The 243742-nt window shown below is 52.0% G+C and overlaps 63 protein-coding genes across 63 annotated transcripts; 33 read left to right on the top strand and 30 right to left on the bottom strand.

The window, feature by feature from the left end:
• Positions 1-1371: 1371 nt before the first annotated feature.
• On the top strand, positions 1372-2320 carry CkaCkLH20_11825 (putative ubiquitin-conjugating enzyme e2-16 kda protein; the record flags this gene model as incomplete). The annotated part of the gene is made up of 5 exons (XM_038894539.1): positions 1372-1415; positions 1651-1696; positions 1818-1847; positions 1945-2128; positions 2181-2320. The coding sequence occupies 5 exons, from the start codon at positions 1372-1374 to the stop codon at positions 2318-2320; spliced, it is 444 nt and encodes a 147-aa protein (XP_038740184.1).
• Positions 2321-8652: 6332 nt separating this feature from the next.
• Positions 8653-10465, top strand: CkaCkLH20_11824 (uncharacterized protein; the record flags this gene model as incomplete). Its single annotated transcript, XM_038894538.1, has 3 exons — positions 8653-8816; positions 8865-10382; positions 10432-10465. 3 exons carry the CDS (start codon positions 8653-8655, stop codon positions 10463-10465), a joined length of 1716 nt encoding a protein of 571 aa, XP_038740183.1.
• Positions 10466-17641: 7176 nt separating this feature from the next.
• CkaCkLH20_11823 (uncharacterized protein) lies at positions 17642-19042 on the top strand (the record flags this gene model as incomplete). The annotated part of the gene is made up of 1 exon (XM_038894537.1): positions 17642-19042. The coding sequence occupies one exon, from the start codon at positions 17642-17644 to the stop codon at positions 19040-19042; it is 1401 nt and encodes a 466-aa protein (XP_038740182.1).
• Positions 19043-21157: 2115 nt separating this feature from the next.
• CkaCkLH20_11822 (major facilitator superfamily transporter) lies at positions 21158-22913 on the top strand (the record flags this gene model as incomplete). The annotated part of the gene is made up of 5 exons (XM_038894536.1): positions 21158-21354; positions 21417-21666; positions 21746-22477; positions 22540-22637; positions 22697-22913. 5 exons carry the CDS (start codon positions 21158-21160, stop codon positions 22911-22913), a joined length of 1494 nt encoding a protein of 497 aa, XP_038740181.1.
• A 1076-nt stretch (positions 22914-23989) lies between these two features.
• On the bottom strand, positions 23990-25051 carry CkaCkLH20_11821 (uncharacterized protein; the record flags this gene model as incomplete). Its single annotated transcript, XM_038894535.1, has 2 exons — positions 23990-24696; positions 24751-25051. 2 exons carry the CDS (start codon positions 25049-25051, stop codon positions 23990-23992), a joined length of 1008 nt encoding a protein of 335 aa, XP_038740180.1.
• A 667-nt stretch (positions 25052-25718) lies between these two features.
• CkaCkLH20_11820 (uncharacterized protein) lies at positions 25719-26696 on the top strand (the record flags this gene model as incomplete). The annotated part of the gene is made up of 1 exon (XM_038894534.1): positions 25719-26696. One exon carries the CDS (start codon positions 25719-25721, stop codon positions 26694-26696), a length of 978 nt encoding a protein of 325 aa, XP_038740179.1.
• A 345-nt stretch (positions 26697-27041) lies between these two features.
• On the bottom strand, positions 27042-27883 carry CkaCkLH20_11819 (uncharacterized protein; the record flags this gene model as incomplete). Its single annotated transcript, XM_038894533.1, has 2 exons — positions 27042-27619; positions 27745-27883. 2 exons carry the CDS (start codon positions 27881-27883, stop codon positions 27042-27044), a joined length of 717 nt encoding a protein of 238 aa, XP_038740178.1.
• A 314-nt stretch (positions 27884-28197) lies between these two features.
• Positions 28198-29315, bottom strand: CkaCkLH20_11818 (uncharacterized protein; the record flags this gene model as incomplete). Its single annotated transcript, XM_038894532.1, has 4 exons — positions 28198-28500; positions 28618-28758; positions 28916-28924; positions 28992-29315. 4 exons carry the CDS (start codon positions 29313-29315, stop codon positions 28198-28200), a joined length of 777 nt encoding a protein of 258 aa, XP_038740177.1.
• A 4760-nt stretch (positions 29316-34075) lies between these two features.
• Positions 34076-35148, top strand: CkaCkLH20_11817 (histone h1; the record flags this gene model as incomplete). Its single annotated transcript, XM_038894531.1, has 5 exons — positions 34076-34141; positions 34201-34323; positions 34416-34569; positions 34625-34869; positions 34927-35148. 5 exons carry the CDS (start codon positions 34076-34078, stop codon positions 35146-35148), a joined length of 810 nt encoding a protein of 269 aa, XP_038740176.1.
• A 4247-nt stretch (positions 35149-39395) lies between these two features.
• Positions 39396-40949, top strand: CkaCkLH20_11816 (uncharacterized protein; the record flags this gene model as incomplete). The annotated part of the gene is made up of 1 exon (XM_038894530.1): positions 39396-40949. One exon carries the CDS (start codon positions 39396-39398, stop codon positions 40947-40949), a length of 1554 nt encoding a protein of 517 aa, XP_038740175.1.
• Positions 40950-42397: 1448 nt separating this feature from the next.
• Positions 42398-43526, top strand: CkaCkLH20_11815 (uncharacterized protein; the record flags this gene model as incomplete). Its single annotated transcript, XM_038894529.1, has 3 exons — positions 42398-42865; positions 42921-43008; positions 43060-43526. 3 exons carry the CDS (start codon positions 42398-42400, stop codon positions 43524-43526), a joined length of 1023 nt encoding a protein of 340 aa, XP_038740174.1.
• Positions 43527-43802: 276 nt separating this feature from the next.
• CkaCkLH20_11814 (endo-1, 4-beta-xylanase) lies at positions 43803-45063 on the bottom strand (the record flags this gene model as incomplete). Its single annotated transcript, XM_038894528.1, has 4 exons — positions 43803-43895; positions 43956-44158; positions 44244-44478; positions 44563-45063. 4 exons carry the CDS (start codon positions 45061-45063, stop codon positions 43803-43805), a joined length of 1032 nt encoding a protein of 343 aa, XP_038740173.1.
• Positions 45064-46112: 1049 nt separating this feature from the next.
• Positions 46113-46691, top strand: CkaCkLH20_11813 (uncharacterized protein; the record flags this gene model as incomplete). Its single annotated transcript, XM_038894527.1, has 1 exon — positions 46113-46691. One exon carries the CDS (start codon positions 46113-46115, stop codon positions 46689-46691), a length of 579 nt encoding a protein of 192 aa, XP_038740172.1.
• A 1234-nt stretch (positions 46692-47925) lies between these two features.
• On the top strand, positions 47926-48979 carry CkaCkLH20_11812 (uncharacterized protein; the record flags this gene model as incomplete). Its single annotated transcript, XM_038894526.1, has 2 exons — positions 47926-48102; positions 48182-48979. The coding sequence occupies 2 exons, from the start codon at positions 47926-47928 to the stop codon at positions 48977-48979; spliced, it is 975 nt and encodes a 324-aa protein (XP_038740171.1).
• A 61-nt stretch (positions 48980-49040) lies between these two features.
• Positions 49041-50310, bottom strand: CkaCkLH20_11811 (transaldolase; the record flags this gene model as incomplete). Its single annotated transcript, XM_038894525.1, has 4 exons — positions 49041-49597; positions 49654-49963; positions 50027-50211; positions 50262-50310. 4 exons carry the CDS (start codon positions 50308-50310, stop codon positions 49041-49043), a joined length of 1101 nt encoding a protein of 366 aa, XP_038740170.1.
• Positions 50311-51520: 1210 nt separating this feature from the next.
• CkaCkLH20_11810 (sugar transporter) lies at positions 51521-53721 on the top strand (the record flags this gene model as incomplete). Its single annotated transcript, XM_038894524.1, has 7 exons — positions 51521-51621; positions 51672-52438; positions 52496-52739; positions 52933-53228; positions 53285-53510; positions 53568-53638; positions 53687-53721. The coding sequence occupies 7 exons, from the start codon at positions 51521-51523 to the stop codon at positions 53719-53721; spliced, it is 1740 nt and encodes a 579-aa protein (XP_038740169.1).
• Positions 53722-54003: 282 nt separating this feature from the next.
• CkaCkLH20_11809 (uncharacterized protein) lies at positions 54004-55081 on the bottom strand (the record flags this gene model as incomplete). Its single annotated transcript, XM_038894523.1, has 2 exons — positions 54004-54082; positions 54258-55081. 2 exons carry the CDS (start codon positions 55079-55081, stop codon positions 54004-54006), a joined length of 903 nt encoding a protein of 300 aa, XP_038740168.1.
• A 1851-nt stretch (positions 55082-56932) lies between these two features.
• On the bottom strand, positions 56933-58688 carry CkaCkLH20_11808 (uncharacterized protein; the record flags this gene model as incomplete). Its single annotated transcript, XM_038894522.1, has 2 exons — positions 56933-58379; positions 58495-58688. The coding sequence occupies 2 exons, from the start codon at positions 58686-58688 to the stop codon at positions 56933-56935; spliced, it is 1641 nt and encodes a 546-aa protein (XP_038740167.1).
• A 4414-nt stretch (positions 58689-63102) lies between these two features.
• CkaCkLH20_11807 (DNA-binding protein) lies at positions 63103-67476 on the bottom strand (the record flags this gene model as incomplete). The annotated part of the gene is made up of 1 exon (XM_038894521.1): positions 63103-67476. One exon carries the CDS (start codon positions 67474-67476, stop codon positions 63103-63105), a length of 4374 nt encoding a protein of 1457 aa, XP_038740166.1.
• Positions 67477-69350: 1874 nt separating this feature from the next.
• Positions 69351-73801, bottom strand: CkaCkLH20_11806 (uncharacterized protein; the record flags this gene model as incomplete). The annotated part of the gene is made up of 2 exons (XM_038894520.1): positions 69351-69730; positions 69799-73801. The coding sequence occupies 2 exons, from the start codon at positions 73799-73801 to the stop codon at positions 69351-69353; spliced, it is 4383 nt and encodes a 1460-aa protein (XP_038740165.1).
• Positions 73802-75140: 1339 nt separating this feature from the next.
• CkaCkLH20_11805 (uncharacterized protein) lies at positions 75141-78241 on the top strand (the record flags this gene model as incomplete). The annotated part of the gene is made up of 4 exons (XM_038894519.1): positions 75141-75225; positions 75776-76057; positions 76652-77760; positions 77816-78241. 4 exons carry the CDS (start codon positions 75141-75143, stop codon positions 78239-78241), a joined length of 1902 nt encoding a protein of 633 aa, XP_038740164.1.
• Positions 78242-81211: 2970 nt separating this feature from the next.
• On the bottom strand, positions 81212-83451 carry CkaCkLH20_11804 (uncharacterized protein; the record flags this gene model as incomplete). Its single annotated transcript, XM_038894518.1, has 3 exons — positions 81212-82737; positions 82791-82877; positions 82926-83451. The coding sequence occupies 3 exons, from the start codon at positions 83449-83451 to the stop codon at positions 81212-81214; spliced, it is 2139 nt and encodes a 712-aa protein (XP_038740163.1).
• A 15763-nt stretch (positions 83452-99214) lies between these two features.
• CkaCkLH20_11803 (uncharacterized protein) lies at positions 99215-100210 on the top strand (the record flags this gene model as incomplete). Its single annotated transcript, XM_038894517.1, has 1 exon — positions 99215-100210. One exon carries the CDS (start codon positions 99215-99217, stop codon positions 100208-100210), a length of 996 nt encoding a protein of 331 aa, XP_038740162.1.
• Positions 100211-102950: 2740 nt separating this feature from the next.
• Positions 102951-104577, top strand: CkaCkLH20_11802 (uncharacterized protein; the record flags this gene model as incomplete). Its single annotated transcript, XM_038894516.1, has 8 exons — positions 102951-103073; positions 103133-103156; positions 103229-103322; positions 103396-103437; positions 103666-103820; positions 103872-103909; positions 103966-104103; positions 104154-104577. The coding sequence occupies 8 exons, from the start codon at positions 102951-102953 to the stop codon at positions 104575-104577; spliced, it is 1038 nt and encodes a 345-aa protein (XP_038740161.1).
• Positions 104578-108569: 3992 nt separating this feature from the next.
• Positions 108570-109702, bottom strand: CkaCkLH20_11801 (putative aldo/keto reductase; the record flags this gene model as incomplete). Its single annotated transcript, XM_038894515.1, has 3 exons — positions 108570-108881; positions 108970-109596; positions 109652-109702. The coding sequence occupies 3 exons, from the start codon at positions 109700-109702 to the stop codon at positions 108570-108572; spliced, it is 990 nt and encodes a 329-aa protein (XP_038740160.1).
• Positions 109703-110088: 386 nt separating this feature from the next.
• Positions 110089-111681, bottom strand: CkaCkLH20_11800 (mucin-desulfating sulfatase (n-acetylglucosamine-6-sulfatase); the record flags this gene model as incomplete). Its single annotated transcript, XM_038894514.1, has 1 exon — positions 110089-111681. The coding sequence occupies one exon, from the start codon at positions 111679-111681 to the stop codon at positions 110089-110091; it is 1593 nt and encodes a 530-aa protein (XP_038740159.1).
• An 888-nt stretch (positions 111682-112569) lies between these two features.
• On the top strand, positions 112570-114352 carry CkaCkLH20_11799 (MFS maltose permease; the record flags this gene model as incomplete). The annotated part of the gene is made up of 4 exons (XM_038894513.1): positions 112570-113045; positions 113128-113690; positions 113741-113950; positions 114024-114352. The coding sequence occupies 4 exons, from the start codon at positions 112570-112572 to the stop codon at positions 114350-114352; spliced, it is 1578 nt and encodes a 525-aa protein (XP_038740158.1).
• A 706-nt stretch (positions 114353-115058) lies between these two features.
• On the top strand, positions 115059-116180 carry CkaCkLH20_11798 (uncharacterized protein; the record flags this gene model as incomplete). The annotated part of the gene is made up of 1 exon (XM_038894512.1): positions 115059-116180. One exon carries the CDS (start codon positions 115059-115061, stop codon positions 116178-116180), a length of 1122 nt encoding a protein of 373 aa, XP_038740157.1.
• Positions 116181-116723: 543 nt separating this feature from the next.
• On the bottom strand, positions 116724-118700 carry CkaCkLH20_11797 (uncharacterized protein; the record flags this gene model as incomplete). Its single annotated transcript, XM_038894511.1, has 1 exon — positions 116724-118700. The coding sequence occupies one exon, from the start codon at positions 118698-118700 to the stop codon at positions 116724-116726; it is 1977 nt and encodes a 658-aa protein (XP_038740156.1).
• Positions 118701-119569: 869 nt separating this feature from the next.
• CkaCkLH20_11796 (uncharacterized protein) lies at positions 119570-120977 on the top strand (the record flags this gene model as incomplete). The annotated part of the gene is made up of 4 exons (XM_038894510.1): positions 119570-120232; positions 120304-120375; positions 120435-120601; positions 120665-120977. 4 exons carry the CDS (start codon positions 119570-119572, stop codon positions 120975-120977), a joined length of 1215 nt encoding a protein of 404 aa, XP_038740155.1.
• Positions 120978-121515: 538 nt separating this feature from the next.
• On the bottom strand, positions 121516-123243 carry CkaCkLH20_11795 (peptidase family M20/M25/M40; the record flags this gene model as incomplete). Its single annotated transcript, XM_038894509.1, has 1 exon — positions 121516-123243. The coding sequence occupies one exon, from the start codon at positions 123241-123243 to the stop codon at positions 121516-121518; it is 1728 nt and encodes a 575-aa protein (XP_038740154.1).
• A 456-nt stretch (positions 123244-123699) lies between these two features.
• CkaCkLH20_11794 (ABC efflux transporter) lies at positions 123700-127881 on the bottom strand (the record flags this gene model as incomplete). Its single annotated transcript, XM_038894508.1, has 2 exons — positions 123700-126000; positions 126046-127881. 2 exons carry the CDS (start codon positions 127879-127881, stop codon positions 123700-123702), a joined length of 4137 nt encoding a protein of 1378 aa, XP_038740153.1.
• Positions 127882-134249: 6368 nt separating this feature from the next.
• CkaCkLH20_11793 (allantoinase) lies at positions 134250-135945 on the bottom strand (the record flags this gene model as incomplete). The annotated part of the gene is made up of 2 exons (XM_038894507.1): positions 134250-135371; positions 135427-135945. 2 exons carry the CDS (start codon positions 135943-135945, stop codon positions 134250-134252), a joined length of 1641 nt encoding a protein of 546 aa, XP_038740152.1.
• A 2362-nt stretch (positions 135946-138307) lies between these two features.
• Positions 138308-139731, bottom strand: CkaCkLH20_11792 (hexaprenyl pyrophosphate synthetase; the record flags this gene model as incomplete). Its single annotated transcript, XM_038894506.1, has 2 exons — positions 138308-138469; positions 138532-139731. 2 exons carry the CDS (start codon positions 139729-139731, stop codon positions 138308-138310), a joined length of 1362 nt encoding a protein of 453 aa, XP_038740151.1.
• Positions 139732-140199: 468 nt separating this feature from the next.
• CkaCkLH20_11791 (vacuolar h+-atpase assembly protein) lies at positions 140200-141278 on the top strand (the record flags this gene model as incomplete). The annotated part of the gene is made up of 3 exons (XM_038894505.1): positions 140200-140514; positions 140573-141061; positions 141171-141278. The coding sequence occupies 3 exons, from the start codon at positions 140200-140202 to the stop codon at positions 141276-141278; spliced, it is 912 nt and encodes a 303-aa protein (XP_038740150.1).
• A 422-nt stretch (positions 141279-141700) lies between these two features.
• CkaCkLH20_11790 (uncharacterized protein) lies at positions 141701-142518 on the top strand (the record flags this gene model as incomplete). The annotated part of the gene is made up of 2 exons (XM_038894504.1): positions 141701-141771; positions 141825-142518. The coding sequence occupies 2 exons, from the start codon at positions 141701-141703 to the stop codon at positions 142516-142518; spliced, it is 765 nt and encodes a 254-aa protein (XP_038740149.1).
• A 385-nt stretch (positions 142519-142903) lies between these two features.
• Positions 142904-143654, bottom strand: CkaCkLH20_11789 (cutinase; the record flags this gene model as incomplete). The annotated part of the gene is made up of 2 exons (XM_038894503.1): positions 142904-143389; positions 143457-143654. 2 exons carry the CDS (start codon positions 143652-143654, stop codon positions 142904-142906), a joined length of 684 nt encoding a protein of 227 aa, XP_038740148.1.
• Positions 143655-145001: 1347 nt separating this feature from the next.
• On the bottom strand, positions 145002-146137 carry CkaCkLH20_11788 (ABC transporter; the record flags this gene model as incomplete). The annotated part of the gene is made up of 2 exons (XM_038894502.1): positions 145002-145488; positions 145539-146137. 2 exons carry the CDS (start codon positions 146135-146137, stop codon positions 145002-145004), a joined length of 1086 nt encoding a protein of 361 aa, XP_038740147.1.
• Positions 146138-149688: 3551 nt separating this feature from the next.
• On the bottom strand, positions 149689-153276 carry CkaCkLH20_11787 (uncharacterized protein; the record flags this gene model as incomplete). Its single annotated transcript, XM_038894501.1, has 5 exons — positions 149689-149876; positions 149934-150072; positions 150186-150566; positions 151064-153163; positions 153235-153276. The coding sequence occupies 5 exons, from the start codon at positions 153274-153276 to the stop codon at positions 149689-149691; spliced, it is 2850 nt and encodes a 949-aa protein (XP_038740146.1).
• A 672-nt stretch (positions 153277-153948) lies between these two features.
• CkaCkLH20_11786 (amino acid permease) lies at positions 153949-155661 on the top strand (the record flags this gene model as incomplete). Its single annotated transcript, XM_038894500.1, has 1 exon — positions 153949-155661. The coding sequence occupies one exon, from the start codon at positions 153949-153951 to the stop codon at positions 155659-155661; it is 1713 nt and encodes a 570-aa protein (XP_038740145.1).
• Positions 155662-156530: 869 nt separating this feature from the next.
• CkaCkLH20_11785 (phenylacetone monooxygenase) lies at positions 156531-158207 on the top strand (the record flags this gene model as incomplete). Its single annotated transcript, XM_038894499.1, has 1 exon — positions 156531-158207. One exon carries the CDS (start codon positions 156531-156533, stop codon positions 158205-158207), a length of 1677 nt encoding a protein of 558 aa, XP_038740144.1.
• Positions 158208-159204: 997 nt separating this feature from the next.
• On the top strand, positions 159205-160044 carry CkaCkLH20_11784 (short-chain dehydrogenase reductase family; the record flags this gene model as incomplete). Its single annotated transcript, XM_038894498.1, has 1 exon — positions 159205-160044. One exon carries the CDS (start codon positions 159205-159207, stop codon positions 160042-160044), a length of 840 nt encoding a protein of 279 aa, XP_038740143.1.
• Positions 160045-162617: 2573 nt separating this feature from the next.
• On the top strand, positions 162618-164609 carry CkaCkLH20_11783 (glycosyl hydrolase family 31; the record flags this gene model as incomplete). Its single annotated transcript, XM_038894497.1, has 1 exon — positions 162618-164609. The coding sequence occupies one exon, from the start codon at positions 162618-162620 to the stop codon at positions 164607-164609; it is 1992 nt and encodes a 663-aa protein (XP_038740142.1).
• Positions 164610-164848: 239 nt separating this feature from the next.
• CkaCkLH20_11782 (uncharacterized protein) lies at positions 164849-166845 on the bottom strand (the record flags this gene model as incomplete). Its single annotated transcript, XM_038894496.1, has 4 exons — positions 164849-164881; positions 164936-165112; positions 165245-166147; positions 166198-166845. The coding sequence occupies 4 exons, from the start codon at positions 166843-166845 to the stop codon at positions 164849-164851; spliced, it is 1761 nt and encodes a 586-aa protein (XP_038740141.1).
• Positions 166846-170348: 3503 nt separating this feature from the next.
• Positions 170349-172409, bottom strand: CkaCkLH20_11781 (GMC oxidoreductase; the record flags this gene model as incomplete). The annotated part of the gene is made up of 6 exons (XM_038894495.1): positions 170349-170560; positions 170621-171224; positions 171281-171814; positions 171887-172103; positions 172169-172288; positions 172363-172409. 6 exons carry the CDS (start codon positions 172407-172409, stop codon positions 170349-170351), a joined length of 1734 nt encoding a protein of 577 aa, XP_038740140.1.
• A 2545-nt stretch (positions 172410-174954) lies between these two features.
• Positions 174955-176428, top strand: CkaCkLH20_11780 (uncharacterized protein; the record flags this gene model as incomplete). The annotated part of the gene is made up of 6 exons (XM_038894494.1): positions 174955-175104; positions 175175-175202; positions 175287-175458; positions 175522-175713; positions 175771-175966; positions 176042-176428. The coding sequence occupies 6 exons, from the start codon at positions 174955-174957 to the stop codon at positions 176426-176428; spliced, it is 1125 nt and encodes a 374-aa protein (XP_038740139.1).
• A 657-nt stretch (positions 176429-177085) lies between these two features.
• CkaCkLH20_11779 (alpha-l-fucosidase) lies at positions 177086-179588 on the top strand (the record flags this gene model as incomplete). Its single annotated transcript, XM_038894493.1, has 3 exons — positions 177086-177567; positions 177625-177857; positions 177907-179588. 3 exons carry the CDS (start codon positions 177086-177088, stop codon positions 179586-179588), a joined length of 2397 nt encoding a protein of 798 aa, XP_038740138.1.
• Positions 179589-179957: 369 nt separating this feature from the next.
• Positions 179958-180924, top strand: CkaCkLH20_11778 (pap2 superfamily protein; the record flags this gene model as incomplete). Its single annotated transcript, XM_038894492.1, has 2 exons — positions 179958-180077; positions 180148-180924. 2 exons carry the CDS (start codon positions 179958-179960, stop codon positions 180922-180924), a joined length of 897 nt encoding a protein of 298 aa, XP_038740137.1.
• Positions 180925-181519: 595 nt separating this feature from the next.
• Positions 181520-183445, bottom strand: CkaCkLH20_11777 (MFS peptide transporter; the record flags this gene model as incomplete). The annotated part of the gene is made up of 4 exons (XM_038894491.1): positions 181520-182229; positions 182283-182948; positions 183019-183341; positions 183414-183445. The coding sequence occupies 4 exons, from the start codon at positions 183443-183445 to the stop codon at positions 181520-181522; spliced, it is 1731 nt and encodes a 576-aa protein (XP_038740136.1).
• Positions 183446-188576: 5131 nt separating this feature from the next.
• CkaCkLH20_11776 (uncharacterized protein) lies at positions 188577-189525 on the bottom strand (the record flags this gene model as incomplete). Its single annotated transcript, XM_038894490.1, has 2 exons — positions 188577-189373; positions 189465-189525. 2 exons carry the CDS (start codon positions 189523-189525, stop codon positions 188577-188579), a joined length of 858 nt encoding a protein of 285 aa, XP_038740135.1.
• Positions 189526-191142: 1617 nt separating this feature from the next.
• On the top strand, positions 191143-192481 carry CkaCkLH20_11775 (cation-transporting atpase 4; the record flags this gene model as incomplete). The annotated part of the gene is made up of 5 exons (XM_038894489.1): positions 191143-191286; positions 191345-191449; positions 191507-191697; positions 191750-191944; positions 191995-192481. The coding sequence occupies 5 exons, from the start codon at positions 191143-191145 to the stop codon at positions 192479-192481; spliced, it is 1122 nt and encodes a 373-aa protein (XP_038740134.1).
• Positions 192482-194555: 2074 nt separating this feature from the next.
• Positions 194556-200134, top strand: CkaCkLH20_11774 (uncharacterized protein; the record flags this gene model as incomplete). Its single annotated transcript, XM_038894488.1, has 6 exons — positions 194556-195005; positions 195907-196892; positions 198036-198449; positions 198525-199614; positions 199695-199893; positions 199977-200134. The coding sequence occupies 6 exons, from the start codon at positions 194556-194558 to the stop codon at positions 200132-200134; spliced, it is 3297 nt and encodes a 1098-aa protein (XP_038740133.1).
• A 148-nt stretch (positions 200135-200282) lies between these two features.
• On the bottom strand, positions 200283-203647 carry CkaCkLH20_11773 (Pisatin demethylase-like protein; the record flags this gene model as incomplete). Its single annotated transcript, XM_038894487.1, has 5 exons — positions 200283-200488; positions 200566-201076; positions 202175-202249; positions 202307-203391; positions 203449-203647. The coding sequence occupies 5 exons, from the start codon at positions 203645-203647 to the stop codon at positions 200283-200285; spliced, it is 2076 nt and encodes a 691-aa protein (XP_038740132.1).
• A 1083-nt stretch (positions 203648-204730) lies between these two features.
• On the top strand, positions 204731-206034 carry CkaCkLH20_11772 (uncharacterized protein; the record flags this gene model as incomplete). Its single annotated transcript, XM_038894486.1, has 4 exons — positions 204731-204943; positions 205017-205136; positions 205195-205568; positions 205650-206034. 4 exons carry the CDS (start codon positions 204731-204733, stop codon positions 206032-206034), a joined length of 1092 nt encoding a protein of 363 aa, XP_038740131.1.
• A 3178-nt stretch (positions 206035-209212) lies between these two features.
• CkaCkLH20_11771 (pectate lyase) lies at positions 209213-210002 on the top strand (the record flags this gene model as incomplete). Its single annotated transcript, XM_038894485.1, has 3 exons — positions 209213-209668; positions 209721-209774; positions 209829-210002. 3 exons carry the CDS (start codon positions 209213-209215, stop codon positions 210000-210002), a joined length of 684 nt encoding a protein of 227 aa, XP_038740130.1.
• Positions 210003-210599: 597 nt separating this feature from the next.
• On the bottom strand, positions 210600-212399 carry CkaCkLH20_11770 (glycoside hydrolase family 79 protein; the record flags this gene model as incomplete). The annotated part of the gene is made up of 1 exon (XM_038894484.1): positions 210600-212399. One exon carries the CDS (start codon positions 212397-212399, stop codon positions 210600-210602), a length of 1800 nt encoding a protein of 599 aa, XP_038740129.1.
• Positions 212400-214911: 2512 nt separating this feature from the next.
• Positions 214912-215969, bottom strand: CkaCkLH20_11769 (acetylxylan esterase precursor; the record flags this gene model as incomplete). Its single annotated transcript, XM_038894483.1, has 2 exons — positions 214912-215501; positions 215558-215969. 2 exons carry the CDS (start codon positions 215967-215969, stop codon positions 214912-214914), a joined length of 1002 nt encoding a protein of 333 aa, XP_038740128.1.
• A 2061-nt stretch (positions 215970-218030) lies between these two features.
• Positions 218031-218446, top strand: CkaCkLH20_11768 (uncharacterized protein; the record flags this gene model as incomplete). The annotated part of the gene is made up of 2 exons (XM_038894482.1): positions 218031-218088; positions 218142-218446. 2 exons carry the CDS (start codon positions 218031-218033, stop codon positions 218444-218446), a joined length of 363 nt encoding a protein of 120 aa, XP_038740127.1.
• Positions 218447-218705: 259 nt separating this feature from the next.
• On the bottom strand, positions 218706-222437 carry CkaCkLH20_11767 (uncharacterized protein; the record flags this gene model as incomplete). Its single annotated transcript, XM_038894481.1, has 5 exons — positions 218706-219515; positions 219568-220005; positions 220672-221223; positions 221337-221755; positions 221819-222437. 5 exons carry the CDS (start codon positions 222435-222437, stop codon positions 218706-218708), a joined length of 2838 nt encoding a protein of 945 aa, XP_038740126.1.
• A 2755-nt stretch (positions 222438-225192) lies between these two features.
• CkaCkLH20_11766 (beta-xylosidase) lies at positions 225193-229103 on the top strand (the record flags this gene model as incomplete). The annotated part of the gene is made up of 11 exons (XM_038894480.1): positions 225193-225358; positions 225422-226261; positions 226526-226777; positions 226837-226901; positions 227981-228072; positions 228120-228273; positions 228347-228467; positions 228517-228564; positions 228615-228706; positions 228763-228911; positions 228968-229103. 11 exons carry the CDS (start codon positions 225193-225195, stop codon positions 229101-229103), a joined length of 2115 nt encoding a protein of 704 aa, XP_038740125.1.
• A 639-nt stretch (positions 229104-229742) lies between these two features.
• CkaCkLH20_11765 (exopolygalacturonase) lies at positions 229743-231246 on the bottom strand (the record flags this gene model as incomplete). Its single annotated transcript, XM_038894479.1, has 4 exons — positions 229743-229970; positions 230047-230108; positions 230157-230441; positions 230502-231246. The coding sequence occupies 4 exons, from the start codon at positions 231244-231246 to the stop codon at positions 229743-229745; spliced, it is 1320 nt and encodes a 439-aa protein (XP_038740124.1).
• A 1201-nt stretch (positions 231247-232447) lies between these two features.
• Positions 232448-234264, top strand: CkaCkLH20_11764 (uncharacterized protein; the record flags this gene model as incomplete). The annotated part of the gene is made up of 6 exons (XM_038894478.1): positions 232448-232476; positions 232533-232722; positions 232784-232934; positions 232985-233080; positions 233130-233955; positions 234012-234264. 6 exons carry the CDS (start codon positions 232448-232450, stop codon positions 234262-234264), a joined length of 1545 nt encoding a protein of 514 aa, XP_038740123.1.
• Positions 234265-234535: 271 nt separating this feature from the next.
• CkaCkLH20_11763 (General substrate transporter) lies at positions 234536-236626 on the bottom strand (the record flags this gene model as incomplete). The annotated part of the gene is made up of 8 exons (XM_038894477.1): positions 234536-234771; positions 234822-234950; positions 235008-235208; positions 235265-235606; positions 235680-235989; positions 236055-236260; positions 236352-236418; positions 236480-236626. 8 exons carry the CDS (start codon positions 236624-236626, stop codon positions 234536-234538), a joined length of 1638 nt encoding a protein of 545 aa, XP_038740122.1.
• Positions 236627-243742: the final 7116 nt, after the last annotated feature.

Genomic DNA, 243742 nt, shown 5'->3' with positions numbered 1-243742 from the left:
TTACCAATCCTGACGCAGCGGCAAGTTGCCATCTGTTAGCGCTGGAGGTATCTCGCCGACGAACTGTGGCGGTGCGCAGGTTCCGTCCAGGTTCCCATTCTGGCGGGGCATCCACCAATCTGGCTTTCAGAACACGAAACAGCGCACACGACTGCCCACTGTTTGTTTGGTTTGCATGACGCTACTGGCGGGAGGGAAAGAAGGTGTCTCTACGAATAGAAATCGTAATCCACATACAAACAAGGTCTTTTTCTGAGCAAGAAAAGGTACGGATACATGCCATACACCTGGACCTGAGGACCCGGGGAGGACCTGAGGTAGGCCCGTAGGTAGCTGTGAGTGGCGCAGGTAGCTGCTGCTGCTGCCTCAGACCGCCTGCCTGAATCCAGCATTAGGCCTTAGGCGTTCTTCTCCCCCCCCTCCTTCCACCACTGAGGCAAGGAAGGAGGGGGGATTAGGTAGGGAAGGAGGGGGAAAACTGACTGGTGTGACTGGCAGAAGGAGCCACTGCCACCATTGCACCTGCCCACCCTGCCGCACACACACACACTGTCTGACTGAGTGACCCCTTCCCGTCATTTTTCGACCGTGACTTCCTCTTCTCCCTCCTTCCCTCCACCCAAATCCAATCTCGACATCAACCTGTAACGGGAACGTACGTAGCGAATCGATTTCTCCACGACCTTCCTTTCGGGCCACACGACGACACTCCAAACCGGCGACGATTCGAACGAGTCTTTTTTAAATACAACAGAAAAGTCGTATCTTTTCTTCCGTCGTCTAGTTTCAGCGAGAAGTAATCACTCTCGTTGATTAGGTACGCATGCAACACTGTCACCATCACCGCACGCATCAACACCCGATTTGCATTCGCTGTCAAATCACCAAAACATCCCCCATCGCTTCCTCCTGCTTCCGCTGCTGCTTCTGATACCGCAACGACTTGTGCATCTCCTTCTACACCGATACCGACGATCCATCTGGACGTGGACGACTTGAGACCGCACGGCGAACACAATCGACAAGGCTACTTCCCGTTCTTTGTCCTTGACTGCCTGCTTCCCCAGTCCGTCGATCGGTGTATCACTGCATCGACTGCCTCGTTTTCTTCTCGCAGTTTCCGCCCGCAGGAGGAGATTGCAATAAAGTCCAGGTCGTCGTGAAAAGCAGCAGCCGCGGTAGCAGAGAGAGCGACCCATCTGCTCCGTCCCAAGCAGCCCACCGAACGAACCCAACCAAAAAAAGCCCACCACCGCCGACCGCTTTCGCTGACTTTTGCCCCTCACAACAACAGACACCACAGAGCAATCGCGCTTCTGCGACCGATCATCTTCTTTAGATACCCCACAACCACACACAACCGCCGTCAACATGGCCCTCAAGAGAATTAACAAGGAGCTCACTGACCTCGGCCGGTACGTTTATTTCCTCTCATCCAAGCCTTGCCGCCCACCGTCGTCACCGCAAGCTTTTGTCGCAGCCCGAGACGTCAGGTGGGGCCATGTGAAGAGCGGGGTCTTCTTCAGCGAAACCCCCTCGACTTTTCCCATCAGCTCTCGCCTGATGATGTCGATGACGATGCTGGGGATGGCGGTTGCTGTTGTACGAACGTTGGACAAAGACACCATGCTAACGTCGATGCCTTCATAGTGACCCGCCCTCTTCCTGCTCCGCCGGCCCTGTCGGCGAGGACCTGGTACGCATCCCCGATAAACGCCCGGCGATGATGCCTTGAATCATGACTCAGCAGATCATGATGATGGCCTCATCACGGGTGTGAGATAGACAAGGAATATCGTACTGACAGACGACTGCAGTTCCACTGGCAAGCGACGATTATGGGACCTGTAAGCTTTCTCCTTTCTCGGCTTCGTTGGGTGCAGGCCATCCGCACTGTCCAACACAGCTTCAGAGCATCTCCAGAACACGTACTAACAGCATCAGGGTGACTCTCCTTACTCCGGCGGCGTCTTCTTCCTTGCGATTCACTTCCCCACCGACTACCCCTTCAAGCCTCCCAAGGTCAACTTCACCACTCGCATCTACCACCCCAACATCAACTCCAACGGCAGCATCTGCTTAGATATTCTCCGTGACCAATGGAGCCCGGCGTTGACCATCTCCAAGGGTATGTCTCCGTCCCGTCTGACACCATACGCCCCTCGCTGACCCAAGTCTAGTCCTGCTCTCCATCTGCTCGATGCTGACGGACCCCAACCCTGACGACCCGCTCGTCCCCGAGATTGCACACGTCTACAAAACCGACCGTGCTAGGTACGAGGCCACCGCCCGCGAGTGGACTCGCAAGTACGCTATCTAGACGGAGTGGTAGAGGATCTGGGGTTGGACGAGTATGACGGGCGACGGCTTTCCTCTCTCTTTTCGACAGCTGGCGTACGATTAGGTCAAGGTCATTGCTCTGCGTTGCGGTTTGGGATCTCTTTCGTCACCAGCACAAAGAAGGCGTTCTGCTGCTCTTCGTCAACTCGACGAGCACGGCAGTAGAGGCTCGTCCTTCGAGAGAGGTTACGAGGAGCGGTGTGGATAGAAGACAGACCGATCAGAGTTAGCAGCACCACGTACGGGTTTATCATACGGCAAAGGCTTCATGTTTTCTACTGCATTGATGCGTGCGTTTGGTTCGACACCGACAAGAGACGACGGGCAGGCATCGCTTTACATTTGCAGTATTTAGGTTGATGTGATGTGACGTGAAGTGCTCGTGAGATGTGATGTGTAATGTTGGATATGTCCCGTCCCTTGCGTAGAGCAAACGGTGGACCGGGTGGCTATCTATGCTTCTTGATCCGCTTTCTATTACGTACCAGCTGAACCCGTAGCCGCTTCGCTGGACCGGGACGGCCAACCACGGAGACGTCGACATCCGATGCCGTGGAGATGGTAGACGTAGCGTGAGACACAACCGGCCGCGCAGGATCATGACGGATGACGGCACTTCCAGCTGAAGGTGACATGTTCTAGTCCAACTACCTTACTTACTCGTCGACCCGTGTCCAGGGCTCAAGACGGGAAGACAACGACGGCCCGTGAGATGAAGCACAACTACGGCCGCGTCCTTGATCAAAGACCAGCCCGTCCGTGTCTATTTTCCCAGTCACGGCTCGTCCTTCCGGGAATCTGGATCGAGTCTAGGTATCCGAGGGTTCGGTTAGATATTAATCACATCACAAAAGGTATCGAGGTCACAACCATGCCATGCGTTCTACAGTCTCTGCGGCAAGAAGAAGAGGAGGAGGAAGTTCGTTCTAGACCTGGGAGCTGCCCGGATCTCGAGGCCCCGGTTCCATGCAGCCCTTCTTCCCCGGGGCTCCGGCTCCGAGAAGGGAAGGGACGCGGGTTAGACGATCCGGAGAGGTTTGCCGGCGGGTTTCTGGGAAGATCAAAGCGGGGAGAGATCTGGATCTGGATCTGATGGGGTTGGAGGAGAGAGAGTCATGGATGTGATATGCATATTCAGCGAATTCGAGATGTGGAAGGAACTCGCCGGGCTCGAGTCCTAGCGAGGGCGTTGCGGGAGACGGAGGCTTCAAGGATGATCGGAGACGCCGTCCTACTCGAGATCGCGATAAGGGGACCTCGCGTTTGCATGCACGGCTGGCCTGTTGGACAGGGTTCTTTCCTCAACCGGGCGTCTCCCAGATATGGGCCTCTCTGCGTTGCTCCAACGATGTCCAGAATGACGCAGCGCGGCGGGATGGCCGTGGTGCTTGGATCACCGCTGCGAGTGGGAGGTCGAGAGAGATCAGGTCAAACGAAACGTGTGAGGGGACACGAGGGACGGTTGGACGAGAAAGAGCGTTTAGTAGCCGGAAAGGGGAGCAACGAGGATCGGCCTTTGCGCATGCAAAAGATGGGATGAGGGACCGTACCTAGTAGACGGGACCTCACGACTCGAGATGTAGAAGCGTGGTGAACGTCGCCGCAGCGGGAATATGAGGCTCTGCGCGGCACGTGGTTTGTTTGGGGTGTGGGTTGGAGGGAGTTACTCGAATGGGCGGTGGATGCGAGCGGGTGCACGTTGGCGGCAATGAGACGGGAATCTGTGCTCTGTTGTCGATAACAGAAGAAGAAGGGAATTCGATGCGTTTGGAGGGTGGGTAGGGTAGAAAGGACAATGCCTCGTTTTGAAACTGTGCTGGTTGTTTGATTAGAGGTTCATGCTCGGCGGGATATCGGGAGCAGTCGTCCGTGGCAGGCGACGAAAGGCCGGTGAGGAAGCCGTGATCCGGATAGCTGTGCCGTTTAGATAGACGTTGTAGGAGCGTGGTGTTTTGATGGTGGACCATTTGATGGATAAGGAGAGGCAGGGGTTGGCGTCGTAGTGCCTCAGTTGCGTGGAGCGTTCGGGCGACGGCAGTCGAGAATGAGATGAAGACGACGAACGAGTTGTAGAGATAAGGTTGATAAGGTTGGCGCTTCAGGCTTGTCAAGTTGCGGCAAATGGAATGAAGCAAAGTGCTGGTATTCAAACGTAGCCAAGCCTGTATCAGATTGATTGTTGAGGCTGAAGGATGGCAAGTCTGTTTAGTGGGGGATCTTCTAGAAAGACCACACGCCGACGTTGAGTTCATGATGACTTGCAGTTGTGCTCAAAGGGCGGGCCAGCAGGCGGTTGAGCGGATACCGAGAATCTGGCCGATGTTTTGCTTTGATTGGCGGATAGGAACTGCGTCTTGTGTGTTTGTAATGCAGATGCCGGCTTCAGTTGCATGCCGCGGGATCATCCTGACCACGACCGACGTTTTAGGCGCCGAAGCAAGATGCCAGGAGGCGATGTCCCAACAGGACTGATTAAAGACTTGTTGGCGACCCCTTTAACAGGAGGTGTCTCGATGGGTTTGAGCTAAGGGCACGCGATAGTCGATTCTAGGCACGAGCAGTGGTGGCGAGCGAACCATGATGAAATTTCGGTCAACGTGGACGATCTGCGCTGGCAAGTGAAAAGAAGGGGCATGGCGGCTTCAGATATGAACTGATTCTTGCGTCCTCTGCCGGGTCGAGCTGCGTGCAAGTGAATGATCTCCGCCGGGGTGCTGTAGTGGTTGACGAGGGTTCAGGTCCGTGAGAATGGGACGGGAGGCAGAGCCAGAGGTTTGGCAATCAGCCGCGCGGCGATGGGCAAGTGTGATTGAGCATCTGGCTGCGCGGCGGTTCAAGTCGAGTCGAGGCGAGGGATCCCAGCCAATGAGGATGCTAAGAATATTCCGGCGGCAGTTGGAGGGCGGACGGGAGGGCGGCAAGGCGAGGAGTGGATGGCGGAAACGGGGTGGTGTGCGTTGTTGAAGAGGATGGTTTGTGAGACGGGAGTTGACAGGGGCAGACGAGGCCCAATGAAGGCATTCCCAGTCCAGACCGCTGAGTAACCAGCAGAGCAGCTCAGCAGAAGGAGCAGCAGTTGACAGGAAAAATGGTAGTGGCAGAGAGTGGCAGAGAGTGCCAGTGACAGCCACAGAAGAAGGCACCCTTTTGTGAAATGCGAATCTCGAGTTGTGTCAGAGCATCCCTGGCGAAACAAGCTGCGACGCGGGCTCAAGCGACGAATCCAAACGCACGCCCCTCTTTGTGCATATCGGAGGCCATCTGGCCAATCAGCCAAGGCAAAATGGACGGCTGCCAAGGGTACGTATCGCATTCTGAACCTCGACCCTGTCCTGTTTTGGGCTGGGTGGACGCGCACTTCTCGCAGGTCACTGGCCGTTTGCTGGTACCGCGTGGTGGTTGGCTCGGTCTTGGTGTGTCTCGAGGTTGCAACTGGGTGGTTTTGGGGTTGTAGGGCAAAGGGATTATGGCCTCATTACCCACATGTGCTGCGGGAGAAGCAGCCTTGTTCCAAACGTGGGCCAAACGGCGGCGAGGCGTAGGCGACTCTGGTGGTGAAGCCGGGGGCTGGTCGTTGATGCGTTGCGTTGGAATGTGGTCACTGGCCAGTGATATCACTGACAATGTCGAAATAGGAGGCGGTGGAAGTATTGCCCGGATTCGTGTTCTTGTCGTGGCACCTGGCCTGGGAATGGCATCTTCGGAATCGTAATGAGGTGGAGAGTAATTATTCGGTATGATCCGTGGTCGTGATAGAGTCGAGACTTGGCTTTCGTGACGATAAATTAGCTGCTGGCAACTGCGGCCGAGGGCGCGTGGGGTGGGTTTCGACGAGGCAAATGACGATCGTGATTGGACACGAAGAGACTGCGGCTGTCGGAATAGGCTTCTCTGGATATTAACCTGTGGGCGCGTTGTGGCTTCCAGGCCGGCCCAACGGCCTTGTGTCCCAGGAACGGCAACGAGAAGCAGGTCCACAAAAGGAGCGCAGCGCGTGGTGGGACGGGGATGATGGATCGTGACTTGACATGTGCAGTGATACTAGGATGCCTGTCGGCCGTCCAAAAGATGTCGGTCCAGGGATGAGTAAAAAGAGGCGAGAGAAAAGCCAAGACTTGGAAAACGACCAAGATATCCAGTGGGCTTCGTTCCTGCGGACCGGGTTCTGCGGTTGTGGTGTTTCTGTGCCGGGAGTTGGGCCCATTGACGCCGCGAATCTCCCCATGACCTGCCCACTTGCTGAATTGCGTCGTCTTTTTCAACTGAGATAGGTAAGGCACTATGGCGAGGTGATGTGTGATGTTTTGTGCTTTGTTGAAGATAGGTTTAACTCCCTCTTGGCATGCGCTCACTTGCTACCAAAAGTGACGCCGTCGAGAAGCCACTTCCTTCGCAACAAGGGAAAGAGCGAACGGCAATTGAGAGTTGCGACTTCCCTCCAACTGTGCTGAAGAATTGGAGGAAGGCGCCAGGCACATCTCTCTTCTCATTCGTCAGGTGAGCCTCGAGACCCACAATAGTAAGCGTAATCCGGCCCCTGAGCTGAGGCTCTTGGTGGTGCTTGGCATCCCTGCTCTGGGATCATGCTCAGATGTTTTTCTTTCTTACTTCTCTTTTTTGTGCTATATCGCTTCTCTTCTGGTGACATTCTTGCTGAATTCTCGCTGTCCGTCCGTCCCTTTTTTTCGCCGGCCGAGTGACGGCAGTCCCGTCAGCAGTCAGCCATCTCGAATGTGTCAGGCACCTAGCACATCGTATCCGCGTACCTTTCATACCCGACTGCAGATACTCCTGCTAAGAGGTCTGTTCTCTGCTAAGGCCTACCGCAACCAGGGCCGTTACGTAGTATTCGAGCCTCGTCTTCGTCAGTTTATCCTGTCGTCGTCGTCGCCCGTCTCCGTCTTCCCTTCTCCGTGCCCATTTAATCGTTCAACACACGCCTCTTCCCGAGCCCCCTTTTCCCACCCCCGTCCACTCTGAGCCCTGTCCTGTCCTGTCCTGTCCTGTCCCGGGTTCCTCACTTTGCTGCCACCTGAGAGCTGCTGCGGCGCTGCGGTAGGCCTGTCTAAGGAACCCCCGCCTACCAAACTACGGATACTGGTCGTCCTCGAGCCACCACAGGCATAACGTCGCGGGCCTCAGCTCTTCTCGGCTGTTCCTGACGGTGATTCTCTTACACAATCGTGCTGCTGCTGCTCTCGCCGTTCCTGTTAGCGTCGTCCTCGCTACACCCACCGAGTTTACCCACGAAAGAAGGACATCCTTAACAATTATTGCCTCTCAGAATCGAGTCCAACTGGTCTGGCAACGCCCTGAGTCCTGAGTCCTGACACCAGAAGGCCCTGACCATCTCCGGCCACCCCTCCCCTCCCCCTGCCGTCTTCAACCCACACCCCACACCCCTTCCTCCCCGCCCAGCCCATCCACCTCTCTCACATCTCTCACACCTCTCACCTCACACACGCTCCTCATCTTCCTGTGATCGCCCACCTCCCTCCCGGACATTCTTTTGACTCTCTCCTCCCCTCTTCCTTTTCCCACCTCGCACACCCCTTCCACTACTGCACGTAGGGAAAATAATTCCACGATTTCCTCAACGACCGCGAATTCCAAGAACCAGCCGCCGAGTGCAGGCATTGTGTGCAGGTAAGTCGACCTCTCTGAGAAACCTTTCCTCTTGGCGATGCCTTCGTCGCACTCTTCTATCGCCCGCTGCCCGAGTATCACCGCACGAAAAATCACAATATGATTGACGCACTCCCCTGCGCCATCACTCGGACTCTCGTCTCGCTTCCTTCAGAAACTCTCTTTTCCACGCCATATCCTCCCGTTCTGCTTCCCCTCAGCCACCTACCTACTGTCATACCTTCACATTCCAGCTCGTCCCCCTTCTCTTCCCGCTCTCCCGCCTGCCAACTTCCCTCCTACCGCCGCTGCTGCGTGAAGCCGCCTTTTTGCTGACCCAGTGATTCTCGGATTGCAGGCTCCAATTTCCGCTCTTTTCTGGGTTCGCGCGCTTCACTTCGTACACTTTCATTTAGATGCATTATTTTCTTTGCCCCTTCAGCAGGCTCTGAATCACCACCACCACCGACCGAATATACCCACGAACGCTCGCACTACTCCGGAAAACCATCTGCCGATTGACACCACCGATTAAGGAGGAAAAAGGACCAAGGAGTTGCTGCTGGGGATCCGAGAAAGAGTCGAGAAGAAGACCACCCACTGGGACTGTTCGGATCGGAGGAATCTCGACAAAAGGATTGACCCGCGAACTCGCCTGGCTTGCGACAGCCAGATCTTCCGCCCAAGATGGATTTCTACAACCAGGTCTCCGAGAAGCCTTCGGAGCGCTCAAGATGGACACCCCTCACCCGCATGTTGCTCTCCGGAGAGATGACACAGGAGAAGCAAAAGGACTTGACAATGAGGGAACGCTTCGACAGGTGGATGATTAACGAAGGATACCGCAGAGTGTAGGTCTCACGCCGACCGCCTACGGACAACGTACTGACAGTGAACAGCTTCGTCTTCGTCTTCTTGGTTCTCCACGCTCTCATCTTCGCCTTCGCCTCGGTCCACTACGGCCTCAAGGACAACCTGCAAATATCCCGCGACACTTTCGGCCCGACGTTCGTCATTGCTCGTTCCGCCGCTCTTGTTCTTCACGTCGACGTGGCTCTGATTCTGTTCCCCGTGTGCCGCACGCTCATCTCGCTGGCCCGTCAGACTCCCCTCAACGGAATCATCCAATTCGACAAGAACATCACGTTCCACATCACCACCGCCTGGTCCATCGTCTTCTTCTCGTGGGTTCACACCATTGCCCACTGGAACAACTTTGCCCAGATTGCCGCCAAGAACAACCTCGGAATTTATGGATGGCTTCTGGCCAACTTCGTCTCTGGCCCCGGCTGGACTGGCTATGTCATGCTCATCGCCCTCATGGGCATGGTCTTCACCTCCGTCGAGAAGCCGAGACGTGCCAACTACGAGCGCTTCTGGTACACCCACCACATGTTCATCATCTTCTTCTTTTTCTGGTCCTTCCACGGTGCCTTCTGCATGATTCAGCCCGACTTCGCGCCCTTCTGCGTTAGCATTGGTACCTCTGCCATCGGTGTCTTCTGGCAGTACTGGATGTACGGAGGTTTCGTTTACCTCGCCGAGCGTATTGCTCGTGAGGTTCGTGGCCGCCACAAGACGTACGTCTCCAAGGTTATCCAGCACCCCAGCAACGTCTGCGAGATCCAGATCAAGAAGGAGCACACCAAGACCAGAGCCGGACAGTACATTTTCTTCTGCTGCCCTGCCGTTTCCCTGTGGCAATACCACCCCTTCACCTTGACCAGCGCCCCCGAGGAGGATTACATTTCTATTCACATGCGTGTCGTCGGAGACTTCACCCGTGGCGTCTCCACCGCTCTCGGCTGCGAGTGGGATCGCAAGAAGGATGACTCTTCCAAGGTCGTCGGTGTCAACAGCGACTCCAGCGAGGTCGACCCCGCCCTCCGCCGTGTCCTTCCCCGCGTCTACGTCGACGGCCCCTTCGGCTCTGCCTCTGAGGACGTTTTCAAGTACGAGGTTTCCGTTCTCTGCGGTGCCGGCATTGGTGTCACCCCCTTCGCCTCTATCCTCAAGTCTATCTGGTACCGCATGAACTACCCCCAGAAGAAGACGCGCCTCAGCAAGGTCTACTTCTTCTGGATCTGCAGAGATTTCGGCTCTTTCGAGTGGTTCCGCTCCCTGCTGCTCGCTATCGAGGCCCAGGACGTCGACAACCGCATCGAGATCCACACATACCTGACGGCCAAGATCAAGGCAGATGACGCCACGAACATCATGATTAACGACGCAAACGCCGACAAGGACACCATCACCGGTCTGCGCTCTCCCACCAACTTCGGCAGACCCAACTGGGACATGATCTTCAGAGGTATCCGTAAACTGCACGCTCCCGCCGAGGCTGGCGTGTTCTTTTGCGGTCCCAAGGGATTGGGTAGCGCGTTGCACATCTACTGTAATAAGTACAGTGAACCTGGGTAAGTTCCTTCGCCTCTCCGGGCACGGGCTGTCACTAACACTTCACAGTTTCTCCTTCGTCTGGGGCAAGGAGAACTTCTAAATCAGGTCGCGGCACACGACAACAACTTCGTTTCGTTTCCCTCTTGCATCATATTATTTGTCAACAATATTAGCACCGTTGCCTACCTATCTGTCCCTCCCTATCTCTGATCATCTACACGGTGGCCGGATAGAATGTTGCGGACGCCACTTCTTTGGAATCTGATCCACTGGGATGCATATCGCGGGTGCGCCGGACGCCAGGACCAAGAAGACGGCGGGTTTGGTGGTGCTCATGAAGGCGGCACCTGACATGCCGAGGGGACGATGAGGCCGGATGAAGGTCGGTCAAGAGGAGGAGGAGTCTTATGAGAGCGTGAGGAGGAATTTTGCATCGGTGGATGATGATAATATTCGGCGTCATCCCCGCACACCCCTGTGGATATACTACTATTACTACCGACATTTACATGTACCTAGCGATGCCATCATCAGTATACTTAGACAGTCTTGATGTCGCAGGGCGAAATGGCTCTTGCGAATTACCTGGTGTTCTTCTGGTCGAAACCCGCCGCCGTGTGTCCGTCCATACGTGCATAGTACCACATCTGTGGGAGGATTCAGGTGAGACGTGCCAAGAACGCATCCTCGGTTCCTCTTGCCCGTTTTTTCTCTGACGTTCGCCACTATTTCGACCGCTGCCGTAAGGCGGGAAAAGAAAAAAACGCTCGGACGCGGGGATTGCAGGCAGAGGAAATGGAGAGGAGGAAGGGCGAAGGAAGGTTTTGCGACACGTTGGATGACGAACGGAGTGGGAAGGAGGATTGGCCTGGTTGTGTGTGACACTTTTGTAAAACGTGACGGGGATCTCATCGGACGAAGTCGTCGGCGGGAGGACGAGAGAGAGAGAGAGAGAGATCTGGAAGGGGGATGTGGACTTGGCGATCGCTTGGCGATCGGAGGGTTGCGGGTTTGAGGGGTCGGGATTGGAGGGGGAAGCTTGGAGACGGTTAAGAGCCTCTTGGGTTTTGATGCGGTTTGAGTACGTGAATGGGGGGTTGTTGTGATGGGGGATGTTGTGGGCGATGGTGGTGTTTCTGATTCTGATCCTGGATCTGGATTGTGGTGAGGCAGAGGCGGGCAGGTGGACGCGGGTGCGATGAAACGTGCGTTGCTCTCTCGCTCGCTATACCTATCAGTACCGTAGGGGATCTGTGGTATATAATTGACTGAGGAGGTATGAATATACTCCCCAGACCCCAGTGTTGCTGGCATGGTATACAAGATCAATTGGTCAATTTGAAAGATTTTGTATGGCAGACACGGAGGGATGGTAGCTGAGGTTGCTTGTTTAACTAAAGCCTTTGATTCCACTTGATGCCGTCGTCCGTAGCTGGTGTTTTTGGCGTATTATCCCCTTGGTACTACACCCATCTGGATCTATTGCCAACTTCAATCCACTCGCCTCCGACATGATGCTCGTCTACAGCCCGGGTGCCAACCGCGAGCACGGTTGCTCCCGTTGATCGCCTGGCAGTTGAGCTGGTCAGATATCCACCTGTACGAGTTTCATTGGATCAGCACAAGGTCGTCTCGCAGTTGTCCCCCCTTTTTTATACCCATCTGCCTAGATGATACGCATCGCAGTAAGGGTATCTCGCGAAGTGAGAGAGGTGAAGGTGCGATGACGCCTTGCGTGTTCGTGGTGGTGCTTCTGTACGCATTTCAATGGCAGTAGTACGTCGAACTCCTTGGACTCGTGTGCTCTTGCATGTCCTTGTCTTTTTCTTATAAACTCGGAAGGGGTGTATGCGTGGTGTTGTCGGGCTATATAAGACTAGACTAGACTAGTCTCGGAGAAATTTTACGACAGCCACATGTATCGAGGAAACCGACGGGGGCAGTTGCTCGTTGTCCTACTCTGGTTGGCGTGGAGGGTTCGTTGTCGTCGAGTACGGGGTAAATGTGGTGCCCGCAAGTAGATTTTGGGTGGTTTGCAGGGAGGTGATGTATAAGAGGTTGAATACCACGAGAACAAGAGGGAGGGATGGAGACGGTGGGCTCTCCCATCCGTCTATGTCGATGCTTCTTTGAATTCCCCTTCTCGGTTGAGTACTTCGGCGCGACGTTGTTGTCGCATGTCACGATAGCCCTCCTCGAATGCAGGCAAGTATGTTCGACAACATTATCGTGTCGCTTGCTATGAGAAGTTGACTTCACTCACTCTAAGGATTATTTATATACTGCACCACATAGTGATATGCGTGAGATTTATTCTCTGGCGGCGATACTACGGCTGCGGTTGATCACTGTTACTGAGCTAAACATTGGCTGGTAGGCTGAGAATGTATGGAAGGTGGTTGTTGCATTTTGTGCCTGCGGTAAGCCGTTATATATTTTCCAGATTCTTTCTCTTCAGGATTCCTTTCCGCACAGTGCGACTTGAGTCTCTGATCGAAACGGCGCCTTGCTCATAGCAGTCCAGTTCTTTGAGTAATACCAACGGGTTCTCCTCCGTAATTCTCATTCACCGGGCCAGTATGCTGGTGTTTCCAAATGATATGTCGAGGAATACGAACGGGATAGTGATGGATGATAGAAACGCATATCATATAGGTGTCTAGAGATGTCAATGATACCATCTGAGAGCCATCAGAAGAGATGGCCGGGTGCATCCGTCCCATTGAGATCCCCGGTATTCACGGGATTCAACCAGCATAACGATTCTGGGTGCCTTGTTGAAAGCGTGCTTATGGGAGAGGATTGCTGTTTTTATACCTTGTGCGGATGTGCTTCAACGGCCATACCGAAGAATACGATCACACATATTATCAATATTTGGGCTCCGAATTATCATCACCATGGTTAGTGTGTATCTGCTGTTATGCAGTTCCAGCTCCGTTGGTTATTGATTCGAGTTGAATGATCTCATTCGAGCAATAAAAGCGTGGTCGAAACGTGAAGGTCCCGAGAGCACTCAAAAGCCAGGCTTACGTCTGCTGGGGTTCGAGGACGTGAATGAAGCTTGTGGCATCCTGGTCCTCAGCTTCGTGATCATCCCGCAATATGCGGTTGCCCCGGTGATCTTTCTCATGAGATGAGTGTACGAAAATCGCATAAAGCAGTCATTTCGTCCTCCTTCATCTTCGGGGTCCGAGATGTATTCTTCGGTGAGTATTCCTTGTTAGCCACGTAAGAGATATCTCGAGAGGTGCCAACTTTGGTGTTCAGTTTTGAGGGGGCACCTTTCGAACGAACAAGGCCGAGTCTGGGTTTACATTGGCCTTCTCATCACTCGCTGCAAAGTCAAAAGATACGACGGAATCATGTGTGGTAGTCGAGAAACGACGACATCTCGATGTTCCTTTTAAGTCCTCTGCAGAATGTCAAGTTATCCTTGAAACACCAGTCGTTATCCGCGCTCTTCAACAAATCCATTGTCTTCGGCCGCCCGGGTGCTGCTGTCGTTCTCGCGACAGACTACCCGGCGTTCTATAAATTTCGAGCTCGCGTTGCATGCCGGTTAGATGATCTGCCAACTGCAAGTCTAGCAAGATTGCGGCTGAACGACTAGCGGGTTCTGCTGGTGTTGGTGTTGAAATTGTCATCACGTCGGATATCGTCGCTGAGAATTCACTGGAAATGGACGCCCGGACAGTCTCTTTCTATCCGGCAAGTATTCGGAACAGAATGAGAACGGGACTACAGCGAGGGGCGACGAGAGTTGAGCGGCGACTTCTGGGGTAAGGAGAGTGCAACCGCATAGTCTTCTTCGTCTGGGACGCCGACATGTGATGGGGAAAGGCATGGATTCTTACAAAGTGCACAAGAAACAATACCATCTGGTGCGTGTCGCAAGTCGAAATGAGGTTCGATGACGGCCTGGAGTACTTGTATAGCGGTCCGCCGTGATGAGATGCGGATTGATGGATCAGGGCCAAACGCAGAGCTCTGTCGTTCATCGTCTTGTCCGAAATCCCTTGAATAATCACTGGAAGATAATTTGGGTTTGTGCTCTCTGGATTGGACCTGGACCTCACTTGTGCTGTGTGCAGATCAGTGACCATTAGAACTGGACTGCAATGCGAAGGTTCCTCTGCATCTTGAAATCTGCAAGGCGATGGTAAACCTGCACGGGTAATGGCAAGGTTGAGCTTGCTAGTACCAGTTCGACTGTTGTTTATACCCATTTGCATCATTGAGAGATAGCACGGGCTAAAGTGCTGGTATTGTGACAAATATACTGTGAAATACGTATGGGTAAGCCGCTATAAAGCTCATTCAGAACCGAGCACGAATCGCAATTCACTCCGAACGAGACGCGAGTCCAGTGAATGGATATAATATATCAAACTCGAGCCGGCGCCGGAGCCGGTGTGGAACGTCTTACCGAAACCCCTCTGGTCACACTCACTGAAATTCGTGGCGGAATTCCACGTCTCAAGAGGGATCGCGTCGACGACACGCGAAGGACGCCACGTTCGACAACGGAAGACACTTTGTCTCATGTCGGCAGATACAAAACCAAAGGGATGCTGAAGTATTCTCAAGACCATAAAAGCTTGAATTGAATTCCGCATTCCTGACGAAGGCGACAGTGCGTTCGGTGTCCAACGGCCATCGCGTCTTGGCCTTCGGCGACGAAGCGTCACCGGTCGGTGGGACGCCAGTGTCTCTCTGTGCAATTTCCCGGCCCGCGGGGGACTTGTTGCGTCCGAGGTTCCACAGCATCAATCTGTGTGTAAGAAGTACGGAGAGGTACTGTTGTATTAGAGTGAGCTTCAGCAAACGAATTGAGTTGACGGTGACTGGCTGCGATTTCGCTCGATGAGGCGAAGCGTGTTTCTGAAGCCCTTCTTCCCGGCTTAAATTGAGTTTCCGGATGCACGACATGGGATGTAGGACGTGTACCTGGCGTGTTAACCGCAGTTACAGCGGCTGTGATGACTTCTCGGTGGACGACTTTCTTTTTTTTCGTCTTTCGTACCGAATAGCCTCGACGTGTCAGAGAGATTGTTGATCTATACTGAAACGTCGCCGTCTCCTCTCCCATCCATCTGTAAAGACGAAGCCCTCCCTCCCGGATGGGCTCTGCTGCAGCTCGTATCTCATGCCGCCGCCGCCGTCTGCCCATCACTGATAACGACGCCCAGGCGGCGCGTCGATCGCATTGGATGGCGGCGATACAAACGCGCATGCGCGTAGCCAGCCGCACGCATCAATCACACAACAACCAGACGGCCACTCCGGTCGGGAGCTTCAGAGAAACATTTGAAACGATATTTCTTGGCGTCAATCTCGCGAAGCGGTGGCCTGCCTAGCCGCAGAGGTGTGGACGGAGATGGCCGCGCCTCGGAGTCAGTCTTCTTGACAAACTGGACGAACTGCGCCGTGGCGCACGCGTGGAAGGACGAAGAAGTTCGGGTCTGGTGCAAGTCGAAGAAACGAAACAAGGGGGCTCTCGACTCAAGAGTTCGTGTACCCGTTTGACGCAAGCTTTTGTTTCTTTGGATGAAATGAAGAGACTCTATTGTTGATTCTTGGTGTTTCTCAGTCGCGGAGTTCCACCTCGAGGAGTCCAGCATCGAACGCGTTCCCCTATCATCCGCATTTCAACTTCTTTTCTTCTTCTTCGACGCGGCCATTCGGACTTTATCTTTGCTCAGCCATCGATCGTATGTTTGCGCGCCGCCCACCTTTCCCCCCCCCCAAACCCGCTATCCGCATGACGGGCCAAGAAGTTGGCTGGGGGATTCGTCCCGTCACAAGACGGCCGCCGCCCCCCTTTTCGACCGTTTCTCGTGTTTTTTCCCCCGCCCATTGCCCAATGGAATTCCGCATGATCGGCCTTTTTGGGTTCCCCGTTGTCATGTCCTCTGGAGAAGATCATAGGCTGGCGGGCGGATTGACGGTGGGCTCCCAGGCCGCCGAGGACTTTTGCTGTGTAGCCTGTACTCTGTATTCGTAGGACTTGTGGGAAAAAGTTGGAGTTCGTACTCTGTACGCGCACCTCGGCTCTCCATCCAGGGTCCAAGGGTCCAGGGTTGGTTTGGGGAAAGGGGTGGATGGGATGGGATGGATGACGGATTCCCACGTCTGCGAAAATCGACGGATCATGGAGCGCCAACGATGAATGAAGTCGCCCGTCAGCGCTGAATGAGGCGGAAGTCGACGGTCGGTCGTGACTTGTCAACCGTCGTTGTTTAGCACTGCCAGCGCAGCAGCCAACCTCCGAGGCAGGGCGGCGCTCATCATTGACAACAATATGAACATACTATCTTTATGGTAGTACGGATATCCTGTGCGGAAACAGAGATAACCCTGTTGGATGTCATTACCAGCCACTCTTCTCTTTGGTGCAGTTGTGTCATTGTGTTTCCCAGTCAGGCATGTCCCTACCGATAGATCACGCAGTACCCGAGATACCCCTGGTTCACAGCCATCTTCCGTTCCCTTTCGCATGTCAACCACCTGCCATTTGGGAGGTTAATTCCTCTGTGGCCCATCTAGTCCACTGTTTTTTTCATTTGACATGTCCTTTTTATACTAGCCCGTCGGCTTCCTCTCCAGACTCCGACGGTGGATATGGGACGTGAGGAACCTCCGGAGAGACGGAAGAGGGCGCGAGCAAAGGGCGAGCGAGGACGGGGCGGGCGCATTGGAAGAGGGGGCATCCGTTTCGTGAAAAACAGCGCAAAAATTGCAAAGGGAAAACATCCGCCGCGCCACCATTCTGGAGACGCTATTACGAGTGGCTTTCCTGTTAGCATCGGTTGGCGCAGACCGGCGAACTGGTGGCTCGTCGATTGTTCAAGTAGATTGGAGATTTATTACAAGATACGTACAGACAGAGAGAGTGATGTACAGCCACTAGTACACGCAAGGGTTCGACTAGACCGCATTTGCATCTGCTTCTCTTGCCGCACCCTCCGTCAGGGTCAGGTCAGGTCAGGTCTCTCTCTATCGCTCTCTCTCCTCGTACCTCCTCTCTCGTAATTGAACCGTTTATTGTGTGTCTGCTCCTGTGACTGACGGTTACGAGCTTTTCCATTCCATCGTGTTTCGACGTGGTGGCACACACATTCTCTTTTCGGCCTCCCTCCCTCCAAGGCCTCTCCACTGTCTTTCTCGCTCTTCTGTATTTTCTACACTCTCCCAATAACAATCCATACGACTGGATCTCTCCTTTGTTAGCTTCAAGGTGCTCTACTCGCCGTAGAGCGACTCCATCGCCACAATGCGTCTCGGATCAGCCGGCCTCCTGGCCCTGCTCTGGTCCCTCGGCAGCAGCAACATCGCGACGGCATCACCGCTCGCCGACGACGATGCCAGACCCATGCCCGGCCTCAAACCCAGACAGGGTTCAGGCACGGGCTCGACACCAACCTCGACGACACCACCGGTAGTCACGACCCCGACGACAACGAGCGCCGCCGAGGAAGCGACGACGACGATCACGGAGACGGTCACCGCGGGCGGCGGCGGCGGAGGAGGCACCGTGACCGTCACCTCCAACGTCCTCCGCACAGTCATCACCACCGTCGTCGTCACGACGACTACCTTCGAGACGACCACCGTCACGAGCAACGACGTCGCCACGGCCACGTTGACCAACTACGTCACATCCACCGTCCTCGCGAAGCGCTGGCTCAACTTCCTCCCGGCCGAGACCGCCCCCGTCGACGCCCTCGCACCCGAAATCACCCCCGCCGCCGGCGACCTGCGCAAGCACGCCTTCATCGAGAAGCGCGCCATCGTCACCGTCACCGTCACCGTCTCCGGCACCGCCGCCGCCGACGCGACCGTCACCAACCTGCGCACCAGCACCGTCGTCCGCACCACCACCTCCAACCTCGTCCGCACCTCCACCATCGTCAGCACCGTCTTCAACAACGCCCAGACGACCATCACCGTCACCTCCACCCTCATCGTCACCTCCACCTCCATCGACACCGCCGCGCCCACCACCGTCGACGTCGGCCCGACGGGCAACAACATCGCCACGGCCACCGACTCCGGCTCCTCCGCGACGGGCGGCGCCAGCAGCGACAACAACAACAGCGACAGCGGCCTCTCCACCGGCGCGAAGGCGGGAATCGGCGCCGGCGTCGGCGTCGTCGGTCTCGCGCTCCTCATCGGCGTCGGCTGGTGGCTCTACAAGCGCCACAAGGCCAACCGCCCCAGCGCCGCCGACCTGGCCGACATGCGCGCCTACGACCCCAATGGGCCCTCGTCCTTCGACCACGGCGGTCGCGGCCACGGCATGTCGGAGACGGGAGCCGGCCTCGGTGCCGCCGCCGTCGCGGCGACAACTCCCACACACAGACGCCAGCCGGTGCCCCGGAAGAGCAGCCAGCTCTCGCCGCCGACGCAGAGCGTCAGCCCCATGTCGAACAACCACGTCTCCCCCGCGAGCGACTACGGCTCGCCGTACGCGAGACCGCCCGCCAACGGCGCCAACGAGCTCGGCGACACGAGGATCCTCCCGCCCGAGATGGGCGGCGACGAGGTCGTCGAGATGGGCGACGGACAGCCCCGGCCGCCGCCGCCGCCGCCGCCCCAGCAGCCCGGTCGGCAGCCGTTCCAGTCCGGGCCGGTGTCCGACGTCTACGAGATGCCTACCGAGAGGTATCGGTAATGTGTATTGTGTTTTTCCATTTGTACGGGTTTAAAAGATGAAGGGTGTACGTATATAGGACACACGGGGTCTGGGTTTGACATTGAAAGCGTTGCATTGAACCTCGGCATTTTCTCTTTTCTAGAAAAGACGAGCTGGCGGGCGGTCGGATGGACAGGAAGAACGGGACAGCAAGACGAGGCTGTCGAGACATATTGAAGGATATAACGTGATTTTTTTTAACACTTTCTTCATCTAGGTAGATAATCTTCGTAATGTGTACGAGGGGAAGTCGAGACAGACAATACAGTGTCGTGAGATTTTCAAAATCTAAGAGAAACTAATCGCTTTATGTGAAGATGTCCGAGACCGAGAGGGTATTTAATGCTCAGTTGACCTGTGACGTCGACGATGATGTGCGTCTCTAGCTCCGCCGGTGGGAGAAGGCTCGGCGCAACGCACATCGCGCATGGCTTGCATATTTGCGCCTGTGAGAGTCGATTGAGCGTAAGCCTGTGTGAGGACGCGCATCCCGCGGTCTCACTCGCGCGCGTTATCACTTGGCACTACGTCCATCCATCAGTCCAGTCTCGGCATCATAGTTGGACTCGTTGGGGAAACGAGCTCTGAGGCGGGATGGAATAGAATTGAGTTGACAATGACTGAGGGTTCCCGCCAGTTGAGTAACAAGTAGGTCAATCCCGGTAGGAAAGCCGCCGCGGTTCATCCCAAGTTTTTCACGTTTCCCTGTTCGACGTGAAAGATATCAAACCAGCCCCGGATCGGCATGTTTCTCCCGATGGTTGGTTGACTGATAGGCCACTTAAGAAATCCTGCGCGGCGTTTCTGTGCCTCTCTTGTGTGTGTGATGTGATATCAACCCCCATCCTTGGCCATTTGACAGCAAGCGCCAAGCCTGTAATCGATGTATCGTCGGGCCTTGGTCGTGTACCTGTTGTATCGAGAGTACAAAACAAAGCCTTGGTGTCTCTAGACGATGACCGAGGAAGAAGAGGTTGAGACCGGGACTGACTCCTTCGTCGGTTCTGAATGAGTTCCGCGGCTTTGTCTCTTTCATAAGCACCCGCACCCTTCGTAATCCGCGGATCAAACCACGATGGAGGTGGTGATGCTCGGGTAAGGAAAGGTATTTGTAAGTTTCCAGAACCCCAAGTTCCGAAAGTTGGATCATCGGCGATAAAACTCCGCAAAGCCAAGACGTCACAATCGCCCACCCCCCCAGACGCAACATTCTCTTCAACGGCTGCGAGGAACTATCGATAAGCAAGCAACCTGACCCATCCCTCCCTCCCTCCGGGCGGTAACACCATGTCGGGTATCTCCTACGGACTGGGGCTTCCGGTGCAACGGCGGCGGATGCTAGAGAGCGAGAGGCAAGAAAAAAACCTACGTAAGCTCAACCAAACAACACCCCTGCCCCGGTTGTTTCTGTCCTTCTCCTAGCCCGCAGCTCCGAGCCGTTCCAGACCCTAGGCAATGCTGTTGCTGCTGCAGTCAGGATCTTATCTGCGATTTCTCTTGTCTCTGGAGTGGGGGCGAGAGCAAGTGAAGAGAGGGAGTGACCTGGATGATTGAAAGACATGTGCTTTTCTCGATTGTTGTTTCCATCGAGTTTCTGCTTCTTCAACTAACCGGTGTTTACTTTGGACGAAACTACTACATGCCATTCTGACTCGTGCAAGTGTCCTTTTCAACATCTCTAGTTCTAAAGCGGGTAGTAGTTCAACCATCGTGCCATTTTCTCTCTAAGCAACCCCGCCGACTTAGGAACTGGAGGGGGAAGAGGCTTTGATTCACGCCGAAAAAACTCTTATCGTCCGATGCGCCGCCGATAATACCGGCGCAACACCCCGCCTACCGGCTCCCTCGTCGTCATCGTCGCAATCCCTTTGCGCTTTCGTCGATTGATCCGTGCTGGAAGTCAAGGGAGCATCCTCAACTTCGGTTTCGAATCGTTCGCATATCTCACTCAAACTTTGATCGCAACTTGCAGATCGCATAATCTAGCTTCATCAACGCGGGGTATTCCCGGTCTGCAATCGAGCAGACGGCGGCCCTTCGGTCCCGCCTTCGACTTCCCCGTCCCCCGTCGCCGTATCAGCGCCCGCGACAGACATGGACACCTCCAACAAGGACCGCGCCGAGGAGATCGGCGCCGGCGCCGGCGCGAGCTCGCCCGACCTCGACACTCCGGACTTGAGTTCCATCGACGACGACATCCTCGCTCTGAAGGAGAAGCGGCTGGTGCGAAAGCTGGATATCCACATCATCCCCCTCGTGATGCTGCTGTACCTCTTGAGTTTCCTAGACCGGTGAGTTCTTGGATGTACCTCGGCGTGATCAAAGTGTGCGTGTGTTCCTGACATTCACTGAGCGTCAACATCGGCAACGCCCGCCTGTACAACCTCGAAGAAGACCTGGGCCTCGAGGGAAACCAGTTCCAGGTCGCCGTGTCGATCCTGTTCGTGACGTACATCATCTTCGAGGTCCCCTCCAACCTGGTCCTCAAGCTCTTCACCCCCAGCCGCTGGATCGCCTTCATCACCGTCGCGTGGGGCATCATCGCCACGCTGACCGGCCTCGTCGAATCTTACGGCTCGCTCATCGCGTGCCGTCTACTCTTGGTAAACACCCCTCGACTGTTACACAGTCCTCCTATACGAAGAAGTTCACGACAGTAATTAACCACATACCATCTCACAGGGCGCAGTCGAAGCAGGCCTCTTCCCCGGCCTGACAGTCTACCTCACCTTCTTCTACAGCAAGCACGAGCTCGCCCTCAGGGTGGGCTACCTCTTCGTCAGCGCCGCCATCGCCGGCGGCCTCGGCGGCCTCCTCGCCTACGGCATCGGCCACATGGAGGGCGTCGCCGGCATGAGCGGCTGGCGCTGGATCCTCATCATCGAGGGCCTGCCCACCGTCGTCCTCGGCGTCGCCACCTTCTTCCTCCTCCCCGACGACCCGGCCGGCGCCCGCTTCCTGGACGACGAGGACCGCGCGCTGATGGTCTCGCGCCGCCGCCGCGAGTACGGCAGCACCAGCAGCGCGCAGGAGTTCAGCAGGGGCGACATGTGGAAGGCCTTTTGCGACTGGAAGGTCTGGGTCTTTTGCGTCGCGCAGTTCGGGGTCGATACCATGCTGTACGGCTTCTCGACGTTCCTGCCGACCATCATCAACGGGCTCGGGACGTGGACCGTCGCGCAGGTGCAGTTGTTGACGGTGCCGTGTTATTTCGTGGGCGTGGTGGTGTATATGACGATGGCGTTCCTGTCGGACCGGAAGCAGATGCGCGGGCTGTTCTGCGTGGTCTTCGGGACGGTCAGTGTCGTCGGGTACGCGATCCTCGTCTCGGATACGTCGTCGGGGGTGCATTACTTTGGGTGCTTCCTCGTGGCGGCGGGGTTGTACGTGGTTGTCGGGCTGCCGTTGGCTTGGGTGAGTCGTTTTGTCTTTTGCTTGGGGTTTCTCGCGGGGCCGACTGACGTGATGCTCGATAGTTGCCGAATAACTCGCCGAGATATGGCAAGAGGACGACCGCCAGCGGGATGCAGCTGACGATTGGTAACTGTTCCGGCGTCATGTCGTCTTTCATCTAGTGAGTGTGCCCCGAGGCATAGAGCTGGGCGACGACCAGAAGCTGACTTGACGGAACAGCCAAGCGATTGATAGGCCGAGGTATATTCGAGGCCATGCGGTCACGTTGAGCATGGTGGCCATGGGCACCTGTCTGTACGGCTTCATGTGGTTCTGGTACTGGAGGGCCAACAAGCGGCGAGGAGCCGGTCTTGCGGAGGACAAGTACCGTGATATGTCTGATGATGAGCTTGCCGAGCTGGGCGACGAGAGTCCGAGGTTCCGGTACACCATCTGATGAAGGGAATAGAACGGTGAATGATGATAGTCTAAAAGTCCGAACCCGGAAGAAACTGTCCTGGAGTCACAGTTGAAGTTGCAGATACCCTCTCATATTTAATTACATCTCAACTATTTGAAAGCCAAAAAAAAAAAAAAAAAAAAACCCCGAGAAACCAGGCCCTCAGAATACTGTAGACAACCTGCCGAAGCTCGTTGACGCGTCGATTTAACAGTTAAATGTTCAAAAAAGAAAAATGAAAGGGACGAGACTCGAACTCGCGCGGGTTGCCCCACCAGGAAACAGATGTTAAGCTGACCTTAACCTGGCGCCATAACCAACTCGGCCACCCTTCCGTAGGTGATCCAGTGGATCTGATTGGTTGTTTGAAGTGTTGCCAAAACTGCACTATAATACTTGAGCGGCGGAGACATGTCAGCCTGGAAGTCTAAGTGGATCCTATTGAGAGTGATGGAGGCTGACGCATTCAACTGAAATTGAAGATGTATACATGGATCGATCCTGATATGGGTAGATGTTGCTTTCGAGGAGTAAGTCGAACGGAGACTACCATGCGGATGCGGGTGGGTGTTCATCACAACTTATTTGAGTGAGTTCATTGATTTGAGTTGCGTGGGGTTCCGACGAACCGGATGCCGGAAGTCAGTGTCATTCAATGTTAGGTCGAAAAGGTCTACGCGATGGTCCAGCGATCTTGTCTTAAATGCGTCACACCTAGGTTTTTCTGACCGTCGAAAGAATTGCGAAAGCATCTTGACTCTGCTCAAGTGCAATAATAAGAACGCCCCAACATTAAGAAAGCGTACTGTGCCACAACGGCGAATACGAGATGGGAGCATAGATGTAGGGTTTGTAAATTGAACTTACTAATAAGTTCCGCATTCTGTATTTTATACAGAACCCTTTTTGGTTACCAAACCAGCGTGTTGATCTCAATCCTTCTGATTTCTGTTCGTAGCTAGAGAAAACCGTACTTTGATTGAATTGCTAAGTCACCAAGTACATATGGTGTCTTGTGTATGAATACTTCCTAGCTAGTGCCCTCGCAGCCTATGTCTGACGGGACGAGGTGGTTAGTCAGAAGCCCCCATCTGTTCTTCACCCCCTTCCGTCTCATACACTCCTCTCATCCACGCTGTCTCGTCCTTCCAAACACCTACGATCTCTTCACGTTTCTCATTTTCTTCAACCTTTTCCTCCTCGATCTTATCGGCCAAGCCTTGAGCGAACTCCAAACAGGCCTGCTCATCGCGCTCGTCGCAACCCAACAATGACGCCATCACGCTAACCTTGTGCCAAAGACACAACAGGCGGGGATCCAAACGACACCCGGGATCGTTTACTCTGTACTCAAAGACATCTCCGTCTCGAATAGGCTGCTGCGTGCCCTCGTACACCAGATCATCTTCCGCGTGGCCTCCGCCAAAAATATCCTCGACGATCTCGGTGGGCTTCATTGCCAGGTCGTTCCTCCAAGGAAACCTCTCCCGACCATGGCGAGTCTTCTCCAGCTTGGACTTTTTCAGAAATCGAAGCTTGAGCCGGATGGAACGATCGTCCCAGTCGTAAGGCTCGATGGATAATTTCGCCTTCGCCCACAAATAACGCACATTAGGATCCATCGCGACTACATTGACGGGGCTGTTCAGTTTATCGACGCTGAGCGCAGATCTGAAGTCGTCGACGAGTTTGTCTCCCCAAAGCAGGCCCAGCATTGACCACATGCATTCAGACTCTTTGCAAGCGGCCGCCGACGCGTTTCCCGGGTTCCTTCCTAGGACTGATTCTCTTATTAGCTTGGAGAGGAGAGTACAGTCGCACGCACTTCACTTACCGATCCTTATCAACATTGGTACATACTCCTGCAACGAACTCAAGATTGTATGCAAAAGATCGTGGGACAGCATGCCCTCCTTCATGTCCTTCATGAGATTTTGTATCGTCTCGATGGGTGTGACCCAGAAAGCAGCCCAAACGGCCTTCGTGATGTATTCACGCCTCACACACGTCCACGGAGAGATATTGCCCATTACCCGGAGACGAATTGTCTGCAATTCTTCGAAGAGTGTGTGCCGCAGCTCCATATTGTCGATGTAGGAAAGATCCTCCGGCTGGGTCTCGTGAAATTTGTCCATCTCGAAAAAGTTCGTTCTGTTTTTGCCCTGGAACTATTATCGGGCTAAGAAGATGCTAAGCTTCGGGATTCGTAGTGTGCTATGGATAAAGCCGGTATGTTCTTCAACCTGAGGATCTGGAAGAAAAAGCCGTCCAGGTGGTGTATGTTTCTCTTCTCTGACGCTTGTCAGTATCGTTAACGTCGTTATCTTCCGCTGTTCTCCGGTGTCTTTGAGGTGTCGAGGTGGTGTTTTTCGCGTTTCTTCAGACTTGGTGGTACAGAAGAAAAGATTCACCTTACGGTTCATAACAACATTGCAGATGATCGAGTATTTGTACCCACTCTGGTACAGATAGAGTTCCCAACCGCCTTGGAGAGTTCATGGTTGGTATGGTCCACGAGTCTAAAACTCGAAAAGCCACCCTTGCGGCTGTTTCTAATGGAGTTTACACCTTGAAAGTTTTTATAAGAGGGGGCTCTTGTTTCTCCAATGAACGATTGGAAGAAGGAATTTGCAATCACCTACGTTTGACCACAGCTGTATAGCCATATTGGACAACAGGGATACTCGGTATCACCCCGAATATCACCTATTGTTCCCTCAGTTTCCTCCCAAGAGAAGCCTTCACATCTCGAAGTCAGCTCTTCGATCAAAGCCAGCCGCGTTATCAGCAACAACACTCAACATGACCCGCCAATTCCACCCGTTCCCCAGGCTCCCTACCGAGATAAGGCTCCAGATCTGGGAGCTGGTTCTCCGATCAGAGTCAGACGTGCCAGGTGCTCATTTCGTCTCCGTCCAGCATAATGTTTCTTGCAACGAGAAACGATTTCCCGACGGGACCGTCACAAGAGGACGCTTCCACCCGCTCGCCGTCGTACCCACCACGTCTTCCGAAGTCGCCCGCTCGCTCAACCTACAGCACGACCCCTCGAGCTGGCGGACGGACGCCGGCCTGTGGGCGGCGAATCGGGAATCGCGCGCCGTGATTCAGACGCAGTCTGCGCGGCGCCTCGCCGCTCAACGGACCAAGCCGCACGCCATGGCTCCGCTCATCAGGACCGACCGAGACGGCCGCAACATTGAAGTCTCTGTCCACTTTCCAGTACGCGACCTCTTCTGCTTCCAGGTACCCGCGCTTTCGAAAATCGATGCGGTCAGGACGATGACGTATCTCTGCCACCGGGGGTGGTACGACGCGGCGGACAGCCCCGGCTCCGAGGTGAGGCACCAGATGGCCTTCGAGATCGACGGCGACTGGCCGTGGACGCGCGGCTCGCGGGCGGACGAGCCCGGCGCCGCCACCTCTTTCGTTCGTGATCTCTGCCTTGCTCTTCGCGCTGCCTTGATCCACTTCTTACAAGGCGGGCCGAATATCGACGTGTACCTCATCGACTGCAAGGCGCGCCTCCGTCCCGGCGCGGAGGTGCAGGGCGTTTTCTGCGCCAGCGGTGTCAGGCTTCTCAAGGTCGATCGGGATCAGGTGGTGTATGAGGAGAATGATGCGAGGAACTGGTTGTTCTTGGAGAAAATTGAGGCCTCGATCGAGAGTTTGCGAAAGAGTGACGTTCCGACCCTGTATCCGGAGTTATTGACCAATGGTAACGACGCGGACGCGGCGCCTGTGTTGCCTATAAAGCTGCTCATACCCGAGAGGATGTAAAGCGAGGTTGTTGAACATAGCATAATACCGATCAAGTGGTGATATCCATCTTGGTGGGGTTTCTTTAAGGTGGAAAAGGGAGGGAAATTGGATATCTTTCGTGTGGACATTTGTTGGAAGGACAACCAGCGATGTATTTCCAAGAGCGATGAGCAAGAACAAGCTCAGCTTACATGTTATGAACCATAATCAGCTCGGCATCGTTAACATTGGCAACGTTGGGAAGTCAAGTGATATTCCGAGCCCCTAGCCCATGACTTTCCTCGGACATTTCAACATCCCATATGACAAGCGAAGAACGAGTATCTTATGACGGCTCGGAACAATCTAGGATACCCGTCTCCCTTACGCACTACTCTCAAGAACATCCCAAACAACCTCCCCATGCTTCACATGCGCCCCAACACCCAACCCACCCCCGGTCTTCAACAGCACCTCACACGGAAGCGCCCCCTCGGCCCCGATCCCGACCGTCCTCACCCACCCGGCGTCCTCCCCCTTCCACTCCCACCTCTCCGCGACAACATCCCCCCCGACCCGCGAGATCCCCTGACAGAACCGGCCCAACCACACAACCACGCCCCTCGCCGCGCGACTTTCGTCCTCGAACCTCAGCACGACGCACTCCGGCGCAGCAGCAGCAGCGGAAGCAGGCTGCGGATCGACGTCCCTCCAGAGCTCCTCGTAGTCGCACTCCCGCCCCGTGGCGGGGTTCACCATCCGCCCCTTCTCCAGCGTGAGGTCGCCCCCGGGCTGCGGGTACATGTCGCCCTCGTCGCCGGCCTTCTCGGGCTCCGTCGTGCGCGAGTCGATCCAGTGGTCCCAGCGCGAGTGCCGCACCTCGCCGCCCTTGCCGTCCGGGATGAGCGAGGAGGAGGAGGTGCCTGCGATGCCCCATTCCAGGCGCTCGATGCCGTGTGATCCTGCGGGCTGTGGTCAGTGTTTGTTGTTGTATCAATCACGCCTGGTGTTTATCTGAGATGATTTGTGCGGCATTCTGCGCAGAGGTCGGAGTTGATGGAAGAGGGGGAGGTGGACGACGACTCACCCTCCGCGTTCGGCCCCGACTTCAAGATGCGGAGATCCACGAACCGGCGCTGCGGGGACGTGAGCACGATCGTGGACGTTGGCTCGCTGGCCTCGTCGGGGATCCAGCGGATGTGTTCGCGGAATGAGATGCTGCCCATGGTGACTGAGTTTTACACTTGAATGAGGCCGTAGGAGGTAGTGAGTTGAAGCAAGTAGATGACGGTACGTAGTGTGGCCGCTAACGAGGTGGGGGGTCGCAACACGCCGGCGACGTCGTGCGACATGATCCACAGTAAACCCGGCCGGCACAACTCGACTCTCCGGCCGATCCCGCAGAACCAAAACCCGCGTCGCGTCTCATTACTCTACTTTCTCATCCTCTATGCGAGGTCTATATCTAAAGTCTATGCACACCTCTCTCACACCCCAAATAATTCCTCTCCACGACCACCAGCAAAGGCATCCGCCCCGATCAAGCAGCCCTCTCAATCCTCTCCACGACCCCAACAAGCCCCCTCACCCTCTCCTCGCAGTCCTCCCTCCCCCTCTCCTGCGCCTCGTACGTCTCGCGCAGCCGGTCGACCATGAACGGCTTCAGCGGCGCGCGCCGGGCCGTCTTGTAGTCGTAGACGACGATGTCCTCGAAGCAGCGCGCCGCGGGCCGGCGATGGCGGTCCGAGACGAGCAGGGCCTCGAGGAGGATGTGGTCGGATTCGTAGGTCGGTTTGGAGGCGAGTTTGTGGAGCACCGTGACGTTGTCCGGGTAGGCCATGGGCTTGTGGGAGGGTTGTTAGCAATCCGATCTCATCTCATTTCGTTTCGTCATTGGCGGTGAGAAGGCCTCGAATGGATAAGAAGCGAGATGAGGATTGTATGAATGGGCGTGACTCACGAACTTGTAATCCGTCCTGATGCTCCTCATGATCAACCCGATGCCCCGCGGGGTCATCAGCTCGTTCCACTCGTCCGCGTGCGCCGGGTCCACCGCCGTCGCGAAGTTGCGCAGCCAGTTCACCCGCGCCGACTCGGCGTACTTGTTGTACACGACATTATTCACGTGTCCTGCTCCCGTCGTTAGACCTCATCGTCTCATCACCCTGCGAGGTGAGATTGGTTTCGTGTATTTACCCTGGAGCCGTGTTAGTCACCCGCCTCCTCTTCTCACACACCCATTATCTTCCAGAACTCACCATCGCATCCTACACCTCATCGTCAGAAATCAACCTCTCAACAAATCTCAAAAAGCTCAGAGCGAACAAAACATACCTGATCCCCCCACGTCACCGTGTGCCGATCCAACCCCCTCCAACCGGGCCCCGTGAGGAACCCCTCCCGCCCGGCCACCAGCTCCAACCACGCCCCGTCGACCGTCTCCCGCACCGCCTCCAGCTCCCGCCTCTGCTCCGGCCCGAGATCGAGGGCGGCGCACCGCCCGATGCGCGCCTGCAGCTCGGAGAGCCATCGCGGGTTCACCGCCGCCGCGCCGTTGTTGTTACGGCGCGCCGCGGTGGTGCCGAAGGCGCGGCGGGAGAGGGGACCGAGACCGGGACCGGGCCGGCGGAGGGCTGAGAGGGCGGTTGGGGCGCGCATTTTTGTAGAATGTATTCCGTGTTTAGATGAGAAAAGTAAAAACAAGAAATGCAACGGGGAATACAAGTAAAGAGAAACTGAGACGAAGGGGAAAAAAAAAATTGACAATTTTCTTCCTCGGCGAGGGTATGATGGAGCAATGAAGAAACCCGGCTTCCGTCGGCAACGTTGCGCGAAGCGGAGCCCACTGCCGTTGGAGCACGCCCTTTCCATCTGCCGGTTCGCAGGGCGCGTGGGGGGTTCCCTGCGCACCCCTCTGAGCCCAAGCCTTTATAAAATCAAATTTGCGCAGAATCGGCATCCACCAAGCGGGGCTCTTGCCCTGTTCCTCCCCTTGGTGTAGTTGGTTCATCACGTTCGACTGTAATGGTTACATTGTCATCGAAAGGTCTCTAGTTCGATTCTGGAAGGGGAGAACCGCATTCTTTTCTTTTTTTGGCTTTTTTGGTGTTTTGTTATGTTTGGTTTTTTTATGCGTCGGGTTGGAGTGGTCGTGCCTTTGCTGGGGATGCTGCTGGGGTTGTGATTGACTATGAAGGTGTCGCGACTTTTTGCCTCTCCATCTTCCTCTCTATTAACCTCCTATTAAATGATTTAATTATTGCTCTCAGAATACAGACGCGTGTTTGTTTTGTTCCGTACTTGCTCGAGTGCTATCAGTCTCATCACAGCATCGGTCGGGTGTCATCCTCATCTAAAAACCAAACCCATGTCTACACCGCCCTCTCACCGAACTACACCCGCCAATTCCTCGGTGTGAGACCCCCAGAAACGGTCGGTCAGAGCCAATCAATGGATGCTTGTCTGAGTTGGTGCCCCCGCCGCGCGCGGAGTGGGGAATGTGAACACACCACGAGTTGAACCACGAACCAAACCAACGCCCGCGCGCCCGCCGCCCGCCGCCTGGTAGGCAAGTTGGCAAGGCAGGACCCCCCGGAGCTGCGAGCGAGAGCTCTCCTCAGGTGGTCATAGCTCCCAAGACCCACTTTCCGGATCTGGGAGGGGAGCGATGGAGAGAGGGGCCGCCTGCCGACCTGACGCACGTCTACCTACGTACGTCTGCTGGTCAGACTGCGGGCGGCGGTAAAAGGAGCGGCGCGCGTATGATCTGTGGTTCTTGACGTTGAGCAACGCTTGCTTGTTAACGGTTCACAAGAAAGAGATGGGTTCGTGATTGAAGTTCGAGATGCAAAATCTGCGTAACGTTCTTTTCTACTCTGCGGGATTTGTGAAGGTTCGTGTTGGGTACGGAGAGGGGTCGGCGTTGGCCGCTGGTTACAATTTGCCTATTCCCCAGGCTGACCGCTGCTCTTCATACGCATGGTTGTGCTGAAGTGAGGACTGCTTAGAAAGCTCGAGAAATACCATTTCATGTGACATCCTATAATTGTGAATTGCTGGGTATTTGAAGTTGTCTCGTCGTCGATATGAAGGGGACTACCAATAGAGCGGTGGAGAGTTTGGGGTGTCTGAGCCCGAGTTTCCCCGGCCTTGCTTTCGCGAAGCAGGTCAGCATGCTATTCTGGAGGTGAAAATGCCAGTCTCAAGAGTCTGCAGTTAAGATAAACGAAATATCATGATTGATCCGGTTTGCGTCTCAGAAAATGAGTTGCGAGGGTTCTCGGTCAAGTCGCGGGTGAAAGATGAGGTGAGCGCTGGATGACGTGCGGTCCGAAGCGCCCTTTTTCGCTTCGCTCGCTTGAGGCGCGGTTTCGCGGGGTCGCCGAGTGTGTTCCGCGCGAGATCTCATGTTGCCATTGAACTCGAAATGACACCTGAATTCATTATTGAGACGTTCTCAATTCGGAGTCAGGATCCTGTCTTGCAACGTGAGCTGTTCAAAGTGAGGGAGGATTGTCGGTCAGGGCAGAGAAGGGACGGTGACTGGACACACGTGTTCTCCTCCACATTGGGTATGCATGCGTCGGACTTGTGCTGGCGTTTGAGAGTCGCATCGCAGGTATGAAGCCTCAAAAATCGACATGGTGCGAGATATTGAGTTTATGAACATGAAAAGAAGGCTTTGAGTCGCTCAAGAGGGATATGCGGTGGTGGACGTGGCTGTTTGGACTGGAAGGTGGTGAAATGCGAATAGCTTCCATCGCACCGATTCGATCCTGCAACTTCCCAAGAGCATTGCGAGCTCGGGAAACGCAGTTGGAAGTTCAAAAATGATGTCAGGCGAAAGAGCTCGCAGTCTTTAATCGCCACCAGCCGCGACAGTCGGGGCTGATGGCAAATGTGTCGACAGGCACGTGTGCACTTCTCACGTAGAGATTTCATCGGTCGCGTGACGCGATCGTGGCCTCGGAGAGGGGCTGCACTCGCGAAACTCGGTGTAAGTCAAATCGGGCAGGAAAAATGCCACAAATTCACAAAAAATATGGGCGAGCAGATCGTCGACCAAGACGATGGGTCAGTGCATTTTTTAGATGGAAAGAAGTGTGCTGTTGGCGGTTGGGCGATGGTGGTGCAAGATGTGCGGATAGCTTCAATTCGGCATCGCGCGACCGAATCACGGACTGGACGGCCGCCCGGAGCGGAGGGCGCGATATCCGGGTCGGAACGCGCTGCAACGCGGAGGAAAAGCGCATCAGGCGATGGAGAAAAATTCGGGCAAGACGATGATGGGGTCGGATTGGGATGAAACCGGATGTGCGAGGTGGCAGGCCGAATGCGACTGATGGAGGTGGTTGACGGGATGGAACGACGAAGCGGCGAAAATGGGCAAGTCGGCGAGGGAAAGGCGTTGGATCGCGAGGAAAGTTGGGGCCGGGGCGGAAGGGTGTGGGAGGGAGGAAGCAGGGCTCAAAAACGCAATGGACGCAAGCAATGAGTCATTTTTGATGATGGAGGGTGAGGAGAAGCGAAAAAGAAGGAAAAGAAGAGCGAGAAGAGGAGGAACAAGAAGGGTGGTTGAGGTGGGCGATGAGAACGAGTTGGGTGGGAATGGCGAAGGTGCCGGATCAGAGCTCGGCGTAGAGCAGACTCGGCGTAGAGCAGAGAGGTGCTCTGTGAGTGACTGAGTGTGAGAGTGAGCTGTGACAGGCCTCAACTCTGGCGGAGAGACCAATTGCAAGGTCCAAGACTGAAGAAGACGATCTGGAGAAAAGCTGGCCAATCAGAAAAATGAACGACATGAGAAACAGCATTTTATTTTAATGCGACGAAAGGAAGGGAAAGGAAGGAAAATGGGAAATGGCAAAGGTACTTGTGAGTTGTACCTTTTGCGTGGCGTGGAAGGAGGCCCTGAAGTTGCACTGGAGAAGGGAAGGAACCATCTCGCGCTTACCTGGACGTTAGATCCGACGGGGACCCCAACACCTTAGACCACCCGGGCAGGTAGGGCCACTGACATGGACTGATCTTGGGTGTGATCTGGCTTCTCATTAGCGGAGAGGAGCAGTGGTGTTTGCGTTTGTTTGGCGGGAACGCAGCCGCGGCAGTGCCGTAGTGGTCCCCTGGGACTCGGGAGCGTGGAAAAGCACCAGAAGATGACGGGACCCTGGGCTTGCAGGTTGTCCTCGTCCTTGTCCTTACAGGGAGCCGAGCTGCTGAGGAGCCTGAGGGGGAGACAAGAGGGGCGAGGGGTTTCCGTCCAGGGTGTGACAGCAGAGACGACAGAAGCTTCAGGAGCTTCATGCGACGCGTCCAAACCCGGAGCTTGAGATGGTCTGTTGTGTTGTTTCTCCGGCTGCCATGTCATGTGCCACGCATGATGTCGTCTTCATCGCCACTTTGGAGTTGGGAAAGGGAAACGTTTGGTCATGTCACAAGGGCACGAAGATATTTCACAAGTACAGCAGTGATAGACGGCTTCAAGATGGCAGGAGCAGAAGGGACGAAGAGGAAAGCCTGCCCGTCCGGACCTGCCTCTACCTTACGGATACACGCGCCTGCTGAATCAAGAAACACGTGGACCACATCTTAATTCTTCCAAGCAGGAGCTCATTGACCAGCAGTCAAAAGAGAAAGAGCAAGTGACATGAGATATGAAGAAGGAGAGATGTGGAAGAAGATGGGAAGGAGGGACGAGGAGGTGCGTAGGGCAGGCAAGGAAAGCACGGAAGCTGGGGCTCTGCCGCACTTGCCTCTGCTGCTGCTGCTGCTGCCCTACCTGATCGACCCAGATGGAAAGCACGGAAAGAACCCTACTCGTCTTCGCCTGCCTTGACTGCCCGCACCTGCAGTCTAGAATCAATCTGGATGGCTCCCCGTTGAGTCTAGTAAGGCAGGTAAGGTAGGTGCGGCAGGTGCATCTTTATTTGGTGTGGGTGGTCTTCTTCGTCTTCATCTTCCCGTCTTCTTCTTCCATCCGTCTGTGGTCACTGGTCCATTCGCTAAAATAACCACGCGGGCTTTGGTGGATTTGGGGGATGTGGATGGGGGGGAAGAGCGGGAGCTGTGTGCCCAAAAACTGGCTGATGGTGGGTGGTGGGCGGTACCCCCCAGGTAGGCTCCAAGCCCAAGACCCCAAGCCAGAAAAAAAAAACCAAAAAAAAGTTACTGATTGCGCACCACGTCCAACTGCCCCCGCTCATTTATAAAAACAAGCCCCGTCCCCTCCACGCACGCGCTCTCTCCCCCCCTCTCGTTCCCGATCTCTCTTCCTCGACAAACCAAACCAAACGCGTCAATCCTCCTCGATACCTTCGATTCCTCGATTCACTTCATCGACTTCAATCGCCTTTTCGATTGCATCCGCACATTTGCACCCTCTACCCCACTCGTAAACAACAAACCCCCCCCTTCAAATCACAATGCCTCCCAAGAAGACCGAGGGCGCTGCCGCCGCTCCCAAGAAGGCCTCCCACGCCAGCTACCAGGTTCGTCACCCCGTTCACCCGGTCTTTTTCCAAGGCGCATCTTTGCTAACTACTCACAGGACATGATCACTGATGCTATTGTTGCTGTACGTTTTACCGCTCCCCTCGCTCCGGCGCAAAGGGTTACGCGACCGCGCTTGTCGTGGGCTGGGGACCTCAACGTCCCCGCCCGCCTCGACCCCGTGACTTTTGCTTCGCACCACCCACCGCCGCCTACCATATGGCGAACCATTTTAAGATCGACTCTCTTTACTGACACGTCTTTCCCTCACAGCTCAAGGAGCGCAATGGATCTTCCCGCCAGGCCCTGAAGAAGTACGTCAAGGCCAACAACCAGATCAACGTCGTCTCCGACACCATGTTCGACTCTCTCTTCAACAAGGCCCTCCGCGCCGGTGTTGAGAAGGGTGTCTTCGAGCAGCCCAAGGGTATGTCGGCGCCTCACTCAACTCATCTCACTGCCACTCATACTAACTTACTCAGGTCCCTCTGGTGGCACCAAGCTCGCCAAGAAGGCTCCCAAGAAGGAGGAGAAGAAGACCGAGAAGAAGGCCGCCCCTAAGAAGGCTGCTGCTGAGAAGGAGCCCAAGGAGAAGAAGGCTCCCGCACCCAAGAAGGCCGCCGCCAAGAAGGAGACCAAGGAGCCTAAGGAGAAGAAGGCCGCTGCCCCCAAGAAGGCTGCCGCCGAGAAGAAGGAGACCGCCAAGAAGCCCGCCGCCAAGAAGGCTGTACGTCCTCACCTCACCACTCTCACTCACAAGATGCAATGACTAACATGTCACCAGGAGAAGGCTGCCGACAAGGAGAAGCCCGCTGCTCTTTCCAAGACCAAGACTGGCCGCGTCACTAAGGCTGAACCCAAGAAGGCCGCCGCCAAGAAGGAGACCAAGGAGCCCAAGGAGAAGAAGGCCGCCGCTCCCAAGAAGGCTGCTGCCCCCAAGAAGGCCGCGGCGAAGAAGGACACCAAGAAGGAGACCAAGGCCGAGGCCGCCACCGCATCCGCATAGAAGCACTTCGGTCCTCTTCCACGATGATGAATCTTTCTTCTATCCAACAACGGCGTTAACGGGAGTATGTCGATTTCTTGGGAACAAATGGTCAACGGAGACCGGGACGGGTGGTGGGAAACCAACCGGCGGACGCGCCGGTTTTCTGCTTTTACACACGCACAGTTGATGGACCCAGGACGTGTGCGATTTGGGAAGAAAGGGACAATTGGGTCGGGATGTGTCTTGCGCGCGCTTGTTCATGTTTTTCTTTTTATCATGCCAGGTCTTTTTTTCGCGTTGCGCCAGCGCGTCGTCTGTTTTGGGAACGGTCTCAAAAGCCGTGTCTTAAGGCGCTGCCCTCAGCACTGTAACTATAGCTCACGCGATTATACCAACGATGAGGGCGTATTTAACTGTTCAAACACCGTTTTCATTTGCACTTGTGTTTGACGTGGCGAGGACTTGAGTTGCAATTCATACACTGTCATGATTTCTTGCACTGATGAGAGAGGGCCGAGCTCATGGGGCGGTCAGGGGATGAGAACCAGCGCGGACGGGGCGGCTACAAAGACAATTCGAAATGATCACTTCCATCAGCCGAAGGGGAAAAAAGGGACATTCGGTTTGATGTTCGACTGGGGTCAGAGCAACAGACGAAATGAAGATGAAAGAAAAGAGAGATGAGCAAAAAAAGAGAGAGACGGGAGGGAGGAGGTCCCACGGGCTGTGACGTGCCGGAGGCTGTCGACCTGAGGAGGGCTCGAGGTTTCGGGGTGGAGTCGACTCGACGCGGTCTGGCTCCCTTTACCCAGGGTTTTTTGTTTACATTTTGGCAACTCTCGTCCGTCCCCGGGCGTGTCACGGCGCAGGGATGTCACGTGCACCGGCGGCGCCGGTCGAATCCTTCGGGCTTGGATTTATTTCGAGACTTGTTGTCCTTCTGGAGTGTTTCATGGCTGCCTGTCATCACTGTCGTGGTTTATTGCCCGGGTTTCTCTGAGTTGTCGATTGTTGGCTTCCCCTCACGTTGCGCTGTGCTGGCTTGCGGCCTGACTTGGGACTTGGTCTGAGACTCCAACCGCCCGCTGACCCCATTGGACGGGGACCATTATGGCAACATCGACTCGCTAAGTTGGAGGCACAGACCGCTGGATGAACGCGGGCGAACGGCAAAGCCTGCACCAAGACATCCCAAGAGTCTGGAAACTCCACGGTTGAAGGCGCGGCGCGGGGGTATTTTGGGCATGGTTTTCGCGGGTTGATTGGGTTGCGTCGACTCTTCCCTGCCCCTACCCTTCTTCGTCGTCGTCGACCAGGCCATGGTGGACATCATCGTTGGGTATGCGGTGCAGCGTCGTGCCTGCGGCTACCGCGAGACTTAGGCAAGGCAGTTTGACACGTGCGGCAAGCTGACGGCGCCACACCAGTGGCCGGGTCCCGTCCCATCCACACCGGCCATACGGACGCTGGGCCGTAATGAGAGCAGAGCAGAGCAAATGTCTGTTGAGAGATGGACGAGCGTCACTCGATCATCTGACTTGTTGCCGATGAATGTGGTTCGTTCTCACGGGACGTGGTGCTGGACGATCAGAAGGTGCGGACGGAGTCTCTTGGACGCGGGATTCGAGTCATCGAGCCCGCTGCCTTGAGTTTGAGCTCCACAGCGATGACTTTTCCAACGTCGTTTCCGCTGTGTAAAGACGTTCTCAACCGACTTGTGAGGGAGATAACGGCAAACGGCAAGCCTCAAGGTGGCGATGCGGGGAAGGCTTGAAGAAGATGCGAGACGAGGCGAGGCGAGGCGGGTGGGCGGCTACGGCCATGGTGTAACGGTGTCAAATGTCGAGCTCGGAGCCTGGGTCGCAGAATTTCACCGCGGCCCAGGGCAGGTCAGTGTGCGCCGTCACACTTGACCTCAAGGCCGGTGCGTTGCAGCTCATCAGCATCAGTCGGGCGGGAGCAGTGCGCTGCAGTTTGCGAATGCCAGGTCGAGAAGGTGATTGTTCTGTGCTGTGCTGTGAAGTGCTGCTGTTCGGTAGGAGATGTGCGGTGGTGCAGTGCAGGACTGACGTGCAAGGAGTGACGTGGATAGCTAGCCCCGAGCTTGCCTCCCATTGGTGTTCCTGAAACAAACCTTCCTGTTTGGAGGGGAAGAGTAGAGAGAGAGAAGTCGGCTTGGAGGTCGAGAAAGGTATCGAGTACTTGGGGTACTTGGATGGTGTTTTGGTGGTAAGGTCATAGTAGACGGGATGGCTGACGTATAAGCGCCGACGGACTGGGGACTTGGTCGGAGCATCAGAAGCTTGACAGAACAATCCGATGAATGGACTGTCACTGGCCTGACGAGGCAAGCGAGTTGGCAAGGCAGTTGTTCCTTTTTAATGCTGGATCTCTTTCCCGTCCATGTCTCCCTACCGGCGTCGATTCCGCGTCGGGATCCCTGTTGTCAATCCGGAACACGACGAGCGACAGGTGCAGGGGGCAACCGTATAGTTGGTTGGGGGCTGCTGGATTGGATTAGCGAAGGGCCTCGGGGGTTTTGGGGGTCCTGAGCGGCGACGATGGAGGGGTCGCGATGGGAAGATGCTGGGATGGAGCATGACGGATCGACGATAGAGGAGGGAGTGAGCTTGTCTGCAAGTCACAGCGTGGCCGATGTGAGGCGATATCAGAAGACGAGCATTGGTGTGAGAGATAGGATGAATGGAGAGGTGAAAGTTTGCTGGTGATGGCCGTGGCAGTGAGGTGATGTGATGTGATGTGAGATAGTCAAGATGGAGGGGATAGAGAAACACAGACAAGCAAATCGACATTGATGAAGATAAGAAGCAGCAGCCAGGAGCTGGCGTGACGAAGTACAGGGCGCTAAGGTGCCTTATTCCTTAGTCAAGCACGAGCACGAGCAGTCGAGGCTGCCTTACCTGAGGTGGTATGTTCCTTCCCGTCCGTTTCGGGGTATGTGGGGGAGGAAGGGACGCTGTGTCATCGACATCGACCAAGGGAAGGAACGAGAGGGAGGTACCTTCCGAGTAGTGATACCAGGGGTGAAGTAAGGCAGGTACGAATACACTGCATCCCGTCGTTCTTTCCATTGAGGATTTAGTACTTTCCTCCTGACGGCAAGCACGAGGAAGGAGAGTACAACACCAGCAGGAGCAAGAACAGCAGCAGCAGGTACCTTCCTTCCCATCTTTCTGATGTGTTGACCATGCTGCATTAAATCTGGAACGGCAACTGCAATTCTGCAACTGAAGAAAGTGGGAACACTGAGCTGAGGTGCAGATTTCTCTCGGAAGAAAAAGAAGAAAGAGATCATTTGTTACCGGGTTGCTTGACCTCAGAAATGGATGCCATTTCATCATTCCCCCCCGCCAGGTCCCCATCTAAAGTGTCGTCAATCACCACGGCCAATACCACCCAGTTCCCAGTTCCCAGCTCCCAGCACCAGCAGCAAGACCCCTCGCACCCGCACCGGCCGATAAGCAGATACAGATAGCCGCTGCGACCCTACACCAGTCTTATCCGTACCTCTCAACCCTCCACTTCCATTCCATCTTACCTACGTACTTACGCAGTATTCACATCTAAAACCCCAAGTCCCAAGGCAGGCCCTGGCCTGTCCCGTCATCCAACCAACTTCCCATCATCCTGTCCAATCCGGTCTTCGGTCGCCCACATTCGGCCAACCTGATCGCAGGCCAACCCGAACCACGACGGCCACCACCAACGAGCACTGCCACTACACCACCACCAATTTCCACCGCCATACCTTAATACCTCACCTCACCTCAGCAGACAAACATTAGACACCGCCCGGCGATTCCCACTCACCAGCTCTTAGAAGTACTCCCCGCTGCGGCATCGTTCGTATTGCTCTTTGGTAAGCAGAAACCAAATCGGTCCCTTTCCCTCCTCCCTCATAGCACTACCCTACTTGTCATCGCTATCGACTTTCTTCGTCGTCGTCGTCTTCTTTCGCTGCTGTCGCTGCTGCTTCCCGAACAAGCCGCCCCTTGCAACTCTTCTACCTCCCAACCGATTGTTCCGGCCGACTCGACTGACACACACCATCCGCAGTGCCCGAACCCCTCCAATCCCGCCTCGTTTTGTTACGCTCGATTCTGCGCGCAGTCTACACTGAAAACCACGCTTCGTCGCTCGACAGCGCCTCTCCTTGGGAGACGACGATGGCGCCTGCCTAATACTTCTTTTCTCCAAAGTCTTGATCACACTCCGCACGAGCCGACTCCTTGCCCGCAGCAACCATGGCATCCGAACACAACCCCTTCCGCCGGAAGACCGCCTCGACGTCCTTCTCTTCTACTCCTCAGCCCGTTTCCACCTCGGCCTTCCTCGAGTCTATCACATCCGGCATCTCCAAAGATAACGTGCCTGAGGGACGACCCGCCAAAGCCAAGGTCGTGAAAAGGGTTAGGGTGCTCTCGCCGCCGCCGTCTTCACCCTCCTCCCCAGAGTCGGTGAATAGCAGAGGATTTGGACGCCAGGACGATAGCAGTGACGACGCCTCGGACGACGAGGACGACCAGTTCTCCAAGAGGTTTCCCGAGCTTCCCGACGGCTTGGACGAGGCTGCGCCGCTACGCCTGGCCAATGCAGACCCCACCATCACGCCCGACAACCCATTTGGCAAAAAGTTGCAGGATGTCGGAGGTCTGGATGCGGGGAATGCTTCATCTGGGGGCCAGGGCAAATCCCTAGATGTCAATGCCTTCAAGATGCTACTGCTCACTGGCAAATCCGGGGCTGCTTCACAAGGCGGCAACGCTGCGGGGGCGGCACATGCGGCGGGATCAGATGCGTTCAATCCCGCTGACCCGGACACCCCGTGTTCGTCATCGGACATCGCGGACCGCGGCATCACACTGGCTTCACCTCCGTCTAGGAGGAAGCCTCCACCGCCGAGCTCAAGACACGGGAGAAAGATCAGCATTCAGACGCCAGAGCGGCCTCACATCTCCTCTGAGAATGCATCGCCGATTTCTCCGTCCGATGTGAACAAGCCGCTCCCTCCGGCTCCCAGTTCTCACGGTGGAGATGGGACGGAAGATGTTTTCGCCCGAGAAGCCGCTGGCAAAGTCCCCGAGCAGGATCCCCCCACCCCAGGTTTGACCCCGGTTCAGCCGGCGTCGGGGAAGAAGCCGACGCCAGCCCCGCCACCAAGACGGGGCCATGCGAGGAGTCAATCCCTGACAGCCTCCGCCGGGGCTAATGCTCCGAGCATGACGGGCTCCGAAGCAGACACGCCGCCTCGGTCTTCTCTGGAATCGCAACGCTCGCGGTCCGAGAGCTTCAAAAGTATCAACGCTCCGGCGCCGCCGCCTCCTCGGCGCCCACATGCGTCACACCGGCAGTCGTTTCAGCTTGCCTCCCCATCGACTGCCTCGTTCAACGCTGCCAGCCCTGCCCCGTCAGACGTTGAGAATCCCGCCTCGGAGATCACTCCCCCAAAAATATCTCCTCCGCCGCCGCCACCTGCGCGGAACACATCAACACGGCGGCCACCAAGTGTGAGGAGTTTTGACGCAACAAGTAGGAAAGCTAGCGGTGGGAAAGAAAACGCCCCGCCACCGCCCCCTCCTCGACAGCGAGGCAGCAGCCGTGGCAGTATGGATGGCTTCGCTGGGGCTAGGAGACCAAGTATTGATAGCACGAGGGGCTTCAGCACTAATGTGCCAGAGGAGCCCGGTGAAGACGGTTCGCAGGGATACGCCGACCCAGGCAAAGGAGCAGATATCCTGGCCGATCTGGACGCGCTGCAACGGGAGGTGGACGCGCTGAGAGCACAACAACCGAAATAGGAAGCATGCTAATGGCGCGAGAAATAGATGGAACTGGGATAGACAAGCTGCCGCCGAGCGGACGCTACGCCTTCGAGGGGCAGCTGGTATCTTAAAGAGGGCTTGTACATTTACGGTCTATTGGGATGCGACATGAGTAATGGAATGGTTATGATTTCTCATTCTCCAAGTCATATAACGACCATGAGAGGCGGATGTCCCGGTCAGAGTCTCAACGGTCAGAGTCTCAACCCGTTTCACTGCACGGTAGGCGGTCGGTATCGGTTCCAAAAGCGTGGCATCGGAGGCGGATGTGGGTGTCCGCCTCGGCCGATGACCATCTCGGCGGACATGTTCAGTGTCACAACTAACCGCAATCACCGACCGACGCGATGAGCTATACGGAGCGAAGCTCACACCTCCGACGGTTACGCTGGAGCTCATAGCTAATTTTGGGGGAGTCCGATAACCAGTTCAAGGTTCAGAGTTATTGGCGTTCCCGTTTGCTAGGGTAAGGGGACGAGATGGGAAGGGACCTCAACTTTGCCTGATGAACAGCAGCGCATATGATGTATACGGACTGATTGCGGCTCGTGGGAAAGGGGGTTCAGAGAGTTCTCGGCTAGTCGTTGCACTGGTCTCGACATCTAGCCGAACCTTTTTTTCTGTTGTCTTGATTCGGCAAGGGGAAAGTCTGGGCAACTCAACGCCCATACCACCACCTCTCTCATCCTCGACTTACTGGGCTGACCAATTGAAATCAAGCTTTGTGTTGATTTAGAGTCTGAGTCTCTTGGGAGCTGTGACCAACAGCTGGTGGTGGGCTGCCATGGGACGGTCGAGAGAGAGGCAGCTTCTTTCTCGCTACCAGGTCTGTGAGGAGAGAGTCGGCCGGCGGATTCTCAAACCGAGGAGGCACAACTGTTGCCATGAGCCTATCGAATTTCGATAAAATTTGAGCGGCAAAAGTTCGAGCCAGACCACGCGGAAACATCTCATCGAGTTCCAGAGCGTGGTGCATCGCGCATAGCCTTTTCGCGTGGACTCGTCTCCGAAGATCGCCGCCAAGGCCGGAGACGGACATGATGCTGTAAATAATCGAAACCTTGGCTTGCCGACAAAGTTCGACTTCGGTGCGGCTCGCGTGCGTTTATGTCAGGAACCAACAGCGCTCCGTCGGCAGGCCACCGGTTCGCACCCCCAATGATGTCCTGTTACACCTTTCTCTTCCCTTCTTCGTGTTCGCGACGGGACGACGGGGAGCTCTACCTGGTTTGTAAAGCGAGGCAATCGGTTCCTTTGGAGCTTGCGTGAGATGAGGACATCTGTATAAGTAGGCTGGAGCATGCCGCGCCTTAGGGTGGAGGAGATGGTGGTAGGTTAACTTCGAGCCATCATCGTCTCGAGTCTATTATCGTCCGACGCTTATCTTACATTATCTAGTACACATCCCTCCCACGCTACCCACAATGTCTTCCCTCGTCACCAAACCAGCCCCCGCCCCCCTCACCTCCGACATCAACAGAAAGCCTCCGACCGCCGATAGCGTGGCGGCGGCCCCGCTCAACGCGGCGGGCGACAAGGCGAACCTCACCTCCTTCTGGCGCACCCCGGAAGCCGGAAACATATACCGGCACGCCGAGCACCTCACGGGCCCCGTGACGCCGTGCCTCGTCGACCACGCCGGCCTGCGCGAGAGGCTCGTCGCCGCGGCCGCGAGCTCGAACCCGAACCCCGTGCGCGTCATAGATATGTGCTGCGGCACCGGTGTTGTTTCGGGGTGCGTCCAGAGGATGGTGAGGGAGATGGGGGGCCGAGAGGGGGAGAAGCTGGAGCTCGTGTGTGCGGACTCGAGTGAGGCGCAGCTGGGCGTCGTGAGGGAGAAGATTGAGAGGGAGGGGTGGGTTGGGGTTGATGTTGCGCTGTGTGATATCATGGTATGTGTCTGGGGTGAGAATGGGGACGGCGAGGGGATGGCTGACTTCGTGGCAGGACCAGAAGTTTGAGGACGGGAGTTTCGACGTGGTCATCTGCGCCATGGCCATCATGCTCATCGCCGACCCGTACAAAGCCGTAGCCGGTAAGACCAGCCTCTTTTCTCAAACCAGACCAAAGCTGACGAAAACAACAGAATGTCACCGCGTCACCAAACCAGGCGGCACCTTCGCGACATCAACCTGGGTGATCGAGGGCTGGATCCCAGACACGCGGGACGCCGTATCCGCCCTCGCCCTTCCCGGCGGGCGACCGGTCTGCTGGCCGCGGAACTCGGCGGAGCTGACGAACCTCTGGGGCCCCGGGTGCTGGGAGTCGCCGAGTTTCGTCACGTCCATGTTCACCGCAGCCGGGTTCGTGGACGTGGAGGTCGAGGTGGTGACGAAGTGGGTGCGCTTCTCCGGGCCGGACGAGTTTTGTACCGTGTTTCAGGCGTTCATGTACGGGGTTGTCGAGCGGTTCTGGACGAGGGAGCAGAAGGTGGGACTGAAGGGGGAACTGTTGCCTGCGATTAGGCGGTTCTTGGAGAGGAAGTATCAGGGGGGCCCGTTTAGTGTTGAGAGGACTGTGTTGCTTGCGAGGGGGAGGAAGGATGATATGTGAAGGCGTCGTGGCGGTCTTTCAGCGTGAGGGCTCGTCTGTGAGAGATAATCAAGTTCGAAGACAGGGTAGACAGAACTGTGGTGGTATATCAGAATCGACATGACGGATTTCTAGAATTGAATTTATAAATAGCATGAGGTATGCCTTTTTGGCTGGTAATGTTCGTAAGTCTATCATATAGTGAACCGGTGTAGAAATATAAGATCGTGATCATGTCATAAGAATGCAGTCAACTCATAACCACACTCATCCAACCCTCTCAAAACACCGATTCCATCACTTCAGCTTATTCACAATAGCGTTATACGCCGGCTTGGGGTTATAATTCTCATCGAAAAGCAGGGGCTTCGCCGTGCTCTGCCACGATTGCTGTTCGCACGTCAGTCAGTTGACACCGAGACACGCGGGCGAAACTCTCAATTCTCTTACCTTGTCGCTCACCCCCCAGACGGTGATCCCGCGACACTTGGGCACGTTGAGACACGCCTGGACGACCTCGGCGTACTGCGCGGGCGGGGCGTTGTTGATGTCGAGTTCCGTGATGGCGACCTCGGAGACGCGGGCCGTCGCGAGGAGTTCCAGCGCGCCCTGGATCTTGTCGGACATGTTCTGTGCGAGGTGGCACTGGGAACCTATTTCACAGAATACGCTGTCTCAGCAAATTGCGTCGTTCAATTATCTTCAGAATTTCTTTTTTTCTAAAGGATGTCCCCTTACCTATCCCGTCGATGGGGATGCCCTGCGCGATCCACTGGTTGACCTTCTTCACCAGGGCGACGGGCTTGCCCCAGTCCTTGTTGTCGAGGTTGTAGTCGTTGATGTAGAGCTTGGCGGACGGGTCGGCGGCGCGGGCGGCGCGGAAGGCGATGCCGACGTAGGACTCGCCGAGGACGTTGAAGAAGGTGTTGTTGCGGAGGGTGCCGCTGTCGTTGAAGATTTCGTTGACCACGTCCTTTATTCACTTCGTGTCAGCCCGTTTTCCGCATGGCGAGAGAGCACTTCCGGCGCCCAAACCACAACTTCAACTCAAACTCACCCACGACCTGATCTTCCCCTTATACCGCCCGACAACCGCCTTGACGTGATCCTGCAGCACCCTCGCGAGGACGTTCTTGTCCCTGATGTCGGCCACCCACGCCGGCAGCGCCTGGTGCCAGAGCAACGTGTGCCCGCGGACGGATTTCCCGTTGGCCGCGGCCCATTTCACGAGGTAGTCCGCGTTCTCCCACGAGAACTGGCCCCGCGCCGGCTCCGTGGCGTCCCACTTCATCGAGTACTCGGGCGTGACCTGCCCGAAGTTGGCCTTGGCGATGGCCTCGGTCCTGCCCTGCTGCATGATGCCGTTGTCGCCCGAGACGCCGATGTAGAGCTTGCCGCTGCCCTTGCGCTTGAAGAGCTGGTCGATGCTGACGGGCGCCTGGCGCTCGGTAAGAGCAGCAGCGGCGGAGGCGGAGCGCGGTTCGTGGACCGTCGCGATGCGGAGGGGTCCGGCGGCGAGGGCGAGGGGCGCCAGGAGGATGGCGAGGGAGAGCTTCATGTTGTGCTTAAATGAGCGACTGTCGATAATGAACGGAGACGAAACAGAAAATGAGTGTATGAGACTGGATGATTATCCGGCCTTTAAGAATCTGCCATCCTTTTCCTTTGACATCGCGGGCGACGGGCGCGGTTTATTTGTGGTTTGTGGCCATGAATGGCGGCGGAAAGGTTACTCTCGGTGGAGCACATTCCGAGCGCAAGTCGGTCGCTTGGCAAACAGCGCCCAACTTAGATATAGTGGTTTTCTTTTTCTTTAATTGCCCGGCGGGATTTGGGGGGATGGGATCGGCAGGGAACGGGCATTGAGGCTCCGGAGTCGTGTGTTTGGGTGGTACGGAGGCGGCTCCGAGGGAGGAATGACAATGGGGTAAGTAAAGAACCACGTCTGCTGGAATGAGACGCGTGTTTGTGGCGGCTCGTTGGACGTTCGGTCGTACTTGGTAGGAGTTGTTTGGTTGCTGTGATACTTGACTTGAAATTCCTTTGCGGGTGAACGTTTCACAGGAGGGGAGTTGCGTACCCAACTGCCAAGGTTGTTGGGAAGGGTTTGCTCTTCTTTGATAGATGAAGTTTGACATGGTGAACCTGGCTTGGTGATCGGGCACTGGCTCCCGGCTGTGCCGAATCAGGGGTTAGAGTTTGGCCAGAATTAGTGTAATACGGCGCAAGCGTGGAGATGGATGCTACGTCAGGATATTCATCTTTACGACCTGCAAGTATCTTACTCAGTTCAAAAATCTCAACATGTAAAGGAACAAAACACATGCGACTTTGTAGATTCGAAGGATTCAAACGCACTGACCATATCGAACGGAGAGTTGAGAGTTGAGACTCCAATGTAGTCGGCGATGGCGGACTTTAGGAGTAGACGGACTTAGCTTAAGAATAATCTCCGGGATCGTGAAGTATAAAAGATCAAGTCTTGGCGACGAACAAGAGTCATCATGACTGAAGGCATCACAAAGTCGTCGATCAACGGTATCCCACCTCCCTGAAGAAAACCCAATCTCGTTATCAATATCGACATCGACATCAACATCAACAACCATGTCTGCTCCGACCCAAGGCACCGCCCTCCTCGTGATGGACCTCATCAACACCATCGTCTCCCGGCTCCCGGACACAAAGGACTACCTCGCCCGCGTGGCCCGGGGCATCGCGGCAGCCCGGGCCAAGAACGTCCCCGTCATCCACGTCACGATCCACTTCCGCCCCGGGTACCCCGAGGTGCCCCGCAGCCACCCGTTCTGGGCGCGGATCGCGTCGACGGACGACTTCGTGCACGTCGAGGGCCAGAGGAACGAGGGGCTCGAGTTCGTGGCCGAGGCGGCGCCGCGGGAGGGCGAGGTCGTCGTCAACCGCCCACGCATCTCGGCGTTTTACAACAGCGACTTGGAGGTCGTGCTGCGGAGCATGGGCGTGAGGAATCTTGTCATCGCGGGCGTGGCGACGAGCGGCGTCGTGCTGTCGACTGTGAGGGAGGCGATGGATAGGGATTACGGGCTTACGGTGTTGGAGGATTTGTGTATGGACCGGGACGAGGAGGTGCATCGGGTTTTGACGACGAAGGTGTTTCCTATTAGTGCGAGTGTGATCAGCGCTGAGGAATGGCTTGCGACGTTGTAAGTGGTGACACTTCGAATCGAGGTGGAATTTGGCTGTCAGCACTCGGGACTCGAAATGAAGTCGGCGTAGTTTGTGTTGAGGCTGCCGTTATTAGTCAGATTCATGGTTTTGAGACCGTGATTCAATAATCATGAATTGAGATTAGATACTACAAAATTACTTTCTCTTGTGATTATTTACCGAGTGGAGTCAACAGTACCTTAGCTGGCTATCACCAATATCTATGCACTTAGATCGGGTTACCATAAGCTCTCTCCCAGGCGAAGTCGGCCACGAGAGCACGTGGGACGGCTCGAGGACCAGCACAGACTCACGGGTTGTCGTCCGCTAAGCGACGTAAGTTGCCAATGACGTTCTCGGAATATTTAGACTTCACCTAAAATGCGCCGGGCGGCCGCAGTTTCTCACAATCACGTACTGTTAAAGCCGGTCGGCGATTAAAGTTGGATGGGAATCTGTTTCAGCTAATAGCCTCTCTCGGTCAGGAGAAGGCGTGAGAATGCGGTAGATAAACGCAATTAATACAAATCCCTTTCTTCGCAGCTGCCATCTGACTTTGAGATTACATGTATTGCGCGTTCAAGTTCAGCCGGACCGCCCAATCACCTTCCGCGCGGCGCCTGGGCCGAGCGGGGCCGTGCCGACCGCCGACCGATGCTCCGAAGCCCGGCGTTCTCTCGGCACTCGACCTATTCACCGTTTTACGTAAACTACGGCAAGATTTTGTTTGCGCAACATTGTCAATTCACTAAATCGAGCTTGTAAAGATCGGCGTGTGTATCATGGCCAAGAAAAAAAGGTTACGGAAGCTGGGTTGCCAAGCTCCAACAGCCGGAATACTCGATTAGGCATTTGGGGACGGTCAGCTTCGATGCGTGCGGGGTCTCAGCAGTTCACGTTGCAAGGGCAATCCCACCGCCATGATCCCTGAGGAAGAGAGCTCCTGGCAATGCGGCCCAGGGGCCGCCTTTCATTCACTCCCTCGGTCATCGATCGGACGACGGCCTTACTCCTCACCTGAACAAGACCAACAAAGCTAACAAAGCTCGAAACCCCCCTCCTTCGCTTCGTTTCGTCCCCGATTTCCAACAGAGAAAGATTCAAATCAATCCCGCAAGCTTCCCACAGCTACGCAGCGTCCTATCCGGCACGCAGCTACCGTACCCGCGAACAACACTGAACTGAATGGAAAGACCTTTTCATCGAGAACCGGCTTGGACGGTGATAAGCCCCCATGAACACGACCGCGCAAGGCACAGCTACGTCCGACCACCCGACCGCGACCGCGTCGGAGAGGGTTCCGGGCAGGAAGGGCCCCAAGAAGCGCGTCCGGAACTTTACCGCCGACGACCGAGCTGCTCACCGGATCTTCGAGAGAGGTCGTCGCGAGGCCTTCAAGGTGCAATTGATTGTGAGTTCCGTCATTCGCCCTCTCTGCCTCTCTGATGAGTTTTCTTTTTTTGCTGATTGGTGATTGTGAAATGCTTCAGGAGTTGGCGGCGAACCTCCCCGCCCTCGCGGATACTGATCCCCAACGCCTCTCGAAACACGTCGTCGTGACGGAGAGCCTGGCGCGCCTCAGGCTTCTCGAGAACCGATGCATCGACGCGCTGCGGGGCGTGGAGTCCCTGATGCAAGAGCGCGATGAGCTGCTGGCCGAGGTCAACAATTGGAGGAGGGCCAGGGGCGGCGGCAGCTTGCGGCAGCCGAGGCGCGTCGTCGCCAACGTCGACGGGCTCGTCGAGACGGAGAAGGACACGCAGCGGCGTGCGGCCGCGGCGCAGCTCGCGCAGACGACGAGGAAGAGCTCTGAACAGTCCGGAGGTCCCTCTGACGAGCAGGGTCACTCGGGGGTGGCGAGTAATGAGCTGTCGGAGGAAGCATCGCACGTTCCGCGAGTTCTCCCGTCGGAGCCGACGCAGGATGCACGTACCGTCTCGGAGATGGACAGTCTTCTGCTCGACACGTCCTGGCCGCAAGTTACGCAATCTCAGCCCGGTGACTATTCTGGAGAGACGGCGTCCATGGCGGGCTTGGCGGTCATGTCCGACCAGGCCGCGGCGATGCAAGCCAATGAGCTATCCGATAACTTGCCTGTCTCGACCTCAAACATGAACGACTATCAGCTCTCGTACCAAGACATGGATTCGATGGATTTCACAGGAACGGAGACGTCTTCATTCGGCACGTCCGACTTGCCCACTTCGGCCAGCTATCTCGGTTCATCGGGTATGAATCAGGGCATGCAGTTCCAGCAGCAACAGCAATGGGTTTCGTGGCCAGGATGATCTATTCACGGTCTACTCTCCCATTCTAACGCTTCTCTGGACGACGCGGCACGGCGACGGTCTAGATCTGCTTCAGGACCTCCTCCACCTTCGCCTTGCTCCTCTCCTCGCCGCCGATGAAGAGCTTCAGGGCATCCGCCAGACGCGTCGTCGAAATGGGATCAGCCTGAATGGCCTTCTGCAGCTCCACGCCCCCGTCGGCCAGATAGTCGATATCCGTGCTCGCCAGCTTGCCGTCCCACTCGGCGGCGGCCAAGGGGTCGACGTTGGCCAGCTTCTTCAGCCGCTCGGGGGTCGGTCCGGCGTTCTTGTACGCGTGGACGGGCTTCGGCGCGCCCTCCCCGGGCTGCTTCGTCCCGTCGTACTCGAGCTTCGCCAGCTGGTCCAGGACGGTGTGCGAGATGGTCGCCGAGTGACAGCCCATCTCCCCGGCCGCCATCGCCTCCTTGGCCGAGATGAAGCTGGCGTTCTTGACGAGGGGCTGTTCCTTGCCGGTCTCCTTGTAGAGGCGCTTGTAGGTGTCGATGATCTGGACGATGCGTGCCGACATGGGGTGTTGCGTGGCCGGGTCCTCCACATTCGGCCAGAGGGTGTCCGGTTCGTCGTGGGCGCGCACCTCTGGAGACTGCCGTCAGCTTTCCGCGCCGCGGATCATCACCTCCGACGAGACTCACCATTGTAGTACGGGCTGATGTACAGCATGCCGGCCTGGCTGCAGGCGATGGCCTGGGGCAGACTGAAGAGCGCCGTGCCGAGCGTCGGGATCCCCTCCGAGGACAGGATCTTGGCGGCGTTGAGGGCGGGCCCGGTCGAGGGGATCTTGATGCAGTACCTGTCGCGGCCGATGCCGGCGCGCGCGAACTCTCTGTCGTACAGGCGGGCGTGGTCGAGGGTCTCCTGGGTCTTGTACGCGTTGGAGGGGAGCGTCTGCAGCAGGACGCGGCCGCGGATGGAGTTGATGTTCTTCTTGCACATGAGGACGGCCTGTGAGAGGTGGCTGTCAGCGAGACGGGACTCAGAATTCGTGCGCCTTCGTGGTTTACGTACCATGCGGGTGTAGATGGCCAGCCAGCCCTCGTTCTTCAGCTCCTTCGCGGTTTCGAGGAACATGTCCCTGTTGGACGCGTCGCCGAGCTGGATGTCAACCCAAAGCTGGTTGCTCGTTTGGTCGTGGGGGACGATGGGCATGTTCTTGATGTACTCGGGGTCCATCCAGTCGACGTCGACGTTGACTGCCTCCAGTTAGTAACTCTGACGCTCATGGGCGCTTTCTTTCACGCACGCTGCTCCTCGAGCTTGTCGAGCCACGTTACAGTGCCCTTGCTTCCCATGATGTCGGATTCCGCAGTGAAGAGCTATGAGGCGTATAGACGTTTGATTTCGTTTATTGTCGATTAAACTGCTGAGGCTTGGCCATTAAGCTTACTTCAATGCGTACAGAATAGCAGCTTAAATACGAGTCCCTCATTCCATCAGATTTCGAGAATCCCATACAAAACGCCCTGCGTGTGACAATCCGGCTCACCCATCGTCATCGGCCGGCTCGACGGTTCCATTCAGAGATCTGTCCGACCAATGACGAGACATCCCCAGAAACCCCTCCGGATACCACACACAGGGCACCGGGGGAGCACACGCAGGGCATCACGAACCCCGCATCTCCATGGGTAGACCCCGGCGCATCGTCTGATCACACCTCGGGGTCGGTGGGGGGTCGAAAGAGGATACTCTGGGGTAAATGACCCGGGATACGACCATGTTATTTCCCGACATACGGCCCCCACCGCTGACGCGTGGTGTGACGGTCTACCTACGTTGTTGGACTCTTTGAACATGGGGCAGTTTGTCCAACAGAACCTATGGGTCTCACCGAATTCAATGCCAACATCGTAAAGGCAGGGAGGATGATTCTGCAAAGACATATTGAAGGTATTTGTACGGTATAAACCGTGGGTGCTGAGAGACAATGGCAACTAGGGATTGAATGTTCCCTGACTTACATCATCATGAGCTATTCCGTTGTACTTCACTCCGCCGGCCAAGCGGCAGGTCCAAGGAAGTCAGACGACAAGGATCACAACCGGCAAACACCCATGATGCCCTGTACAGGACAATCGTCCAACGCCTGTACAGGGCAATTAACTAGTGCGTCTTATGAGTCTCACCTAACCTGACCGGCTCCTTTGACACACACAGGGCAACCCCACACTGCCTAGACCTCAAGCGTGCAAACGACACCGGGGTTCCGTCCTGCGCAGGGCATCGCAACAGCGGAAGCCGGTCACGGGAGCAGCTTCGAAGGATTCGCAACAGCCGTTCAACAGTTGATTGATGCCGGCCAGTCTGACGTTGGTGACGAACACCCGGTAACCGCACGTACGACCCCATGGGGGAGGGGCTGGGTGGCAGGGATTCTCTCGGTCGAGATGGAGTGGATATAAGAGCCTCCGTCGGCTTTGACTTCACGTCGTCGGTTCATGAAATAACCAGTGATCTGCTCGATGTCTCATCCTCTTCTTATTCAACATCAAGAGTATCATCATGTCTCGTGTATCCGACCTCGAAGGGGACGTCAAGTCCAAGCTTGACGTGAGCCACGTCGAGCACAGTGACATCGATTACACCCGGAACATCAACGCCAAGTGAGAAGTCATCAACGCCTATCTATAACATGTTACTAACCAAACCACAGAATCCGCAACCCGCTCGTCGGAATCTCCAGATCAGATCTCCGAACCCAGGTCGCCGGTTTCTGCCGCGAATTCGGCTTCGAAGAAAAGCAAGACGTCTTCTACCGCGGTGCCCTCGCGGCCCAGAACCCGGACTCATACGACACCGTCGACGAGCTCACGCAGGACGACAAGCACTTCCTCCGCCGCGAGGTCACCCACAAGTGGCACCTCCCCAAGGACCTCTACTACAGCATCGCCCTCTGCTCCCTCGGCTCCGCCATCCAGGGCTGGGACAACACGGGCGCCAACGGCGCCAACCTCTCCTTCCCGCAGGAGTTCGGCATCGAGCACAACCAGCCCCTCGTCGGCGTCATCAACGCCGGCCCCACCCTCTTCGGCCTGCTGAGCGCCTGGGCCGCCGACCCCATCAACAACCGCCTCGGCCGCCGCGGCACCATCTTCCTGACCGGCCTGTTCTGCGTCTTCCCCGTGCTCGCGCAGGCCTTCACGCGGAACTGGTGGGGGCTGATGATCTGTCGGTTGTTCATGGGTCTGGGTATGGGCGTCAAGATCTCGACCATCCCGGTGTACTCGGCCGAGGTCGCGCCCGCGGCGGTCCGGGGCGGGATCGTGACGAGTTTTCAGCTGTGGGTTGCTTTTGGGATTTTCGTGGGCTTCTGCTCCAACCTGATCTGGTACCGCATCGGGGACCTGGCGTGGAGGTTCCAGCTCGCCGCCGCCTTTGCGCCGGCCATTCCCGTGTTGATCTTTGTGTGGATGTGTCCAGGTACGTTGCTCACTCATCGTCGGGGGAAGAGTGTCACATCAGTTAACGCAAGAGTAGAATCGCCGCGCTGGTTGATGAAGAAGGGCCGGTATCAAGAGTCGTTCAAGTCCTTCTGTCGCATCCGGAACACCGAGATGATGGCCGCGCGGGACCTGTACTATGCGCATCGGCAGGTCATTGAAGAGAAGAACGCTTTTGGCGGGCAGACTCTCTTGCGCCGCATGACCGATCTCCTCACCGTCCCTCGCCTCCGCCGCGCGACCATTGCCTCTTCCTGGATCGTCATCTCGCAGCAGTTTAGGTAGGTTGCTGAAACTCTCGTCATTGTCGTTGTTGTCGTTGTTGTCGTCATCGTCGTCATCGTCGTCATTGTCGTCGTTATCGTCGTTGTCGTCGTTGTTATTGTCGTCGTTGTTATTGTCGTCGTCGTTGTTGTTGTTGTTGTTGTCGTCGTCGTCGTATTCGTCGTCGAATAATTGCTGACACTGATACAGTGGCATCAATATCATGTCGTTCTACAGCTCCACAATCTTCCTAGAGGCCGGTTACTCGGCCAGGGACTGTCTCCTCGCTTCCATGGGTTTCGGTCTGGTCATGTTCCTCTTCGCGTTTCCCGCCGTGTATATGATGGACACCTTCGGTCGCAGGAACCTCCTGCTCATAACATTCCCCAACATGGCGTGGTGCCTGCTGGCGGCAGGTTTGAGCTTTCTGTTAGATAAGGGTTCGAGTGCCCGCGTCCCGCTCATCGCGTTCTTCATCTACCTCTTCACCGCCATGTACGGACCCGGTAAGCTGCCCTTCGTTCCCCGAGACGACAAGAAAACCTGCCTAACAAACCGAAAGGCATCGGCCCGCTGCCATCCATCTACTTCTCCGAAGCCTTCCCGCTGTCCCACCGCGAGATCGGCTCCGCCTTCACCATCTGCGTCAACAACGCCGTCGGGAGCGCCCTGACGCTCTCGTTCCCCGAGCTCCTGCACAGGATCGGACCGACCGGGGCCTTCTGCTTCTACTCCGGGCTGAACCTTCTCGCGTTCGCCGTCATCTTTTTCATCATTCCGGAGACAAAGTATGTTGTTCGAGATCCGTCTGCCCGTGTTTTTAATACTGACCCTTGACCTCGTAGACAGCGCACGTTGGAGGAGCTCGATTACATCTTTGGGGTTCCCACTCGTCGACACGCCGCGTACCAGTTCCGTACGTGGTTGCCTTGGTTGGTTAAGAGATATGTACTCTTTCAGCGAGACGCGAAGCTTGAGGCGTTGTATCATCTCGAATAGTCGAATAGGGGGTGTTCCGAGGAGGAATATATAGTAGATATATAGTGTAATAAATGTAGTTCAACTTGTATAGTGTGAGAAAGTGAATAAAGTAAGAATAAGGCATACGTAGAGAAGGGCAGAAGTGTTGGTGATTATGATATTTGATAACCCTAGTGAGCTGGATCCGCTCTAGGAGTTGGTGTTAGTTTCGTGGGCGCGCAGCATGGTGCCGAGTCCCAAGGGGGCACGTATAGAAAAGAAAATGGTCTGCAGTCAATATCGACTTGGCAGAGGGGAGATTCACCGGCCATACATCGTGATATCAATGTACCTCTGTCCCGCACCCCCCTCTTCCATGACGGCCTCGCTACGACCGGGACTCACAGCAAGTAAGAACCGTCACAAAATTATGCCAATCAACCAACTCAAATCCCCCACCAGGCAAAACAACCGCCCAATCCTCGTCAAACGTATTAATCGCATCAATGAACCCCAACGCGTCCATCCCCCTTCCCTCCCCACCCCCCACCGCCCTCGCCGCAACATCCACATACCTCTCCCCTCCCACGCCGTGGAACTCCCATTCACCCCCGTAGCTACCCATCCAATTAACCTGCTTCCGGCGTATATCCCGATCAACCAGGAAAACACGCGGCAAAAACGGCCTCCCCTCCCCGTCCTCCTCGTAGGGCATAACCCGCGCCAGCTCGTGCAGGAAATGCAGAAACGCGCCCCGCGCGCCGGGCTCGTTCATCATCACCTCCACGTCCGCGGTCCCGGCGTCGAACGACCACGACGCGGCGTCGTACTCGAACGCGAGGTTATGCGCGCCGCGGAGCCCGCACGGGAGGCTCTGGTCCGCGCCCTGGGCCTGCCACCATGCCAAATCAAAAAAGACGCCGACGTCCTGGTCGGGATCGATGCGGAAGCAGATGAGGTCCGTCTTGGGGATGGCGGTGAGGGTGCGATTCATATCTTCGTTTTCCTGACGGAAGGGGCCGAGGAGGAGGCGGTTGTAGCGTCGGGGCGTCCACACGCCGCCTTCCGGGTCTTGCTCGTGGAGGGCGTCGATTCTGATGTGTCGGTTCATCGTCGACTGGTAGTGTCGCGAGATCACCGTCCTCGAGTCCCGGCACGCGCCCCACATGCCTTCGTCGTGGTAGTACGCCGACGGCTCCGGCTCGCTGCGGCCTGTGTTGGAGTTTGCCGGCGCCGGGCTCGGACCGGGGGCCGCGAGGAGGAGCTCGTCTTTCTCCACGTCTTCGCGAACTCTGAAAATGTGGACGAGTGGACGTTCTGGGGAGACGGCGTGCTCGAATATGTGCAGTCGCAACTCGGGCGGGAGCTGCGCAAACAGTCTGGCCATATTACAAGGCATCTTCGCGTTGGGGCTGGGAAATATATGCGGTAAGACTATAACGATGTACACTTAGAAAGATTCAACGGAAAGAAAATCTTGTACGAAGTCGTGAAATTCTATGTACAGCGGTGATTCGCGCGTAGATCCCAGAAGAAAGAAGAACTTTCAGAGGAGCAGTGATGGCAGCGCTATGTGTAGGCAAAATTCTTCCTTGCGGAGATAGGTTTGCCTCTTAATCTATCGGGCTTGATCCAGACATTAACTTCCCACGGGCTTTCTCAATCATACCTTGACGGACTTAGAAGATGGTTAATTATCAAGGGGGCTTGGTTCTGACACATCAGGAACAACTATAGATGGATTATAGTCACCGCATCATGCCGCCAGGGACCATGGTCCATCTCAAGCCCCGGCATCTACAGGGCGGGAGCCGTCAAGCCTACCTTCCGTATGGTAGGGTAGGATTCCTTCAACTATCGAGCTTGCTCTGAGCATCATCGAATAAACCAAGTGGTAAGCACGACGGTTCACTTCTGGTATATCTTCGCACTTACACACTCATGACTCTACTTCCCACAAGTCTACTCCTCACAATTCAACTTCTTATGCCTCTACCCTAGACAGTCATATCTCTTACAAATCCACCATAGAAACAATCTCCCACCGACAAAATTCATTTATCCCGGTATAAAACACCACATGCGAACTATACAGACGCAATACACCAAGACGAATCACCAAAACTTCTAAGACCAGAATTACCGAATAAAGACATCGCCAATGAAGACGTTAAACTTAAATCCCATTTAAGAAAGCGGGCAAACCGCCACAGGCACGGGTCAGCCCCATATACTATAAGTACCGATGCACCATGCGATATGCAGAAAAGAAGAAAAGAAAACGCTGTGCTGATGAACTTCCAGGTATCCGTGGTAGCGCTTCGTAGATGACCCTCAACGCTTACAATCACAGAGGTTGGGCGAGACCTTGATGAAGCGAAGTGAGACTCTCATCCTCCCCCGCTTCAGTGGTTGAGTGTCTAGAGTTCCAAACGCCAAAGTGAGTTTGGTACCGACATGCAGACCGTCCCCGCGGACCGTTTCACAGATCTCCGTAACGGAGGCGCCGGGCCGAAGACCCCACATCTCCGTACCCGGTCCTGGTCCCGGTGTCCCGCGCCTCCCGCGTATCCCACGCGTCTTCTCATCCAACTCGTTCCCCTTGCGCGCAAAGTACTCAATCCACGAACCATCGTCCCGTAAACGATAACGAAAAAAAAAAAGAGAGAATCCCTGAAGTACGACTCCGAGCAAAGTTTCGACCCAGTGTCGGAGTCTCCGCAGACAGACTCTTCCACTCCTCTGGGCTCTAAGCAGAGCTACGGAGTCATGCACGGGAATGACTAGCCATCAGCAATGAGCAAGAGCCAGGGCTGGTAGGATATGACGCTGACGTGCTGGGATAGAAGTCAGCATTTTGAATGTCAGCCAGAAGCCCGATATCACCGGAGGGAAGTGGAGTCTGGGCGAACGGCGCGAGTCAAACATGGGATGGTAAATCACACTGGGCAGAAGCAGTACGCGGACCACGATACGGACAATGTTGTCAGGCAAGTGATTATATGTTGATCAATGTGTATTACTAATTTCATTCCTCATGAACGATTTTGTTTGTCTAATAGCAGCAAGCCACCCCTTTTTTTCCCAACGCCGTCGCAATGAATGTGATGATACAAGAAATGACTCCTCTAAAGTCTAAAAAAGTCTATGCAGAAGGCTCGCATAAGCAGGCTCGACAACCTTGACATGCCTTTCCAAGATTGGGGGTATCCATGCCCAAGAAGAATAGAAAGCACCGTGTTGTGCGCGATTAGGCGGTGGCGGGTTCGGTCTTCTCGGCGTCGCTGGCGGAGCCGGACTCGTGGCCGGAGCGCTTCTCGGAGTGGGTGTTGGGGTTCCACTTGGCCGAGGTGATGGGGTTGACGTGCTGGACGTACATGGTGTCGATCTCCTCGAGGGTGCGGTCCTTGGACTCGATGACGAAGAAGAAGACGATGACGGCGAGGGCGGCGCAGCAGCCGGCGAAGACGAGGCCGTAGAGGTAGTCGATGGCGTCGGTGATGTAGCGGGTGAAGAAGGACATGAGGAAGTTCCAGAGCCAGTTGGAGGCGGTGGCCAGGGCCATGGCGGGGGCGCGGTAGCGGGCGGGGTAGAGCTCGGCGACGACGGCCCAGACGAGGGGACCCCAGGTGGTGGCAAAGCCGGCGATGAAGAGGCAGGAAAAGGCGACGAGGACGGCGCCGGCGGTGGGGGTGTTGGCGGGGGTGACGTGGTCGAGGGCGAAGTGGCCGACGAAGGCGTAGACGAGGAAGCAGGCCATCATCCAGAGGGCACCGACGATAAGGGCCATGCGGCGACCGGCGTTCTTGACGATCCACAGACCGCCGAAGGTGCAGGCGACGTTGACGGAGCCGAGAATGAGCTGGGTGACGAAGCTGTCGCTCAGACCGGTGGCGGAGAAGACGGTGGTTCCGAAGTAGAAGAAGAAGTTGGCACCGGTGAGCTGCTGGCCGGCCTGGAGAACGACGCCGAGAACGGTGCGGTAGAGCATGCGGGGGCCGGTGAAGATCTCCCAGATGGACTCGACACCCTCGCTCTCCTCCTCGACCTTGGCCTGGATCTCCTCAATCTGAGCGTTGACGGAAGGGGAGTGGGGCTCGACACCGGCGAGCTTGGCGATGGTGCGGCGGGCCTCCTCCTCGCGACCCTTGCGGAAGGCGTAACGGGGGGACTCGGGGAGGAAGAGGATACCGGCACCGAGGATGAGGGCCCAGGCGAAGCCGAGACCGTTGGGGATGCGCCAGGAAGCGCTGCCGACCTTCTTGTTGGTGCCGTAGTTGACCATCTCGGCGGTCCAGATACCGAGGGTGATGAACAGCTGGTAGGTAGAGACGATGACACCGCGGATGATGGCGGGGGTGGACTCGGACTGGTACATGGGAACGACGACGGAGAGGGCGCCGATTCCGACACCGTTGACGAGGCGGCCGATGGCGAACTGGTACCAGGCGTTCTGAGAAGAGATCTCGATGACGATACCGACGCAGGACCAGAAGGCGAAGGCGGAGATGGTCAGACGGCGGCCGAGAGTGTCGGCGAGCTTGCCGGCAGTGAGGGCACCGACGAGGCAGCCGATGCAGAGGAGACCGACGATGGTGCCCTGGCGGGCGGCGGAGAAGGTGATGGTGCCGTCGGCGTGCTTCTCACCGAAGCGCTGCATGAAGTCTTCCATCAGGAAGAAGCCGGAGATCTGACCACTGGAAGGAGCGTGTTAGCGGGGGCGCAAACGAAATAAGGTGAGTCGGTCTCAGATCTCGGATTCGAGTCCCGAAGCCGAGACAGGGAGGTCTCAGATGCTAGAGCAAGACGTACCTGACATATCCGAACATGAAACCTCCGATGGAGGCGACCAGACCGAGGAAGGCGGCGGCGAAGGTGACCTTCTGCTCGGCCGTGATATCGGAGGCGGGCGCGGGGGCGGCGGCGGCGTCATTGGCGCGATCGTCGTGCTCGACGCTCTTGCCACCGAACTTGGGGAAATGCATCTTGGACGAGGTTGTAATCAATGCTTGATTGTGATTGTTGGTGATATTATTATTGTTGTTTGGTATTGGTGATGTTGTTGTGATTGTGAGGAGGAGGAGGGAGGTAGGGAGGATGGGAGGAGAGGCGGGAGTGAAGGTGAGATAAAACCCTTATTAGATGGGATGGGATGGGATGAGAGAGGAGAGGGAAACAGCAAACGGAAGGAGCGAAAATTTCATTTTAATAATTTCGAGAAGGCAGGAGCTACATCACCTTTTGGCCGGCCTTGGTTTTCCATTTCCAATTCACTGGGTCCGGTCTCGTGAGAAGTGAAGGACGTGTGTGGACGTGTGACCAGCTTCTCGAAAACCTCACCCCGTTCTCCCCCGTATACCCCCGTTCGCCTCCGCGCGGTGGTAAGTTCCCAGTTTCCACTTTCCCACACTGGCAGCCGATGGAGAGGTGCTTTTCATGCCTCATGATCATGCCCTTTCTCCGTTTTCTGACCAAGCAAATCTGGGCAGGCAAGCTGCCCATGCAGAGGCCCATGGGCCACGCCCGGAAACCCCACTGGAGCCAAACGGATCATGGACGACGAAGAAGTCGGGGGCCCGTGGGCGAGGCAAAGAAGAGTGCGGGCAGGCCGCAGGAAGCATAACGTACGTGTGTGGACTGTGGGAGTTGCGGGAGATGGGGAGAGGGAACGGGTTCTGGCCAGACCGTGGGAATACCGTGAGGAACTGTCGTCGCGATGGAGACCGTGTTGGATGGACGTATACCGAGTACGTACTGAGTATCTTACGAGGTAGAGAGTACTCGGGTGCCATCCGTGGACCATCGGACATCGGCCATCGGTCATTGACCACGATGGACTGACTGACAGACTCAGAGTTCGGTGGAATGCTCGGCCACTAAGAGGAGACGGGTCGAGTGAAAGAGAATTGAGGCTCCGGCCAGCTGTCAAGGACTCAAGGTTGTCGAGACCACAAAATTCTGATAGACCCATCATCCCGCCGAGAAGGGGACCGTCGTGGTTCGGGATGCCCTGCGACGTCGTCCAGGGTGGGTGGGAATTCGCCGAATAGAGACCACAATTCGGAGCCACTGCAATCGGACCCTTTTCGCTTCCTCCTTGGCGATTTGCTGCTCAAGTCGCAATCTGGCCTAGCGGGTTCGACGATTGTGAGATGATCCGCCGGTGCCATGTTCCCGCGGCGGGCTGCCAGGTGGAGATCCCGAAGCCTCCGATTGACGTCAGGGCCAGAGTGCAGAGGCAGAGATAGAGGCGACGCGACCGCGAGATGGAGGGACGGGAGACGGCAGCTTGACTTAGGTGAGGTACATATGCATGGTTATCTGGCGTTGTTCTGCTGATAAACAAAACCAGCTTGGAGGGCACTGAAAGAGTCAGCTTCCCTGCCGCGTTTCTTGTTCTTGTTCTTGGACGAAGGATCGTCCATCACGGCTCGTCTGATGTTGAACAAAGCCAAGCCAAACAAAAAGCTACCTGAATAAAAAGAACATGAGGAAGAGAAGATACAAGAGCGGAAAGGAACCGATGAAAACACAGGGACATGGTGGCTGCATATGCCGTGAAGATCCACAGCACGGGCGGCATCTGCCATCTGCCATCTGCCATCTGCCATCTGGCATGGCACGTCAACAGCCTTCAATCTGCAGATTCTCTCTCTTCTGTCGGCGTCTCTGGCTATCTTTCTGGAGGTGGCATGTTGCTGTCAGCTGCCAACACCCCGTCAGCCAACCGCAGCTGCAGAGCATGGCCAGCCCACGCAAGGTCCGAATATAGAGTCCCCCCTGTCCCTGTCCGTCCCCTGCATCGACCGTCTTGTTTTCCACAACACCTTTTTTTGCGCTGGCTTCTGCTTCTGTTTCTTCGTCTTCTATCTCTTTCGCCGTTTGAGCCCTTGCTATCTCATCCCCTGCAATCTGACCCCCTGACCCCTGACTCCCTGCGCGCGCTGGTCTGTCCGGCAATCAGATGCCTGCCGCCAGCTGCCGTCTGGCCGTCCGCCGTGGTCCGGATCTGAGTGGCGTTGTCACCGTGAGGCTCTGTACGAGCAACATCCTCAACGAGCAACATCGTCGAAAACACAGCAGTTTCGAACATCACAAGACTCAGGCTTCGCAACGAAGAAATTCCAAAAGAAATCCAGGTGAAGGCTCCTCCACTTCAAGCAGAGACCCGCGAGCGACCGCCTCACCTGTCGACCCCTCCTCCCCCTAGGAAAGCCCACGAAGAGAGAGTCCAGAAAAAGACCGAGACTCGGCCACGAGGACCCGTCAAAAATATCGTCTGTATCGGCGGTTCCTGGGAGCAGGAGCAGAAGCAGCGAGAGACAATGCGCCGCTGCGTGTCTGCGTGCCGTTGTGGACGGGAGTAGCACGGCCTGACTGAGCTTGATGAGATGTGGAAACCGCTGAGGAGAATCGACCGCGTAAAAGGGCCGAAGGGCAGCGGACTGAGACCTGTGGACGCGACGGCACACACACGAGACTCGTCCTCTGGTGGTTTGGCGGTGCATAGTTGGTACCTACTGTGGTCACTGAAGCTCTCGTGGAATGAGAAGTGGGAATCGAGGATGGGGAGGGAGGAGTCCGAGGTGACGATGCGGCGAGATGAGGCCGAAAGTGAGGCTCATGCCCGACGACATCGTGGATTCGTGTCTCAGAGTGACATTCACCTCGATGTTGAACTCCCACCGAGCAGACAACTCACATCTCTCACACTTCGCTACATCTTCACACCGAGATCACCAACCATCAACCACAGCAAACCATCACATGCCTCAAGCCTCACAAACATGGAAAAGCACCATCAAAATCCGAATTTCCCATCACAACAGCAAATGGACAACAGACCGAGGAGAGGCCCATCGCACAAATTCTCGCCCCTCCCTCGGCCGCGCTGGACGTGCGCCCTGAAAGCGGGACCTTCCCGGCGGATCCTCCCTGCGACTGCGTGGGAATGGTGGAAGTCAAGAAAAAGGGCCCGAAATGCGGCCACGCCGCCGGACCCGCCCGCCCTTGTCGATTATTCCCGCCCGCCGGTGGACTGATCGGATGTTTTCCGTTCGCCCTTTCCTTTCCGCTTCTGATTTTTTTGCTTTGGTCTTGATGTTCCTCCGTACCCTATCTAGTGACAGCCAGATATGCAACGTCTCATGATCTTCACAATAGCTTCACAAATACATGCGTCCGACTCGGCTGACATAATCACACCAAGAATCAAGCTTGCAGATGTTTGAATGACTAGATAACACCCCCATCCATCACCATAAATTCCGAGCCGCGGAATCGAATGACGCCACGCCTCTCGAGATCTCTCGGTCTGCTCCGAACAAACTCACAACATATCTATACGTACACAGATACATACACGTCAAGTCAACTCCCGGCCTACCTCCGAAGAAAAACCCTTTCGGCGCCGATACACCATCTGACGTCTCGACTGACGCCCGGCACGCCCGGCACGCCCGGGGCCCTTCGCCGAGTGACAATCGCGAAAAAGTAAGACCAGACGTCCGGATGACGTCCAGAGATTTTTTTACTCTTGTCTCACCATTCATTCCCCAGAGTCCAGGTCGTCAGTACCCATCGCGTGTCACGGAACAAATCTTGGTGCCTCTTAACTCGCGCTTCGCGGGTAAATAGACGCCGTCGCGCCCGCCGTGCTACCCTCACACCAGGAAACAAAACGCAATCCCACAATTTCAAAAAAAAACCCATCCGTACCTGAAGCCCCCGAAAACCGGCCGGCCTCACGATCATCGGGGACGCGCCCCCAAAACGATCGGTGTTACAGCCCTACGACGACGGAACGGGATTTGATTTTGTTAGTTTGCTATAGAGGGAGGGGGTCACGTCAGTCGGGGATAACGAATTTTCTTCGTGATGGCCCGTAAAGTGGTATGACGACATTCCCGCTCAAACGTTTTTTCTTCCCGTGAAAATTCCCTCTCGGTGGTCCAACTGCCCACGACGACCGAGTCATGAACAATGACGTAAACTCACAGCTGTCGCGCGAGAAACAAAATTTTGCAAGGGCAGGGGGGACCACAACTTCGCGGAATTGTACTGTTCTTCAGCAAGGAAATAATTTTCTGTGATTCCTAATGACTCCTGTCTTTCGAGGTATTGATACAGGTGTGAAAAATGAAGCGAAGAAAAAGAAAGAGGTACGGTGCACACACATCGTGTCACCGCCCCGCATGCCCCAGAAAACCGGTGCTCCCGTCTTCCGTCTCCCGTGCTCTCTCCTCTCCGCCGAACGCCGAGATAAAACACACCCCACCCACATCGGCCATGTCCACCGTAGGTAGCAGGCCGCTTGCAAATCGGACTGAACAATCGTGACCCTGTATGTACTACGCCTCACTTGCGTTTCTTAATAAGCTTCAGCGCGCTGCGTCCGCGATGCCGGCTGAGGACCGCTTTCTAAGGAGTCTCGCCCACCTCTGCGTCTTTGCGACGGCGTCTCGGCCTGCGCGCGCTGGGGATGGGAGAGTCCACAATCGAACCCGTAACGTCATCAGCGCGGTCCGCTGCCTCAAACTCTGCCATCATCTCATCCGTCAACTCGACTGGCTCGCCTGGGAGGAAGCTCGATCCCGTACGACGGGCAAAGTTACCCTGCGGAGGCCGGTTGATGGCTTGAAATCTCGAGGGCTGGGTCGAAGGAGGCACGCGAATCGGGGGCATGTCCTTGTCGATCTTATCGTTCGGGACGTACTCGGGCTGAGCAGATGCCGTGGATCTAGCCCGACTGCCTGAACTGACGCGCTGCCTGGCTGCCAGTCTCTTCTCCGCCTTACGATCAGGAATCTTGCGAACGTCGAGTTGCGACTGTGACTGTGTAGGAGAGACCTCTAGCGTCTCGCCGTCTTCCTCGAAATCACCTTCACTGACGCGGCTGTTGACAGTCTGACCCTTAGACAACCTGATTCGCTTCTTCGCGGGGCTGGGCTGCGTGCTGACTTGTTGACTTGCCCCAAGTGAGAGAGACGGTGCGAAGCTGAGCTGCAGGGCTGCTTGCTCTGAGATTCCCCTCGATTGCTTTTGCGCGGCGCCAGACTGCGTGTCCTCGTCATCATTTTGCTGTGACTCGTCTTCGTCTGCATCTTCGCTCTCCTCAACTTCCTGCTCGACTTCTTCATCGACTGGCTCTTCAATCTCCTCATCGGACGACTCTTTGCTTTCCTCCGCGTCGCTTTCTTCGGCATCGGTCTCGTTATTGTCGCCATTGGTCTCCTCGTCCTCCTGGCTATTGGCGTCTTCGTCTTCAGATGCATCGCTCTCTTCTACTATCTCAGCACTGCGAGGAGCTTTCTTCGGGGGTGGCGCCTTGCGGTTGAGGCGTTTGATCGGCTGCTTCTTGCGAATCTCGTCGTTGTCGGTCTCATCGTCCTGGCCCTCGACGTCCTCATCCTCAGAGGTGTCGCTTTCTTCCACTATCGCGGCACTCCGAGCAGTCTTCTTCGCAGGTGACTTCTTCGTAGGCGTGGCCTTGCGCCTTGGACGTTTTGGCTCTGGCTTTTTGCTGAGGCGGATAGCCTTTTCCTCGGCCCCGATGCCTCGCTCTTGGGTTCCTCCGGTGAGAATCTTGGATTTCGCGAGCGTGGTTTTCTTGGCATCCTCCAAAAGCCAGCGAGCACAGTCTCTAACTGATTTCTTAGCCCATCCGGGGACTTGCTGCTTGAGGCGGAACCACAGGAGCTTGAGTGTTGGCCGATGCCATTTCTGCCGAAAGTTGTTGTTGACGACCTTCTGCCATGGTATCGCCTCGTCTGTGCCAGGAGCAAGATCAAGAATCGACTTGACCAGCTCGTGCCTGTCTTCCAGCGACATCTCTCGAACTTGCAAACGGGCCTTTTTCAGGAACCAGCTCACGTTTGAATCCTCCGGGAAGTGATAGTCGTCCTCGCCGAGTTCGATGTTGAGCTGCTTCCATTTCTTGGCGCACTGAAGACGGCTGCGTTTGCGTTCCATCTCATCACTGACAACTGACCAGTTGACGTAGTCCATGGGCTTGGTGGGGCGTCTGCGAGGGTCTGCAGGCTCCATACGCCTGAGAACTGTCATAACGCACTCGACCAACTGTTCCTCTTCCTCCTCAGTCCACCTCTGATATGTACTGACGCCATCGGGGTTGCGACCGCAGACGATGTAATTGCGGTAACGGTCACGAACATGGTTGGGGTTGCGGTTCATTTCCTCGCCGATATAGACCCATTGGGATGAGGAGCCGCGATACTTGTCGAGCAACTCTACAATTCTCTCATCCTCTTCCCGGGTCCAGCTTCCTGCTCGCTTCTGGGAGTTGTCGTACCTTCCTCGAGCGACAGATCTGACTTTTGTTCCACTCCTGTCAGGGAAATGGGGCACAATGAAGTCCCACAAGTCTTTGAAGTCTTGCCCGTTGAAGTCTTCGCCGTGGTCGGGTTGGCGCTCGCGGTATCTCAACTGAATTACGTTGTTCATCTTCTGTTGAGTCCAACCTTTTTGCTTCCTGTACTTCTGAACCAAGTCGTCCAGCCTGCGGTGCTCTTCCGCGTCAAAACGACCCATCTTCTCTCCATGTGCACTCGGTGTGTGCAAGGGCGTCGGACGGGCTAGCCGCTGGAGAGGAGTCGTGCCCTTCGAAGCAGTAGCGGCTCTTGAGGGGGCAGATGATCTTGGAGTGCCTGCGGGCATTGGCTTGGACGCTCTTGACTTGGGGGTCGTAGACTTGGCAGCTACGGACTTGGAAGCTCTTGATGTAGCCGCTGCTTTCTGAGGAGATGTCGTCGTTGAACGCATCGATTGGCGTAGAGATGCTGGATTCCGGGCATAAGTCTTCTTCCCCGAGGAGGACGCTACTGTGGTGCCCTCATCAACCTCTTCTTCACTTCCTTCGTCATTCTCCTCTTCTTCATCACTCTCCTCGTCTTGGTTGGTCTCCTCATATTGGTCGCTCTCATCTTGTTGGTTGTTCTCGTCTTCACTCTTCTCCTCCTCGTCAAAGTGGTCATAAGCCTCCGCCGCCTCGAAGAAGTTGGGCTTGGAACGTTGTCGTCTGGACCCAGTGGAGCGAGCGGACTTTTGTGCCGAGCTGGGGACATGGCTGAGCTCAGACATGTTGATGAGGTGACTGTCCAGTCTAGAACGTCGAGAGGCGGCCCTAGGCGTGGTCGCCACAGGAGCCTGCGTAGCCTTTCCGTTTGTTGGGACAGTGCCGTTACGCGTCTTTCGAGTCGATCTGGTAGGAAGCTCAGGCTGCTCAACAACCAATTCATCCTCTTCTTCGTCGGAATCGTTGTCAGACTCCGCTTCTGCTTTCTGAGCCTCTTCAAGCTCGTTCGTAGCGGCATCGCTATCGAGCTCTTGTTCAGATTCTTCGGACCCAGAGCGCTCATCGGCGTCTTCATTCCTGTCGTCAACGTCCATCGCGTCTCCGTCGACGCTGGCACTGTCTTCCCTTGGTGGCTGAGATGACGGAGGCAATTGGTCTGCGAAGTCCTCTTGGTCCGCGTCGTCACGAAGAGCTCCGGAAGCGAGCGCCGACGTCTCTGCCATGCTGACATCTCCGCCAGCATCAACCACCGGATCAGCCTGGTCATCCTCGCCTTCACTCTCGTTTTCCTCTGCCGATTCTGCGGCCTCGGAGATTCTATCGGGCAGGCCGGTTGACTCCCTCGACAGGCCCTGCCTAAATGAAGAGATTTGGGATCCTCTAGACATGCTTCTTCGCCTCTGTGCAATGACGCTCGGGGAGGACAGCGAAACTTCGTGGTTCGCATCGCCCATATCGTCATCGCTGATGTCGTCGTTGATGACGTCGTCTTGCTCGGCATCCTCGCTCACCGACGTAGGACCAGTCGATGTACCCTTGGTTGGCTGGAACAGCTGCCTGGAGACGCTCACGAGCTGCGATTGTTGAGGCTCGGGCTTTGTGGGCAAGTCCAGAGTGAGATCGTGGTCAAAGTCATCATGATCAAGTCCGGGGCTCTGCGAGTTTTCCGCGGCGATTTGGTTGGAAGGCGAGTCAGGAACCGTCTCCTCGGGCTGGGTGTCCATGTCGTCGTCTTCAATGTCCTCCAGAGGCTTGCGCACCTTTCTCTTCTTGGCGCGGGTCGATTCCTCCGGCTCGACGGAGGCAGACTGTGATGATCTCGACTTACGCTTTCGCTTCTTCTTGTTGCTCACGGGAGGGGCTGGAGGCTCGGCTTTGAGTACAAGTCGATGGCTGGAGCTGGCATCGCTGTCTTCCTCGGCTGCCGAGCCGTTCGACCGCCCACTTGTAATCGGACTGGGCAGAGTCTGGGCTGAGGAGCCTTGCTCTTCAGACCTGGCGGTTTGGCGTATTCTCCGACCAGGTGCCTTCTCTTCGGCCTTCTTTGATGGCTCGGGCTCGGCCTTGGTGATGGCACTGGCGTCCTCGTCGGATCCGTTCGTAGAAGCGTCATCCTCATCGGGTTTGATTTGTGTCGAAAATGCGGCCATGCCGGCGAATGGATCGTCGTATTCATCGCTGTCATCATCGCCACCATCGGCGTCGCCGTCGCCGTCATCCTTGATGTCGTACTCGCTGGGGAGGCCGTCGGGGATGTTCCCGTCGTCGTCATCGTCGTCATCGGGATCGGCCTGGCCCCATGTCTCCGACACTTCTGAGAATTGACGATCGAGGTCACGGGCGGCTTCCTGCATTCCGGGAGGCGCTGTAGACGGGAACGGCTGGCGCATGGGCTCGTCGCGCGGTGGCCTCGTTGGGCCGGGAGAAGAGTTCTTATGGGGAGTCGTGCCGAAGATCCGCTGGGAGATGGAGGAGAACATGGTTTTCGAGGTAGAGCTGCGGGAAGCAGCGGCGTGAAATGACGTTGTCAGCAATTAACTGATCTCGTCGCAAGGCAGCTCGCTCGTGGAGCCCCCTCAATAGCGATATAACGCCGGTGTCGATGGCGATGTCGATGTTGGGAGGCGTCGGTCGGGTAGCGGGGAAACTTTTTTCTGAGAAGTGGATGGACCTGGAGGCACTGGAGTGTGCTCTCAGGCTGCTGCACACCAGAAACCACGTTACCGACGCGACCAGAACGCGGCTCCACGCTGCAATCCGGTGGGGCGAACACGATTTCGTATCCACTTATCTGACTTTTCAGACGCCCGATTGGCCAATCGGTCTTTCGGTAGATTAGCGGAAAGAGAAGCTTGGGCCACCCAGCCCCTAATCTGAAGTGCCGTGCGTGGGATTTTTGGGAAGGAACTGCCGCCAAAAGCGCACCTTCATTTTTGTCATTGAGATCGATGGGATTCGTGTTACATAATCCAACCGTTTATTTCTACAAGACGGCGTCCCAACGGTTTCTAACGTCTTTGGAAATAAGTTCTGGCACCGGAAATGCCTGGTCAGGTCACCAAGAGCGCCGGGTACATGATTCTAGGCGGTCATGACCGGCGTCCATCGAGCCGCAAGAACATCCTCAGAGAACGGAACCCGTTCTTGAGGCATTCAAATAGGTACGCCTTCTAGTAGAGAGAGGTGTTGTAAGATGGGATTGCTCATCTTGACAATCCTTGTGGTCTGAGGTATTCGTAGGTACTCGTGATGAGCTCCAACCTAGCCACTTGTGACATTAGCAGGTTAGATTCGTAAGGTAGGTACAGATACAACGTGTGTGTCTCCAGACTTCCATCTCCAGTCATGTTCCTCTTCTCCCCTTTCGTATCTCACGCGGAATAATCCAACGCTGTAGATGTTGATTGAAGCTCAGACCATGCAAGCAGCATAAGCGCACCCTACGGAGATGGGCTCAACATCGAAGCAGTCACGTCTCGGCGAATCCTTTCACGCTTTTCGACATCAGATCCCAAGGAGGTCGAACCCGTTGTTGTGGTGTGCGTCACTTGGACTAGAAAGACATCCTTGTCTCTATATATCCCAAACAACTGCACCCTCTTGCCGTTGGTTACTTCTAAGCGGGCGGAAAGCACTGAGAGGATATATAAGTCCCATGCGATGGGTTCAATGGAAAGGCTGCAAAGCAATGCCTCGTTCGTCACCACAGGGTGCGTGAAGACGGACATATGAGACATATGGCTACATGTATCGTTACCTACCGGTCACAAGTGAGGTAGATGTGTCACACTCCCAGGCCCAGAACTTCGACTTTCTCCGTCACCGGTGATGTTCTCTCTCCTCTACCCTCATATTCCACGCCGAATAATCCATGACGCGTTGAGTGTTGTCAGTGATGCTGTCAAGAAGCTGTGGTCAAGAAGGTCTGTGCAAGCAGGCCGCGCTTGAAACAATTCCAAACCATCAGAGTCAAAAACCTAGCCGAAAATAATGCCAAACCATCAGACATCTGGGTCCAGTTGACTGGCTTCCTAACATGATCTGCCCGAGTAGCGAGATGTCTTTTATCTGGAAGTAGACCCCTTTCCCCTCCGAAGTATCACAGACAGGTCACAACATTGAAACTTTGAACAGCATTTTTAACCACGGTATCTCACAGTGGAAAATTCATACATCCACAAGGCTTTCATTATCGTAACATCAATATTCATCATCACGGCATCTCACGATGGGAAGGCACCTCAATGTATCCACAAGTTTTACTATCGTAACATCATTATATCAAACAACAAAACCGTACTCCAAACACCAAGAACCATATCCTTCCTTCTGTACTTTCGTCCATCGTCCCCCCTCACTTCTCCCCGTCCTTCTTCCTCCGGAATAAACCACCAAAGAACTTCTTCTTGCTTCCCTCCTTCGAGGGAGGCGGCGCCAACCCACCGCTGCTACCAGACCGAGAAGACTCGCCAGAGACGTCCTCCCCGAGGAAAGTCCTCATGCCCACGGCGCCTTCCTCGCCGCTCCCGCCGCTGCCGCGGGACCCGGCCTCCTTCCTGTGCTTGAGCTCGGCCATGGAGGCCATCTTGCCCAGGAGGCGGGTCCGCGCCGAGGCAGGCGCTTGCTGCTGCTGCGGCAGCGGAGGCATCGGCGGGACGGGGGAGCGAGGCGACTGCAGGTTCGCCGCGGACTCCAGACGACGGACCTGGCGCGGAGGCTCAATCGTAGGCGCTGCTGGTTGTCGTTAGCACTTCTCTTCGTTTCCGGTGTAAACAGCTGGTGAATAATAAAAGAATACTTACTCGGACGGTACGACGGGAACGCCGCGACAGAGGCCGCAGGCCGCACAGTCCGGTCCTTCTTGACGCTGAAGTCGGCGCGCGTGACGAACTCCGAGCCCGTGGAAGGCGACGGCGGGACGGGAGGCGCGATGACCGGGATCGTCGTTGGAATAGGAGGCCGGGGAACCGATGAGACGCGCGCGGGCGGCTGAGAGTGAGCAATCGCCGGTCCGGGACCGAAGTCGACGTCGACAAACGTAGAAGACGCCACGGGACCGGGGGCCTCGGAGCGCCGGATCTTCTGCGGCGGCAGCGAGGGCAGCGGCTTGTTGGGCGCCGGCATGCTGGGGGCCTCGAAGCGCATGGATCTGCTCGAGCGGACCTTGCGGGGAGGCGGGCGGCGGGTGGGCGTCTCGACGTCGCGGGCGTTGTCGTCGGGGGAGTCGTCCTGCGGCGGCGGCGGCACGAGCGAGGCGGAGCGCGGGGAGAGGACGTCCTCCATCTCGCGGTTGAGCTCGTTGCCGATGTCCGTGATGAGCCTGGAGGTGGAGCGGACGATGGTGGTGGTGGTGCCGGTTGGCGGGGGGCTCTTCATCGCGTTGAAGCGGAGGGGTTGAGGGTACGCTTGCGAGGCGGGGATCTGGGCTAGGTCTGCGACTTCTCTGCGTCTGCGGACTTTGAGGGATGGGAGTTCTGCGTCGGCGGCGGTGGATTGCTGGGTGGAGGAATCTCGTCTGTTGGGGATTGTAGACTTGCGCGCGCGGGTGGAGGAGCTGACGACGGGGGAAGTTGCTGAGGATCTGAGGCCCGTTGAGGGGATGGGGGATTCCAGGACGGGATTGAGGGCTGTGAAGCGGGGGTCGCGAGGGAGGGAAGGAACGGGAACCGCATCTTGAGGGTTGTCAGCGCGAGAGCGGCGGGGTTTGCTGGTTGTTGAGCGATCTGACGAGGCTATCGAGGTGAAGGAGAGAGCCTGAGAGCGGCGTGACTCGATGGTGGAAGAAGATGTGATGGAGGGCGCGTCGGAGATTGTAGAGAAGCGGTCATGTTGGGAGGTAGACGATGAGGCTACCGAAGCAATTGAAGCCGTCTCGTGGGTGCTCCGAGGCTTGATCCGAGCCTGCATCTCCTCGAAACGGCGGGCATCAGAGTTGGTGACGGAAGCGCTGCCAACCTGCTGTCTCTCCACGTTGCGAGCACCACGGGTGTTGGCTTCCATGTAAGGGTCGTAGGTTCTGGAAGAGCGAGCATCCTGAGCGGGCATGCGACGACTGCGATTGCTGCTGCCAGAGGTAAGTATAGAAGCCTGAGAGCGACGAGTATTCTGTGAGATCTGTGATGCCTCGTTGGCGGTGTAAGTCTGGGCAACTTGGGTGTTGGGAATGTATGACACAGGCTGTAGAATTGATGAGTGATGTAGAGTTCTCGCCTGCGTTTGAGCCTCGGCAGAAGAAGGTTCACGCAGCTGTCGCGGGGTCAAGTCCTCTTCTCTCTCATCAACACTCCGCGTCAGTGGCATGAAGTCAAGAGGTGTGTTATGGCGACTGGCGGCAGGGCGATGAATGGCTGTAAGAACGCTGTCCTGTGAGTAAACAGATGAGGTGTCTGCAAAGTCCATACCACCTGCGTCGTCTGCGATACTTTGCACGACTGTCTCGTCACAAGGCTGCTGTTGCTGCCGGGTCTGAGCGTCATCCCATCTATCGTGAGTCCGAGTGTTCTGCAGTGTTGCAAAAGCATCCGTCTGCGGAGATGATGGAGAACTGCTGAGTGGGGAAACCGGCGCGGGAGGCAGGTTGGAGTCCTCATAGTCGATGCTGTTTGGCGAGACACCATTCTCATCCAGGTCAGTAGCAGCAGCGGGAGCAGGTGAGCAGGGTCTGATGACAGTACAAGAGGAGAGTGCAGATCCTGGGCGGTAGACTGCTGTGACTTCGCTGTGCGCGTCGTCGTCGAGAGAGACCTGGTCAGGAGAGGCAGGAGGCACAGCTTGAGTCTGCTGAGATGTGAAGAGGGCTGGTGTGACTGTTCTCTGTGACGAAGCGACCGATGGCGGCCGGGCAAATGGGAAGTCAGGGGGAACATTGCTCAAGTCAGCTGAGTTGAAGGTAAGCTGTTCAGGACCAGTCTGTGATTCAGCAAGAGTAGCTGTGAAGGCTCTAGTGAGAGGCGATGCACTTGAAGCTCGTTCAGATGCAACAAGAGGTGAGTACTGCTGTGTGGACTCTCTTCTGGTTCTGTTGCTGCCCAAAGAAGAAGAAGAAAGAAACTGAGGCGGAAATGAACTTGTGAACTCACTCTCGCTGCTTGTGTGAACGGCAACAAAGAAATCAGTGTTCTCGCGAGGGATAGAAGCAGTTGGGTCAGCGACAAGAGCCTTGGTGGACTGCAACAATGTTTGATCTGCTGGCACTGCTCTAGGCTGGTCGAGCTTGAAGTCATTGAGGGAGGAGTCGCGCTTGTGAGTCGAGCTGATGACAGAAGAATGTGAGCTGTTGCGAAGATGGGCTGGCAGAAGGGGTGATGAAGGGGCGAGGTTCAAAGGAAGCGGTATGAACGAACGTCTCTTTGCAGCCTCCTCATCCAAGTCTCTGGTAGCTGCAACCGGTTTCTTCTTTTTCTTCCATGCCGGATCGGTTTCTTCCACATCTGGAAGGAAGTTTCTGGTGACACCCTTGGGGAGGGAGGGGAGGAGGAAGAATTCTTTGTAGTTCTCCGACCAGTACCACGTCAGTTCCGGCTTCTGGACAGTGCACTCTTCTCCCTGCTTCTCGGCCTTGGCCTTGGCGAGGAGATACTGGCGGGCGTACTCCATGGGTGCGAGGCGCGGGCGCGCGAGGCGGAACTTGGGAGGAGGCTCGTTGGTGCCGAAGTAGACGGTCGGATGCTGGGGCTGGAGCAGGTACAGCGGCAGGTTTGAGGAGATGGACGGCGAGATGAGGTTGGACGGGCTGCGGAGCGAGGTGGCATAAGATGAGATGCGCTCGCTTTCAGACGCGGTCCTGGTTCGGCTGCGAGCGGTGCGGGACGCGGCCTCGCTGAAGTCCTGGCCGATGCGTCTCATCTCCTCGGGCGCAACGGGCTCGGAGATCTGCAACTTGGAGATGCCAGTGGCGCTCCTCTTGTTGCGCAGCTTGGTCGCGCTGGGAACGGACCTGATGGGAGTCTTGGGTCGGAGAGAGCCGCTGGATCTAGTCGGTCGAAGGAAGCTTCTGGGGACGGGCTCGGTCGGGGTTCCGGGAGGCATGCCGAACTGGTCGATAAGCTCTTTGAGGCTGGGGAGCTCGGGGGTGTCCTTCTCCATATCATTGTTGGCGACAAAGTTGGCAAAGGTCTTGACCTTTTTGAGAATGTTCGAAGGGGTGCGAGGGCGGTCGACGGGGGTATCGGGTGCCGGGGGAAGCTTCGGGTAATGAGGCATCTTGGCGGGCGTAGCCAGTATCACCGCCTTGGTGAGATCTTCCTCTTCCTCGTCGTCGGACTCCCATGTGTAAGTCGGGGTGCCGTTGTCAACCTTGGCGGGGAGGATGAGGCCATACATGGCGAGTTGATGCTTCTCCCAGCCCTTCTCCAGCTCGATGTGACGTGCCAAGGGGTGCTCGTGGAACTCTGTCTTGGAGAGGTCGTCGGGATAGAGCAAGACCGGAGGAGAGTCCCAGTCATAGGCCCACTCTCTGCCGTCAGACTTGGCGCCGGAGATCTCACGGCCTGGGCATCCTGCAAGCAGGGGAGTGGGAAGTCCAGGAGAGGGAGTCGGAGGGGGTGTCGGAGGCACGGCGGTCACCAGCGATTCTTCTTCGTCCTCGGTAACCTGAGGGGCCGGGATGGTAATGGGAGGGGGGCGGGGCCGGTCTCGTCGTAGAAATCTTGGTGGAGGTGGAGGTCGAAGTATCGTATTGGATTCCGGGGACCGGACACAGGGCCCGCTGGCCAGAGGGTAAAGAGCATCTTGTAGATTACGATCGAGGTGCGAACCATCGTGACGTCGATCGTCCAGAGGAGAAGCAGGAGTCTTTGGTGCCATTGTTGCAGGAATCGTCGAGTGAGTGTGAACAAGCGGAAGAAGAGCATCTGGTAGCGGGCCTCGGGAGGAAGCGAGGATCCGAGTGAGATGAAATCCGATCCGGGGAGACGGGATGGAAGTGTTGGCAAGTCTTCTCAGTGGTCTGGAGATGGTTAGTACGGGTATGAGATGAAATTAACGACTGAGAACTTACTGAATTCAGCAAAAATCGTCATACGACAAAAACCCTGCAGACTTGACGATGGGTTCAGGCGCAAGAAAACATCCGAGTGAGCGAGACAAAGCTGGATAAGAGCAACTTCAAGACCGACAGCTTGGAGAAGAAAATAATTGTTGTCGATAGCGAGTGGAAGAATATTGCGCGCACAAAATCAGAAAAAGAATTCGAAGTAAACAAAAAGTCTGCCTGACAGAAAGGTTGGGAAGGCACGTCGACCGGCTGGGCGCACGGGCCAGTGTACTGGTGATGCTCGGTGAGGATGGATCATGGTGTTGAAGCTGGCACAACATGCTGCCATGGACATCGACTTCGATTTACACCCTCAACAACGCGTTTAAGGACCGGAAAACTGGAATTGCGTTTCAATGCACTTTAATTACTGGTCAATACAAACATTTTGTGGGTTCGAGTGCGTGGGCACATGCGACGAGCCATCTTGATATCGTTTGGATGACAACACTGCTGCCATCTCATCGTAAAGACGAACTCGTCATCTGGGTATACTTCTAGGCTGGCGGAGACCCACTTGGGTTGAAAGCACCTCAAGAGCCCTCCCATCTTCTTGCAAAGGGCTGCCCTCAGCCCTAAAACGGAGGCTATTGATTGGTACTTTATCAACCAGCAAGTGAAGTTGACGACCAAGGCACGTGAGCCAGGGCTGAGGTTAGCCAGCCTTTCCAAGGCCATGCGGTTGGTATTTGAAGTATGTAGGCACCCGATAGGACTTCTATCGATCTGACGCGCCGAGGCTCGTCTCATAGATAGGTACTTCATGAAGCTGAGGTGGTCGTATGTACTAAGGCAAGAGCTTCGGAAGGCATAAACGAATCGCGACATGCTTCCATGGTATACGTAAGCTGCATCGACCTAGATATTAGCAAGTGAATGATATTTAGTATGCTGCAATATCGTCGATAGCTTGCCTAGTTCCCTTGATAGGTGTTCAAGACCATTCGACATGAAATATTCGGAGGAGGTAAGTACGCCGGTAATATGTCGGCAGAATATCTTGCTGTAGGCTTCTAGCAAAGAAGGGATCAATGAGATTTTAGGCAGCTGGAAATACGGACAGAAATTCAAGAAGAAAATTGTTCGAATTCCTCGAACACACTTGAATCAATGACAAAGGGCGGTCCCAAGACAAACAAAACAAACTCCACCACGTCGGCTTTGACGAAGAGAATCATTCGACGGTACTGGTTATGTCAACTTGCCATAAAATAGTACTCCTACCTTAGGAGTGCCACTCTTTACGGACCAGCCCAGAGCCCCAAATTGAAGCCATCGTGAGTTATGTCATCAGCGTCGTTGCTGCCTTTGGTGAGGTTGTCGCAGTGACGGCTCCACAGGACACCTGAATCCGGAACCAGGGGTGGAACCGTGGCACCAATCAGAAATTAGCCACCTCCCTTTCGCCTTCACCGCCCTTCAATTGGTTCTTGGCATTCTGCGTGCGCCACAACTCAATTGCTGGCAGAATTCAGCAGAGCAAGGGTGATGCCAAGGAAAAAGGACAATCCAACCGGCCAAATTGCGCAAATAGACGGCTCCCTCCCAGAGTGTCACGGTGTTCACTCAGGTCGGGTTGTGGCTTGACAAAGTGACGTCCGCCCGGTTTAGGTGGTCGCTTTGATCCATACCCAAACAATCAAAATCTCCCTCTTCCTCTGCTGTCCCATTTCGCGCACTTCCTTCCACCCCAAAACACTCACTCGACATCCATCAACAACCTACCCTTCTAATCCGAGCCGCAGCTGGCCCTGCATGCTCGTCAGATCTCTACCATGGCTTCGGTGAGCAAGGGTGCAGTTCGCGCCACGCTGCTGCGACCCTCTCGGGCCCGGTGCCAGTGGACCGGGACGCGTGGGCGCGCCTCTTGGGGGCTGCTGTCAGCAACGAGGATTCCGGCAAGCACGGCATCCGCATCAGCATCGGCGTCGGCAGCGTCGCGAATCTCATCTTCCGTCAGCACCACCTGCACCACCGCGAGGTGCTTCTCCACATATCCGCCACGAAGGACCGGTACGTTGGTGCGCGTATGTTCTTTTCTCTCGTCTGTTTGATTGGCGCGCAATGTTTCATGTTTCGCGCGACTATCATGTACTGGTGTGATGAACTGGTGGGATGAACCCGACTTGATGTCAATATCTGGCGGGCAACCTTGGACCTTTTGTTGTCTCTGGTTTCGAGGGAGCAGGGATGTTCTCTCGGTTGGCGTCTTGAGCTGCAGGCCAAGATGTGCATGTCAGATCACGCCGCCTGTGATGCGCGCATCAGATCAGGCTGTGATGCCGTGCTCACTTCTCACTTTGCTGCTTATGGCCTTGCTGCCAGGCTCGCGCATGAGAGGCTGGGCGCCGAGATATGTCGCGACTCCTGTTCTCATCTCATGCGCCTGTTCAACTTCAAGTGAGGCTATCGTGAGATGTGCCCCGCCGGTCGAACATATACACGACCTCAAGTGAGGCATTATCGCCGCCCAGTACATGTAACGGTTGTCCATTACCACCGATGGAACCATCATTCTCGATGGGCTTCATGATGATCGTAGCTGGCTGCCAAGCGACCGCGAGTCCTTGCAGTGGACGCTCATAAACGCATCGTATCACGATCACAACTGACCTCCTCAGATACACAAAACACATCCAAACAAGACACACGACAAACCACAAAAGACAACACATCAAAGTCCCAAGATGGCGGCGGTGACTCCCTCCCCAGAAAGATGCTCGAGTCCGCCGCGACGTCCTTCGCCTCGATACTCGTCCTCGCCGCCGGCTTCGCCGTAGCAGGATACGCCTACCACAAGACCTACAAGCGCATCGTTCTCAACAAGATGACCCGCGCCTTCACCCCCGGCGACCCCGTCCTCGAGCTCGCCGCCATCGGCAAGGAGGTCCCCCAGACCCCCGCCGAGGCCGACGACCGCTGGGTCCAGCGGCCCGAGCAGGCCCGCATCGACAAGATCGTCAACGGCTCCGAGGTCGGGCACTACTTCCTCATCCTCGGCGAGAAGGGCACCGGCAAGTCCTCCATGCTTATCGAGGCCATGCGCAAGATCGACGGCGACGGCGTCGCCATGTTCGAGGCCCACGCCGACCTCGAGATCGTCCGCATCCGCCTCGGCAAGGCCCTCGACTTCGAGTTCCACGAGGACTACATCGGCGGCTACTTCTCCGAGCGCGGGCCCCGCGACACCACCGCCCTCCTCGACATCGAGCGCGCCCTCAACAAGCTCGAAAAGGTCGCCCTCGTCAACCGCAAGGAGCGCAAGAAGCCCCTCGTCGTCATCATCAACCAGATGCACCTCATCCGCGACGACGAGGACGGCAAGGACCTCATCGAGCTCCTCCAGCAGCGCGCCGAGCAGTGGGCCGCCGCCAACCTCGTCACCATGGTCTTCAACACCGACGACTACTGGGTCTACGAGCGCCTGAAGCAGCTCGCCACCCGCATGGAGGTCATGTCGGTGCGCGACCTGACCAAGCGCCAGGCCATCGCCGCCCTGTGGAAGTACCGCATGAAGTACTTCAACGAGCGTCTGAGCCAGGACAAGCTGGAGGAGGTGTACGACCTCGTCGGCGGCCGGCTGTCGTTCCTCAACCGGGTTGCCAAGAGCAAAGACATGATCGCTACGTGCGACCAGATCTGCCTGGTCGAGAAGACGTGGTTCCTCAACCAGTGCTGGATCCTCGGCGCCGAGATGGACGACGACGTCATGGACCAGCAGAAGTGGGCTGTAAGTCATCCGTCTTCCACACATCTTCCTCTCGTCAGCTAACACTCACCACCAGGCCGGCGCAATGACCCTCGCCCAGGCCCTCGTCGACAAGGAGGAGGACATGGACAAGACGTACGACCGCGAGCGCGGCCACCTCCTCCCGTCCTTCCCGATGCACAAGGCCCAGCAGATCATGACGCGCTCCGACTTCGTCCGCGACATGGACCGCCTCAATCTCTTCTCCATCGCCGCCGACGCCCAGGTCCGCGCCTCCTCCGTCCCCATGCACCACGCCTTCCAGGAGATCTGCGCCGAGGAGGGCTTCCGCGACCACCTGCAAAAGACCGTCATCCGCATCGGCGACATCGAGTCCCTCGGCCGCACCCGCGAGCTCGTCGCCAAGGACCTCGTCCTCGGCGGCAAGTACGAGATCAAGCGCGACAAGGACGGCGTCGTGGTCAAGCTCGTCGAGGGCGAGGACCGCGGCATGTACGTCTGAGGCGGCGGGAGTTGTATGATGGGGACGATGACGGGATCACTGCAGAATGGAGGGGAGTGCCATTGAGGCCGGGTCTGCTGGGGATTTCTCACCAACCTGCCATCCACGCCCAGGGCATATTCCTGATATCGGACAAAACTCCGAGAAAGCTCGACATCGATGGCTTCTGAAGGATCGATAAGACGGGAACATCTGAACGGGTCCCATCCACCCTCCCCAACCAGCCTCCGCATCAACGCATGTAAAAGAAACCCCAAAACCTGCTCCTCCTCGATAGGAACCGCAAATTGTTGTAAAATAGATGCTTAGACGAGGGGGGCCGGGTTACATCCTCGGGCCCCCCATGTACGATCCGATCGTATCTGCAAAAAGAAATCCAGAATTTTTTTCATATGTAACCCCAACCGGCGGCGATTCATTCGGCTACCGTGACAAATCTCGGGTAGACAAATCAACAAACCCAAGGTGATAAACACAGTCCGATCGTGAGAAACATACACAAGAAAAGAAGGAATAACCGCTGCTACTACTGTCTCATACGGTACCGTCCCAAACCTTGGTTTCTTGGAATAACTCGCCCTCCGCCTCACACAGCCGCCCACCCCCCACCCATCCACCCATCTCGCATACTTGGACAGATCAAGATAGCGTAGATTCCCGATCCCTGCCCAGCTAAGCCGCTGCCCCCCTCCCCCGTCTCGAAATCCTCCTTCAGCACGTCCTCCTGTATATCGCGGGTACGAGGAGGGAGTGGGAGGACACACGTACCACATGTTGCTGAACAATAACCTTCCAAGAAAGCACCCGTAAGGAAGATCCCACCAACGCTCCCGAAACATCGGCATCAAAAAAAGGTCCAGAACGACCATCCCATCAAGACGCAAAACAAGCCTCACGCCATCGAAACTTCAGAAAAACTCCAATCTTCAACCCGAACTGAATTGAATTGAACCGTCACTACCCATCCCGCATCCCGCATCCCGCGCACCCGCCTCCGATTCTTCAGCGGGCTCTTCTCTCCCTCACCCCCCAAACTTGGTCAACGCGCACGGCGACAGCGGAGTCCACTCCGCCGAATCCGCTCTACCTACCTACGGATATCCGTACAGTGAGTGGCCCTTCAAACCCCCGGGGTTATTCTCGTCCTCCATCGGCCCCATAACCACCCTCGGTTGATAATCTTGCACTTGATTAAAGCTAACAAGGGCCCCGGGTCGGCCAGATTGGATAATGTAGATTGGGGGCCAGTCGCCAAGTCCCGACCCTGCGCGCGTAATAAAGATGGATAAAAAGGGTAGGAAGAGAGAGAAGCAAGCGAGCAATCGTTCCCAACTTACCCCGTAGTGTAGAAAAAGAAACGACGAAAGAAACCCCATCTGCGGAATACTTCGTCTGCAAGTGCAAGTGCAAGCAAAGTAAAGCAAGACATTGATTCGGGAGACGACCCCATCCACCCGCAGAATCTCATCCCCATCTCCTTCCGAGACCACCCCCATATCCGCTATGGAAATCCACCAAAAGGAAGCAAACAATTGCACAGCAGCGGTAGTCGATTACGGGTACACTCGGTACGGAGTATCTACATGGCTGCTACAGATAATAATGGAACATGGAACTCAAGGGCTTTCGACTGACTTGGTCCCCCATTCTCCACGTCCCCCTCGTCCTCCTACGGGCCCTAAAAAACAGAGAGAGAGAGAGATCGTAATCCAATCCCGCAGATGTAAGATGCAGAGTAAAGGAGAGAGTCACTGTGCTGTCGCTTTTAGGAGATGGGAAACTCCATGCCGGAAGGGGGGCGCAGCAATCACATAAACATATCATAATTAATTCACAACACAGGCGGCGCACTCGAGAAACCGGAAAAATGGTCGCGTATCGTGTCGTGTCGTGGCTATCAGTTTTCCCGCGGACAGCACATGGTGAAGCAACCAACGAACCGTCCAACAAAAAAAACAGGCTCACGAGTTCGGGCCCATGCAAAAGACGGCCTAACCGGCCCGATTGAGGCTCGTCGAACGGTCACAATGCGATGCGCCCGGGTTCGAATCACGGAAATCCAATTCCCTCCCGTCCCCCTTGTGCGGCACAAGACCGCGGCCACCTGAGACGGGACGCTGCGAGTTGAATGCATCATCAATGAGTCGGTCATCTGCATATGACCCATTGACAAGCAAACACGCGAACCACGTGCATGTAATCAGGGGACAATCATAGGGCGGGCAATTAGCGAACCGGGGGGGCCAGAAAAATTTGGGAGAATGGGCGCAAATGCGCCCCTGCTTGTGTATTGTTGCTCGCATCGCGGGCGGCGCATGGCCTGCCTCGACGCAATGCTCTCTCTGTCAAGTCCTCCTCCCAAGAATGCCTATATCGTATGCAAACAAAAATCAGATTCGGACACTGTCCGAGCCGCCCATCCAGAGATCGATTCCGTGATCCCCTGCCTGTGTCCCGATTACCCAAACAAAAAACTGAAATGACACGCCGACTGTGAGAACCCGACTGTGGTGGAAAAGAGACAACCTCCCAAGTAAAAGCAAGAAACGCCGACGAGTGAAGAGACATTCTGTCCGAGTAAAACAAGCCCGCCTGCGCAAGAGTGTACCGAACCCAATGCTGGCCACGAGTCCCGACCATGGAAACCAGATCTTCTTGGCGCCGGGTGCCTTCACCCTCGGCTGCCATCCGCTGTATGAAATTGCGATGCATGCGGCCTCCAATACATGATGTCGTGTCCGTTACATGCCTCATCCGACAACGCCAACTACACAAATGCCAGCCCAGATAAATGGTACGAAATGTTGGAAAATAGCGAGAGAATACAGCACGGATATACCGGCGGAAAACAATACGAGCAGGGTAAATACCCAAAGATGAGCGAGAGATGGTGGGCTGGGAGTCGAGGTGAGGGTGTTGGCTCATATGAGAGCAGTTGCGGTCCATCGCTCAAGGCACTAGAGAAGGTGCTCAGGTGCACAAGAAGTCCAGACCCTGGTTTCTTGCAACGCTTTGCCAGTCCCAGACGGAAAGCCAGTCGCCGTAGTCCATGAGGCGCCAGAGCTCCTCGAGGACTTCAAGAACCCGATCGCAGTTGCGAAGTCCAGTGTAGCCTCGAATGGATCGGACCACGGTGCGGACCCTCTCCTGCTGAGACGGATCAAAGCAGGTCGCTCCAATGACCAGACACGGCATCAGCAGTAGCGTCAACGCGGGGTCGGAGGGCTTGAAGCCCTCCATGATGGCCAACGACTCGTCAACCGCGGATGTGATGCGGTTGTCATGCTGAGGAGGGCGGCGGATCGGCGGGGGAGACGCAGGACGCTGCTCGTCGATGACGGCACAGGAACCAGCGTCCGATTCGTGCATCGAACTTGTCCTGGACGGGCCGCGAGAGTTGGGGTCCCGCTTAAGCTGCATGCTCATCGGGAATCCGGCAGCAGTGGATGGTCGGAGACCAGGCGAAGACGCACAGCTAGTAGCCGTAGACGGGCGAGAAATCTGGGAGTGGCGACGAGAAGAAGAGGATGAGATGGAAGTAGCGATTGAAGTCGCCACTGAATACACCGATGGGCGCCTCTCGGACACGGTCGGAGGATAGATGGTACGGAATAGGTGCAAAAACATCATGTGCTTGTAGACGTGTCCAACCCGGTGTCTGCTGTCGCCTGGCGGCCACATGGGCATCCACTTTTCGATTGCCTCCTGGATTTCCTGGGCCCGGTATAGGATGTGATAGTTCACAACCGTCTCAGATCCTCGGTAGACGTTCTCGCGGATGGTGTTCCTGATTGTGGTAATGTGGCAAAGGTACTGGAAGAGGCCATCGGCAACGCCCAAAAGGCGAGGTGACTCGATGGGAACTAGGGGGCTCCAGTCCTCGGAAGCAAGACGAGGGCCGTCCATGGAAGGATGCCACAGCAGCTCGTCGGCATAAATGTGATACTGGAAGAACTCCTGAATGAAGCTCAAGAAGACGGTGTCTTCAGGAGGAGTCTGTTGAATGAGCTCCTTGTAGCCTCGAAGGTGGACCCTGTGTTCTCCATGAGGGTTGCCTTCAATGAGCGTTGTGATGAGAAGACAGAGCATCTGAGCGAAACGAGCGGATGAGATCGTCTGCCCATCGGCGTCTTCTTCTGCAGAACGGCGAATGTCGGCGTAGAACGACTCCATTGCTGCCTTGTGATGATAATCAGATCTCTCCTGCAGCGCTTCCCGGCTAGTTGTTGGGTTCTGTTGAAGTAATTTGGCACCATACGGGGTGTCAAAGTCGATGTGCTTGCTGCTCATGGCCAGAATTGAGTGCATCACACCTTGGTGGAGATTCGCCAAAGGGAGAATAATGTCCTTGAAGGCGTTCTTGGCCTCTCCCTCAACGGTCAGGACGTTGCTGAGGTGGACGCCGTAGTGTCTCCAAAATAACTTGTCCTCAACGGTGTCAACACCGTTGAACAAGGGCTGCATAGTGAAGACGACCGAGTCTTCTCCAGTGCGATCTGCAACGCTGTTAGACATGATAAGCAGGAACGGTAGTCAAGAGCACACTCACCATCGCAGGCTTTCTCCTTGCCGCTTCTCCAAAGCTTCTTCTCGTGATATCCTTCGCAAACGACGGCATTCTTCTCACAGTTCATACCTGACAGAACGTTAGATTTTCCTACGACACATTGCTCGGGCTGCTTACATCTCGGCTTTGCTTCGTCGCACTTCTTCTTCCTTCTGCGGCAGGTAATGCACCCGGTCTTGGATCGTCCTTTGGTCACCTTGCTCGGGTTCACAACAGGCCCCAGCGGGTGCTTGCGAGGTCTGCCACGGGGTCGCTTCTGTTTCGGTTGGGTGCTGGAGGGTGAAATCAGACCTGCCTCGGCTGCGTCGAGAGGCGCCTCCTTCACATCGTCCAGCTTAAAGTCGTCGTCTAATGGTTCGAGTTTGGGTAGAGTGAGGATGTCGTCAGAGCCCTGTTCCCATACAATATCGTTGTCAGCATCGTCTCCGTCGAAGGCGTCGGCGTGGGCGGTGCTCCAGGAATCAGTGCAGGTCGAGGAGGCGGAGTGTACCATTGTTGGGGCGCAGGAGTGATCCATGGTCGCGATGTCCATGCCAGTACTGACGGGAGAGAGCTGGCCGGTATGGGAGTTGGTAGTGGTGGTGTTCATCCAAGCAGCCGCTTGGGAGGTAGGCGAGTGTGGGAGGAGCATGTTGTCGGTCATGTTGTCGTCTGAAGAGTTGCTGTGGTTGTCCGACCAAGAGATATCACCCTCATCCGAAACGGCAGACAGAATAGATTCCATGGCTCGTCAATAACGAGACCATGCCAACACGGAAAGTGCCAATACGCGTGCTGTTATGCCAGTTGCCAACGGGTCGAGGCAAGCAAGGCGGTGGCGGGTAGTCGAGACTGGGTGGTCGATCAGATATCAAGACCAAATGCCATAGGATGTCCTAGGAGGCGAGGTGGAGAGGCAGGCGACGGCAGGCGGTCTCACAGTCGACGACGGACGAGACTCGGATTCGACGAAGGTGAATTTGTCGAAGATCAAAACCGTGACGGACGGCTCATGAAGAAGGAAAAGGCTGATCGCTGAGGAGCCGGCGTGGAATGGAGGGGCTGAAGTGGGTGGAGAGATGATCGCTGGGTCTTATTTGGAAACCAGCTTGCCGTCGAGAGGAAGTGGGAAGGAAGATGAGGGTCGCACGTCGTTGGACGACAGGACATGGGCCAGCCGCTTTCGAGGGGCGGGATATGCACATATATCTGCAGATAGGTGCGCTGCTAGTGGGTGGGAAGTCGGGACAGCGACAGGGTCTGTCTGGAGGAGCGAGGACGACGTGCAGAGAATCGATGTTTCTCCCACACGCACTAAAGGTCCCCTAGCACCTTAGCTCCCCACATGCAAGGTGTGCACGACGGACGAGTTGGAGGGGAGTATTGTTTCCCATACGATGGATGGACATGGGCGGATAAGAACGGTGTGGGATGTGAGGTGAGGTCTCACGTCGTACCGGCAGTGCCAAGAGCAGAGCACCCCGTCTGCTCCTCCGCCCCCAGGCCGGCCAGGTGCTGCGGTGCCGTCGGTGCCGTGAGGCAGATGATGCTAATAAAAAGAGAACACCAGCCCGGTAAGTATCGTATAATGAAAAAGGGAGCGAAAGCACGGCGGAATTGCTGTCAGCTTGGCTGTCGTCGACGGTGGATGGCATGTGTGGAATTCTGGGGCCTGCTTGGCGACATCTCTCCACTTGTGGTGCAGTGTGGTGCGGTACATGATGCTTCTTCTGTCGACGAGTCGAGTCGAGCGAGTGTGAATGAGCGAGCGAGCGAAGGAGAGACGATGGATGCCTCTCGTCGTCGTCCTGTTTGCTCCTGCGCCGTACAGCCCGCAGTCCTGTCAACTCCTCTCTAGTGTCCCTCCGGTCTCCAGTCTGTACTTCCTCGCCGACCCTCGCCGTCCATCAGCCCTGGTCGTTGCTAGCGTCGTGTGGCCGGACCCCCCTGCCAGCGACAGAGAGGTACCGTCATGTACTCAAGGTCGCTACCCGCACATCACATCCCCACGATGCCTCGAGACGTTGTGATTCGTTGTCGTAGAATTTCTTCTGCTATTGACAAGGGTCGTCTTAGCCAGAAAATGGACTGTGCGCACCCCCCAATCAAGTCATGCTCGAAAGAGTGTTGCAGCGCGGAGACTCCACTGTCGTGGGAGAATCCAAGGTGAGGGTGGAGGTAGCGAACGGTGCAGTGAGTGCTTGGTTCGTGTTGGAGACTCTGATGAAGTATGGAGTACCTACAATGCGCTCGATGGGATGCGTGCACGTCGAAAGGAACCCTGTTCAGCAATGATGATGAGATGCAGAGATGGGCCATGGCCGACCCTGAATCACGACTCATGGGCCATATGTATAGGGAAGACCAGGGCCACGATGAGGCTGTCGCGCCATCGCCCAGGGATGCTTCGGGATTACGGCGTCTCTTGGACCATTGACTGACGGACGACGTGACCAAAGTTGGCGAAGCGGACAATGTCGACAGTAAGACAAGGAGGTTGCATCGTATCGTGTCGCGTCGTGTCAAGAAAGTGTGGGGGAAAGAGGGGAGGTAGAGACAGTGAGCGGAACTCGGAGAGAAAAAAAAATAGGTCGACGGACGAGGGTTGAGATTGAGGGTCGTGGATCGTCAAGGTGAAGTTGTCCGTGTCTTGATTTGTCTCATTTTCTTTTTTTGCTGGTGTCCGAGGTGTCGAATCCCCAGTCAAGAGCATTCGGTTCGCGGAATCGCGGTATGTAGAGTGGTCCATTTCGGGCACAAAACGAGTCAATGTTGGCCGGTACTTGTTCGTATGTGTCGGAACAGTGGTGCGTAGCAGAGGCTGGCTGTACCATGATATCATGGTGGGTTTTGGCAGCGAGGGTCACGCTTCTGAGGCCTGTCTGGTGCATATGCAGGCGGCCTGATTTGGAAAACCGATTGACTCTCTGAGCCCAGCGTCTCCAGAGTCTCTCGACTGCGGCGAGCAAAGGTCGTTCCAACAGCAGCGGGCTTAGAGCCAAGGTGCCTGATCTTGGGGGCGGAATCTTGTCGACGGAAGATGGCCTGGTGCGGTGTAGAGGGAGGGTGGTGATGGTTGCCATCCCATCGAGGAGGTGACGGTGTGTGATGGACGGCACTGACACTGTCGTCGACCAGTCACAGGCTCAGGCGCACGTTGGGCGGTGCCGGAAGATCTGTCGTCTCTTCGGCGCCTCGTCCCAAATGCCGTGCCGTGGGAGTGCGTGAGATGGGAATGGGCAAGGGGATCGGCCGGTGGATGCAATGCGTCTGTTCTCTCCTCGATCCATTCCATCCGACCAACCCCCAACCACGGAGACGCCTGCGGTGTGCAGGTGCTACTGCTGGGTCGGCCGGAGAAACTGTCGCAAGTGCCTGAGGTCTGCAGGAATGGTTCACTGGTTCGGTCCTTGGGCAGAGACACATGGCCGGCGTAGTGGAGCCGAGTCTGAATGCGAGATCTGACTCCTTGGACCATGGCAAGGTGAAGCAAGGCGAGGCAGAGGCAGGCGGGTGCTGGCGCTGCATCGATCTAGGTAGGTACTCTGGAGGTATGTCGAGACTCGACTGGAGAGGCATGTCGTCTCGTTGGTCGAGTCGAGGGCAGGATTTGCCTCATTGGAACCTGAAACTTCTTTGGGGTCGGCTTGACTCTGGGGCCGCAGGCGTAGCCGCAGCGTCTGAGTCTCCTTCTCTTTCTTTTTGCGTTGTCATCGCGTCGTGTCGAGTTGTCACTGCAATGCGCCGTGCTGGGCCGGCTTGGATTGGTTGTCTCTGGACTGGGCGGACGGGGTGGCCGGGGTTGGTGCCGGGATTCAGACAGGATCTGATGGGATTGATCGTCGGGGTCTCTGGAGGCGTCGTCGGGAATAGGGCTTGGGAATTGGCAGAATTGTTGTACGGATTAGACGGTATCTAGGATCCAGGTACGGTCCGGCGTCGTGGTATTGATGGTAGCCGAGGCTCCGTGAGACAACAAGCGCGAAGGCATGTATCGAACGACAAATGGCGAGCTTTGACCTCTTTGCTGGAGTATTGGAGTCGGTGTCGCCTGTCGGTCGGAAGAGACTTTAATTAGAGCGAGGATCTAGTGTATTGCTGGTGGTGCTGAAGTGCAGAGAAAGTTGAAATGTGCGGGCCTTTCGGACGTGACCCTGCGCCGACGGGCGACCCTGACCCATCAAATGATTGAGCTAGAGGACGAGGTGCAGGCAGCTAGCACGTTAGCTACGCCGTAGACATGCACCTGCCAGGAGGGATTGAGGAGACGGGAGGGACTTGTCAATGCCAAATGGTGAGGCGACGATGCATGTTGTGTTGTTGCTGTCAGGCAAGGCAAGGCAAGGCAAGGCGTGCAGCTGTTGGGAGAGTAACGATGAAGATGATGGAGAGAGGAAGGTGGTGACTTTGATGTGTCATTGGTGATTTAGCGACGAGGAATCAGATGGAAGAATTTTCTCTTTCCCTGACTCCCTACTGTTGAGGGGAACATGTTCGTTCTTTCCATCTCAGTCGCTCCAGTTGTTCCATGCAGCTTCTATTTTTCCATTCGTGAGGCAGGTAGTTACCTACGTGCCGGCTCAGGTTGCGCCTTCCTGAGATGGCTTAAGGCAGAGAGAGACTTAGGTTGGAACGGGATGTTAAAGTTCCGGTACGTACTTCTTCCTATCCTGGGCACCCGAAGCTTTTTGCAGCGTACCTCAGCACCTTGATAGCTCCACGATGGAATGGGAAAGCGTTACTCTTCTCTGACTTCTTTTTCGCTTTCTTATCACAGCCTAGGCCTTCGATTCCGAACCTTTCCCGCGCCCGCAACTTCCGTGCTCCGAACTTTACTACCTGGGGAGAGTAAGTAACGCCCGTCCACATCGCGTCCCCGTTCCCGGCCTTATAGCCTCAACGGTGCTGTCCATCCATGACCTTGACGACGGCTGCGGCTGCTCGATCGCACAGATTTACGTGCGTCCCTTCCCTTCCCTTCCCTTCCCGTCCTGCCAGCAACCTAGGTAGGTACCTTAACGTCTTACGATGCACTGTGCACCTGGCGCACTCGGCTGCAACGACAACCCATCGACTCCACTGTCAGCCGCTGTCGATGGGCCCCACAGACCATTTGGAGGTCCATGAGTGGGTGGAATCAAAAGTGGAGTGATTGTCTGTGGTTGAGATTTGAGAAGGAGGGCCCCTCTGCACTGTGGAGCATGCACTCAAGACCCTTCCTTCAGTGTTCCTTCCTCTTAACCAGAGATCGACCTGCGAATGCCTTCCTTCCTCAGAAGTACCTCAAGTACGTACCTCTGTACCCCTGCACCTGGCGGCTCTACTTTCACATACCCTGCCAGCTGCCAGCACCCATCCCTTGTTCTTTTCCTCTCCTCACCTGGCACCTGGTCACTTCTCTTGCTCCTTGTCCGGAGACAACTCCGTTCTGTACCTGACTCTCCGAAGAGAGAGCAAGCACAAACTCCAAGTCTCGCCCTCGACAAGGTGAAGCGAAGGAGACATCGTGACAACTTCGTTTCTTCCCGTCCCCCTGTCTCGAGCCCCTTCTACCTACATTGTGGTGGACTCGACTTCTCGCAGCTTACCAACCGGCGACTCCTCATTACGAGACAATACGCCTGGAGTTGAAATGGAAATTGGAGACACCGCCATTGATTGCTCAGGACTCAGGACTCAGGAGCCAGGACTGCACCTGCACCGGGCTTGCGGCTGGGATCCTTCTCAGGCCATTCATTCTTGGCTGTGGTGTCACTGTCACCCATCAGCACCCTAAACAGAGACAGCAGCACCCGTTATGCAGCCAGTTGCAGCAACCACAACCCGCAAACAGTAATCCAAACCGTCAATCTCGTCGGAGCCGGACGCCATCCCGACGACGGGTTTCCTCCTCTTCTCTTCCCCAATTTCCCTTCCCCCAGTCAGGCAGGCGTTTAACCATTTCATTCCAACAATCTCATCTGTCGCGCGCCGACCTCGTCCTCGAACTCACCTGGCGCATCCTATCCTGACCAACGGCCATTGACCGAGGTGCAGTCCCTCCAAGACATGCCCAGAAACATCCCAGCAATTATCGGACCGTGTGAGCCCTGCGTCTGGGGCGCGCCAAGCCGAGGAACTTCTGCTTTACGATGTTCATCTGCCACTGCCACGCCTGTCTGGGGCTGGATGCCACGGCGGAGGCTCACGCTCACCTCCATGGCAATTCTCAATTCGCGATACACCCTAGGGCGCTCCTCCAGGCTCCGAGGCTCCTCCTTTGCACTACGAGCACAGAGCACGGAGCACAGAGCACGAATACACGCCAGCGTTGGCGCAGATCTTGGACCATTCATACCAAAAGAGACTCGGTTTCCAACGACATTGCAGTCCAACGGAGCCGAGGCCACTTCTCTCCATTCCTGAGCGCTGTGGCATGGACAGCCTGACACGATTGTCTCACTCCCTCCGGTACGCGGCTGGTCATTTGTCGGCGCTTCTCCGACGACGACCTCTACACGCGCCGGCGGCCAGACATATCCGCACCGCCAACGCGGACCAGTCCAACTCCAACCTCTGTCGTCGGTGACAAAGCCGCTCAATATCCGATTCCTTGCAACGGCACGACGGGCACCAAATCACAGTGCCTGGTTTATTCAACTACCATCCTCCGCCGGTGCAACACGGCGCGGCGCTCGAGTCATCTAGCCGCGTCCGTCTCGTGCAGTCGGTCGTCGTTGGCCTCTCTCTCCCGTAAATCGCCGATCGAGCAGATCTTTGTCTCTTTCAACCTTGTCAGTGTCTCACGCCTCGGCCGGATTTGGGCCCGTCGCGGCTTCTCAGAGACTCAGACCCTCTGCTGCTCGGCTATTTATCGCAATCCCGGGTTGCATGACCAAAAAGCAAGCTGCCCGTCGAGAAACCGAGAGCCCACGAGACCTATCCAACAGACCATGTCTTATCACCGACTCGGTACCTAGTCTGGCGTACAGTGTGTACAGTCCCGATTACGGGTTTGCAGTATCTTCCTTGGTCTCCTCCCACTTCGGCACCAGCCGTGCCTCAGCTATTCACCCGCTTTCCGAGCCACCGAGCGGCGAGGGCTTGACTGCCATGGGAGGAACGTTACGGATAGAGTCCCACTCGTGCTGTTTCGATCCTTTCAATCACCGTCGCCCCCGTGGAGACCAGCTACGTCCCGTGGAAAAACAGCTTTCCCGCCAGCGAGGCATCAGACGACCAGTCGCACACTATCCCAGATGTGACGAGTCCGCATCGAGCCATGTTCTCGAATTGATTGAGTTGTAGTATCGCAGACGACCGTCTAGATACCGAGGGAGTAATCTTCTCCCAAAGCCTCCGCCCAAATCCAATCACCGAGCATCTCCGACATAACGCAGCGAATCCTGGGACCGAATCCTGGCCATGAGGAAAGCAACTTCGCGTCTGAGAAATGAGAGCAGCCAATGCACCATCACAGATCGCACGTCGCTGTCTTCTCCTGCGACATGTCTGATTGGATGCTGGGCGCTCCAATGATCACTACTCTCCCACTCTCGGCAAAATGCTCAGCTTGAACGGCATATGCGCCGAGCCGTTTGCTTCAACCGGGAGGGGTCGCGTCCTAATTCTACCTCCTCATCCAGGCCCCGGTCGTCCTCGGCGCAGGCGCTCTCGTGAATGGTAGTGCGCCCCCACGCTTACAACAAAAGCATCGTCTCCAAGCTTTCGTTTACGTTGCCAGTTAACCCGACGAAGGGGTCGACTCTCTGTAGAGTTAAGCGGCGCATGCGACTACCGAACTCTCCGTCTGTGCCATTTTCCCGAACTTCGGTGCATCGCAACAATGTACGTCGAGTTAGGCTAAACTCTTGATACCCACGCGCGCTCGGCCATCTTTCCACACTACACATGGCGCTGCCCGCTGATCGTCTTACGAATGCTGCAAGTCTCGTGGGTGTACTTGTCAAGGGTCTCAACCCATGGACAGCCACGATGGCTTCAATGGACAGGCCTTTCCCATGCTCAATTCGGGTCTCGACGCAGGGACAGCCACCGGGGCGTACGCGTTGTCTTGCGAGTACGGGTATTGCTTACGCCGCGATGTACTTGAATCCTAAGCACTTCCGACAATTCACTACTACTATGGTAGGTTGTTCAGCCATCAGATCAATACCACGATCTTGACATGCTGACCCAGTGTCTAGGCACAAATTTCGTCACAATCACTCTTTCAAATCGTCAGGGTAGTCGAGGTCCGAGAGCCCAAGTCGGAAGGATTTCCATCTAAACCAGAACAAGCTATCCGTAGCTCGCTGGATTCGCCGACGACTGAGCTGCACGAGACTTCTCATAAAAGTAGCGTACCGCGGATTCTACATTGCCCTGTTTCTCACCCAACGACGTCCAACACCGATCCATCCAGCGTCATCAATTGCAAATGAGGTCTCAAGTCTTCAATGATCGGCTTCCCGAATGTGTGAACACATTACTCAAGGCTCATCAAGACGGAATGGATGCGCGCCTCCATCCCCAGGATCATGACAGAAGCCCGCCTTGAGCTCGTAATAATCAGCGCCACAGGCAGTACCATAGCAAGGTACATACTTCATCGTCCAGGGTTGGGACGAGTGGCTGAGACATGCATGCAACTCCTGCTGGAGGATGGCGGACGAGGGGACCTAGACTTTTCCCCGCCTGTCGAAATCTGACAGCGACTTGTCGGTTTGCCTAACACGGGATTCCAGACGTTAGGGGGTCCTGGTCCAAACTGAGGCTCATTCGGACTTCACGGGGCGCTCAGTGGTCCAAATCCCACGATGGCGGCTTTAGAAGGTGCAGCAGTACGCCAGGTAGGCCGGACTCTCCAGCATCAATTCAGCAGCATATCCCAGCCTGCCGTCATATATCGGCCATATATCAATACAATGAAGCTACTGGACAATGAGGTCGAAAGAGGATTTGATTTTTCCACATGCCGAACCCGGCGGCATCGTCACTCTGAACAGGAAGATCACAGCACAATCATTGTCGACCACCGCCTGAACCACGACACAGCCTGTCCGGTCCAAAAACGTTCAAGGCCGGAAACGCTGCGGCGGACCGTCTGATAAACGTGCGACTCCCAAAGCAACAAAGGGCCCCGATGACTTGAATCTCAACGCCCGAGCGCGAGGCTTGGACCGTTGTTGGATCTAGCTACTTCCCGTCTCTTTTTTGACTTTCGCGAGACGGTGCGTGCCGTCGACGGCTGGTATCCACCAACATTGGACCATCATCAGTGCGCAATTGTATCCAATCTACGTATGACTTGCCGCCTGTCCGCACTTCACACAAGTTCCACGTACGGATATGGATCATGGCTGGCTTGTTGAGATCAATCTCGATGTTGGTCTTGACCTCCTCTCAGCGTGGTCCCTGAACGACTGAATCTCCAGGACTCGTCTGCAGGACCCACGATGGTGCAGGAGGTGCGGCGTCGGTGAGGGGCTAATAATGTGCTGTGCTGTGCTGTGCAGCGCAGCAGCCCGCTTTGCTTCCTGTCTGTCATTCGGGAGCCTTGAGGGGAGAGTTTCGGGCTGATGCAATCGCTGCTGGTCAATTCCACAGAGAGACGGGAAATCAGCTGGAGAAACCCCCATTGCAACCTCAGTCGGGCTCACAGCGGAACCACAGCTTTCTCACATCTCCAACCCTCACCTGGCCCAACCCTAGATCCATGGTCCAATAACGCAATCCCTAGCCATGCCCCTCATGGTTAAGAGAAGCTAAACCAAAGACTCGTTAGCGGGAGAAGAAGAGACACACCCAGCGAGTACTTGGAGGTACTTTGGACCGCACCCACCAGCATCTCGGCGCAACCCTCCAGTCATTGGTGCGCATTCGACTCGCCTGCGATTCACCTTCCTAGCCCTTGGCGGCTTTGGTTACTTGACTTAGAATGTGGGGTCTCTTCTTCCTTAACTCTTGTCCGGCAGGCATCTTGATTGTGGTTCGTCGCTCGTCAACTGAGCGTCTCCATCCTCAACCGAAAAGGGTCCTTTTGGAGGACCTGAGACCCTCCATACCGCTGCAGAGCCCGCTGCAGACTCGGGGATTTTCGCAGGGAACGAGATGGTGGATGATTCATCAGAGACACCAAATTCGCACTCATCGGCAGTTTCTGCCCTCTCCATCGCCTGCCTCTTTGTCGATTCTCAACTTTGGGGGCTGAAGAATTGAGCATGAACGAAGCTCTCGTCATTCCACCTCATGATCGCTCACGACACCGCGGATAATCCCCACACGAGTCGTGTAGATCTTCAACAACCTGCTTTTGACGCAGGCCTATGCCTGCCTGTGTCAAGGGTCCGGAGCTCTCTCTGGTGCACATCTCGGCCGACCACCGCGTCAGCTTCGTTGCCCTTCGTTATTCTCGTGGGTTCGGTATCTGCTACGTAATATAGCTTTCCCTCGGCGTTCAGGGAGTTGGGAACGACTGGTCCTCTATCTTAGACAACCCATGCCTCACACATCGGATGCGACATCACACCGCCAGATTGGGCGCGCACCATGTTCCTGGACCGACGGCTTCGTGAAGACAGGCAGATGCCAACATAGCGGCAGCGCCGTCCGATCTTCGTCGTCAGAACACGCGAGCTGCCGTTGAGACCGAGATCGAAACAAACCTTGAACCAGCTCCAAACGCACGGAGTAGCAAGCTTCTTTTGGTGGACACCAGCCATCTTCAGCCGGCGTCGACCCACGGTCTTCCTGGCATATTTCCTTCACCATACTTCCCGCAAGTGTCAAGACGGGTTGAGAGATCGGCTACTTTGACTGAGGGAGGCGATGCTAGTTCAGGCAAGGCGTTGAGCAGAGTCGCTTCCCACAGTCTATTTGCAGCACAGACCCGCGCAATCACGAGCTCCGCTGTGGGAGCGGCACGCAAGGCTCACGGGGGCAGGGATTTGGCTGTTAATCAGCTGGGTCACCAGAAGAAGTGATTCATGCCAATTCGACCAACCACCGCTCTCAAAGGTTCGTCTGGGCGAGTCTCTCGCGTTCAATGGCCTTGCTCGATCGACAATTAGCGTGTGAGGGACAGGGCGCAGGCATCGAGCGGTGTTCACCTCGTCTTACCATTTGAAATGTCGGGTCGTCGCGAAGCAGGAGTGTCCCAGCGGGAAAAGTCGGTGTCTGGCATGTCTAATCCAAAGCCTGGACACGTTGGTTTCGTAGCAGGGAATAAGCCAATTCCAGATTTCTGGGGAAAGGAATCCCTTGATGGCGCATCATCCACGCTGCGCCCCGCCATCTTCAACGACGACATCCACGTAATGGCGGCGATGACGGAGATGGCCAGCAGACACAGCCCACGATGCGGGTTCTAACATCGTCCCAGGGCTCCAGATCAAACTTTTCAGCTGGGTAGGTTTGTCGAAGGGCCTCAGTTTGCTTATTTCCAGGTTTTCGTCACGTCTGAGCCAGAGAATGCCAACGCGAGCGCCTCCTAACCGCCAGCCATGTCTAGGTCGCCTCTAGTTCGTTCATAATGGTGGTGTCCAAGAGAGACTAGTAGCTACACACGTTAGCTCCTCGAACGCCCAAACCTGCTTCGGAAGCTACCTCACCGTGTTGTTCCCGTCATCGGTCAATCCGAACAGGAGGACAGCAGCATGTGCCAGAAACTGAGCGAGAGACAGATATTCCCGCCGACCAGTCTCCTTTGTTCGTGATAGCGACGGTATTCATCCCATTCGACTCACGCAGCATGCAGCAGATCTCCCGCACTCTACAGGATCTAATCTCGATCACCAACATCGGGGTGCCCACAGCCATCTGCCCAACGCCTCCGCCTCTCGAACAAGTATTCACCTGGCGGCTCTCCAACGACATGCTGTGTCGGCATCGAGGCAGTGGAAGTTCACATGCATGGATACCTGACTTTACGTATTGCAGTGCGGCTTTTGCAAGCTTGCGTGTGTCATGTCGCTAGGCAGGCAGCTCGAGCATACCGAAGAGGATGATCGACGGGTTGCAGCGGTCGTCTAATCGCCGCTCCCTGGCACCTCACCACCAAGACGACCTCGTCTCCGTACAACCGGGAGACGTCTATCCAATTGCCGAACATGTGGGTATGGAGTTGGTCAAGCGTCAGCGATGTGTTCTCGGAACAGGCCAGAACGAGGTACGGTCGCAATGAATCCTCCGTCCGAAAGACGTGCATCATGATGGATCTGCCGGGCTCTAGAAACGAAGTTGGTGGGTGCATCGCTTGCGCCTCTCAAGCGCGAAAGTAAGCATGGTGTCACAAGCCCGCATGCACCCCTTTCCTAGGAATCCAGGTCAGGGCATCACCTTCTGATCCTGCAGTTTGCCAAACAAACGCAGTCTGGCTCTGCGACTGTATTACACCTTCTTTGGGCCTGTATCGGTCGATGCTGCCATAGCCCGAGTCTCGACCGTCAGCATTTCCTCCTACGGATGTGGCACGGTAGGTGGCCAATGAATCTGATTCGGCTAGCGGCCGCGGCGTGTGAAAGACAGCCTTGTCGGGTGACACAAGCTGTATTTCGGAGGTTATCAAGTACGACTTGTCAGATCTCAAACATGGTCTCTGCTTATGGAACTCCCTTATCATGGCCAGTCTTGAGTAATCAACCGTCCATGACACATCCGCACCGAAGCGGCCGACTGTTTCCGATCCTCCTCCGGCAGGGCAGCAGCAGATGACGAGTATGGTCGGTTTCCTCTGCGGCAACCCAATATGATGGTGGCGCATTCTTGCCCTGGATCAGTTCAGTCACCCGTCCACTTGACCCGGCAGGTGATCTATCACCACGACGCCTTGACGACACCTCTCCCCTGATTTGTGGGTTACACCATCTAATCGACCATGTATCTTTGCACTGGCGTCTTTCATGTGAAGCTAGTAGCTCACCATCAACATGGCTTCGCGGGGATCCAGCCTGCGACGTCGTCCGCCGCGCAGCTTGTTTCTGTTTATGAGACGCGGTCGACGCCTTCAGACCTGTCAGCCAACAACCGGCCGCCGGCGACGAGGCAGCCCCAAGGCGATGGGTCACTGCAGCTCTGAGACATCAGCACACACATGCGCCTAGCTCAAAGTCTGATGTTCCGTCGCCCTGGATGTGCGAAGCGGTTTTCGACACCCTTGGACGGGTGGCGTTCACGTCGGGATTGGAGAAGGTCTGGACGTGACGATTGGCGGCATTTCGCAGGCGGGCGAGAATCACCTCCGTCGGGTGCCGGTGCCGTGATACTCCGGAGGCCGTCATCGAAAGTCGATTACCTACATGCTCGTTTTCTTGCTTTTTCTTCTCCCCAGTATGCGCACATAGTGGCGTGCGACCCCAGAACCTTGCCGAGCAGCACAAACACATGCCCCCTGCGTCCTTGTTTCTCTGAAGCAGCTAATCATTTCTTATTCCAGTCTCTCCTTCGTCCTGTTTGAACAGTCTCAACATCGTGCCGCGGGAAACCGCAGCCATCTCGACGTTTTCGTCCGCCGACATGCTGTCTCATCAGCACGACCGGGGGTTCGACATTGAAAAGTAGGGACATGGAGATCCTGGGGAAAGTGGATGAGCGTTGATCACAACCTCATGTCGCCAGCCGTTGTCCTGCGGCGCGCGGGCTGGGCTTGGCTGTGCTTCACCGGTCTTCCAGGTCGGGAGAGGCTTGCATCTGAGCGGCGCCGGTGAGGCGTCGGGAGCTGGTATGCCAGCGTCTGGGATACATGACCGAATGCTGGGAGAGACTGGTCCAGGCTGGGCCAGAGGTGAATAGCGTCGTTTCTCGCCATGTCTGGTCTTGCGGGGTTGATGGTATCATGAGGCGGGGGGGACAAGTCAGGCCTGGCGTGATCTTCTCTGCCATGTGCGGTTGCGACGGGCCGCGGTCTGGCGTCGGGACGATGATGACATTTTTTCTTTTGGCCCTATCGGCCTTGGAATCCCTGGCTATCATCTATCTGGCGATAGCCGTTTCGCTCTCGACCTGGGTCTTGGCGGTTCGTCCGTCGTCCACTGCCCTGGAAGACGAATGGATGGATTACCAGTCTTCCACGAGCAGGGCAGATGGCGTTTAGCTTCGGGTTTAGGGTGAGGTCTGAGCTCCCCCAAGCAGAAACGGATTTGCGGCATCCACGCCGTCGGGACTGGGGGACGAACGAACGCTCCTGTAGGGAGGGCCAAGTGGCGCGGCGTGGCGTGGGATGAACCAAGCTCCGCTTCGTCGTGTTTTCTTGCTTCTTACGGCTACTGGGCTGGGTTTTCTTTCCCTGCGGTCTTGACGAGGGTTTACTTCTAACTCCGACGATCGTGGAAAGCTTCTGGATCTGCTCGGCTTCAGCCGCATACTGCATGCAATGCCGCAGTGCCGCACACACACCATCTTCACCCCACACAGCCCTCCTCACCAGTGTATTGGAACAGGGAGAGAGAGTTTGGTTCAGCTGATTTATCAGCCGGCATATGCAAGTCAGTAAGCATACTGATGGGGGGTTGCAAGACGTCATTTTTTCTCGACGCAACTTGGGACGCGAGCAGAAACTGAAAGGGGCTGGGGGAAGGAACGAAACGTTATCGGCATCTGCTGCTCTGGGACTCGTAAGGATTACGGGTGGAAGGGATGGGATGTTGCAAAAAGCCAAGCTACGAACGCGAACCGGCCATGGGGCTAAGAGAAGCGCCGTCTTGTTCCTTTTGGCGTTCTCTGGTGGCTGGGTGGAGGCTTTTTTTCCGCCCACGACGTCGGACGGAACGGTCGTTGAAGGGATGGGCTTGCGGGTTTGTGTGGCTTTGGGCGTTGGACACGTGGATGGGATGAAAATGTCTGTGCTCTGTGCTTCTCCCCGACCCTTCCTCTCGGCCTTTTTTCGAGAGAAAGAGGTCAGGATTTGAAATTCTGACGGGAGTTCTGGAACGTTTTGGAGGTTGGTGGTGGTGGTGGGGTCACTGGGGTGGGTGCTGGTGGCATGTGAGGATGACTTCATTCCCCCTTTTTTCCTCATGTTTATTGGGTTTTGGGTTTTGGGTTTTAGGGGGGTTGTTTGACGGGTTGAGTGAGGCTAGGAAGGGAAGGGGAGCGAGGGCCTCGGGTGTCGTGGTTGTGGTGATGGGTTCTGAGGTGGGAGGGTTGGGAGGTGTGGTGGTGGGTGATGGGAGATGGGAGGAGATGTAGGGACGTTGTGTATGAGATGTTTAGGAGTTTGTGTAGTTGATGATGTGAGACGTTGCTACCTGTGCCTGTTCGGCGTTGAGGTATGTTGATGGTTGCGAACGCTTTTACGAAGAACTTGAGGCTGCGGTGTGATATGGGTCTATGGTATGGTACGTGGACTTGACAGCCTCGAGAATATCGGGTTCGTGATACATGCCGTGAATTGATATCTCAAAGACCGTTTCTAACCGGAATTAAGAGATTTCGCAAAAGATGCCAAGCAGACTATGTTTTATTACCCAGTCGAGGCTGCGGTCGTGATCGAGAGACCACACCAGAAGACAGCAGTTGATTTAAACTAAAGAGTTCCATAGCCAGCTGTATGTCATGATGTTTGGTAAACTAAGCCCTGCCTTGTGAAGAATGAATACTGTCTCTGCACAAACGGTTTGGTGAACTCATTACGGTACGGGTGGGCTAGAATGGAAAGCCAAGCTTTGAAAATGCGATAATTCCTGCACACTGTTGGGTGGATTTTGCAAGAACTTCCAGTGGCGTAACCTGAATGATCCAGCTGGGCAGTAATGCATGATGCGATGCATATTCAACACGCAGCTGCATGTTTCCGAAGCTGTCTTCTGCTAGGTGCGGGGTCAGAGAAGATATTGATCCCAGTGCATATCCGTGTTCTCTCAAGAGCTATCCTCCATCCATGTGTTCTTTCGTTGAACAAACCATTTTCTTCCTTCCATTTGTCGTTACTCACCAGAGACCATCGCAGGTGCCAGACTTCAATATCCATTCTGCCCGTCGGAAACACCTCGCAGTATCGATAACGTCGACCTTCTTGTCTCCATCACCAACTTCCACCCAACTCGGCTTCGGTTTCGGCAATAACAGCATCACAAGATCCGCAAAAGGATTGCTCGGGGCTGTGTACCCGCCTCTAGCGGTACATGATGGACGTTCCAAACAGAGCTGGGGATGGCATCGCTAGACTACCTGAAAATCAGGATACTGACATACAAGCGCCATTATCGTCAACGTCTCAAGAAGATCAGTCCGGTAGAGAATCGACAGAAGAACACCCTGTCGGCTTACCACTAGTTCAAAAGCCTAAAGGCTCGAATACGAGCATCACCCAGCCCCAAGGATCCAACAAAGAAGACAAAACTCACCGTCCCACCGACCGCAGTTTCCCTGAAATAAAAGACAATCCTTCAGAATCGACACTACACAGAATTGCAAGGAACGGCACGAATAGAGAGCTTGATTTGGCCGTTATGGGCAGTTCCACTCGCGAGAGAAATGAGGTTGATTCAGCCAACAGGTCGCTACTCTTCGTTGCCGTCGAAGAAAACAAGCTCGAAGCAGCCAACCACCTCATTGCCTTTGGTGCAGAGTTGGATACTGTGAGCGGGAACAAAACGGCTCTCGGTATCGCCGCAATGAAATCCGGGTCAACCAGGGGAACGGCGCCTTTCGCTCATCAGATGTTGGAAAAGGGTGCGTCACCCAAGGCAGGTATGAACCAGGAGGTATTCAGTCTGTTATGCGCCTCCGCCGCTGGCGATTTCAGCAAAGTAGAAGCCCTCTTAAAGAACAACACCAAGGACAGCTCTTCATTCTCTCTGGTTAACGGCACGGATCAGCTGGGACACACGGCCCTTCACGTAGCTGCATGCTTTGGTCGATACGAAGTCGCAAGCCTGCTTATTGCTTCTGGTGCCAAGACTGACGCAGAGGTCGCCCTTGGAGGCCAAGGGGCTATTCATATGACAGTCTTGGAACGTCCACTTTGTCTCTACTTGGACGCAGATCATCAGAGTCACTTACCAAAGTACCAGCAGCTGACACAGGATCACGCGACTACCATGAACCTTCTGTTGGAGCACAACGCTTCGCTCAGACACAAGCGAGATGGCAATGCATACACCGTTGAAGCATTGATCTCTGAAAGAGTCCAAGATTCAAGGGGGTTGAACACATTTGAGATGTCGATTTTCCAGCAGATGCTTATGATCCTGGAGTACCACTCCCACAAGACCGAAGAAAATGATGACGCCGTTCTTCACGGCGGCGGCGATGTTCAACTGGACTTCAGTCGCATAAAGATCCAGCATTACACGCCAAATGGCGAACGTCCAATTCCGGGAGATAAGAGACTTAGAACTCTAATGGAGAGTCTTCAAGAGTCTAGCCAAAATTTTGAGAATGGGAGCTGGAGGTGGATTCACCTGTTCGAGAACGTAAGTCAAACAGCGCATCTGTGTCGCTGAATTCAGAAGCTGATCATTAATAGAGCACATGGTTTGAGGTAAACAGTTTGGACTTGACCGATCTTTCAGGGAGTAACAATACATGTTTCGTCCCCCTAGAACACTATCGAGGCCTTGGGATGCTTTCGGTTCAACGCACTTCAAGCAAACTCCACCTGCGGGAATGATTTCGGCGCCAGCGCTTGTTGGGCATACTGGAGGGGATGCGCTGTATTTTTGAACAGGGCAGTTGAAGACATACATGGACTCAATCCAAGAAACGGGACGGCGGAGCCTTCGGCACTTTTCCCCCATAAATCTCACGATAATATGTTTTCAATTGTGGTAAGTAATTCCAATCTGGTTATTTCTCATGAAAGGCAGTCCAAACCTAACGGGCTTCATACGTGTACAAATGTAGATTCCGTTCATCGACACATATGATCATGCACCTCCGCTCGTGAGGGACACCGAATACAGGCACCGCAATGCAACAGCAAAAACCGCGACCCAGGAAGGGCTACTAGAATTCTCGAAGAGACTCTGGATCTTTAAGCTTGACTGTGGTGCGTTACTCGCTCACTGAGCTAATACCGTGCACACGTAGTTTAGCGACTTGATTTCACTTACTTATGGTGTCCCAGAGACGATTATCACAGCATTTCTTGACCCTCATGAACATCACGAGAAAAGGACGACGGAACTAGTCTTGGACGATCTGTCCAAAGCCTTAGGAATAAATACGCCATCTCGTATCAACTCCATAATTGCATAAATGATACACCCCTCCGCAGTTATTATTCCTAATCGAATACTTCAGGGGTAACACCGGATATCAAGGAGAACGCTAGAGCTAATAGCAGCAAGGATAGGACCAGAGGTAGCGAGAAGTAGTTGCAAGGGAAAAATACATAACCGTGGAGGACTGTACAAGAAGCAAATGGTTTTGCTGCTTCAGGAAGAACAAATCGATCTGGACAAGACATCCTCACGACCTTCGAGGGTTTGATCTTCGGCCTGGTGAGTAACCCGCGCAGCATGAAAGAACATGAAAGTGGACAGGAACAGAACACAAATGAGATTGACTGAAAAGAAAGAAAGAAAGAAACGGAAACAAAGTCTTACGAAAGCCTGGAGACATTGAACCAGATGGGCGATAAATCGCAGGCCGAAGATGAATCATACATTACGAAACTGGAGACCGAAGGGCTGCGCCAGATTAGAAGTATCCAGCATGAGTTGAGGAAGATTACGAGATATTACACATCTCAGAAAAGAATATGTCAAGACGGTCAACGCCATGGTGAGGTAGGTGGAGAATGGGAGGATCTGTCGGAGAACATAGTTGCACAAATATCCAAAGTCACAAAGCTACTTCGAGCTGCACGCATGATAGAGGAATCGGTAGGTCTTGACTTGAATCTTAGCCCCCCTTAGTCTTGTTACAAATAACTTACTTGGTAACCATTTTTAATTTAGCTCAAGTTTCTTCTGGAAATCAAGCATACACGAAATAATTTGAAGATCGCGGAGCGGGCAGAGGCGCGAGCCCGGGCCGGTGAAAGTGAAAAACGGCTCCTGTTCATTCTCACTTTTATCACAGTCGTCTTTGTAAGTTTGACCAGAACTTGACTATGTACGATACCCATGTTGATCTTCTAAGACGCCGCTGTCATTCGTCTGTGGTTGACTTGCTGTACCCAGTCGTGATTTCCCCACTGATGAGGAGGGGAATGGCTCATGAAGCGTGACGCAAATAGTGGTTGCTAGTGGTAAGTTCGACGTCTCGCGACTCCTCATATCCGCTATATGCTTATTTGAATGATATGAAGTGGCCACGGAAGCTGCTACTATGCTAGTCATTGCAGTGTACTGGTTTACCATGAAAGATGTCGAGAAATTCAAGAAGTGGATAGCGAGAAAATTTCTAGGGAACAATGTGTTTGGAAATGGGAATAGCCAGGCATAACGGCGGAAACTGTCTTCGCCCGCAGCTGGCTAAAACACAACTTAAACCCACGAGATATTCAGGCAGATTGGTCTCCACGATCGGTGGAATCTCGCCACCGGGCGGTTAAGCTATGAGCTGTTGGTGAATTGGCAATATATCGTCCTTGCTGTTTAGTTGCTTTTGGATGGTCCTCACTGGGTGCGAGGAATGACGTTTCGGTTGTGCCCTAAGCATTCTATCTTATCTTTGAGGTCAGAAACGTTCAAAGTACTTGATTTTCCAGGGACGAAATCGTTGCAGAGTATCAATTTTCTCAGCTCACTGGGACCGAGATTGGCTGATGTACTTTCAGGTCTAGTTTGTGTGTGCCTAAGATCGAGATGAAAGAGAATCGCGTCGCCCACCTCGGCTTTCATTTTCATTTCAACAGAGGTACGGCCCTCGCTCAGAAGAGTTTAGGTTGTTGGTTATGCTGTGTTGGTCGAGACAACTTCTCAAGTATGTTGGTTGGTACTGACAATAAGCAAACAATGCCAATTGTAGCACAGCGCGAAGAACCCCCCTGCTGTTTCCCCAACTCTCATTCGCTCCAGATAGACGGTGATATTCCTTTTGCAGGAATAACATCCGTCGGTGAGCAGGCCTGCGTGATTGGCAGCACACTGCAGGATGGAGGGGCTCTCGACCCCACCACGCATTTAATAGACCCCGCGCTGAGCTGCTGATCGGTGTGCGTTTCCCAGGTGAGACAATCTCCCGCTGCTGCTGCTGCTTCGGCTCTCCCGCTGCGGCTCGCTTCCCTCCATCCAAATGACGGACGTGGACATGGACATGGACGACGACTCGTTTTTCGGTGGTACGCAGCCGGCCGCGCCGAATACATGGCCCAATAACGTCCCTGACCGCGAGGTCGTCATCGAGGCCGATGATCAGGTGACTAGAATATCCAATCGTCTGTGAAGGTCCACGGGGTTCTGATCGTGCTAAACTAGGACTATGATTCCGCACTTGATATGGTTCGTGTTGCTGAGTCCTTATGAGACTTTCAAGGGCTTTGCAGAGTTAACATAGATATGCGACATACTCAGCGGAGTGTTGCCTCGTCAATAAGAAGCGTGGATAGCTCCATCATGGACTATCGGATTGAGAACGGGAGAACCTATCACAGATACAATGATGGCAGTAAGTTCTACTCTATGCCGTCGGTGAAGCCTGGCAGCTGCGTTTTCATGTGAGCTTACAAGACATTCATTAGAATACAATATTCCCAATGACGAGATTGAAACGGAAAGACTTGGTAAGTGAATATGCCCAAACACGTTGTCATTCTCGCCTTTTTTGCTTGATTGTATTATACCAGATAAGTTCTTTGTTGTCCCCGTACATGTGTCATCAGCTCCATACCTCCCCTGTATCTGCTGTCACTACAAAGCCGTGATCTCGTTATTCTGTGCTGAAGTGACGTGTCATCTATCTCAAGCTTTCTTGGTATGGGATCAGCAGTTCTAATCAACCGTTGACCCAGATCTGCAACACGCTTTGTTTCTTCTTACATTCAATAACAAACTTGGAAACGCTCCCCCAGCTGCGAAGGAGGGGAAGGTTGGAAGAGTCCTTGACGTCGGTACCGGCACCGGCATCTGGGCGATTGATTTCGGAGACGAACATCCCGAAGCTGAAGTATGTTGTTGTCTGAGCTGAGTTGAGCGTGGCTCTTATTCTCCGAGATAGGTCCACGGGATCGATTTGTCTCCTGTGCAACCAAACTTGTACGAGCTCACCACTTCTATCTTCCCAACCAAACCTTTGTTTACTGACTTGCTAGTACACCGCCGAACGTTCGATTTGAAATCGCCGATTTCGAAGAACCCTGGATGTTCGCGCAGGGATTTGACTATATCCACAGTCGGATGATGAACTCGTCCGTGGGCGACTGGAATGAATATGTTCGAAAATGTTACGAGTACGTACGTCATTGACGTTATACTTTGCACTGCTGACTCCTCTGCGTAGAAACCTAAACCCAGGAGGGTACCTGGAACTAGTCGAGGTCGACATTGCACCTCTCTCGGATGACGGAACTTTGCTCCCTGAGCACTCGATATCGAAAACTGCTCAGTTGGTACAACGTGCGTCTGAATTATTTGGACGTGCTTACCAGGACGCCAAAGAGTTGAAGCCTGTTCTCATAGAGGCCGGGTTCTCGGATGTCACCCTGCTGCACTTCAAATGGCCCACAAACCCGTGGCCGAGAGAGATGCGACATAAAGAGTTGGGCGTCTGGCACAACGAGAACTTAGCAAGGGGATGGGAGGGCATATGCATGGCCTTGCTCACTAGAGTTCTCGGGTGGACGAGAGAGCAGGTGCTGGCGTTGATGGAGGAGAATACGAAAGATTTTGGAGACAGAAATATTCATGCGTATTTCTCAATGTAAGTCAGCCACAGCGCTCTTGCGCGGCACATACCCCCATGCACCGGCGACGGAAGGAACTGATTGTTTAATTCAGCTGGTCAATCTATGGCAGAAAGCCATTGGAAAATGGGACGGATTCAGCGGGGAATAACTGAAGTAGATGGATAAATATTTCCAGTGCTATTAATTCGATGACCAGAAACGTTCAAGTTGACAAGAGATTGCCACCGTCGCGTCAATAAGGGTCAAGATATCTGACGCTGAATCTGGGTCAAATGATAAGAGAAGCTTAGCTCAAATCAGACCTCAAGGTTTGGATGATTGTTCCAACCTGCGAGGGCGACGTTCGGCAATCTCTAGATCCCCGGGACGGGGACATCGGCAGGCCGACCGGCGATTGTCCTCTTACCGGCGGAACCCGGATCTCGGGTGGGTCAGTCCGCCCGCCTCAAAATCGAGTCAGTAGCCGCTACCCAAACACCCGATCTCTCTCGTTTCCCCCAGCCGAGGCCAGAAGAGAGGTCATTGAATGAAAGCGACATGCCAGCACCAAGGTCCAAGACTACTTGTTATCAATGTCGAGCTCGAAAGGTAAGTTCTTGACCCAGTCGCTTCTTGTAAGTCAGGACGGGACCTGATCGACAATCAAGGTGCGATGCAACGGAGGCCCGGATCGCTGCACGGCTTGCGAGCGTCTCAACTTCCGTTGCTCTTTCGAGGCAACATCATTAGCTCCGGTTACATCGCCCGCATCACAGCTGCAGCGACGCCGCGGCGCTCAAGCCTGTACCGAATGTCGTTCACAGAAGATCAAATGCTCCGGCGACCTTCCCGTGTGTACCGGCTGTCGGCGGCGAGGCCGGGAGTGCGTATATCCTGACTCCAGGAGGAAGAAGTCATGGAACGAACGTGAACGACTGGGTAGAATGACCGCTGGATCATCTAATGCTCTTGAGAACACTTCGGCGATCGAAGGTTCGCCATCGCAACAAAGCGCAATCGATATTGCCTCAGCGGGCCTCCACAGTAACCCCGGAACCTCTGCGCAAGCCATGCCACTGGCTTCCGATCAGCTGAAGCTTGTCGGTGATTTCTTCAACCACCTGTATCCGCTTGCACTGTGCTCTTTCTTGAACGAACAGTCCATCATCCAACGGTGTCAAGAAGGGACTCTTGATGAGACATTGACTCTCGCCATCTGCGCCGTCGCCGCAAGCCGGCTCGGAAATCGCGATTACTTCCCACATTTCACCTCATCTTGGATCCGAAATGCCGAGAGCCAAATATGGTCTCATCTGGAATACCCAACCATCTTCCGAACTCAGGCTTTGCTTCTCATCTGTCAGTATCACATCGAGACAGGGGAGTTCCAGAAGGCATTCATGCTTTCATCAATTGCATCAAGAGCAGCCAGCGCGCTTCGCTTGCATTACGAAAGAATCGACATTCACCCTTTGGCGCAGGAGGTTCGCCGCCGCTTGATGTGGTCTCTCATTTTGATGGACGGACACTTCTCCAGTGGCCTGCCGGAATGCGAGCTCTGCCCGTATGAAAACGTTTATCTCAAACTCCCCTGCCCCGAAGAAGACTTTGTGGCACTCAATGACGCCAACAAGACGATGGAGGCTGCATCCTCACCAGACAAATTGCCTGAGAACGGACTGTTGTCGCTCATCGTTCGGCAAGCTGCGTTGAGGCGAGATATTTCGAGGTTGAAGAGACAGATGGCTCTTTCGGGACAACCTGTCCCGGAAATAGAAGCTCTAGTGGGCTCTTTCATGAGGAGTTTGGGAGAAGTCCAAATACCAGTCTACCGCCCCGAAGATCTTCGGGCGTGCTCGAGTTCTCGCTGGCTCGGGAGACTCATTGTGGCAAATTTGTCATGGCATCAATGTCATTGCGATCTCTACCGTCTGTTTCTCTCTGGGTACGCAGAGGCAGCTCCAGATGTTGTGATCGGTGCCGTGCCAACCAGCTTCATCAGCAAAGCTGCAAGGGCATGTTTCGACCATGCCCAAGCTATACTTCAAGTCCTACAAGATCTGGCGGAAATTAGGCTAGATATGAAGGTGGTTGACATTGACATCGCTATTTGTAGTTACCATGCGTCACGAATAGTCGTTTTTCTGAGCGAGTCTTCTCTCAACCCACCGAACTCAGGTCTCACCAAGGAATCGGCATTGAACCAGGCCGAGTCTGCGCTCAAGTTTCTTAGATTTCTCTACAAGAACTCAACACTGGCGAAATTCATTCTTGCCGACCTCGAAAAGGTGATACGATCAAAGACCTCGGCCATACCGTCGTTGGATCAATTACAGGAAGCCCCTGAAGAACGTCACAATACCCAATTACCTCGACCACGATTCGCTCGAATAGCCAAGCGACATCAAAATCTCGCTGTTCATAGCATTCTAAGACAGGCCCGTTTCGTTGACGACAGCCAAATCGCAGCTGGACCTCTTGGATTGCAACCCAACAATTCCACTCACACCAGGACTGAAGGAGATAACCTGATCTCGGACATGGAAATTTCCAGCGGCACAGGGGATTCGGCTTTAACAGACACGCATGCGCCTGGACTTGGCGTGCCCGTGGAACAACACAAGTTTGCCCCAGAGTCTACTGAAAGCATCGACAATCCTTTTCTCGTCCATAACTCCAATGACTCTCCGACTTCTCACTTGTGGGGTAATTGGAATGAGACCTGGGGATTGAACGAATGGCCTATGGGGTCAGATGACAACTATTTTTGATCAATATCTAGAGGTCGATATCCAAAATTATCGTGTTCGTTTATTTGAGATCTGAGGCTTGGAGAAAAAGGAGCCAGTGACGTCTCAGTCGAGAGAAGTATTCCAGTCAAGGAGTCGTTTGCCATATACACAACTATACAGAACGCAGCGAACCAAATCACTCAGTCCTATAGCTTTAGTGCCACCAGCTGACTTCACAATATTGATGGCGCCAAGTAAGTGATTCGAAGCCATTGGCATGTCCCGAATCATAATCTAGCATGCCATGTTAGCGATCCGTTCTTTAACGGCTCAACAAGAGTTGAACTTACATCATCCATCGCCAGTATCAAAGCTCGTGTGACAGCTGTACAATTTGATGATTGCCCATTGTCCGAGATTGCCCCCCGAACACTTTGGATGTACCTCAGCTTGTATTGAGCCGCAATCGCTGTGTATTCCTCCTGGAGGCAAACCATGGATAAATGGCGACATGCCGCGAGTAGACTCCATTTGAGAAAGTCCAGATCAGTGGTTCCATACAGTATCCAGTTTCTTCTGACGTGTTCTTCATATTCGCCGATATAATTCACTACAGGGCAGTTGAGCTGCATATTGGGTACAAGGACTTGGGTATCTCGGTTCGGAGTTAGTTCCAGTCGATTTCGTGTAACCTCATCAATAATGAAGAATTTAAGCCCGACTCACAATGGTTGAATAAGAAGTGCTCTCTGGATGTCAACGATCCCAGAAAGCTTGCTAGTGGTTCATGCTCGAACGAGCCGGAAACCATTTTCGGCAGCACCAATGTGATCTCATCTCGGATGAATAGCGCCAGATCCTTTTGTCTAGTTGCTCGATGATTATCGTCGTCGAAAATTGTTTTACGAACAGTCCGAGGTTCATGGGCAGCGGCTTCTGGCTGTCGGTATCTGGCTGTTCGCTGCCTTCTGGCGCGAGCATGTGCTACGCGAGCCGCATGAGAATGAGCCTGCCGCTTCAGTTTCGCAGAGTCTTTCTGGTCGGGGTGAACCATTGTGATGAACTCCATCTTGAAGCAATATGGAGAGAGTTTTCGTCTAGTAAGGAAATTCACAGCAAGTGTCTTGGAAGTGAAGATGACAATCGCGTGGTGAATTATAAAGATCCTCTAATCAGCATCGCCGTCATCAAAGCACCGGTGCATGGCTCATTTGTCAGCGATATGCCGGTCAGCATTTAGTCCAAACCCCCGCCAAGGTCTGCTCCTACTACTTTAGGTTTGGTCTGCTCGCAGCTATTCTACAAATGATACGGAATCTCCACATCGCTGTCAATTTCCCCGTAAACGGCTTCGAAAGCAGCCGCCACATCTTCAGGCAACGGGCCCTGCTCAACCGTGTCGATGTTGGACTCAAGCTGCTCCGGACTGGAGGCACCAATGATGATGGAATCATCGTAAATCCGAGAAAGAATACCATGATACGCAGTCCACCGGAGTGCTGCAGCGTGGCCGCTGATTCCATGCTCAGATGCGATCTTGAGCGCCTTGTCGGCTGCAGCCATGATGGACGGCTTCATGTAGAAGTTGGTGTACAGTTCGCCCACCATGATCTTCGATGACACAAACCACCTGTCAGTACCGAGTGTAATATAGTGTTTAAAGCAATCAACATGAATAAAATGTAGGGGTTGAGCTCACAGATTTGTCGAATCTCCCACCTCGAGTGAAATTCTTATGATTCCCTGCGAAGAAGCCACCTGCGGCGGGGCTAAAGGCATAGAACGCCATGCCGTTCTTACGCAAGACGTTGAAGAGATCTTTTTCGCCGCCTCTGACGATTGGGTTGTACTGTCCCTGGTAGACGGTGGGCTTGACAAATCCCCTCTCTTCACAGATGTCGATGAATCGCTGGACCTCCTCGGCCGTGTAACTGCAGATACCCCAATGCTTGATCTTGCCCTCTCTGTGCGCCTGCGTCATGGCCTCGCACGCCTCCTCAAAAGGGGTGTCACGGTCGGGGACGTGGAGATACTCGACATTGATCTGGTCGATCTTCAGAGCCTCCAGGGAGATATCGATCTCCTCTAGGATCTTGTCCTTGGTATGTGCCCCCGGTTCTATCGATGTGACCTTGGTGTCGATGACGAACCTGTCGCCTGCGGCAACGGCTCCGATTCTTGGCTCCGAGGTCCCCGGCGCATGGGGCGAATACATGCGTGAGGTGTCAAGTTGATTGTACCCGCGGTTCGAGAACGCGTTCAAGAAGGCATTCACCTGGTCAGGTGTATCGAAACGGACCATTGGATCAATCTCGGCATCTCCGATCTGCGCATATTGTGTGAGTTAAGACCTCGGTGAATAGACTGTCGAGATTACTCACATTCGCAGCCCCGAGAACAAGTTTGATGGAAGATTTTTGCGTGGACTCCATCTTGAGTAGCGTGCCCGTGGAAAGATGAGTTGAAAAAAAATTCTATGAAGACTGGATATGAAAGCTGGAAGCTGCTGTGTTTGTTCTGTTTCTTCAATTCCAACCCCTTCTTTGCGCGCTTCCGTCTCCTTATATGCTTGATCTTTTTGTACTCAGACATCAATCAAAGTTTCATTTCAAATCACCAAGACCTTGCTCCTACTTGTTCTGGTAACTGCAAACTCAGAATTGTCTCATTTTTGTTGTATTATAAATGTTGGTTTCATAGACTAAGGTGAGCCTATTCCCGTGCAAAGCTAGCAGCCCCTTGCTCCTACTCTTTTAGGAAACTGCAAGCTGACGCCACAGCTGGGCTCCGAGCTAATGGTCTTCTCAACTCAAACTAACTATGCATGAATACCGGTCTGAAGACTGGCCCCGGCCAGCTTGATGTGAATCGGCTCGTCGCCGATTTCCGCCATCTTCTCCTCGAGTAGCCTTGTCATCTTCTTCACTATGCTTTGATACTGTGGCTCATGGTAACAGTTGAAGAGCTCAAGCGGATCCTCTTGGCAATCAAAGAGCTCCCACTCCTTCTCCTCGCCACCAGGGCGCGCGCCCTCCATGCCCAAGTCTTCGTTGTACCAATAGATCAGCTTGTAACGTTGATCTCGTACACCGTAGTGAGCGTAAGCCTCGTGGATGACATCGCGGTGCATCCAGTACCTATGGTACGCCACCTGTTGCCACGCCGGCTTGATCTCACTTTCCCCAAGAAGGAGAGGTCGAATAGATCGTCCCTGCATGTAAGTCGGGACCCGAACACCTGCAAAATCCAGGAACGTCGGGGCGAAGTCCACGTTGCAGATGATGTCGTTGCAGACGGACTGCGGCTTGATTGCGCGAGGGTAGCGTATCATGAAGGGCATCTGGAAGCTCTCCTCATACATGAACCTCTTATCAAACCACCCGTGCTCGCCCAGGAAGAAGCCTTGGTCGGAGGTGTACACGATGATGGTGTTTTCCGCGAGGCCTTCGGACTCAAGCCAGTCAAGCATTCTCCCGACGTTGTCGTCGATGCTCTGGATAGTCCTCAAGTAGCGTTGCATGTATCTTTGGAACTTGAACTCCGCGAGCTCTTGCTTGGACTTGAAAGTGAAGACGGTTCCATCGTCTTTACAGACCAGCTTGAGCTTCGTGACGTTTTCGGGCGCAGGTATCTTGCGATCGTTCCACCACCACATATCGATCATCTTCTCTCCGATCTCGCTGCACGGGCCTTCCGGCTGAACAATGCCGAGATCGTTGTACGTGAGGTCTTCGGCCACGCGCATCTTTGCGACCTTGGCCGCATTCGCTCGGTTCTTGTAATCGTCCGTGAAGGTATCCGGAAGTCGGACGGGGTTTTTGTACAAGTGCTTGTGCTTGTTGTCGCATTCCCAGCTGCGGTGGGGGGCCTTGTGGTGGCACATGAGGAAGAATGGGCGCTGCTTGTCGCGGTTCTGCATCCAGTCGATGCATTTGTCGGTGATGACATCTGTAGCGTATCCCGGGTAGCGCACCATCTTGGATTTGCCGGTGTTCGGGTCAGGCTCGATGAATTGGGGGTCCCAATACTCGCCCTGTCCGGGGACCACGCTCCAGTGATCGAAGCCGGTTGGTCCACAATCGGCGCCCTCCCCGAGATGCCATTTGCCGACCATGGCTGTTTGATAGCCTCCGACTTGTAGCTGCTTGGCCACATTAGGGAGCCGGCTGTTGAGTTTGGAGTCAAGTGTCGTGACGTTGTTGACGTGGTTGTAAGTGCCACATAGAATTGCTGCGCGAGATGGTGTGCAGATGCTGTTCGTGACATAGCAGTGGTTGAAAAGCATGCCTTCATTGGCGATTCTATCCAAGTTTGGGGTGCTGTTAATACCGGCGCCGTAACAAGATATGGACTTTGCGGCATGGTCGTCAGCCATGATAAAGACGATATTGGGGCGATTTTGAGACTCCATGTTGTAAGTGAAGGCGAATAACGTCGCGGAATTGGGTTAAGGAAAGGAGAAAAGATCAGGTTGAAGCTCCAGATGCGTCCAGGTGCGATGCAAAGTGTCTTCTCTTTTGGCTTTTTGAAGTAACTTTTGAACGAGATGACGGAGCTCGTCGGGTCAAGCTCGACCGGATCACCGTCGAACGAGACGTGTGTTGCGGGAGGTGGGATGTCCTGTTGCGATGACACTAATGCAAACTACGGTAGTCGGCGAACGATCGGTACTCGGAGGTGCTTGACGATGATTCGCCTGCGTTTTGCGGGGAGACATGGACAGCCCCCGGTGTGTTACCCGAGATGGCAAGGAACACTCAAGGAGCATCCAAGACGGCTAGCAGCTGAAGAACGAGCCCCCGCTCATCGAGTCAGAAACTCAAAGATCCGGGAACCCGTTCAAGTCGTGTGGTCGCACGAGAGAACCCAATGCTGGTACTTGGAGCGTCATTTTTCCTCAAAAGAGTTCCGAAGTCTCTCTCGTCCAATCACAGGGTTCAGTCGCCGAGTCCCGAGCTCATGAACCGGCTTCGAAATATGCCCTTGCAGTTGCGTGATTCCTGGGCAATGATCTGGAACTTGAGAACTCGCGGTTCTTCGTGACTGTCTCCGTGGGGTTTCCGCATTGCCAGTAGGGCGGTAGTTTGCAAGGATAGCCAGACTACCTGCGAAGATGACTGCCACGGCATACATGGCTTCGTCATGTGTTGAGGGTAATGTCAACCGGCAGCGAACCTCATTTGTCCTTTTTGTGTATAAAGTCATTGCCCTGACCACTTGAGTTGTCAACACTTATCTTGCAAGAGAGCAAGCATCTCCACATTTTGCCTTCTCTTAGGTTCTCTTGTTTGACATTGTCATGATGGACACTAAGAAAGACATGCTCTCCGCGACGCATGTGGAGGACTCCTTCGACAAAGATGGCCTCCAAGAGCCCGGTGCAGCTCCTCCAGCCGCTCCGGCCTTGTCACTGAAGCAGACATTCCGTTGCTACTGGAAAGCCGTCGCCTGGTCCGTCTGCCTCTCGAACGCTACCATCATGGAGTCGTACGACCTCCTTCTCATCAACTCATTCTACGCGTTCCCCCAGTTTCAGCAGAAGTACGGTGTTCAACTCCCGAACGGGAGCTACTCCGTCCCGGCGCGCTGGCAGATCGGCTTGTCGATGGCCAACCTGGTGGGCATGATCATCGGTGTGTTTGCCAACGGCTACTGTGCAGACCGATGGGGTCTTCGAAAAGTCATGATGGGCTCGCATGCCGCCTTGATTGGGTTTATCTTCATCACGTTCTTCGCACCCTCTGTAGAGGTTTTGACAGTTGGCATGCTTCTGCTGTAAAATGTTCCTTTATCTCTTCTTGTGTTATGACTTGTCGATGTGTCTAAACAATAGCTAACAATGCGTCTTAATCCGCAGGTCTCTCCCGTGTGGCTTTTTTGCTGCAGCAACCCCGTCCTACGCCGCCGAAGTCAGTCCCCCTCAACTGAGTGGCTATCTGACCGTCTATGTCAACCTATGTTGGGTCATGGGAAAGATCTTGGCCTTTGGTGTTCTGTCTGGCACACTCAGCATAGAAGGCGAATGGTCATACCGAATCCCCTTCGCGCTTCAATGGATATGGCCCCTGCCTCTCATGGTCGCAACATACTTCGCGCCGGAGTCTCCGTGGTGGCTCGCAAGAAAGGGACGTCTCGAGGACGCGGAGAAGAGTCTTCGGAGACTTGTATCTGCACCAGTAGACGTAATCGATCCCAAGGACACGCTGACTACGATCACCCGCACCATCGAAGCGGAGCGTCTGATGAAGATCCAGGGATCGTATCTTGACTGCTTCAAGGGCGACAGTCTGCGCCGAACTGAGATCGCGATGGTCAGCTGGGGATGTCAAATTCTGCCAGGCTTTGCCATTCAAAACTACATCACCTACTTCTTCACCCTTGCAGGGCTGGACTCGTCCGATTCTTTTAACTTGTCTATTGGTCAGTTACTCCCAGTTCCCACCAGAAACACACGACTGACCTAGCTGCAGGCAATGCTAGTTTGGCATTTGTTGGAACCGTATCATCTTGGGTTTTGATGACCAAATTCGGATGGCGCACCATGTACTTGTGCGGTCTCATCGCCATGTTTCCCGTCATGTCTCTCGTCGGGTTTCTCGACTTCGCGACAAGCACCTCTGCCGGCAACAACGTTAGATGGGCGCAGTGCGCCATGCTTCTGGTGTGGTTCTTCATCTATGGTGAGTTGCGATTCTCGTCTCCGCTACACATACTCTGGCGACCTCACCGACCCGGCTGACACATTATCTTTAGGTGCCAGCATCGGGCCAGTCCCCTACGGAATCGCCGCCAACGTGGGCGCGAGTAACGTGAGGGTGAAGACGATTTCTCTTGGCCGAAACACCTACTACTTTCTTTCCATCATCAACACCATAGTCTCGCCATATCTCTTGAACCCGCAAGAAGGGAACCTGAAGGGCAAAGCGGCTTTCCCGGCTGTGGCTTTCACGCTGTTGATGATCGTTTGGGCATTCTTCCGGTTACCAGAAATCAAGGGCATGTCACCAGACACTCTTAACAAGCTGTTTGAGAAGAAGGTACCCGCTAGAAAGTTCTTGGAAGCTTCGAAACAATATCAATAGTGGAGGACGGTCTCGATACTGGCATGTGATGATAGATTAGGGAATGGGTGAAGACTCCTTTGCTTCTAATTCCAGGTGTATAGCATGCCGTCATTTGTGAGGTGTAGTTGGAACGCAGCTTTCCATGTTATCCGATCATGAACGATGTCACCGCCAATCATGTACTCGCGCTTATGCCGAGACGGCAAATAAACTCAACGTTGTGATCAATCCGACTGCGCGTTGAGGAAGGTTTGACTTTGGCATGAGGTGTGTTCCCCGCTCCGTGGAAGCTTCGCGTATGAGAAGCGTGAATGGCAATAAATACCGCTTCAGTCATCCACGCCTTCTCCAACAATCAGCGGACAGCCAAGAATCATTGCTATCCTCACAAGGTTTCATCTCACCCTGACAAGACACCATGGCGATTGGACCCGAAGCACAACCCAATCCCTTCAAGCAAGCGCAATTTCCCGACAACGCTGGGACGAAGAACGCGTCTTTCTTACAGCGCATACCCCTGGAAATACGTGATGAGATTTTCTCGCACGTCTTTCGCAATACGAGACTGGGCTTAGGAATGAGATTTATCGACAACTTCAAGCGAATTCGCATCAAGTCCGATCCAAACGCTCTTTCCCTGCTCAGAACCTGTCGCCAAATATATACAGAAATCGGGAACAAATGGATCAGCTTAGCACTGTTTCATTTTGAAGACCCCGAAACAATGGTCGACAGACTGCTCAGCGCGCCTCCGGAAACGATACCAAAGATACGAAGACTGCGAGTCGTCGGCGACCCCCTCCAACTCGCGCGCTACAGCGAAGAGGATTACGCAGAGGGGGGCGTATTCGAATCCCACCCAAGCAGCGTGTTCTATCAGCTGCCCTCGGTGCTCAAAATCCTCCCGGGCCTGAAACTCGACACCCTCACCGTACTCGGGCCGCGCTCACCGGCGATCAGCTACTGCACCTTGACAGGTCTCATAACGGAGAGCGATGGGTGGAGAGAGCTTCGATTTATCACGCACAGCTCGTCGCTACTCGGTTTCAACAGGCCATTCGCCACGGACATGGTACATCCCCATTCCAGGCAGTTGCAAGGCCACACGTATATGGTCTTTCCGAACGATTGGGAATATGTAGCCGATTACTACACGCGCAGGCCTCAACCGATTACGTGGCGAGCCATGCTGAGGCTCCGGGACGGCGAGTCGACCAATCCGGAAGTCGATGTCTATCGTTCCGTCATTGCCGAAAGCCCTGGCTCCGTCACGGATCCCAGCAAGAGGGTTCGATTCGAGCAAGAAGACCAACCGGCCGTGATCTTCCCAGAAGGATTCATAGAAGCATATGGAGGAGACGTCAATGATGTCCCAGAACAGGTCCTTGATTCGCTTCCTGGGTTTGGAAGACGCTCTGACAAGGATTTGGTAGGAGAAGGAGAGAAGAGGAAGGAGATGATGGTGGTCGTCAGGAGAGGAACCGGCGTGGACTACGAAGAGAAGAAAGACTCCCCGTTCATCGACAGTGACATCCGTCGTGACTGTGGGGGGAAGAGCTGGGAGCAAATACGCCGAGAGCGCGTCGAAGAGCCAGCCGCCAATCTGCATCGTTACAGGCGGTCAATGTACCAGAATAACTATGGGTACAAAGATTCTGGGGCGAGGGATGTTGCCGAGCCCGTGGTGGGGAGCGAAGTCGACGCATATGATGACGCCGAAGGGATCGTCTGGCCTCCGAGACACTTCGACGCGCCACCGAGGATGCGTCCATGGCAAATTGATGAATTAGGACCAGACCCAGTTGGATTTAATCCTCCGTCGCTAGAGAAGGACGAAAAGTGGTAAGACCTATGGCACGCACTTGGCCACTTGCGCTCTGTGGCCTCACATGTAGCTTTCGTGGATTTGAGAATACACTCAATTCGACTTGATGTATCCAACTTAGTCCACTTACTGAAGCTGGCATTAATCCCCCAGACTTCGATCCCGACACTTTCCCCTCTATTCAAACTCCGCCTCATCAACATTCCTCAAGAAGATGGTATACAACTTCACGAGGTGAATCTCTTTCTGTTTCTTCCTGGGTTGAAACATTGCTCTTGTAACTTTGTTGGTTAACAGCGATAGTAAGCAAACCTCCGTCACGGCCTTGTAGGAAATCATCTGACCCGTTGGTGAAAAGCTTCCATTGATTCAGCTGAACGTGATGCACATTCTCAACATCGACGCATTATGTTTGAATGTAAAGTAACATTAAGTAATACCGAAGGTGATCCAGACGCTTCTATAAGAGGAGTTGGAGCTTCTCAAGATGGAGTTTCTTCACGAGCCAAGTGTGCCTACTGAGATCAGCTTCCAGTAAGAATCAAGTCCAATGTGCCCCCTTTCTTAGACAAGCCGCAGCACCCTCCGCTCTGTTGCACGGTACGCGTCCCCGACGTCATTCCCAAACAGCTTCCCCGAACCAACTCTCTCATACACATCACCACCACCACCGCCATCCACCCGAAGTCCTCCAACGGCCACATTCGCCTTCTTTACGAACAGAACGTTGTACACGTCGTGCCAAGGCAGCAGGCTGCCAATCAGAGCCCCGTACTTCACACGGCGGACCCTCGACAGGAGCAGTGCCGAGACCTCGACCCGGTTATCGCTCCCTAGGGGCCCGTTGTCGTCCACCTGCAGGTCCGGGTGCTCGACGGCCGCGTAGCCGACGACAACGTCGGGGGCGGCGGCGCACAGGCTCACGGTTCTCCAGCCGCGGTTGCAGTCCCGCGGGCAGACGTTGGTGATCGTCCCGACGACGTTCACGTCCACGTCCGAGGGGAAGTACCCGTGCACCGTGACCGGCTGCAGAAGGCCTTCCAGTTCCAGAAACGCGAACGTGTCGTGGTAGGTATGTTCTCTAGCTTGCGGAGCGGCCGCCGTCCTCCCGGTCCCACTGTCCAAGGCTGCGGAGGCATCGACGGTCCTGGCCCCGATCAGCCTGGTCAGGCTCTCAAGCCGTCCGTTGACCCTGTCGAATGTCCGGATCTGGCTGCGGACGTCGTACAACGTCGGTCTCAGGAAGCCGGGATCCTCCTGACGGGGCCAGTGGACCGCCCCCGCGGTTGACGCCCAGCTCCAGGTCGGGAAGCCGGCGACGCGAGGCGGGGTGGGAGTTCCGCTGAGCTGGACGCGTTCCCAGAGAAGTCCGCGGCAGATGTCGGAAAGCCAGAGCCCGCAGGCGTAGTTCGCAGCGGCGCCCGAGTGCGGTCCCAGACACGTCCGTGTCGTCGCGTCGAATGCGCCCCCGAACTCACTCGCGATGCCGGCCAGTGCGATGAGCTTGTCCGAGGGTTTCGTCAGGTTCGTCGCGGTGTAGCCCCGGACGATCTCCTCCCAGGCCAGCGCGAGCTGTTTGGGGTCGGAGAAGTCGACCGCCGCGAGCATCCGCGTCGGGAAGGGGTCCCCCTCCCTATCGTCGGAGGAGGCCTTCTCCGACGCGACGACGTCGGCCGGGACAGCGACGATGTGGCCGTCCGAGAACGTGGGTCCGACGGCCTGGCAGTGGAGCACCGGCCCGGACTCGGTGAAGCAGAGGACCCTCCGGCTCAGGATCCACTCCTGGAAGACCCAGCCCCTCGAGAGCAGTGGCCCGGTCGTCACCTGCCGGTGGTATTCCGCGTCCTGTGCGCGGCCGCTCATCGGCTGCAGGAAGATCTTACCGTCCGGGACACCGCTCCGGTCGAAGTAGGGCAGACAGACGACGGGTGGCACAGCGCCGATGCTGCGGGGATGGAAGTAGCCCCGGTCCCCGTGGTAGGATGTGGCGGCGATGGTGACGATTGAGTTCTGATAGTACGAGGCCAGCTTGAGCGCCTCCCGCTTCCAGTCTCCTTCCAGGTCGTCTTGGATGATGCAGATAGAGTCGATCCAGATATATTCGATATCTAGTTTATCGCATATGAGGATGGCGTCTTGGAATAGTCTAGAAAGGCCGCTCATGCCGTTCTTGACCCCCCCGCCAGCAGCAAGATTCGAGGTAAGGGTTCTATGTCGGTGCGTCTCTTGAGACCATCTATGGCTCAACGTCGCATACGAGCCGCGCTGCCCTGGCGTCGTGATCTCCAGGCGCGCGTCCGTACTCCCGCCTGCTGTCCGTATCACTCGCACCAGTCGGGTAGGCAACTCCGCGTCGTGCGGTTGCAGCTTTTGGTACCCTGATAGACTTGCTAAGCACCGCGAGTGTTTTTCGGGATCTTCGGTGCATTGCTGTATCTGCATTTTGATGCGTTGTATGCAGTTGTCGGCCATCGTGGCTTCGTCCACGAGATAGCCTACGACATCCCCATTGTCGTACGGCGGCGTACCTGTCGAATTCATGAGTGCGATGCGGCGAAACGCCATTAGGGAGGCATTTCTAGTAGAGAGAAGAGGTAAAGGAAAGACGAAAAGAAAGGAGGAAGTTATCACCTTGATCTGCAGCAACATGGAAGTCAAGAACTGTGTTCCCAGCGAGAGCCGAAAGCCTTTGAATACCGAGGCCATGGTCATACCGCGGAACCTCGTCCGTCTGGTGAATCTTCATATTGACCCAGGGTGACATGAACGTAGAACCGATCAGTCCGTACAGGTATCGTAGGCTGCCCCCTTCCTGCTTTTTCCTCTCATATTTTATGGCGCTGGCGACGAGAGAACCGGACTTCTCGAGCAGCCTCTCGTGAATCAAAACGCAAAAGGGACAACCCTCTTTGGTCCCCTTGACCACGACACTCAGGGGGTAGCCCCTCCAGATGCCTGGGTCTCTCGCCCACTCATGGATGTCGAATCGTTGACAGGTAGAACAGAGGGGCATTTCGACCAAAAGAACGGCGTGCGATCCCGAAGCTTGCAAGTCGGCTGGTATCACTCTTTTGTGCTTGTGAGGATCAGGCTGTGGCAATCCGAGTCGCTGCCAAGATCCGCGTCTGTGTTTGCGTCACCGGGGCGGTTATACGAGCTCGGCGCGAAACCGCCGATTGGCCAACTTCAACATGCATGAGTGACAGAAGTGCTTCCTCCATCGGTTACATATAGCTTCGGTGCTCGCAGCCTCGTCCTCGACCGGCAGGCCTATTCTACTCGCCGTGCTACAAGAGGCGGCAGATACACATCCCCGATCAAATCAATACATTCGGCTATCCTGTGAACAGCTATACTGCTGAATTTGAATTTCCGTCGTAGACTCACGTGCAAGACTCGCCAACTCGGCGATGGCAGCAAACCGTGCGGAGCAGAACGGGACACCGCGGTCTGCAGCACTGTCAGTCTGCGTATTTCTCGGCATCGCCCTCTTCAGCGGCCGCCTGACCAACCTGGCCGTCTTCACGAGCAGGGCCAGGAAGAACGAGCAGTCCATCGAACCAGAAGACTGGGTCCCCGTGACGGGCACCAGCCTCGTCCGCTGGAACGAGGACTCCCGCGCCGCGTCCGCGAGAGTCGTCGTTTCGTGGGTGTCCCTGTTCGTCACAGAGATCGGTTTCGTACCGCTCGTGGCCGGCCTCCGCAACGGCTCGCAGCGTCTCAAGGCGGCGGCCGCGGTGCTCGCCGTCGCCCTGGACGTCGCGTCGGACCTGGCCAGGTTTCCGGTGTGGGGGCAGAGGAGCGTGGTCAACGCCGGGGTCCTCGCGCGCAAGGACGAGAATTTCCTGGTCTCGGTTGTTCTTTCGGCCGCGGCCGGGCTGCTGAAAGTGTTCGTCGTCGCGGTCGTCCTGGTCCTGCCGACTTCCTGGAAAACCGCGAGGCATTATCAGCCCACGAACCGGTCCCCGGCGTTGCGGACAACGACCGACCTCTACGAGATGAGTCAGTCGGACTCGAACAGGAGATGGGAAGCGCTGCTGAACAAACAGCAGCGGCTTATGCGGGTGGTGGTGGTGAGCCAGAGACACTTTCTACATCGACTTCTCCCTCTTGTCTCAAGCCAACGGTTCTGATACCACAACAGCAGGAACCGGCGCCTCAACAAGAGCGCGAGCAGCCGGGAACCCGAGTTCTCAAGACTGTACCCGTGGTTGGGGTGAGTAGCTACAGCCGCTAAATTCAGGGGTGGGAAGTAAACTGATTCGGTTCCATCAGGCCTCCCAGGCCGGTCCGCAGCTTCGTCCAAATACCCGGTTTTGGGCGAGAGTCGACCAGTCCGGAGGGGACATGTTCCTCATCGCGCTCCTAGTCCCGGCCGTAGTCGCCGTGATATCCGGACTCGTAAGTCTGGGTTTCAACCTGAGCCACTGCGGATCCGAAAGGTCAGTCGTGCATAACTCTCCGTGTCGGCGGGAACTTGACCTCAGAAGTTGACGGTACGATAGGTCATCGATGGTGTGCGGCTTGAGCGTCACGGGTCTCATTTTCATCATACTGTGGACCGGGACGCTTATCATATCTGTCCGCCTCCAGATCGACGTGCAGCAGAAGTTATTTGGGCCGGTCGACGTTGTGCACATTGTGTTGCTCCTCTGGATCGCCGGTTACATACTTCTCATCAATGCGTGGGGCTTGCCGCAACCCAATCCCGAAGCGCCGAGGATGCCACTCCCGATCCAATTTATCCCGCTGTGCATTGGTTTCGTTGCTTGGTATCTCACCCTCATGAGTAGATATGTGTTGTCACGCAGGCGTTAGCATCGATTGATTAGGGAACGAGATCTTCGCAGAATCGATGGCACTATAATAAGATTATCACAGCACAGAATTCCGCGCGATGTCATCGACGGAGAAGGCCGAGAAGCTGGAGAGGCGCTCTAAGGCCTAAAGGAGGCACTCCATAGAGTATCATCCTCAAGCTCATCTCTGCCTCAAAACCCCGGAGTCGGCAACGGCATGAACGGACACGGCAAGACACCCGTCACATCTCGTAAGAAAGAGCACTGTTTACTCACCGCCAGACATAGCTTCTGATGGCCCGGCGCAAGTCCATTGGGTTTCAGGCCATTGCGATACTCTGGGGAACGAATTAGCTGCCTAGCTGGCAAAGACACACTAGTAGAGTATCATAACGGGAATTCTTGATGCGTCATTTTACCAATAGCTCCTAACAATGTCCATGAGTGGTCTCTCAAGGACAGCCTTCCAGGTTACGTTGAGAGTCCCCTAAATCTTCGGAGTATGTCGTTTCGAATATACACAACCCCATCAACTCGCCGACGCTGTGAAATCTCCCCTACTCGAACTCCGCCTCATCGACATTCCTCAAGAAGATGGTATACCACTTCACCAGGTTAATATGCCCCTTCACACTCGTCTTCTCATCCACGGTGTGAATCCCAGCCCACTCGTCGCTCTCGGGGTCATACCCGGGCAGGAACCGGAAAATATGCCGCGTCAGGTCCCAGTAATACCGCGTATCCGTGTTCCCCGTCATGATCCCCGGCGAGACGACAAGCTCCTCGCCGTACAGCGCCCGCGTCGTCCCCGAGAGGACCCCGTACGGCGTCGTGCCCTCCACGCCCGTCGGCGTCACCGGCGCCGGCTCGAGCTTCTTGTCGTTGCCCTTGAGCGTGATGCTCGACGGCGTCTCCTTCTCCTCGTCAGTGAAGGCGTGCAGCGTGAGGTTGTACTTCTCCGCGACGGGGCGGATCGCGTCCGCGATGTGCCGCTTCACGCTCTCCGTCGAGTCGCCCACGTTGACGCGGTGGTTCACCACGGCGCGCACGCGTTCCGGGAGCGCGTTGATCTTGACCCCGCCCTCGATGATGTCCGTCGCGACGGAGGTCGTGAAGAGGTACTTGACCTGCGGGCCGGCCTTGGCGGCCTCGCGCGCGAGCTTGTCCGTCCTGCGCTTGCACGTCCGCGTCTCGTCTTGCTGGGGCAGCAGCTTGCGGAGGTTGGGGGGGAAGTCGGGGGCGTAGGCGGCGCCGCACTGGAGCTTGCCGAGGTAGGGGTTGCCCGGGATGAGCTCTGGCTCGTAGGGGCTGGCCTCGACCCTGGTGACGATCTCTGAGAGGATGCCGATGCCGGTGTGGGGCGGGGGGATGGAGGAGTGGCCGCCGGGGGTGCGGACGACGATCTCGACGTCGATGTAGCCCTTCTCGGCGGTTCCCGGGAGGGCGAAGGTCTGGCCCCACTGGACGTCGAAGCCGGCGCCCTCGTCGATGATGACGGCGGCGCCGTCCCTGCCGTAGCGGTCGACCAGGACGGGGGCGAGGTGGCCGGCGCCGCGCTCGCCCGAGACCTCCTCGTCGAAGCCGAAGGAGAGGACGACGGTGCGCTTGGGGGCGAAGCCGGCCTCGAGGAGAAGCTCGACGGACTCGAGGATGCCGACGAGGGAGTTCTTGCAGTCCATGGCGCCGCGGCCCCAGACGAACTTGCCGTCGTAGGCGCCGCTGAAGGGCGGGTGGGTCCAGGAGTCGATGGTGGTGGGCGCGACGGGGACGGTGTCCTGGTGGGCCATGAGGACGGTCGGCTTGAGGGTGTCGTCGGAGCCCTGCCAGGTGTAGAGCAGGCCGTGGGTGTTGACGCGTTCGAGCTTGAGGTGCTGGTGGACCTTGGGGAAGGTCTTGGCGAGGTAGCCGGAGAAGGCGAAGAGCTTGTCCCAGCGGTCGTCGACGCCGACGGCGCCGTAGTTGTCGAAGGACTCGGTGGGGACCTGGACGGCGCCGGAGAGGCGGGCGATGGTCTCGTTGCGGAACTTGGGGGTGTCGAGGTACTTGTCGAGGTCGGCGAGCGAGGAGGTGGTGAGGGTTGGGAAGAGGGGGTCGACCTGGCGGCAGGAAGACGCCGCCGTTGCGGGCGCGGAGCCGTGGCCGTGGTGGGAGAACGACGGGATGACGGACGGGGAATGGAGGTAGGTGAGCATGAGGGCGGCGGGGATGAAAGCCCACCACGCCGTCGGCCGGCGGCGCGGGGCCGGAGGTGGCGTTGGGTTGGAGAGGGGGAGTTTCTCGGACATTCTGGCTTGGCCTTCAATTGTTTGACGCCAGTCTCAATTGAAGTGAATCAATTGTGAATGAAGGAGAAAAGAGGAAAAGAAGTAAGTGAAAATGAAGGACGTAATAGATAAGAGAACGGTAGGAATGATGTGCTCGCCTATGACAAATCGCCGCTATCGCACCAAAACCTCCGACGAGCACGAAAGCTTGTGCGGGGCCGTTTCGCAAAGCTTCAGCGAGCTTCCGTATCGGGAGGACCCCTCCCAGATGGCCGGGATCAACCCCCCTCGGCTATCGGGAGCTTTGCTCGGCTGTTCGTCTGATTTGGGATAGCTTCAAGTTTCGCGCACTGATAATGGGTTCACGTAAGAGCATAGGCGTTGGAATTAATAGTATATTTGTATGAAAACCGTGAAGTCATCGCTATGCAAACCCCATCTGATCTGAACATGACTACAACTAACTGTAAGTGAGGTTCAATTTCCCCTCAATTTATCAAACCGCGTCCTCGCTGCGCGGAGCAAAGCCCACGCGACAAGTCGATACACGATGACGCACCCCGCCAACGCCGCAATGTTGACCCGCGGATTCACGTTGAACTTGTACAGGTCCAACACGTCCTCGCCCGTCTCAATCGGACACCGACCGTTCGGCAACCGCTGCTCCGCGTTGCACGAAAACTCGATCCCCCGAAGACTGTACGGCGCGACCGCCCGCGTGGCGTACTTGATCGGCGAGAGGTAGTTGAAGATCTTGTACAGCTGCGGCATGTCGATGGACATGATGCCCGCCATGGTGTTGGCGACGGACATGAAGACCGAGATGATGTTCACCGCGAAGCCGGTGTGGTTGAAGAGCGTGTTGAACATGATGCCGACCGACTCGCCGCAGGAGACGATGCCGAAGCAGGCGAAGACGAGCGAGAAGTACATCTCCACGGTCCACGGGAGGCCGACGGCGAAGTCGGCGAGGACGCCGAAGATGAGGGAGCTGATGATCTCGAACGGGAACTCGAGGACGGAGTAGGCGGCCAAGAAGGCCTCGACGCTGTACACCCCGTCGTCGTCCTCTCGGTAAAAGACGTCGCGCTCGGCAGGGAAGACGGCGACGTTCTGAAGCATACCGACAAAGTAGAAGGCGGCGATTTCCTGGATGAAACCCATCCGGTTTTGGACAGAAAAGTAATCACTCTTCAGCGGGGAGAAGAAGAGCGCAAGAACGACGCCGAGACTCACGACTTGCATCACGCGGGCGACAAGTAGGGGTGGCTGGCGGCGGAAGTTGATGAGTCCGCGATGGAGTAGGATGGGGAAAGCCGTGAAGAACGATGCTCGTTTCCTGACCAGGGCGCCGAGTTCTGCCGGGGTTGCGAGAGAAGCTTTGTTGAATGATTTGCGGGCGGGCACGTCAGGGTGGGAGGAAGACTTGGTGATGCCCTCTTGCGGTTGACCTGCTTTGGCGTCGAGAGTATGGGTTTTGGTTGATTCCGACGAGTTACCCTCTTCTCCTTCGTCGATCCCCGGAAGCCGTTGCTCGTTTCTCTGCTGAAACCCTGACGCAGCTTGCGTTTGCCAGTTGTCGATGAGCCTCCTGACCTTTTCGCGGCTTTCTGCCTCTCTTTGTTCATGCTGCAAGTCAATCGTGATGAGGTCGAGAGCAAAGTCAGCGGGATTGGTGTGTGCAGGGCACTCGAACCCCTGGCGGGTGAAGTATCCCAGCATGTCCCTGGCTGATCCGGCATATACCGGAGAGCCTCCTCGGGCGAGCAGCAAGACGTTACCAAAGTGTTTGAACAGGTCAGATCGAGCCTGGTGGATCGTCAAGATGAGTGTTCGCCCCTCGTGGGCAAGACCCTGCAACACCTCCATGATGGAGTTGGCTGTGAAAGCGTCCAAGCCGCTCGTTGGCTCGTCAAGCAACAGGACTCGGGGATCGCTGAGTAGCTGTACAGCGATGGTGACTCGTCGCTTCTCACCCCCAGAAATACCCTTGACCAATTCGTTACCAACGAGGTTATCCGCACAATCTTTCAGACCCATCTTCAGCAGGACTTCCTCTGCCCGCCTGTTCTTTTCGTCTCTACTCATATGGGACGGCAGACGTAGACCGGCCGAGAACTTCAACGTCTCGCGAACCGTGAGAGACGGAAGGAGCGCATCGTCGTCTTGGCAGACATACGAGCACACCGAACGAATGACCGAGTTTGACGGCGAGGCACCGTTGAAGGTCAGCTTACCAGAAGGCAGATATTTGGTACTGACACTATTGTGCAGCCGAAGAGCCATCGCGTTGAGAAGTGAGGTCTTTCCACTTCCTGATGGCCCCATGATAATGTTCAACTTGCCTGCTTGGAACGTGGTGTTGACAGGATTCAAGATGGTCTTCCGAGGAAGCTTCTTGCCAGACGCTGCTCGCTTGTCGAGGTCCAGGGCAAAATCGTCTAGCCCAACGTCGATGGTCCGCACTTCAGATATAGACCGAGCCGTCATTTTCTCCTTGCCGGCCGACAGATCCGTGTCGGAAACTCTGGCTCGCGCAATCGTCATCTCCTGTTTGATGAACTGGAGACCGATTGCGGATAACAGACAGAAGAAAACGACGAAGGAGACCATGATGATGATGGGCCGCCAGGTCCAGTTCGGAGGAAAGCCAAGAGATCGCATGACAAAGTTGCCAGTGTACTGGTTGCACGCCGGGTTCGAGAAACCGCCGTCCAAAGGACAGTCGTACAGCGCGTTTGTGAATTCATTGCCGCAATAGGCGCCAAAGCCGTAAAACTACTCAAGTTAGCTTGCATTACCAAGAAATGCCGCAAGACTTACCTGGTACGTGATCCACTTGAGCCATCTCACGTAGACTGGGATGGTATTCGACTGAATGAAGTATCCGCAAGCCATGCTCTGCAGCGTGAATACCATGTTGGCTATGAGACTGGCGCCCGGGAAGTTACGAGACGCTGTCACACAGGTGATCGCGCATGTAACCGCAATGTAGTGATTAATAAGTGTGATGGCAAAGAAGATGAAGAACTGGCTTGCATCGCTGTTGAACCCGGCCATAAAGTAGAAGATGACGGAGAAGAGGAAGGGCACAGGGAGATCCTCGGTGAAAAGACGTGCGAGGCGACGTGAGACGAGAAACGGAATGGCATCCACGCAGAATTCGCTGTGCTCGCGGTCGTACGTAGGGATGTCTAGTGTCAGACGATAGACCTCGAACATGAGCACCAAGTACCCCTGCAATCCTGAGATGGTATACAAGGCGCCTTGCCGTGATCGAATACCAGACAGGTCTTTGGGCAATTGGAAGAAGATGTACCCTGTGATGATCGCCATCAGTATCGCCTCCATGATGGCGGCCGCCATGCCCATTGGGTCACGATAGGTGACCTTGAAGGTTCGATCGGTCAGGACGCGGACTTGTCGCCCGTATGTGGCGTGTTTTGTCGTTGCCGTTTTGCTGCCCCGTCGACGCCCCGACGTTTCCACTGTCTTCTCCGATGGCATATACCTCCTCTGGCTTTCGTGGTTCCAGGCCGTCTTGAGTCGGTCTACCCGTGCTGTTGTCTCTTCTTCCAGCTCTGGCGTGCGGTTGTCGATGGCTGCAACATCGATGACAAACTCGGCAGGGTTGACGAACGGTGGCAGCTTGAAGTTCATGCCCTCGAACCACGGCACGCAGTCCTTGGCCGGGCCTGAGTACACCGGGCTTCCCTTGGTCAGGATGACGAGATTGTCGAAAAGATCCCAGATCTCAGATCGCGGTTGGTGAATGGTAGTGATGACTGTCCTTCCCTTGGTCGCCAGCTTCTTGAGAGTGCGCACAAGCTGGAAAGCACTCGTCGCATCGAGACCAGTAGTCGGTTCGTCGAGGAAAACCACTGACGGATTTGCAAGCAGCTGCACGCCGATGCTGACCCTCCTCTTTTCGCCGCCAGAACATCCCCGGTGTTGGCTGTTCCCTATCCTCGTGTTGGCGCATTCCTTTAATCCCAATTCCAAAATGACCTCCTCCACGATGCGCCTTCGCTCCTCGGCCGTTGTCGGGGGTGGCAGCCGCAAGTCGGCAGAATACTGCAGTGTCTCTCGTACGGTCAAAGTTGGTAGAAGAATATCCTGCTGCATCACATACGCGTGCCGAGCGTTGTGCACCCCTTCGTTTCCGTTGAAAGTGATCGACCCTCCTTGCGACAGCCGAGCACTGATCATGCGTTCCGACAAGGTATTGAGCAGCGTGGTCTTTCCCGAACCACTGCCGCCGATGATGGCAGTCAAAGTCCCGGCCGGCAAGGAAGCGCTGACATGGTGTAATAGGGTTTTGGAGCTCTGTTGGGGATTAAACTTCGCCTTGGCCAGCTCAGGGTAGGTTGCAGGGTCGAACCATGAAGGCGATGTGTCGACACTGACTGCAAGGTCGCGAATTTGAACGTCGACGGCTTCGACATCATCAAGCGAAATGTGACCGGCCCCAGACAGCGAGAAGCGGTGCTCGAGGGCGGCCTGATCGGTGGGCGCGGTTGGTTCCATTGATGTGTCGACGGAGCTCGCACGATCAATCTTGTCAGTGTCAAGTACAGCAGGGTTGTCGTCGGCTGCTGGCGCGGCGGTATTATTCGATGGCTGATCGCCAGCGACAGTGTCGGGGTTTTGTTGCGACATGGCGGGCAACGGAGGAACTGCTCTATCTCACCTCACGACCGCCATTGGCCTGCTTCGATCTCTTCCAATCGCAATGGTTGGGCCCAGCAGGATATTAGGTGCGTGAGAGCAATATGTAGACCGATCCTTTGCTCCAAACGACAGCTGCTTGGCTGTAGGGCTGGCAGGGTAGATGTAACTGTGGCTTGGAGTTGCTGACGGCAGGCTGACCCTCGTGCGGGCTTTTGTGATGAGCTGACGGCGATAGATTGGAGGCAACGGCGATGATCGGGAGTGTCTCACGAAGAGCCGTTTCGAGTATGCGAATCAGCGCGAATCGCCGTTTGTGGAAGAATGGCGCTGGTCGTCAGCTATGTTTCAACGATCGGGCGTCGAGTCGGCGAATGAAGTAGATATCAGGGGGCGTAACGTCGCGAAAGTGATGCTCGAAAGCAACGGTGGACGTGGCAAGAGCTTCTGTTGGAAAGAAATCAAGTCCAAAAAAAGGAAGACAAAGATGACAGTCCTCAGCGGGAAAAGTCCTTCAGATGTTCATGTGAAAAGATCGTTGGCGGGATGCGAAGACGACGGAAAGTACGACGAGAATGAAAAGTGACATGCGTCCAGGCGTGGCAGGGTAGCTCTCGGCTGGATGCAACATCAAGGTCGCTCTCCCTTCTCCTCATCCACCAGCGCAAGCTCACCGACCAGGGCCCCCGATGCGTTGAGATTCGGTCAAGCGCCCATGCTCTACGGCTGTTGCTGCAATACCAATGCTTCGCTCCTCACGGCGAAGCGAGGCCAGGATCGGCTGCAGTGAGATGCAGCTGCAGCTTTTCCTCCGCACGACACGAGTCCACAGGCCCCCTCGTCCATAGTTCACGGCCCCGTTCCGCACGGCATGTCTTGGGGACGAGTTCGACTTTTGAATGATCTGTCTGTTGGTCGGGCGTCTTTTTAAACCTGGCCGAACTCCCGAGGCACCTCACGTTCGTCTGTTCTGTGTCTTCGTCGACCGTCTAACTAGAGCTTTGATTCAACTTCTGCAAGTGACAGCTCGGATGGCGTACGGGAGGCGTCCACGCCGGCACTGCGACCTCGCGAGACCAGGATGGACAGGTTGAGAGCGCCATGTGGGTGGAGGGGTTTAGCGGGTGCGCGAATGAGGGAAACGACATTGGCAACTGGACGACGGATGGGGTTAGGCCTGGTAGGATTTGCGGATTCCCAGGCCTCTGGTCAACCGTCAATGTCGCTGATACCGACACACGCTGGCGGCGATCCATTGATGCTACCACAGATGACTGCTAATTATTCGGTATCGATGTCGACATGTCGAGATAACGCTGCGGTAGCGCCTCGTCCGAGCCAGTCGGGGAAATTGAGACCCAGACCTCGCCTGCTGCTGCTGCTGCATCTTGCTGTCTGTCCGTGACATTGGCTTCGTTTGTGATGATTCGAATAGAGACGGAGTCAGTAAAAGGAACCATTGGTGAGATATTTGATAAGTTGCCCCTGCCTAGGGACTTGTGTATTCACATCGGAACTCGAAAGACATGACCGTTTTGAGAGAAAACTATTCAAACATGCCGGCCAAAGTTCCAAACCAATGGCAGTCCGGCGCCAACTGAGAGGCATCCCGTCGGCAGCGTTTGTTTCCGGCAGCTCGCTTAGCACCTCCAGGTCATCACGGTACGTGCTCTTGCCAGAATCGGTTCGTCGTGTGGCCCAAGCTCCAGCTCGCTTAACTCGTATCCTTCGCTTACGTTACCGCCGCATCGCTTGGAAAATATTCTGCTCGCTTGGAGGGTCTTCAGTGGATTCAGTGGATGGAGTCCACTAAAGTGTGGTGATCACGGGTCTCCACTGGCACCTCCATGCCACCAAATAACGGGGGCCACGACATCGTGAACTTGGCATCGTCAACATGAGGAATTAAATCAGTCAGCACGTGTGCGACCTGGACTCACCTCAAGCGCTTTGCTTCACAAGTCTCCGGTCGCCACAATTCCACGTGAGATGGCGACTTCAGGTAGACTTTGGGGTATCGGGGTAAGCAGACGCGTTCTTGACATCATTTGCACCTCATCGGCCTTCTGCTCCCTTTCTACAGAACCAAGACTTCCAACTCCAAAAGGGGTAGGATATTTATCACCCCCCTCTAGCTATTTATCACCCCTCTAGCCACACCTACTATATATATATCTCTAAATACTAATAAAGAAGACTAGTAGGCCTTATAGGCTAATTAGAGGTTAATATTTAAGTTATTTAATTATTTAAAAACTTATTAGATTTAAGTAATTTAGCTTAAATTAGTATAACTAATATAACTAATATAAATAGGTAAACTAGGCGTATATAACTAGCTATATTTAGAGTAATATTTAGAGTAAAAAAAGATATATATTAAAGTTATTTAAAGCTATAAAGTTACTTAATTTAATATAACTTAGCCTCTTTTATTATTATTATTACCTCTTCTACTTTATACTCTTATAACTTCTTATCTATTAAGCCTTTAACTTTAGTACTTATTTTAAAGTTATATTTATTATTAACTAAATCCTATAGGGTATTAAACTATATCTATATACTTATTAACTATAAAAGAGCCTTTATAAGTATTAATAAGCTCTTAGTATTAATAGAAGCTATATTATAATTATTATTATTATTAAGAATAAAGATAGAATTAATAACTTTATAGGGAGCCTAAATAAGGTTAATTATATTAAACTCTTTATTAATAGTAGCTTAAATATATTATTATTAATACTTTATATCTATATTATATATATTATAATAGGCTACTATTTTTAGCCTTTATTAAGTTATAGTTATATTACTTAGTACTAATAGTATAGTTAATAGTAGAGGAATAAATATAGAGCTTAGAGCCTTTAGGTAATTAAATAAGAGTAATTAGAGGGCTTTAGTCTATTTAGTAGCCTCTTTATACTTAAATAATAAGGGCTTTTAGTATAATAATATATTAAGTACTTACTTTTATTTCTTTAGATAGCTTTTACCTTATAATACCTCTTTTAAGTTAAATAGAGGTAACTTAATATTATTATAGGGTAATAAGTAGTATTAAAACTAATAGGGATAAATCTTTTTAGTTAATAGTAACTTATATTAATTGAAATAGTTAAATAGTACATAATAATATAGTAGCCTATAGGCTTTGTTAAACCTATATAGCCTATAGGTGTTACGACCCGTTGGGCTTAGCTACCAACACAACCCCGCCAGGCTCTCAGCGGCTAACGTGGACATATATAACCCAGTAACACAAGGACGGTCAGGGATCCTCAGAAGGGAAGAACTATAGTATAAGTCACGTGACGATAAGATAAGGATCATTTAGGATCAAAATGATCTAGATAGACTTAGGGGCTAAACGATCATTCTCAATCAGAATAATCCAGCTCAACCTAAGGTACAAAGAGCATATACTAGGAAAAGGACTTATATATAGGATAGACTTAAGCTCAGCTTAAGGACAAACTTCTATAGCTCTTTAGTAATTAACTTATAATTATTACTTATAATACTTTTAGCTATACCTAAGTAATAATTACTCTATAACTCTTATTAAGGCCTTAACTAATTACTAAGACCTTTAAAGACCTATAATTACTTAAATAGCCCTATAGAACGACTTAATACTGTTTATAGTTCTCAATCCCTAACTTACTGCTAACACAAACCCACTATCAGTTAGCTGGCCGTAACAATAGGTATCTTTTAGCCTCTTATATAAGTTATCTTTCTACTTATAGCTTAGCTTAGCTAGCTTATTAGTTAGAAAAAGTAGTACTTTTAGGTATATATAGTACTAAATAGCTTTAAATAAAAAGTAATAAGAGTTAGAGAGTAACTTAGCTTAATACTAAAGTTACTTTATTATAATTATATCCTATTAGCTAACTTAAAATAATACTAACTTATTAAATATACTCTTAAAGTCCCCTATATAATAATAGATATATACTTTTAGGTTAATATAAAATAACTTAATAATAGAGGTAGTTATATACCTAAAGTAGATATACTTATTAATATAATATTTAATAAGTTTCTTATACTATAGGCCTAGCTATATATTAATTATATAGTTAATAATAGTAATAAGGAAGCTAGATTTCTTAAATATCTTAAGTTATTAATAGTATATATTAATAGTATAGCTTTAGAGAATACTATTCTATATATTAAGAAATTTCTAGAACTTTAAGTACTTTATAATGCTATTATTATTATTTTTATAGCTATTAAGAAGTATTTATAAGTCTTAACTAATATATTAAGGTTAATATATTATTAATAAAATAAGTATAAAATAAAGTAAAATTTTAAGCTAATATTAAGTATATATAAAAGAGCTAGTTTATAATCTATATATATAACTTTTAGTAGTAAAATATTACTCTCTATTAATATCTCTATTAATATACTAACTACTTAAGTATAGTTAGCCTCTTTTTTACTTAATAAGAAGTAGGAGGCTACTTAAAAGGTATATCTATTATTAATAGTACTATAGATATTAAATAATAATATATTAAAATAATTAGTTTTATATATTAAATCTATTAAAAAATATTAAGATATTTTTAGAGAAGGTTAATATTAATATATAGTATAATAAAGAGGGTAATAATATAGCTAATAGTATCCTAAAGGTAATAATACTAATATTTATTATTATCTTTAAGCTAACTAAAGAGCTACTTAATAGGTATTTTACTATTAAGTTCTATTTATTAATAAGTAGCTAAAAGGTTTAATATATTATATATAGTAATATTCTTTACTCTATAGGTATATAGAGTTATTAATATTTAGATTAAATAAATACCTTTATTTTATAACTTTACTATTTTATTACTATATTAAATAAGAGTCTCTTAGTAATTTTTAGTATATATTAATAGGTTATAAAATAAGTAGTTATAGTAGTTATAGTTAATAGTAATAATAAGCTTAATAACTTAAGCCTTATTTACTTTCTTTATAGTAATCTATTAGTAATAAATAGTATTATAAGAAAATAATTTTTACTTCTTTAATATATAGGTATTAAGGGTAAAAGCTCTTACTTTATTATTATCTTATTATAATATATAGATATATTAATAAACTTATTAATTACTCTTTATATATAAAGTAGAGATTATAAAGCTAGCCTTATATATAGTATTATTAAGTATATTATAAGTAGCTACTTTTAATAAAAAACTCTACTTAATAAGAAGATAAAAGTAATAATACTACTTAAGCGCTAATAGGTATAATATAGTAGTATAGTAATATATAAATTTATTATTAAATAATAAGAGGGTCTTAAACTTAATCTCCTATTATAATATTATAATAATATATATAAATAATCTTAAAAAAAGCGTTTTAATAATAATAGTTAGTTATATTAATAATATTATAATAGGATAGGGAAGATCTTACTTAAGTAGGCGTATAGGTAGGAGTCTAATTATAGAGGTCTATAGTAGGTATATAGCTAGAGGGGTAATAAATATCTAGAATGGGGTCATAAATATCCTACCCCCTCTAAAATGTCTAAATAATATCCTCCCTGCTGCAAACAAAGATTCAAATGAAAAAGACGCCGGCCCCACGCGTCTAATCCCACGTCGCTTAGACCTCCGAGTTTGACAGCCCGGACAGGACCACCTCGGCTCGCAAGCGACCTGGTCCTCCCCATCTTTCCGACGGATATCAGATTGGCATCTCCGTTTCTCGAATCCTGACATGCTGTCATCAACGAGATATTTGCGCCTGCGGTCAACCGGTCATCTCCGTCGTCGTTCCAGGCAAGCGCCTCTGTCGACTTTTGTCCTAAAAGAGTACCCGAGACTGATCGACCGCCCGGGAGATCATACCCCCTCGCCTCGACCACCTCGGATAACTTTAAATTAGTTCTAAGACTGTCTTTACGCTCGCCACACTCGGCAATTCTTCTTCGCCAAGTCAGCTTCGAGCGCAATCATCAACACCATCATAACCTTTATTGGCGTGATGGCCGGGATGTGGGAGAGTGGTAAGATGAACATCTGGCTCACTCTCGAGACCTGTTTTCGGCGTTGATCCGACTCCAGTTTCTCCCTCGGGCTTTTCGAGTGAGCTTCATCATCGGTGAGTCTTTGCCGGTGTATCAAGCGATACATCCTGTTCGGTAAAGGCCATCCACACACTCCCATCCGCCTCGATTGAAGTTCTCAACCGATATACCAGCAAGTCTCACAGAGTCTTGAAAATCCACTCGGCAGACATGCATCATATATATCATTATTCAAAAATGTATCCAAAGTCGCTTTCTAAACCCCATCCAACATCGCCAAACTCCAAAAATCCCCAATCGTCTAAGCAACCCTCTTCTCGACAATAGCCTCACCGACAGGAGACTCCCCAACAAACCCACCGTTCACACCCCCAAACTCCCACACCTTGCGCCCGCGAACCCACGTCTCCTGCACCCTGCCGGCGAACTCCTTGCCCTCCCACGGCGAACACTTGTTCTTCCACCTCATGTCCCCAGACCGCAGCGTCCACGCGTCCGCATCGTCAAACACGCACACGTCCGCGTCCATCCCGACCTTGAGCGCGCCCTTGCGGTGCGAAAGCCCCACCTGCGCCGCCGTCGCCTGCGCGCACAACCTCACGATATCCACAATCGACGGCGCCGACCCCGCGCCCAGCTCGGCCGCGCGCGCCTTGGACGCGGAGTACACGATCGGCAGCCCCAGTCCGACGGACGAGATCCCGCCCCACGCCGCGAAGAAGTCGCCCCGCGTGGTCTCCGCCGCCCTCGCCGCCGTCCTCTCCGCCAGGATCTTGTCGACGCCGTCGCCGGGGATGGTCATGTCGATTCCGGAATCCGAGTGGCGCATGTCGACGCCGGGGCTCTGCTCCCCGCTCGCGGGCGCCTCGAGGGCCTCCGGGAGCAGCTTCAGCTGCGGCGTGCAGGGCGAGTGGTCCGACACCACGGTCCTGATGCACGAGTCCGGCGCGACCAGCTCCTCCCACAGCCCGTCGCGGTTCGAGCGCTCGCGGATCGGCGGGCAGCACTTGTGCCTCGTGTCGCCGTCTTCGATATCCTCGGACGCGAAGCCGAGGTAGTGGAAGCACGTCTCGGCCGTGACGTTGACGCCCTTGGCGCGGGCGGAGCGGAGGAGCGGGATCGCCTGCGTCGCCGAGAGGTGGACGATGTGCAGGTGCAGGTCGGGCGCGAGGTGCGCGAGCGAGAGGATCTCCTCGACGGCGTAGGTCTCGAACGAGGGCGGGCGGGACTCGAGGAAGGTGTTGTAGGAGGTGAGCTCGCCGGTCGGGGCGGCCGGGGGCTCGGACTGCTGGACGGCGTCGCCTACGGAGTCGGCGATGGGCGGGATCATCTCGGCATGGAACATGAGCGTCGTGGGGGTGCCGTTGAGTGTCTTCATCGCGAGGGCCACGTCCGAGGAGGAGACGGCGGGGAATTCGTCGACCTGGTCGTCTTCGTCAGTGGGACACTCATTTGAGGAGGCGAAAGGGGATGCTCACGCCAGACTCGATCAGGAAACCCTTGAAGCCTCGCACACCGGCCTCAACGAGCGGGAGGAGCTCATCCGCGTTACCGGGGATCACACCGCCGTAGAAACCAACGTCGACCCAGCACTGGCCCTGGCTCGCCGCGAGCTTCTCCTTGAAGCCGGCGACGGTCGTCGTGGGCGGGATGGCGTTCAGGGGCATGTCGACGACGGTGGTGACACCGCCCGAGGCCGCGGCGCGCGTGCCGGTCCAGAAACCTTCCCACTCCGTGCGGCCGGGCTCGTTGAGGTGGACGTGGGCGTCGACGAGGCCGGGCAGGAGGAGCTTGTTGCCATAGTTGGTGTAGGTTGTCGTCGAGGGGAACGATGTCTTGGGCAGGACGGCGGGGATGATCTTGACGATCTTGCCGGTGGAGGGAGAGATTGAGATCGTGGCCGGGGTGAGAACGAGGCTGTCGTCTGGCAGGGTGAGGATTGCGCGGGTCGAGGCGAGGACGACGAGAGGCGCCTGGGGTTCTTGAGCAGCTGTCATTGTGAGAGCTGATAAGAGCTACAGGTACGATAAGGGGCGAATCGAGAGCTTTCCCCGCGGTGGGATGGTCGAGAGATGGCTATTGGTTCTGGGGGTGGCAGCTTATCTCTTTCGCGGGGTGGCGGGGTGAGAGAGATAAGAGCTGCTGAGGGTGGTGATGTGTGTGTGGCTTGTGATAAGATCTGAGGTGAGTCTCTCAAGTAAGTTTGTTCAGTTTCCTTGGGTATCTCGACAAAGCTCTACAAACTCACAACACGCGGTATTCACAACGGAGTCAGCATGAGAAGAGTGAGAGGAATGGAAAGGAGAAAAGGAGCGGGAAGGGAAGAAAAGACGGCGTTGAATCTCACAACAGTCGATCCACAGCCCACCTTCGCCGTCTTCGTCCCGTTCCAGGCCCAGTGGCCCTTGCGCCGAGCTTCCCATTCTCAGTCTTCTTTCCCTCTTCGATAAGATAACGTTACCTTATTTCCCACAAGGCCAACCAACGAAATCACAGGCCGAGAGTCGAGCACCTCCCACACACACCCCTCGTGTTTGGATTCCGCTCACCCATTGTGTGGGGTGCGTTATCGAACCCTCCGCGACCTGCCATCGACCGGTGCGGTGCGCATCCCGGGGGACCCTGAATGTCTTCACTGCCGTTATCAGCAACCTCTGATTGGACAGCGCTCGTCGGATGCAGCCGTTTCCCGATCTAGAAGGTCTTAGTCAGCCAAGCGTGGCCAATGAGGACACGGCCTTTCGACGGGGTATCGAGTCTCCACCACGGCGTTCGCCCATCGGCCGTTCTCGGAAAAGCTCGTTTCCTTCTTCTCTGAGCGCATTTTGACTTATCAGCCAGTTATCCATCGAAGGACCGAGCTTGAGCCTGTTGCTCTCGAGTTTCGATCGAGTAATGATCGAGTAAAACACCGCTCTTTTGGGGCATCCGGCCCGCCGCCTCGTTCATGCGCCCAGCGGTCGTCGGTCGACGGTGGATTTGTTTTAGGGTTTGAAAGAACATGCAGAGATTTCTCCTTCTTTTCCCTGCTACTGCGACGTGGCCAGGGATCGAAGAGAGTCTTGGCCCGGACGTTCTGGAGTGGTGTTGTACCACACTCGATCGAGTAACCGCTTGAAGCCGTCAACACCACGCTTGGATGCCGTTGGCTGGCCTTATTGCTGTTACTCGATCGATTCACGATGGAGGCAGACCGCAACCCCCTGGTCAACGAAGCGAAATGGCGAATCACAGCCCCCTGGCCTGGAATTCGATGTCTGATCTGGCCCCTCGTCCTCTCCTCTCCCCGCCGGCCACCCCGCGGCGGCGCAATGACCGAGTCATCTTCCCATCCATGATCCGTAGACTGGTGGTTTGGGGTTTGGGCCTTTCGCCGTGATAACGAAGTGCGCTGACTGACCGATCCGGCCCCGATAGCCGGGCCGTTGCCTTTCTGCCGTTCTTCCGTTCAACAACGCCCACCGTCCTCTCGGCTCCCCGGTCCCTGTACATGTTTCGCACCTCGACCGCGGACGGTTTTGTTTGATCTGTGCCTGGCACATGTTTTTTTTTCTTTGCTGCTTGCTTGCGCGTGCCGTCATCCTTTCAGGTTCTTGTATCCGGACATCAGACGAAAGACCAGGTCAGAAATCATGGATCGTGGACGGGAAGGGACTTGGGACCGTACGCTAGGCTAAGCTTCCACGGTCCCTGACGGATCCCTGCATCTGATCAAGGGCTGGCCGCCGCCGCCGCCGCCCCTCGCCGCTGAGTTCGTTCGTTCGTCGTCCCGTGAGGGCGAGGAGGAAAAGAGCTGGCAACGTAATGAAAACGACGTTTCCACGGAGCTGGCCGCCTCTTTGGGGGGAACTGCAGGATGTGTTGCGACGGTATGGACCCTGTCGAGGCCGCACGTCGGGTTTTGAGTTTCTGCACGACGGCATTTTGATCGAGTAAAAGATTCCCATCTCCCCCAATCACCTGTCCCCGACCCGGTCATGTAAGCAGCAAGTCAACTTCCGACGGCTGAATCGTTTTACGGTGGTCGTCTGCGACACCCGATAGTTCAAAGTCGAGAACCGACACCCGTATTCCTGCCGACGGGAGAAAGTGTCAAATGGGAAAGTTGTGTTTGGTATTGAGCTGCAGGCTCTTCGACTTCTACCCTGCTGAATGCCCGCCCATCTTTCACGCCCTCTCCCCGCGCCGCCCGTCTAGTAGTATTGTATGATATCGTTACATGTACTCTCTCCAAAGAGCCCAGATAATTCTGTTGTACAGGTCGAATGCGACATACCAAAGTGCATGCATTCCGAGTTGGTTTTTGTTTATACAGGTCGTCGTCGTGTCGTGTCAAACCGCGGCTTCCGTCGCCCCCGCTTACTTTGTCCTCTTCAACGCCTTGACGGCCATCTCAATGAGACCGTCCTTGGCCTCGCTGTCGGGGAAGTCCGCAAGAGCGGCGATCGCCCGCTCCGAGTAATCCTCCGCCAGTGCCCGTGTCTGCTCAATGCCGTCGCTCTGGAGGACCAACTCGCGTGCCTGAAACCCCGTGTTAGCTAAGCTTTTTTACGTTTTCATCCGAGCGTAGCAAACGCGCTTACCCTTGCGACGTCACCCTCCTGCTCGAACTTCCTGCCAACCAGCGCACCCAGCTCCGCGTTCTGCTTCCACGCGAACAGCAGCGGGGCCGTCGCCAGACCGAGCTCCAGGTCGGCACCCGCCGGCTTGCCCAGCTCCTTCTCGCTCCTCGTGTAATCGAGCATGTCGTCGACCAGCTGGAATGCCAAACCCAGGTTCTTGCCGTAAGCGTAGGCGGCTTCGACCGAGGCGGCATCCGAACCGCCCAGGATGGCAGCGGCACGGCATGACTTGGAAATCAAACTCGCCGTCTTCAGATACGTCTTCTGCAGGTAGTAGGTGAGGGCCTCCTCCGACCACACCGGTTTCCTCTCGTCCTGCGCCGTGTTCTTCAGCTGCATAAACTCGCCCTCGACGAGGTTGGCAATAACAGTCGCCAAGAGCTCGATGACCTCGGCGTTCCTGAGGCGAGCCAGCGCAACAGAGGCTCTGCCGAGGAGGAAGTCACCGGCCAGGACGGCCATCTTGTTGCCGAACTCGAGGTTCGCCGAGGGAGACCCGCGACGGGCCACGGAATGGTCAATGACATCGTCGTGGAGGAGCGAGGCCGTGTGGATCAGCTCGGTGATCTCGGCCAGACGGCGCTGGGAAGGGAGGATATCGGATTCCGACTCGACGGGATCGGCTGCGGTCAAGGGGTTCGAGCTCGGATTGACGTCGACGAGGATACCCGGCGGCGATATCGACGTGTCGACGCCGCCAACAGCCTGCGCAGACTGCAGGCGTGGGCCCTTGGGGCATAACGCCGTCGCTCTCGACATGAGCAGCACGATCAAGGGCCGCATGTGCTTGCCCTCGGCCTGAGTATAGTATTTGGCGGCACGGTCCAGAGAGGGGTGGCCTGAGCCGAGAAGCTTGCGAATGTTGCCCGTGAGGAACTTCATCTCCTTGGCCACTGTCCGCAGAGGGTCGATGTGCATGTCGCCCTTCGGGACCACCCGGTTGATGGCATTAGAAGCGATGTTCGAGGCCACGGATACGGCAGCCCCCCAGGCGGATGATCTCTTCGGAGAGGAGTGGTAGAGCGCGGCTGTCACCGGTAACCGGGCGTCGAGGGGTGCGATCCGCCGACATTGCGCGCATCGGGAGGAGGAGGAGAGGAGGAGCGGTCGTGACGTTGTGTAGGTGCTGCGCAGCACCGCTGCTCCCGGTCGGAGCTGCATGGCTCCGGTAATGCTCCAAAGGGTGTCAATGGAGAGGATAAACAGTCACCAAAGATTCCAACGGCATCCGTATCGGGTAGACCTTCTCAAGACCCGTGGGTGTGGCAATTGGCAGCTGCAGGCGAGTGGTGATGATACGACTCGACGACTTTTTTTTCTCGCTCACATTCAACGGTGCACGAAGTCGGTGGCTCTTAGGTAAGGTACGTACCGAGGCAGGTGGTGCTGAGCGATCCAGGCACACCCAAAAGATACGTACCATTTTGGGGAAATGGAGGGACATAGAAGCCCTGATTGGCTGATGGGGCCTGCCACCCGAAGCTTAGCGGTTGAGCTGAGCATTGAGTGCTGAATGTCGAGTCTGCCCGTCGGTGTCCATCATTACTCCGATCTGACATCGACATCTCCTTGTGACGATTGGTTTCATTCCGATATACTCTCGTTGGGTGATACATCTCCATCAACGCCATGGTACGACTCACGATGACGCCTTCCATTGTGGAAGGCTTGCAGAAGCTGGCTGAAGTCAGGCCGAAGGTGGAAGAGACGGAAACCCACGATGCAGAAGCGGAGGAATCACCAGAGTCGACTTCCACACCAGCAGCAAAGGCGGAAGCCGAGCCGAGCCTCGACGATCCTACAATTGGGAACCCCATCGCCCATGGCCAGATTATCGATCTGTGGCGGAGTCTGAAGACTGAGAGCATCGCCGGCTTCTCTCTGGAAGGACTGTTACGAGGCGCGCAGGTGTACATCCCACCACCGCCTCCCAAGCCCGAGCCAGTACGTCGGCACCATCATTCCTATCCCATATGTTCAAGCGCTGACGATTCCATCACAGTCCGACGAATACAAAGCCCTCATGGCACGACTTCGACGCGAGGAAGAAGAGCGAACATACCAACGCATGCTGAAGCAGCCCTCCCGAATGGAGGCATTCTCCCAGCAGTTCCCCAACGCATCCGCCCGAACACACATGTTCGCCGAGGTGAACCGGCCAATGCATGAGTCGGACAACGGCGACGACGAGGTCACACTCGGCGATGTGCAGAAGCAGCTCATGGTTATCCTTAACTTCCTCCTGAGCGTTATCGGCGTCGGTGCGACCATCTGGATAGCGGCGCGCTGGTGGAGTCTTACATCGCGAATCTTCCTGACCATGGGCGGTTCCATCCTGGTCTTGATCGCAGAAGTTGCCGTCTACTCCGGATACGTGTGGAGGTTCACAGAGGCCAAGACGAAGCGCAGAGAGCCAAAGGAGATCAGAGAAGTGATGCAGACGTGGGTGGTGGGGAAGGAGGAAGAGGATAAGGAGGGCGAGAAAGATGCGGTATTGCTCGACACGAAAACTCAAGATACAGACGAAGGCATAAGGCGGAGACTAAAGGGATTGTCATAGTGCTGTCCAAGTTGCAGATACAGCTGAAGCAATATCACAGTGCATTCAAAGTACGGTTACGGATGGCTTCTCCATCTACTGCGGCGGACCGACGCCGGATGCACACGGCAAAGATGTGAGAGTAATTGGCCCCGCTCCAGCTCTTTGACCCCATCCATCAATTCTGATCCATGTCCGTTTTATCAAGGTTGTGGCCATTTCGCATGCGACTGGAAAAAGCCACACGTGATTTTGGCGGTGGTAATCGCGTCTCGACGCGTTCGCTGCACGTCATTCTTCCCGCGACGCGACTTTTGGTGGGGCCTCATCGAAAGCTCTCGATCGGCCATCTTGCATACACCTCTCACCCCAGTCTCGACTTTTTCGCCTCCGAGGTAGTTTTGCCTTGTGCTCTGGGGTCCGTTTCACTTTTAATCTCATTAATCTTCCGACCTTCTTGATATGTTCTCTCACGACCTTTGAAGGCGACAACTTTGGGCTTCTCACCCTTCATAACATCATCGCGCGCGTCGCGTCGCATCGCGTCACGCCTCCAAACACCACAATTCACCTCGCAAAATCATCCCGACGATGATCTCAACGAAGGGGGCAGCTCTGTCTCCGACCGTTCCCCGAGACCCTCGGCCGGCGCCAGAGAAGCGGTACGAATAATTCTTGAGAGCGCATGCCCGTAATATAGCTAACGCGCTCCCAGCCGCACCCTGCGAACCTATAGCAAGCGATCGCGATCCGCCGAAGACGACACAACCACAAGACTAGTCAAGAAGCAACGAGTCATCATCGAAGAAACCCCCGTTCCGCGACCCGAGCCCTCTCGCCTACCACCACCACCGCCTCCACCTCCTTCGCACGCAAATAACATCCCCAAGAGCTCGATCCTCAGCTACTTCAAACCATGCCGCTCCAGCTCCGCGACAGAGCCCTCGGATCCGCTGTCCGACTCCGAGAAGCTCGTCAAGACCCCGCCGTCCTCGCCACCCGTTGTTAGGAGAATACGGGAGCCGAGGAGGTTGAGGCTGCGGCCTAGCACGGCGATACTTCCGTCCGATGTGGATAACGGGAGATGCGAGGATGACGAAGAACAATCCGACGAACAAAAGCCAGGGAGGAAGACGACACGCTCCGGAAGACGGGATGACAAGGAGTTGCAAGAGGCCGCGAAGAGCAGACTGAACGAGGGGACGGATAAGACTTTGGCAAAATCATCGAGTAAACCGAACCTGCGGTCGAAGCCCGCAACGATACAGACGACCATCAACATCTCCTCGAAACCCACTTTCGAAGAGTGCAAGATTTGCCGGATGGTTTACAACCCTCTGCATCCCCCCGACGTCAAATATCACACGCAGACGCATGCAGCATATCTTCGGAGCAGGGCGAAAAAATGAAGCTCGGATCGGTTGAGCCGCTATATCATGTGGTAGATGGATGGACTACTTTGGCGGAAAAATTGGCATGAGACTACGGCGTAAGGAATTTGGCTTGATACCACTTGGGAGTAATGATCGATGATACCCCTTAGCAATAGAAAACAAACTGCATTTCATTCCATTCGAAACGACTACCAACAAACAGAAAGCTCCAAAAGAGTGACAAAAACGAGCGTCGAAAAAGTAGTGGGAAAGAATGTGATCACACCCCATCAGATAAACCTCCTCTTCTCAGAGAATCCAGTCAGCTCAGCTGCAACACAATTCAGAATCGGCCTCCAAGAGAGCCTCAGAGCTCTCTTCAGACCCAGCCATCCCAGCGAAAGGTTCTTCGTACCGCCCCCTAGCCAATGCGAGCAGCGAGGAAGCGCGGGGCCGCAACAGCCGCATCGGTCTGGTACAAGAAGTGCGCGGGCAGAATGAACAGCGTCCCGTAGCAGACGGCGTCCGCGATGTCGCAGTACACCTCGACCTTGTTGCTGGGGAAGTTGGGGATGCGGCCGAGGTTCTGCAGGTTCTTGGTGTACCCGAACAGCACGACGCCCTTGATCTGGTTCTGGATCGCCGCGCCGAGCTGCGAGATGGACGCCGACATCACCGCCGTGCCCTGGCTGTACCCGCCGGCCACGATGGCCGCGTTCGGGCACTTGGCGTTCGCCAGCGTGAAGAGCCGCTTCGCCTCGTTGATGGCCGCCGTGGAGGTGCCCTCGGGAAGGAAGTTGGAGGCCAGGTCGGCCGAGTAGGGGCCGCCCACGCCCTGGACCCAGACCTGGGAGGCGCCGTAGCGGGACTCGAGGGCGTCGGCGAGGATGGGGCCTGCGCTGATGCCCTGCGTTGGTGCTGGTGTTAGTATCTTCTCGTTTGCTTTTCTCGGGGGCGGTGGTTCGAGTGCGTACCATGTTGCCGGGCTCGGTCGAGGCCCGGGCGAAGATGTAGATGACCTTGGGGCAGGCGGAGCTGCTGCCGGACTCGAGCTCGTTGCGGGAGGAGGACTGGCGGGCCTCGAGGGGGACGAGGCTGGTGTCGACGACGACTTCGACGGGGGCCGCGGCGGCGAGGGTGACGGCCAGGGAGAGAATGCTGAGGAACTTCATTTTCGATGTTGAAGATTCAAGATTGTCTGAAGATGGTCTCTGAAAGAACGTGCTGGCTGTGCTGGGCTGGAGCGAAGAAGGAGGTGTCAGGTCTGAGCGAGGGCTTGAGACTGATGATCTGAATATCGATTTCGTTTGGGAGAACTCCAGAGCTATTTATCTTCACCAGGATGCCATAGTTCCTTGCTTGGGTTCATCACGAGCCTCCCAAGCAGCTCATGATGGCCATCGTCATCGAGCTTCTCATCCATGTCTCGATCTAGTCGTTAGTCCTCCATCCCAAAGTCGCCAAAGCTGCCCGCTGGCCAGTTTCCAACAATCACATTCAAGATCCAACTTTGTTCATCCGCCAGTCGCATCCTGAAGCCATCCCCATCGCCGGATTCCAGAGTCGGTGAGTCGAGAGTTCCAAGACCACGATGCCACGTGAGGGCCGCCATTTCGCAAGAGGATATCAAATTGGGAATGGTCGGAGGCAGCTCCGCCTTCTCTTTGGTTGTGTGAGCGAGAGAAGCCTCGGGACAAGACCTGACACCCAGGAAACGACAAGAACCTGGAATGAGGGGGAAATGCGGCTTACGGACATCCAGAGCTTCAGGTCGTGTTAGTGAAGGGGTGGAGTCTCAACCATCGAAAGATCACAAAGTCCTCTCATTTAGGGTTTTGGCAGCTCTGTATGGCTGCGTGATCGACGCTGTCGCGCGACCTCGAGCCATGGTCTTGGTCATGCAAGACGGCCGGTAGAGAAATGCAATCCCCGCAGCGCCCCCGCAACTCGGCGACGTTGGATGCCTCGGCTCTGATGTCTGACTAGTTCCCTTTGAGAACGACGTGCACAGGTGTTCGACATTTCTGCAAGTTCCAAGAGGGCATCGCGGCTTCTGAGTGGTTGGCGAGTTTGTGGTATGCGAGGAAGCCAAGATGAGCGGACCGTTGAAGCCACAGGCTGTATGCAGGCGTGCCCAGCAACGGCACTGCACGTTGGTATGTGGGTTATCTGGGGAAGGCTGTGGAATGGGAGTCATGCAGAGTGAGGGTTGGAGCTAGTCCTCATTGTGTAAAAGTTGCGAGCTCATTTCTTGGCTCAGGGGCCTCAATGTGAGCACTCAATGCTTACTTACTTCGACAACTAATGGCGAAACAACATGGAGCTCGGTGACAACAAGTAACAAGCTAATACGTCATTTCAACAGCGTCAACGGCGAGAAGTCTTACAGGCGATTTCAAAGTTCAAGACGAAACAGATTATCGCCGGTTGGCATATCTAAAGCTTAAAGGAAACAATAATTATGCAGCCTTGATGTGCGTTTCTCAGATATAGACACAGACATTGACGGATGAGTTGTCTCAAAGGTCATCAACCAATGGACTAGGCCCCTGCGGCATCCCGATCTTATCCTCAAACATCATCCTAAGAGCCTCCACCCGGCCGCGATCCGACATGAACCGGAGATACTCGGCAGAGTTGGTCGCATCCATGTCGAGAATGCCCGGGTAGCCACCAGGGGCAGCAATGTCCTTGCGGGCGCTCCACTGGGACGAGTTGCGCTGGAACTCGTCGTCCAGGAGGAAATTAGCAAGGAGCTTGGAACCCTCGGGGTGAGGGGCGTCCTTAAAGATGGCGATGGACCTCGGCCAGCTGACGAAGAGTCCCTCGGTTGGAAACGAGGCGTTCAGGCTGCCGGAAGGTCGGAGACCGATGCTGGCGGTGAAGGTGACGGACTGTGTGCTGTTGGGCTGTCGAAGCACTGCCAGGGGAGATCCCGTACCGCGAACCCATCGGGGGTTATTGGCCAGGAGGCCGTCGAACCATTGGGGACCGTATTGGTGCATACTTGAGGAGGTCAGCGGTGTCTTTAAAGGTGAGGCTTGAGAATGTCTTACACGAGATCAAAGATGTAAGCAATGGCGTCGTCGTCACTGAGATGCGTCAAGACGATCTTGTCCTTGTACTCGGGCTTCAAGAAGTCGGGCCACTCCCGCGGGGGACTCGCGAGCTTCTGCGTGTTCCAGACCGTCGACCAGGCGTTCATAGCGAAGCCATAGTACGCGGCGCGGACATGCCGGAAGGGCGCGAGCACTTTGAAGTAGTTGTTCGGCGCGTAGTGCAGGAGCGCTCCCTGCTGCTCCCAGCGGGGGTAGTCTTGCAGCGCCTGGAGGATGATGGTGTCTACCTCGAGCGGGCCGCCGGACGCGAGCTGTCTGTCGATATTGACGCTGTGGTACTTGGAGCGGTTGACCGTGACGTTGAGCGTCATCCCCGGGAACCGGGTCTCGAAGGCGCGCTTGAGGCCGTCTTGTTGGTTCACCTCGTCGCCGCCGTGCCAGCAGGTCACGACGCCGCCCTCGGCTAGGGCTGCCTGGTAGATCTCATCGAGTGTGCGGTTCTCGTTGATTTGGGGGGTGTTGAAGCCGAGCGAGATGTCAGCTGAGATGACGTGCTGGGCTAGAAGGGCCAGATGGAGGGGGAAAGAAAGGCGCATCTTCAGACTGAGAGAGAGTAGTTGACGTGGTTGGTAACGAATGACTGTGGTTGTTGAGGCTCAAGAGTCCGTTCCGTCGCCGACCGCTTGGCTTTATATCGGTGTCACTTGAGGTGGCCATTCCTCATTATGACGATGCAAGCGAGCAAGACGTTGGCCTTGGCAGCCGCGTAAGACTCGAACCATTCTACACAGCCTTTAGATAGAATATGGCTAGCTCTGATTGCTACCAAGGTCGTGTGCTAGGTTGACGTTGGATAAGCCCCTTGGCTCGTCATGTTAAGGTGGTGATTTCAAGCATAGTTGCTGACACTAATACCGGTCTTTGGCTTACAGCCGAAGAGTCACGATGGTTGTACGAGGTCGAGTAGAGACTCTAGACACCGTCAATCTACTATGCATAGATCCGTACTTCTATTGTGCCCCAATTAATTGGAAGGGTAAGGTGTAGCGCGCGTATCCTGACTCGTAGTCTAGACTATCATATCGTAGCCCATTCATTTGATCCCGAAGCGGTAATAATTCGCCGTGGAAATAGAGTTCACAAGCCTTTAAGGCACAGCCTCATCCATGCTTGTCTCAACTTGAGAACGATAAGGTTGCTAACGACGAATGGGAGAACTACTTACTTATCAATCAGTTGTAAGGCTAATTAAGGCTGTGCTGCCCATCTGGTGACATAGTACCAGGGGGTTTAGTTCGTATCGAGAGACACGTGCTGCTGTGTCTTTCTTCCGTTGTTCGGAATTGTCATCCGATTTATGATGGAGTGCAAATAAACCGGTGACATACCAAGCAGATCTTGATATTTCCGAGATAAGATGCTGCTATCTAGGTATGGTATGAACATTAGAAGAGTCTTGTAATCGTCAACGGAAGGCCTCCGACATAAAACTCATGTTTAAAGAGTCATCAGTGCAGTGTGATGAAGTTCGTCATGCCGCCTATTCGGAGCCACTGGGTTTCCGGAATGGAGCAGTCCATCAGCTGGAACCGCTCATTCCTCCCGAATCGACCAAGCCCATCACTTCCCAGCAGACACATCAGCATCGTGATGACCCACGTTTCTCCTCCATCGGGATTTAGATATCCGTCCAGAGCCATGAATTCCATTAAACACTCCCTTGGTTGACTTTCACGCCATGCCCGGTCGAGCCATATATATCCTAACGGCTGCTTGGCTTCACACGTCCCATGATTGTCATGACGTCTGTAGTCGTATTGTAGTACTGTTTGCTTCGATTTGGCCAATAACCGAGGAGAAACCAAAGGGAGTGATAAACGGCTGCAATGAGCGGGGAAAACAGCGTAGAGCGCATTCGAACCCATATCTCTCTCAAAATTGTCGGAGATGAACAAGTCTGCGGTGCTGGCAAGCAGACTCAGAAATGGGATGTTGTAGAAAGAAGACGAAAAGCTCGTGGGGAATCCAAACCGAGATAGACTCTGTCGTGTCAAAGGCTTCCGCACTTGACTCCGGGGGGTTCCGATGAAACCACCGCCGGCCATCTGATTCGTGCGAGCTCCTGACAGCAGCTTTCTGTCGAACAAGACACCGCAATCCCATCCTAGCCATGACCAGCTGGGAAAATGCGGATTACGAAGTTGTGGGCGGTGAAGTTCCGTTCGCCAGCAGACAGCTTGATCAAAGGCGGATGTCGGCATTCCGTAGTGGAAAATGGACTGTTGACCGTCCATCATGCCTTCGAATCTTTGAAACACGGCCTGGAATGCTGAGATCTTATCCGCGCTGTTTGTGAACCTGCAGTTTGAGTAGTATTCAACGGCAGATACAAAGTACTCGAGGCCCTTTCCAGATGGGACGTGCAGCAGGCCGCCTACACTTTGAGAGCTGTGAGGTTCGAGTTTTGTTTTGCGTGCCTGAAGCAAGCTTCCATCTATGTGAGTTATGCCCTCCTGACACTGCAGAAAGATCCCACTACTGGTGAAGAAGATAGCTCGGTGGGAAAGTACCCTTTCCTGAAAGCACCAGCCACGACTGCCCCATGGCGATGCCTCCAACATCGAGTGGAACTCTTCAACGGAGCTGCATACTGCGGATGTCCCAGCGGGAGTAGGTGGCTGCAATCCCTTGTTCGCGTTCAAAGAAGAGACCGCAGCAATGGTGAACTTCGCAGCAGAGTAAATACGACGCATTCGCAGTATCTGAAGTCTCATATCCCGAGACGAGTCCTGCAATATGCATAGCGCGTCGATCCAGAGATACCGCTCTCCGAGTCTCTCGCATAGGAGAATGGCGTCTTTGATAGTCGTCGGTATTTGTTCCCAGATCAAGTCCAAGCCATGATTCTGAGATAGGTCTTCGATATTCGCGGTCGTGAGCTTGGGTTGGTGAACGCCGCCCCATACATAGGTTAAGGCCACAAAGTTGCAGTTTTCAGGGCCGTCAACCACGCATCTTCTGCGGACATCGATGAGCCGGAACTGGACTCCGTTGAAGACTTGCCATCCTAACGAGATTGGTTGACAGTGTTTGTGTTCAGGACTTGTTTCGCAATGATGGAGCCATGCCTTGATTGCGGTCGAGTTGATTCTTGAAGCTGAGGAGCATTTGCTTGGGCCGAAACTTTGTTGTTTGTTTGTAATTGGAGAGTCGGTTTGTGTAGGACCAGCATCAGAGCTGTCATTGAATGAACAATCTTTCGGGAATAAACGCAGGTCTTTCGGATTCCACCACGAAGGGCATCCCAAATTCTCGCCTTGCCACAAGATATGATAGAGATCACGAACAGGGGTCCATAACTCGTCCCCCCAACGACCATCGGGGCTATTCTCATCAGCTTGGTGTGTGAGAAGATCGCAAGATGTTTCAACCTACTCAACCATGATCTGTGCAGGACAGAGGGTGTACGCTCTGAGTAACACACAACAAACCGCTACATCGTAAGGTTTCCGCGCAGTCCCCACGGAGTCCCTATCGCTGCCTTCGCAGAGCTGGAACGTCTCATGTCCATACTCGCCCACGCCGTTGAAAATGATGCCTTCGTTCACGGTAGCTATTGGCGGTGTTATGCCGGTAGTTGAACTTTGAGATGGTCCGGCGAGGATCACGTCGCAGGCCTCCATGATAAGACGAGCATCGTCGATTAGCTGTGGCCAGATCGCTCGCCAATCCGGATCACGCCAGTTTTTGACGCGGAAATGATGCGTGTAGCTACGCCGCGCTTACATGTTAGTCTAGTCTCTGTACAAAAAATCCAAGAATTCTTACACAATTTGTTGGTTTACTCCTGCCATTGTTGACAGTTTGGGGATGGTAGATCACCATTGGGCGTAAATTGACGACACAAAGATGAGTCCCGACAGGCGGCATTTCAAAAACCGGGAAATCAAGGGTCCAAGCATGCAAGGCAGCTGTTTAATACAGGCCGCTGAATGGCTGTCGAAAGCTTCAAAATGGGGCCTAAAGCAGGTGTTTTCCCCTGCACCCCCGCCACACGTCATGGGCCTCCTCTCATTCTGAAGTTATTGAGGTGGACATCTTGGACGTTGCATGCACATTGAATCGAGTATCAGTCTGTAATTCCTATCTAACAAACCCAACCACCGTCGACGTTATATACGGCCCCCGTCACGAAAGAGGCCTCATCGCTAAGCAAGAACGCAATGACCTGGGCGATCTCAATTGGCTCCGCTCTTCTTTTCTGTGCAGTCACTTGCAAACCACGCTTGACATCTTCCGGATTCTCTCCTCTTGACAATGGAGTGTTGACGGATCCTGGCATGAGGTTGTTAGTGGTCAGGGCCGGCATTTAGCCAAGCGGCGGAAACTCACCAGGAGAGACGCAGTTGACGCGGATGTTCTGGTTCTCTTTAGCAGCTGTCCTCGATAACCCGATGACTGCCGCTTTGCTGGCGCAGTATGCGGCGTTACCCGGGGCGCCAAATTGCCCGAAGACACTTGCCGCAGATACCTGAAATGGGGCTGTTAGTGCATATTCGCGAGTTGAGTCGGAGTTGGGGAGCTGAGCACAGCGGGTTTGACGGGAATTGCAGCCAGACCCATGGCGGTTTTTAGTCGACTTACAATACTCGCGCCCGCGGACATTGCCTTGATCTGAGATCTCAGGCAGTTGAAGACACCTTTGGCGTTCACCGCGAAGACGAAGTCCCAGTCCTTGTCTGAGAGCTCTGCGACGGGCGTGGCATGGGTGATGACCCCGGCCATGTTCACCGCGCCATCGAGCTTGCCGTATTTCTGGACAGTGTTTTGAATCCACTTGTCAACCGCCCCGCCGTCTCTGACATCGACGACCTCATAAATGTGGCTATCACTGTCTGCCAAAGTCTTGATTGCTTCTTTCAAAGATTCCTCGTTGATGTCGGCCAGTGACAGCTTTGCGCCGCGCGTAGCCAGGAGCTGGGCGGTAGAGAGGCCCATGCCTGAGCCTGCGCCAGTCACAGCGATCTGTCACGGGTTATTAGCAGCCTGTGACATGCTGTAGCCAGCAATGTATTGCGGCAGATACATACAACTTTGCCCTGGAAAGAAGACATGTTTTAGAACCCTAAAATGACGTTGTTGAAAATGATGACAGCGACCAAAGAATAACTTCCGTTTGGTATTCTCACTGATGTCTCTCGAATTAATGATGAGATCTTATAACAACGTTTCTCATTGATCTCAGTGATGGAAATCTCCAACGGATGCTGTATCCGTGAGTACTACGGCTACAGCATCCGTGCAACAGCTAAGAGTTACCAACTGAAAATCCACATGACTCAAACAGAACAGGAAAGTTATTCCAGGGCAATCTTGGAACAGTTAAACAGGCAAGCAGAGGCAAACGATCTCCTGTCACGCGGGATGGTCTATCTATCTTCATTCTGCATGTCATTTGTCAACTTCTGCATGCATGCAATTGTGATGAATGTTTCATTCCGCTACGTCAGAACATAATCGACCTTGGCCGCCTCCGATCCTCGCTTCACCTCCCAACGCCTCTCGATATCCGCCAGAGAGTCGCTGAATATCCGAAGACCGCTCCGCCGCGCCCAGTCCTTGAACCACTGACTAAACGACATCCGTACCTCCGGATCCTCGGCCTCGCTCGCCGCTATGAACGCAGGCCACACCAGCCTGGCCGAGCCGTACCCCATCTCCGACTCCGTCGCCTCGAAACGCAGCAGACAGTCCCGGACCCCGACCACCTTGTCCTGCAGCATCTCCGCCTCCACGTCGTATATCCTCCGATAGAAATAAATGGCCAGCGCGAGCTGCATCGCCTGCGCGAGGTTGTCCAGCAGCTGCTGGCAGTGCCGCAGCTCCGGGTCCGTGATCGGCGCGTCCGCCACGACGTACCCCGGCTTCCGCTTGAGTTGGTGAATGCACCTCTCCACGGCCTTGGCCCGGCTCATGAACTCCTTGAGCCCGGCTCCGCCGGAATACGTCCCCTCGTCTTTGGCTCGTCCGAGACGGATGACCACGGAGAGCATGAAGACGTGGATCTCTGGGATGCCGAATATCTCCGGGTACAGAGTGGCAGCCCAGATACCGGGTATCTGTAGGTGCAAATCGTTCTCGCCTTCTTGCTGATCCTTGACCTTCTTCATGTCCTGATCCAGGTTCTCCCAGTCTGCCAGTCGGAAAGACAGGCTGTCCAGGCTGTAAGAAATGGCGTTGCTAGCTTCGATGGCCTTGCGCACGTGTTTGCGATGCTCAGACTGGACGCTCCCCGAGTATGTGCTTTCGTGCAAGAGGCGCTCGAAAACATAGCAGTGGTGGAGAAGACGGACCTTGCGCGACTTCTTGCGGTTGAGTCCCTTGACGCGAACGAATTTCTCGGCCTCCAGCAGGTAGCACTCCGCCTGATCTCGGTTCCCCGACACGCTCGAGATCTGGACCATGGTCAGGATCGCAATAAGGATAGACTTGTACTTTGCCGTCTTTGGCACGTCGTAAGCCGTTTGGAGCATGAGACGAACGTGATGTCGAGCTCGCTGCTTGTAGCTCTTGGCTTGTTCGGACCACTTGCGAGAGCCGGTGATGCCGCCGAGGCTGGATGCGCTGATGGCGAGCGTGCCGAAGAATGCGGTCAAGCTGGCGTGGTCCATTTCCTCGCCGAGGGTGAGAGCGGCCAGGCAGCTTTTGACGTACGGGATGAAAAGAACATGCCAGGGGGTTTTGCTATGACGGAACGGAGTGAAGCCACGGAGGACGGTTGTAGAGTAGTGTTTGAGAAGAAAGACGGCATCATGAGGGACTGCGCAGTCTATGGTAGGTGGGATAGAGTTGCTTTCGGGTGTTGCTAATTGCTGGGGCTGCGTCTCCGGGAAGATGTTGCTGAGACCAGTCTCCTGTGATGCCATCAATGACCTAGGAGACTGCTGAAGCCCCGGGAAAGGAATCTCATCGGAGACGTCTCGCACGCGATCCAAGTCGATCGGTGTATCCCACCAGTTACCTATACTTGGAAGGTCGCCCACGTTCCACCACTCGTTCATATTCCAGAAGTCGTTCATAGGACTTAACGGTCGTAGATCTACACGATCTAAGCTCGGCCCTGCCATCGATGATGGCGTTCTTCTTAAAGGCGGAGCCTCAGGCGGGGCCAGAAACTCTTCGTCAATGTTCTCGGCGTCGTTTTCAAAGACACCTTGGTCCCCCTGCACAGCTTCCACAACCTCTGCAAAGTCCGACTCGGGACTCGGGTCGGATAACTCCTCAGGAATCGTCTTTGAGCACTGAGGAATTCTGAATACTCCAAATGGGCCTCGGCTAATCTCTATGCTTTGAGATATCGGCAGTCTTTCGCATTCGTCCTCAATCTGCGCAATGTGCCAAAGAGTCAGAGCCGGCGGGATGCTCGAGATGAGCTTCTCGCTCATAGACGCACGCTCTTCTTCCGTGAGCAAGGGGCGCCGGAACCGCGCCATGCCTGAGCTGGGAATATCTTCAAAGTCAAAGAAGATGTTTTTCTCGTAACCACTACACGTAAGGCCAGAGGCCTCGCACATGGAACATGTTGGCCTCCCCTCGTCACATTTCATACGACGGTTCCGACACTGCAACTGGTTTAGTCGGTTGATCCCACGAGGCCCTCGTATCTTCGGGTGGGTTAGATAACGTGACGTACCGTACCGCATCCGCCGAAGGACCGACTCCGGCGGGCGTCCATATCGATAAGATGCGATGGAACGAGGTGCTCGTTTCTGGCCGAGCTTCTCCGAAACGAGCAATTTTTCCCTGGGTTCACTTGCTTTGCGGAGGCGTAAAGCGTGAACGAGGAAATCAGGGGGCACAACGCCGGCCCTGTGAAGGTAACATAGATATGGAAAGTTATATCAAGAAGCTGAACTTCAAATTGCCTCCGAACAAGGACATGTCATCGGAAGGGATAGTTGTTGGATGGTGAAGATAATGCGACACTAGCGCACCCGGAGCGGGGGAGATAAGAGCGGGGGTTGACACCGGCAGCCCCATAATTAATCTGGGGTACATGCCCGGGCGTTGATACTGGGGAAGCTTTCCTATCTTACACGATGCTGCGACGGTTGCGAGCAGGGTTGGCCACACTTATCTTGAGTCAAGGCAGCATCCAAGGCAACTCTGCAGAAAGTGACAAGACACTAAGAGACATGGAGGCGTGGTCACTTGACATATGGAAAGGGCGGAATGTATGTCTTTGAGTTGGGTTGAAGCTGACATGGTTCTGAATAGTTTAAAGGGGGAATGCCCTCGCTTGCCAATGCCGTTGTCATGTAGTCTTGAACAATAGGACTCTCCCCGTAACTTCTGCTTGTCATCTCTTCAAATGCGTCTTTGAGCTTTAGCCTCTTCAACATCCAAAATGGGTTCAGCAGATAACGACAACTCGCCCTTCTCGAAAGGGGCCGTCTCCTCAGACAACGACAATGCCAACGACGAAAAAGCCAACTATCAGGACATCGGTCGACTCGAAAGCCATACACTAGGAGAAACCGATGTTGTTGGTCAGAATGGAACGAAGAGAAATGTCAAGTCGCGACATGCCCAGATGATTGCCATCGGCGGCAGCATCGGGACTGGTCTCTTCGTCGGCTCTGGCCAGGTTCTCGCAGCTGGTGGACCAGCGTTTCTGTTTCTTGCCTACGCGCTGACGTCCATATTGGTGTATGGCGTCGTCACGGCAGTCATGGAAGTTGGGACGTATTTGCCTGTTTCCGGCAGTTCCATGTCGTATTACTGCAACCGGTACGCCTCGCGGTCTCTGGGCTTTGCACTTGGCTGGCTCTACTTTTACTCCTTCGGAGTCATCCTGGCATACGAAATCACGGTCGGATCTATCATCATCAACTACTGGCCAAACAACGTCCCTGTTGCCGTGTGGCTCACGGTTCTACTCGTTGTCATCGTGGGACTCAACTTATCCCCAGTTGGCGTATACGCGGAAACAGAATTCTGGTTCGCCAGCTTGAAAATCATTCTTTTCGTCGGCTTGCTGCTCATGTCGATTGTTCTTATTCTCGGCGGTGGCCCCAGCGGTGAACGACTGGGTTTCTACTATTGGGTAGACCCAGGAGCAACAAAGGAATACATCATCACCGGACCTGGAGGCAGATTTACCGCCTTCCTGTACGGATGGGTGTTTTCGGGCTTCTCATTCTACTTCAGCCCGGAGCTTATCATCATCACCGGTGGTGAGATGCGCAACCCCCGCAAGAACCTTCCGATCGCGAGTCGACGTTTCTTCTACCGCTTGATCATATTCTACCTCCTGGGTTCCCTAGCTATCGGGGCTATCTGCAACGCCAACTCCGAGGGGCTCACATCCGGTGCTGGTAACGCGGACGCATCCCCCTGGGTCATTGCCATTAGAAACGCGGGTATCAACGGTCTACCCTCCGTTGTGAATGCCGGCATTCTGACCAGTGCATGGTCCGCCGGAAATTCCTACTTATACATGGCCAGTCGATCCTTGTACTCCCTCGCGGTCGCCGGCAACGCCCCCAAGATCTTCGCGCGCTGCAACAGTTACGGACTGCCCATCTACGCAGTCCTTGCGGCGAGCTGCTTCACGGTCTTGGCATACCTCAGCGTTTCTTCAGATGCCGGTGTCGTTTTCAACTGGTTCGTCAGTCTGACCAACACCGCTGGCTACACTTCCTGGGTCTTCTGCGCCGTCATATTCCTCCGCTTCCGAAAGGCTTGCCAAGTACAGGGCGTGAAGGTTCCTTACCAGTCGTGGTGCCAGCCGTACGGCGCGTGGATATCGATGGTCTGCTTCACGTTCCTGCTTCTCGCCAACGGGTTTACCGTCTTCTACCCCGGTCGCTTCTCCGCGTCCAGCTTTCTCACGGCTTACATCGGCATTCCGCTCTTCTTGGTCATCTACCTGGGGCACAAGTTCACCGTGGGCAAGAACGACCCGTGGTTGTATGCTCCCGAAGACGTGGACCTGCACACGGATTTGAGAGAGGTTGAGGCCGAAGCTGAGTGGTGGACCAACCAGGAGGCAGCCAAGATGGAGAAACACGGCCCAGGGAATAAGGTATGGCGCTTTGTGTCGGCGATCTGGACTTGATCACGGAAAAGACTGTATAAATTATGGACTGAGCATTAATTTCGTTGGATGATACACAATCTGTCTAAACAACTTTGAGTTTGCCAAGTTTCGGTGAAGTCTGTGATGTAGTAAAACGGAACAGATATCTAATGCTCAATTCCGATGCCGTGAGAGGTTTCGCCCGGACGTCGCATATTCTCATTGATTGTGACGACAAGAACGGCCGAAAGCTGTCCCCTGGCACGTACATTCTGATGTCAAAAGACGCTGTTAGCCTATTGGTCAGTTCCAGCATGGTGGGAGCTATCGTTTGGAGACTGTTCAACGAACCATCTGTTCAATATCTGGTAAAATCGCTTAGTAGAAAAGATGCATAACTACAGTCACATCAGAGATACGCCACCGAACCTTAAGATAGCTCAAAGTTGGTATCTATCAATCAACAGTGTGATGTCAGGTTGGGATTCCGAAGAGGAAAGCATTCCCTCCGAACAAGGATGTTTTGGGGGCGATGCGGGGGAGGGGCCTGATCGGCGACTATTCTTATCTCCGCCTGCCAATTCCAGAGTTGGGAAGTTATCCCCCGGCTCCGAAACGCCTCTCGAGATAGGCCCCACGAGATCAGCTGTTCGTCCATCATGGATGCATCAGGACACTTGGACGGGAAAGTTGTGCAGAGACCTTCTCAGCAGCAGAGTGTCTCGCATGATTCCGGTGGCTACATCTCAGTTGTTGGAGATGTCGACGAATTGCTATTTAGACAAGTCCCAAACTTCGTAATTGAGCATCAACAAGTTCTTACTCGGTACATAAACTTGGTGTCTTGTTGAGCTCCTTCATATCATATCTCATCAGCAATATTTGAATTTCACCCCAAACATTAAGCCATGGGTTCCATTCCAACCCCTTCCAAGAAGACCTTCGATGTCCTCATCATTGGCTCTGGCCTCTCCGGCCTGGCCAGTCTCCACCACATTCGCAAACAGATGCCCGACTGCCGCGTCCAGGTCCTCGATAACGGCGCTGATGTCGGCGGAACATGGTTCTGGAACCGCTACCCCGGCTGCCGGTTCGACTGCGAGTCCGTGTCATACGGCTACTCTTTTGACAAGGAGCTGTTGCAAGAGTGGCACTGGAAGGAGGCATTCTCTCCCCAGGCAGAGACTCACAAGTACATTCGCCGCTTTGCCGAAAAGAACGACCTGTACTCCCACATCCAGTTCAACACCTCTGTCAAGTCCGCACGCTGGGACGACGACACGCGCACATGGACGTTTGTCGACCAGGACGGAAACCAATACGTTACCACATTTTTCCTGAGCTGCATCGGCTTTCTTTCCACGCCGTCGCTCCCAGCTATCCCCGGTATCGAGAACTTCAAGGGCACCTCTTTTCACACCTCGCGATGGCCCGAGGACCTTAACGTCAGCCGTGACTTTGCTGGCAAGCGGGTCGGAGTCATCGGAACCGGCGCGACGGGTATTCAGACCATCACAGCTCTGTCCAAGGAGCCAAGCATCAAGTCGCTGAGCGTATTCCAACGGACGGCCACCTGGACAGTGCCTCTTCGCAACTACGACATTTCAGCTCAAAAGATGGACGAGCTGAAGAATAGCTACGACGATATCTTCAAGATCTGTCGTTCTACGCCATCTGGATTTATGCACATGGCCGACCCCAGAAAGACTATGGAGGTCTCAGAGAAGGAGCGCCTCGCTCTCTGGGAGAAACTCTACAATGAGCCTGGCTTTGGCAAGTGGCAGGGCGTTTTCAGCGATGCTTACACCGACCGCCAAGCCAACGAGTTGTACTCCAAGTTTATTGCCGAGAAAATTCGACAGAGAGTGCATGACCCGGAGACCGCGGAGAGTATGATTCCCAAGACCCATGGCTTCGGAACTCGCCGCGTACCCCTGGAGAGCGGATATTTCGAGGCTTTCAACCAGGACAATGTGCACCTCGTCGACCTGAAGAAGGCGCCTATTACCGAGGTAACCTCGAAGGGATTTGTTACTGCAGATGGCAAGGAGCATGAGCTTGATATTCTCATCTATGCCACTGGATTTGACGCCATCACTGGCTCTTTCAGCGCCATCGAGTGGCAAGGCAAGGACGGCCGCCCCTTGATCGCGCCAAGCGGAACCCCCAAGGGTGAGAAGGCCGTCTGGGTTGACAACAGGCCCTACACCTACCTTGGAATGACGGTCCCGTCTATGCCCAATATGTTTATGGTTCTCGGCCCGCACCAGCCGTTCGGCAACGCCACGCGCAACATCGAGCATGCCGTGCAGGTTGTTGTGGATCTTCTGCAGCACTGCAGGCAGAATGGGTACACATATGTTGAAGCGACGCAAGAAGCTGCAGACGGGTGGACTGAGCATGTTTTCGAGTGCAGCAAGGGATCTCTGGTTAACGAAGTTGATAGTTGGATGACGGGCGTCAACACCAATATTAAGGGCAAGCAGGTACGCAGTGTAGTAAGATACGGTGGTTCGGCGCAGGAATACCAGAGGCGGTGCCGCGAGGTCAAGGAGACTGGCTACAAGGGGTTGGTACTAGCTTAGACGGTCTCAATAGAGTTATTTTACATTGCCTGATATCTACCTGTGCTGAAGTAGAGTTTATGTGAAATGATTGCCCTGTCTTAGCCTAGCACAGTTACATGGGAACCCAGTACTAATCAGGATAAATACTGGTTTAGTTTTAAAGGAGTAATTGCACACAGTTAGAAACCATTGGAACAATACCAATACACATCGCTGTCGCCGCGACATGAACGATATATGAAACTTGAAACAAGCAGAAGAATTTCTCATAAATGTCAAACTAAAACATCGTACAAGCAGGTAGCAGAAATGAGATACGAATGAGTCTTCCTCGAGCTAACACCCATGCCAAGAAGGGTACATGACATGTCTAAGACCTGCTTGACAAGACAGGGAGATACTCACACTGCAGACAGAAGCATGAGTGCTTTTCCGACTGGTTTTCCGCGCGAAAAGGTTAAAATGTCCGACTTCGGCCGTGGACATATGCAGTGGCCTTCTAGTGACACATCTCTCGCCACATCATGTACTCTTGAGTCTTATTTTGATAAGACGTTTCTACATGCAGCATGCAAGCTGATTACTATCAAGCCTCTTGAACAATTGGTAAACACCCCGCAAACATGTAAGAGATTACTCCACATCCGAGTGTCATCTGTGATCGGCTGATAAGCGTGTGTGACGCGTGCCCGCCGGAGCTGGATGCCCGAACCCCGCAAAAGACTCCGGGCGACGGGATAGTGTGGGGCAAAAGACAATCGGATTCAATCAGGAAAGTCCTTCCTCGGCCGTGCCACGCGACCGTGGAAGGCCACTCCAGGTGGCTGTTCTAAATGGAGAAAGGAATCGAGTTCAGCATCACGATGAATGAGTACTTAATTGATAGTTTGTTTAGCTAGACATAAGGTGGTAGACACCATCAGCCGCACTCATCTTGGCTTTATACGTCTCATAAGTCATCGAACTCTTCAAGCTACGCCTTTATTTCTTCAACTTTTGAAAGTTATTCATCACAATGGATGTTCCCGGCTTTGCGCTGATTACTGGAGCCGCATCTGGTATCGGCAGAGCTTGTGCCAACGCCTTCGCTCAAGAAGGCTCCGCCGGAATCGCCCTCTTAGATCTCAACGCAGAGGCTCTGGCCACCGTCAAAGCCGAAATCGAAGCGAAAGTAGCAAGCAGAAAACAACAAAATGGAAACCAAAGTGCCAGTCAACAAATACAACTGCTGACGTATCCCATCAACATTGCCGACGAAGCTGAAGTTGATCGCGTCGTCAACGACGCCGCCACCAAGTTCGGAAGACTGGACTACGTCGTTAACGCCGCCGGCATCGCCATGAAGCACGAGGGCGGAGCCGCTTTTGCAAAGACGGACGACTGGCAAAGAATTCTGGATGTCAATATCAACGGAACCTTCTATGTTCTCAGAGCATCGGCGCAAATCATGTTGAAGCAGGAACCCATCCTCTCTACTATCGACGGCCGACCCCTGCAAAGGGGCTCCATCGTCAACTTTGGCTCTATTCAGGGTGTCGTCGGCATCACTTTGTCTACGGCGTACACGACAACGAAGCACGCGGTTATCGGGCTGACTCGCACGGCGTCTGAGGACTATGCCAAGGACGGCCTGCGTGTCAACGCCATATGCCCCGGTTATACGGAAACTCCCATGACGACGAAGAACCCTCAGGTTCTGAAGGCGATGGAGGAGAGGGTTGCGAGCGCGGTGCCGATGCAGAGGATGGGTAACGCCAAGGAGATTGCGGACGGCGTTCTGTATCTAGCAGGAGGTCGGAGCTCGTTTGTTACTGGCTCCGCTCTAATGGTTGACGGAGGATATACCTCAAGGTAGTCTGAGTTAGTCTTTACATGACATGAACATGTCACTCAATATTCTAACTCTTCTTACCGAGCTCGAATCATCCGCTCTGGATCGCCGAGGTTTCTATCCCCATTCCGCTTCGTGGCTTTCCACTGGCTCCTCGACAGTAGATTACATGTAGTCAAGCAGTCGACGATTCGGCGTTCAACTTCGCGATCTTAGCCGACCATGATACGAATCGTCCATAGGTGGTGAGATTCATGACTAAATAGTAGGTCCCGACTCAAAACCCCACGTGTCCGGTCTTTCGTTATCGCTTCGGGCAACTTTGCCTACCGCTGAAGGCATTTTTCTTGTACTAAGGTGTGCTTTAAGCAATCTCACAACACCCTAAACATGGGGGTCTCTAAGCGCAAAGTATAAGACAAGCTAAGACCTATGCTCGCTTATAACGAGCAACACCGACAAAGTCAATCGTTAATCTCTTGTCATATTCGTCAGCTATACATTAGCATTGAACTCAGTCTAAATGAGGTAAATGATACTTGACGTTGTTGTACTACACTATATCCCCAAACTATAAGTTACACAGCACATAAGATCTAGTATTATCGGAACCTTAAGCTATAAGATGAACGGCGTTGTCCCTCGAGCCGAGGTATCGATGGCACGACATAAAGTTCCACGCAAAACCATGAAAGACGTACTGAAGGATGTAGCTCCGCGCACTCTAGTAACTCCCGACAATCATGGGCAGAGTTGCCATCGCAGGTGGTTCTGGTGGCCTCGGAAGGGTCATTACGAAAGCCATTGTCAGTACTGACAGACATGGTGTCCTCGTTCTGTCTCGTAAAGTTAGTGCAGATTGTTTACAAACTTCGTCATACTTGGAACTTCTAAGGTAATAACATATCAGCCCAAGAACGTGTTTCGGGATCTACCAGACATCGCCTCTGTTGAGATTGACTATAGCAACGCGTCTGAGATTACTGAGTTGCTGAGAGGTCGTAATATCGAGGTGGTGATATCCACTATCGGCATAGTTTCTGAAGACTCGCACCACTCGCAGTTGGCACTGATCGATGGAGCATCTCAATCACGAACAGTTCATCGCTTCGCGCCTAGCGGGTTCTTTTCTGGATTACGTTGAAAGTAAGCGACTATGCGTACATTTCGATCCAACGGGGCTTGAATACGAATTTTGAAGTCTAACCACCGTTTTAGGGGCTATCCATTCCCAGTGCCTGGATATGCTTACAAAGTATCTCAGTACAAGACCGAGGCGTTGAACAGACTAAAACCTACTGGAATGGAGTACACTAGATTCGTTACGGGATTCTTGATGGATTCCTACGGATACCCTGCGTCACCTTCTCTTTCCGTTCGACTGGCGGTCGTGCTAGATATTAAACACTGTGAGGCGGCCATACCGACAGACGGAAACACTCACGTCACTCTGACGCACTCGGAAGCCATTGGACAATTCGTTGCGAAAAGCATCGACATGCCGTGTTGGCCAAAAAGATTGTGGATCGTTGGGGACACTTTGACTTGGAACCAAGCCCTTTCAATTGCTGAGAACATTCGTGGTGAGTACAGCGTCTTTCATGGATTCCGGCAGTGAGCTGATGATTAAGTCAGGAAAGGATTTCAAAATCGAGAACCAGTCCCTATACGACCTGAAAAAGGGATTCATCACTGAACTTTCAGGTAATAAGAGTAGATATTCATGGATCCCGAGAGAAACTCCGGATGCTTTGCTCTGCGTTTGGAACATAGGCTTCATCCAGGGCTTCTTCGACTTGGAGGCTCAGAAAGGCAGAGAGAGGGCAATGAACGAGATGTTTCCCGAGGTCCCGGTACTCAGTTTCGGCGAGTTCCTCAGAAGATGCTGGTTGTAGACTAGAATTAAATCTCAGCCGTTTAATAAAGCGCACCTGCAGTCATTCAATCCAACTTTCTTCTCATGATTGATGCCTTACCTGTGCAATCCATAGTTGATGCAGCGGGGCACAACTAGCAAGTCAGATCATGTTACAAGGAGTCAGAACGGGCGCTTCATCACAACCAATGGGAAATTGAAGAAACTTTCTGCTGAATAAGGTATTTGAATTGAGGCCTATTTCTCGGGCCCAAAACTCAAAGAGCATCTGTCCGCCCATCCTTTTCCGCTCCGGCGGGGGTGGAGTCTCGTCGGACATCATGGACCCCCAAATTGACCCCATTTCCCCTCACAAGTCGCTCGGCACCTGCGGGGCACTGCCGACTCCGGCGGTGGATACGGGCGGCTTTCACGGTTCCCGAGTGGTCAATTCTGGATGCGGCGTGTCATCTGTCCTTCGCCATAGTATTGTCGCGGCCAACGATGTCGATTCATCCTTCCAGTCAACAGGAGCAACTCCGCACACGGCACAGGCCATTCGTATTCCTTCGTGAAGGGCGTGTTTCTTAGCATCGTACAAGAAAGCCACGTCAGGCGGACGATTCGTCAGGTTTCAATCACCTGTTTAACCACGGTTTCTCTTCACCAAGACGTGCTCTGACGATCTTCCATTTCTTCATGACCCACGAGAACCGACTTCGATCCCCACACTATCAACAACATGCCTCTTCTTGAGCAAGACGGGAAGCTCGTCTACACCTACGACGCTGAGAGAGTCTGGGTTGAGCCATGGGGCCCCGATGCATTCCGAGTCCGGGCTACCAAGGCCCGTGAGATGCCCTCCGAGGATTGGGCTTTGTTGGCACCCAAGAAGGCCGATGCCAAGATCTCCATCGGTGACAAAGAGGGCACCATCACCAATGGCAAGATCAAGGCCTCCATCACCAGCGGTGGAAAGCTATTGATGTGGAACTCCAAGGGAGAGCTCCTCCTTGAGGAGTATTCGCGCCACCGCCGAGATGTCCTTGACCCAAAATGCAGTGCATTGGACGTCGAAGCTCGCGAGTTCATGGCCATCGTCAACAGTAACGACTATCATCTCACTGCCAGGTTCGAGAGCGTCGACCCCGAGGAAAAGTTCTATGGAATGGGCCAGTATCAGCAACCATTCTTGGATCTTAAAGGCCACGATCTGGAACTTGCTCACCGCAACTCTCAAGCCAGCGTCCCTTTTGCTGTGTCATCACTTGGGTACGGATTCCTCTGGAACAACCCGTCTGTTGGAAGAGCTATCCTTGGCCGCAACATCATGAGTTTCGAGGCCAAATCCACGCGTGCCTTGGATTACTGGATTGTGGCTGGCGACTCTCCTGCTGAGATTGTAGAGGCGTACGCAGACGCGACCGGCAAGGTGCCCATGATGCCTGAATACGGCCTCGGATTTTGGCAATGCAAGCTGCGCTATCAAACCCAAGAAGAACTTCTCGAAGTCGCTCGCGAGTATCGCCGACGCGAGTTACCCATCGACCTCATCGTCATCGACTACTTCCACTGGCCAAAGCAGGGAGAGTGGAAGTTCGACCCGACCTACTGGCCTGATCCCGAAGCGATGATCAAGGAACTCCAGGAGCTGAAGATTGAACTGATGATCTCGATTTGGCCCACGGTCGATCACAAGTCAGAAAACTGGGATGAAATGGTTGAGAAGGGATACCTTATCCAGTCCGATAGGGGAATCCGGATTGCCATGAACTTCCAGGGAGACACCACGCACTTTGACGCGACCAACCCCGGCGCAAGAGAATACGTCTGGAAGAAGGCGAAGCAGAATTACTATGACAAGGGCATCCGTGTCTTCTGGCTCGATGAGGCCGAGCCAGAGTATACCGTCTACGACTTTGACACCTATCGCTACCATGCAGGATCGAATGTTTCCGTGGGCAACATTTACCCGGTCGAGTACGCCCGTGCATTCTACGAAGGCATGGAAGCTGAGGGCCAGAAGAACATTGTCAACCTCATTCGCTGCGCTTGGGCCGGAAGCCAGAAGTACGGCGCCCTTGTTTGGAGCGGTGACATTGCATCCTCCTGGAGCAGTCTGCGGAACCAGATTGCCGCCGGCCTTCACATGGGTCTCTCCGGTCTGCCCTGGTGGACCACAGATATCGGAGGCTTCCACGGAGGTGATCCCCGAGACGAGAAGTTCCGGGAGCTCTTTGTTCGCTGGTTCCAATGGGGCGCATTTTGTCCCGTCTTCAGACTTCACGGCTGCCGCGAGCCAGAGCAGCCCCAGCATGGGACCACCGGTGGTGCGGAGTGCCACAGCGGTGCGCCTAATGAGGTGTGGTCTTACGGCCCCGAGGTCTATGAGATTTGCAAGAAGTACATGTTCCTACGCGAGGAGCTGAGAGACTACACCCGATCTCTGATGCAGGAGGCGCACGAGAAGGGCTCGCCCGTCATGCGCACACTCTTCTACGAGTTCCCTGACGACAAGGAGACTTGGAGCATCGGACAGCAGTACATGTTCGGAAGCAAGTATCTGGTCTGCCCTGTCCTGCATCCTGATGAGAGAAGGATCAAGGTCTACCTCCCTAAGACCAACAGCACGTGGGTTTCTCTCCAGGAAGGCAAAGAAGACAAGTATGAAGGCGGCCAGTGGATTCAGGTCGAAACACCTCTGGAATGGATGCCTGTCTTCAAGAGAGAGTGAAAGACACAAAATCTTTCAGTAGTATCAATGATACTTCTTGGTATGCATAAGAGACCTCAGCATCGTTATCGTATTGGGCACTCTGTAACTGTCCAACCTCGCTGCTGACAGGTTATCAAATTCATCCATTCTGCAACTATATGTCTCTCAATTTCGGCTGCAATAACACCATAATTCTCTCAATCTTTACAAAAGACGCTCAGGCAACTTAAACTAGACATCGTGTCTTCAGAAGGTAGTTACGCGCCGGTCTCTCGGATCTCGAACTGGGGCTGGAAGCGACTATTAGTCATCGGTAGACGACGTGATAGACTGACGAAACTTACTATTAGCGGTTTCTGGAGAGACATCATCTGGGTTGATTCCTCCACCGGGACTCGGGGGTCGCGGTGATGATACAGGAAGAAGTGGAATGCTGTTTTGTGGCGCGACACCAAAGTTGGGAGTCTTCCTTCGCCGAAAACGTTCCAAGATATTGTGTGGCTGAGAGAGCCACGTTTTCCCTGTTGTCCAATTAGTGAATATGGTTGTGCCAGAAATAATGGTGGAAACTTGCCATTACCCAAAAAGTCTTCTTTGATAACAGTGTAGAGAAGACTGGCTAGGACCGGAGCCCAAATGAACAACGAAAGTACCTGACCATAACCAACAGCCGCTTCAGAATAGTAAGAACCCATGGCAACTGACTGGAAGCGACGCCAGAGTGTTATGCAACCGAGGCCCATGAACATGTTCATCCAAGCCACGAAAGAAAACGCGCATCTTAGCCAGAAAACCAGACGTGCCTTGTTCTTCACGATCCAACTTGGCCAAAAGTGGAAGGTTCTCGCTCGGAGAGCTAGCGTCAACACAAAGAAGACCAGAATACCGACGAAGTATATGACCTCTTGAAAATAGAATGAAAATGACACATAACTTGTGATGAAACCTTCGATATCTCCGTCATAGTAGAAGAAGCCCCAAATGAGACATGAAGCGACCGTGAACGAAGCACCCGGATCTGGCTGGCTTATCTGCTGCAATCCAGGATACCCTAATGCTCCGGTAGAGAACTGAAGTTTCGGAACAGCGAGTAGTTGCATGGCAGCTAGCTGGGACTCCCAGAAGTTGTCTTCTGATAGCCCAGGCATTGTGAAGTGCAGGTCATACTGGCTTGCAATGTTCATGGCAATTGTTGATAGCAGTGTCGAGCAAAGCAAACAGACCCAGAAGGCGGGATGTCGGTGGGATCCATAACGCGGTAAAGAGGCCACGGCAATGACAGCGCTTGCAGAGAAGTGGCAAGCAAGATGTGTGATAACACCGTTGTACAATACAGTTTCGTGTGAACCAACAGTTACGAGAGCAGCTGCAAGCGACAGGAGAAGTACAACGCCGGTGTTGAGAAAAATGTCCATAATTCTGGTGAAGTCTTCCGACGTGGCTACGCTTGCTGGCGAATTACTGAATAATACTTGTCGGTGCTTCCAGTTGTGCCAGCATGAGTGGAGGATGAAGAAGGTGGCTAGACAGGCCTCGATAATGTACGATATGAACATCTAAAACGTTGAGGTCAATATTTGTCAGTGAGAGAGGTCGTGTGCCGTACCCCTATGCCAGCAATATCTGGATTTCCAGAATTCTCCAACGATGAGCATAATGTCTGATAGCACTCCTGTTTCCGGGCGCCGATCTCGCTTGGTCCGAGTAGGTTTTGATGTCCCATCCAGCCAAAGAATGTCTGAATTGAGACGTTCTTGTACTCCTCGGGTAAAGAAATGAAGGCCTGTTGCATATCGTTGATCATATCGGAGGCCTCCATGTGCAATCCGGGCGGCCACCAGCGAACTAGATCAGCCTCGCAGTCCCCGCCAGGTGCCCGGGAAACGGCCTTTGCCATCTCTTCAGATATGCAATGCAACTCGATGGCTGGTCTTGTAATATTTAAAACGGCATCTCCAATGGGGTTCGTCAGATTCGCCAGCTGTGGATATATGAGGAAGCTGGCTACGTCGCGGTCTACTGTCTCATTTGTAATGTTGGACATGAATGACGTAAAATCTTCCACCCAAGATGACGCTGCCACTTCCATGAAGTCGAGGTCCTCCAGGTTGAAATCATCCGCATCAGCTCCAAGGCTTGCAACACTGCTTGACTCCAGGTTATGGCTGTGGTACCAAGCAGCAGCCACCGTGCAGTTGTCAGATATATTTCCAGCGTTGATTAGGCAGAAAGCCATGGCGAAGTCGTGAGGCATTGCTGTCTCGTTGAGTAAGTCTATAGCTGTATAGTTCCATTCTTGAGGTCCGTTCTTGGTGTGTTCGGGAAACCAAACTTCGGCGTAGTAAGGATATAGAGAGCTTGCATTGCTGTCCACTGGCAATGAGAAACTTCGAACACGATGAGGCAAGAATAGTAACAGAAGGTATAGAAGAATAGTGAATGGAAGTTCAGTTCTTCCTGTGAAGCAGTGTCGTTTCATCGTGTTTGTTTATGATAATCGCCGTTCGGATGTTGTCGCTTAAGTTTCTGTTCGGGTTGGCATATTGTCAAGGTGTTGCGAATTGTGCAGAGTCGATGGGAAGATAAATCAGATAGCCATAGTCTTTCATGGGCTCTGCGGTTTATGACGCGGCTAAACTTGCAGCATGCGATCAGGCTGGGTCCTAATAGCATCCAGTCAATGACAAATTCTCATACGTACAGCCCCATCCTTCCAGAAAACGAGGCAGACTTTTGAAAGGTTATTTTCTAAAATAGGAATGGTTGCATGCGGGCTTCTTTGAAAAAAGCGGCACGTAGATCAGGCTGCAGCATAGCGTAACATCACCTCTGCAATGGTAGAGTCTATACATCGCGTGATGACAGGGACTGATGCCACGGAACTGAGTGCGTCTGACAGAATTTCAGCAATCATGCAGTCTTGGAGGCTGAAAATCAATCGATCACGCCTACACACGTCAGTCAGGCAGCTCTGACAAAAGTCCCGTCTCGGATTTATCTCGAACTTGAGTTATGCCGAGTACTGCTTGATTTGAGTTTTCGCCGTATGAGTCTACGGCGGAGTTATGCCGAGTACCTAGCATCTCTAGTGACCAATGACCTCTCTATTTTCGTGCAATCACCTCAGTTTTGAACATGCAACATCAATTTGATTTCTGCACTGATAAGGCACTGTTATCAGACATGACTCCAACGTTGAGGTGTCTCCCGAGAACGTACACCGGGTATTACTCTGCGGAACATAAAGCCATGGCCCTTGTAACAGGGCCGGGAGAACAAGAATATCTCTATTGTCACACGATTTTGATGGTATGCTTGATCATACTATTTTTACCACCTGGACCTTAAGGTCTTCGAACGTCTCGAAGCCAGGATGCGTCGAGTAAAACTCAATGAAACCAAGCCGCTCATATGCTCCCTGATTGTCCCGAGACCTTTGCAGCACGATTCCGCCCCAAATCGCATCTGATAAATGATACAAAAGAAAGCACGTCACCTCAACATGTCCTGCCTCCAGGTTCCCGTTATCTGCGGGCCAGACACACTTCTGCAGATACGGCGTGCCGTCATGCTCCCGCCCCAAGATCAACTGGGTGTCAGGCCAGAACACGACGGTCTCATGGATCAGTACGCAATTGTCGCACCTCTGCTGGATTGGAAGATGGCCGTCGTAAAATACGTCGTACAATGGGATCGCCAGATCTGGCTGCAAAGGGGGCGGGTTGGTAATGAAGCTGCAATGCGGATGGCTAGCAATTGACGATCCGCGTAAGATGAGCTTTCCCGGTAGACCGACAAAGACACTCATCATGCGTCCGCGAAGCGTAAGACTGCAGCTTGAGCTCATGATGTACGAAGGCTGGCTGCAAACCTTTGGATAGTAAAGCTCAACAACGTCAGCTTCGAAACGGAAGTCGTTTTCCCTTGGCAAGGACCTATAGTCGATAGGACCTTCGACGGATGCCCAGCTCCATGACGGTGCTTGTCTCTCGGATTCGATCTTTGCCAGTGGAAAGAAGATGTTTTTCGTGCCGTCCCGGTCGAGACAGTGCCTGCCAAAACACCGCCACAACAATCCTGGAAGTAGTTGGCTCTCCCAGATTCCCGTTATACATCGATCTTCCGCTTGATCCAGGATTTGTGCTGCCATCGCCGAGATTGCCGGAAGTCTGTCTCTCTCAAAGCTCATAAACATCCTGGTGTATTCTTTGATAAGAAAGGTGTACCAGTACATGATCCGATCAAAGTGACCCGAAGATGCGTTCTGTGACGGGTTCAGAACTTTTCGCTCGTACTGCATCCGATCAGGACAGTTATAGTATGACTCGTTTCGACCACATTCGCACCAATGGCTGGTACGACATTCGAATGTCACCTCCGCATGTCGAAAAGTAAGAACTCGGCGTGGGACGAGACGCTCCTGAAAACACCACCCTCGCATCCAAATTGGTTCTTGACCATTATTGCAGACATGGTCGATCTGATGTCGATACATAATTCCCTGTCCCGCGTCGTGTGAGAGATACTGTTCGGGCCGTTTCTTCAAGAAACCTTTCTCATCGCCCCACGCTACGGCGGCTGCGATTGTGAAATACGAATCCTGATAGATTCGCGCCATTTGTGCCGATTCCGTTTGCCAGTCCTTGCCGTCGCCTTGCAAGATGCACAGAGAGTCGACCCAAAGATATTGAACTCCCAACTTTCGAGTGACCGTTACTGCATCTCGGAAGGTCTCAGGAAGCTCCTGCCATGGGATATGTTGCTTTCGAACCTCTATGTTGTCTGTGGTCGTGATGCAACCCCGTTCAGTGCCCCATCGATGGCTGAGTGCAACGTACTGCCCATGCGTGTCTTCGGTTTCTAGCAATCTGATCTCTTCGTCCGTGTGTCCAAGATCGAGAACTCTACGAGGGAGTACCGGCGCCTCAATTGGCTGACAAAGTGTGCCTTGATGGTTGTCGTTGCAAAACTTGATCCAGCTGGAGATGCGATCGATAGATTGTTCTGATCCCGGAGATTCCGATATAGGGGAGAGGGAACCGATCTTCAGGTTCTCGGGAGCCCCAGCGACGGCAAATAGCTCAAGAGAGGCAATGCGAACTGGATAATTGCCCCCAGCTGAGACCCGGTAACCTGTGCCGTCCGTAATTGTGGACGGGAGCTGTGAAGTTTCAGTCACGGCTTGCATCAGCGTCTTGCTTGCTTGACATCCCGCTAAGGCGCTTTCTTGGAGTTCGTTGGCTAAAACGCCAATGGTTTCTAAGTTGCCATTGTTGACATGTTTGCAGACTTTGCAACTCTCTCGGTCATGGCGAGAAATCATACCGACCATTGTTCGCATTAATTGCCGCATTTGATGAGGGTTTTGTATTGTTTGAGTTCTGCAGGAGGTGAGGATAAGTAAATGAAAGATTGCGGTTCACCGGACGTACAAATCTTGAGCGCTCAGGTCGGATCTATAGCCGAGCTGAGACTTTGTTGAGTCCTGGACAGCCGACATGCATCAATAGTCTTACCCCAAAACAATACGAGAGACCAATGTAATTGGCCATATAACAACAGCTTCACCTTCAATCAACGGCGACTAACCCGATGCAACTTCAGCCCCGAGAAAGCTCTAGCAGGCGGCGCAAACGCATATGTTTGATTGGTCCGATTAAAAGCCACCTGCGGCGTTTTATCCAGATTATATGATGCAGAAGAACGCTAACTGGAGGGCAGTGCGGACTTCGAGTTCATTTGACACTTCGATAGCGATCATTTGAGTTTCCATGATTCCTTGATGAGGTCGGCAGCCTTTTCTCCAATGCCGTAAGCCGGCATTTGAGTGTGTCCTCCATTCAGAGTCGGCATGATGCTGCAATCAGCAACACGCAAACCCTTGATGCCCTTGACGGTAAGAGTCGAGTCCACTACAGCCTTGGGATCGTCCGCCTTACCCATCGCACATGTACCAGCAGCGTGGTAGCCTATTTTTGGTCAGCAATCACATATAGCCAGACTCTGTTTAGACACACACGGGGACTTACAAGTCGTCGCGTTATCCTTGACGTAGGGAACCCACTCCTCGCGAGTCTTGTATTTGTGATGCACAAGATCGCTGGGCCAGGAACCCTTCACAATGTCCTTCGTACCCTTTCCTTCCATGATGATCTCGTTGCCGAACCGGCATGCCTCGGCAAGGACCTCGACATCGAGAGGGTCGGCGAGGTAGTTGGTGTCAACGACAGGAACCGCCTTCGCATCAGTGCTGCGGAGCGTAACTGTTCCCCTGGACTTCGGGGCGAACAGCTCTGCAATCATGCTAAAAGCGTGTTTTCCGTCAGTAGGGAATTGGTCGTACTGCTTTGGGCCGCCATAGCACTCCGTGGTGAAGAACTCGATGTTGGGCTGTTTCGGCGTCAGGCCCATTGGATCCCTTCCTTCGTTGCGAGGCGCGTTCTTCCACAGATCAGAGTCAGCAAGACGCTCATCAAGTCTAGCGTAGGCGAATGCGCCGAAGGGAAAGGTTGACAAGAAGCCGGCCTTGTGATCCTTCCAGAGCGCATATGTCTTTGCGAAGTTGTCGCCGTGGTAAACATGGTGATCGTTGGTGATACCTTCCTTTTCGGTCTCGTAAAACATAAAGACAATCTGTTCATAGTTGTTAGTATGAGAATGCATACGCAACTCCTCTCATCGAGACTCACAAGATGGTCCATCAAGTTCTTGCCGACACCAGGCAAGTCGACCAAGGTCTGGATACCAAACTTCTCCAACTCCTCCTTGGCGCCCACGCCAGACCGATTGAGAATATTGGGACTGCAGTAGGCGCCACCACTGACAATGACTTCCTTGGTGGCCTTGATGTCGACGGAGGATCCATCCGCCTTTACACCGCGGATACCGGTGGCCCTCAGTTGACCATCGATGTTTTCAATGATGACCTTGTCGACGTGTGTCTCTGTCAAAACATGGAGGTTGCTCCTTGCGTTGCCGTTCGTGACAAAGTTGGCAGCGGTGGTACGAGTGCCCTTGAAGACTGTTCTAGGAGCATGGCCGCATCCGTGGGGGTTGTTGCCGTGACTGAACATATCGTGATCCAACGGAAGACCTTTATCGACCATGGAGTCCATGATCAGGTTGGAGATCGGCGCCAGGTCATGCGGCTCGATGTCAAGATGTCCATCGGTACCATGATCCCCAGAGGCCTTGAACCAATCTTTGCCATGGAAGTTTTCAGCCTATGCAAGGTCGTTATGCATTAGCTACACATGCAAGGAAGGTGAGAAGATACATTATGGGAGGCGACTTACCTTACGAATGTACTTGAAGAAGTCATCGCCACTCCATCCTTCGACACCCCAATCGTCGTAGTCCTGCTTCGCGCCACGAATACAGAGAGTTCCGTTGCAGCCGGAGCAGCCGCCCAGGAACTTGCCGCGACTGAGCTTCACTTGTCGATTGTTGACAGCCGCCTTTGGCTCACTGATGACGTTCCAGTCGGTCTCCTTATCGAAGAGTTGGGACCAGCTAAGATGGCGGGTTAGTGATCGGTGAAGTCGAGTCACAACTAGAGCCAGAGTCTCGATACTTACCCTCCTGTCATGTGTACATTCTCAAGGTCTTTGCTGTGTTCGCCTGCCTCAACCAAGAGAACGCTCACATTGGGGCTCTCGGCAAGCCTGCTTGCTACGACGCAACCGGAAGTGCCGCCGCTAGAAAAGGGGAATATGTTAGTCGTACTGAGTGCTATCAACAGAACATCGCGAATATGCCGCCCAGAACCTACCCGCAAATGACAAAGTCATAAACAATATCCTGAGGAATAGAACCCATGTTGGACGCGGAAAGACAGGTTGTGAGAATAGGTAAAAAACTTTGGACGATGGGAGCAAAAGTAGATATTACGTGGTATTCGACGGCTTGGATTGTCGTTCTTGTATGCAACCCCAACTCGTTGTCTTAAACCTGCGTCCGAGTTTCGCAGTCATCTTACGCACTCAGCAACCCGCCGGCCCCTCTGCAAGCTGCAGAAGCTCGATAAGACCCCCTCACGTCGGACATCCTTTTCCCCTCGTACGACTCAGAAATGCAGCGCCGCTGCCAAGTACTGCGTGGCCTCTGCAAGAGGAAAGTCGGCCGCTCAACTCCTGAATAGTTTCTGTGGTTGTACTTGCAGCACGCAGGGTCCTGCTGAGCCATCTCCACCACGACAGGGCCGACATCCGGGGTCCCCGCACATGCAAAACGACATCAACGCTGTTGGTGCCGGGGTTGTGTGCGTTTTGCGGTGACCGTCCAACCATCATTCGTGTGGTATCCCACTTACATAAGTCCTAGAACAACCGGAAACGACTCCGAGAGGCGATCCCTTCAAGGAAATGGATGCTCTAAGCCATTTCGGAACAGGCCAAGACTCTTGTTCAGCGCCAACATCGCTCCGATGAAGAATTTGGTCGGCTCCCATACCGGGCGTCGCTAGGCACCTGGCATGGCGAACTGCGGAATGAAGATCACCATGACTGAGACATTCAGAACCAATGAACAAGCAGGTCACATGGGATCTTAGCATGCAACTCCCAGGGCATGTATTATCTCTCAATCACAGCGTAACCTAGCCCATGAAGGAAATCAAATCTTGATTCGTTCGATTACACGTTAGCGGCCTTTGGCAGTATGTGAGCGGCACAGAACTGTCAGACTCCTGCTTCTGGTAGGGATGCACAGAATTGGTTCTCGGAAGACCGTTGGGGTTGTATTCCGCAGTCGATTGTTTCGGCATTGCAGAACATGGTCATCTTTCGGAATTGGCATCGAACCATTCGGAACTTTTGATCCAACTCTGCTGTTCTAGAACATTTTTCAGGTACCATATCTAATAAACGCCACAAGGACTTGACAAGACGCAGTTGAACGTCGTGAATCGCAGCGCCTGGAATTAGTCGTGCATTTTGGGTTGTGGAGAAGTCTTCAGCCGTTGGAGCCAAATCATCAACCTCATGGTCTGGGGTCTTTTGTCCCCCCGTGGGAAACCCCCAATGAGCAAAGTTATGAAGTTCGGAATATGGGGCCGGGCGGGAGTGGCGCCCACTTCGCTTCTAATTTGGACGCCGCTTTCCCTCTGCCCGAGTTTCTTGTGGACCACATCCATGTCTTCCTGGCAGACCTGGTAAGGGGCTGGAAATCCAGGGGATTGCTACTTCAGGAATAACGCAACTGTATCCGGATTGATATTCAGCTTTGATATCGACAGCTAGCCTGCCGGGCGCCTGAAAGTGCAACATGGATGTCATGGATCCATTTCGCTGAGATTGTGAAGAATCGCCATGCATGGTTGTGACTTTGCGGCTGGAGTACGCAATACGTTCCCTGCGTGGCCTATTGTATGGAGAATCGATCCCTGCTGTTAGCTCGGTCCCTCTTCTTGGGGCAGTCTTGGCGAAGATATTGATTTGCTTCTGCTGGGCCTGAGAAATTTTCGTGTGGTTCTGCGGATCAATTGCTCTCGGATGTTACCTTGTGTTGGGCGCAAGGGGACGGGAACCCAACAGTAGGTTACATGGGATGACACTGGATAACTGATAACAAATCTTGGCTAACAGTCGGTTGTTGTTTCTAATTCGTGCCATTTCAAATGATGAGAAGCAGCCCACCTTTGGGCCCATGAGCCTCAGGTTCGTCATGGGTAGTTGGCGCTCGTCTTCTGACTTACCCATGGGGCTTCTGTATAAACAAGCATCTTCAATGAGTGTTCTCTGATCATCGAGGTGCCTGAGTTGAGAAGGTTATGAGACCTATCAGAGATCATTGCTACTTCTAGAGATATAACAAGCATAACCAACTATGAACTCACGCTTTGAAATGTGGAAATTGCCAATTCTTTACGCGATCCGAAGTCAACCCCTAAGCGTGTTCACCGAGGCTTGAAGGGTGTTTGCGGGCCGATTCGCTTTGCCAAGATCTGTATCGATGCCTGGGTGTTGATGACTGAGACCCGTGGGAACCATCTTCCTCCGTTGATCGCCCCCGATTCAGCTCAAACTGGCAATGACAAATGGGAACCCAACGAAGCTCTTGGTTCAGGGGCTTTTCTTCTCAGTAAGAATGACTGGACTGTGCGAGCTTCGTGTCGTTTCGGGGATTACGCCCCTGCGTATCACAGACAAGGGAGGGAATATTCAAGCCTCGCCGAGATGTAGGGGACATGATGTACGTAAACACATGGGCTCAATCGACGCGCAATGCGGCTTTTAATTCGGGACGTCCCGGAGTCCCCCACTGACTTGCTTCTGGATGTGTTGACTGTTGATTGCTCGACCGCAACTGAAATCGCTTTGCCAGGCAGGCCTTGTCGCTCCTTTGTTCCTTCTCTATTTTCGCAATGGCAACACCCTTCCAGACTGAGGCCTGGACGGAGTATGGCCTTGGTGTGGTCGTTATTCTTCTTCGAATATTTGCGCGTTGGAGAATTGTCGGTTTCAACTGGCAAGGCGATGATTATTTCGCCGTACTCTGTTTAATTTTCTGGACGGTAAGTGTTCTCACATAGAGAAAGCTCTTCCTTCACTGGGCGTTTATTGACACTTGATCTCGACTTTTAGCTCGAGTTATGCATGCTGGAACTGATTGGTAAGTTTTCGGCTTCAGTCAATCTTGCTCTTACTATGAATCTACTCCATGTTCACGTCAACCTCTAACACATTATGCTTGCAGGTCAAAATGGAACCAACATCGGAATCACGGACGACATCGGCGCTACCCTTACACCTCAAGAAATTGCAAAATTCGAATTTGGCTCCAAATGCCTGCTGGCAGGATGGAACTTCTACGTCACTCTCATTTGGTGTCTTAAGGCGTGCATTTTGTTCTTCTTCAGCCGCATCACGTACGTCTACCAGTCGCGATACCTTTCAATAAGCAATTGGGGTGGTTCCTGACAGTGTCTCAGATTAGCCACGAGGCAACAAAAGATCGTCAAGTGGACAGCTATTGCCACGATTCTTGCCTACTGTGGTGTCATTATTGTCATCTGGGGGCACTGCACACCTGTCCAGAGAAACTGGCAAGTCGTGCCGTACCCTGGTGACGAATGCACCTTAGCGGTGCCAAACTACCTGAGTTTGGTGGTCCTCAACGTGACGTAAGTTGACTCTCTCACTGCCTGCTATTTCAATGTTAGCACTAACCATCAGGATAGAACTGACATGTGTATTGTGTCGATTCCGCTTCCGCTGTTGTGGACAGTGAAGCTCAGCATCAAGCGCAAGCTGGCCATTGGCGTCTTACTTTGCTCGGGTGTCTTCGTCATGATTGCCGCCCTCTTGCGGTGCGTGCTATCGCTGAAAGACATCGACGGCATCAACGTCAGTACTATCTGGGCTATCAGAGAAACGGTATGTGGGGATTCAACTTCACGACGGCTTTGTCGCATGGTCGAGAAAGGACGCTAACCTTGTCATGCCATGCAGTTCGTTGGAATTATAGCCGTAAACGCGGCCTGTATTCGACCGCTATTCTCCTCTTCGCACTGGCTCAGCTCAAGCAAGGGCAGCAGCAGCGGAAATCTCAAGTACACCGGCTCTGGGGACAGATACGGCCACCCACTTGTTACGATAGGGGGAGGTGGACAGAGCACCGATCGATCTATGCCCGCAAAGAGAAGATACAACAAGTACAACATGACGGAGTATGACAATAACTCTAGCGAAGAGCACATCGTCAAACCGACCGAGTCGGCAAACTGGCCCCAAGGTGATAGCCGTCGGGACGGCAGCTTGACAAGCAAGTCTAGCGGCCAGCACGGAGGCATCATGGTCACCACGACGTATGAAGTCAAGCCGGAAAACAAACAGTAGGCAATGCCTTCAATCAAACGACGCGATTGCGGAGGTCTGCCGTAATCGTATTCGCAAGGGGTCTGCAGCATGATGTAGCCACGGGCTTGGTAGAGCAAACTTGGCGTAGACGTTTGACCTAATAGACCACATTCTACCAGATACGGTCAATAATTCAGCACGATGTCGGGAAAGACCCGACGAGTTCGGATTAGCTGCAGGTTCGCGAGCCTTATGGGCCAGGCGAATATTACCTTCCTCAGATCTTGCAGCGGATGTTCCCTTGTCTGTATTTACCCGGCGGGAATTCCGCCGAAGCCGCGGACAAATGACGATCGTATAGATCAGGCTGTCCGTAATCGAATTCTCCACGAATATGATGTCCACAAGCCTCCTGATAGGGCGTAGGGCAAGGGCGCGAGGAGGCATTCCCCCACTCAACCCCAGCTTCCCCGCCTCGTCGGCCATGAACTCAGCAGCATCTTTTTCCTTTGTGAGCTGAAAGTGCCTCTGGACGAGAAAGCCAAGAAAACGAAGTTTGAATCCCAAAAATGGTACGCACGATTCAACAGAGCAAATATAAATGGGGGGTCACTGCCTCTCTACCAAAATGGCGTACTTAGTAGCAGAGCCGTCGCCTTGATTTTGTAATTGATTTCCAAGCCGCCTGAAAACTCAATGGCCAAATTACGCTCTATTGTCGGCATAGCCTCATTAGGCCTTGCGACACATGCTGCTGCCGCGCTTGACGGCAGCCGGTATCTCTGGTACACGAAGCCAACGACCGAGTGGGAACAGGGAGCACTTCCCATCGGAAATGGTCGTCTCGGAGGCACCGTCTGGGGCGGCGCAAACGAGACTCTCACCATCAACGAAAATTCCATCTGGTCTGGCCCGATTCAAGACCGCACTCCTCCCAATGCCTTGGCGGCTCTTCCTGTCGCGCGCGAGTTATTTCTTTCGGGCAAGATCACCGAAGGCGGCGAACTTGTGTTGAGAGAGATGACACCGGCGGAGAAGTCCGAACGTCAGTTTGGTTACTTTGGCAATTTGGATCTTGACTTTGGACACTCAGGCGATTTGGAGAACTACGTGAGATGGCTTGATACCAGACAGGGTAATTCGGGCTTATCTTACAGCTATGATGGTGTAAACTACACGTAAGTCTCGGGAGAGAGTGAAATCTGGCTAAAACGAGACTAACGAGTATGTCACAGCCGGGAGTTCATTGCAAGCTATCCAGCTGGTGTACTTGCTGCTCGGTTTTCTTCCAGCGAGGATGGTTCCCTCAGCTTGAAGGCCAGCTTCAGCCGACTGGCCAATATCTTGGTCAACGTCGGATCCACGGCCGGTGGGGTGAATTCGATCACGATGATGGGATCCAGTGGACAGCCTCTTGACGAGAATCCGATCTTGTTTACTGGTCAAGCTCGTTTTGTTGCCCCTGGTGGTGAGTGCAGATGATTCCTAAAATGGAGGCGTTTCTGACTTGTCGACAGCTGAGCTCAAAGCCGACGGTCCTGTTCTCAGTATCACAGGAGCCACAACCATTGATGTCTTCTTTGACGCTGAGACCAATTACCGCTTTTCATCTCAAGAAGAATGGGAGGCTGAGATCGACCGGAAACTTGATGCAGCGGTTGGAAAAGGGTACTCCGACCTGAGAGATGAAGCCCTGAAGGATTCGAGCAGTCTCCTTGAGCGAGCTTCCCTCGACCTCGGCAAATCGCCCAATGGCCTTGCTTCGCTCCCAACAGATGAACGAGTGGCGCTTGCCCGAAACGACAGCAGTGATATTGAGCTTTCTACTCTTGCCTGGAATCTTGGTCGCCATATGCTGGTTGGAGCATCACGAAACACGGAGGCCGGCGTTGATATGCCCGCCAATCTCCAAGGAATTTGGAACAACAAGACCACAGCAGCATGGGGCGGCAAGTACACCATCAACATCAACACGGAGATGAACTATTGGTCTGCTGGACCAACGAACCTCATCGAGACCCAGGAGCCCTTGTTCGACCTGATGAAAGTCGCCAACCCGCGAGGCAAGCAGATGGCCAAGGACATGTACGGATGCGACGGCACAATGTTCCACCACAACCTGGATCTTTGGGGTGACCCGGGTGCGACTGACAACTACACCTCATCTACCATGTGGCCTATGGGTGCAGCGTGGCTTGTTCAGCACATGGTGGACCACTATCGCTTCACAGGAGACAAAAAGTTTCTAGCCGATGTCGCTTATCCCTATCTCATCAACGTCGCCACCTTCTACGAATGTTACACATTCGAGCATGAGGGCTACAGGATCACTGGACCTTCCCTCTCGCCCGAGAATACGTTCGTTGTCCCAACTAACTTTAGTGTGGCTGGACGCGCAGAGCCCATGGACGTTGACATCCCTATGGATAATCAGCTCATGTATGACGTCTTCAGCGCCATCATTGAAGCGGCCGGTGTTCTCGACATTCCAGACACAGACTCGGATCTGAAGAAAGCAAAAGAGTTTATCCCATTCATCAAGCCTGCTCAAATTGGTTCCCAGGGCCAGATCCTCGAATGGAGATACGAATACAAAGAAAAAGCACCCAGTCACCGGCATATTTCCCCGCTCTATGCGCTACATCCCGGCAAGGAGTTCTCTCCTCTTGTAAATGAGACGCTCAGCAAAGCTGCAGAAGTACTTCTCGATCGTCGAAGAGATTCAGGCTCTGGGACTACTGGCTGGAGCCGAACCTGGATGATCAACATGTACGCACGAGCGTTCCGCGGTGCCGATGCATGGGAGCAAGTAAAGGGATGGTTTGCAACGTTCCCCACAGCCAATCTGTGGAACACGGACAAAGGCTCGACGTTCCAGATTGATGGCAACTTTGGATTCACCAGTGGTATCACTGAGATGCTTCTCCAGAGTCACGCCGATGTGGTGCATATCCTGCCTGCGCTGCCGGCTGAAGCAGTTCCTACCGGCAAAGCCGAGGGGTTTGTGGCCCGAGGCAATTTCGTGGTTGACATTGAATGGGTAGATGGGGCCTTCAAGGAGGCCAAGGTTGTCTCTAGAATTGGAGGGCAGCTAAAGCTTCGAGTGGCCGATGGCGAGAGTATCTTGGTCGATGGAAAGGAGTACACCGATGGGGTCGAAACAAGTGAGGGCCAGATACTCATCGTAACGTCTGTTTAAGTACGGTCTGTGAAGTCTTCATGCTTCAACGTTGATAGTTCACTCTCCTTCAATGCGAATCATTCAAAATAGAGCAAGTAAGCTAGACAAGATGTTTGCCCGGAATCGCATGTTGAGAAAATCAAACGGAAGGCACGCTAAGCTTCCCGTCGCAGACGACTGCTGCTTTCCGTGACTTCCTGGAACAAGAGAGTCATCAACCAAGGAAGTGCAACGGGAGTAAAGGTACCTTCCATATGGAAGACTGAAACAGGCTGTAGTAAGCATTTCTTTCTCTTCTGACCTCTTCGATTTCTCCTCTTCGACTTCATCCCGTCCATCTCTCCATCCATCACTTTCCATCTATCATTCATCTTCATCCGCCGCATCATGGCCTCCCGAGAAGATAACGCCCGGACGGGCTTCAACCGGAGATTCCTCTCAATGTTGATTCGTGAGAGCTGGTCAGATATGCTGGCTTTGTCCTTGATGGGTGGCGCCACTGGTGCTGTAAGTCAAATCCCACAACCACCACTCATCGTCCGGGCCAATCCGAATACAAGCTGACGCCTTTGCCTAGATCTACTTTTCGGACCTTCCCTGGACGAGAAACTTCCCGCTGTACCACCTGTCCGGCGACGTCATCAACCCAGAGCTCGCATACCCCGATCGTGGATGGATCATTAGAACATGGGTTTCCGGCCTGATTTGCGCCGTTGTCCCCGCTGCGGTCATCCTTCTGGTCCAAATCCGCGAGCGAAGTATTTGGGACACCCTCACCGCTATCAATGGCGTGTTCCTCTCGCTGGCTCTCTGCTCCTTCATATTCGTCGTCACCAAGCATCTGATCGGTGGCTTTCGACCATACTTTCTCGCCGTCTGTATGCCCGACATCTCGCTCGCAGCGAACAACGAAACTGGTCTCGATGCCGTCGGATTTCAACAGGTCATGTACACGAGCAGCATATGCACACAGCCCGACAAGAGTCTACTTAAACAGGCGATGACCTCATTCCCCTCTGGCCACGCCGCCAGTCCATTCGCCAGCTTCGGGTTTCTCTTCCTGTACTTGAACGCCAAGTTGAAAGTTTGGGCCGACAAGCAACCAGCAATATGGAAGCTTGCAGTCACGATGGCGCCACTTTTCGCAGCCTTTCTCATGGCATGTATCATCATCGTTGATCGAGCCCACCATTGGTACGATGTCGTCGTCGGCATTGCAATTGGCATTACAACTGCATTCGCCTCGTTCCGTCGGTCATATGCGGCAATCTGGGATTGGCGCTACAACCATATTCCTCTCAAGCGACACAGCTCCTTCATTGAGGAAGAGTTGAAGCACTCGGACAGCGAATAAGCCAGGCATCTTCTGTTGAAGCGTGAGGGTCGTCACGGGGCGTCAGGGTGGCTTGGACTTCGGGTGGAACGTGTGTACCATTCATTATGCAGTATTAATTCATGTATTCTTTCTTCGCGTGCCTGTTCAAAGGCAAAGTCTAATGGAATAAGCTGTCATGCGTATTCGTGTTTTGTTCCAAGTGCATGTGATACAATGTACCCGTTGAGCGTAGACACAGTGTTCAACAACATTGACTGGAGTTGGGGTAAGAATAGGAAGTTCTGACTGCACGCAAGGGCAAGCGGGACAACTGTCTGTAAAATAGCCTGAGAAATTTGCAACCTGAATAGTACGAATAGTTGATCTCGTGGGAATTCATGAGGTAATATTCACACAGACACAAGCAGAAGCATTTGTTAATCAACCTTTTGTAGGGGTATTGTTTATTTCAACATCTTCAGAGCATTCTCTCCAGTGCTCGAAGCAATTATCATACATCCGAATTAAGTCGTGATAAACATTATACACGTATATAACATTGTGGGACTACGGCGCATAAGAGCCATGCCCAGGACGGGTATCCAGCACCATAGAGCAGCTCTTCGTAGGTAGCCTACTCTTCGGACTCGGGGTTCTTGACGCCGTTGTGAGTCAAGACAGGTTGGTCACGGTCCAACGCATACATCGCGTCCTCCTCGGCATCGTAATGACGGAAAGTGAAGTAGAAGATGATTCCAACAACGAAAGAGGAGCACGCCACGCCAGTGTACATCCACAAGAACTTGGGGTCGACGGCCACGGAAACCAGCGCCTCAGAAATGGCAGAGCCGAAGGCGTTGGTGAACAGGTAGATACTCTGAACGAACGACTTCATGCTCGGCGGGGCCTTGGTGTAGGCATACTCGAGACCGGTGACGGAGATGAAAATCTCAGAAAGTCCGATGAAGACGTAGGCGGGTGTCTGGACGGCAATGTGCACGTGGTTGGGGAGAGACGCGCCGTTGCTCATGCCCTCGGGGCATGCACCGGGGGCATCGTAGCAGGGGCCGGCCTTGTAGATCAGGTGCTGCACGATGGCTGCGTATGCCATGCAAAGAGCGCCGAGCCAGAAACCAATGGTGATGCGGACAATGGGCTTCAACTCGATACCGGCCTTACGCAAGAGGGGGTAGACGAGCTTGTCGAGGATCGGCGTGAAGACCAGAATGGAGATGGGGTCGAAGTTCTGCATGAAGTCGTTCGGCATGCCGTGACCTTCCATCTGGCCGGCCTGGGTGACGAAGTTGGTCGAGAACTGTCCGTAGCAGACCCAGAAGATCGGGTCTAGACGAAGAATTAGCGGAGACAAGGAGGCGGGATAATAATCGAGGACTTACAGAACACGAAGACCTTGCAGGCTCTGAGAGCTCTCTTCAGCTCATCAATGAAGTGGTCGTTCCAGGGCACAGGCTTCTCCTTTCCATGCGCGGCACGCCAAGAGGGCTTGGCGGCATCCATGTTCCGGGAAGCGATCATCAGACCAAGGGCCTTGAAAGCGTCGGTGATGACTGAGCCCTGGGGAGGACGGTTGACGAACGTCTTGCGGCGCAACACCAGCGTCGCAATGCCAACGTTGAAAACGCAGAAGCACATCAAGTAGGCAGTCCAGAATCCCTTGTACTTCTCCATGAAGGGAGTAGCCATCAAAGACAAAGATCCCAAGTTGATGCACCAGTAGAAGATCATGTAGATGCGCTGGTATGTAACGGCGGGGTCGATGATGACGCGCTCGCCGTTGGCCTCAGTCTTCACGGCCATAACACGACGTTGGTACTGGTCAGCGATCAGAGGAGCGATGTTGGACTTAATGCCACCGGTACCGAGACCGATCACGATAATCGAGACGATGTATCCTGCCTTGCCAGCACCATTTTCCATAGCAACGGGCAGCGAGGTTGTCCAGAGAATGACGAGACCGACCCAGTAGAAAGCACAGAAAACCAAAATGGTCTTGTACTTGCCGAGGTACTGGTCAGCAATGATAGCACCCAGGATGGGCGTGACTATGTGAGTCCATGTCAGTTTTCTGCCGTATTATGGATCGCATTGTGAGAAAAGAGGAAAGCAACATACCATAGCAGAACCATTGGAAGAACAAGTTCAGACCAGTAGCAGCCTGGTGACCCATACCGAGACCCTTGGGGCCATCCAGACCGTTCGCATCATTGCTGATGTAGTTTTGGAACAGACCCTGGGCGCCGTAGTAGGTGAAGCGCTCCGTGAGCTCAACGACGGCAATGAGGAAGGCCGAAGCGGGCAGGCTCTCGCCAACACGCTTCAGGGTGCTCTTCTCGTACTCATTGGGCTCAGCGCCGTCAGGAGTAGGGCCGGATTCGGCATCAGTCTTCTCTGACAACGGCTGCTTCTTCTCGAGCTCACCCAACGTCTCGTGGAGCCTGCGGGTACAGCGTGTCAGTCATTGATGTTCTTCGTGTTCGAGAGCCGATGATATGCGCGTTGTTACGTACTCGGCCACGGTATCCTCGTGGTTCTGGGCCATGTTTACGCAACTTGAAAGTTAGACCCGGAGCGTGAACTGAACCAAGAGTGAGGATTGGAAGAGAGGGAGGAAGAAGAAAATTTCAAGAAAAGTTCTCCAAGGGCAACGTCGGTGGGGAGGGAGCACCGAGTTCCCATTAGTATCTACACTAATAACTAATAATGCCCTTACCCTCGGTCGACTCCGACGCAGTTCGCGACTCCGCGAGGCGATTTCCATGTTCCACCTTAAAAGTTTTGCCCGACTTGGGACGCGTTCGCCCCAGGAACTTTTGCGACGACGGAACTTTTGCGAGAGACACGCCACAACCCGTTCGTCGACTCAGGTTTCCGCACTCCACTCGGCCGAGTGAGCCGATCTTTTTCAGCATTAATAAGGGAGCCATCGGGTGATATACGAGGAATAAAGTGGACAGCTTGGCAAAAGGGCCGAAACGGGTGGCGCCAAGCGAGGTTAAGGGGAATAAGGCGGCCATGAATCGCACATCGTGATTGGTCTCGACGGTTTTCTTGACATTAGTCAATGCAATCTGTGCCGAGGTCGCGGAGGGCAAAAGATACTGAATCTGGGGTTTGTGGCCCTCGGGGTCTTTTCGCCAGGCTACTCCGCGAATGTCTCAATGCAGATCAACGTCTGTGATGCAGAAGCGGTTCGTTGGCGCCGTTGACAGCCGTCTGAAGGTGAAAGCGTTGCTACGTAGCAGTCGCGACTCGAGATTATCGTCAAACCCCAGAGTTGCAACCTTCCCGTCTTGGCATGGATTGGCATCGTCGGGTAGAACTCCGCATCGTAAGCCGCATGCTTAGTGCATTTGTTATCCAAATCATCTGGGACTTCATTCGAGGACGAGACGTCATGAGCTGCCAAAAGGACTTCGTCTGACACCATGAAGTGACATGATTTATCTCTAAGTCCATCTTCGGTAGGATTTCCGCTTTTACCAGCTCTGCGGCGATTGAAGCGAGACCTCGTCCTGTTCATGCCGGCTTTTTGTGCGTCTGCAGGCTACCGAGTGAGTCCGTTCCGGATTGTGTTCGTGCATGACAGCCGGAAATTCGGCAGCGGAGATGGGGTGGACCTCGCATTTCAGAGTCGGGCTATTAACCCCTGCCGAATGATTCAACCAATCAGAATTCGGCGGGAAAAGCTTCGAGAAGCTTGACTTGTCGATCCGGCTTGGTATACATATCAGCTACAGGAACATCGCCGGCGCAAGAATACCACGAGAGAGATGCAGGCCATGCCCGTCTACTATGATTCTCATCCGGTAACAAGGAAAAATGATACCGTGCTGCTCGTGACATCAGAAATTTGAATGAAGCAAGCTGTCCGCGGAGACACCGACCAGGTCCCGCAGTTGTGGAGATTTCACCTTGGTGCTCCGAAAAGGAGCTACTGAACCAAAGCAAGAGTCTCAGTATGCAGTCGACGAAATATCAGTAAAATCTAAAGAAGATATCTCCATAGCCCACGTGCCTACATGTACAAATAGTTTAAACTGTGGACTGGCCCGTACATGCGGTGATGCGATCTGGAGTGCAGGCGGGGCGAATGGAACTTCGGTATGCAGGCCACATCGCGGGCCCTTCGTTGAAGGCGACATCATGGTTTGATCGGCAATTCGGCGCACGGAAAATACGGTCCAAAGAGAGAACCAATCTCAATCATGTTACGTCACTTACCAAGCCCACATTTGGTCCTACGATGCTCTTTATATGTACTCATGCTCGCAGCTCGGCTGTAGGACGGTCCACAGTGTTTTTCTATTCTTCAAAAAGTTTCATAGTAGTCAGTCAGCACGCTCAAGGTTCCCATCATTATTTGATCCTCAGCATGACGATTGAATTAATGACTTGGCAGTTTACTTGACATACAAAGCAAAGAATTGCAAATGATGCTCAACGCGAAAATAATGATAACAAAAGCAAGAATGGCCAAGCTCATTAGTTTCACACAAGACACGAGTATGTAACATCATCCATTTGGTTGACCACACGTTCTGGAGGCTTTTTTTTGTCTACTCAGTAAAATAAAGACAGTAAGATTAGGTACTGCTAGCCGCTCTGGCGAGAAGAGCAGTGAGTGATACGGGACTTCTTCGCGGCTACACCCATACATGGGAAGGTAGTGATAATAGTCTCAGTCCTCAAGGCTCTGGACTACCAAGGTCAAAAAAAGACCTTGCAGCGAACACAATATCGTAGTGATAGGCAGCAACTAATGGAGCTAGTGCTGCCGATTCCCATGCCGGATTATTCACGGTATGCAGCTTCAATGAAACTCTTACCCATAGCGTTTAGTGATACGTGGACTAAGTTTCTGCGCTGTCTTATCACCTTTGAATACGAGCAGGAGTTTTGAATTGTTCCACAACGCCATTAATAGAAGTGACTGAGACGTGAGAAGCAACTTTTGATGTCATGATGATATGAAATGGTAATACTTTGACAAAAGCCAGATACATATCATGCGCATCTTTGAGAATTCAGCGGCTGACATTATGAACTTCTTTATGTTCAGCGGTCTATGAAAGCGACGCGATTATTGTCAGTTTATGGTCAAATTTGACTGTCAGTAGAGGGCTACTCTGCAGCATAGGAAGATTCCATTTGAAACCAACCTACCCCAGAGACAGTTTAAAGAAGCTTGAGACTTTTATCGTCTGCTTGAAAACATAAATTGCTATCCGTTAGTTGTTTCATTAATCAGTTTTCGTTCATCGGTTATGCGTAAGTGTCCACTGAGCCTCCCAGTCTATCTTAACGGTCTGAGTAACTGGAATAAACCTTGAGATGATACTCGCTTCCTGTTATTTACGCACAAAAGATATGATCAGCCGCACACTAGAAGCCCTCTCAAGTATGTTGCGGTCGTCTTTGAGGTATCTCTCGGCGAGGAAGATTGCCGTGTACATGTATGTACAGACCATGAGTAAAAGGAGTTGAAAAAGGCTCCTAGGCAGTAGAAAGACAGCACATAAGTGATTGCTGCCAAGGATCGCCGCGATCTGAGAAGTTCAGGGGAGTACATTTATTTACTTTACAAGTCAAAATTACCCAAGTCTCATGAAAACAAGATTCCGTGCAAACTTCACCAGCGTTATTAATCGTAAGACCGAGAAAGCGTTTTGATGAAGTAATTCCAATCGGTATGTCCTATGTCTATAAATCAAGATTCAAAGGTGGTTGATCCGACTTCCTAGTCATTCAACATGAAGCACTCAACACTTCCTTGAGTTCAAGGGGCCTTGTTATCACACGTTGCAGCCTAGAGTCTCAGCTCACCGTCTTTTGCAGGATTCTTGCACAATTCAACCAGGGGTCTGTAAGTAGGATTCAAATCCAAGCTAAAATGAGCGCGGATCTCCATAAGGACGGCTGCCAGCATGACCGAATGGCTTGACGAGTGATGAACGGAAGAATCCAATAACAAATTTAGCAATTGATTCTTAGCAGAAGAGCTCTATGCTTACAGTAACATTACTTAGCCAGTGCCAAGTCCGGAAAATTCATGTTTGCGTCAACTTCCGGGGGCGTGGGTAGCCCTGGTGACATCGGAACCAACCGGCGGTTCAACTGTCAAGAAGGCGCCAACTGCACATCCTCACTCTGGCGACTCTCTCACAACTCTCTGCACTATCACAGGATACAAGGACTTCTATATTGCACCACAATGAACTTTGATGTTAGCATAAATGGTTAAAATTTCGGGACTTGATCCCACTTGGTTGACAAAGTGGAAAGTCCATAATAATTGTTACATGTCTACATGTGCTATTAAATTGTAGGAATATGTTAGAATGCGTTGAAGGAGCGTGTGTTACTTTTTCAGTCAACCGCTTGATGTTTTCAACGCGTAATGGCATAGAATCAACATCGCAATCTTACTCATATAATGTGATCAATCACGGGATGTGGTTTTGCCGATTTGTCTGTGTTCATGAGTTCGAGTTCGTTCCTCTTATGTTCAATGTTCACATGAATGATCAAGAAATGCTCAATTGGTATCTCATTCTGTGTTCGTTATACTTCACCAGTCTCAATCGAATAAGATTGTTTCTGAGTGCGTGGCTTAGGACTTCTGACATCTCCAAGATCCGGATGCGTTGTTCTCAGCCGCTGGACCAACGCGAAATGAAGACTTGTTGGATTCTGAGATGAGCAAGCGGCAACCAGGGTCAGCATCCTTCAAATAGATCGCATATGACGATGAGAAGTTGAGAGCGCAGGGAACTGACGAAGAACTGCTGCCTAATTTCCAAAACTGACATCTGTTGTGCGTACCCAGGCACCTGGAATCTGGGGTTATGATCCTCTTGATCCATCAGCAATTTAATTCCTCGTCATCGTATGATGTTTGCTGTCTTCTCGTCACCAACGCGACAAAGAAGGACGAACTTTTGTTGGTAGCATGCTCGACGGAGCCTTGGCAAGCCTTTGCCGTGAAGATCGCCAACGGAAGGATTTCCGACCTCGCCAAGGGCCTCACGAAGATCTTTCCGAATGGGGTATCAGTTTTGCACTGCTAAAACTGCTCAATGCAACGCGAGCAACGCGGAGGCCGCGGGTACTAAAAAACCCCTGGTAAACTTTAACAGCTTTAGCAGCCCGTGGTCCTGGGCCAAACACGGAAAAGGAGCAATAAGGAGCAACTAAACGCCGGGTATCTTACCCTACCGAGGTTCGGCCCCCATATCTGCAGCGAACCTGCATGAACCCCTGCGCTTCAGAGCGCGCTATCGTGGGAAAAGGACAACGACGTAAATTCACATGGTTGCTTCACCGACAATTACTCCGATTTTTCGTGGTACGCTGTTTTGACGATGCGTTGCCAAAACACGACTGATTGCGAAAAGTTTGTGTCGTCTCAGCAGTCGCGGAACAGTGTTTTAATTTTGGACGTCTTACCCATGAGAACAATCGCTGAGCCTCGATTGAGGCGAAAAAGATCTTCGTAAGGAGTCGAGCATTAAAAGACTCAAGTGGACAAAAGCTCTTTGCATTGTACAAAATTTGTTCCGAAACAAATCTACGCTAAAATCTATGCGCAATGTGTCTATCCTTGGCTGAACCGAAAGAGACCATCCTCACTCCAAACAACGCTATGCTATGCCGTATCTCATTGATGTCATCTATCGAACGAAGTGACCACCTCCACTGGCGCTGACCTGGTTACCGGTCATCCATCCGCTCTCAGGCAAGCAGCAGATGCCGACAACGCCAGCAACCTCATCAAGGTAGCCAGGGCGGCCGCCGATGCTCTGAGCCAAGTCGAGAACCTCCTGGCTGTCAACACCCGGGCGCGCCTTGGCGAGAGGAGTCAGGATGTTCAGCGGGCGAAGAGCCTCACGAGGCTCATCCGGCAGGCTGGAGTACAGTCCGGTATCCATGGGACCGGGAGAGACAGAGTTGACGGTGGCCCTCTCAGCGAGCTCACGAGCCCACACACGGGTCATGGCCTCAATGGCACCCTTGGTGCCGGCGTAAGACGTCTGCCACCAGACACCCCAGGTGGTGGTCGCGCTGGAGATGTTGACAATGCGACCAGAGCGGTCGGTTGGCAGGTAGGGGAAAGCGGCCTTGATGAGCAGGGCGGGGGCTCTGCAGTTCAGGTCGAAAGTCGCCTGGAATTGGTCGAGGTCGAGCTCGTCAATGCCCTGAGCGTTGACGGTGGCGGCGTTGTTGACGATGATGTCGATTTGGAAGCGGCCAGAAGCGTCAGTGAAGTGCGCCTTCGCGGCGTCGACGAGCTTCTGGGGAGCATCGGCCTTGCTCAGATCGGCCTGGACCGGGAGAGCCTTGACATTGTACTTGGCCTCGAAGTCCTTTGCCAGAGTCTGAGCCCTCTCGTTGGAGCCCTCGGTGGCATAGTTGATAACAACGTTGGCACCTCTGCTGGCGAAGTGCTCAGCGCAGACGGCACCGAAGCCTTTGGAATCGGTCAGTTATTGACAACAAACGGACATGATGAACCTTGGTGATCAGGGGTCAATCAATGTCAGAAGTTAAGTTGTACGTACTGCGCGAGGCGCCAGTGATAATGGCAAGCTTGCCCTCGAAAACCCTGAAAGGAGGAGCCATTTTTGCGATTCAGTTGCAAGATGAGAGATGATGAACACTAGACAACAGCGTGGAGGCGCGGAGGATATTATCTCCTGCCCCCACGTGATGCACGCTTTTTATATCTTCTTCAATGGCTGTTGTCTCTCTCCTCCTTTTGCGACTGTGGCTTCAATTGTCTCTCTCCCCTCTCTCTATCCACTTTGTGCACAGGTCAATGCCGACGGGCCGCTGGGTGTGTGGGTTCCAAAAAGGAGTCTAGACTAGGATCTGGGAAGAATCAAAAACCTAAAGCCCCCACGCAGCCACGTCAACCGCCAGAGACTCCCGCCGATCTCAATATCTGTAAACCATTCGTGAAACTACGCGGTTCTGATCAACGGCTGGGCAACAAACTTAGGTTTTGGAACAAAAGTCCCTCAGAACGGGAGTCAGAGCACGCGAGCGGGATAGCCTCCTTTATATTTCATGTCGGTTGCGCGTGAGTCGTTACGCAGTCCTGGCGACAAAGCGTTAATGCTGCTTTTCAAATCTTGCAATAAAGTGGCCCTCATACCCATTTGCAGAGGGGTAAATATGGGTTGACGGTTACAGCTGAAATTCGTGACCCAAGTTCCAACAAGTGCCGCCAAGGGAAACCAGCAGGCCAGCCCGGCTACGTGGGTCATATGTGTAACCGAATGGCACTTGAGCAAACAGTGTTCAACAATCAGCTCCACCAGCATGGGTTTAGCCAAGTTTGCTACGTGGGTTGACACCGCCGGATGCCGCTGAAGAGCTCCCCGATCCTCGGATTGGAGTCTGCCAAATCAAGTATCGATCTTCTCTTGACGGAGGTCCAGATGTTTCGAGACTGTGGAACGGATGTGACATTTCACGGATGATGAGAATTGGCATTCTCACAATCGACCGATCTTGTGTAGCATCAAGCGCAACCTCAGAAAAAGAGAAAACATACCATACTGGTACTACACTAGGTTGCACAGACTGTTAATCTTCGGAGACACCGATTTGAACCAAGATTGCTGAGCATAACAGGAACGGCTTATCAAGACCAGATGAAATGATTGAAAGACAACGACTTGAAAAGTTGAACTCACTCCATCGATGCAGTATTGACAGGCACATGCATAGATAATCACGTGAAATCATTCGGAGAAAATTGAGCGAACTCCTCCCTGTGACAGGAGAGCAACAGGCATTGTTGCCTGACATGAAGAAGAGATGGTTGATTGGTCGCAGAGTTAATAAAAGAAACTACCGATGGGATTCCGTCGAAATTAAACAGTCTGAGCTGGGCAAGGGGGTTCGCAGACTCTTCCATGCTCGCAGCTCGTCTCCATCGAGGCCTTCCTTGCCACAGTGCCACACTGAAGAGACTCTGGGGCTGGGGTTGGTGGATACTTTGTGAAAGTTCGCCTGGCACAAGAAACCGGGCCGCTATTAAGTAATTGGCAACTCCGCGCTCGTGCTGGTCTTTGACTTCCTGATCTCTTATAAGTTTTCTGGGTCAGTCTGGTCTTTGCTTTTCGTGTGTTCGTCTGATTTGTGGTTCCTTCCTCCCATTAACGATCGCGTGGAGCACGAAGCCGGTTCTTCAGTCATCGCAAACTCGCAAAGCCGGATAACGAGAACGAGATGGGCGCGGCAACGTCGAAGGATATGGCGGCGGCCGTTCTGGCGCCGCTGCCGTTCAACATCATCTCAATTATATTGAGATTCTGGATCCGAACGCAAAGAAAAGCTTGGGGACCGGATGACTGGGCTATGGTTGCCACCATTGTATGTTTCACTGGTTACCGACATCGAATCGGCGTGAATCTCGACTGACGGAACGAAGCCCGTGTGGACAGTATCGCAAGTCGGTCTCATTGGGATGGCTTGGAGTGGCGTCGGTCAAAATGATCTGACTTTGACCCCTGAACAAACAGCTAATTCATACTTCGTAAGTCTTTTCACCCGAACGTCTCTAGATTCGACAAAGTTGCTCACGGATAAACAGTGGTTTTACGTCTTCCAAGAGTTCTGGTGTTTCACTTTGGTAACCCTCAAGTGGTCTATCGGATTCACCCTTCTCCGTATCGCCAACGGCCAAAGATGGGTTCAGATTGTTATTTACACCTGTCTGGCCTTGGTCACCGTCTGCACTGGTGGCACAGGCATGTACCTGTTCTTCCAATGCACTCCAGTTGAGTAAGCTATACCGATGTTGACTACAGTGTCTGCAGTTTGCTAATAATCGCAGGAAAAATTGGTTCCTGGACATGGAGGGCAGCTGCCAACCACGTACGATCCAAACCGCGTTGTCCTTCCTCGTTGCCGCTATCTCGATTTCAACCGACTGGATTTTCGCAATTCTTCCCTTCGCTCTAATCTGGAAACTCCAAATGGCCAACCGCGTCAAGGCTTCAGTTATCGGCTTGCTTGGTTTGGGTTTCTTGTGGGTACTCCCGATTCATCCCAAATAACACCAGTACTAACAGCCTCTAGTGCATCTGTCGCGCCCATTGTTCGACTCAACTACCTTCTCAACCTCAACGATGCCTCGAAATTCCTGCAGGGTCTCAGCATCATCCTTGCCTGGGCCCAGGCCGAAGTCGGCATCGGAATGCTTGTCGCCAACCTTCCCGCCTGCCGTCCACTCCTCGAGCGAGCCCTCTCCCGCCTTACATCGTTTACCGGCTCGAAGAACAAGTCATCGAAAGACCCCACGGCCTCGGGTGCGGTGAAGAACAGCTACCTCGAGCTTGGCGAGAGGGACCCGACAAAGAAGATGGCCACAAACGCGAGCCGCTCCGGAGTTGAGACCAGGGTTTACGGAAGGGACATGGACGGCAACAGCAGCGAGAGTTTGCCCGATGATCACAGCCAGAAGCAGATCGTGGCCAAGGGCGGTTTCGGCGAGATTCGCGTTCAGCGAGAATTTGGCATGGCTGTCGAGAAGAACAACCGTGGTAACGGTGGAAGCATGGTGTGAGATCATTGCGATCCAAGCCGGCATAATGAGGCTATTGACGAGTGAATGGATCTTTTCTTCAATAATGTGTACAGTTCCTAGAACGTCTTCCAAAACCAATAGAATTGCTGACAGGTCAGCACCACCAACCAGCACATGTACAAACAGTCCAGAGTTAATTTGTAACGTGATGATCATGATTGTCATTCAAGTCTGTACTTACTTTGATTAACGGCGATGAGGATATGCCCCATGCTCCCTATGGATCTCAATCCAACTATAGCCAAAGATAGAAAGCACTTCACCAAGATCAATAACGCAGAGCCTCATTAGACGGGCGGTGAACTGAGGAATGAGCACACATCTGGTTACATTACCTTCTAATTTCAATCGGCAGGAAGCTTCACCGGAGGGCTATGTCACCCCTGGTTCGGTGGGTGCGTCGCATGCATGGTTCATACTCCGCACCAAATCATCAACGAATCTGAAAAGACCTTTACAACTTCAGCTTTGGGCGGCAGATCATGCGAAGCCTTGTTGTTCCTAAAGTCGAAATAGTTTTAGCGTGGGATAACGGGTATGGTTCCGCCGGACATGCCCGCAGCGCGGGGTCGGCAACACGGACACGACTCGCGCACCAACGCGCCTCGATGGAGTCGGCTGATAGCCTGAGGTGAAGAGCCACTCGGCATTTGTTTGTGCAACCCCCGATTGGTTCTTAATTGGTGGATATGGCGGGTATGTCATGCATGCTCATCATTTGTTCGCGTCGCTAGGGCGCGGGATCTGTGCGAAGAGACTCGGTCGTCGCCCGAGAACTCGGAGACCGGCTCGGATCTCACTTTTTCTGATCATGATTGGTTATTCAGATGTTATGCGACGGACCGTAGACATAACCAGTGAAGACCTTATGAATTGTGTACGAACAGAAGATGGTTAGCTTTCATAATACAATATGAAGAATTTCTGACATGACCGCGATACGTTGTGAACGCGTCAGTGACCAGATGGTAAAAGCTTCAAGCCCCACTCGTTCGGATAACAATTCCGTGCCCGACTGAAGAGTTATATTGCTTTTCCTACATGAAGCAACACTCAACTTCGCGACTCTGTCTTGAAACTCACCTAAGCGTGCACTGCAACTTTTCCTGGGACTCCCCAATACTTCACAGTGCCAAGTTTTACTCTCAATCTAGCGTATATGTCGCGACTATCTTAGGTTAGGGCTTGAATGTGCGCAAGTGAAGGTTAGTGTTCCTCACAGTACTATTCCGGAGATGCTGAACAGTTGCAAGTAACTTGCTTGGGTCATCGTTATGAACTTCTTCCAGTCTCGCGAGTGCTGGGCGCGAGGAAAGAGCGAAAACGCTCATCGTTCGCAATTCAAGGATTATCACATTATGATGCATCGGCCTTAAACAGGCAATCGTGCCATTCCCACGAAAAAAAAAAAAATCAAATCAAGCAGTGCCTCAGCCTTAGCGATAACTTCTAAGTCTCATTCATGAGTACGCCCACGCCTTTTAGTATTGCTCATCCGGCTTACGGCCAGCAGACGCTCCAATTACTAATCGCTGTCGACTTGCCGGCGACCTCATCCGGAACCCCGCTCAGCATATCACTTTTCGGCATCGGGCTCGGCATCGGGCTCGGCCCCACCGGGATACCCCACCAACAGTTCGGTCTGCCAGGCTCCCGATGTAGCCGGTTGGTTACTGAGGCATAGTTCGAGACTGAACAAAGTAACTTTCGGCGGACGTCGACGGAATTATTCACTGAACGGCAAAGCAAGAAGCTCGGGTTGAAATCCCGATTAAATGAACCAATGGGAAGACCTGTTGATATCAATCAGTCACCTACAATGCCCGAGCATCCCAAGAACGTCAGCAACGGCATCGGATGATGCCTGTTCGTAATCCGAGTCAGTACTCCGACAACAAGTTGGAGAAGTCGTAATCCGACTGGACGAAGAAATCACGTCTGATGTATAAATGTCGATGAAAACCAACCCCCAAGAAATGTTTGCGTCGACCAGCCTTGAACCATTTCCACACCACTTTCTAGGCCACATTTTATCACTACACACATATCAAACATGTCCTCCGCTGATAAAGACGCCGTCGCCAACACCGTCGCGGTTGAGACTGTCGCTCGGAAGAGTCTCCTTCGACCCAACGAGAAGCTCGATCATGCCATCGCCAACTCCCAGCAGAACGGTCTTCCTGCCATCGAGGTCTCCCCTCTTCAGGGTCAGTTCCTCGCCATCCAATGCCAACTTATTGGCGCCAAGACGGTTCTTGAAATTGGCACCCTCGGAGGCTATTCAACGATCTGGCTGGCACAAGCCGGGGCCAAAGTCACGAGCATCGAAATCGACCCGAAGCATCGCGATGTTGCGCTTCAGAATGTTTCCGGCCTTGATGTCGAGATCATTCTGGGTGCTGCCCTCGACGTTCTACCGAAGCTGGCCGAGGAGGGCCGCCAGTTCGACATGGTGTTCGTGGATGCTTCATGGGGAGAGCAGGAGAAGTATTTCGATTGGGCGGTTAGTTTGACTCGGCCGAAGGGGTGCATCTTTGTCGACAATGTTGTTTGGAATGCTCTTGAGAAGGGCCAAGCTGAGGAGGGAAAGGAGTCTCTACTGACGCATGTCGGGAAAGACGACAGGGTGAGAGCTACGTTGGTTCCGATGATATCAACGGCCCACACGAGCTTGAGGGGTCGAACCATCCTAGACGGCTTTTTACTTGCGGTAGTGAACTAGTTCACCATATTTCGAAGGTCATTCTCGGCAACAAGTCTCGAAGTCCATATTACTGAAATTATACCAACTTGCATCATTTTAACGTCATAATCATAGTGCAAAGACTATTAACGGCACTGACGATTGATAGCACAAAATGAACTGCATACTGGCCCTCAGACGAAAGATAAGTAACAAAATCTCTCTTCTAATCATGCACTTGAAGACCAACAGTGATCTTGTAGCTACTGGCGACTGGGATAGCAATGAGCATGTTGCGGGGTAGGTCACATATCGAACAAAGCTGAGATGAAGTCTGGGCAAGCAAACGGACTGTGGGTTGAGGGAACCATGACCAATGAACCAAGTAATGCATGGTTCTTTTATCGCATTTACCTAGCTAAACATGCATACAGGAGAATTATATCTGTTATTGCAACAACAATGGGAAATTGGTTTAACAAGACACAAAAAAAGGTTTCTTAGTCGCGGCTTACGTGAAACATGAAACGCGCCCCGTGCGACGTGAGAAAATGGGAACCAAAAGCTTGGTGGTGATGCGAAGGAGTCTAGGTCGGTCTCCAAAACACATGCTGGTTCAATTGAAGCATACCACGTCAGAAGCACATATAACCTTGAGAAAATGGCAACCAGTTGTCTACAACAAATTACAAATTACTTTCCCTTTTCTCTCGGTCGCCAGCCGACTCCCGCGGAGCGTCCCGAGATGCCCGAACCTCAAGTCAACCTCACTGCAGCGGAGATATTGAAGCACCCAGCATACAAGACCACTCAATGGAACCTCAAGCCAACCGAATCAGGGTTCGTAGAGGTTGCAGAGAATAGACCCGGTGGCCCATTCTCCCTCTGGTACGAAGTTCACGGCAATGGACCTTTGAAAATCGTCTGGATCATGGGGCTGGGTGCAACACGCAACATGTGGAAACGGCAAACCAAGTTCTTTGGTCACGAACACGGCGACCGTTACAGCTGCCTCGTCTTTGACAACCGTGGCGTAGGCAAGTCAACGAAGCCAAACACGCGTTACAGCACCGCGGAGATGGCTAGAGACGTGCTTGAATTGATGAAGCAGATTGGGTGGCTGGATTCCGACTCCCCGAGCTATCCGCAGGACATCAACATTGTTGGAATCAGCCTTGGGGGCATGATAGCTCAAGAGCTTGCTCTCATCATCCCACAAAGAGTGCAATCTTTGATTCTCATTGCCACAGCACCACGTCTTGTGCGGACTGCCCCAATCCTGGACCACACCCTACAGCGCGTCTTCATGTTCTTGCCATCAGGACTGGATTCCGAACTCGACAATAAAGCACGCAGAATCTTCACCGATAAGTTTCTAAGGCTTGCGGATACCGGATCGCTTGATCCCGAGAGCAGTTTCCCGAACAATCATGACCGTTTCGTGGCTGAAGAGTTGGCAGAGCGAGAGGGGGATACGGATGTGGCACGCAGGAAGGGGATCATCCTACAAGCTGTTGCCGCCGGATGGCACTACAAGAGCCCAGAGGATCTGGCCAAGATGGGCGACTTGATTGGCAGATCGCGCATCATGGTCCAGCATGGTGATCTCGACGAGACCATCACGTTTCCGCACTTCGAGTTCTTCAAAACAGGGTTCGGTGAAGGACCGGAATTCTTTGTCTGGGATGGATGCGGTCATATCCCATTGTGGGAGAGGGAACACGAGTTCAACGCACGAATTGCACAGTTTGTGTACCGAAATGCGAATCTGCCTGCTTGATTGGAGATGATTAATTTGTATTTAACGGCCACGAGCACATTAATGTTTTGTTATTCCAGCGCCTCTCCCAGACTGTTGCTTCTGCAACGAGTATATAAGATATGCGTTGCAATATGGTATCCATTTGCACAATGTGTCTTCCCGAAATCTATGGAGGCATGTGATCGTGATCTTTATTTGCTTGATAGTTTGGCAGTCGTAAATGAATCATAGATCACCCATTTTGCCAAGGAAAGGTTTCTGGATGTGATGTTGCCACCACATGCAAGCTCATTTGCGAACATTGGATGCGACTAATCGCCTTCCACGCTTCCTCGTTCTCATCGATACCAAGTTGAGCAATGTCGGCAGCTCATCTAGTTCAAGTAAATTTCAGATGACGACTTTCACAGTCCGGATACTCCAACTTGACGGGTCTTATACTCAATTCGATAATGCTAAAGCTGCTCATCATCTCACGGAAAATTCCTAAATTCTTGAGCTCAAGAACAAACTCAATTCAAGCGGGGTTTAGGGATTCAACCCCGCGCTCGGCAGTGTTTACACCGAATTACCCGGTGCAATCTTACCAAACCGCGGATAAGCCCGTTGACATTTATCCGCTTAACAGGCTTGTCTTTCAATAAAGCTAACATGAAGTTTACGGAATACATTTCGCTGAGTTGAGCGGTCGCCATACCTCAGTATTGACATCATGTACGGCTGGGCACCTCTCTTGCTTGCCCCGGCTTTAACACGGGCAGCTATCAACAGGTAGTGCATGATTCTTGAGCTTGTTCGCAAATTGGTGAACACCAGCTGACATCATTGTTCCCGAAGACGAGCAATTGTTGAAAGCTTCAACGTTGTCCGGACCGAGGTTCCCCTGGTCATTGACAACACCACAACACCCCTTCAGGTTGGAAATGGAGACTTCGCTTTCAACCTAGACATTACTGGCACACAATCACTTGTGCCATTCAATACACTGTCCAGCTGGGGTTGGCACAAAGATAGGCTTCCAGAAAATGGGCGAGTGTTCGGTTCTCATTGAGTTGCTTGCCATGGGAGAGAAACTAACGTCTTCACAGCGAAAAGCCAGAAGACTATCACGGTGTGCCCGTTGTGACGCACGGAAGAGAGGTTGTCTACGACGCTGAAGACCCAAACCTTCCCGAAATTTCCAAATGGCTCAGCGCAAATCCCAATCGTATCAATTTGGGGCGTATCATGCTGGCGTACAAGACGCAGACTCTTTCCAACGTCACACACCCACGCCAAGAGCTCAACTTATGGAACGGTGCGGTCACTTCGGTCTTCGAAGTTGAAGGTCATGGTGTAAAAGTCATTACCCAAGGTGACTTCGAGAGTGACTCTGTCACGTTTGAAATCGAGTCAGAACTCATTTCTTCCGGAGATCTTACGGTTGAATTCGACTTCCCGTTCCCTCCGATTCACAAGGTCGAGAAATCGTCCGACTTCGAAGTTTTCATGGGGTCATATGAGTTTCCACAGAATCATACAACATCGATCACGTCATGTAGTGGGAGTGCGGACAGCGAAGCACATATACACCACAGCATGCAAGAGACGTCCTACTATCTAAATTTGCGTTGGGCTCAACCCAAAATGTCCCTGACTAGAAAAGTACCCACAGGATCGAATACGACCATGGCTCATCGATATGTTCTCTCGCCCGATACCCGCATCAAGAACGGAACTGCCTCAAACAAGATATCGCTCACAACCCACTTCGGGATCGACCTCAATACCCCAGATTTGCCATCAGACATTCAAAAGCGCAACAGCCTCGGCTGGCAGCAGTACTGGGAGGAAGGAGGCTTCGTGGATTTGACCGAGTCTTCAAATCCCAACGCCACCGAGCTGCAACGTCGTATCATTCTGTCCCAGCATGCCATGAGGATCAATAGCGCTGCAACCGGCCAGCCACCTCAGGAAAGCGGCTTGGTCTACAACGGCTGGTGGGGCAAATTTCATCTGGAAATGGTTGTGTGGCACTGCGCGCACTGGGTGACGTGGGGACGGCAGAAATACTTCGACAATATCTTCCCGGCTGTCTATGAGACTCTTTTGCCGAGCTCAGAGGAAAGGGCAAAACGAATGGGCTGGAAGGGTGCTCGGTGGCCCAAGATGACGGAGCTCGTTACCAAAGGCATTGCACCCGGCCAAACTCGCGCGTTTCTTCAATGGCAGCAATCTCATCCCATGTATTTGGCTGAACTCGCATACAAGGCTAGTCCGACGAACGAAACGCTTACGCGATGGGACCGCGTGTTGACGTCGACCGCCGACTATATGGCATCGTTCGCCTGGCTCAATAACGTGACGGGTAAGTACGACATCGGGCCGCCGATTCAAGGTGTGACCGAGAATTCTTCTCCAACCGAAATATCAAACTTGGCGTATGAGCTTGCATACTGGCAGTGGGCTCTCAAAGCTGCGTGCGAATGGAAACAAAGACTCGGGCAATCGTGTCCTGCACAATGGGCCACAGTAGCGGATAACATTGCCCCTCCACCACAATTCGACGGCCTGTATGCTCCTTGGGTCGGCGGGGGGTTGAATGCGTCTTGGTGGGACGATCCAACTTTGAAGAAGGATCCGCGAAGTGTGATTATGCTTCAAGGCATTCTGCCAGACACACCGATCGTAGGTGCACCTTACTATCATCTCCGTCGGAGACGCTGTTACCTCTGTTTGCGTCATTGGCTAATAACATTTGAGTATAGGTGGACCCAGAAGTTGGTCTTGCTACTTCAAACAAAGTCTCTGAGATCTGGACCGATGACCAGATTCGAGGTTGGGGACGCAACATCCTGGCGATCAACTCCGCCCGCATCGGAAATCCTGACCGAGCCATCTATCACTTGTCCAATTTCGGGTATTGGACTTTTGGCGACCAGGGGTTCGCCCACCGGTCCGGCCCAAGTGAGTCATTTTACCCATCCAATGTCAAATCGTTGAGATGCGTCATAACGTGCCTCATATGACTGATCTTTGTGACTTTCCAGGTCCATCGCCGCCACCATACTTCCCCGGTAACGGAGGCTTCCTCCTAGCAATCAGTTACATGGCAGCTGGTTGGAAGGGGTCTGAAGGACACGCGCCAGGCTTCCCAAAAGACGGTACCTGGATCGTAAAACATGAAGGATTGATTCAGTCTCTGTGATCCTTTCATAATTCAAGGCTACCATTGATAGCGTGACTTAATTACTCAATGACTACTTTCTACAGAATCGCCGAAAATTCTTTCTACAACCTCCTGCAGAAAATATCCATCATGTCAAACCGCGGATCAGCCTCGTGGACCCTAGGATCTAGGCACCAGTGTATACCGCAACGTGGAGCCCTCCAGGGTACGGAACCGTGGTGCTCTTGAAACCGTTTGATGGATCCTCCAAGTGCGCGATCAAATCCGTATATCCAGCTCTCCCAGAAATAATGTTATCGACGACTACAAGAGCGCCGGGCCTAAGCCGTGGCTTGACGACGGCCAAGGTCGGCATGGCAAGGACAGACCAAACTGAAGGCGGCATTAGTTTTTGACTCTAGGGCAACGACGAAGACCGCATCTTGTCAGCCGGGAAGGACTCGACTTACTATCCAGAAGCAGGAAGTCAATTTGCTCCGGCAAATCTGTCTTCAGAGTTTCTCGCAAATCTCCCTCTCGAAGATCGATCCACTTCTCAACCTCGTCTCCAGCCCGGCTCCAGTGCTCACGAGCCCTCTTAGCCTTGGAAGGCTCGTTCTCTGTCGCGATCACCTTGCCGTCCGCGTTCTGGGCCTTCGCGTTCTGCGCAACGGCAAGCGCAAGCCAGATCGTGCTAACGCCAAACGAGGTCCCGGCCTCGACGACATGCCGAGCACCGCAGGCGCGCAGCATCAAGTACACCAATGCGCACTTGTCTGGCTCCAAAGCAACGAACCTATCGAGGGCAGCCGTGGCAGGCTGACTGTCTGTGCTGACATATGCAGGCTCAGTGAGAGCTTGCGTATGCAAGTCCTTGAGAAGTTCGATTGTTGCGGGGCTGGCCTGCACCGAGGCAAGGTGTCGATCGAGGGTTTCTAGGCTCATGATGGGGGAAAGTTGGTGTGACAAGTGTATGGGAAGCTGGAATTGTATGAGCTATGGATTGAAGCGGTTGAGGGTTGTTTTGGCAACTTATATCGTACTATGATATATAATCGGCAAGGCGTGTTTGACACTCCGCGGAAATAACATATGCTGGCGGCAGAGCGGATAGACTGCCGCTAAGCCGCTCCGACGCAGGTGTTACCTCGGACCCGGTCTTTGGATGAGAAGGCCTGTGGGACCCCTAGCTCCGCAATCGGGCTGAAAAGGCGCATTGATATACCATATGACTGATGGCGCAACTGCAACTATTGACCTGCAAGGCTGCTGCGCGGGCTTGGCCATTTCTTTCTGCTTGCTTCGGTTAGTTACGGGAGGACCGTGATATCTGGGCGCACCGGAAGACGATTATTGCCGCCGGTTTCCGGCTCAAAAGACCGGGCTCGAGCCATACCAGAGCAAGACGTACGTGAAGGAAACGCGATTTCGCAGTCCTAATAGTATGCCGCTAGAATCGTATAGACCAGGTTTTTCAGACGCTCCACCTTCCGAATGCACATGCAGCCGGCTAGAAAAAGGCCGAGCCGGAGCGACCTCGGGACCCTGGCACCGGACCCGGTCCCACAATTCCGGCACGCACGGAGCCTGCTTACCCAATTGTTGCCGCACTCCTCCAAAGCGAGGGTCCCGGTCATCTGCCATATCTTGGTAAAGATGCGTGTCAAACAAGCTTCTGCTGTATTTCTTTGAATCAACAAAGCGCTGCGCATTTACTCCCCGCCTACTGAAGACGACCGAAGTAGAGCACTTTGCTCTCGGGTTCAACGTCAGCTTGGCCAAGTCATTTTATCGGAAAATCACGGATGTAGCGGGCGTCATGAGACTGTCTTGACCACTTAACGAATCAACAATGGGCTACAAGTCCAAACGAAAAACGAAGCCATCGGGTATGTATGTGTACACACTAATGAATCTCCCCACGAATTCGCGCTGTAGCCACGATTATGTACGATTACATCACACCTATCTGCTTCTTCTCTCGATAGAACAAGGCCACGAATGAGGCACAACGGTAAAGTAAGCTTTCCACCGCCATTCCTGACTTTGATCAACTTGGCGAATATCATAGTCTCTGACCAGCGTTGCCGCAATTTTGTACATTTCCATCCGAGCAATATGCTGGCCAGGACATGAGTTGTATCCCACACCCCACTAAAAGCCACAAGTTAGCACACCGCTTGATTCAAGAAGAGCTGTAGTTTGACTCACTGGTATGAAGTACTTCTCCTGTGACGCTATCTCGGGCCTCAACCAACGATCAGGGTTGAATTCGCTCGCGTCCGGTCCCCAGAACTCCTCAGAATGATGAATCACCCAGGGATTGATAGACAAGGTAGTTCCTTCAGGGAAGTGTTGGTCGCCGATGGTAATGCCTCCCTTGGGAGCTAATCGGGGCAGCCCCATCGGCACTGGTCCGAAGATCCGCAAGGCCTCTTTGAAACAAGCCTGGAGAAAGGGCAACTTTTGAGTGTCTGCGAACTGAATGACCTCGTCCTGGCAGATGCCTTGGGTTTTGACTGCCTCGTCAATTTCAGAGCGAACACGGTTCCAGGCGTTGGGATGACGAAGCATGTAATAGATGAATGCCTGGAGCCCGCCAGAAACCGTATCGCTACCGGCACCCACAGCTCCGGTCGCGATGGCGTAGACGTCTCTCAGTTTGACCTGGGCTGGGTTCTTGTCGATCGCTCGGAACCAGTGTGCGACGGAATCAAAGCGACTGTCCCGGTTGTCGAGACGCTGGTCGAGAGCGTTTACCGTGGTATCATAAAGGTGACCCATGGGCAGAATGTTGAGTTTCGTCATTATTGGATTGCCCACAAGAAGAACATGTACCCAGCGGTAGAATCCCATCGTTGCCGCGTAAACGTTGAGGGCGAGGCCGTTGGCTATTGCGTTCCCAATGTCTTTTCCCTCCTTGATAAACCCAAACTGTTTGGAGAAGAGGATCTCGCCAACAACATCGAACGCGGTGAAGGTCAAATATTTGTCGATGTCAACGGGCTGTTTTGACTGAGAGAACTTGTCCAGCCATTCGATGAAGTTCTTGACCACGCTATCAACAGCGGGCTCACTCTGCAAGACGTTTGTTAAAGTGTAGCCTGCGGCGAAATGCTTGGACCTTTCCGTCTTTTTCTTCGGATCAGTCGTAGACATTGGGGTCTGAAACCGGTAGTCGGGGATCGCGAGGAGCTTATACCAGCTCCCCTTGTGCAAAGGAGCTAGCAGGATCTTCTTGATACCGTCGGGATGGCTAACGCTGACCTCATTATGAGCGATACGCACAAAGTGACCTGGAGTTTCATTTATTAGACTGGGCTCCAGGGTGCCACTTCTAGAAGGGCGCTTACCATGTTTCTTGTGGAGCTCAATGAGCTTCAGATTTTGGTCGCCTCTGACGATGTAATAAAGGTGCCACAGCCGGGAGACAGAAGCAAGAGTTGGACCCGGGATTGTTTTGAGCGGGGACAGAAATCGTCGATATACAAGAACACTCAAGAGTGCGACTACGAGCTGAGCGCCGACAAAAGACCAACTGAACGACGTCATGGTGGTAGAAGCCGGCAGATGCGCCGGAACGATATGTGTCCACAGAGTGACAACCTAAATCTATGTTTGCGACAGAAAGAGAAAAAGGGAAGACGGGTGGGAGCCATAACTAGACGGGCGGGAGTAGAGGTTAGAAAACGGTCGGAGACGGGCTGGACGGGCTAGCCCGATGACACCCCACGAACAGGGTTGTAGCGGAAGCGAAATGCCATGTTCCGCGGCCCCGGTCAGGGTAGCCACTGATAATGACGCTAATTCAGCACTTGTTGGTTCAAAGTTCCATTCGCACGACAATTATCTTTTCTTCAATTCGTCAAGCAGCTGCCGGCCAAGAACGGTCTAAACCAAGTTCAGTATTGAATCCTACTTCATAGCTAGGGCACAGATTGTCTCATGCGTCTCGGTATCCCGGCCCTTGGAAAACGACAGGGGAAGAATTCAAACAAAGCAGCTTGGTGAGGATCACCAACAACCGAAGGAACTCGAATTTGTCGGAGTCGACTACTCTTGGAAAACATCCCCGCACTATCCATGGCGACTCGTTTTCGGTTTAATTTCATCAGTTGCCGCTAAAGATTCTGTTGGTGCCGTCAAGATCCCAGCCTGCATGCGAAGACTTTTTAGTATCTGTCGAACAGGGAAGAGACCATGTCTTGTCTGTGAAGAGGTTCAGGTCCCAACCAACAAAGACCGGCCATTATTCCTCAATCAGTCGACCACGAACGAAAGTCCCTTCGGTTAGACTGAAGAACCCCTGATCCGAGTACCTGGGTCGTATCAAACTGGACGTGGCGGGCATGATACCGTAGATCCTCTTGCTGGCTCTTTCAGAATTTGAAGATCACATCTCCGTATTTCCATGAGTTATGGAACGCTGCAAGGCTGTTGGACTTGTAGAGTGCACAGGATTCGCTGGATTTGTCCGACATGGATCGTGCAGTGCGTTAAGTCTCCACGCACGCCAACAGCCGTTGACCGTGTACCATTGAAGACATGCCTGCGAGCAATAAGAAAGGACCACACCTCGCCGGAGTGTTCGCATTCCCGTAAGTCCATGTTCCGTCGCCTCGGCCGCCAGAAGCCATGCCAGAAGCCACCGAGCCCGGGTCGCCGTCAACGGCCGATGCAGGCTCGACCGTCTACTTTCCAATCGAAAGAGAGAGCCAGATTTCGGTGCTTGCGACTTCAATCGCTTTTATTGTGTTGTCAACTACCGCTGTCATACTACGCATGGTCGCGAGGCGCATGGCTCGCAGAACTCTTGATGCTAGCGACTACTGCATCATTGCCGCTTGTGTAAGTCTCAGGTTATCAGCAAGACTGCAGTCATTCAACGGAACTATACCACTGACGAAGTAAACTCTTACAGGTCTGCGCCAATGGACTACAATCAATCGGAATTGTTGGTGTCATCCAGTGCGGCGTTGGCTACCACTTTCAAGAGATCATAGCCATGTTCGGGATGGCGCCGATCACCAAATTTCTCAAAGTATGCATGTCAGATCCTTTCCAACATTCTATGACTGACTTCATCTTCCATCAAACAGATGCTTATTGGGGTTCAAATCTTGTGGGCAACCAGTCTGAGTCTCTGCAAGATTTCAATACTCATTCTGTATACCAAGATCTTTTCCGTTCGAATCATGATAATGGCATCTAAAATGACTGCTGCTCTGATCATCGTATGGGCTCTCACCACCATTCTGCTGGGCTTCTTCATTTGTCGGCCTTTTGCCCTCAACTGGGAGCCGACCCTGGATGGCAGCTGTGGCAACCAAGTTCTATCGTATCTCGTTACCGGAACGTTGAACTTGGTCACGGATCTGATCGTGCTGGTGCTACCACTATCATACCTGTGGAACCTTCACCTTCGACTGTACAAGAAGCTGGTTCTAATAGCCACCTTCTCGATGGGAATATTGTGAGTCATTCCGAGACTAGATCGAGTCAATTGTGCGTCAATTCCTGTTAAGAAGCTTCATTCTGACAACGGCTTTTACAGCACATGTGTGATCTCCGCAATGCGCCTCGTCTCTCTTACGTCTCTCGATTATAACGACATAACCTTCAACATTCCCCACGCGCTGATATTCGGGAGTCTGGAGCCAAGCGTTGGTGTCATTGTCGCCTGTGTTCCTCTTCTGAGGCCTTTGTTGGGCCGATCCCAATACTCGAGCACGGGCACTGCAAGATATCCCGAGCGCACAACTAACGATAATTCTCGATTGAGAGCTGCCACGGGGCCCCAAAAGCAGGGGTTTACGATGATGGATGATGGGTCATCCCAGCATGAGCTTCGTACCGTAGCGCCAGAAAACGGCACCGCCAGCTCGATTAATACCAAAGGAAGTGACGGTGTTAGCGGTCTGGATGGCGAGAGACTATGAGGAGCCCGACAGAACGGTCATCGGTGTGGGTGTATAACAGTCAAAAGTCATGTTATAGATGGAGTTTTGTAACTTTGGACCAAGATGCACAGGTTGGGCGTTACTCCAAGCAGCCCATTTCTCAGTTAGACATGCGATAGAAAAGGGAGTCAAGCATAAATTGCCTTGACTCAATGTGTTACTGCTGGTCTCTATTGCACGTTCAACACGTCAAGAGCCGCGTAACCGAGCCGCCAGCTCAATCCTTCGTCATTCTTCGGTTAAGAAAAGCTGTATTGCCACAATGTCAAGTTATTCAACAAGCAAAATCAGCCAACTTAACAAACTGAGGCTATTATCAATCCCCCAATGAATCGAATTTCACCCCATTCGATGGGCTTGAATTATCTGATGATTTATATACTATAAGACCCGACAATCAGGAGGGTTCTGGTCTATGTAACCTCAGTAGCGAGGGTAGTCTTGAAGGCAGTCACAAGGACCGCACCAAGAGTACTTACATCCCATCGAGTACGGCAACACATTAGCTTTGCCAAGCCCATGTTGATACCGGATATTTCTTTTCCAAAAGAACTTACCTTGAATGATTTAATTAGCTTATGAAATCCTGAGGTCTGCGTCGATTAGCTATACCGTATATAGGGGTTCTCTGGCGTATTGCAGCACTCGATGGGATATATGAGATGATGAGGGTACTCATAGAGATATTCATACGTGTGCGGACAAGCTCATTTATCGCCCGTTTAGTTAGTCAAAGATCATATGATCTTTTACAGTGATTGAATTGAACATGTTGTAAGTTATCTAAGTAAACAGGTAGTATCTATACTCAAACCTATTGTTACAGCTGGATGGGTCACAACTGCTTAGATTGCTCCTCCAAGTTTCGCCGGCGCTAGAAAGAAGTGATTGAAACTGTATCTTCATACCTCGTTGACATCAGACCGACGAAGGCAGAAAGCAGAACCATAGCAACATACGCCGTCACTCTAATTGGTGTAGTGAAGCATCTGATACTCTCATAATGGTAGGTAAACTTGCGAAGTACTGCTCCGCCCAATAGAGAACTCTTATTCTAACAGTTCAAGCGTCAGAGCTTTTGATTAGCTTGGAGAAGTTCCAGCCTGCTTTTGGAGGTTACGGTCGAGTTCTTAAGGAATGAGTAGGATCGAAACTCCGAATGCCCTTGATGTCGGGATCGGCTCTCTTTTTAAGATTTCTTAAATCCCAGCCAACCAGCACGTCAGCCGGCTCAACCGACTACGAGTCACGTGTTCAATATTTCAGTCAGATCGACGAAGCGCAGGTACGGATGGATACCCTGCTATAATGAGCTCCTTGCATGATAACACGAATTTCACATCCGAATTGGATGTGAGAATTGTTCTTGGCATCATAAATTGTTGTTGTGGAGAATGTCTTGGCATGATCGGCCGCTTGAGAGATGACGGCATCATCACGAGCCCGCACTGAATGTCGGATTCCGACAAGTGGGTGGAGAACTGTTCGATCGAATGACTCTGAGTTGATCGCCCTCTGGATTAATCAGAATTGTCTTACTGAATCTTCGGGACCATTTAACATCTCGAGGATGGTGGCATCACGCAGCCCCCTGCGCAAAAGTTTGCGTTTAGTCTCTTTAGACAGCGACTGACATAAGAATTAGAGCAATGGCAGTCTGTAAGACACGTATTCCCTGTCGTAGTTGGAGTGATCAAGAGCTTACGCCTGATGAAGCTTGACAAAACTCTGGTTGACAAGTCTAATGGTCAGAGCTTGCGTGATTTCTACTTGCTTTACGAGAAACATGTAGCAAGTTTAACGCCTTCACAACAGACCAGAAGCAGATTCCCGCATTCCGAAACTTACTCGCCATATTATGCCAGTGTCCGTGTGCTACATGGTCAGTGTGGCCAAATGCTTGTGTTGCATTTGTTCCTTTTCTATTATGCCAAGACCTGGACAATCAACTTGGCACCTGGTTCGTGTCCTGCCGCGCGTTTCAAACACCTGCATGTTTCTTTCCAGACGCAATTTGCAAAGCCCAGCGACTTTGTAATTGAAGAGATGGCTCTCCTCAGAAGATGGAATTGCTGATTGATAAGCTCTTGAGTTGACTGTTGAAGCGAGACCGGAATCAACTGACACAGTCGTCGACGATCGAAATGATTGTGCGAGTGCACATGACTCTTGCACAACGACGAATGCGTTTATGATGTACAATTCTGACCTTGATGGACTAATCTTCCCGTTAACAGCTGTTGTTGAGGTTCGGAAGTCTGAATGCAACTACCGTCGTGGGCTGCATCACCGTGCGTCCGCGCCGGCTGTTGATGCGGCGACCCGGTACGGTACTTCTTCTCGTCAAAAGTCTTGGGTGTTTTCAACATAAAGCCCGCCTCTTCTTGGATTGCAACATACCTCATGACAATCTGCCCAGCGGCGGCCACGGCCAGCGCCGCCCTTTTCAACATGAATCTCTAGTTTTTCTGGGCGCCGGTGCCAAGAGTGGCAGTGCCGAGCCCCTTGGCGCGGACTGGGCAATGATCAACCCCGTAGGTTGGTCATCCATGCCGGCCGCTCGGGGGATCGGGTCGGGGATTAACCCCACTCGAGAGCCGGTTGGTGATCTTGTTCTCTTCTTTTAATGCCTGGGCGGTAAAAAAGACTCGGCGCGTTTCAACGCTTCGATTTTCCCACGTGTAATATCCCAATTTCCAGACGAACCCGCCGGCTGCGAATCTCTCCAGATTGATTGAACATCTCCAGTCTGTGTCGCGCGAGGTTTACCCCAAACCCAATGAGCTGACTTGCCGCTGACCTTTTTCTCCCCACCTACACGTCAAAATCATGGTTACAATCGGTGGATACCGTCGAACGGCTCCATGCGATTGCGACTGCGGAGGGCGAATTCCCCCGTCCTTGGCCAAGACCTCCTTAATTCTTTCGAGATCGTGTTTCTCAGAGTCAGCCTGCAGATTGACTGGCTATCCAATGTTTGGCGGCTGTCATACAAGATGAATGAGTATAAAGAACGGCGCTGATGCCCGTCAATTACGAACTTTAGCCTCAAGCACATCAGCTCCAACTTCAATTGCAACATCGCCTTCCGCTCTTTCAACTTCACTCTTTATCAACTTTCACTCTTTACACTGTTGATCAGTCTACCTCAGTCACCATGCGCGCCTTCCAGTTCCTCGCGGCTCTTGCCATCGCCCTCCCCTCCGTCTCTGCCTGTGTGGGAAAGGACTCTCTCCCTACCGCCACCAAGACCGTCAGCGGCGATGCTCCCATCGAAGTTGCCGCCGGCGAGAGCTACGACGGCAAGATGCAGCGTTTCGACAGAGGAGCCGGTGCCTGCAAGGCCCAGACCGAGGGTGGCCAGAAGGACGCCGTCTTCGTCCTCCGCAAGGGCGCCACTCTGAAGAACGCCATCATCGGCAAGGACCAGATGGAGGGTGTCTACTGCTTGGGTGGTGGCTGCACCATCGAGAACGTCTGGTTCGAGGATGTCTGTGAGGACGCTATTTCCGTCAAGGAGGATGAGGCTGGCACCGAGACCAGAATCATCGGTGGTGGTGCCTACAAGGCCGCCGACAAGATTGTCCAGCACAACGGATGCGGTCACGTCAGCGTAAGTCAATCGGGATCCCTATCCTTCACACTCTCGGCTTACATTGAACTAGATCTCCAACTTCTACGCCAACGACTACGGCAAGGTCTACAGAGCTTGCGGCACTGTGAGTATCCCCACACACATCTACTATTTTGGCAAGAGTCTAACATCGGTATAGTGCGATGCTTGCAAGCGTACCGTCAGCATTGAGGGTGTCTCTGCCTACGGCGGTGGTGAGATTGCTGGCATTAACGAGGGCTCCGGCGACGAGGCCACCCTTGTCAACATCTGCACCGACGCCAAGACCCAGTGCCAGCTCTACGACGGCACCTCCAAGTCTGGCACTTGCTAAGCTGCTGGCCCTGGAGCGAGAGGCTTGGCTCTCTTGGTGCTAGACGAATCCTCGCTGCCTTGATGGAACTGGAAGTTGACTGCCAGATAAAGTTTCGATCGATTACAGCACCGGGGGCTGAGTGGGATGGTTTCGTGTATATGCTTCTTCACGACATGTTTATAAGCTTATTTGCTAGATTCTCGGATGTTCCGGCTGGGGTCCCCCGTGGGGTCCGGAAGACCGGCAGGCTCCGAATGAATTCAACAAGCCCAATTAGTGGCCATGGCAAGATTTGTTCCTTCACTCAGCAATTCCATTAGTGAGCTGTGATGCATGCCTTGCGATTTGTTCCAGTGTGAGCGACCGGCCAATCGGTATCGAATTCATGCCTGGAAGCATATTGCGTGCTCCGGCAGTTTGCCGGCTCCTCTTGCGAAGATCATTTCGATGGGTACCGTAAATTTTTGTCTTTTTTGTTCAATAGTCAAAGCCCCATGAGAAGTGGTCTGGAATAGTTCATAATTGTTGCTGATATCATTACAAATAAAAGGTCATTACATCCATTACATACGCCTAACCCCCAAACAAGACCTTGGTATCATGTCTATAACCAGTCTAGAAAAGCAAGGCTCCCAGAGTAAATGCCAAACTCCACGCAATGCAACCGTAAACAGCTTTGCCAGCCAACAAACTTCCCGCCGCACTATCGTCGTCGTCCGAAGAGTTGTTGGGTTCCCCGGCGGGCCCCGGGGTCGAAGTAGTCGCCGTACCGACTCCCGGAGACGCGGACGTCAAAGCGTCGCACGCCGTCGGATCCGCCTCCGAGGTGCCGACCCGGGCACCGACGTTGACGACGACAGCCTCGGCGTCTCTTAGGGGAATGCTCGCCTTGCCGTCGCCCTCGACCTTGACCGTGATGTCTTCGCTAGAGACCTGCGACTGGGTGCCCTTGTTGTCCTGCTCGAAGCTGATGCCGTTCCACGTCGTTCCGTGGGTGGCGTCGGAGCCGTCGCTGGTCAGGTATCCCAGGTGCAGCGTCTCGCCGGCGAGCTTGGTCGGGAACGTCAGATCGACGGTGATTTGAGACTTTGACGACTCAGACACGTTGGAGATCTTGCCGTTGAAGAGGACGACGGAGGAGAGCGAGTCGCTCTGGTACACAGAGTAGGCCTTCAGGTAGCCATCGTACCCGGATGGCGCGTCCGTGATGTTGGTCTCGGCGATTCGCGCGGTGCAGGAACGGCCAATGGTCTGCGCGAACGCGGCGATGCCGTAGTAAAGAGGCCGGACAAAGCGGTCGCGACCGAACATGCGTGTCGGCTGCCAAACACTGGAATTGCTGTCATAGGTCATGTGAAACTGAACAGATGAAATGTTGAGCGTAGCGGCGTAGAGGAGGAAGTCGAAAGTCCACAGAGCTGCTGCGAAAGTGTCGCTCAGGCCCTCGACACCAAGAGGTCCGACGACGGACATCTCTCTCAGAGCGAACGGGTATGGCGTTGTCTTCGCCTGGTCGATCTGAGTTTCGATCGTGGCGAACTGTCTTTGGGTGTTGATGAAGTGCATCATGTAGTCCAACGTCAGCGGGTATGGGAATGATCCGACGAAGTAGTAGTAGTTATGTTGGTTCCAGCTGGACAGGAATCCGGTGTCTGAGTCGTTGGCCTTAACATCGAGGTAGCTCTCGAGATCCTTGATCTCAAATCCGGTACCCGCCACCCAAGCTGTCGAAGCGGATGACTCGAAGAAGTTGCTGTGCAAGCCGCGCGGCTGCAAAACCTCCTCCCAGATGGCGCGGGCGCGGTCAAGCCACTCCTTAGCGTACACCGACCCCGACCAGGTTCCCTTCCTGAATCCGTTATCGCCATACAGGTCTGGCTCGTTGCCGAACTCGAAAGAAACTAGGTTGATGTTGGTGCATCGCTCGATAATTTGCGTGGCCATAGTCGTGAGCTTCTCGATGTAATCCGACTCTGCATATCCCAGGTTGAGACCCCATGTTACGGGGGTACCCTTCGGCAGTCGGTTCGCGATCTCCATAAATTTCGGGCCGACGATGAAGTTGTCCGCCGGGACGTTTCCGGGCGCTGTGGGTCGCGGGTTCGGCTTGATAAGCCAGTCGTTTTGCGAGTCGTCGTAAATCAGGTAATCCTGCGTGTTGCCGCCCAATCTCATGTGCGGTGGCCGACCGGTGAAGTTGGCGAGGTTGTTGATGAGGTTGAGGGTGAGATCGTTGGGAGTCTCGTCTCCCATGAAGTAGTAGAGGTGGTCGAGCTCGATGCCAAAGCCCGCAAACGACGGGTCCACGGTGGCGGAGATGCCGGACGGAACGTCTTCGGAGAGCGATAGGGTGGCTGCGAAGGCGGCAGAGAAGAGGCCGAAGCCAGCGAGGAGGCGGCTCTGCGTCGGCGCCATTTCGAATCGCGACCGAGAAGAGAAGATTGTTGAATTAGTTAATTGAGTGTTTCCCCAGAACCATCGTGGGAAGCGCAGCGGGGGCGGCCAACCGACTTTAAAGACCATTCACGTTGGAGGAGCACAAAGACCGAAACAGGCGGTTTCATCACCCTCCACACATTTCATCATCTTGGTGGACCAAACGACCCGGAGGTTTTGCGCCTCGCGCACGTGTGTCGGTCCAACCCATGTTCATCGTTCACGTCTGACGGGCACCAAGGCTGGGCGACCACTTCAGTCTTACGCGTACCACTCGGCCCCCAAGCGGTGTCTCTGTCTCTTTGTGCGCTGCCAATTGGCGCCCAGGAGAAAGAGAGAAGAGCGCCGAGTTGGCAAACCCAGTTTTTGGAGAGATTTACCACACTTCAACGGGCCTGTTCACCGAACGACTGGAGAGCCTAGAACGTACGCCGCGAAGGCCTTTGCCTGTTTAGGCGCCTGCGATGCCGTTGTGCCGTGATTGCGACAGTCGGTTGGTGGGTTAATGACATCAGGGATGGATGCGCTCCCTTGCTTCTGCGGGCCAAGCGTTGGCAGTTTGTTTGCGCCCCGCAAAATCTGAGTGAATTGCAGGGAATATCATCGGTGATGTCAAGAAGACGTTGGTGATGGTGACAGGGATGTTTGGGCCGCGCGCCCCCCTCCTTCCCGACAATTGCGGTAAGGGAAACGTGATGGCCTTGTCAGGGCATGGGATTGTGACATTGACGTGAGGGAGGACGGAAGCGAATGCTGTCTGACGTGAGTTTGATAGAGTGGTGTCGCATCCCAAAGGACTGGCACCTCTCCTCGTTTGCTAGCAAGAATCTTCCGATCAGCCACAGAGTTTGGACCTGCAGGAACGGCGTGACGGCTTCGTCGATTAATTGTCGATCTTCAGCTCTGGACACAAGAATAGAAACATTCGCTCCACCGATTTGCTGAGGCAGTACAACTGAATTGTGGTCTACAGATTGGGATTTTTTCGAGGAGAAAAGATCTCGTTCGATGCATGTCAACGCAAAACAAACAACTGGGTAACTGGAGCGTAAGCGAGAGGGCTCAAGAGATAGGGGAAGATAAAGATCATCGAATTAGCCACACGACGCCTCTCTGCAGACCTGAAGGATGATGGTCTGGAGCATTGTCATTGACGCGGCTGACGTCAACCGAAGAGCTGTCTGTTGTCACTGGGCTCTCCTTGGTTTGTTTGGTCGCCAAGTTGAGCCGCCACGAACGAACGAAGTCAGATCCAGATTTTTGCGACCGTGGTTTGCTGGTCATCAGTGATCATCCGGCCGGCATCTCGGCTCCACCTGACGCACAAGATTTCTTGCATTTTGACCAGTCATTTTGCCACAATTAGTTGCTAGGAATCGCGTCTGTTCTTGAGACGCGTTCACGAAATCAACGTCAAGTCAAGTAAATTCTAGTCTCGCCAGAAACTGTCTATTTTTCTCGTTCTTCACATAACGTGGGAATTTGACCGTATTTCAATGTTTGGGTGTTCCCTGCTCTACCTGTCTGAGCTCCGCACCGTATCGATGACATCTCGGCTATCGAGAGTTCACCGGGAGAGAAAACAACTGGGAATATCCGGGAATAGGAAGCCCCGCCACGGCTAAGTCTAGCAGTTTGTTTTTTCCTCTTTTGATTCTCGCCCTTCATTTACGAAAATCCTGAGCCGAACTACGGCTCCGCAACTGTGTCCGTACAGCTGCGGGATGACGGGATTCTTGCCGCGATGATCTAAGTCACCACCCTCCTACGTGTGCGATCTTCAGAGTCCACCGTATTCCTTGGCAATCCGGCTTGAAAATTCTCGAGAGCGGGCAGCTGGATGGTCCGGCCCCCGAAAGTCCCGTGCGCACTGTCCCTCGCGGGCCCGAGTCAGGCATCGTGGGCGGATGCTGTTGCCGGCATCGCCGGAAAGACGGGTAGATCATGATCATCGCGCCCCGATTGGCTGAGATCTGCTGTTAGATGGAATATGACGCATTTTCTTCGTCACGCTCTTTGTTGTAAAAATTTCGACCGGAAGTCAGTTTGGTGGCGGATCGAGCACTCATCCTGAGGAGAGGACTTCGCGTTAACCGTCAAGGTGTTCATGTGTGAATTAGATTGACTGACGTTGTTCTAAGCTTAACTCATGGGCGCGCTACAGCTGAGACAAGCGTGGAATCTTGAGTTCCAAGCTCTTGGACCGTCTGCTTCTGGAATTTACAGTGAATGTGGAATGATATACGATGGGGGGAAAGCATTCCAGAGATAATAAGCCTCCATCAAAGATCGCTGACTGAGCTTTTGATGCTGATTTGAGAAAGAGCCTCTGGTTCGGCGCCAGAATAGCACATTGAACTGTTGTAGACTTGTATCAGGTTCATATTTCCATTCTAGTCTGCACCTTTTCCCCTGCATTATGTCCCTGTATTATATCCTTGCACAACGTTTCGGTGCATCGCTTTCGATCATATGAAATAAATCGGGCATCCTAGCAGTAGGTGCAAGCCCCAGTAGGGCAGTAACCGTGGCTACAGCTGAAGCTGCAAAGCCCCTTGTAGCTGTCATCCAATCCGGCAGCAGGGCATCCATCACGTCCGTCTCCGCCAGGGCTGGTGCTCTGCTCACCAAACTGGTCACACTGGCAGACGCCCTCGGGACAGTATCCGTTGGAGCAGGCAAAGCCGCAGAGGCCGCTGTAGTTGTCGGACAGGCCAGACTTGACCTTGCCGGAAGTGCAGAACGTGCCGGTCGAGGTGGGAGCGGGGATGCTGGAGGTAGCGGTCGCGGTCGGGGTGGTGCCGGAGGGCACGCACTTCTCCTTGATGAAGGCGGCGCCGTCGTTGGTGTAGAGCTCGAAGTAGTTGGTGTGTGCGTCCTCGCCCATCGCGCCGCCGCTGGTGGCAGCGCAGACGGTGTCCTCGCCGTTGCACCAGGAGCGCAGGACGCCGGAGAAGTTGTTCAGGTTCTGGAGGGACGAGCTGGAGCGGGCCATCGAGCCGCTGAAGTTGGAGCCGGCCTCGACGTTGTAGCTTTGGCCGCCGATGTGGGTAGGGTCGCCGAAGAGAAGGGCGGCGCAGACTAAGAGATGAGGTCAGCAACTAACTCCTGCAGGATTCCTGTTCGTGAAATCTTACCCTTGCTGCCGGGAGTAGAAGTAGCAACGAGACCAGAGTCCGCCAGGATATCGCCGACAATGTTGGCACCCTCGCTGTAGCCGGTCAAGACGAGCTTGGAGTTGGGGCACTTCTCGGCGTAGGCCTTGATCTGAGAAACACCGGATGCACGGCCCTGCTCGACGGCATTGGGGTAGCCCCTGGGGTTGGTCGCGTCGAATTGGATATCCTCATAGTCGCAGCTGGAGAGACCGTTGCAGGTAGCGTCGACAAGAGACTGCTGACGGCCGGGGTAGCCCTCGTTCCATCCGCGGGCGAGGAAGAGATGCAAATCGGTGCATGATCCGGTGCCGGTGGCCTGGCGCTTTCCGGGGGCGGCGGATGCCAGGAGCACAAAGTTGAAGAGAGTAGCGACGGCTTTCGGGGACAACATCTTGACTGATTAGAATTAGGGGTATTATAAGTGGTTCGACGGTGGAAAAAGCGAGTGACGGGTCGTGGACGAGGTCGAGGAGATCGTAAAGACCAAAAGAGTCGAACAACTGGTTCTGGGGAAAACGGAGTCTTATTTCATCTGAACTCCTGAAGGGCTGAAAGGTGGTCCGCGGGGATAACGCGTCGGTTCATTGTTGCATCAAGTAAATCCATTGTTACCCCCTGATGCTGCTTTTCCGAGTCAGCCGATAACAAGTTATTGTGGGCTTTCTCGGTGTTGACTTTCGAAAATAGCAAAAGAATCGGGCGTTGGTATCATTAGCAGGGATCAAGAGTGGGACTTGCATGAGCTTAGTTGCTGGGCCTACTCAATACGAGGTAAGCAGCCTGTGGGATATGAATGTTATGCAGTCTGTGAAAAAGGGGAACCAGCAGGCAGCAATTCCACGGCCAACTCACGCAGGTTCTCGACTCTCTAGTGCATTCTGTGAGAGTCGGGTACGAGTTGATCGTTGTGGAACGGCGAGTTGGCAGTGCATACAGTAGCGTGCTGGATCGCAACATCGACACTCGAAATTTTGTTATCGTCGCTGGTTAGGGAAACCTGTTCGTGGGCTACAGAATTGCATAGAATACTCTGCCGCAGAGATTGATTTTTCTGGTTCGTCCCAGCAGAAGCATGTGTTCTGCAGACACGCCGAGAAAGACATTTCGCTAATTGACGGCGTGTTGAGGCTCAAGGAAAGTTGTGTCAACCACACCTGAAACCTGGGGTTCCCCGTAAGCGAACTCGACGTGCAGGGATGTCATCTGGATCATCAAAGCTTGGACGACAACATGGGCAGGTAGGCATAGGTAATCGGTCACGATGCTTGTCATATCGGCACGTGCGCTGAGCGGCCTTAGTTGGAGATGTTGTCAAACCACAGCAGATGTATTCTGAGCCAGTTTTCCAGAAGTCTGATGGCCAGTACAGCATAAATTGGTGAGATCAACGGATAAATCAGCAAAGCAAGGAGTTGAGTCAAGCTTCGAACGTATGGACAGCTTGCACCGTCTCTACCTTATTTTCAAGCTTTCAACGACAGCGCATTGTGTTTTCGCCATACTCGCTGGACACGCTGGGAACTTCCCTGATCATCTCACACCGTTCAGGCTGAAAAGGTATCATACCAACGTCACTTTGAACAAACCTGGAGCGAATCTGAGTTGTAAGCTGAAAAGGCTCTGCGTGATTCATCGTATAAAGCCTGGAGAAACGCTTTCCATAGATGACATCTAGCTTTGAGGGAAATCAGAAACACCTTGAGAGACTAGATACCACTAGATTATACGGTTTAATTATCCTTGTCTGGAAGGAACATTTCACCAAGTCCAAGGACATCTAAAAGACAAATAATTTTACAAAGACTAATTCACTTAGTCTCTTCATGCATTAGAATTTTTGAGCAATGACATGTTTCAGCACTAGGGTACGGTTAAAAATGCGAATTTAATGAGTCTATTCCCGGCATTATTCATGCTATGTTCAACAGATGTTAACGATTTGGTGTCTGCAGCCATTTCCTCGCAAAATCATCGGTGGTTATGTTTAACACAGCGGCAATATGAATTTCGCCGCAACAATTACAGCGTTCGTTTTAAGTGGATGAGCTCGGACTCAAGTCTGGCGAGAGAGCAGCCAGAATGCAGCACAGCTGGGGAACCCATCCAGGTACACAAACCGCAACCCCCACAGCAAAGGACCAAGGTGATCTTAGATCAAGCGGGGTTCTCAAAATCTCTTGCTCAGTATGTAGTAGCAGTATGCTATCACTTTCAAGCGTCCTGACGTCACGCGGGAGATGCTATGATTCTGAGATGATGAGCCGTGATGACATCATGACACAAGCCACGAAACACCGGACCGGAATGGCTACATAAGAGATATCTGAATTCTCTGCTTCATTTGTTGTCATAATCAATCTCCGAACCACTGAAGATCTGAAGGTTTGCGCTATCAAAATCCACATATCACTCTCCCAACAACCAATTTCCACAACCCACATCCACGTGCATCATGACGAACGCGAAGCAAGGCGGAGACCTGTATGACATGGCCAAGGACGGCACCAAGGGTGAGCAAGCTACTGCATCAACTGTTACGATGAAAGGCTCACGACTGGCGTAGTTCCGGGCAATGCCGGAAAACAAAACATAATCACCTCGGTTCCAAACCCTCACCAGAAGGACGGAGAGGCCGGCGGCGGGCTGGGATCGACCACCTTGCACGGGGCCGCAGACAACGCCACACTTGCGGCTGACGAAGGAAGACCTACCGGCGTCGGTGAGGGGATCACGGGCACGGGAAACGAGATTCCGCAGTCGACCGCAGGCAAGCCGGGCGGTCGAGGGGGAACACATGGGTCTGAGGATATCCGGGCAGCTAGCGGAGGATTTGCAACGAAGAACCGACGATCTGACGACGAAGTTTGAGTCTGATGCGAGAGATACCTCCACCGTGATGCAGGGATCAAAGGATTGGGGGGTTGGTATTGGAGGGTTCGTAACAAACCTAACCCTAACCCTATAATGTCAAACGAACGACTCAGCGTCATTTCAACACAAGCGGCATCACCAGCATTGCAACTACTTCAGGCCGATCTCGTTGTGATTCGACTGTTTGATTACATTATATTACATGATCGTGCCGTTAAAGATGCAAAGCAAACAACACTCATTACTTCCTCAGGTCCTAACTTAAGGCTTCGGGACTGAAGTTGGTCCTGTAATACTCCACAACAGGCGCCGTGAGCTTCTCCAACTTCTGCAGCTCATCGAGCACCTTACGAAGCCGCTGAGCAGTAGCGTGAATCACTACTATGCCCACGCTTCCTCCCAAAAAGGGTTCCCGTCCATTCTCATCACCCAAGAGCAACTCCATCGCATCTCCCGGAAGAAATCGAAAAATTTCCCACCGAATTTTCGCGATAGAATTCCTCTCCTCCAACGATAGGTCGCGGAGAGAGTTGTTGTTACCTCGCCACATCCGTTCCATCTCAACCAAAGGTTGGATGACCGTGTCGTAGGCTGGTCTCCTTTTCTGGGTATTTATGAGTTCCCTGCGACGAAAGTGGCTCGTCATGACTGCTCTGTGCTTTTTGAAAAAAGAGCCCAGCTTTGTGCAGAGTGCGCCTGCCTTGATCTCTACATCGAGTTGCTTTGCCATGAGTGCCGACCAGGGACCGGTCTCCTGACTTCCGCGCTCCTGCCTCTCCTTGATAAGTTTACGAGAATATCTTATTAATCCCCTGAAAGACTTGTGGTTCGTCGATATAGTGATGAGCTGTAGCGGCGTTGTGTGCATTGACGACATAACGCGCCAAGCGAGGAGGCGGCGCATGATGGCAGCTTTGCTCATGCCCTCCTCAACAGTCCCAGCAGCTGCACGTTTGGCTAATAAGGCATCTAGCTGGTCCTCTTCGGGAGAACCAGCAGCATAGTATGCATTTGATACGACATGGATTCCGCAGTCGATATCGCCGGGCTTTTGCTGAGGCCGGTTCTAGACATCGATTAGCTATTATTCCTGGGTAGGTTGTAACGATCATGCTTACCGTTCTGATCAAGAATTTGTGTGCTGTCGCCTCAGGATTGAGGCCGGTTTTGGCGAACCACTCTGCTACCTTTCCAACGAGACACCTGGCATGTGAGATTGTTTCGTTCGTCAAGTACGAGTCGAGATATTCAACTTCATTGGTTTTCAGATCCCAAACCAAAAGAGCCCAGTGATCCGGGTGCTGAACAACGAGCAGCAGCTTCTCCTTTGAACACATTTCTCGATGGATGGATCGCACTCTGACCCCAGAATTGAATTGAGAGAGCCAGCTGCTCTCTATGAAGCCCCAATCAGGGCGGAGTTCACGGCAGATCATGGCGACTAAAGCGTTGACAGCGGTGTCGTTGAGCTTTTGCCCGTTGCTCAGCATCTCACTGGCTCTGATCAGGTCTTCCATTGGGTAGGGCTTACGACCTTCGATCATGGCCGTGCCATTCTGAGAGGAATGTTGGTCAGACTGGGTGTTCGAACTCGGCTTGCTCTGAGTCGTTTCTCCACGGCCGTTCGGCAGTCCAATCCCCATTGAAAGCAAAGGAGTGCTAGGTAGAGCCTGTGGATTGGAAATTTTGTCTGCGAGGGTTCTACCGGGTGGAAGTTGGCCTGTCCGCATTCCACGGTCCGCGCTGTTGTGGTTGTGGGAAGACTCGCCACTGCGCGTGGGAGTTACGGCCAAGTTTGTCCCTGCCGAGCTTCCCGGCATTCGCAGACACGAGACAGACTGGCTTGTAGTAGTTTGGGCCGTAATACTCGACTGGTCAGGGCTGTTGGTAGTGGTACTCATTTGGACAGCCGCTGCTCTGGGCGTCGTCTGAGCAGGACTTTTGGTAGTAGTAGTCGTTTGGCCAGAAGCTCGGGGCGTGATTTGGCTAGGAGTTTTGACCGTTATACTCGCCTGGGTAGAAGTTCTGGGTGTGTTGGTCGTCTGCGTAGGTGGTTTGGGCGTGCTAGTTCTTTGGACAGGTAATTTGGGCGTGTTAGTCGTCTGAACAGGAGTTTTGGGCGACGCCAGTGTAGCCACGATGCGAGTTTTGGCCTGCTCCACTCCAGATGCAGGCCCCCGGGATTGATGATTAATAGATGGCCGGCCTTGTACTCTCGGAACCGGTACCGGTGACTGGCGAAGCGGAGCTAAATGCTTCCCTTGGGCAGGCGTCGTTTTCCGACCTGGTACATCCGGAATTGGCACCGGTGAACGGGTAAGCAAAGCAGAATGCTTGGCTTGGGTGGGCATCGCGGTTTGGCTTTGCGATGCCGGCTGCGAGGCGCTACCTGGCTCCGATGGAGCGCCGCTCCTGTCTGGAGTGTTTGTGATATTGCTTGTTCCAGCGTAGCTGTTGCTCTTGAGGCGTTTGGCAGCCTCGTAAGAAACCGCAGCGAGTCGTTTCAGAGATATTGGAGGCCACGGACCCTGTGATCCGGGAGCAGGACTACCAAGCGCAGAGCTACTGGGTGCGGAACTACTGGGAGCAGTAGCACCGGGGGCAGCAGCACTAGGAGCAGCACCACTGGGGGCAGCAGCACTGGAAGTAGCAGCACTGGGAGAAGCAGTATTGGGAGCAGCAGCAGTACTGGGAGCAGCAGCAGTACTGGGAGGAGTAGTATGGGGCGCAGCAGCAGCAGCAGCACTGGGAGCTTTCCTCGACAGAGCTTGAGTCTGTACGGGTGAAGAAGTGTTATCTGTCTGTACAGGCGAAGACGAGTTCCGAGTTTGGATCTAAAGACTGTCAACTCTGCATGTTTAGCTAATATCCGATTGCAGCTTCTTACCTTCGCGTCGCGGGGTTCAGAAGTGGGAACCGCAGGTGTAGGTGAGACTTTGCGGCCGGCTTCATCGTCATCGACTGGACGAAATGTCGACAGGTTCCACTGGGGCGGCGTTGAGTCAGGAGTGCCTGCATCTGATTCATGAGACGCAGGTGATTCCGTTCCGCCTTTCACGACGATGCTATCGTTCTCTGCATCTTTCATCTCCACGTCTTCGTCGTTGGTGGAATCTGCTCCCTCTTCTGCGCTGTCTTCTTCCGCATCTTCAGTCGAAGTACCATCGACTGGAGAGGTCGCCGCGATGATGACATCCTTTGGGCTGGATGATGAGCTGTAGCTGCTGAGCCTCTCTTCAGACGGCGTCGCCGCCGCATCGTGATTGCGTTGATGGGGCATAGGCGGCGGCTTGTAACCTTTCGAAGCTACAGGTTGCGTCAATGATGGTTCGGCTGCGGTGACTTCAAATGTATGGTGATGGGACTTACCTTCCTCTAACCCCTTCTCGATATCGGCAGGGGTGTATGCATAATGAAATTTGCTTGAGCGAGACCGCCCAGGGTGGGGTCTATGAGCAGCCGAAGCTCGAATACCTGAGCGTTCATAGCGAGCGGCTTCAATCTCGGAGAAAACGGAGTCGAAAGAGATGCCTCGGTGAGTGTTCCGAAATTTGCGAAGGGCGGCCCGAGATCGTGGAGAGGATGCAATATTCGTTCCGAAGTACAAATAAAAATTCCAAACGGATTTCAGGCCAAAAGCCAACGCTAGATCTTGCAGTTGGTGACCGTCGTCTCCGAGCTTTTCGTGGTCTTTTTGGAACAGAGACTGCAAAGCGCGTTCGAGCTTCCATGTGGAGGACCTGGCATTCTTGAGCACCCATACTGAGAGAGATTGCTCCTCATAGACCTGTTCGTCGACGTCATCTTTGAAAACATCTCGAAGCTCTCCCCAGAGCTTGCTTATCACCGTGACATCCGGCTCAGAATCATCAGGAACGCTGTCAAACAGATCTCGAAGGACCGAATCAGCGTGACGAACAGGACCCGAGCTGCTCCCTAGGCTGCGCCGGGTGGTGGTCCCTACACCTCGCGACATGAAGCCAAGCATGAATGTCTGTGGTCCTCACAATGTGTTGAAAATGTTCACCAGTGAACTCCGCATTCCGTGGGCCGGAAGAAAGTGCCTAGAGTTCGTGAACAGGCTGGGCGACGTTGAAGACGCGTCAAACTTCGCTCCAAACGGAATGAAACTGGGGACCAGCCCCAGCCTCGCGAAAACCTAACGCCCGGCCCGATAGTCCTTACCTCATCATCGGATCAACCTGACGCCACAGTAGGTGCGGGGTAGGACCGGAAGAAAGCAACCAATCAGATACGCACGGAAGAAAGAGTCGGATGCAATGTCGCCGTCACCCGCAGCGTTCTTCCGGGCGCGTTGTGTACGGTCCACCTAGGACGCAAACTATCTTAGGTAAGCAGTAGAAACTAGTCTAACTACTATATAAAAAGACTTACTAAAATAGAGATTATATAGCTCTATATAGTACTATATTAATATATTTAATTTTTAAAAGTAAGTATAATAAAAGTAAATACTTAAGGTTATAAAAGTATAAAAAATAAAATAAAATAATTTTAACTCTTTATTTTAATTAAAATATTAATATAGAGATATTTTATAAATAAGTATATATATAAGAATAGTAGAATAATTAGTATATATAGTATTAATATATTAAAGCTTTTTTTTATTATATTAAAAGCTTTTATAAGGCTTATTTTTAATTAATTAGTATATATTATATATTTACTTTATTTTATTTTATAATTTATAACTAAATAAAATATTTAATATCTAAAGATTCTAGTTTTAAGAGATAATATATTATATATTTAAACTTACTTAAGCAATTTAATTATTTATTAAATAGTTAGTAATAGTTTTTAATTTAAGGTATATAAGAATAAGAAGAAGAAATAATAATAATAATAATAATCTATTTTAATCTCTATTAAATATAATAATAGAGATAACTATATATATCTTTATATAAAAATATTCTATAAAAAGAGCTCTATAAAATAAGGATAATAAAAGTATAGACTACTATATAATCTATACTCTATAACGTTATATATATAATAATACGTTTTAGAAATACTTCGTTTTTCCCCTGACTTCCTTAGGGTAGATTTAGATCTTAAAAAAAATAATAATAGTTTAATATTCTTCTATATTATCCTCTATACGTTATTCTATTAAAATTAATACTTATCTATACTTAAATTTATTAAATTCTATTATAATATATACTAGCCTATTATATTATATTATATAGGCGCTTTCTAAGCCCCTTTAGCTACTTATATACCTATTCTTATAATGTATAGATACTTTATATAGCTATTAAATATTATAGTAAATATTTTATTTAAATTAATATTAGAATTACTTATATAGAATAAAATTTAATAGAATATTATTTAGTTACTAAGGGTACTTAATAGGTAGCTATATAGTAGTCTTAATACTATAATAAATACTTAGATATTAGTAACTAAACTAAGAAATAGTATAGAGATTCCTAGGTATATAGGTAGATAATTTAATCTTAGTGTGTTTTAATAGATATAATATAAATAAAAGTACTTAAAGCTTAAAAACGTCTTATTATATAAAGAATAGGCTGCAGTAAGATTGTCTATTTCATTAGCTTAGATAGAATCGTTTATTCCCATTTAGTGCGCTGCAGGCAATTAAGCACGGACTTCATAGTGTGTCATCACACAAGGGGATATCACATGAGCTGACTACTTCTAAGTATGTTTTGCGCCTCGGCATAAGTTCCAAAGTTAGGGACGCACAAAAGGGTTTTATGTTTTCACTCCGTATGGTGTATTAGACCTCTCATTGGCTATGGTCTCCCTCAGCTTTAAAGACTGCGACCAAAAGCGAGTCTTTCATCCAACTCCCCGACGCCTCGCTTATTTTGGAAATACTTGTTAGTACAACAGTTGTGTTTTCAAACGTCACACCGGTGATGAAAATAGTACAATTTAACCGGCGCATTGACATTTGCAGGTAATGGTTCATTACCACCGTGAAGATGATACGATTTAACCGGTTTGCATATTATGGAGTAGAAGACGTGCATCTATGCCGTCCAGACTGCTTGTCCAAGCTGGCACTTCGTCTACGAAGCGCTGCCTTCGGACCATGTTCCCGAGTGATGGGAGTATTTGCAGCTTCACACGACTCCATTGGTTGTAGAAAGAGCCTAGATGAAGAGAGCCTAGACGGGAATGTGATCCCGTTGACACATGCCATCACTCGTAGTCTAGGCCTCATGATCTCATTTGTCATTCCCAATACCAAGACATCCCGCATGACACGAGATTGGCAAATCTTATCCCATAGGAGGTTCGATGCTGATAACTCTGATGAGGGAAGTTGGGGAAGTTGGAACGATTATGTCCTATTGGAATGGTGCGCATTCAGGCAGAATTCGTACCCTGTTAGTTGAGTTCGTGATGATCGACGTTGCATGCAGCGTGCATCGTTTTCCGCGTCATAATTTCTCCGCAGGATAAATTGGTTCATCTGGCAGCTTCCAATTGGAAAATGTCCCGAGACCGAGCAGATGCAAGTAGCTGACGCCAGATGCGAGCGTGAGCAGCCGAAAATGTGGAAGGAGCTTTCTCCCAGAAAGATTTCTGTGGCCGCTTTAAACATACTTCGAGTAGGTAACGATTGCTCAGGAAGTTGCAAAGAGAACGCAAAATTGAATACTCCCTTCACTGCACCCTCGAATCCAGATATCTCCTGAACCTTCACTAGGCAGCTTTGAACAATTGCAGCGGATATGTCAAAGTCAGTGAGCTTTCAAAATCCAATACTTCCCGGTTTCTACCCGGACCCGTCCATTGCTCGCGTTGGGGAGGTTTTCTACATGGTCAATTCGAGCTTCCAGTTCTTCCCTGGAATACCTATCCACAGGTCGACAGACCTGGTACAATGGGACCTCATAGGTTAGTTAGTTCCATTCACGCCGAAGCGGTCTCCTGGCATCTGCTAACAAAACCTTCATCAAGGTCATGCGGTGTGTAGAAACACACAGCTAGATTTGAGCAACGCGACTACCAAGATCAATCGCCCGGAGTATGGAGAATTCTTCACCGCAGGCTTGTACGCACCGACAATTCGTTACCACGATGGCACCTTTTACATCTTGTGCACAAATCTCAAAGGTCGTCCCGAGATGCCCTCCACGGAAGACTTCTCGCCAGAGAATTTCATCATCACGAGCAAGGACCTTACAGACCCAGCCTCGTTCAGCGATCCAATATACTTTGACTTTCACGGTATAGACCCAAGCATTTTCTTCGACGATGACGGCAGAGCATACATGCAAGGAAGCTGGATATACGGATACCGTCAAAAGCCAGCAACCATCATTCGTCAAGCAGAGATCGACCCTTCCTCCGGTAAACTTCTGTCCGAACCGAGGGACGTCTGGACTGGATCCGGAGACAAAGTACCCGAAGGCCCGCACTTGTATAAGCGGGATGGGATTTATTGGCTTCTCATTGCTGAAGGTGGCACACATCGTACGCACAAGATTACAATGGCCCGTTCTCAGGATGTTTGGGGTCCTTTTGAGTCGTTCAAAGGAAACCCCATTTTAACATCCCAGGGCAAACACCACCCCATCCAGTGTGTTGGCCATGGAGACCTTTTCTCCGATGCTGACGATGAGTGGTGGTGTGTGATGTTGGCGCGTCGCGAGTACGATCAAGCCTATCCATTGGGCCGCGAGACGTACCTCGTGCCGGTTGTCTGGCGCAGTGACGAGTTTCCAGTCCCAGAGCCCGTGGAACTTCTACAGACGGTGAATTGTGCAAACCGAAAGTTAGGTGCTAAACTCTTAACCGGTAAGCCGAGGGTGGCGTCTCAGAGCATTGAGGTTGATAGTCCCCATACTATCTTTTTGCGGACACCAAACAGAAACAACATCACCCAAGGTCAGGAACCTCACTGGCTTTCTCTCAAAGCGATTCCAGTGGAGCTCGGATGCGCAAGAGGATCACCAACCTTCGTCGGTCAAAGACAAACCGACCTGCAGTCGAGCGCCTCGGTCATACTTCACCTCCAAAGCCTACCTGATGATGGTCACTGTGGATTGACTTTGTATAAAGATACGTACCGACACGTATCGCTCGATGTGAACAGCAAGAGAGAGATTACTTTGGCTGTTCGCCACAAGAGCCAAGACTTCGTCTACGTCGACAACAACATTACTCTTGATGCTGATAGAGTCAAGCTGGTCATCAAATCGACCGTGCAAAATTACGTCTTTTCGTACGAATGTCTTGTGGATGGATCATGGAAGCGAGAGGCTGTTCTTGGAGCTGTTGATTCGGCTGACATGAGTGGCGATGATTTCACAGGTAATGATCACATTCACTTTGAAAATATTGACATGAGGAACTAACATGACTTCTTGCAGGGACTGTGTTCGGCCTGTATGCGTCTGGCAGGTCGGGATCAGCGGATTTTGAGCGCTTTTGCATTGTCTGATGGTGAAGAGCTTGTTTCCAGGATTAGGGTAGCTTTCAATCTTCGAGTATGACACAAAATCGCCACATGTGGTGCGGTCCTTTTGTCCACGTGCACCCTTTGTTTGGTATTGCGAACGGCCGGGCGCGGTGCAGTGTCAAATAGAGACATATTCAGTGTTGGACAGCTTCACTCCGTTAAAGCTTGACGCATACGCTTACTGATGGTCCAAACGTGTGGATGGGCCGATAGAGGCTGGGGGGAACAGCCAATAATAGTTGGCATGCGTGCAATGAACACGGATGTTGCTTTAAGCAATACAACATATTTACTACCACATCCTCCACAGTGCCAGTGACCCAAGTGATCAAATGCCAAGAGCACGCTCATCGTGTTGGCTTCCAATAGTGATCTGAAAATCTGGTCCCTGGTTGGCGGACAATATGCTAGTGTGATTGCCTGCCCAAGCACTGAGGTTGCAACCCGCGCAACCCGCGGGCTATTACCGAAAGCTGCCCGAAATTAACCTAGGATGGAGAAACATGGGGCTACTTGGCTCGAAGTATGTCCAAGTACAGAAGCGGTACATCACGCTGGTCTGCGGGGAAGACAGGCAAGTCCACTACCGCCGGATAAAATGTTGTACGTGTTGTCACATTCAATCTACTGAATATGAAAATATCCACGAATAGGCCACGAATGGGTTGATATCGTCCGTCGAAATGGAGATCTCGGATACTGACTTCGTCAAAATTACTGACTCTTGCTGGACTATTTACACGGCCGCATCGTATGCATTGCAAAAACGGAATCTGGGCAATTCGCTTGAAGTCTTCCAAATTTGTGCCCTCTGATCTGTTGCAACAATGCATTCTTGCCGGTCTTTGATTCCTCTTGCTCTTTCCTTATGCAGTGTTTTCACCACGACTGCTGGTCAGAGTGCTTCCGCACTTGGGGCTGAAGACACCGAGTCGAGTGTATTCGCTTCTCGTACCAGCCCACCAGCTGGGTGCTTAGTCGTCAGGACTTCACCGGGTTCAGGAGAGTTCAAAACCTTCCATGACGCTGTGAACTCGATTACTGCGTCAACCAAGCCGTCATGCATCTTCATTTACGACGGCGTCTATAGGGAGCAGGTTGACATCAAGATCAAGGCACCCCTTACCGTCTATGGGTCGACTTCCAAGTGAGTTTCACCATCGTTTTGTTGTTCAAGGCTAACAACACTACTAGCACCGGGACCTACAAAAGTAATGTCGTCACGATCACGAACAAGCTCGGATCCTACGACGCTGGATCTCTCGATGCAAGCTCTACGGTTAACGTCAGATCAACCAACATCAGCATGTACAACATCAACTTCGTCAATGAGTACACGAGTGGTCAGGTAAGAGCGAGGCTCCACGAGTCCGAGTAAAAGGCCTTTCGAAAGAACGTTTAACTGACGAAGTTGAAATCAGGCTGTGGCGCTAACCGCCAATGGCAATCTTACTGGCTTTTACGGCTGTTCATTCAAGTCATACCAAGACACACTGTACGCTAAGAATGGCTGGCAGTATTTCTCAAACTGCTATATCGAAGGTACGCTTGCTGGGAGCTCTACCCGAGGTTTCACTCTGACACAAGATAGGTGCGGTTGATTACATCTTTGGAAACGGTCACGCTTGGTTCGGCGAGTGTAAGTCGTGGGGAAACTTTAAAACAGCGGACAGGGCTGACTCTGTACAGGTACTATTGCCTCAAGTGGCGGTGGTTACATCACTGCGAGTTCGCGAACATACAACAACGACACGTCTCGATATGTCATTGATCACAGCACTGTAGGTTCTCAGCTATGTGCAAAGCCAGCTTGAGTTTGGAGCTAATGATATGTCAGGTAACCTCGGCTTCCTCTTCGGACCTAACAGGCAAGGTCGCTCTTGGGCGACCGTGGAGAGTATCTGCCAGAGTCATGTACCAATACTCCACGTTGACCAGCGTGGTGAGCCCCGAGGGCTGGACCACGATGGCTGAAGGAGCGACACCGTAAGTTCAAGCCAGTTGGAGTACCGGATTTCGCCTCGTACTCACACAAAGTCTAGCATCTTCCAGGAATTTGAGAACACGGGAGCCGGTGCCAAAACGTCTGCGAGAAAGTTCTTGACTCCAGCAACTGCTGCGGTGACGAAGAAGGATCTTTGGGGCAACAATTGGCGGTGGTATGATGATAGCTACTAGGAAGGAATGTTCAGACAGATCGGTTGGGTTTCAATTGCTTCACTACTTTCTTTAAAACCATATTTCGTAAATCCTGGAGTTTGAAGGACGCAGCATGTATCGAGGCAAATATGTACACAAGCTTGGACGCACACTCGAGTTATCTACTATCATTATCACTGCAGTATTACGGAAGTACTGTAAAAAGGATGTTTTTGTTGATCACCAAGGTGTATTTCTCATGTTGCGGTATTGGTACCCGTTGATTACACACTTGGAAGAAGAAATCAGAGCCTGACTACTCTGGATAGGGAGTTAGATTTGCCTGCATTGGCACCACATTGCTTGAAAACATAAGAGAAAAGCCTTTTGGAATCTTCGATTTAAATACGGAGGCTAAGCAAAATTCAGCAACGTCCCTGAAGTGGCGACTGGATGTAAGACCAATTGAGTCAATGGGCAGGAGTGCAGGACAATCTTGTCACTTCGAAGCTAGACTTATTCGTGAATAAACACCGAATCAGACAGAAACTAGGAGTGACACGCAGAGCAAATTCAAGCTATTGTTGAGGAATGAAGAAAACTCAAATGGGCCCAAAATTCTTATAAGTCTCAAGAGACAGCAGTTGCGCTCCTGAAAGACAATGTTGATACAAGACCTCAAGAGCTTGGGTCCCGACAACGGATGTCAACATTCGACTGATCAAAGTTGTGACATCCAAAAAATGCCTCTCCGCCACCAGCGGGAACGACATCAATGTTGTGGGCGACAATGCCGGTGCAAACGTCAGGAGAACTGCAAATCAGTTCGCCAACTCGAGGGGCATTCTTGCTACTGGTAGTTCCCGAGAAGTCCAGGAAACTGATGTCCTGTATCTTCAAGCTGGCCTAAACATTGACATAAGTTAGTGGCGTTTAGTTCCGGTAGTGACCTGGTATTTGAGAAAACAGGGCTCGAACTGACCGGGTATAAATCACACATGGTCTGATTCTTGCTATAATAGCATTGTGAGATTGAGATGGCGTCTGTGTCGTTGTTAGCTCTGGTAACCGAACTAGCGTGAAAGTTCTCACGGTCATTGCCATTGTTGTGGAAGAGCTCATATGTAACGTTGCGAACTCTCCCGCTGCCGCCTCCAGAGACAGAATCATCGCTTCCAGGAGGTACACCGGGCCAGACTTTGATGCGGGCTCCATCGGATGCCTTGCTCATAGTGATGTTATAGACGTAGATGTCTTCCACAATGTCGACTTGTCCCCGATATTGACCAAGACTTCCAACAGATATTCCATGTGAGCCGTTACAGTCTAGGCCTTGCACTATAACTGCAGTTGAGTTCGGCTTGAAGGATACGCAGTCTGCATGTCAAATACCGTTAGTCACATGAAAGAGATTGAGGGAGTTGAAAGGTACCATACCGTCTGTATTATTGATGCGCGAATTTTGGATGACAATGTTGCTGCTGCGGAAGGTATCCCATCCATCCGTGTTCTTGGCCGGCGCCGACTTATTGGTCTGCAAAACGTTGAGATCAAAATCGCTGATGAGCACGTTTGACGAATTGGAGATGAAGTTAAACCACCCTGGACTATTCCTCATGCTGATTCCAGTGATGGTAGATCTGTGCAGACCATCAGTTCCAAGCAGTGTTGGGCGAAGGACATTCTTGTCAACGACCATCGCATCCCAGAAGGCCTGTCCAAGGCCATCTATGACGCCGTGTCCCCCTCCATAGATGTTCACGTCGGTGCCCCCGAATCTCCAAAACAGACTGACGGACTGGTATGGGTAGTTGAAAGTCTTGCCGGGCCAGAAAGTGACGTCGTTGCCGAAGTTGATGGTGCCGAAAATAGCAAAGTCGATATGATCCAGAAACGTCAGATCAAGCGGTGTCAAGATCTGATATGTTCCGTTTGGGAGATAGACTGTGCCACCCTGGTTGCAGTTTCGGGCCGCCTCAAGAATGGCTGGTCCAGCGTCCGTGTCTCCGGGCTTGACGACACAGACTCGTTCGCGATGGGGGCCGCTCGAGAGCTGGAAGCCGGCAGGGGACTTTGGATATGCCGACGTGGATGGGAAAGGCGGGAGCTCCCCCAGACATCCAGTAGCAGCTGAAGCAGCTGTTGAAGCAACAAGAACAACTACGGTTTCGAGAAACTTCATTTTGAACTTAGACGAGAAGCAATTTGGTATGATAGAAAACAACTGACTGGTGGAAACCGGCTAATGGTGACATCCGCACTGGTTCATTATATACTGTCGGGCAAGGGCGACTGTGCCTGCCTTCAACATCGAGACTTCATGTTGTTACCAAAATCATAAGTCAGCTTATGAGTCTTCCATGTTTCTTTTCCCTAGATCCGCCACAACGTTCTTGAAAGACGTTCGGCGCACAGCTCACTAACAGTCCTGATGTGATGCATGGTGTACATGCGAGTACCCTCAAGTTGTGAACTCTATGTTTCAACATGTACATGTAGGCGCTGGATCGGATTCATGTCCCTCTTTCATACCTGGCCCAATATGGCGAGTAAATCCCGACATGATTGCACATGTTGAAAAAGGGGTTGACCAGGTCCGTAAAAGCAGCGAGGGGCTTGCCAACAATCGGCCGGGAAATGCCAAAATTGCGGGGTTCCCCGCACTGACCGGCGACAAAACGGCATGATGGGGAACATTATCCGGCCGAGATACCCCGAGTCCGGCAAGTCGATCTGGGGACCTACGCGCAGGTTGCCAAAATAAGCTTCTTTGTATTTAGCCTAAAATCTTGAGATATCGGTAGCTTACATTGGGGTTGCTGTCAGTTGAGCCGCCCCCTGACGTTTACAATTCTAACCTGACGTTTACATACGTACATGCATACATTCAAGTCCACCGAAAGCATTCCGCAGTATGACCCCATCTTCTTCTAGTAAGATGAGGTGTGAGGGAACATGGATGGATGGGAATATTTCCTCCAATGACTCGCTTGCTTTGTGGAAGAGATGAAGCCTTTGAGACATGAATACGAACGCTCTGGTATAAGTCTATTCACCGTCCATGCTGATGCTGCAGAGAAGCCTGTGAAGATCATCACATACGTGGGATGTATTCAGGCTAAATTGCTTTCTCAGCTTTGGGTCCTATGTCTGGTTTCTTGGGCAGCCTCGAGAAAACAAACCATGGCACCGGAACGCTAATGCACACCAACCCAAGCCAACGTGCAAGGGAGTTGATTAAAAGATCCAAAGATTCATAAGCAGACCATTCACCCATACTGAATTAATCGTCCTCAACCAGGACATCCCGAGCGGCGTGTGAAGCTGAAAGGCAAAGAGATCTCAGCATACGCATCCATCGAAACTTTCTCAATACCGTCGTTATGCCGAGCAAACAATTAGTGTACAACTGGTAAGTCCACATGAATCAGTTCGCGTTCTTAATAACGTCGCTAAAGATAGGTATAGGTATGTGGCCCTTGTGGCAGCCGGCTGTATGATCCTCATGGGTTATGATGCCTCGGTCTTCAACTCAGTTCAGGTGTCGCCGAACTGGAAAGATCATTTCAACACCCCAAGTGCGCACATGATTGGGCTTATCAACACCACCTACACTGTTGGCGGCATCGTAACTGGATGGTTCTTTGCCGGGCCAATTGTATGTAGCCTCAGAGAACCAATCACTTGTGACGCTGAACATGAACTGACTTTGACGAAAGGCTGACTATCTCGGACGTCGCTGGGGCATGGCAATCGGATGCATTATTACGATTGTGGCCACCCTGATACAGACCTTCACTCCCTGGCATCAAATTGGAGTTTTCATATTCGGCAGGATCCTAATCGGGATTGGGCAGGCCCTTGCAATCAGTCTGTTTTTCAGCATCCTATCCCTGTTCTCTTGTTCTAACACAGCACAGCATCTGGCCCCATTTATATCGGTGAGATTACAGAGCCTGAGATTCGTGGAAAGGTCATGAGCTTCTGGCAAATGTTCTACTCAGTTGGCTCATTTGGTAGGATGTTGAAATCTTGTTCTATATTACAAGCTGACTTTGAATCAAGTGGCATACTGGATTAACTATGGAGCTGCACGACGGCGTGATACCCTGGGTGACTGGGATTGGAAGATGGTTGTGATCTTCCAGATGATGATGCCTATCATCATCACCGTACAACTTCCCTTTATTCCGGAATCTCCGAGATGGCTTATTAGCCGACGGAATGACGTCGAAGGCGCCCGAAATGCACTACTCAAAGTTCGCGCAGATAGTCGGAAGGTCGACGAAGAATTGTTGACGATCCGTGAGGCAATTGAGTATGAAAAGGAAGCGCAATCTGAGGGCTGGAGGGCCTATCTATCTTTATTCAAAGACCCCAGCATCCGGAAACGACTCTACATCACCTTCTTTATTAATGTCGGCCAACAGCTGAGTGGGCAAGGCACTCTGAACAGTTACTCCTCAACGATCTACGCCAAGGTATACAAAGATTTCAACACCATCAACCTCATCAATGCTCTCAACGCTACATTTGGCATCTTATTTACCCTGAATGCCGTATGGACTGTCGATAGATATGGCCGAAGATTCTTGTTCCTAGTGGGAGCTTGTGGAATGGCCGTGTGCACCATGATAATCCCCATCATTGGCCTAACGACTCCCGGAACGAACGACAAGAGCAGGCCAGTCGGAATTGGTATCACTTTCATGGCTTTCCTCTTCGCCTTCTTCTACAAACCCACCTGGGGTGCAACGACCTGGACGTATACGAGCGAGGTTTTCCCCCTGAACGTCCGAGGACCAGCTGTCGGAATGAGCGTCCAAATGCAAGGCGTAGCCAATACAATATTCCAGCAATTCTTCCCTATTTTCTATCAAAACGAGGGATTGTAAGTATTTGCCTGTCCGATGTTGACCAGGGCCCAGCTGACTGCTTGTCTCACAGAAAAACATTCTTTTTCTTCATGAGCATGAATGTGTGCCTTGCTTGCATCGTCTACTTTATTCTGCCGGAAACCAAAAAGGTCCCTCTGGAAGAAATGGATACCCTGTTCGGAGGAGTAAACCATGTCGAGAAGGGTGCAGCTATCATCCATGAGGGTGATGTGACGAGAGAGACTGGCGGGACAGCACAAGGCAAAAATACGCCACCAAACGGCGAGATCGAATTGGTGAAGACGAATGAGAGAAGAGCATAGCTTGCCGTTGTGATGGAACCGAATTAAGACATCCGGACAGCCACAAGCTACGCAATAAGCCAAACGGACAAAGACATACGGAGTCAGAAGTTGTGGCAGCGTCACACTACCTCACGCAGCTGAACAGATATCATGACCATATCGGACATAACGGGAGCTCCAAGAATATCTCAATATGTATTATGCTTGTGCAAGTTGTCTTGTTATTCCATGATATAGCTTGAATGTAAAGTTCTCGGGGTTTCCCCTTCCGGATTTCATCTGTCTCATTCTACTCACGCTTCTCATCTTCCATTTCCATAATCCCCTGTTGTGTCCGCTGGACATCCGTGACGTACTTTCTCATCTTCCATGCCGGGATGCGCTTGTGATACATTTCATCCATCTCTGCCGGGTTGCGTTGAGCTGGCTCCGGAACATGGAACCATATCAATCCGCACATCAAAGTCCCCGTGGCGAAAAACAGCCACGCAGTATTGTAGCCCCAGTTGGCTCGTTCGACGTCAACTGATCAGTTAGTGTCAGCTAAAATATCTGCGTTGGAGGTTGGTACTTACGCATGATTGGCACCGCAGTGTTGAAAGTCAACCCGAAAAGAACAGAGACCGCAGCAGATATACCTGCTGTCCTTGCACGAAGATTTTGGGATGCAATCTCCCCAACAAAAGCCCACCCAAGCATTCCCACTGCCAGATGCCTTTAGCTCTGTGAATGAGGATACGGCGTGGTTAGGTGTCACTTACAAGCATTGCTGAAGAAAGACCAGACGCACGCGGCGAAGATGAGAAGGTTCTGAACAGCGGAAGATTGATGCACCTGTCCCAGAATCCCCACAACCAGCATTGCTGTCGAGCAGGTGAATGAAGCAATGATAACAATGGGTCGGCGTCCCAGTCTGTCTGTTCCAAGAATGAGAAAGATCGAGGTCGCAAAAGAGATGACAGCTGCACCGCGTTAGCTATAGCCTCGGATCGAAGGGTTGTGAAATTCCTAAGCGTACTCATGATGGTTGTGATCAGGAATGCATTCTTAAAACCACTCTGCTTGAAGAACAGACTAGCATAAACATTCAAAAACGCCAATCCAGTCAGCTGTTGAGAGCAAATTGGGAGTGTAGCACCCAATGTGCGTCTGGCATTGGGACCTTTGAAGCATTCCATGTACGAGGAAACGAGCTGTTTGAAGTTACTGGCCTCGGCTTCTTGATGCAGACCCTTTTCCTCCAAGATGGTGTTCTTGATGATAGCATACTCACGCTCTACATCGTATCTGGGAACATTTCCGTTGACTCTGTGGAGCGTCGCTTTGCCTCGATCGTCTTGTCCCCGAATTGCGTAATATGCTATCCGGTTAACCGCGTCAGCCAGCCACTTCATGTTTTCAGGTTGCCGAAGAGTTGGACGGCGGTCTCTTACCTGCGGTCTCTGGCAGCCAAACGAAAATTGGCAACATCAAGCCCAAAAACGCCCACTGGGTTAGGATCGGGAGTTTGTAGTTGGTGGGATCGCTCTCTTGGACAACCGTCAAAACCAGAGGCGGTAAGAACTTCCCAAAGGAGTTCCAGAAACCGTACGCCAGTACCATGGCCCCACGAATATTCACAGGAGACCACTCAGTCACATAAACTGGGAGGGTCGACTGAATGCAGCCGACTCCGATTCCAGCCAGCAGCTTCGCACCCGTCCAGTCTCGCCAGTCGCGTACGGTTGTCTCGATTATCAATGACTAGATACAGTCAAACATTAGCAGGGTCTTTCATTCCACACTGAGGAGAGAAACGGTGGACTCACTGCTGCAAGAATGACCCACAGAGTGTACAGCGTCATCTTCCGGCCGATGGCGTCCGAAACTGGATTGAGAAGAACCATTCCAACCAGTTGGCCCAATGATTGCATTGCGCCCCATAAGGCAGTGTACTGGGCATTTAAAACGTAATTCCCTTGCGCGTTTCTGAACCCCACGTGGTCGATGAATCCTTGGTTTGCAATTATGTTGCCTGCAAACGTGCGTCAGTGACTACATGTACGCCAAAGAAATCACAGCCCTTGCGGCAACTAAATCGCAAGACCGAGGTTGGATGTGATTACCATTGAGGGTGATTTGGTATCCATCCGCCGCCGCGGCTATGCAGAGAAGGTTGCAGACTATTACCGCCTACATGCATTGATTGTCAGTTTACCTTACTATCAGCACGATGCTGGGGACGCCAACGAACCTTCTTGAACTTCCGTACCGTCGCCCACACTCCCAAGCTATCGTGATCGGACTTGAGAACCACTGCATCTGATGATTTGAGATTCTCTTCGACATGATCGGCATCGTTCATCCCATCGATAGTGTGCTTTTCGTCCGAACGAGACATTGTCGCTAAGATACCGGTAGAGTACTTTGAGCAGACCAACAAAGCTAGCAGCTCCTAATGCTTCGTTGCGTAGTGTTAGGTGTGTATTAGGAATTCCGGTTTATTATATATAGCACTAGTTTTAATATATATTTCGCTTAGTCTGTTTTATTATAAATATTAGTAGGTCTTAGCGTAATATTATAAGATAGTAGTAGCTATAGATAGGCTATATATAACCTATAGATACCTATATAGTTAGAAACTACTAATACCTAGGGGTTTTTTATAAGTAACTATATAGAGTTTAGATACTTATAGATTATAATTATATTAAAAGATATAGATTTTAATTAAATAAGTAATAACTATATAGATTTTATAGCTAAATAGTTATAAAAATAAAGATTAACTATTTTAAAAAGTATTAATTATTTTTATTTTAATTTTATTATTTTAATTTTATAATTTTAATTTAGCTATTTTAATTAAATAACTTTAATTTAATAACTTTAATTTAATAATTTAAATTTAAAAGCTTTTATAAAGCTATAACTATAGCTTTAACCTTTAACTTTATTTCTAATTAAGCTTTTATTATTTTATTAGTAATTCTCTATTACTTTAAACTTTTTAGATATTTAAATATTAAAACTTAATTTTTTATTTTTATTATTAACTATTTAAAAGAAATAAATAGATTAAAAAAAGTAATAAACTTATTATATTCTAAAAGAATTATTAAGATAGCTATTAAGAAGCTAATTATAAAGAAGATAAATGAAAAAAATTAATTTAAAAAGGGCTTTAAATTCTAACTTATAAATATTTAGCTTTAAGTTTTAAAACTATAATAAATTAAGATTTAATAGACTTAAAAATAGTAATACTATTTAAAATAATATTATAAATTAGAGAATATATTACTTTAAAAGTATTTCCTTTAATTAAATTAATATAATTAAAAGTATATTTTAATATATAGTTTTATTTCTTTATAACCTCTAAAATATTAAACTATTTTAAAATAAATAGCTTAAGTTAATTAAAAAATAATTAGTTTTATTAATTCTACTTTATAATTAATATAAACTAGCTATAAATAGTTTCTAGAGAAAAGTTAAAATATATATAATAATATATATAGTAGCTAAAGCTAAATATATATTTAAATAATATTAAAGTTAATATTATATTAAAATAGTTATAAGCTATTTAATAAAGATTAATATATTAAGGAATAAATAAAAGATAATATTAAAACCCTAAAAGGGTTTTAAAATTTTATTTATCTTAAAGAGATTAAATAAATAAAAAATAATATAAGTTATAAAAATATATACTTATAGTAGAAAAAGATAAAAATAGTATTAAAAATTAAACTTAATATAAAGAATTACTTTCAATATAATTAAAAACTAACTTACTTTTTAAAACTATTAAATATAGCTATAAATAAAGTATAAAAAGAGATATTAATTTTAATATTAAAATAAAAAGTTTATTTCTAAATAATATAATAATAAATATTTTAATTAATATTTCTAAATTAAATATAAATATCTTTATAACTAATCTTAAAGTATATAATAGAAACCTTAAGGAAGTAGAAATTAAGATTATTAAGATCTCTCTTATCTAAAGAGACTAAAAATAAAGATACCCTATAGATATCTATAATACTATTTTAAAGTTAAATATATTTAGCTATTTAATATTATATAGCTTTAATAGCTAAAGAGAGAGGCTATATCTAAAAGGAGTTTTCTTTATAAATCTTTAAATTTATTACTTTTTAATAAGTAATAAAATAGAATATTATAACCTTATTAATAGTAATAAACTAAAAGATATTAATAGAGTTTTAGCTAAATATATTTATAGCTAATAAAAAAACTTTAATTATATTTAAAATATATTAAAATTAAAACTATTTATCTTTTAAGAGTTAATACTTATTATTAATAGAGTTATTAATAAACTATATATTAATAGACTATTTAAGCTTAACTATATATAAATATATAAAGGTTATAAAGTTTTAATATATCTTAATATTAAAAATTAATTAATAAAGTAGAAATAAAAAATCTAAGTTTTTCTAAAGCTTAAAAAAGCTTATAAGCTTTATTAAATTATATTTAAATAGTACTATAAGTTAATAAATTTAAATATTAATTAATATAAATAATTACTTTAAATAAAATAAACTTAAATAAACCTTTATAATTAACTAAGGGATAATAATTAATATAAAAGCTTAAATCTTAAATTTAAAATTATTTAGATCTTTAAGTAATATTTTATTATATTTTTTATCTATTTAAAAAGATTTACTAAAAGTAAATAAGAGGTTAAAGTTAATAACTTATTTTTTTATTTTAAAGTTATTCTCTTTAGTATTTTAAAGCTGTAGATTATAAGTAATTATAGCTAAAAATAGATCTATAACTTTAAAAGTATAAAAGACCTTATAAATAATAAAGTTAAAAATATAAACTAAATAATAAATATAAATTACTTTTTATTAAAGGATATTAAATACTAAAGTATATTATTAAAAGAATATTAATAAGTTAAAGTTTTTAATATTATTTATAGTAATAATATTAAAATAGATATAATTTTAGCTATTAAGCTTAAGCCTCTAAAGCGTTTAGATTATATATTTTATAATTACTATTTATATATAGTTCCTTATAACACTTAGGGTTCTTAAAAGAATAGCTGTTTAAGTTTAATTCTTTATAATAAAGTAATTTATAATATTAAAAAAAGTATATTTTTAACTTAATATTATTTAAATATTAATAATAAATAATATTTATAAGCTAGAAATAATCTCTTAAAAGATTTAAATATATAGAGTAATAGCTTTATTATAAAGTAAAGTTAAAAGTTAGCTTACTAAAGAATTACTATATATCTTATTAAGCTTTTTAAGAAATAACTTAAAGCTTATTTTTTAGATTATATAGAAGAATAATTATATTTTAATAAAAAAGTAAATTAATACCTTTATAATTTATTTATTAGGGGAACCTTAAAAATAATATTAATAAAGATTAATATAAATAATTATTATAAATAATAAATCTAAAATATATATTATAAAGTAGTTAGAGTAAAAAGCTATTATTATTATTAAGATTATTATTTTAGCTTTAGTTTTACCTCTTTTTATAAGTATTTAAATTAAATTAATTTCTTATTAATAAAGTCTTTAAACTTCTTAATATTAAATACGTAAGTATAGCTAAATAAGCTTTATAAATAAGCTTTAAGTTATTATTAAAATAGTTTATATTTTTAATAAATTCTTTTTATATAGCTAACCTTTAAGAAAAATAAAAAAAAGCTTTATAGCTATTTAAAAATATCTATTTTATATACTATTTTATTAGCTACCTCTAATACTATATATAATATTTTATATATACTATTTTATAGTATATTATTAATTATAAAAGTTAAAGGAGTTAATAAAGAGAATAATTATATTATTATAAAAGAGTTTTATACTAAAAAGAGGTAATTAAAGTTTAAAAAAAGGATTTTTAAAAATAGTATTATTATTAAAAGCTTAAAGAGAAGAAGCTATAATAAAGATATTAAGAGAGATTAATATAAAGAAAGGAAAATAGAATTAAAATATATTATTATAAAAGATTAATATAAATATATAGTAAGATAAATAAACTTTATTTATTATAATATAATTAGCTTATTAAGGAGTATAACTAATTAATATATTATTATTATAGAATTTACTATAAAAAAAACTTAAATTAAATTTTATATTTTATATATTACTATTTAAAATATTACTATTAATCTTTAAAAATATACTTTTAACTTTATAATTATTAAAATAAAGTTATAATAATAAGGTATTTAAAACTCTATAGAGTTTTTAAAAGTAGTTAGCTTTTTTAATTAGTTAAGATTAATAGTTATTTATTCTATTAAGCTTAAAACTTCTATTACTTTTAAAACTAAACTTTAAGATATTAATAATAAAATTAATATAAAGGATAAACTCTAGCTATAAGCTTAAGCTATAAAAGTAAATAGTATAGAAAATACTATAAGTTTAATATATTATAATAGAGAGAAAAAAAATAAAGAGGTTTTAATTTAAAAGTATATATTAAAAAAAAGAAAGAAAAGAAAATAATTATTAATAATTCTAAATAGTTTTACTTTATAAGATATAAAAAGAGTAAAAATTAACTAAATAGATAATTAAGAAAATACTATTTAGCTATTTTATTTAAGAAATTACTTTTATTATATAATTAAACTTAAAGTTCTAGTTATTAATACTTAAAGTACTTTAGGATATAATAGAATCTTTCTTTATTATAATCCTTAAAAGTAAGTTTAACTCTATAGACTTTTTATTTAAGTTAAACCTAATTAAATATAAATCTATATATAATCTATATAAAAAGAGTTATATTATAAAGAAAGGATATTAACTTTTTATAGTAATTAAATAAGAGAATCAAGTTATAAATAAATTATTTAAATTAAAAAAGTATTATAATTAGAATTAATAATTATAATTTCATTATTATAATTTAATTATTATAATTTAATTATACTCTAATTTATAAAGAAATATTTTTTATGAATTAACTATATATACTTTAAAAGATTTAATTTAAATCTTTTAATTACTCTTAAAATACTAAACTCTTCTATCTATTAGACTACTATATTCCTAATAAATATATTTTATAAATAAAAAACCTTTATAAAGATAGCTTTATTAAACTTCTTAAATACCTTAAGGTATAAACCCTTAAGGGGTAATATCTCTAAAATAAAGGGAATTATCTATAGAGTTAGTTTATAATACTTATAAACTTTATTTAGAATAGCTAAATTATAATAACCCTTATTATTAATATAAGCTTAAATATTAATAGGACTTAATAATATTTACTATATAGGATTTTATTTATTATTAATAATATTAGTAATATCTTAAATTATCTTTTAAATAGAGATATTAAAATATATTTTATAGTTTTAAATATTATTTTAAAAAGTAATATAAAAATATTAAATACTAATTATATAATAACTTTAATTAATAAGCTTAAAATATAAGTTAATATTTTCTTTTATTAAAAATAAATTAATATACTTAATATTATAATAAAGATAAACTCTTTTATTAAGCTTAATAATTTAATCTTTAGTATAACTTAAGTTCTATAGGTAATAAAGTATATTATAGAGAAATACTTCTTTAAGTAAGAGTAAGTTTTATATAGCTAGCTAATTAAAAGTCTTTTTAATACTAAATAACTATTAATAAACTTTAAGAGCTCTCTATAGAAAATTATAAAGAGTTAAAAGCTTTAACTAGAAAGCTTTAAGAATATTTAGTTAATATATTTTAAAAGTAATATATTTAATAACTTTAACTTATTAAATAAAATTAATATTAAAAACTTTAAATATAAGAAATAAAAGACTTATATATTATATCTTTTAATATAAGCTTATAAATATTATAAAATTAAATACCTAAATAGTACTATCTATAGAATTAAGAGAAGTATTATTTTAATTATTCTCTATATATATATAAATATTAAAAATAAAGATCTTATTATTTTTAGTAATCTTAATATTATTAAGATCTTTAAAAATAAGATTATTAAGAGCTATTAACTTAATAATATTAAATTAATTAGAATATTTATTCTTTATAATATTAAAAAATTAATTAAAGAAATAAAGATAAGAGAATATTAATTTATTACTCTTAATAAATCTATTTAATTAATTATATCTTTATACCTTTATACTTAAATAGGGTTATATTCTTTTATTAATTTATATTTTATATTACTTTAGTCTTTTAATAGATTATTTAGTTTAATATATTCTAAAGGTTTTTTTAATTTTTTTCTTTCCTTTAAGTAAGTTTATTATATATTAATATAGCTTTATAATATTTAAGTTAGAAAAATATTTATTATTTACTTTTTATTTTAAATTAATATTTAAACTAAATAGCTAATTTTAAAAAATTAATTAATATAAAAAATTACTTTAAATTTAAAATATATATTTATTTTAGCTTTAATTATAACTAGTTATTATAAAGGTAACTTAAGAATATAAAGTTATAAAATAATATTAAAAAGTAAATTATAAAATAAAGAAATAATAAGAGGTAATAAAATAAAAAGTAAAAAGAGGTTATTATAATAAATAAGAGAAGTTATTATAATAATAAAACGTTATAAAGGGGAGAAAAAGTTATATTTTATAAATAGGATTTTAGAGATTAAGTAAAAAAAAAGAAGTTATAATTAAAAGAGAAAATATAATTAATAAAATTAAATAACTTATTTATTAAAAGAGAAAGAAATAATTTCTTAAAAATAAAAGGAATAACTCTTTATTTTATTATCTATTTTAAATTAAAAAGTATAATCTAAATATTATAAGTAATTCTTTTTATAAATAAAAAGTTTATAAATATAAAAAAAATATCTTTTATAATATTAAACTTTTCTTTATTTCTAAAGTAATTTTTTTTTATTTATAAAGTCTTTTTTATAGCTATTTAGCTTAATAATAATATAATAATTATTTATTTTAATTTATATAATTTTTATAATTAATTCTACTCTTTAAGAAATTAAATATTATAAAATTATTAAAAATATTATTAAAAAAGAATTAAAGCTAAAAAAAGCTAAAATATATAAATAGTTATAATTATTAATACTATTAATACCCTAAAAGTAAGTTAGATTAATATAATTAATTACTTTATTTTTAATATTTTATAGTAAAAGCTCTCTATAAGATTAAATAGCTCTAATAGATTATTAACTTCTTTCTCCTTAAGCTTTTATTTTAATACCTAATTTAAAAAATTATTAATAAATTCTAAATAAACCTTTAATTTTAAGTATCTACTATTAAAGCTTTATAGAAATCTTTAAGATAGCCTTTAAATTTTATCTTTAAGAGTATATATTTTTAATTTTATACTTATTATTTTTTAATATGTTTTTAATAATAAATTATATTACTATTTATATTAATTAATAAATAATTAAGTTAGAGAATATATAGCTTATTTAAAAGATTATAAATATAGCT

Source organism: Colletotrichum karsti (genome assembly GCF_011947395.1).
Source record: "Colletotrichum karsti strain CkLH20 chromosome Unknown Scaffold51, whole genome shotgun sequence".
Lineage (NCBI taxonomy): Eukaryota > Fungi > Ascomycota > Sordariomycetes > Glomerellales > Glomerellaceae > Colletotrichum > Colletotrichum karsti.
This window is presented reverse-complemented; position numbering and strand designations above follow the sequence as displayed.